We start from the raw sequence: 235000 nt of genomic DNA, 5'->3' as shown, positions 1-235000 counted from the left end.
CTCACCCACCCACTCACCCACTCACTCACTCACCCACATATTCACCCACCCACTCACCCACTCATCCATTCACTCAACCACTCACCCACCCACTTACCCACTCACCCACGCACTCACCCACTCACCCACCCACTCACTCATCCATCCACTCAACCACTCACCCACCCACCTACTCACTCACCCACTTACTCACCCACTCACCCACTCACTCACCCACCCACACACCCACTCACTCATCCATCGACTCACCCACCCACTCACCCACTCACTCACCCACCCACTCACCCACCCACTCACCCACTCATCCATCCACTCAACCACTCACCCACCCACCTACCCACTCACCCACCCACTCACTCATCCATCCACTCAACCACTCACCCACCCACCTACTCACTCACCCACTCACCCACTAACCCACCCACTCACTCACTCACTCACCCACCCACTCACTCATCCATCCACTCAACCACTCACCCACCTACCCACTCACCAACACACTTGCCCACAAACTCATCCACTAATCCACTCACTCACTCACTCACCCACTCACCCACCCACTCACTCAGCCATCCACTCAACCACTCACCCACCCACTCACCCACTAACCCACATACTCGTCCAACAAACTCATCCACTAACCCACTCACTCACCTACCCACTCACCCACCCACCTACCCACTCACCCACACACTCACCCACCCACCCACTCACTCACCCACCCACCCACTCACCCACCCACCCACTAATCCACATACTCACCCACTCACCCACCCACCCACTAACCCACACACTCGCACACTCACTCACCACCCTCCCACCCACCCCTCCACCCACCTTCCCACGCTCACTCCCACCCACGCAGCTTCCCATAACTCAAAGAGCTGACGGATTGTATTCTTAAAATTATTTCACATTTATTTATTTACCCTGCTCTTCCCAAAAATGTTGGCCAGATCAATTTCTGTGTAAGGCGAGATACATCAAAGTAAGCAAGAAACATCACGACAATGCAAGTCCACTCTTTTGCACTATTTAAATACAACAAATATAACAAAAGAAAGGGCTTTTTGACTAAACTATATTTTTATTTTACCAGGTAAGGTCCACTGAGCTGCTGTATAGCTCTCCAAATATACAGCGGGCATTGTCAGGGGGCATTGTCAGGGGGCATTGTCAAGGGGCATTGTCAGGGGGCATTGTCAGGGGGCATTGTCAGGGGGCATTGTCAAGGGGCATTGTCAGGGGGCATTGTCAGGGGGCATTGTCAAGGGGCATTGTCAGGGGGCATTGTCAGGGGGCATTGTCAAGGGGCATTGTCAGGGGGCATTGTCAGGGGGCATTGTCAGGGGGCATTGTCAGGGGGCATTGTCAGGGGGCATTGTCAAGGGGCATTGTCAGGGGGCATTGTCAGGGGGCATTGTCAGGGGGCATTGTCAGGGGGCATTGTCAGAGGCCATTGTCAGGGGGCATTGTCAGGGGCATTGTCAGGGGGCATTGTCAAGGGGCATTGTCATTGGGCATTGTCAAGGGGCATTGTCAGGGGGCATTGTCAAGGGGCATTGTCAGGGGGCATTGTCAAGGGGCATTGTCATTGGGCATTGTCAAGGGGCATTGTCAGGGGCCATTGTCAGGGGGCATTGTCAGGGGGCATTGTCAGGGGCCATTGTCAGGGGCCATTGTCAGGGGGCATTGTCAGGGGCATTGTCAGGGGGCATTGTCAAGGGGTATTGTCATTGGGCATTGTCAAGGGGCATTGTCAGGGGGCATTGTCAAGGGGCATTGTCAGGGGGCATTGTCAAGGGGCATTGTCATTGGGCATTGTCAAGGGGCATTGTCAGGGGGCATTGTCAAGGGGCATTGTCAGGGGGCATTGTCAGGGGGCATTGTCAGGGGCATTGTCAGGGGGCATTGTCAGGGGCCATTGTCAGGGGCATTGTCAAGGGGCATTGTCAAGGGGCATTGTCAAGGGGCATTGTCATTGGGCATTGTCAAGGGGCATTGTCAGGGGGCATTGTCAGGGGGCATTGTCAGGGGGCATTGTCAGGGGGCATTGTCAGGGACATTGTCAGGGGCATTGTCAGGGGCATTGTCAGGAGGCATTGTCAGGGCATTGTCAGGGGCCATTGTCAGGGGGCATTGTCAAGGGGCATTGTCAAGGGGCATTGTCAGGGGGCATTGTCAGGGGCCATTGTCAGGGGGCATTGTCAGGGGGCATTGTCAGGGTGCATTGTCAGGGGGCATTGTCAAGGGGCATTGTCAGGGGCCATTGTCAGGGGCCATTGTCAGGGACATTGTCAGGGGCATTGTCAGGGGCATTGTCAGGGGGCATTGTCAGGGCATTGTCAGGGGCCATTGTCAGGGGGCATTGTCAAGGGGCATTGTCAAGGGGCATTGTCAAGGGGCATTGTCAGGGGCATTGTCAGGGTGCATTGTCAGGGGGCATTGTCAAGTGGCATTGTCAGGGGCCATTGTCAGGGGCCATTGTCAGGGACATTGTCAGGGGCATTGTCAGGGGCATTGTCAGGGGGCATTGTCAGGGCATTGTCAGGGGCCATTGTCAGGGGGCATTGTCAAGGGGCATTGTCAAGGGGCATTGTCAGGGGCATTGTCAGGGGGCATTGTCAGGGGGCAAAATCAGGGGCCATTGTCAAGGGGCATTGTCAGGGGGCATTGTCAGGGGCCATTGTCAAGGGGCATTGTCAAGGGGCATTGTCAGGGGGCATTGTCAAGCTGCATTGTCAGGGGGATTGTCAGGGGGCATTGTCAGGGGCCATTGTCAGGGGCATTGTCAGGGTCGGTGTCGAACCCACGATCTCTTAGCATTTGCTAATGCGGTCGTCATTGAGCAGATCTCTGTGTGTCTCTGACACGGTCATTTTTAACCCAGACCCAGGGCTCGAACCCAGGGTCTCTGTGTCTCTGACATGACCATTGTGAACTCACAGAGAGAGAGAGACACCCAGACCCAGGGTCTCAGTGTCTCTGACAAAGTAATTTAAACCCCACACAGAGAGAGAGAGACACCCAGACCCAGGGTCTCAGTGTCTCTGACACAGTCATTTAAACCCCACACAGAGAGAGAGAGAGACACCCAGACCCAGGGTCTCAGTGTCTCTGACACAGTCATTTAAACCCCAGACAGAGAGAGAGACACCCAGACCCAGGGCTCGATCCCAGGGTCTCAGTGTCTCTGACGTGACCATTGTGAACCCACAGAGAGAGAGAGAGACACCGAGACCCGGGGCTCGAACCCAGGGTCTCAGTGTCTCTGACACAGTCATTTAAACCCCACACAGAGAGAGAGAGACACCCAGACCCGGGGCTCGAACCCAGGGTCTCAGTGTCTCTGACACAGTCATTTAAACCCCACACAGAGAGAGAGAGAGACACCCAGACCCAGGGTCTCAGTGTCTCTGACACAGTCATTTAAACCCCACACAGAGAGAGAGAGAGACACCCAGACCCAGGGTCTCAGTGTCTCTGACACAGTCATTTAAACCCCAGACAGAGAGAGAGAGAGACACCCAGACCCAGGGCTCAATCCCAGGGTCTCAGTGTCTCTGACATGGCCACTGTGAACCCACAGAGAGAGAGACACCCAGACCCGGGGCTCGAACCCAGGTGCTCAGCCAGTGCTGGCTGGCAGCAAACAGTCGTGGCCACGGTGTGAACCGTGGTGCGAGTGGAGCAGCACAATGGAGGTGTGGATGGACACTTCCCGTCGTGGCAGCCCCGCCAGCGGAGACTTCCCTCGTCGCTGATGACACGCGAAGCCTCGAGGGTGAGTGGTAGGGTGAGTCGTAGGGTGAGTGGTAGGGTGAGTCGTAGGGTGAGTCGTAGGGTGAGTCGTAGGGTGAGACGTAGGGTGAGTGGTAGGGTGAGTCGTAGGGTGAGTGGTAGGGTGAGTGGTAGGGTGAGTCGTAGGGTGAGTCGTAGGGTGAGTCGTAGGGTGAGTGGTAGGGTGAGTCGTAGGGTGAGTGGTAGGGTGAGTCGTAGGGTGAGTGGTAGGGTGAGTGGTAGGGTGAGTCGTAGGGTGAGTCGTAGGGTGAGTGGTAGGGTGAGTGGTAGAGTGAGTGGTAGAGTGAGTCGTAGGGTGAGTGGTAGGGTGAGTGGTAGAGTGAGTCGTAGGGTGAGTCGTAGAGTGAGTCGTAGGGTGAGTCGTAGGGTGAGTGGTAGAGTGAGTGGTAGGGTCAGTCGTAGGGTGAGTCGTAGGGTGAGTGGTAGAGTGAGTCGTAGGGTGAGTCTTAGAGTGAGTCGTAGGGTGAGTGGTAGGGTGAGTCGGAGCGTGAGTGGTAGGGTGAGTCGTAGGATGAGTGGTAGAGTGAGTCGTAGGGTGAGTCTTAGAGTGAGTCGTAGGGTGAGTGGTAGGGTGAGTGGTAGGGTGAGTGGTAGGGTGAGTGGTAGAGTGAGTCGTAGGGTGAGTCGTAGGGTGAGTCGTAGGGTGAATCGTAGGGTGAGTCGTAGGGTGAGTGGTAGAGTGAGTCGTAGGGTGAGTCTTAGAGTGAATCGTAGGGTGAATCGTAGGGTGAATCGTAGGGTGAGTGGTAGAGTGAGTCGTAGGGTGAGTCTTAGAGTGAATCGTAGAGTGAGTCGTAGGGTGAGTCTTAGAGTGAGTCATAGGGTGAGTCGTAGGGTGAGTCGGAGCGTGAGTGGTAGGGTGAGTCGTAGGGTGAGTCGTAGGGTGAGTGGTAGGGTGAGTCGTAGGGTGAATCGTAGGGTGAATCGTAGGATGAGTCGTAGGGTGAGTCAGAGGGTGAGTCGTAGGGTGAGTCGTAGGGTGAGTCGGAGAGTGAGTCGTAGGGTGAGTCGTAGGGTGAGTCGTAGGGTGAGTGGTAGGGTGAGTGGTAGGGTGAGTCGTAGGGTGAGTCGTAGGGTTAGTGGCAGAGTGAGTCGTAGGGTGAGTCGTAGGGTGAGTCGTAGGGTGAGTCGTAGAGTGAGTCGTAGGGTGAGTCGTAGGGTGAGTGGTAGGGTGAGTGGTAGGGTGAGTCGTAGGGTCAATCATAGACTCACCCAGTAAGCCATAGACTCAGTCATAGATTCGTTAGTCATAGACTCACCCAGTAAGCCATAGACTCAGTCATAGATTCGTTAGTCATAGACTCACCCAGTAAGCCATAGACTCAGTCATAGATTCGTTAGTCATAGACTCAGCTATAGAGCCAGCCATAGACTCAATCATTGAGTCAGTCATAGAGTCAGTCATAGAGTCAATCATAGACTCAGCAATGGACTCAATCATAGAGTCAGCTGTAGACTCAATCATTGAGTCAGTCATTGAGTCAATCATAGACTCAGCCATAGACTCAGTCATTGAGTCAGTCATTGTCAGCCATAGACTCAGTCATAGACTCAGCCATAGACTCAGTCATTGAGTCAGTCATTGTCAGCCATAGACTCAGTCATAGACTCAGCCATAGACTCACACACTCACCTATTGACTACACATACACTCATCCAAACACTCACTCATACACTCACCTGTACACTCACCCACACATACACTCATCCACTCACTCACCTGTACACTCACCTGTACACTCACCCACACATACACTCATCCAAACACTCACTCATACACTCACCTGTACACTCACCCACACATACACTCATCCACTCACTCACTCATACACTCACCCGTGTGTAGTTTGTTGTTGTTGTGTGTAGTTGTTGTTGTGTATAGTTGTTGTTGTGTGTAGTCTGTTGTTGTGTGTTGTTTGTTGTTGTGTGTAGTCTGTTGTTGTGTGTAGTTTGTTGTTGTGTGTAGTTTGTTGTTGCTGTTGTGTGTTGTTTGTTGTTGTGTGTAGTTTGTTCTTGTTGTGTGTAGTTTGTTGTTGACACACACACAGACACATACACACACAGACACACACACACAGACACACACAGACACAGACACACACACACACAACAACAACAACAACAACCGCCATTCGCCACTAAGTGGCGGTGACGTCACCACGACGCTTGTGCCAGGCCATGTGCACCTTGAGGCCACGTGAAGTGTCGAACGCCCGCTGGCAGGAGGTCACGGGGCAGACCCAGGTGCCACGGGTCGACTGACTGAGATGACTGGCTGATGCACCACCTGTGCCCCCTACTGTGCCAACTTGCTGTGCTCTAGCCACCCGGCGCTCCGCTCGTTGTTGTGAGCGTCGCTCCTCCGCCCTCCTTTGTTGTTGGAGGGCGACTGCCTCCAACTGCCCAGTAGCATCCTTCACGTGCCTCCTCCACAGAGGCCGATCTTGACACCGCTGGTACCAGTCATCGGCAAGTCCACTCAGCTCTACGTCCTCCTGTACCACATCACTCCATCTCTTCTTTAGCCCGTGCCGCGCCCGCTTAGCCCCCTCAATCCGGCCGAACAAAAGCTGTTTCGGCATGCGGTGGCTGGGCATGCGGGCTACATGACCCAGCCATCGCAGCCTTCCCCGCGGGAGGAACTCACTGATGGGACCTTGCCCAGATCTTTCAAGGATTTGTGAGCTCCTCACACAATGCAGTTTGGTTAAACCCAGGATGGATCGTAGGCAGGCCAGCCTAAATGTTTCTAACCGGCGAAGATGTTCCATTAGGGGGGTCCACTTTCGCAAGCGTAGAGAAGGGAGGGAATGACCGTGGCCGAGAAGACCTGAAGCTTAGTGCGGAGCGACAGACCAGGTAGCTTCCACACAGCGTTACGCAACCGATAAAAAGATATTGCCGCTCGACTGATTCAGAGTGAGACCTCTGATGTTAAACTGGAGCCAGTCACAAGCACACTGCCCAGGTATGGGAAGACTCACACACACACATAGACTCACACACACACATAGACGCACACACACACACACATAGACTCACACTCACACATAGACTCACACACACTCACACATAGACTCACAAACACACAGACTCACACACACATAGACTCACACACACATAGACTCACACTCACACACATAGACTCACACACACATAGACTCACACACACACACTCACCCATACTTAGCTTTACGCTCACCAATAGACTCACAACACTCACCTGTGTACTCATCCTTTACACTCACCAATGCAGCCTTCACTGTAGATCTAAACACGTGAACTTCAAATTGGATTGTCTCTTTATTTATTTAAATAAAAAACAGGCAACGATATCGACACCCTGGGCGGCCGTGTTCACTTGGGAACGCCGCGAGTGAGGGCGCTCCACACATTGTGAGGGATGGACATCAATTAGAGACACCCAGACCCAGGGCTCGAACCCAGCTTATCAGCAGTGTGAGGGGTGGACATCAATTAGAGACACCCAGACCCAGGGCTCGAACCCAGCTACTCAGCAGTGAGAGGGATGGACATCAATTAGAGACACCCAGACCCAGGGCTCGAACCCAGCTTCTCAGCGGTGTGAGGGGTGGACATCAATTAGAGTCACCCAGACCCAGGGATCGAACCCAGGGTCTCAGCGGTGAGAGGGGTGGACATCAATTAGAGACACCCAGACCCAGGGCTCGAACCCAGCTTCTCAGCGGTGTGAGGGGTGGACATCAATTAGAGTCACCCAGACCCAGGGATCGAACCCAGGGTCTCAGCGGTGAGAGGGGTGGACATCAATTAGAGACACCCAGACCCAGGGCTCGAACCCAGCTTCTCAGCGGTGTGAGGGGTGGACATCAATTAGAGACACCCAGACCCAGGGATAGAACCCAGCTTCTCAGCAGTGAGAGGGGTGGACATCAATTAGAGACACCCAGACCCAGGGCTCGAACCCAGCTTCTCAGCGGTGAGAGGGATGGACATCAATTAGAGACACCAGACCCAGGGCTCGAACCCAGCTTCTCAGCGGTGTGAGGGGTGGACATCAATTAGAGACACCCAGACCCAGGGCTCGAACCCAGCTTCTCAGCGGTGTGAGGGGTGGACATCAATTAGAGTCACCCAGACCCAGGACTCGAACCCAGCTTATCAGCAGTGAGAGGGGTGGACATCAATTAGAGACACCCAGACCCAGGGCTCGAACCCAGCTTCTCAGCGGTGAGAGGGATGGACATCAATTAGAGACACCCAGACCCAGGGCTCGAACCCAGCTTATCAGCAGTGAGAGGGGTGGACATCAATTAGAGACACCAGACCCAGGGCTCGAACCCAGGGTCTCAGCAGTGAGAGGGGTGGACATTAATTAGAGACACCCAGACCCAGGGCTCGAACCCAGCTTCTCAGCGGTGTGAGGGGTGGACATCAATTAGAGACACCCAGACCCAGGGCTCGAACCCAGCTTCTCAGCGGTGAGAGGGATGGACATCAATTAGAGACACCCAGACCCAGGGCTCGAACCCAGCTTCTCAGCGGTGTGAGGGATGGACATCAACTAGAGACACCCAGACCCAGGGATCGAACCCAGGGTCTCAGCGGTGAGAGGGGTGGACATCAATTAGAGATACCCAGACCCAGGGCTCGAACCCAGCTTATCAGCAGTGAGAGGGGTGGACATCAATTAGAGACACCAGACCCAGGGCTCGAACCCAGGGTCTCAGCAGTGAGAGGGGTGGACATCAATTAGAGACACCCAGACCCAGGGCTCGAACCCAGCTACTCAGCAGTGAGAGGGGTGGACATCAATTAGAGACACCCAGACCCAGGGCTCGAACCCAGGGTCTCAGCAGTGAGAGGGGTGGACATCAATTAGAGACACCCAGACCCAGGGCTCGAACCCAGGGTCTCAGCAGTGTGAGGGGTGGACATCAACTAGAGACACCCAGACCCAGGGCTCGAACCCAGGGTCTCAGCAGTGTGAGGGGTGGACATCAACTAGAGACACCCAGACCCAGGGATCGAACCCAGCTTATCAGCAGTGTGAGGGGTGGACATCAATTAGAGTCACCCAGACCCAGGGCTCGAACCCAGCTTATCAGCAGTGTGAGGGGTGGACATCAATTAGAGACACCCAGACCCAGGGCTCGAACCCAGCTTATCAGAGTGAGAGGGGTGGACATCAATTAGAGACACCCAGACCCAGGGCTCGAACCCAGCTTCTCAGCGGTGTGAGGGGTGGACATCAATTAGAGACACCCAGAGACAGAGATCGAACCCAGGGTCTCAGCAGTGAGAGGGGTGGACATCAATTAGAGACACCCAGACCCAGGGCTCGAACCCAGGGTCTCTGCGTCTCTGACACGGCCATTGTGAACCCCCAGGACTCGAACCCAGGATCTCTGCGTCTCTGACGTGACCATTGTGAACCCACTGAGAGAGACACCCAGACCAAGGGCTCAAACCCAGGATCTCAGTGTCTCCGACACGGCCATTATGAACCCCTCTACGGAAAGAGTTGAGTTGCTGGCGGGCTAGGGATTGAACCCAGCCGTGACGGCGTTGGGAGCCGACTCATCGTCGGTGGCTGCTGCTGCTGCTGCTGCCTGCTGGTCACGTTGAGAAGCCTCCAGTAGACAAGGCACAGCTGCAAGAACGAGGAGCCATCAACACGGGCACGATGTCACGTCCACGTCATTCATCGCCAAATATTTCCAACGCAACTTCTCGTTACGGGGGGAAGCTGGGTGGACTGCTGTTCAGGCTTTGTGGTCGTGAAACTAGTTTTGGTGTGAGGCGTTGCTGTGAATTCATTCATTTCGTTCATTTTATTCATTCACTTCATTCATTCATTTCGTTAATCCTTTCATTCGGCTCGTTCATTCTTTCAATCATTTCGTTCATTATTTCATTCGGTTCGTTCATTATTTCATTCATTTAGTTCATTATTTCCGTTCATTCTTCCACACACCTCGTTCATTATTTAACTAATTTCGTTCGGTCTTTCGTTCATTTCGTTCATTCTTTTATTCGGATCGTTTATTCTTTAACTCATTTCGTTCATTCTTTCCGCTCATTCTTTCACACATCTCGGTCATTATTTAATTCACCTCGTTCATTCTTTCATTCATTTTGTTCACCCTTTCATTCGGTTCGTTCATGCTTTCATTCGGTTCATGCTTTCATTCATTTAGTTCATTCTTTCACTCATTTCGTTAAATCTTTCATTTATTTCGTTCATTCTCTCGTTCATTTCGTTCATCCTTCTACACACCTCGTTCATTATTTAACTAGTTTCGTTCGGTCTTTCATTCATTTCGTTCATCCTCTCCGTTCATTCTTCCACCCATTTTGTTCATTCTTTCACTCCGTCTCGTTCATTCGTTCAATTTATTTTGTTCGTCCGTCCACACATTCGTTGGTTCGTCGTGCGGGGTCAGCACAGGGCCGTGGCGACCTCTTGGGGTCAACGTTGTTGGCATGGAGGTCACTGTCACTGTTACTGTCACTGTTACTGTCACTGTGACTGTTACTGTCACTGTCACTGTGACTGTCACTGTTACTGTCACTGTTACTGTCACTGTTACTGTCACTGTTACTGTCACTGTTACTGTCACTGTTACTGTCACTGTCACTGTTACTGTCACTGTTACTGTCACTGTTACTGTCACTGTTACTGTCACTGTGACTGTTACTGTCACTGTTACTGTCACTGTTACTGTCACTGTTACTGTTACTGTCACTGTCACTGTTACTGTCACTGTTACTGTCACTGTTACTGTCACTGTTACTGTTACTGTCACTGTTACTGTCACTGTTACTGTTACTGTCACTGTTACTGTCACTGTTACTGTTACTGTCACTGTCACTGTTACTGTCACTGTTACTGTCACTGTTACTGTCACTGTTACTGTCACTGTTACTGTCACTGTTACTGTCACTGTTACTGTCACTGTCACTGTTACTGTCACTGTTACTGTCACTGTCACTGTTACTGTCACTGTTACTGTCACTGTTACTGTCACTGTTACTGTCACTGTTACTGTCACTGTTACTGTTACTGTCACTGTTACTGTCACTGTTACTGTCACTGTTACTGTCACTGTTACTGTCACTGTCACTGTTACTGTCACTGTCACTGTTACTGTCACTGTTACTGTCACTGTTACTGTCACTGTCACTGTTACTGTCACTGTTACTGTCACTGTTACTGTCACTGTTACTGTCACTGTTACTGTCACTGTTACTGTTACTGTCACTGTTACTGTCACTGTTACTGTCACTGTTACTGTCACTGTCACTGTTACTGTGACTGTCACTGTTACTGTCACTGTCACTGTTACTGTCACTGTTACTGTCACTGTTACTGTCACTGTCACTGTTACTGTCACTGTTACTGTTACTGTCACTGTTACTGTTACTGTCACTGTTACTGTCACTGTTACTGTCACTGTTACTGTCACTGTTACTGTCACTGTCACTGTTACTGTCACTGTTACTGTCACTGTTACTGTCACTGTTACTGTCACTGTCACTGTTACTGTCACTGTTACTGTCACTGTCACTGTTACTGTCACTGTTACTGTCACTGTTACTGTCACTGTCACTGTTACTGTCACTGTTACTGTCACTGTTACTGTCACTGTCACTGTTACTGTCACTGTCACTGTTACTGTCACTGTCACTGTTACTGTCACTGTCACTGTTACTGTCACTGTTACTGTCACTGTTACTGTCACTGTCACTGTTACTGTCACTGTCGCTGTTACTGTCACTGTTACTGTCACTGTCACTGTTACTGTCACTGTCACTGTTACTGTCACTGTCACTGTTACTGTCACTGTTACTGTCACTGTTACTGTCACTGTCACTGTTACTGTCACTGTCACTGTTACTGTCACTGTTACTGTCACTGTTACTGTCACTGTTACTGTCACTGTTACTGTCACTGTCACTGTTACTGTCACTGTCACTGTTACTGTCACTGTTACTGTCACTGTCACTGTTACTGTCACTGTTACTGTCACTGTCACTGTTACTGTCACTGTTACTGTCACTGTTACTGTCACTGTTACTGTCACTGTCACTGTGACTGTCACTGTTACTGTCACTGTCACTGTTACTGTTACTGTCACTGTTACTGTCACTGTCACTGTTACTGTCACTGTTACTGTCACTGTTACTGTCACTGTTACTGTCACTGCTGTCACTGTTCCTGTTACTGTCACTGTTACTGTCACTGTTACTGTCACTGTTACTGTCACTGTGACTGTCACTGTTACTGTTACTGTCACTGTTACTGTCACTGTTACTGTCACTGTTACTGTCACTGTTACTGTCACTGTTACTGTCACTGTTACTGTCACTGTTACTGTTACTGTCACTGTTACTGTCACTGTTACTGTCACTGTCACTGTTACTGTCACTGTTACTGTCACTGTTACTGTCACTGTTACTGTCACTGTCACTGTTACTGTCACTGTTACTGTCACTGTTACTGTCACTGTTACTGTCACTGTTACTGTCACTGTCACTGTTACTGTCACTGTTACTGTCACTGTTACTGTCACTGTTACTGTCACTGTTACTGTCACTGTTACTGTCACTGTTACTGTCACTGTTACTGTCACTGTTACTGTCACTGTCACTGTTACTGTCACTGTTACTGTTACTGTCACTGTTACTGTCACTGTTACTGTCACTGTTACTGTCACTGTTACTGTCACTGTTACTGTTACTGTCACTGTTACTGTCACTGTTACTGTCACTGTTACTGTTACTGTCACTGTTACTGTCACTGTTACTGTCACTGTTACTGTCACTGTTACTGTCACTGTTACTGTCGCTGTCACTGTTACTGTCACTGTTACTGTCACTGTCACTGTTACTGTCACTGTTACTGTCACTGTTACTGTCACTGTCACTGTTACTGTCACTGTTACTGTCACTGTTACTGTCACTGTTACTGTCACTGTTACTGTCACTGTCACTCTTACTGTCACTGTTACCGTCACTGTTACCGTCACTGTTACTGTCACTGTTACTGTCACTGTTACTGTCACTGTTACTGTCACTGTCACTGTTACTGTCACTGTTACTGTCACTGTTACTGTCACTGTTACTGTCACTGTTACTGTCACTGTCACTGTTACTGTCACTGTTACTGTCACTGTTACTGTCACTGTTACTGTGACTGTTACTGTGACTGTTACTGTCACTGTTACTGTCACTGTTACTGTCACTGTTACTGTCACTGTTACTGTCACTGTTACTGTCTCTGTCACTGTTACTGTCACTGTTACTGTCACTGTTACTGTCACTGTTACTGTCACTGTTACTGTCACTGTTACTGTCACTGTTACTGTCACTGTCACTGTTACTGTCACTGTTACTGTCACTGTTACTGTCACTGTTACTGTCACTGTTACTGTCACTGTTACTGTCACTGTGACTGTCACTGTTACTGTCACTGTCACTGTTACTGTTACTGTCACTGTTACTGTTACTGTCACTGTTACTGTTACTGTGACTGTCACTGTTACTGTCACTGTGACTGTCACTGTCACTGTTACTGTCACTGTTACTGTCACTGTTACTGTCACTGTTACTGTCACTGTCACTGTGACTGTCACTGTTACTGTCACTGTCACTGTTACTGTCACTGTGACTGTCACTGTTACTGTGACTGTCACTGTTACTGTCACTGTTACTGTCACTGTTACTGTCACTGTCACTGTTACTGTCACTGTCACTGTTACTGTCACTGTCACTGTTACTGTCACTGTTACTGTCACTGTTACTGTCACTGTCACTGTTACTGTCACTGTCACTGTTACTGTCACTGTTACTGTCACTGTCACTGTTACTGTCACTGTTACTGTCACTGTTACTGTCACTGTTACTGTCACTGTCACTGTGACTGTCACTGTTACTGTCACTGTCACTGTTACTGTCACTGTTACTGTCACTGTCACTGTTACTGTCACTGTTACTGTCACTGTTACTGTCACTGTTACTGTCACTGCTGTCACTGTTCCTGTCACTGTCACTGTTACTGTCACTGTTACTGTCACTGTTACTGTCACTGTTACTGTCACTGTGACTGTCACTGTTACTGTTACTGTCACTGTTACTGTCACTGTTACTGTCACTGTTACTGTCACTGTTACTGTCACTGTTACTGTCACTGTTACTGTCACTGTTACTGTCACTGTTACTGTCACTGTTACTGTTACTGTCACTGTTACTGTCACTGTTACTGTCACTGTTACTGTCACTGTTACTGTCACTGTTACTGTCACTGTTACTGTCACTGTCACTGTTACTGTCACTGTTACTGTCACTGTTACTGTCACTGTTACTGTCACTGTTACTGTCACTGTTACTGTTACTGTCACTGTTACTGTCACTGTTACTGTCACTGTTACTGTCACTGTTACTGTCACTGTCACTGTTACTGTCACTGTTACTGTCACTGTTACTGTCACTGTTACTGTCACTGTTACTGTCACTGTCACTGTTACTGTCACTGTTACTGTTACTGTCACTGTTACTGTCACTGTTACTGTCACTGTTACTGTCACTGTTACTGTCACTGTTACTGTCACTGTTACTGTCACTGTTACTGTCACTGTTACTGTCACTGTTACTGTTACTGTCACTGTTACTGTCACTGTTACTGTCACTGTTACTGTCACTGTTACTGTCGCTGTCACTGTTACTGTCACTGTTACTGTCACTGTTACTGTCACTGTTACTGTCACTGTTACTGTCACTGTTACTGTCACTGTCACTGTTACTGTCACTGTTACTGTCACTGTTACTGTCACTGTTACTGTCACTGTCACTCTTACTGTCACTGTTACCGTCACTGTTACCGTCACTGTTACTGTCACTGTTACTGTCACTGTTACTGTCACTGTTACTGTCACTGTTACTGTCACTGTTACTGTCACTGTTACTGTTACTGTCACTGTTACTGTCACTGTTACTGTCACTGTTACTGTCACTGTTACTGTCACTGTTACTGTCACTGTTACTGTCACTGTTACTGTCACTGTTACTGTCACTGTTACTGTCACTGTTACTGTCACTGTTACTGTCACTGTTAATGTCACTGTCACTGTTACTGTCACTGTTACTGTCACTGTTACTGTCACTGTTACTGTCACTGTTACTGTGACTGTTACTGTCACTGTTACTGTCACTGTTACTGTCACTGTTACTGTCACTGTTACTGTCACTGTTACTGTCACTGTTACTGTCACTGTTACTGTCTCTGTCACTGTTACTGTCACTGTCACTGTTACTGTCACTGTTACTGTCACTGTTACTGTCACTGTTACTGTCACTGTCACTGTTACTGTGACTGTCACTGTTACTGTCACTGTTACTGTCACTGTTACTGTCACTGTTACTGTCACTGTTACTGTCACTGTTACTGCTGCTGCCGGTCTCTCCAGTCGGTTGTTTCATCCACGTGGTGACAGCTCAACAAAGCGGCTCATCATCGTCGTCATCGTCGTCGTCATCGTCGTCATTGTCGTCGTCGTCGTCATCGTCGTCGTCATCGTCGTCATCGTCATCGTTGTCGTCGTCGTCGTCATCATCATCGTCATCATCATCGTCATCGTTGTCGTCGTCATCATCGTCATCATCGTCGTCATCATTGTCGTCATCATCGTCACGTGGACGTTTATAGGGGGGGGTAAACCGGAGGACGCAGAGAAAAATCCACGCGGCCACGGGGAGAGAGACGCCGCAGACTCCCAACAGACAGACAGACAGGCAGACAGACAGGCAGACAGACAGACAGGCAGACAGACAGGCAGACAGACATACAGACAGGCAGACAGGCAGACAGACAGGCAGACAGACAGACAGGCAGACAGACAGACAGGCAGACAGACAGGCAGACAGGCAGACAGACAGGCAGACAGGCAGGCAGACAGACATACAAACAGACATACAGACAGACATACAGACAGACAGCAGCAGCAGGCATCGTCAGGGTCTGGATCGAACCCACGAGACCTCCTCGTGCCCACCAGGCGAGGCGGTCCGCACCCCCTGGCCACCGCGGTGCTCAGGGGCACGTGACGCGGGGACTCTCCCCACGCACCTGTGCAGGTTGCCGGCTGCCCGCTCCACGCGCCGTCTGTGCCACACTCCCTGAGCGGCGACCCCCGCAGCACGAAGCCCGCGTGGCACCCCGACACGCAGAGCCTGGCACCACCACCACCAGTGGCACCACCACCGCCACCACCAGTGCCACCACCACCACCACCACCGCCACCACCAGTGCCACCACCACCACCACCAGTGCCACCACCGCCACCACCACCACCGCCACCACCGCCACCACCAGTGCCACCAGTGGCACCACCACCACCACCAGTGCCACCAGTGCCACCACCACCACCGCCACCACCGCCACCACCACCACCAGTGCCACCACCACCACCACCAGTGCCACCACCGCCACCACCACCACCGCCACCACCGCCACCACCACCACCGCCACCACCGCCACCACCACCACCAGTGCCACCATCGCCACCACCACCACCAGTGCCACCACCACCACCACCAGTGCCACCACCACCAGTGCCACCACCACCACCGCCACCACCACCACCAGTGCCACCATCGCCACCACCACCACCAGTGCCACCATCGCCACCACCACCACCAGTGCCACCACCACCACCACCAGTGCCACCACCACCAGTGCCACCACCACCACCGCCACCACCACCACCAGTGCCACCACCACCACCGCCACCACCACCACCAGTGCCACCATCGCCACCACCACCACCAGTGCCACCATCGCCACCGCAGCATCGCACGTGGCCATGTTCAGGCGCGGGCAGCAGGGGGCAGGGGCGAGACGTAGGAGGCGGGGCAGCTGCAGCAGCTGTGTCAGGGGCAGCTGTGTCAGGGGCAGCTGCAGCAGCTGTGTCAGGGGCAGCTGTGTCAGGGGCAGCTGTGTCAGGAGGGGCAGCTGTGTCAGGGGCAGCTGTGTCAGGGGCAGCTGCAGCAGCTGTGTCAGGGGCAGCTGTGTCAGGGGCAGCTGTGTCAGGAGGGGCAGCTGTGTCAGGGGCAGCTGTGTAGTTGTATTGGTATGAACAGCAGGCAGCAGCAGTAGCAGCAGTAGTAGTAGTAGCAGCAGTAGGAGTAATCACAGCAGTAACTTTAACAGCAGCAGTAGCAGCAGTAGAAGCTGTGACAGCAGCAGTAGTAGTAGCAGCAGTAGCAGCAATAGTAGTAGCAGCAGTAGTAGCAGCAGTAGGAGTAATCAAAGCAGTAGCTTTAACAGCAGCAATAGTAGCAGAAGCAGCAGTAGCAGCAGTAGTAGCAGTAGAAGCTGTGACAGCAGCAGTAAAAGTAGCAGCAGCAGTAGTGGTAGCAGCAGTAGTAGTAGTAGCAGCAGCAGTAGCAGCAGCAGTAGGAGTAATCAAAGCAGTAGCTTTAACAGCAGCAGTAGCAGCAGTAGAAGCTGTGACATCAGCAGTAGTAGCAGCAGTAGTAGCAGTAGCAGCAGTAGTAGTAGCAGCAGTAGCAGCAGTAGTAGTAGCAGCAGTAGTAGGAGTAATCAAAGCAGTAGCTTTAACAGCAGCAGTAGCAGCAGTAGAAGCTGTGACATCAGCAGTAGTAGCAGCAGCAGTAGTAGCAGCAGTAGCAGCAGTATTAGTAGCAGCAGTAGTAGTAGCAGCAGTAGTAGCAGCAGTAGCAGCAGTATTAGTAGCAGCAGTAGGAGTAGCAGCAGTAGTAGCAGCAGCAGCATCATCAGTAGAAGCCGTGCCAGCAGCAGGAGCAGCAGCAGCATTATCACAAGCACAGTCATTTTCATAACCATCATAACCAACATCATCAACGTGAGCACAGCAGCTCACTCACCAGTGGAGTCATTTATCACCAGCCATGGTCAATCCACTGCTGGATGAAAGCCTCCCCACAGTGTAGCAATGTTAACCCCACTGCTCACTCCACTGCACACCGATGCACATTCCACCAGCGTTGATCGTCCATCCCCCCTTCCACCACCCACTCACAAAGTGGTGCCGATTTTATCCATCCCCGGAGAGAGGGAGCGATGATTGCCTCCACGTCAACCTCACATAATTCATTCCCTGGCCCAGCCAATGAGTGACAGAGTTGCGTTGTTGTCTATAGGACCTGCCTCAGCCAATGAGTGACAGAGTAGCGTTGTGTCGATAGGATCTGGCCCAGCCAATGAGTGACAGAGTAGCGTTGTGTCGATAGGACCTGGCCCAGCCAATGAGTGACAGAGTAGCGTTGTGTCTATAGGACCTGGCCCAGCCAATGAGTGACAGAGTAGCGTTGTGTCTATAGGACCTGGCCCAGCCAATGAGTGACAGAGTAGCGTTGTGTCTATAGGACCTGGCCCAGCCAATGAGTGACAGAGTAGCGTTGTTGTCTATAGGACCTGGCCCAGCCAATGAGTGACAGAGTAGTGTTGTGTCTATAGGACCTGGCCCAGCTACTGAGTGGCAGAGTAGCGTTGTGTCTATAGGACCTGGCCCAGCCAATGAGTGACAGAGTAGCGTTGTGTCTATAGGACCTGGCCCAGCCAATGAGTGACAGAGTAGCGTTGTGTCTATAGGACCTGGCCCAGTCAATGAGTGACAGAGTAGCGTTGTGTCTATAGGACCTGGCCCAGCCAATGAGTGACAGAGTAGCGTTGTCTATAGGACCTGGCCCAGTCAATGAGTGACAGAGTAGCGTTGTGTCTATAGGACCTGGCCCAGCCAATGAGTGACAGAGTAGCGTTGTGTCTATAGGACCTGGCCCAGCCAATGAGTGACAGAGTAGCGTTGTTGTCTATAGGACCTGGCCCAGTCAATGAGTGACAGAGTAGCGTTGTGTCTATAGGACCTGGCCCAGCCAATGGGTGACAGAGTAGCGTTGTGTCTATAGGACCTGGCCCAGCCAATGAGTGACAGAGTAGCGTTGTTGTCTATAGGACCTGGCCCAGTCAATGAGTGACAGAGTAGCGTTGTGTCTATAGGACCTGCCTCAGCCAATGAGTGACAGAGTAGCGTTGTGTCTATAGGACCTGGCCCAGCCAATGAGTGACAGAGTAGCGTTGTGTCTATAGGACCTGGCCCAGCCAATGAGTGACAGAGTAGCGTTGTGTCTATAGGACCTGGCCCAGCCAATGAGTGACAGAGTAGCGTTGTGTCTATAGGACCTGGCCCAGCCAATGAGTGACAGAGTAGCGTTGTGTCTATAGGACCTGGCCCAGCCAATGAGTGACAGAGTAGCGTTGTGTCTATAGGACCTGGCCCAGCCAATGAGTGACAGAGTAGCATTGTGTCTATAGGACCTGGCCCAGCTACTGAGTGACAGAGATACCCATAGAAACCCATCGAGACTCCCCCATAGAGATTCATAGAGATCCATTGAGGCCAATAAAGACTTATAGAGACCTAATAGCGACTCATTGAGACCCAGATATTCATAGAGAATCATCGATACTCATAGATACCCATATCGACTGAGAAACCCATAGGAACTCCCCCATAGAGACTGAGAGAGACACATAGACACCTATAGAGACTCACCCATGGAGACCCAGAGAGACTCATAGACACCCATAGAGACTCCCCCATATATACCCACGTGCAAAACGAACACAGGTTAATTATTAGCATTACTATATTATTATCCTTCGTTATTATTTAAAAAAAGAATTAACCACGTGGCACTTACATGAAGGGGCAGCACTAGTCCGAGGTGTGGCTATTTTCTCACAGGCCTCTCCATCGTAGCCCTCCCAGCATGCACAGCGGCGGCCCTGGAAAACCTCCACGCAGTTGCCCTGCCCGGAGCACGCCCCGGGCTCGCAGGAGTCTGCGGATCATTGTGGACATTGAGGACATTGAGGACATTGTGGACATTGTGGACATTGAGGACATTGAGGACATTGTGGACATTGTGGACATTGAGTACATTGTGGACATTGTGGACATTGAGGACATTGAGGACATTGTGGACATTGTGGACATTGTGGACATTGAGGACATTGTGGACATTGTGGACATTGAGGACATTGTGGACATTGTGGACATTGAGGACATTGAGGACATTGTGGACATTGAGGACATTGAGGACATTGAGGGCATTGTGAACATTGTGGAGATTGTGGACATTGTGGACATGTGGACATTGAGGACATTGTAGACATTGTGGACATTGTGGACATTGAGGACATTGTGGACATTGAGGACATTGAGGACATTGTGGACATTGTAGACATTGAGGACATTGTGGACATTGTGGACATTGTGGACATTGAGGACATTGAGGAAATTGTGGACATTGAGGACATTGTGGACATGTGGACATTGTGGACATTGTGGACATTGTGGACATTGAGGACATTGTGAACATTGAGGACATTGAGGACATTGTGGACATTGTGGACATTGTGGACATTGAGGACACTGTGGACAATGAGGACATTGAGGACATTGTGGACATTGAGGACATTGTGGACATTGTGGACATTGAGGACATTGAGGACATTGTGAACATTGTGGACATTGTGGACATTGTGGACATTGCGGACATTGAGGACATTGAGGACATTGTGGACATTGAGGACATTGTGGACATTGTGGACATTGAGGACATTGAGGACATTGAGGACATTGTGGACATTGTGGACATTGAGGACATTGTGGACATTGAGGACATTGAGGACATTGTGGACATTGTGGACACACCGCGTCAACCCAGACGGTTTACCCCGTGCTCTGGTACAGGGAAATTGAGTTTTTACGTCCGTACGGCGTGCAGCTGTTTCAATAATAACGAAGTGTCTATTTGGTTGTGTTTCTCCCTTGTGATGGGACTTTGTAGGATGAACGTTGAGATCTGTTAGGGGCACGGCGTGACCAATAAGGTCTGACTTGGTCTGTATAGGGCACTGCCGATAAGGGCTTGACGGGTTCGTGCGGACCACGTGGAGGTTTATATGGCACGGGACACGGGGATTGGTTGGGATCATTGCTATTATTCGGCGTTTCTAGACTTTGGCTGATGCTGTAAATGTCCACGTGACGACGATGATGATGGGGCCACTTTGCCGAGGTCTGTCGTTTGTGATGGCCAGGTCGCTCCTGAACAACAACAACAACAGTGAATGCCTTGGTGGGCTTCGCCTGTGTGGCATGGGGATGGCTGAGTGTTCTCCTTTGGTTCTTTCGGTAAAGTCACGTAGAATGAGAATAAAATAATAAATTGATAAAATAAAATAACACAATAAAATTCTCACGACGTTTCGGCCACGACACAAGCGGCCTTCATCAACCTGATGAAGGCCGCTTGTGTTGTTTTATTGAGTTATTTTATTTTCTTAGTTTTTTCGGTAAAGTCACGTTGAAGAGAAACAACAAAATAACAAAATATATATAAAACAATAAAAAATTCTCACGACGTTTCGACCATAACTCAAACGGTCATCATCAGGTGTGTCGGTTTGCATAAATTTATTTTGAAAACGGCATATTTATATATAAATAACGTTTGCGTCACGCGCAACGATTGGCTGTTTGCCAGGACTAGTCCATCTATTTTTTGAAAAGAGGAGGGGGGAGACGAAATTTGTTTTTATGTATGCTGTCTGAAAGCCACTGTAAGCGTGAACAATCAATCAAGAACTGAAATGATTTATCAAATCTTTCCAATGATTGCTAAGATAGAATCCATCTTCTCGGTTGAAATTGTCTCTGTGTTTGTATATGTGGATAGCCTCATGAACGAATCTCTCATGGAAGCCAGATGGCTTACAAAGAACCTCCGTCTTGGAAAAGTCAATGGCATGTGAGCCTACTGAATTAGAACAATGATCTGCTACGGCCGAGGTGTTGGTCCTACCGTGTTTAAGGTCTGCTTTATGTTCACGAATGCGGTCCGAGATATGGCGTTTGGTTTCTCCAATGTAACTACTACCACAGAGGCAACTTAGTTTGTAGACACCAGGGTATTGTATGTCCGGAATCACATCTTTTACAGACGGAACCAGATCACGGATTTTATGTAATGTGTTGAAACGGACCTGGATCTTGTGTTTATTCAAGATTTTGGAGATCTTTTTTGTGATCCCAGCAATGTAGGGTAAAGTGATGGTTTTGAAAGGCTCCTCAAGAGGGTTCTTCTTCATGGTTTGAGTGATAGCTTTGCGGATTGTATAGTCGGAGTAACCATTAGCCCTAAGAGCTTGGTGTACGTGCTTGAGTTCACTGCTTATGTGTTCCTGGTCGGATATGCATTGGGCTCTATGATACAGAGTCTTGATGAGAGAATTCTTCTGTGATGGATGGTGGTGGGAATCCGGTTTCAGATAAGCATCCGTATGGGTAGCTTTCCTGTAGACAGAGTGGCTCATTGAACCATCAGGTCTCTTTTTAATTAGGACATCCAAAAAAGGTATCTTGCCATCTATTTCGACTTCCATGGTAAATCTGATGGCTGGGTGTATGGAATTGATGTGGTCGAAGAATTGGTCTAGAGCAGGCCGGCCATGTGGCCAGATGACAAAAGTGTCATCCACGTACCTCTTCCATAAGGTTGGGCGCAGAGTGGCAGTCTGGATGGCGTCAGTCTCAAATTTCTCCATGAAAATGTTAGCTATAACTGGAGAAAGGGGGGAGCCCATTGGGGTGCCCTCAGTTTGTTTGTAGAAAGTTCCATTCCAAGTGAAGTATGTATTGGTTAAACAGTGTCTCACCAGGGGGGGTACCTCAGTGTTTAGTCCTTGATGAACCAAGTCTTCAATGATTGCAATGGTGTCAGGTACAGGAACCTTGGTGAATAAGGAAACTACATCAAAACTGACAAGCAGGTCGTCTGGGGACAGGGAAATACCCTTGATTGTTGATACCAGGTGAGTAGAATTTTGTACCGCAGAGGTGGTCTTTCCAGTGAAAGGACGCAGGATTTCAGACAAAAAACGAGCTAGTTTGTAGGTGGGGGAGCTGATAGTAGAGACTATGGGACGAAGAGGTGTATCAACTTTATGTATTTTTGGTAAGCCGTATAATCTTGGTGGCCTGGCAGCAGAAGGTTTCAACGAAAACTGTTTAGATTGATCAATTAATGCGGTTGAATCATAAATTATTTTGTTGGTTTGTGTGACGAGGCTGTTGGTGGGATCTCTTTTTATTTTTGTATAACTACCATCGTCGAGTAATTCTTTAATTTTGTTGTTGTATTCTATTTTATCCATGATAACAGTAGCATTGCCTTTGTCAGCTGAGAGAACTACAATATAATTCCTCTTTTTTAATTTATATAATTCAAAACGCTCATCTTTGCTGAGGTTGCTAGCTGGCATCTTAGCGTTTTTGAGGGTTGCAGCGATTTCAGATCTTGCTACGTCTGCAGCGATGTGACCCAGGCCCCTGAGAGCAACGTCTACTTGGGCAATTATATCATTAACTGGTATGTGTTTAGGTGTGACTGCAAAGTTTAGACCTTTAGCTAAAACGGATTTCAGACCATCGGAAATAGAACTGTTACTGCGATTAATTACGACTTTATTAACGTCTAACTTTTTGGTGTGTGGGTCTGGTCTTTTGTTGAAGAGGAGGTTAAATTTGGAAATCAGGTTTTCCTTACATTTGGTCGACATAGTAGCAGCTTACCAAATGTAAGGAAAACCTGATTTCCAAATTTAACCTCCTCTTCAACAAAAGACCGGACCCACACACCAAAAAGTTAGACGTTAATAAAGTCGTAATTAATCGCAGTAACAGTTCTATTTCCGATGGTCTGAAATCCGTTTTAGCTAAAGGTCTAAACTTTGCAGTCACACCTAAACACATACCAGTTAATGATATAATTGCCCAAGTAGACGTTGCTCTCAGGGGCCTGGGTCACATCGCTGCAGACGTAGCAAGATCTGAAATCGCTGCAACCCTCAAAAACGCTAAGATGCCAGCTAGCAACCTCAGCAAAGATGAGCGTTTTGAATTATATAAATTAAAAAAGAGGAATTATATTGTAGTTCTCTCAGCTGACAAAGGCAATGCTACTGTTATCATGGATAAAATAGAATACAACAACAAAATTAAAGAATTACTCGACGATGGTAGTTATACAAAAATAAAAAGAGATCCCACCAACAGCCTCGTCACACAAACCAACAAAATAATTTATGATTCAACCGCATTAATTGATCAATCTAAACAGTTTTCGTTGAAACCTTCTGCTGCCAGGCCACCAAGATTATACGGCTTACCAAAAATACATAAAGTTGATACACCTCTTCGTCCCATAGTCTCTACTATCAGCTCCCCCACCTACAAACTAGCTCGTTTTTTGTCTGAAATCCTGCGTCCTTTCACTGGAAAGACCACCTCTGCGGTACAAAATTCTACTCACCTGGTATCAACAATCAAGGGTATTTCCCTGTCCCCAGACGACCTGCTTGTCAGTTTTGATGTAGTTTCCTTATTCACCAAGGTTCCTGTACCTGACACCATTGCAATCATTGAAGACTTGGTTCATCAAGGACTAAACACTGAGGTACCCCCCCTGGTGAGACACTGTTTAACCAATACATACTTCACTTGGAATGGAACTTTCTACAAACAAACTGAGGGCACCCCAATGGGCTCCCCCCTTTCTCCAGTTATAGCTAACATTTTCATGGAGAAATTTGAGACTGACGCCATCCAGACTGCCACTCTGCGCCCAACCTTATGGAAGAGGTACGTGGATGACACTTTTGTCATCTGGCCACATGGCCGGCCTGCTCTAGACCAATTCTTCGACCACATCAATTCCATACACCCAGCCATCAGATTTACCATGGAAGTCGAAATAGATGGCAAGATACCTTTTTTGGATGTCCTAATTAAAAAGAGACCTGATGGTTCAATGAGCCACTCTGTCTACAGGAAAGCTACCCATACGGATGCTTATCTGAAACCGGATTCCCACCACCATCCATCACAGAAGAATTCTCTCATCAAGACTCTGTATCATAGAGCCCAATGCATATCCGACCAGGAACACATAAGCAGTGAACTCAAGCACGTACACCAAGCTCTTAGGGCTAATGGTTACTCCGACTATACAATCCGCAAAGCTATCACTCAAACCATGAAGAAGAACCCTCTTGAGGAGCCTTTCAAAACCATCACTTTACCCTACATTGCTGGGATCACAAAAAAGATCTCCAAAATCTTGAATAAACACAAGATCCAGGTCCGTTTCAACACATTACATAAAATCCGTGATCTGGTTCCGTCTGTAAAAGATGTGATTCCGGACATACAATACCCTGGTGTCTACAAACTAAGTTGCCTCTGTGGTAGTAGTTACATTGGAGAAACCAAACGCCATATCTCGGACCGCATTCGTGAACATAAAGCAGACCTTAAACACGGTAGGACCAACACCTCGGCCGTAGCAGATCATTGTTCTAATTCAGTAGGCTCACATGCCATTGACTTTTCCAAGACGGAGGTTCTTTGTAAGCCATCTGGCTTCCATGAGAGATTCGTTCATGAGGCTATCCACATATACAAACACAGAGACAATTTCAACCGAGAAGATGGATTCTATCTTAGCAATCATTGGAAAGATTTGATAAATCATTTCAGTTCTTGATTGATTGTTCACGCTTACAGTGGCTTTCAGACAGCATACATAAAAACAAATTTCGTCTCCCCCCTCCTCTTTTCAAAAAATAGATGGACTAGTCCTGGCAAACAGCCAATCGTTGCGCGTGACGCAAACGTTATTTATATATAAATATGCCGTTTTCAAAATAAATTTATGCAAACCGACACACCTGATGATGACCGTTTGAGTTATGGTCGAAACGTCGTGAGAATTTTTTATTGTTTTATATATATTTTGTTATTTTGTTGTTTCTCTTCAACGTGACTTTACCGAAAAAACTAAGAATATGAATTACTGCAGTCACGAAAGCTTTAAATCAAAATTTATTTTATTTTATCAATTTATTATTTTATTCTCATTCTACGTGGTGGTGACTTCACCGAAAGAACCAAAGAAGATGAATCCTTGCAGTCACGAAAGCTTTAAATCGAAATGGCTGAGTGTTGTATTTGCATGTTTTTGGGTGATGTGTTTTTACCTTTCTTGTACTTTACACTGCTATCGCCTTTGTGTAACTGTGTTGTTGTTGTTGTAGCGTTCTTACCCCGTGCCCCCTAACTGGGATATCTGTGAGTAAAAGAGCTTTACAGCTCATCGGATTCCTTCTGCAGTATTAAAAAAAATGATTCTGACTCTGTTTGGGGCAAGTGCTGTCAGTGGCGAGTAGCGAGCGCCTATGAAGGCCGGAACGGCACACGAGGGGGTGGGTGGCCAGCACCACGCCCGCCCGGCCGCCTTTGTCTCCCCTGCAGCGACGTTGACACACCGCACCAGGTGACTCATTTGAGGCTGAGACGACCTAGGTGAGTCCCCCCCTGGGGACCGGTTCAAAAAGACCATCGTGTGAAGACCATCGTGTTAATACTCTTTGGTTCTATTCGGCAAAGTCACGTAGGTAAAAAAAATAAAACAACAAAAATCACGACGTTTCGGCCACAACACAAGCGGCCTTCATCAGGTGAAGGAACCGGACTGTCTGGAGGACAGCGCTGGAGTGAAACACAGCCACGCTCAGACCGCGGAACTTTAAGCTGTGTGAGCTTGGCTGTGTTTCACTCCAGCGCTGTCCTCCAGTCTGGTCCCTTCACCTGATGAAGGCCGCTTGTGTTGTGGCCGAAACGTCGTGATTTTTGTTATTTTTTACCTACGTGACTTTACCGAATAGAACCAAAGAGTATGGATCCTTGCCGTCACGAACACTTCAAATCTAGAACCATCGTGTTTCTCGTTTGTTCGCTGTAACGTTCTGACCCCGTGGGCCCCTGCTGGACATCTGTGACAATGAGCTTCGCAGCTCATTAGATTCCTCCAGAATGACGAACATTAACGATTGTGGGATGCGTGGCCACCGCTGGTAGTGCACGTGCCGCTTCCCTGTGTGTGCCACGGGTCGCCACCACGTGGCGGCGAAGCCACCACGGCGCCTGTGCCAGGCTAGGTGCACTCTGAAGTGTCGAAGGCTCGCTGCTGACAACAGGTCACGGAACAGACCCCAGGTTGGTGCGATGGGGTCGACTGAGAGATGCACACCGACTGTACCCCCCCTACTGTACCCCTACTGTACCCCCTACTGTGCCCCTACTGTACCCCCCTACAGTGCCCCCTACTGTACCCCCGACTGTACCCCCCTACTGTGCCCCCTACTGTACCCCCTACTGCGCCCCCTACTGTACCCCCTACTGTGCCCCCCTACTGTGCCCCCAACTGTACCCCCTACTGTACCCCGACTGCACCCCCTACAGTGCCCCCTACTGTGCCCCTACTGTACCCCCTACTGCACCTCTACTGTACCCCCTACTGTACCCCCGACTGCACCCCCCTACTGTGCCCCCCTACTGTGCCCCCCTACTGTACCCCCCTACTGTGCCCCCTACTGTACCCCCCTACTGTGCCCCCCTACTTTGCCCCCGACTGTACCCCCCTACTGTGCCCCCCTACTTTGCCCCCGACTGTACCCCCCTACTGTGCCCCCTACTGTACCCCCCTACTGTGCCCCCCTACTGTAGCGTCCTTCACGAGCCTCCTCCATAATGAACTAAAGACTAAAAACGATGTTTTATTGTTACCACGTAAGGCCCCATTGAGCTGTTATGAAGCTCTTTTTCAGAAGCGACATGGCCATCACAAGCGGCTTGTCGCGTGGAAATCTACAGCAGCAGCAGGCGTCAGGGTCGGGGTGGAACCCACGACCTCCTGTATACCAAGCGAGGTAGTTAACATCTCCTAGCCACCGTGATGATGATGATGAGAGAGAGAGACGCAGACTCCACATACACAGCAGCAGCAGCAGGCGTCAGGGTCGGGATCAGACCCACGACCTCCTGTACACCAGGCGAGGTAGTTAACATCTCATAGCCACCGTGATGATGATGAGAGAGACGCAAACTACAAATCTACAGTAGCAGGCACCGTCAGGGTCGGGTGTCGAACCCACGTACTCACCTCTAAAGCAAAGAGCCCTCTTCCTCTTGCGACAAGATTCATCGTTCCAACGCCCGTGTGCCGGATCCTCTACACCACCATCACCTCCACCATCTGGTACATCATTATCATCACCATCACCTCCACCATCTGGTTCATCATCATTATCATCATCACCATCTCCACCATTTGGTACATCATCATCACCTCCATCATCTCCACCATCTGGTACATCATTATCATCATCACCGCCATCATCTCCACCATCTCATAGATCACCATCATAACCTCCATCTCCACCATCTGGTTCATCATCATCACCTCCATCACCTCCACCATCTGGTACATCATTATCATCACCTCCATCACCTCCACCATCTCATACATCATCATCATCATCACCTCCATCACCTCCACCATCTGGTACATCATCATCACCATCATCACCTCCATCTCCACCATCTGATTCATCATCATTACCTCCATCACCTCCACCATCTGGTACATCATTGTCATCACCTCCATCACCTCCACCATCTCATACATCATCATCATCACCTCCATCATCTCCACCATCTGGTTCATCACCATCACCTCCACCATCTGGCTTATCATCATCATCACCTCTATCGCCACCATCTGGTAGATGATCAGCATAACCACCACCTCCATCATCATGCTCATCATCATGCTCATCATCACCTGCTCTCCCACCTGTCTCACCTCCCCCACCGCTCCTCCTGGCCTTCACGTACATCTCCACGCAGTCTTCATTGCTCTTGCGATTATTCGGTTCTCCCGTGGCCCAGTTGAGGTACGTGGCCTCTGACGTCCCATTGAGCCACTTCCACGACCCTCCACCTCCTCCACCTCCTCCACCTCCTCCATCTCCTCCACGCCCACCACCAGCTCCTCCACCTCCTCCTACACCACCTCCTCCTACACCTCCACCACCACCTCCACGTCCTCCACCTCCTCCATCTCCTCCACCTCCACCTCCTCCACGTCCTCCACCACCACCTCCTCCATCTCCTCCACGTCCACCATCACCACCACCTCCTCCTACACCACCACCACCTCCTACACCACCACCTCCACGTCCACCACCACCACCACCTCCTCCTACACCACCACCTCCAAGTCCTCCACCACCACCTCCTCCGACACCTCCTCCCGCACCTCCTTCCCTATCCACCTCCTCGCCCTCCTTCCCGTCAGGGCTCCTCCTCAGGCCGATCCAGAAGTAGCCTCGGCCCGTGGGCAGGGACGAGGCGAGGAGGCGGTTGAGCGTCGAGTCGGCGACGAACGCCAGGTCGCGATGCCTCCGGCGGCAGAACTTGAGGGCGTCCGACCATTGCAGGGTCAAGTTGGAGAAGTGAAAAGTCCACGGGCTCACGTGGTCTGGGAGGCGTCCGGCGCAGACGACGGCGAGAGCGGCGGCGGCAGCGACGAGAGGGGAAAGGAGGAAGCGACAAGAAGCGTTCGCACGGCACGGGGTTCGGTAAAGCGTTCCAAAACTGGCTCGAGCCTCCCGTGAGTCACGTGACTCCCACGTGACCACTCTGAACCCCTCTCGTCTCTACACATCGCTCTCTCTCTCTCTCTGACTAGACCAGCCTGAGCCTCCCGTGAGTCACGTGACTCCCACGTGACCACTCTGAACCCCTCTCGTCTCTACACATCGCTCTCTCTCTCTCTCTGACTAGACCAGCCCGAGCCTCCCGTGGGTCACGTGACTCCCACGTGACCACTCTGAACCCCTCCCCTCTCGTCTCTACACATCTCTCTCTCACTAGACCAGCTCGAGCCTCCCGTGAGTCACGTGACTCCCACGTGACCACTCTGAACCCCTTTCGTCTCTACACATCGCTCTCTCTCTCACTAGACCAGCCCGAGCCTCCCGTGAGTCACGTGACTCCCACGTGACCACTCTGAACCCCTCCCCTCTCGTCTCTACACATCGCTCTCTCTCTCACTAGACCAGCCCGAGCCTCCCGTGAGTCACGTGACTCCCACGTGACCACTCTGAACCCCTTTCGTCTCTACACATCGCTCTCTCTCTCACTAGACCAGCCCGAGCCTCCCGTGAGTCACGTGACTCCCACGTGACCACTCTGAACCCCTCCCCTCTCGTCTCTACACATCGCTCTCTCACTAGACCAGGCCAAGCCTCCCGTGAGTCACGTGACTCCCACGTGACCACTCTGAACCCCTCTTGTCTCTACACATCGCTCTCTCTCTCACTAGACCAGCCCGAGCCTCCCGTGAGTCACGTGACTCCCACGTGACCACTCTGAACCCCTCGCCTCTCGTCTCTACACATCTATCTCACGCGACCAGCCCGAGCCTCCCGTGAGTCACGTGACTCCCGCCTAGCCCCCCCCCCCCACCGCTCTGAACCCCTCCCCCAGCCCCTTGTGACTCCGCCCCCCTCCTGCTGCCCATGCTGCTGGGTGCAGCAGCAGCTCCCTGCTGCTGGGTGCAGCAGGGTGCAGCAGCTCCCTGCTGCCCGCTCCTCCTGCCTGCTTCACCATCGTGCTCTATCCACTGCTGGGTGAGGATCAGTGCGACGACGAGGAGGAAGATGACGATGACGATGGCTCCTCCATCCTGCGCGTGTTCTCTAATCCGCGTGGCTCCTCCCCCTCAGTCTCCCAGTGGAATCATCGTCAACGTGGTCTATCCACTGCTGGATGAACGCCAATGCCACGATGATGATTAGTCTGATGATAATTAAGTTTACATAATCATTCGGCTGATGATTAAGTTGAAAATATGACATTGATGCTGTTGCTGATGCTGCTGATTACATTGGTGCCGCTGATGCTACTGCTGCTGATGCTGCTGCTGATGCTGATGATGATGCTGATGATGGCTCACCGAACGACGTGAATGTGAGCAGGAGCATGAGCCGGACGATGGCCATGCTGAGAGTGGACACCACGAGGCGATGGCGACACAGACGCACAGACAGAGACACTGACAGGGAGAGAGAGAGAGACACGGAGACACTGACAGGGAGAGAGAGACACAGATACACTGACAGGGAGATCGAGAGAGAGACACGGAGACACTGGTAGGGAGAGAGAGACACGGAGACACTGGTAGAGAGAGAGAGAGACACGGAGACACTGGTAGGGAGAGAGAGAGACACAGAGACACTGGTAGGGAGAGACAGAGACACTGGTAGGGAGAGAGAGAGACGCGGAGACACTGGTAGGGAGAGAGAGAGACACGGAGACACTGGTAGAGAGAGAGAGAGACACGGAGACACTGGTAGGGAGAGAGAGAGACACAGAGACACTGGTAGGGAGAGACAGAGACACAGAGACACTGGTAGGGAGAGAGAGAGACACGGAGACACTGGTAGGGAGAGAGAGAGACACAGAGACACTGACAGAGAGAGAGACACACGGACGACTGGACAGCAGGCGAGACGGGGACACGGAGACACTGACAGGGAGAGAGAGAGAGACACAGAGACACTGGTAGGGAGAGAGAGACACAGAGACACTGACAGGGAGAGAGAGAGAGACACAGAGACACTGACAGGGAGAGAGAGAGACACAGAGACACTGGTAGGGAGAGAGAGAGACACAGAGACACTGGTAGGGAGAGAGAGAGACACACAGAGACACTGGTAGGGAGAGAGAGAGACACAGAGACACTGGTAGGGAGAGACAGAGACACTGGTAGGGAGAGAGAGAGACACGGAGACACTGGTAGGGAGAGAGAGAGACACAGAGACACTGACAGAGAGAGAGAGAGACACGGACGACTGGACAGCAGGCGAGACGGGGACACGGAGACACTGACAGGGAGAGAGAGAGACACGGAGACACTGGTAGGGAGAGAGAGACACAGAGACACTGACAGGGAGAGAGAGACACAGAGACACTGACAGGGAGAGAGAGAGACACACAGAGACACTGGTAGGGAGAGAGAGAGACACAGAGACACTGGTAGGGAGAGAGAGAGACACACAGAGACACTGGTAGGGAGAGAGAGAGACACAGAGACACTGGTAGGGAGAGAGAGACACACAGAGACACTGACAGAGAGAGAGAGACACGGACGACTGCACAGCAGGCGAGACGGGGACACGGAGACACTGACAGGGAGAGAGAGAGACACCGACAGACACGGAGGGAGACACGGAGGGAGACACGGGGAAGGAAACACCGCAATCCCTTTCCTGTTTGTGGACTGCAGCCCAGCAAAGAAATCCGCGGAAGCCCCGAGGCGGCGTCCCCCACCTACCCCAACAGGTCCCACGCGCGTCTACAGAGCCCCTGGCCTTGACACGGGAGCCTTCAGGTGTCGGCTCTGTGAGCCTCAGGCCGCGGGCTTCAAAGGCGGCTCAGCGTTGATTTGACACGGCCGTGTACGGACCCACAGAGAGAGAGACACCCAGACCCAGGGCTTGAACCCAGGCTCTCAGTTTCTCTGACATGGCCATTGTGAACCCACAGAGAGAGAGAGACACCCAGACCCAGGGCTCGAACCCAGGGTCTCAGTGTCTCTGACACGGCCATTATGAACCCACAGAGAGAGAGAGAGAGACACCCAGACCCAGGGCTCGAACCCAGGGTCTCAGTGTCTCTAACACGGCCATTATGAACCCACAGAGAGAGAGAGAGAGACACCCAGACCCAGGGCTCGAACCCAGGTCCTCAGTGTCTCTGACACGGCCATTATGAACCCATAGAGAGAGACACCCAGACCCAGGGCTTGAACCCAGGGTCTCAGTGTCTCTGACACGGCCATTATGAACCCACAGAGAGAGAGAGAGAGAGACACCCAGACCCAGGGCTCGAACCCAGACTCTCAGTGTCTCTGACACGGCCATTATGAATCCACAGAGAGAGAGAGAGAGACACCCAGACCCAGGGCTCGAACCCAGACTCTCAGTGTCTCTGACACGGCCATTATGAACCCATAGAGAGAGACACCCCGACCCAGGGCTCGAACCCAGGCTCTCAGTGGCTCTGACACGGCCATTATGAACCTACAGAGAGAGAGAGACACCCAGACCCAGGGCTCGAACCCAGGTTCTCAGTGTCTCTGACGCGGCCATTGTGAACCCACAGAGAGAGACACTCAGACCCAGCGCTCGAACCGAGGCTCTCAGTGTCTCTGACACGGCCATTATGAACCCATAGAGAGAGGCACCCAGACCCAGGGCTCGAACCCAGGCTCTCAGTGTCTCTGACACGGCCATTATGAACCTACAGAGAGAGACACCCAGACCCAGGGCTCGAACCCAGACTCTCAGTGTCTCTAACACGGCCATTATGAACCCACTGAGAGAGAGAGACACCCAGACCCAGGGCTCGAACCCAGACTCTCAGTGTCTCTGACACGGCCATTATGAACCCAAAGAGAGAGACACCCAGACCCAGGGCTCGAACCCAGGTCCTCAGTGTCTCTGTGGGTTCACAATGACCGTGTCAGAGACACTGAGACCCTGGGTTCGAGCCCTGGGTCTGGGTGTCTCTCTCCCTCTGTGGATTCATAATAGCCGTGTCAGAGACACTGAGGATCTGGGTTCGAGCCCTGAGTCTGGGTGTCTCTCTCTCTCTCTGTGGGTTCACAATGGCCATGTCAGAGACACAGAGAGCCTGGGTTCGAGCCCTGGGTCTGGGTATCTCTCTCTCTCTCTCTGTGGGTTCATAATGGCTGTGTCAGAGACACTGAGAGTCTGGGTTCGAGCCCTGGGTCTGGATGTCTCTCTCTCTCTGTGGGTTCACAATGGCTGTGTCAGAGACACTGAGAGCCTGGGTTCGAGCCCTGGATCTGGGTGTCTCTCTCTCTCTATGGGTTCACAATGGCCGTGTCAGAGACACTGAGAGCCTGGGTTCGAGCCCTGGGTCTGGGTGTCTCTCTATCTGTGGATTCACAATGGCCGTGTCAGAGACACTGAGAGTCTGGGTTCGAGCCCTGGGTCTGGGTGTCTCTCTATGGGTTCACAATGGCCGTGTCAGAGACACTGAGAGTCTGGGTTCGAGCCCTGGGTCTGGGTGTCTCTCTCTCTCTATGGGTTCACAATGGCCGTGTCAGAGACACTGAGAGCCTGGGTTCGAGCCCTGGGTCTGGGTGTCTCTCTCTCTCTGTGGGTTCACAATGGCCGTGTCAGAGACACTGAGAGTCTGGGTTTGAGCCCTGGGTCTGGGTGTCTCTCTCTCTCTATGGGTTCACAATGGCCGTGTCAGATACACTGAGAGCCTGGGTTCGAGCCCTGGGTCTGGGTGTCTCTCTATCTGTGGATTCACAATGGCCGTGTCAGAGACGCTGAGAGTCTGGGTTCGAGCCCTGGGTCTGGGTCTCTCTCTCTCTCTGTGGGTTCATAATGGCCGTGTCAGAGCCACTGAGAGCCTGGGTTCGAGCCCTGGGTCGGGGTGTCTCTCTCTATGGGTTCATAATGGCCGTGTCAGAGACACTGAGAGTCTGGGTTCGAGCCCTGGGTCTGGGTGTCTCTCTCTCTCTGTGGATTCATAATGGCCGTGTCAGAGACACTGAGAGTCTGGGTTCGAGCCCTGGGTCTGGGTGTGTCTCTCTCTCTCTCTGTGGGTTCATAATGGCCGTGTCAGAGACACTGAGACCCTGGGTTCAAGCCCTGGGTCTGGGTGTCTCTCTCTATGGGTTCATAATGGCCGTGTCAGAGACACTGAGGACCTGGGTTCGAGCCCTGGGTCTGGGTGTCTCTCTCTCTCTCTCTCTGTGGGTTCATAATGGCCGTGTCAGAGACACTGAGACCCTGGGTTCGAGCCCTGGGTCTGGGTGTCTCTCTCTCTCTGTGGGTTCACAATGGCCATGTCAGAGAAACTGAGAGCCTGGGTTCAAGCCCTGGGTCTGGGTGTCTCTCTATCTGTGGATTCACAATGGCCGTGTCAGAGACGCTGAGAGTCTGGGTTCGAGCCCTGGGTCTGGGTGTCTCTCTCCCTCTGTGGATTCATAATAGCCGTGTCAGAGACACTGAGGATCTGGGTTCGAGCCCTGAGTCTGGGTGTCTCTCTCTCTCTCTGTGGGTTCACAATGGCCATGTCAGAGACACAGAGAGCCTGGGTTCGAGCCCTGGGTCTGGGTATCTCTCTCTCTCTCTCTGTGGGTTCATAATGGCTGTGTCAGAGACACTGAGAGTCTGGGTTCGAGCCCTGGGTCTGGGTGTCTCTCTCTCTCTGTGGGTTCATAATGGCTTTCAGAGACACTGAGAGTCTGGGTTCGAGCCCTAGGTCTGGGTGTCTCTGTCTATGGGTTCATAATAGCCGTGTCAGAGACACTGAGAGTCTGGGTTCGAGCCCTGGGTCTGGGTGTCTCTCTCTCTGTGGGTTCACAATGGCCGCGTCAGAGACACTGAGAACCTGGGTTCGAGCCCTGGGTCTGGGGGTCTCCCTCTCTCTCTCTGTGGGTTCATAATGGCCGTGTCAGAGACACCTGAGAGCCTCGGTTCGAGCCCTGGGTCTGGATGTCTCTCTCTCTCTGTGGGTTCACAATGGCTGTGTCAGAGACACTGAGAGCCTGGGTTCGAGCCCTGGGTCTGGGTGTCTCTCTCTCTCTATGGGTTCACAATGGCCGTGTCAGAGACACTCAGAGCCTGGGTTCGAGCCCTGGGTCTGGGTGTCTCTCTATCTGTGGATTCACAATGGCCGTGTCAGAGACACTGAGAGTCTGGGTTCGAGCCCTGGGTCTGGGTGTCTCTCTATGGGTTCACAATGGCCGTGTCAGAGACACTGAGAGTCTGGGTTCGAGCCCTGGGTCTGGGTGTCTCTCTCTCTCTATGGGTTCACAATGGCCGTGTCAGAGACACTGAGAGCCTGGGTTCGAGCCCTGGGTCTGGGTGTCTCTCTCTCTCTGTGGGTTCACAATGGCCGTGTCAGAGACACTGAGAGTCTGGGTTTGAGCCCTGGGTCTGGGTGTCTCTCTCTCTCTATGGGTTCACAATGGCCGTGTCAGATACACTGAGAGCCTGGGTTCGAGCCCTGGGTCTGGGTGTCTCTCTATCTGTGGATTCACAATGGCCGTGTCAGAGACGCTGAGAGTCTGGGTTCGAGCCCTGGGTCTGGGTCTCTCTCTCTCTGTGGGTTCATAATGGCCGTGTCAGAGCCACTGAGAGCCTGGGTTCGAGCCCTGGGTCGGGGTGTCTCTCTCTATGGGTTCATAATGGCCGTGTCAGAGACACTGAGAGTCTGGGTTCGAGCCCTGGGTCTGGGTGTCTCTCTCTCTCTCTCTGTGGATTCATAATGGCCGTGTCAGAGACACTGAGAGTCTGGGTTCGAGCCCTGGGTCTGGGTGTCTCTCTCTCTCTCTGTGGGTTCATAATGGCCGTGTCAGAGACACTGAGACCCTGGGTTCAAGCCCTGGGTCTGGGTGTCTCTCTCTATGGGTTCATAATGGCCGTGTCAGAGACACTGAGGACCTGGGTTCGAGCCCTGGGTCTGGGTGTCTCTCTCTCTCTCTCTGTGGGTTCATAATGGCCGTGTCAGAGACACTGAGACCCTGGGTTCGAGCCCTGGGTCTGGGTGACTCTCTCTCTCTGTGGGTTCACAATGGCCATGTCAGAGAAACTGAGAGCCTGGGTTCAAGCCCTGGGTCTGGGTGTCTCTCTATCTGTGGATTCACAATGGCCGTGTCAGAGACGCTGAGAGTCTGGGTTCGAGCCCTGGGTCTGGGTGTCTCTCTCTCTCTCTTTGGGTTCATAATGGCCGTGTCAGAGACACTGAGGACCTGGGTTCGAGCCCTGGGTCTGGGTTCACCTTGCGTCCGAATAAACAACTGCTGACGTCATCCCTAATCAGTCAGAATCAGAATATTTATTAACACTGCGGGAGGATTCCGAAGAGCTTCAAAGCTCTTGACTCACAGAAAGTGCAATCAAGGTAAACAAATCACCCAGTCACAAATCGATACAACACACAAATCGATACAACACTCAATCATCCCCATCCTACCACGCCAGGAGACAACGAGCAGACTTCCGGAGTGTCATGGAATTCCAAGGTTTTATAGAAGACTTCAATGATACAAACACGACGCACACACGCACACAATCACGTGGTGTCCAGTGAGCATCGTGGCACATTAGAGATTTACAACATAATAATTTAGGATTAAATACGACTCAAATAACTTAACTCACGATCACTACGTGACGCCTCTCCTGTGACACGAGAGTGACGATTCAGCAATACAGCGGAGTTGGTGATATCACCACCACCACCACCACAACTACCACCACCACAACTACCACCACCACCACAACTACCACCAGCACCTACCACCACTACCACCACTACTACCACCTACAACACAACTACCACCACCATCACCTACACCACAACTACCACCACCTACACCACCAGCACCACCACCACAACTACCACTACCACCACCTACACCACAACTACTACCACCACCACCTACACTACGACTACCACCTACACTACCACCACCACCTACACCACGACTACCACCACCACCTACACCACAACTACCACCACCACAACTACCACCACCACCTACACCACAACTACAACCACCACCTACACTACCACCACCACCTACACTACCACCACCACCTACACCACCTCCACCACCACCGCCTTTACACATCACAGGATAAATAAATATACAATGAATTGTAATGCTTTAAATATTATTCAAGTTATCTGTTACAACATTACTATTTCATTATTATTACGATTTATTAACGGTTCAAGTTTTTAAATTAGGGTTCTGTATGGTTATGGGATGAGTGTTCTGTATGGAACGAGGGTTCTGTATTGGACGAGGGTTCTGTATGGGACGAAGGTTCTGTATGGGACGAAGGTTCTGTATGGGTTGAGTGTTCTGTATGGCACGAGGTTTCTGTATGGGTTGAGTGTTCTCTATGGGACGAGGGTTCTGTATGGGACGAAGGTTCTGTATGGGTTGAGTGTTCTCTATGGGACGAGGGTTCTGTATGGGACGAAGGTTCTGTATGGGACGAGTGTTCTGTATGGGACGAAGGTTCTGTATGGGACGAGTGTTCTGTATGGGATGAGGGTTCTGTATGGGACACGTGTTCTGTATGGGACGAGGGTTCTGTATGGGACGAAGGTTCTGTATGGGACGAGTGTTCGGTATGGGACGAGGGTTCTGTATGGGACGAGTGTTCTGTATGGGAGGAGGGTTCTGTATGGGTTCAGTGTTCTCTATGGGACGAGTGTTCTGTATGGGACGAAGGTTCTGTATGGGACGAGTGTTCTATATGGGACGAGGGTTCTGTATGGATTCAGTGTTCTCTATGGGACGAGTGTTCTGTATGGGACGAAGGTTCTGTATGGGACGAGTGTTCTGTATGGGTTGAGTGTTCTCTATGGGACGAGGGTTCTGTATGGGTTGAGTGTTCTCTATGGGACGAGGGTTCTGTATGGGACGAAGGTTCTGTATGGGACGAGTGTTCTGTATGGGTTGAGTGTTCTCTATGGGACGAGGGTTCTGTATGGGACGAGTGTTCTGTATGGGTTGAGTGTTCCGTATGGGAGTCGAACCTGCGACCCCTAAGGCTGGGAGACTTCAACTGCGGGAGGGTCAAGTAGGACACAGTCCGAGTGTGAACTCAGTCTAAGTTACAACCCAGGTCAATCTCATTTCTTCAGCTGCGATGTCTCGCTGTGAGATCTGAAATGACAAGCGTAGAGGGTATCTCGTTATCAGCAGCAGCATCATCATTAGTACCGTCCCCACCACCATCAGCACCATCACCATCACCACCATCATCATTAGTACCATCACCGCCATTACCATCATCATCACCACAGCTATTACGGTCAACACCACCACAACTACCATCATCACTACCAACACCATCATCGTCATCACCACAATCACCATCAACACCACCACCACCACAGCTATCATCATTACCACCACTATCATCACCACCACTATCACGACGACCACTATCATCACCACCACTATTATCACTTCCAACAAACGCCATTCGCCACTAAGTGGCGGTGACGTCACCAAGGCGCTTGTGCCAGGCCATGTGCACCTTGAGGCCACGTGAAGTGTCGAACGCCCGCTGGCAGGAGGTCACAGGGCAGACCCAGGTGCCACGGGTCGACTGACTAAGATGATTGAGATGACTGGCTGATGCACCACCTGTGCCCCTTACTGTGCCAACTTGCTGTGCTTTAGCCATCCGGCGCTCCGCTCGTTGTTGTGAGCGTCGCTCCTCCGCCCTCCGCTGTTGTTGGAGGGCGACTGCTTCCAACTGCCCAGTAGCGTCCTTCACGAGCCTCCTCCTCCACAGAGGCCGATCTTGACACCGCTGGTACCAGTCATCGGCAAGTCCACTCAGCTCCAAATCCTCCTGTACCAAGTCACTCCATCTCTTCTCTAGCCTGTGTCGCGCCCATTTAGCCCCCTCTATCCGGCCAAACAAAAGCTGTTTAGGCATGCGGTGGCTGGGCATGCAGGCTACATGACCCAGCCAACGCAGCCTTGCCTGCCGGAGGAGCTCACCGATGGGACTTTGCCCAGATCTTTCAAAGATTTGTGAGCTCCTCACACAATCCAGCCTGGTTAAACCCAGGATGGATCATAGACAGGCCAGGCTAAATGTTTCCAATCAGCGAAGATGCTCCATTAGGGGGATCCACGTTTCACAAGCGTAGAGAAGGGAGGGATACCCAGGCAGGTGCTTCGTTTTAGTGGGGCTCATGGTACGGCCCCACCTCTTAGTGGCAAGCTCCAGGTTCAGCAGCAGCGCCTCCAACTCCTCCTCTGAGTGAGCGGCAATGACCAGATCATCGGCATACATAATGTGGTTGACCAATAGGAAGCCATCCCTTGACCGCACCCGGGCATCGATCAGCCTCTCATTGTATCTGTACCAGATGGAAATTCCACTGGTACAGCCATCAAAGGCTTCACGAACTACGTGGTCGAAAAAGATGTTGAATAATGTTGGAGCCAGAGGACATCACTGTCGCACCCCAAGATGTACAGGGAATGGCTCTGACTCCCGGCCACATAGTTTTACCCGGGCCGGCTCACCATCATGAAGGTCCTTAATGATCGTGAGCAGAGAGTCAGGGACTCCAAAAGCACGAAACACAACCCAGAGCCCAGGCCTACTGATGGTATCATAGGCCTTGACCAGGTCAATAAAGCAGAGATGTAGGTCTTGTTGGAATTCCCCACACCTCTGCTGTAGCAGACAGACAGAAAATATGGCATCTGTGCAGGACCACCCTTTCCTGAAACCACATTGGGGCTCCGCAAGCCTCTCCTCAGCGTGCCTGGCAAGGCGACGTTAAATAATCCTTGCCAGGACCTTTCCTGGCACACTGAGGAGTGAGATGCCCCTGTAGTTGTTACAGTCTGTGCGGTCCCCCTTCTTAAAGAGGGGGACCACCAGGGCATCCTTCCAATCCTGCGGCACCCATCCAGTGGTCCAAACTGTTGTTATGATGTCATATAGGGCAGTCTGTGCACAAACGCAACCCTCCCTCAGCATTTCGCTTGGGAGATCATCTCTGCCCGGTGCCTTTCCTGGTCTCAGACTTTAGTAATTCCTCAACAGATGGCACCTCAGCCAGCTACTCACAGGGGGTGACTTCTTCCAATATTTGAGGCACCGCAGCCTCAGCAGGGTCATCCCCACTTTGTGCCACGATGTTTTCCACGTCGAGGGATTTCCCCTCCCCAGGACTTCACAGAAATGCTCAGCAAATCTGCAAACCTGTTCCTGGGGGTCGGAGATTGGATCACCGTTTTTGCCCCTAATGATGGTAATAGGTGTGGTGCTGCAGGTTACGTTTTTGATGGAGTTAAATTGAGATTTGTGATCGCGGGCCATTGAGGAAGACTCCATCTCCTCAGCAACCTGCGACCACCACCCATCCTTGCAGCGCCTCACGGCTCTCCGAACCTCCGAGCAAAGGCTGCGGTAAGCCTCCTCATTCTCTGATGTGGGATGTTGTAGACAATTAGAGTGGGCCTGTCGCTTTTTCTCAGCCAGCTTGAACACCTCCGCTGTCAGCCAGGGTCTCTGGGAAGGTCTGGACCACATACCCAAAGCAGCCATTCCAGAGTCACATTCCTAAACCTCGCCCATTTGCCCTCGACATCTGGAGGAGTGGCGGACGAAACCAACCCCAGCCGCAAGTGATGATGAAATTCTAGCTTGCAACTTTCATCAGCTAGCTGAGACCAGGCCACCTTAGATTTGAATGGGGTCCTGGGTGTACACCCACCACCGGAGTGGAAGAATGGCAGGTGCATCTTACATATGACAAGTCGATGGTCAGAGGGCAGATCAGCTCCATGGTAGGTCCTGGTGTCAAGGACATGGGCCCGCATCCGCTGTTCCGTCACCATGTAGTCCAGCAGATGTTCTTGCTTGGACTCGGCACGCATCCATGATGTTGTGTGGATGCGCCGATGCCGTAACAGCGTGTTGGTAATTACAAGCCCATGGGCTGCACAAAAATCTAGCAGCCTCCTACCGTTGTTATTGAGGTGATCTGGCCCATGCCTTCCAATCACTCCAGATCAGGTGCCAGCATCATGACCAACTCGGGCATTGAAGTCACCCAACAAGATGACTCTATCCCAAGGGGCCACTTTAGCCAGCACCTGTGACAGGAGGCCATAGAAGGCATCTGACTCATCGGCTTTGCCTGCATCCCTCCACGGATATTCGTCTTTGGTGGGGGCATAAGTAACCACGACCACCACTCCTCGCCTTCGGTTGATGGGAAGGCGAGCCCAAAGTAGCCTTGGACTTACAGCTTCCCACACTTCACCGCCACGCTCCCACGCCCCCTTCATTCTTTTGTTCAAAAGAAGAGCCACACCCTGTTGTTTGGCAGTTTGCTGCCCCGAGTAGAGGACTGTCCACCCCTCATAGTGGCAGGAGCCAGAACCGGTCCACCGGACCTCCTGAATGCCACAGAGATTCAGGCGGTACCGGTCCAGCTCCCGACAGAGGAGTGGCAGCCTCTCCTCTGCAGTGAGCGTTCAAACATTCCACGTGGCCATCTGTAGTGGCTTTTTCTTGTTTCTGGAGGAGCCCCAAGGGTAAAGATTACATCTCCTGGCTCCGCCAATTGGGGTTTGGCCAGGAGACGTCATAGACGCCTGTCCCCCCCGGGGCCTCCGGCACAAGCTTATTAGTTACATTTTTCATTTGTGGTTTAGTGGTAATTAATTGAAGGTGGAGGGGTTACCAGCCCCTTGCACCCGTCCAGAGCCCCCGTTTAGCCCCTGTGGTGGTCACAGACGCCATGTGGGGAGAGGCCAATAGGAATTGACCTTCCCCCCACAGCACTGCCTACGACAGAGTTGCCCGTCCAGCACCACTACTATCATCACCACCACCACCATCATGATGAACGTCTCCACGACCACCGCCACCCCCCCAAGCTCACCTCTAGGCTCCGCGATGCTCGCCAGCGACTCATCAACATCGGCGAGTCGTCGTCTACACCAAGTCTCCGGGCTCCTGTGGTGACGACCTCCACTCCCCTCGCTCCGTGAACGTCTCATTGTGTGGCCGATCACTGAAAGACATCGCCACCACCAACAACAACATCACCACCACTAACATCATTACCACCACCAACAACAACAACACCACCACCACCAACAACATCATCACCAACACCACCACCACCGTGAGTGGGTGAGTGAGTGGCTTAGTAATTGGGTGAGTGACTGGGTGAGTAACTGCGCAAGTGGGATAATAAGTGACTGAGCGAACGAGAGGCTGGGTGAGCGAGCGAGCGGCTGGGTGAGCGAGCGAGTGGCTGGGTGAGTGGCTGGGTGAGCGAGCGAGTGGCTGGGTGAGCGAGCGAGCGGCTGGGTGAGCGAGCGAGCGGCTGGGTGAGCGAGCGAGCGGCTGGGTGAGTGAGCGAGCGGCTGGGTGAGCGAGCGAGTGGCTGGGTGAGCGGCTGGGTGAGCGAGCGAGTGGCTGGGTGAGTGGCTGGGTGAGCGAGCGAGTGGCTGGGTGAGTGGCTGGGTGAGCGAGCGAGCGGCTGGGTGAGCGAGCGAGTGGCTGGGTGAGTGAGCGAGTGGCTGGGTGAGCGAGCGAGTGGCTGGGTGAGCGAGCGAGTGGCTGGGTGAGCGGCTGGGTGAGCGAGCGAGTGGCTGGGTGAATGGCTGGGTGAGTGAGTGAGTGGCTGGGTGAGTGACTGGGTGAGCGAGCAAGTGGCTGGGTGAGTGGCTGGGTGAGTGGGTGAGTGGGTGAGCGAGCGAGTGGCTGGGTGAGTGGCTGGGTGAGTGAGCGAGTGGCTGGGTGAGTGGCTGGGTGAGCGAGCGAGTGGCTGGGTGAGTGGCTGGGTGAGCGACTGGGTGAGCGAGCGAGTGGCTGGGTGAGTGAGTGGTTGGGTGAGTGAGTGGCTGGGTGAGCGACTGGGTGAGCGAGCGAGTGGCTGGGTGAGTGAGTGAGTGGTTGGGTGAGTGAGTGGCTGGGTGAGCGACTGGGTGAGCGAGCGAGTGGCTGGGTGACTGAGTGAGTGGCTGGGTGAGCGAGCGAGTGGCTGCTGCTTCAATCAGCACGTCTGGGCGAACAGAGAAACGTGCGTTGTGATTTAGGGCTGAGCGGATCGAGTGTGGGCCAGCCTACCTCGCCCGACGCCTCTCCAAGTCACAGGCGCCTGGGAAGAGAATCGCAGGGGAGGTGTCAAGTCACATACATACACACACACACACTCATTCACTCACTCACACCCCACACACACACACAGAGTCACATACATACATACATACACACACTCATTCACTCACTCATTCACTCACTCACACCCCACACACACAGAGTCACATACATACACACACTCACACACACTCACTCACACCCCACACACACACACACACAGAGTCACATACATACATACACACACTCACACACACTCATTCACTCGCTCACACCCCACACACACAGAGTCACATACATACACACACTCACACACACTCATTCACTCACTCACACCCCACACACAAAGATCAAAGATCCCCCATATAGCCTTAACAGACTGTCGGGGCAAGTGCTGTTAGCGAGCACCTATGAAGGCCGGAACGGTACACGAGGGGGTGGGTGGCCAGCACCACGCCCGACCGCCTTTGTCTCCCTAGTGGCGATGTTTACACACCGCACCAGGTACTCATTTGAGGCTGAGTCGACCTAGGGGAGGCCCGGGACCGGTTCAGATAATCGTCACTGGTGTTGGCCGTGAGCGGGAATCGAACCCGGGTCGCCAGGTTCATAGCGCAGCGCGCTAACCGCTACACTATCGCTCCCCAGTACACCCCACACACACACACAGAGTCACATACATACATACACTCACACACACTCATTCACTCACTCACACCCCACACACACACACACAGAGTCACATACATACATACACTCACACACACTCATTCACTCGCTCACACCCCACACACAGTCACATACATACATACACACACTCACACACACTCACTCACACCCCACACACAACAACAACAACAACCGCCATTCGCCACTAAGTGGCGGTGACGTCACCACGACGCTTGTGCCAGGCTATGTGCACCCTGAGGCCACGTGAAGTGTCGAACGCCCGCTGGCAGGAGGTCACGGGGCAGACCCAGGTGCCACGGGTCGACTGACTGAGATGACTGGCTGATGCACCACCTGTGCCCCCTACTGTGCCAACCTGCTGTGCTTTAGCCACCCGGCGCTCCGCTCGCTGTTGTGAGCGTCGCTCCTCCGCCCTCCGTTGTTGTTGGAGGGCGACTGCCTCCAACTGCCCAGTAGCATCCTTCACGAGCCTCCTCCACAGAGGCCGATCTTGACACCGCTGGTACCAGTCATCGGCAAGTCCACTCAGCTCCACGTCCTCCTGTACCACATCACTCCATCTCTTCTCTAGCCCGTGCCGCGCCCGCTTAGCCCCCTCAATCCGGCCAAACAAAAGCTGTTTCGGCATGCGGTGGCTGGGCATGCGGGCTACATGACCCAGCCATCGCAGCCTTGCCTGCCGGAGGAGCTCACCGATGGGACCCTGCCCAGATCTTTCAAGGATTTGTGAGCTCCTCACACAATCCAGTCTGGTTAAACCCAGGATGGATCGTAGGCAGGCCAGCCTAAATGTTTCTAACCGGCGAAGATGTTCCATTAGGGGGGTCCACGTTTCGCAAGCGTAGAGAAGGGAGGGAATGACCGTGGCCGAGAAGACCTGAAGCTTAGTGCGGAGCGACAGACCAGGTAGCTTCCACACAGCGTTACGCAACCGATGAAAAGATATTGCCGCTCGACTGATTCGGAGTGAGACCTCTGCTGTTAAACTGGAGCCAGTCATAAGCACACTGCCCAGGTATGGGAAACTCTCCACTCTCTCCACAACTGCCCCATCACCGATTGGGAGTTGTGGGGGTGGAGTGTCCGATGGTACAAAATACCCAGGCAGGTGCTTAGTTTTGGTGGGGCTGATGGTAAGGCCCCACCTCTTAGTGGCACGCTCCAGTCTCAGCAGCAGCGTCTCCATCTCCTCCTCTGACTGAGCAGCTATTACCAAGTCATCAGCATACATAACGTGGTTGAGCAATAGGGAGCCATCCCTTGACCGCACCCGGGCATCGATTAGCCTCCCATTATATCTGTACCATATGGAGATTCCCCCGGTACAGCTATTGAAGGCTTCACGAACTACGTGGTCAAAATAGATGTTAAATAATGTGGGAGCCAGAGGACATCCCTGTCGCACCCCAAGGTGTACAGGGAATGGCTCTGACTCCCGGCCACGTAGTTTTACCCGGGCCCGCTCACCATCATGAAGGTCCTTAATGATCGTGAGCAGAGGGTCAGGTACTCCAAAAGCACGAAGAACTACCCAGAGCCCAGGCCTACTGATGGTATCATAGGCCTTGACCAGGTCAATAAAGCAGAGATGTAGGTCTTGTTGGAATTCCCTACACCTCTGCTGTAGCAGACGGACAGAAAATATGGCATCTGTGCAGGACCGCCCTTTCCTGAAACCGCATTGGGGCTCCGCAAGCCTCTCCTCAGCGTGCCTGGCAAGGCGATGCTGAATAATCCTTGCCAGGACCTTTCCCGGCACACTGAGGAGTGAGATGCCCCTGTAGTTGTTACAGTCTGTGCGGTCCCCCTTCTTAAAAAGGGGGACCACCAGGGCATCCTTCCAATCCTGCGGAACCCGTCCAGTGGTCCAGACTGTTGTTATGATGTCATATAGGGCAGTCTGTGCACAAACGCCACCCTCCCTCAGCATTTCGCTTGGGAGATCATCTCTGCCCGCTGCCTTTCCTGGTCTCAGACTCCGGATCGCCTTCAATACTTCCTCAGCAGATGGCACCTCAGCCAGCCACTCACAGGGGGTGACTTCATCCAATATTTGAGGCACCGCAGCCTCAGCAGGGTCATCCTCACTTTGTGCCACGATGTTTTCCTGGCTGAGGGATTTTCCCTCCCCCAGGACCTCACAGAAATGCTCAGCAAATCTGCGAACCTGTTCCTGGGGGTCGGAAATTGGATCACCGTTTTTTCCCCTAATGATGGTAATAGGTGTGGCGCTGCAGGTTACTTTTTTGATGGAGTTAAATAGAGATTTGTGATCACGGGCCACTGAGGCAGACTCCATCTCCTCAGCAACCCGCGACCACCACCCATCCTTGCAGCGCCTCACGGCTCTCCGAACCTCCGAGCGAAGGCTGCGGTAAGCCTCATTCTCTGACGTGGGATTCTGTAGCCGATGACAGTGGGCCTGTCGCTTTTTCTCAACCATCGTGAACAACTCCTCTGTCATCCAGGGTGTCTGGGGAGGTCTGGACCGCGTACCCAAAGCAGCCATTGCAGCTGCATGAGTCACAGTCCTAAACCTCTCCCATTTACCCTCGACATCAGGAGGAGTCGGGGACGATGCCAATCCCAGCCGCAAGCGATGATGAAATTCTCGCTTGCAACTTTCATCAGATAACTGAGACCAGGCCACTTTAGGTTGGAATGGGGTCCTGGGTGTACACCCACCACCGGAGTGGAAGAATGGCAGGCGCATCTTACAGATGACTAGTCGATGGTCAGAGGGCAGATCAGCTCCACGGTAGGTCCTGGTGTCAAGGACATGGGCTCGCATTCGCTGGTCCGTCACTATGTAGTCCAGCAGATGTTCTTGCTTGGACCCGGCATGCATCCATGATGTTGTGTGGATGCGCCGATGCCGGAACAGCGTGTTGGTAATTACAAGCCCATGGGCTGCACAAAAATCTAGCAGCCTCCTACCGTTGTTATTGAGCTGATCTGGCCCATGCCCTCCAATCACTCCAGACCAGGTGCCAGTATCATGACCAACTCGGGCATTGAAGTCACCCAACATGATGACTCTATCCCGAGGGGCCACTTTAGCCAGCACCTGTGACAGGAGGTCATAGAAGGCATCTGACTCATCGGCTTTGCCTGCATCCCTCCACGGATGTTCATCTTCGGTGGGGGCATAAGTAACCACGACCACCATTCCTCGCCTCCGGTTGATGGGAAGGCGAGCCCAAAGTAGCCTGGGGCTTACAGCTTCCCACACCTCACCGCCACGCTCCCACGCCCCCTTCATTCTTTTGTTCAAAAGAAGACCCACACCCTGTTGTTTGGCAGTCTGCTGCCCCGAGTAGAGGACTGTCCACCCCTCATGGTGGCAGGAGCCAGAGCCGGTCCACCGGACCCCACACACACACACAGAGTCACATACATACATACACACACTCACACACACTCATTCACTCACTCACACCCCACACACACACAGAGTCACATACATACATACACACACTCACACACACTCATTGACTCACTCAACCCCACACACACACAGTCACATACATACACACACTCACACACACTCATTCACTCACTCACACCCCACACACACACAGTCACATACATACACACACTCACACACACTCATACACTCACTCACACCCCACACACACACACACAGTCACATACATACACACACTCACACACACTCATTCACTCACTCACACCCCACACACACATAGTCACATACATACACACACTCACACACGCTCATTCACTCACTCACACCCCACACACACACAGTCACATACATACACACACTCACACACACTCATTCACTCACTCACACCCCACACACACACAGTCACATACATACACACACTCACACACACTCATACACTCACTCACACCCCACACACACACACACAGTCACATACATACACACACTCACACACACTCATTCACTCACTCACACCCCACACACACACAGTCACATACATACACACACTCACACACGCTCATTCACTCACTCACACCCCACACACACACACACACACAGAGTCACATACATACATACATACACACACTCACACACACTCATTCACTCACTCACACCCCACACACACACACAGTTACATACATACACACACTCACACACACTCATTCACTCACTCACACCCCACACACACAGAGTCACATACATACACACACTCACACACACTCATTCACTCGCTCACACCCCACACACAGAGTCACATACATACATACACACACTCACACACACTCATTCACTCACTCACACCCCACACACACACACAGAGTCACATACATACATACACACACTCACACACACTCATTCACTCACTCACACCCCACACAAAGACAAAGACAAAGATCCCCCATATAGCCTTACCAGACTGTAGGGGCAAGTGCTGTTAGCGAGCACCTATGAAGGCCGGAACGGTACACGAGGGGGTGGGTGGCCAGCACCACGCCCGACCGCCTTTGTCTCCCTAGTGGCAATGTTTACACACCGCACCAGGTACTCATTTGAGGCTGAGTCGACCTAGGGGAGGCCCGGGACCGGTTCAGATAATCGTCACTGGTGTTGGCCGTGAGCGGGAATCGAACCCGGGTCGCCAGGTTCATAGCGCAGCGCGCTAACCGCTACACTACACTACACCCCACACACACACTACACCCCACACACACACAGAGTCACATACATACATACACACACTCACACACACTCATTCACTCACTCACACCCCACACACACACAGTCACATACATACACACACTCACACACACTCATTCACTCACTCACACCCCACACACACACACAGTCACATACATACACACACTCACACACACTCATTCACTCACTCACACCCCACACACACAGAGTCACATACATACACTCACACACACTCATTCACTCACTCACACCCCACACACACACAAAAGACAAAGATCCCCCGTATAGCCTTAACAGACTGTAGGGGCAAGTGCTGTTAGCGAGCACCTATGAAGGCCGGAACGGTACACGAGGGGGTGGGTGGCCAGCACCACGCCCGACCGCCTTTGTCTCCCTAGTGACGATGTTTACACACCACACCAGGTACTCATTTGAGGCTGAGTCGACCTAGGGGAGGCCCGGGACCGGTTCAAATAATCGTCACTGGTGTTGGCCGTGAGCGGGAATCGAACCCGGGTCGCCAGGTTCATAGCGCAGCGCGCTAACCGCTACACTACCGCTCCCCACACACACACAGTCACATACATACACACACTCACACACACTCATTCACTCACTCACACCCCACACACAGAGTCACATACATACATACTCACAGTCACATACATACACACACTCACACACACTCATTCACTCACTCACACCCCATACACAGACTGCAGTTAGCGGGTAGCGTCACTTATTCATGTAACCTCACTCACAGACTCACTTGCTCACACACTATCACACTCACTCTCACACTCTCACGAACTCTCAAACTCACTCTCTCACACACTCTCTCACACACTCTCTCACACACTCACACTCTCTCACTCACACTCTCTCACTCACACTCACACACTCTCTCACTCTCTCACTCACTCACACACACTCACACACTCTCACTCTCACACTCTAACACACTCACACACACTCACCCTCTCTAACAATCTCACTCCCTGTCGCCCTCTCACTCTCCTCACACACTCTCACACTCTAACACTCTCTCACTCTCCTCACACACTCTCACACTCTAACACTCTCTCTCACACTCTCTCTCACACACTCTCACACACACACTCTCACACTCTCTCACACACACACTCACACTCTCTAACGCTCTCTAACACTCTCACACACACACTCACTCTCTCTAACTCTCTCTAACACTCTCACACACACTCACACTCTCTCTCACTCTCTCTCACACTCTCACACACACACACTCTCTCTAACTCTCTCTAACACTCTCACACACACACTCTCTCTAACACTCTCACACACACACACACTCACTCTCTCTAACTCTCTCTCACACTCTCACACACACACTCTCTCTAACACTCTCACACACACACACACTCACTCTCTCTAACTCTCTCTCACACTCTCACACACACACACACTCACTCTCTCTAACTCTCTCTCACACTCTCACACACTCACTCTCTCTAACACTCTCACACACACACACTCTCTCTAACTCTCTCTAACACTCTCACACACACTCTCTCTCTCACTCTCTCTCATACTCTCACACACACTCACACTCTCTCTAACTCTCTCTCACACACACACACACTCTCTCTAACTCTCTCTCACACACACACACTCTCTCTAACTCTCTCTAACACTCTCACACACTCACACTCTCTCTAACTCTCTCTCTCACACACACACACTCACTCTCTCTAACTCTCTCTCACACACACACTCACTCTCTCTAACTCTCTCTAACACTCTCACACACACTCACTCTCTCTAACTCTCTCTCACACACACACACACTCTCTCTAACTCTCTCTAACACTCTCACACACACTCACTCTCTCTAACTCTCTCTAACACTCTCTCACACACACACACTCACTCTCTCTAACACACTCTAACACTCTCTAACACTCTCACACACACACTCACTCTCTCTCTAACACTCTCTAACACTCTCACACTCTCACACACACACACACTCTCTCTAACACTCTCACACACACCCTCTCTCTAACTCTCTCTAACACTCTCACACACACACTCACTCTCTCTAACTCTCTCTAACACTCTCACACACACACTCACTCTCTCTAACTCTGTCTAACTCTCTCTAACACTCTCTCACACTCTCTCTAACACTCTCACACTCTCTCACACACACACTCTCTCTAACTCTCTCTCACACTCTCTCTAACACTCTCTCTAACTCTCTCTAACACTCTCACACACACACACTCTCTCTAACACTCTCTCTAACTCTCTCTAATACTCTCACACACACACACTCTCTTTAACTCTCTCTAACTCTCTCTCACACTCTCACACACACACACTCACTCTCTCTCACACTCTCACACACACTCACTCTCTCTCACTCACTCTAACACTCACACACACACACTCACTCTCTCTCACTCTCTCTAACACTCTCACACACACACACACTCTCTCTAACTCTGTCTAACACTCTCTAACACTCTCTCACACTCTCTCTAACACTCTCTAACACTCTCACACACACACACACTCTCTCTAACACTCTCTAACACTCTCTCACACTCTCTAACACACTCTCACAATCTCTCACACTCTCTCACACTTTCCAACACTCTCTCACACTCTCTAACACTCTCTAACACTCTCTAACACTCTCTCACACTCTCACACACACACACACTCTCTCTCTCTAACTCTCTCTCACACTCTCTCTAACACTCTCTCACACTCTCTCTAACACTCACGCACACACACACTCTCTAACACTCTCTAACACTCTCACACACACTCTCTCTAACACTCTCTAACTCTCTCACACTCTCTAACACTCTCTAACACTCTCTAACACTCTCTCACACTCTCTCTAACACACTCTCACACTCTCTCACACTCTCTAACACTCTCACACACACACACACACTCTCTAACACTCTCTAACACTCTCTCTAACACTCTCTCACACTCTCTCTAACACTCACGCACACACACACTCTCTAACACTCTCTAACACTCTCTAACACTCTCACACACACACACTCTCTCTAACACTCTCTAACTCTCTCACACTCTCTAACACTCTCTAACACTCTCTAACACTCTCTCACACTCTCTCTAACACACTCTCACACTCTCTCACACTCTCTAACACTCTCACACTCTCTCTAACACTCACGCACACACACACTCTCTAACACTCTCTAACACTCTCACACACACACACTCTCTCTAACACTCTCTAACTCTCTCACACTCTCTAACACTCTCTAACACTCTCTCACACTCTCTCTAACACACTCTCACACTCTCTCACACTCTCTAACACTCTCACACACACACACACACACTCTCTAACACTCTCTAACACTCTCTCTAACACTCTCTCTAACACTCACGCACACACACACTCTCTAACACTCTCTAACACTCTCACACACACACACTCTCTCTAACACTCTCTAACTCTCTCACACTCTCTAACACTCTCTAACACTCTCTAACACTCTCTCACACTCTCTAACACTCACACACACACACTCTCTAACACTCTCTAACACTCTAACACTCTCTAACACTCTCTCTAACGCTCTCTAACACTCTCTCTAACACTCTCTAACACTCTCTCACACTCTCTCTAACACTTACGCACACACACTCACTCTCTCTAACACTCTCTCACACTCTCTCACACTCTCTAACACTCACACACACACACTCTCTCACACTCTCTCTAACACACTCTAACACTCTCCTCACCTTTCCTCCTCCTCCACAGCGCCAGCGCCGCTGCCCCCAGCGAGGTGAGCACTCCGGCTGCCCCCAGAGCTGCTGCCCTGTCCCGTGCCCTCCTTCGCTCTACACATACACACACACACAGACACACACACAGACACACACACAGACACACCCAGACACACACACACAGACACACACACAGACACACCCAGACACACACACACACAGACACACACACAGACACACCCAGACACACACACAGACACACACACAGAGACACACACACACAGACACACAGACGATCCGGGGAAAGTGCTGCGTGTCAGCGAGCTGCACCACCGCTCTGACGTCACTAACCACTGCACAACCGCTCTGACGTCACTAACCGCTGCACCACCGCTCTGACGTCACTAACCACTGCACCACCGCTCTGACGTCACTAACCGCTGCACCACCGCTCTGACGTCACGAACCACTGCCCCACCGCTCTGACGTCACTAACCACTGCACCACCGCTCTGACGTCACTAACTGCTGCACCACCGCTCTGACGTCACTAACTACTGCACCAACGCTCTGACGTACCTAACCGCTGCACCACCGCTCTGACGTCACTAACCACTGCACTGGCCGCTTGGCGAATCAAACCCCGGTCCGGAGTGGGGCTTTTGGCGCCCACAACGTTGGGGTGACGTTGACGAAGGTGCTGGGTACGTCACGCTGAGGGGTACGTCACGCTGAGGGGTACGTCACGCTGAGGGATACGTCACGCTGAGGGGTACATCACGCTGAGGGGTACGTCACGCTGAGGGGTACGTCACGCTGAGGGGTACGTCACGCTGAGGGGTACGTCACCCTGAGGGGTACGTCACGCTGAGGGGTACGTCACGCTGAGGGGTACGTCACGCTGAGGGGTGATGGAGAGTACGCACCTGCCATAGACACAGTCGAGTCGGCTGTTGTAGGATCAGCTGTTGTGGGTTCTTCTGCTGTTATAGGATCAGCTGTTGTAGGATCGGCTGTTGTGGGTTCTTCTGCTGTTATAGGATCAGCTGTTGTAGGATCGGCTGTTGTGGGTTCTTCTGCTGTTATAGGATCGGCTGTTGTGGGTTTTTTGGCTGTTGTAGGATCAGCGGTTGTGGGTTCTTCTGCTATTATAGGATCAGCTGTTGTGAGCTCTTTGGCTTTTGTAGGATCGGCTGTTGTGGGTTTTTTGGCTGTTGTAGGATCAGCTGTTGTGGTTTCTTCTGCTGTTATAGGATCGGCTATTGTAGGATCGGCTGTTGTGGGTTTTTTGGCTGTTGTAGGATCGGCTGTTGTGGTTTCTTCTGCTGTTATAGGATCGGCTGTTGTAGGATCGGCTGTTGTGGGATTGGCTGTTGTGGGATTGGCTGTTGTAGGTGCAGCTGTTGGGTCGGCTGGTCCTGCACCAGAGAAACAACAGCGTTAGAGACAAGGCCTCACACAGACACCCAGACCTGAACTTGAACCCATACCCCCAAGTCTGAGACACGGCCACTGTGAACCCCCAGAGAGAGAGAGAGACACCCAGACCTGAACTTGAACCCAGACCCCCAAGTCTGAAACACGGCCACTGTGAACCCCCAGAGAGAGAGACACCCAGACCTGAACTTGAACCCAGACCCCCAAGTTTGAGACACGGCCACTGTGAACCCCCAGAGAGAGAGACACCCAGACCTGAACTTGAACCCAGACTCCCAGTGTATCTGACACGGCCACTGTGAACCCCCAGAGAGAGAGACACCCAGACCTGAACTTGAACCCAGACTCCCAGTGTCTGAGACACGGCCACTGTGAACCCCCAGAGAGAGAGAGACACCCAGACCTGAACTTGAACCCAGACCCCCAGTGTCTCTGACACGGCCACTGTGAACCCCCTGAGAGAGAGAGACACCCAGACCTGAACTTGAACCCAGACCCCCAGTGTCTCTGACACGGCCACTGTGGACCCCCAGAGAGAGAGACACCCAGACCTGAACTTGAACCCAGACCCCCAGTGTCTGAGACACGGCCACTGTGAACCCCCTGAAAGACACCCAGACTTGAACTTGAACCCAGACCCCCAGTGTCTCTGACACGGCCACTGTGAACCCCCAGAGAGAGAGAGAGACACCCAGACCTGAACTTGAACCCAGGCCCCCAGTGTCTCTGACACGGCCACTATGGACCCCCAGAGAGGGAGAGAGAGAGACACCTGAGGTTGAATCCAGACTCCCAGTGTCTGAGACACGGCCACTGTGGACCCCCAGAGAGGGAGAGAGACACCTGAGGTTGAACCCAGACCCCCAGTGTCTGAGACACAGCCACTGTGAACCCCCTGAGAGAGGGAGAGAGAGAGAGACACCTGAGGTTGAACCCAGACCCCCAGTGTCTGAGACACAGCCACTGTGAACCCCCTGAGAGAGGGAGAGGGAGAGAGACACCTGAGGTTGAACCCAGACTCCCAGTGTCTCTGACACGGCCACTGTGGACCCCCAGAGATGGAGAGAGAGAGACACCTGAACTTGAACCCAGACCCCCAGTGTCTCTGACACAGCCACTGTGGACCCCCAGAGAGAGAGAGAGACACCTGAGGTTGAACCCAGACCCCCAGTGTCTCTGACACGGCCACTGTGAACCCCCTGAGAGAGGGAGAGAGAGACACCCAGACCTGAACTTGAACCCAGACCCCCAGTGTCTGAGACACAGCCACTGTGGACCCCCAGAGAGGGAGAGACACCTGAGGTTGAACCCAGGCCATCGTGGTGCCCACCTATCACGCAGAGTGCTCGCTTCCTCTTGCCGCAGTGTTCGTCATTCCAGCGGCCGTGCCTCGCGTGGCGCACCGTCACGTGGTCGTCCCCCGGCACGTGGCCGGCTCCTTCCCTCGTCACGTGGTCGTCCCCCGGCACGTGGCCGGCCCCTTCCCTCACCACGTACATCTCGACGCAGTCTTCTCTGGCGAGGTTGTTCGGTTCGGACGGGGCCCAGTTCAGGAATCCGTCGGCGGAGGAATTGTCGATCCATCTCCACTGCAGGCCGCCCGCCTGCGTCGGGGACGGGGTCAGAGGTGGCCGTTTTATTGAGGAATCCGAAGAGCTGTGAAGCTCTTTTTTTATTTAAAGCTTTCGTGACTGCAGTGATTCGTATTCTTGGTTCTTTCGGTAAAGTTACCACGTAGAAGGGAAACAATAAAATATTAAAAATATTGTTTTATATATATATTATTATTTTGTTGTTTCCCTTCAACGTGACTTTACCGAAAGAACCAAAAATATGTGAAGCTCTTGTTCGTAGTGGCAGATGGAAGCGGATCCATTCAGATTCGGATCAGATTGCATCGATGATGATGCTGATGATGATGATGTTGATGGTGGTGATATCGATAGCGATGTTGATGGTGTTGATGATGTTGATGTTGATAGTGATGTTGTTGATGAAAACTACATCCCATGAAAACGCACAGGCCCTTGTTGTTGGTGGTGGTGGCGATGCTGGTGCTGGTGGTAGTGGTGGTGCTGGTAGTGGTGGTGGTGATGATGATGGTGGTGGTGCTGGTGGTAGTGGTGGTGCTGGTGGTGCTGGTGATGGTGGTAGTGGTGCTGCTGGTGATGGTGGTGGTGGTGCTGCTGGTGATGGTGGTGCTGGTGGTGCTGGTGGTGATGGTGGTGGTAGTGGTGCTGCTGTTGGTGGTGGTGGTGCTGGTGGTGGTGGTGGTGCTGGTATTGGTGGTGGTGCTGCTGGTGATGGTGGTGCTGCTGGTGATGGTGGTGCTGGTGGTGCTGGTGGTGATGGTGGTGATGGTAGTGGTGCTGCTGTTGGTGGTGGTGGTGCTGGTGGTGGTGGTGGTGCTGGTATTGGTGGTGGTGCTGCTGGTGATGGTGGTAGTGGTGCCGGTAGTGGTGGTGGTGCTGCTGGTGATGGTGGTGCTGGTGGTGCTGGTGGTGATGGTGGTGATGGTGGCGGTAGTGGTGCTGCTGTTGGTGGTGGTGGTGATGGTGCTGCTGTTGGTGGTGGTGGTGCTGGTGATGGTGGTGCTGGTGATGGTATTGGTGGTGGTGCTGCTGGTGATGGTGGTGGTGCTGGTGATGGTGGTGGTGCTGGTGATGGTGGTGGTGCTGGTATTGGTGGTGGTGATGATGATGGTGGCGGTGCTGGTGGTAGTGGTGGTGGTGCTGGTGGTGATGGTGGTGATGGTGGTGCTGGTAGTGCTGGTGGTGGTGGTGCTGGTGGTGCTGGTGATGGTGCTAGTGGTGGTGATGGTGGTGGTGGTAGTGGTGCTGCTGGTGGTGGTAGTGGTGCTGGTATTGGTGGTGGTGCTGGTGATGGTGCTAGTGGTGGTGATGGTGGTGCTGGTAGTGGTGGTGGTGCTACTGGTGATGGTGGTGCTGGTAGTGCTGGTTGTGGTGGTGCTGGTGATGGTAGTGCTGGTGGTAGTGGTGCTGGTGATGGTAGTGCTGGTTGTGGTGGTGCTGGTGATGGTAGTGCTGGTATTGGTGGTGGTGCTGCTATCCGAACCTTCCGCAGTCCGATCCAGAACTTCCCATCGGTCTCCGAGAGAGCCGACGCGAGTCTCGAGTTGACCACCGGGCCGGGGATGACCGCCAGCTCTGCCCCCACCTCCCGGCAGTAGTCTCGCGCTCGCCGCCAGCTCGTCGCGTTCGGCGACACGTGAAGACGCCATCCACCTGTTGCAGTTTCTCAGTTGCAGGTTATTCATTAGGTACGAGCTCTACTACCCCCGGCTTTCCCCGGGACTTGGATTCACCACGGCCGGCCGCCTTTGTCTCCCCCAGTGGCGATGTTCACACACCACAGCAGTTACTCGTTTGAGGCTGAGTCGACCTAGGGGAGGCCCAGGACCGGTTCAAATAATCGTCACCGGCGGTGGCCGTGAGCGGGAATCGAACTCGGGTCGCCGGGTTCGTAGCGCAGCGTAGCGCTAACCACTACACTACCGCTCCCCCCACACAGACACACACACACAGACACACACACACAGACACAGACACACAGACTCACACACAGACACACACAAACACAGACTCACACACACAGACACAGACACACACACAGACACACACACACAGACACACACACACAGACACACACACACACAGACACACACACAGACACACACACACACACAGACACACACACACACAGACACACACAAACACACACAGACACACACAGACACACACAGAGAGACACAGACTCACACAGAGAGACACAGACTCACACAGAGAGACACAGACTCACACAGAGAGACAGAGACTCACACAGAGAGACAGAGACTCACACAGAGAGACACAGACTCACACAGAGAGACACAGACTTACACAGAGAGACACAGACTCACACAGAGAGACACAGACTCACACAGAGAGACACAGACTCACACAGAGATACACATTCACACAGTTAGCCACAGACTCACACAGAGAGACACAGACTAACACAAAGAGACACAGACTCACACAGAGAGACAAAGACTCACACAGAGACCCACAGACTCACACAGAGAGACACAGACTCACTCAGAGAGACACAGACTCACACAGAGAGACAGACACAGACTCACACAAGAGAGACACAGACTCACACAAGAGAGACACAGACTCACACAGAGAGACACAGACTCACACAAGAGAGCCACAGACTCACACAGAGAGACATAGACTCACACAGAGAGACACAGACTCACACAGAGAGACACAGACTCACACAGAGATACATACTCACACAGTTAGCCACAGACTCACACAGAGAGACAGACTAACACAGAGAGACACAGACTCACACAGAGACCCACAGACTCACACAGAGAGACACAGACTCACTCAGAGAGACACAGACTCACACAGAGAGACAGACACAGACTCACACAAGAGAGACACAGACTCACACAAGAGAGACACAGACTCACACAGAGAGACACAGACTCACACAAGAGAGACACAGACTCACACAGAGAGACATAGACTCACACAGAGAGATACAGACTCACACAGAGAGACACAGACTCACACAGAGATACACACTCACACAGTTAGCCACAGACTCACACAGAGAGACAGACTAACACAGAGAGACACAGACTCACACAGAGACCCACAGACTCACACAGACTCCCACAGAGACCCACAAACTCACCGGTTATGACTGTGAACGTGATTGCAGACAGTAGCATCATCTTGCCCTGACGTTGGTATCCCTGTCGTGTACCTGCCGCCACCACGGGGAAGGGTCACACATCGAGTGAGTCCCGTGAATCGCTGGCAGGAGCATGAGGCAATCAGTCGTCGAAAGCGTCCACAGCCCCCGTGTTTAGCCTCATTCAGAGTCGCCCGCCTTGTCACCAACTTTCCTTTATTTAACCCCATGTGTCAAATATCGACGTTCATCAATCATGGCACCCACGTCCTCCATTTCACCACGTGACGGAGGCCCATCTCTTACGAGAGGAAAACGCGGTATCGCGATATCGCGGTATCGTGATATCGCGGTATCGTGATATCGTGATATCGCGATATCGCGACATCGTGATATCGTGTAGCCTTAAACAGACTGCTGGGCCAAGTGCTGCTAGCGAGTGGCAGCAGCTGTGAAGGCTACCGGCACTGTGGTACACGAGGGGGGTGGGTGGCCAGCACCACGCCCGGCCGCCTTTGTCTCCCCCAGCGGCGATGTTCACTGCAGACCGCACCGGGTTACTCATTTAAGGCTGAGTCGACCTAGGGGAGGTACCAGCAACCGGTTCTGATAATCGTCACCGGTGGTATTGGTGGTGGCCGTGGGCGGGAATTGAACTCGGGTCAGACTGGTGGCAACTCAACCACAGTTCACTACCAAGTGGCGGTGACGTCGCCACTACGCTTGTGCCAGGCTAGGTGCACCTTGAGGCCACCGCGTGAAGCCTCGAAGGCTCGCTGCTGGCAGGAGGTCACGATACACACCCAGCAGGTGCCGTGGGTTGACCGAGATGGCTGGCAGATGCACCACTGTGCCAGGCTAGGTGCAGGAGGTCACGGGACAGACCCAGCGGGTGACATTAGTTGGCTGACTGAGATGGCTGGCAGATGCACCACTGTGCCAGGCTAGGTGCAGGAGGTCACGGGACAGACCCAGGTGATGCTATGGGTTTACTGACTGAGATGACTGGCAGACGCACACCAGCTGTGCCCCCTATTGTGCCAACTCGCTGTATTTTATCCACCCGGCGCTCCGCTCGCTGTTGTGAGCGTTGCTCCTCTGCCCTCCGCTGTTGCTGGAGGGCGACTGCCCTTCAGCTGCCCAGTAGCAGCGTCCTTCACGAGCCTCCTCCACAGACATACACACAGACACACACACAGACACACAGACACACACACACACAGACACACACAGACACGCACATAGACACACAGAAACGCACAGACACACACATAGACACACACATAGACACACAGACAGACACACACACAGAATCGCACAGACACGCGCAGACACACACACGGACACACAGACAGACACACACACAGAAACGCACAGACACGCACAGACACACACATAGACACACAGACAGACACGCACATAGACACACAGACACGCACATAGACACAGAAACGCACAGACACACAGACAGACACACACACAGAATCGCACAGACACGCATAGACACAGACACGCGAAATCATATTACCCAAACGTACGACTCGGATCTTCAGGTCGCGCTGTTAAACACTCGCGATTGTGACGTCTCTCTGTGTCTCTGTCTCTCTCTCTCTGTGTCTCTCTGTGTGTCTCTGTGTCTCTCTCTCTCTGTGTCTCTCTCTGTCTCTCTGTGTCTCTCTCTGTCTCTCTCTGTCTCTCTCTGTGTCTCTGTGTTTGTGTCTCTCTCTGTGTCTCTGTGTCTCTCTCTGTGTCTCTGTGTCTTTGTGTCTCTCTCTGTGTCTCTGTGTGTCTCTCTCTCTCTGTGCCTCCGTCAACCACGACTCTCCCCTTCGCTCTCACCCGCACGTCCCTCTTATACCCGAGCGATACGCCTGCTCGTGTGATCTCATGGAAGGAAACGCGAAGTGCGTGGCCGTTTCCTCTCTCGGAGACGCGGGCGAGAGAGAGAGAGAGCGAGAGAGAGAGCGAGAGAGCGACAGAGGAAGGTGAATATTTAGGGAAATCTCATTCGTGGGCCCGGGCAGACTCTGTTGTGGTTCTCGCTCGAGATCTTCACCCCCCTCCCCCCACCTCCCCCGAGGAATAAAAATGCAAGGGGTGTTGGAAATTCCGCACCAGCACCACCACCACCCCTCCTCCCTCCTCCCTCCATGCCCTCCGCTGCAACTCTCGGCGTGGTCAGAAGTGTTGGGGGGGAAGCGACTGTTGGTTGAGCTTAGAGGGTTATTGTTTAAAAACGCCCAAAAATAGCCTCAGAAAATAAACTCCCAACTACAAATGTGCGCGTTCCACCATTCCCAGCGGACCCCCCGGACCAGTCGTGCCGATGACCAAAGGTTGGAAATACCCGCCGCGTGATTAAATTGTAGTTGTTAGTAATGATTGTGATTAATTACCATTAGTGATGATTAATCACGATGAATTATCATCATTAGGGGCGAGCGTCTGGATGGTGCCACGTGGTCTGTGACGCGTGCAGAGTGCCAAGTCGTTGATGAACTCACTCACCAAACTCACTAAACTCACTCACCAAACTCACTAAACTCACCCACCAAACTCACTAAACTCACTCACCAAACTCATTAAACTCACTCACCAAACTCACCAAACTCACTCACCAAACTCACTAAACTCACTCACCAAACTCATTAAACTCACTCACCAAACTCACCCACCAAACTCACTAAACTCACTCACCAAACTCACTAAACTAACTCACCAAACTCATTAAACTCACTCACCAAACTCACTAAACTAACTCACCAAACTCATTAAACTCACTCACCAAACTCACTCACCAAACTCACCCACCAAACTCACTCATCAAACTCACTAAACTCACTCACCAAGCTCACGCACCAAACTCACTAAACTCACCCACCGAACTCACTAAACTTACTAAACTCACCCACCGAACTCACTCATCAAACTCACTAAACTCACTAACCAAACTCACCCAACTCACCCAACTCACCCAACTCACCCACCAAACTCACTCACCAAACTCACCCAACTCACCCACCAAACTCACTCACCAAACTCACTAAATTATTTGCAAACCCACGGGTTTTTATCAGAGATTTGTTCACGAGGCAATTCCGATCTACAAACACAGAGACAATTTCAACCGAGAAGATGGTTTCAAATTAAGCAACCATTGGAAAGAAGTTCTAAATCGAACCAAACGTTAAACTAATTTTTATTGGTACAGTATATTTTTTAAAGTAGTGGTACCCCAAACTTTCGCAGCACAGGCTGGTGCACTGCCGGTGCCGATCACTGTGCTACACCTTTCATCATGATAAGTACGCCAATAAAATGCTAATTTTTTACGCTAATTCCTTTGTCAAGGCACCTTAATCCCTCTCACACAGCTTAAAGGTCGCAGTCTGAGCTTGGCTCTGTCTCACTCCAGCGCAGTCTTCGAGACAGGCTGGTCCCTTCACCTGATGAAGGCCGCTTGTGTTGTGGCCGAAACGTCGTGATTTTTTTTTTTTACCTACGTGACTTTGCCGAATAGAACCAAAGAGTATAAACTCACTAAACTCACAACCAAACTCACCCACCAAACTCACTCACCAAACTCACTAAACTCACTCACCAAACTCCTCAAACTCACTCACCAAACTCACTAAACTCACTCACCAAACTCACTCACCAAACTCACTCACCAAACTCACTAACCAAACTCACTCACCAAACTCACTCACCAAACTCACTAAACTCACTCATCCAACTCACCCACCAAACTCACTAAACTCACTCACCAAACTCAGTAAACTCACTCACCAAACTCACCGGTAATCAACTCACTCACCAAACTCACCAATGATGAACTCGCCAAGGACACTGACTGTTCATGTCCCCACCCACCAAACTGACCGGTGATGAACTCGCGTGTGGATGTGGTGTGTTGATGTGGTGTGTTGACGTGGTGTGTTGATGTGGTGTGTTGATGTGGTGTGTTGATGTGGTGTGTTGATGTGGTGTGTTGATGTGATGTGTTGATGTGGTGTGTTGATGTGGTGTGTTGATGTGGTGTGTTGATGTGGTGTGTTGATATGTGTTGATGTGGTGTGTTGATGTGGTGTGTTGATGTGTGTTGATGTGTGTTGATGTGGAGTGTTGATGTGTGTTGATGTGTGTTGATGTATGGTGGTGGTGAAGGTGGTGGTGGTGGTGGTGGCGGTGGCGGTGGTGGTGGCAGCATTGAGGGTCGCCATGTCCCGGCTTGGAGCCAGGGTACCAGGTCTCTAACCCAGGTCTCTAACCCAGGTCTCTAACCCAGGTCTCTAACCCAGGTCTCTAACCCAGGTCTCTAACCCAGGTCTCCAGTGTAGGTGACTCAGCGCCTCTGACATGGCCACTGTGAACACACTGAGAGAGACACCCAGACCCAGGTCTCTAACCCAGGTCTCTAACCCAGGTCTCCAGTGTAGGTGACTCAGCGTCTCTTACACCGCCACTGTGAACCTACTGAGACAGACACCCAGACCCAGGTCTCGAACCCAGGTCCCCAGTGTAGGTGACTCAGCGTCTATGACATGGCTCATCGAGTGGAAATTTACAGCAGCATCCCAAGACTCTAAATGGCGTGGTGCTGACGTTGAATCTAAATGTGGGGGGAAATTCCGCAGGACTGGGAGACAAATCCACGCGACTCACAGGGAGAGAGACGCAGACTCCAAATATTCAGCAGCAGGCGTCAGGGCCGGGATCGAACCCACGACCTCCTGCGCACCAGGTGAGGTCGTCAACATCTCGGGATCGAACCCACGACCTCCTGTAGACCAGGCGAGGTCGTCAACATCTCGGGATCGAACCCACGACCTCCTGTAGACCAGGCGAGGTCGTAAACATCTCGGGATCGAACCCACGACCTCCTGCACACCAGGCGAGGTCGTCAACATCTCGGGATCGAACCCACGACCTCCTGTAGACCAGGCGAGGTCGTCAACATCTCGGGATCGAACCCACGACCTCCTGCGCACCAGGCGAGGTCGTCAACATCTCACAGCCACCCTGGCGCCCCACACGGCCACTGTGGAGCCACCCGCAGCGCCGCTGTTGACTCAGCGTCTCGCCCCCTCCACGTGGAGCCGAGAGACATCCGGGGCCCTCCCCCCTCCCCCCTCCCCCCTCCCTCCCCCTCCCTCCCCCTCCCTCCTCCCCTCCCCACTCCCTCCCCCTCCCTCCTCCCCCCTCCCTCCCTGCTGCGGCGTGCAGCAGTGAACGTGTCGCTGGCCGCCCACCCCCTCGTAGCAGCCGCTCGCTACCAAGAGCACTTGCCCCAGCAGCCCGTCACAGGCTACACGGGGTGTCTTTGTCTTTGGTGCGAGTGCGCGTCTGACTTGGGGCAAATTCTGCTCAACTCGGGGGTGTTTTTGTGGGGGGCTGCGGCGCCCCCCCCCCCGCCCCCCACACAAACATTCACGGCCTACGGGCAGGAGAGTCACAAAGAACGACAATTGGCGCACGAACCGACGCCTTAACGCAGGGATCCCGAGGCTCCGTCGTGAAGTTTTAGAGTGAGACACCCTGTGACCGTTGACGAAGAAGGATGTTAGAATGGCGTTGTGTTTTGAATGAGAGAATTGTGAATTCTTCTCCACTCGTCGTTAATGTAAAGATGGCCTCGCTGGGGGTATCGGTTCCACGCGGACTTTCACCTGGCTGGGATTGCGGGATCGAGATAAGGGGCCGCCCATAAATGACGTCACGCGATTGCTGACGATTTTTTAACCCCCCCCCTCCTCCTCCTCGTCACACGGCGTCAGAAAAAGTCGGCACCTCAAATATGACGTCACAAAGCTCTGACCCCCCCCAATAAAATATATAAAAGATGCTTCAAATCGCTTTAAACTAAAATGTAGGGACTCTTTATAACAGGAAACGCTACAGGACCCGCGCTCGCTCCATCCGACGCCGGGTGCGAGTTGTTCAGGCGAACTTCAAACGCAGCGAGCGACTCGTGGTGGTGGTGGTGGTAGAGAGACTCGTGGTGGTGGTGGTGGTACAGGAGAGACTCGTGGTGGTGGTGGTGGTGGTACAGGAGAGACTCGTGGTGGTGGTGGTGGTACAGGAGAGACTCGTGGTGGTGGTGGTAGAGGAGCGACTCGTGGTGGTGGTGGTGGTGGTACAGGAGAGACTCGTGGTGGTGGTACAGGAGAGACTCGTGGTGGTGGTAGTGGTGGTAGAGGAGAGACTCGTGGTGGTGGTGGTGGTAGAGGAGCGACTCAGAGTGCCAGGAAGATGGAAACGCAGCGAGTTGGCACAGTGGGGGGCACAGGCGGTCAAACCACGGCACCACCTGGGTCTGTCCCGTGACCTCCTGCACCTAGCCTGGCACAGTGGTGCATCTGCCAGTCATCTCAGTCAGCCAACTAATGTCACCTGCTGGGTCTGTCCCCGTGACCTCCTGCACCTAGCCTGGCACAGTGGTGCATCTGCCAGTCATCTCAGACAGCCAACTAATGTCACCTGCTGGGTCTGTCCCGTGACCTCCTGCACCTAGCCTGGCACAGTGGTGCATCTGCCAGTCATCTCAGTCAGCCAACTAATGTCACCTGCTGGGTCTGTCCCGTGACCTCCTGCACCTAGCCTGGCACAGTGGTGCATCTGCCAGTCATCTCAGTCAGCCAACTAATGTCACCTGCTGGGTCTGTTCCGTGATCTCCTCCTGTCAGCGAACCTTCGACACTTCACGTGATAGCCTCAAAGTGCACCTAGCCTGGCACAGGCGCCGCGGTGACGTCACCGTCACCGAGTGGCGAATGGCGGTTGTTGTATGAATTGGTATTGGAGGGTAGTCGAAGGCATTGTATTGATTGTATCGATTGGTATTGGAGAGGAGTCGATGGCACGGTTGATTAAACCAAGGAACGCGCCAGTGATGAATCACTGCACGAATTCAGGGTCGCACACGAACACACAAATCAGCCACTGAGGGCATTGTGAACCCCCTGTGAGAGACACACCCAGGGCTCGAACCCAGGTTCTTAGTGGACTGCCTCAGTCTTAGTGGACTGCCTCAGTCTCTGACATGGCCATTGTGAACCCCCTGTGAGAGACACACCCAGGGCTCGAACCCAGGTTCTTAGTGGGACTGCCTCAGTGTCCCTGACATGGCCCATTGTGAACCCCCTGTGAGAGACACACCCAGGGCTCGAACCCAGGTTCTTAGTGGGACTGCCTCAGTGTCTCTGACATGGCCATTGTGAACTCCCTGTGAGACACACACCCAGGGCTCGAACCCAGGTTCTTAGTGGACTGTCTCAGTGTCCCTGACATGGCCATTGTGAACCCCCTGTGAGAGACACACCCAGGGCTCGAACCCAGGTTCTTAGTGGACTGCCTCAGTGTCCCTGACATGGCCATTGTGAACCCCCTGTGAGAGACACACCCAGGGCTCGAACCCAGGTTCTTAGTGGGACTGCCTCAGTGTCTCTGACATGGCCATTGTGAACCCCCTGTGAGAGACACACCCAGGAATCGAACCCAGGTTCTTAGTGGATTGCCTCAGTGTCTCTGACATGGCCATTGTGAACTCCCTGAGAGACAGACCCAGGGCTCGAACCCAGGTTCTTAGTGGGACTGCCTCAGAGTCTCTGACATGGCCATTGTGAACTCCCTGTGAGAGACAGACACACCCAGGGATCGAACCCAGGTTCTTAGTGGGACTGCCTCAGAGTCTCTGACATGGCCATTGTGAACTCCCTGTGAGAGACACACCCAGGAATCGAACCCAGGTTCTTAGTGGACTGCCTCAGTGTCTCTGACATGGCCATTGTGAACTCCCTGTGAGAGACAGACACACCCAGGGCTCGAACCCAGCTTACGCGCTGACGGGGCTCTTTTAGCTTACAACATTTAGCAATAGTAATGGCGACGTTAAACGAATGCACACGCAACACACACAACATACACAACACACACAACATACACAGCACACACACAACACACGAAACAAACACACCATACACACAAAACACACACACAAAACACACATACACCACACGCAACACAACACACACAACATACACGCAACACACTCAAAACACACATACACCACACGCAACACAACACCATACACAACACACACACCATACACAACACACACAACACACACAACGCAACACACACACAACACACACACAACATACATACACCACACAATACACACACGACACACCACGCAATACACACGACACACACCGCACGTGGCGGTGGTGATATATTGTCGTCACGTGTCGTCAACGCCGCTGTTTACAAACATTGAGTAAACAACGGATACACAAAACAAATAAATAAAGCGTCCGACGGGAGAGAGAGCCGAGAAAGTTGAGCGAGATGAGAGAGAATCGAGTTGCGAGAGAATCGAGTTGAGTGAGAATCGAGTTGAGTGAGCATGCGATCGTGTTTCGAGTTCACAGAGTCCGTGTCTGCCCGTTGCGTACTTGAGGGGTCAGGAGTCTTCAGACAATCTCGCGTCTCCGTCGGCTGTGTGGAATTTCCATATTACCGTGACGGGAGGCCTATAAGTTGTTAATGTAACACTACCTAAGATTAAATAAAGATAATCTGATGTATTAGTATCACCATGTAAGCCAGTATATTTCATTCGCTGTAGTTGGCTATCAGAATTGTCATTTAACTCACCGGTGAGTGGGTGAGAGACTGAATTTGTGAATTAGTGGGTGGGTGAGTGAATTAGTGAGCAGGTGAGTGGGCGAGCGAGTGGCCGCGTGAGCGACTGAGTGAGCGTGTGAGCGTGTCAGTGAGCGAGCGACTAGGTGAGTCGCTGAGTGGGCGAGTGGGTGAGCGAGCGAGCATGTCAGTGAGCAAGCGACTGGGTAAGTCGCTGAGTGAGCGAGTGGGTGAGCGAGTGACTGGGCGAGTGGGTGAGTGAGCGAGTGGGTGAGCGAGTGGGTGAGCGAGTGACCGGGCGAGTCAGTGAGTGAGCGAGTGACTGGGCGAGTGAACGAGTGGGTGAGCGAGTGACTGGGCGAGTCACTGAGTGAGCGAGTGACTGGGCGAGTGGGTGAGTGAGCGAGTGGGTGAGCGAGTGACTGGGCGAGTGGGTGAGTGAGCGAGTGGGTGAGCAAGTGACTGGGCGAGTGGGTGAGCGAGTGACTGGGCGAGTGGGTGAGTGAGCGAGTGGGTGAGCGAGTGACTGGGCGAGTGGGTGAGCGAGTGACTGGACGAGTGTTGTGGGTGAGCGAGTGACTGAGCGAGTCGGTGAGTGAGCGAGTGGGTGAGCGAGTGGGTGAGCGAGTGACCCGGCGAGTCGGTGAGTGAGCGAGTGGGTGAGCGAGTGACTGGGCGAGTGGGTGAGCGAGTGACTGGGCGAGTTGGTGAGTGAGCGAGTGGGTGAGCGAGTGACTGGGCGAGTGGGTGAGCGAGTGACCGGGCGAGTGGGTGAGTGAGCGAGTGGGTGAGCGAGTGACCGGGCGAGTGGGTGAGTGAGCGACTGACTGGGCGAGTGAGCAAGTGGATGAGCGAGTGACTGGGCGAGTGGGTGAGCGAGTGACTGGGCGAGTCGGTGAGTGAGCGAGTGGGTGAGCGAGTGACTGGCCGAGTGGGTGAGTGAGCGAGTGGGTGAGCGAGTGACCGGGCGAGTGGGTGAGTGAGCGAGTGGGTGAGCGAGTGACCGGGCGAGTGGGTGAGTGAGCGAGTGGGTGGGTGAGCGAGTGGGTGAGCGAGTGACTGGGCGAGTGGGTGAGTGAGCAAGTGGGTGAGCGAGTGACCGGGCGAGTGGGTGGGTGAGAGTGGGTGAGCGAGTGACTGGGCGAGTGGGTGAGTGGGTGAGCGAGTGACCGGGCGAGTCGGCGAGTGAGCGAGTGGGTGAGCGAGTGACTGGGCGAGTGGGCGAGTGACCGGGCGAGTCGGTGGGCGAGTCGGTGAGTGAGCGAGTGGGTGAGCGAGTGACCGGGCGAGTGGGTGAGCGAGTGGGTGAGCGAGTGACTGGGCGAATGGGTGAGTGAGCGAGTGACTGGGCGAGTGGTTGAGTGAGCGAGTGACCGGGCGAGTCGGTGGGCGAGTCGGTGAGTGAGCGAGTGAGTGAGCGAGTGAGAGATATGTGGACCGTGACGCCAGTCGGACTATACAGTTTATAGACAACGCAGGGTTAACCAGGGCCGCCTGGTCAGGGATCGAACCCACGGACCCCACAATAATCACCGTGGCGGCGCCCCACGTGAACCTCGCGACGCGGCGATCCCTCGCGCTCCTGCGCCGGTGCCGATCGCTTCAATCGCCCCTCCAACTCCGCGAAGGGCGGCCCCTCGGGGCGACAAATCCTCTCTGCTGCTCCTTCCTTCCTTCCTTCCTCCCCGTTGGCCGCCACGGCTCTTCGCTGGCCCTGCAGCTCCGGCCATCGCCCACCGTGAGAGCGCGGAGAGACGCGAGGCGACCTGCCCAAGCCACGCTTTGTCCTTTGCAAAGCGGGCGAAGGGGAAGTTCCTACGCCGTCCCCCTCCTACCCATCCCGCCACTGCGTTCCAACAGCCGCAACAACCACCACAACAACCACCACCACCACCACAAGCACCAACCGTGACGCTTCAACGCACTCACTCGCTCATCCACCCACTCGGACACTAACCCACCCACTCACTCACTAACCCATCCACCCACCCACTCACTAACCCATCTACCCACTCACTAAGCCATCCATCCACCCACTCAATAACCCATCCACCCATCTACAAATTCACTCGCCCACCCACCTCACCGCAGGCCACCTCAACCATCTCCCTGCCGCTCCCCTCGCACCACTCCACTGCGGAAGAGCCTCCTCCACCTCCTCATCCACCACCTCCTCCACCATTGCCTCCTCCTCCACCACCTCCACCACCTCCTCCTCCTCCACCACCTCCTCCTCCTCCACCACCTCCACCACTTCATCCACCACCACCACCACCTTTCCACCTCTTCCACCACCACCTTTCCACCTCTTCCACCACCGCCTCCTCTTCTCCTCCACCCTGAGGGGGCCACATTGCTGCCCGTGGCTTCTCGAGTGCTCCCCGAATCCTCGGGGGAGCTGCGCCGCCCGGCGCCGTGGGTGGGGGGGGTCACAGGTCGGCCGTGTCCACCACGCACTTGATGAACAAGGTGTCGTCCCGCACGTAGGTCTGCTCCGACGAAACTAGGCGGCCGAGGGGGCAGAAAAGGGGGCAGCCGCTGGCCACGTTGAGGTCTCCGGTGGGGCGCTGGAAGGAGGAGGTGGTCGCGTCCGGGCGGAAGGCGTCGATGACGTGGTCACGACGGGGGCCCTGGTCCAGCAGCATCAGCGTCACCTGGGGAGGGCGCGGGGGGAGTGGAGGGGTCACGGTCACGGTGATGGCGGTGATGGCGGTGACGGCGGTGGCGATGGCGGTGGTGATAGCAGCGATGGCGATGGTGGCGACGATGGTGGTGGTGATGGTTGCTACGGCAATGCTGCCGCTTTATGATGCTGGCGACGATGGTTGCTACGACAACGGTTGCTACGCTGCTGCTGCTGCTGCTGCTGCTGCCGCCGTCACCTTCTGGCGGAAGGGCCAGCGCAGCATGGCGTCGTGGTCGCCCCGCATGAGGACGAAGAAGAGCGAGAGGTGGGAGCCCTTGCCAGCGCCGTCACCGTTGGGGTACAAGCGGAGGCACATCTTGTAGCCGTAGCGGCTCGTGAAGAACGCTGCGGGCAGACGAGGCGGGGGGAGGGCGGGCGGTGAGCACCGATGACGGCCGCTGCGGTGGCGGTGGTCGCCGAAGCCACACGGAGACCCAAGGGGAGGCGTAAAGACAACGGCCATCACCACAACCACCACCACCACCACCACGACCACCACCACCACCACCGTGATAACCAACACTAGTCTGTGGGTGACGTTAGTCTGTAGGTGACGTTAGTCTGTGGGTGACGTTAGTCTGTAGGTGACGTTAGTCTGTAGGTGATGTTAGTCTGTGGGTGACGTTAGTCTGTGGGTGACGTTAGTCTGTGGGTGACGTTAGTCTGTGGGTGACGTTAGTCTTTAGGTGACGTTAGTCTGTAGGTGACGTTAGTCTGTGGGTGACGTTAGTCTGTGGGTGACGTTAGTCTGTGGGTGACGTTAGTCTGTGGGTGACGTTAGTCTTTAGGTGACGTTAGTCTGTAGGTAACGTTAGTCTGTGGGTGACGTTAGTCTGTGGGTGACGTTAGTCTGTAGGTGACGTTAGTCTGTGGGTGACGTTAGTCTGTGGGTGACGTTAGTCTGTAGGTGACGTTAGTGTGTGGGTGACGTTAGTCTGTGGGTAACGTTAGTCTGTGGGTGACGTTAGTCTGTGGGTGACGTTAGTCTGTGGGTGACGTTAGTCTGTAGGTGACGTTAGTCTGTAGGTGACGTTAGTCTGTGGGTGACGTTAGTGTGTAGGTGACGTTAGTCTGTGGGTGACGTTAGTCTGTGGGTGACGTTAGTCTGTGGGTGACGTTAGTCTGTGGGTGACGTTAGTCTGTGGGTGACGTTAGTCTGTGGGTGACGTTAGTGTGTGGGTGACGTTAGTCTGTGAGTGACGTTAGTCTGTAGGTGACGTTAGTCTGTAGGTGACGTTAGTCTGTGGGTGACGTTAGTCTTTAGGTGACGTTAGTCTGTAGGTAACGTTAGTCTGTAGGTAACGTTAGTCTGTGGGTGACGTTAGTCTTTAGGTGACGTTAGTCTGTAGGTGACGTTAGTCTGTGGGTGACGTTAGTCTGTGGGTAACGTTAGTCTGTGGGTGACGTTAGTCTGTAGGTGACGTTAGTCTGTAGGTGACGTTAGTCTGTGGGTGACGTTAGTCTGTAGGTGACGTTAGTGTGTAGGTGACGTTAGTCTGTAGGTGATGTTAGTCTGTGGGTGACGTTAGTCTGTGGGTGACGTTAGTCTGTGGGTGACGTTAGTCTGTGGGTGACGTTAGTCTGTGGGTGACGTTAGTCTGTGGGTGACGTTAGTCTGTGGGTGACGTTAGTCTGTGGGTAACGTTAGTCTGTGGGTGACGTTAGTCTGTGGGTGACGTTAGTCTGTGGGTAACGTTAGTCTGTGGGTAACGTTAGTGTGTGGGTGACGTTAGTCTGTGGGTGACGTTAGTCTGTGGGTGACGTTAGTCTGTGGGTGACGTTAGTCTGTGGGTGACGTTAGTCTGTAGGTGACGTTAGTCTGTGGGTGACGTTAGTCTGTGGGTGACGTTAGTCTGTGGGTAACGTTAGTCTGTGGGTGACGTTAGTCTGTAGGTGACGTTAGTCTGTAGGTGACGTTAGTCTGTGAGTGATGTTAGTCTGTAGGTGACGTTAGTCTGTAGGTGACGTTAGTCTGTGGGTGACGTTAGTCTGTGGGTGACGTTAGTCTGTGGGTGACGTTAGTCTGTGGGTGACGTTAGTCTGTGGGTGACGTTAGTCTGTGGGTGACGTTAGTCTGTGGGTGACGTTAGTCTGTCAGTAACGTTAGTCTGTAGGTGACGTTAGTCTGTGGGTGACGTTAGTCTGTCAGTAACGTTAGTCTGTGGGTGACGTTAGTCTGTAGGTGACGTTAGTCTGTGGGTGACGTTAGTCTGTGGGTGACGTTAGTCTGTCAGTAACGTTAGTCTGTGGGTGACGTTAGTCTGTAGGTGACGTTAGTCTGTCAGTAACTTTAGTCTGTCAGTAACGTTAGTCTGTAGGTGACATTAGTCTGTAGGTGACGTTAGTCTGTGGGTGACGTTAGTCTGTGGGTGACGTTAGTCTGTGTTCAACGTTAGTCTGTGGGTGACGTTAGTCTGTGGGTGACGTTAGTCTGTAGGTAACGTTAGTCTGTAGGTGACGTTAGTCTGTGGGTGACGTTAGTCTGTGGGTGACGTTAGTCTGTAGGTGACGTTAGTCTGTAGGTGACGTTAGTCTGTAGGTGACGTTAGTCTGTGGGTGACGTTAGTCTGTGGGTGACGTTAGTCTGTGGGTGACGTTAGTCTGTAGGTAACGTTAGTCTGTAGGTGACGTTAGTCTGTAGGTGACGTTAGTCTGTGGGTGACGTTAGTCTGTGGGTGACGTTAGTCTGTGGGTGACGTTAGTCTGTGGGTGACGTTAGTCTGTGGGTAACGTTAGTCTGTAGGTGACGTTAGTCTGTGGGTGACGTTAGTCTGTGGGTGACGTTAGTCTGTGGGTAACGTTAGTCTGTGGGTGACGTTAGTCTGTGGGTGACGTTAGTCTGTGGGTGACGTTAGTCTGTGGGTGACGTTAGTCTGTGGTTGACGTTAGTCTGTGAGTAACGTTAGTCTGTGGGTGACGTTAGTCTGTAGGTAACGTTAGTCTGTGGGTGACGTTAGTCTGTAGGTAACGTTAGTCTGTGGGTGACGTTAGTCTGTAGGTGACGTTAGTCTGTGAGTGACGTTAGTCTGTAGGTGACGTTAGTCTGTGGGTGACGTTAGTCTGTAGGTGACGTTAGTCTGTGGGTGACGTTAGTCTGTGGGTGACGTTAGTCTGTGGGTGACGTTAGTCTGTAGGTGACGTTAGTGTGTAGGTGACGTTAGTCTGTGGGTGACGTTAGTCTGTGGGTGACGTTAGTCTGTGGGTGACGTTAGTGTGTGGGTGACGTTAGTGTGTGGGTGACGTTAGTCTGTAGGTGACGTTAGTCTGTAGGTGACGTTAGTCTGTGGGTGACGTTAGTCTGTAGGTGACGTTAGTCTGTGGGTGACGTTAGTCTGTGGGTAACGTTAGTGTGTGGGTGACGTTAGTCTGTGGGTGACGTTAGTCTGTGGGTGACGTTAGTCTGTGGGTGACGTTAGTCTGTGGGTGACGTTAGTCTGTAGGTGACGTTAGTCTGTGGGTGACGTTAGTCTGTAGGTGACGTTAGTCTGTGGGTGACGTTAGTCTGTGGGTAACGTTAGTGTGTGGGTGACGTTAGTCTGTAGGTGACGTTAGTCTGTGGGTGACGTTAGTCTGTAGGTGACGTTAGTCTGTGGGTGACGTTAGTCTGTGGGTGACGTTAGTCTGTGGGTGACGTTAGTCTGTGAGTGACGTTAGTCTGTAGGTGACGTTAGTCTGTGGGTGACGTTAGTCTGTAGGTGACGTTAGTCTGTGGGTGACGTTAGTCTGTGGGTGACGTTAGTCTGTAGGTGACGTTAGTCTGTGGGTGACGTTAGTCTGTGGGTGACGTTAGTCTGTGGGTAACGTTAGTGTGTGGGTGACGTTAGTCTGTGGGTGACGTTAGTCTGTAGGTGACGTTAGTCTGTGGGTGACGTTAGTGTGTGGGTAACGTTAGTCTGTAGGTGACGTTAGTCTGTGGGTGACGTTAGTCTGTGGGTGACGTTAGTCTGTGAGTGACGTTAGTCTGTGGGTGACGTTAGTCTGTGGGTGACGTTAGTGTGTAGGTGACGTTAGTCTGTAGGTGACGTTAGTCTGTAGGTGACGTTAGTCTGTGGGTAACGTTAGTCTGTGGGTGACGTTAGTGTGTAGGTGACGTTAGTCTGTGGGTGACGTTAGTGTGTAGGTGACGTTAGTCTGTAGGTAACGTTAGTCTGTAGGTGACGTTAGTCTGTGGGTGACGTTAGTCTGTGGGTGACGTTAGTCTGTGAGTGACGTTAGTCTGTAGGTGACGTTAGTCTGTAGGTAACGTTAGTCTGTAGGTGACGTTAGTCTGTGGGTGACGTTAGTCTGTGGGTGACGTTAGTCTGTGGGTGACGTTAGTCTGTGGGTGACGTTAGTCTGTGGGTGACGTTAGTCTGTGGGTGACGTTAGTCTGTGGGTGACGTTAGTCTGTGGGTGACGTTAGTCTGTGGGTGACGTTAGTCTGTGGGTGACGTTAGTCTGTGGGTAACGTTAGTCTGTAGGTGACGTTAGTCTGTGGGTGACGTTAGTCTGTGGGTAACGTTAGTCTGTGGGTGACGTTAGTCTGTGGGTGACGTTAGTCTGTGGGTGACGTTAGTCTGTGGGTGACGTTAGTCTGTGGGTGACGTTAGTCTGTAGGTGACGTTAGTCTGTAGGTGACGTTAGTCTGTGGGTGACGTTAGTCTGTGGGTGACGTTAGTCTGTGGGTGACGTTAGTCTGTGGGTGACGTTAGTCTAAAGGGTGGTGGAGCTATGTCCTTGCCCAATCCTAGCCCACACAAACAAAGATAAATAACCCCCATATAGCCTTTAACATACTGCTGGGGTAAGTGCTGTTAGCGAGTAGCACCTGTGAAGGCCACGACACCTCAGGAGACAAAGACAGGCACACAACAACAACAACAACCGACATTCGCCACTACGGCGCTTGTGCCAGGCTATGTGCACGTTAAAGCCACGTGAGGTGTCACGGAGCAGACTCAGGTGCCACGGGTCGACCGAGACGACTGAGATGGCTGAGACTGAGACTGAGACGACTGAGACTGAGACGACTGAGACTGAGACTGAGACGACTGAGACTGAGACGACTGAGACTGAGACGACTGAGACTGAGACGACTGAGACTGAGATGACTGAGACTGAGACGACTGAGACTGAGACGACTGAGACGGCCGAGACTGAGACGACTGAGACTGAGACAACTGAGACTGAGACGACTGAGACTGAGACGACTGAGACAACTGAGACTGAGACGACTGAGACTGAGACGACTGAGACTGAGACTGAGACGACTGAGACTGAGACAACTAAGACGACTGAGACAACTGAGACTGAGACGACTGAGACTGAGACGACTGAGACTGAGACTGAGACGACTGAGACTGAGACAACTAAGACAACTGAGACAACTGAGACTGAGACGACTGAGACGGCCGAGACGACTGAGACTGAGACAACTGAGACTGAGACGACTGAGACTGAGACTGAGACGACTGAGACTGAGACGACTGAGACTGTTACGACTGACACTACTGAGACTGAGACGACTGAGACTGAGACGACTGAGACAACTGAGACTGAGACAACTGAGACAACTGAGACTGAGACGACTGAGACGGCCGAGACTGAGACGACTGAGACTGTTACGACTGACACTACTGAGACTGAGACGACTGAGACTGAGACTGAGACGACTGAGACTGAGACGACTGAGACTGAGACAACTGAGACTGAGACGACTGAGACGACTGAGACTGAGACGACTGAGACTGAGACGACTGAGACGGCCGAGACGACTGAGACTGAGACGACTGAGACTGAGACGACTGAGACTGAGACAACTAAGACAACTGAGACGGCTGAGACTGAGACAACTGAGACTGAGACGACTGAGACGACTGAGACTGAGACTGAGACGACTGAGACTGAGACAACTAAGACAACTGAGACTGAGACGACTGAGACGACTGAGACGGCCGAGACGACTGAGACTGAGACAACTGAGACTGAGACGACTGAGACTGAGACTGAGACGACTGAGACGGCCGAGACTGAGACGACTGAGACTGTTACGACTGACACTACTGAGACTGAGACGACTGAGACTGTTACGACTGACACTACTGAGACTGAGACGACTGAGACTGAGACTGTTACGACTGACACTACTGAGACTGAGACGACTGAGACTGAGACTGAGACTGAGACGACTGAGACTGAGACGACTGAGACTGAGACGACTGAGACTGAGACGACTGAGACTGAGACAACTAAGACAACTGAGACGGCTGAGACTGAGACAACTGAGACTGAGACGACTGAGACGACTGAGACGACTGAGACTGAGACGACTGAGACTGAGACGACTGAGACTGAGACGACTGAGACTGAGACAACTGAGACGACTGAGACGGCTGAGACTGAGACAACTGAGACTGAGACAACTGAGACGGCTGAGACTGAGACGACTGAGACAACCGAGATGACTGAGACAACCGAGACGACCGCCGTGAGCGTCGCTCCTCCGCCCTTCAATTAATTACCACAAAACCACGGACCGAAAGAAACACGCTAGACATCCACCGCTCGTGCTCGCTCGTCCGTTCCCGGCGCCACCGCCACGCCGCGCGGCGACAGCGCCGGCGCCGACCTGGCGAGTAGACGGCGAGCTGCCGCCCGCTGCCGGCGTCGCCGCGCCGCCGCCGCACGTCGCCGACCCTCCACACGAAGGAGCCGTCGTGGGACGAGACCTCGAGGGCGGAGAGGCGCAGCGTCATGTCGGCCAGCGCCACCTCCCGCAGCGCCAGCTTGCGCTCCAGCGCCTGCAGCTGCTCCGGGTAGCGTGGTGGGGGGGGGGGGGGGGCAGAGAGAGCGGTGGCGCCGCGGTCAGCGCCGCGCTACCGGGCGGAGACGGCCGAGTTCGATTCCGGCTCACGCCGCCAACGGGGCTGACGGATTATCTGAGGAGCTCCCGAGACTCCTCCCCTCGGTGGACTCGGCCTCAAGCGAGGACCTCGGCGAGCGGCGAGTCAACGATTGCCACTGGGTGGTCGGAGCTGGGTTCGGTCCCTGACTCCGCCTCCCCGTGCGTGCGCGAGTCTGCGTTCCACAGAGTGAGTGAGCGTGGGTGTGTGGGGAGCGGAGGTGGCGTAGCGGTTAGCGCGCTGCAAACCCGGCCACGCGAGTTTGATTCCCTCCCTCCCCTAGGTCGACGCGGCCTCAAATGAGTGCCCGGTGAGGTGCGCAGCGAACCATCGCCACCGGGGAGACAAAGGCGGCCGGGCGTGGTGTCGGCTACCCACCCCCTCGTGTGCCGTGCGACCTTCACAAGGTGCTGGCTAACATAAACTTTCCCCACAAGTCTGTTACGGCTATAAACTATGTTTATTTTACTAGGTGAGGCCCACTGAGCTATACCGGTCTGTTTAGAAGCGACCAGGCCACAAGTGATAGCTCCACGAAGTGGCTTGCCATCATCATATGGAAATGTATAGCAGCGGCCAAAGACTCTTAAACGCATGCTTTGTAGACGTGGAGGGAGGAGCCGGAGGGCCCGGAGAAAAGTCCACGCGACCACGGGGAGAGAGACACCGCAAACTCCAAATATACAGCGGGCGTCAAGGTCAGGATGGAACCCACGACCTGCTATATACCAGGCGAGGTAGTTCACATCTCGGGACCGCAGCGCCGCAAGGCTTCAGGGGGGAGTTTCGTCTTTGAGGGTGGAGAGGGTGAAGGGGGTGAAGGGGGAGGGTGAAGGGTGAGGGGGGAGGGTGAGGGGGGAGGGTGAGGGGGGAGGGTGAGGGGGGAGGGGCGCGATACGAGATTTAACTTGGGGGCGGCACTTCCTGTACAGAGGGGGGCAGCACTTTCTGGTAAAAAGGGGCGATAATTCCTGTAAATAGGTGCGGCACTTTCTGTAAGGAGAGGCGAGACTTCCTGAAGAGAGGCGGCGGCGCTTCCTGTACAGAGGGGGGCGGGGGGGGCACTTGATGTAAAGAGAGGCGAGACTTCCTGTACAGAGGGGGGCGGGGGGGGCAGCACTTGATGTAAAGAGAGGCGAGACTTCCTGTACAGAGGGGGGCAGGGGGGGCACTTGATGTAAAGAGAGGAGGCACACTGACAAGGGTGCAGGGGGCGGAGGGGCAGAATTTAATTTGCTCTCGTTCACAAAATAAGTGAGGCGGGGGGGGAGCTTTCTTGGGGGGGGGGGGGCACTTTCTCCCAGTTGTGTGGTGCCGGGCGGAGTGTGGGCGGAGCCAGGAAAAGTGTGGGCGGAGCCAGGCAAAGTGTGGACGGGGCCAGGCAAAGAGTAGACGGGGCCAGGTGTAGTGTGGGCGGAGCCAGGCGGAGTGTGGGTGGAGCCAGGCGGAGTGTGGGCGGAGCCAGGTGGAGTGTGGGTGGAGCCAGGAAAAGTGTGGGCGGAGCCAGGCAAAGTGTGGACACGGCCAGGCAAAGTGTAGATGGGGCCAGGTGTAGTGTGGGCGGAGCCAGGCGGAGTGGGGGCGGAGCCAGGCGGAGTGTGGGTGGAGCCAGGCAAAGTGTGGACGGGGCCAGGTGTAGTGTGGGCGGAGCCAGGCGGAGTGTGGGTGGAGCCAGGTAAAGTGTGGACGGGGCCAGGCAAAGTGTAGACGGGGCCAGGTGTAGTGTGGGCGGAGCCAGGCGGAGTGTGGGTGGAGCCAGGCGGAGTGTGGACTGGGCCAGGTGTAGTGTGGGCGGAGCCAGGCGAAGTGTGAGCGGAGGCAGGTGGAGTGTGGGCGGAGCCAGGCAGAGTGTGGGCGGAGCCAGGCGAAGTGAGAGCGGAGCCAGATGGAGTATGGGTGGAGCCATGCGGAGTGTGGGCGGAGCCAGGTAGAGTGTGGGTGGAGCCAAGCTAGATGATTTCTGATTCCCGCTCACCGCCACCAACACAGAGACTTATCATCTCATGGCTCATACAGAAACTCCTCGACTTACGAACTTTCAGAGGTACGAACAAACCTCGTCCGTACGTCCAGTTGCCTGTTCGGACAATAGATGGCGGTGGTGACAACTACATCTGCAGAACGTGAAGAATCAGTGGCATCTCCATCCGCAGGAGATTATACAACTTTTAAAGCCATTCCCCGTGTTTAGTGTACACGCCGTACAAGACGTTTGGAATCGACAGGAGTAAAGTTGGGAACAAATCTATTTACGAACAGACCTCTAAGGAGAGGATTCCTTGTAATAATTCAGTACCTAAAGTGACCCCCCGGTGGGGAGACATGGGGGCCCCCGGGCGGGCGTGGTGCTGCTGGCCACCCCCTCACAGGCATCGCCTGCCAGTGGTGCTGCTGCTTGTTAACAACAACTACAACAACAACTACAACAGCAGCAGCAGGCCCCAGCCGTGCTGCCGCTTGTTAACAACAACAACTACAGCAGCAGCACGAGGCCCGCCAGTGGTGCTGCTGCCTGTTAACAACAACAACAACTACAGCAGCAGCAGCAGAACGAGGCCCTGGCCGTGCTGCTGCTTGTTAACAACAGCAGCAGCAGGCCCTGGCCGTGCTGCTGCTTGTTAACAACAACAACTACAGCAGCAGCAGCAAGAGGCCCCGGCCGTGCTAACAACAACAACAACTACAGCAGCAGCAGCAGCACCAGGCCCCGGCCACCTGTTAGAGGCTAAACGGGAGAGGAGTGGTGGTGGTGATGGCCGAGTGGGGGTGGCCAAATGGTGGTGGTGGCACTGGTGGTGGTGGCCGTGTGGGGGTGGTGGTGACCGAGTGGTGGCCAAGTGGCGGTGGTGGCGGTGGCCGAGCGGTGTTGGCGGTGGCCGAGCGGTGTTGGCGGTGGCCGCACCTTGCCGGCGAGCGTGGCGACCGCTGCACGCTCGGCCTGCCGCCGAGTGTCGGCCTCCCGCGCCGCGGAGGAGCAGCGCTCGGCCTGGCGGTCCAAGGCGGCGACGGTCGCCTCCAGCGGGCCCAGCGAGCGCTCGAGTCTGGCGCAGCGCTCCTCCAGCGCCGCTGGCACCGCCGCCTCCTCCTCGCCTGGCGCCAACGTCAACCGCACCGGCGCCACCGTCAACCGCACCGGCGCCACCGTCAACCGCACCGGCGGAACAGAAATGAGGCGGGTTCAAAAAATTGGGCGCGCTCGCTCACGAACTTATCGTCAATAAGCTATCGAGGTCCCAGATTGCCTACTCACAATCACCATATTTAGAATAATAAAAACGATTTTATTATTGTAAATATAGTGATTGTGAGTAAGGCTCTTTTTTAGAAGCTACCTGTCTGTCACTAATGATAGCAGCTCAAGAAAGTGGCTCATCACGTGGACATCGATAGCAGTCCAATACTCCGAACGTGTGATGTTGTTTTTAAATGTGGCGGGAAAAACCGGAGGACCCGGAGAAAATCAACATAACCACGGGGACAACATTCAAACTCCAAACATACAACAGGCTTCAGGGTAGGGATCGAACCCATGCCCTCCTGTATACCAGGCGAGGGAGATAACATTTTGCCGCCACCACCCACCCCAAGTACCAGCTGCTCTCAATCGCGCGCACGCCCTATCACGCAATAATGGATATATTTTGCACGGCAAGTGAGCGGTGACGTCACATCTGTGATGTCACCCGCATGCGGCAGCGTTACGCTGTGTGCCTGCTGACGTCACGCATCCCCGCCCCCCCCCCCCACCCTCCGCGTAGGCCCTGTATTAATCCAAGTCCCGTGCGAAGCCGGCTAGTCAAGCTCGTTTGCGCATAAAATAAAAACGAGAGGCAAGTGAAACCGCTGGCTTCTCACCGGCGCCGGCTCCTCCTTCAGCCCCATCGGCGGCCGCCGACGGCCTCCTGACACGAGCGGCGGCCCGCCCGCCCCTCTCCGCCACCGCCACCTCCAACCGGGACAACCTCAGCGCCAGCTTGGACAGTCGGCCGCCCAAAGCCGGGTCCAACTGCGGGACCGATGCCACCGCAGCCGCAGCCGCACCGCCGCCGCCGCCGCCGCCGGCTGCTTCGGCGGCGGCGGCGGCCGGAGGCGGCAGGAGGCCGCGCAAGTGCAGCAGGAAGGAGCGCAGGATGGCGACGTGGGAGGCGGTGGCCAACTGCTCGTGCCCCGCAAGCTTGTCAGCCTCGGCCTGGTCGGCGGGGAGTTCCGTTCGCGAGTTAACGGCAACCAGCGCGGGAAGTTGTCGTCGTCGTTGTCGTTGTTTTTCTACTGGCGGAAACCGAGCCGTGCCGTGCTGATGTCGCCAGCGCGGCGGACGAGCGGTGAAGCGTGTGGGCGACGTGGTGGACGAGCAACGTGGTGGACGGGCGGTGAAGCGTGTGGGCGACGTGGTGGACGGGTGGTGAAGCGTGTGGGCGACGTGGTGGACGAGCGACGTGGTGGACGGGTGGTGAAGCGTGTGGGCGACGTGGTGGACGGGTGGTGAAGCGCGTGAGCGACGTGGTGGTGGGCGACGTGGTGGACGTGCGGTGAAGCGTGTGGGCGACGTGGTGGTGGGCGACACGGTGGTGGTGAGCGACGTGGTGGTGGTGAGCGACATGGTGGTGAGCGACGTGGTGGTGGTGAGCGACGTGGTGGTGAGCGACGTGGTGGACGAGCGACGTGGTGGACGTGCGACGTGGTGGTGAGCGACGTGGTGGTGAGCGACGTAGTGGACGTGCGACGTGGTGGTGAGCGACGTGGTGGTGGTGAGCGACATGGTGGTGAGCGACGTGGTGGTGGTGAGCGACGTGGTGGTGAGCGACGTGGTGGTGAGCGACGTGGTGGACGAGCGACGTGGTGGACGTGCGACGTGGTGGTGAGCGACGTGGTGATGAGCGACACGGTGGTGGTGAGCGACGTGGTGGTGAGCGACGTGGTGGTGAGCGACGTGGTGGTGGGCGACACGGTGGTGGTGAGCGACGCGGTGGTGGTGAGCGACGTGGTGGTGAGCGACGCGGTGGTGAGTGACATGGTGGTGGTGAGCGACGTGGTGGTGAGCGACGTGGTGGTGAGCGACGCGGTGGTGAGCGACGTGGTGGACGGGCGGAGTTGAGCGGAGACGCGCGTGGGCGACGCCGCGTCCTATCGCCGCGTGCCGGCCCGGCGTCACGCACCTGAAAGGGGCAGCCGATGTCTGCGAAGCGGCAGGGTCTCTTCACGCGGAGACACGACTTCTCATGCAGAGGCAGCTGGAAGGGCGGAAAAAAACAAGTTCCAGACGGCCACGCGGCGACGCTCCCACCACCCCCCTTGTAGCCTCCGCAGGGCCGCTGCAGGCAGCACCAGGCGCCCTGCACCACGCAGGAGCTGCGGGTGTGCAGAACGCGCACACGTGCATACACACACATGTACACACACACACATGTACACACACACACATGTACACACACACACATGTACACACACACACATGTACACACACACACATGTACACACACACATGTACATACACAAGTACATACACACGTACACACACACGTACATACACAACAACAACCGCCATTCGCCACTAAGTGGCGGTGACGTCACCACGACGCTTGTGCCAGGCTATGTGCACCCTGAGGCCACGTGAAGTGTCGAATGCCACTGGCTGATGCACCACCTGTGCCCCCTACTGTGCCAACCTGCTGTGCTTTAGCCACCCGGCGCTCCGCTCATTGTTCTGAGCGTCGCTCCTCCGCCCTCCGTTGTTGTTGGAGGGCGACTACCTCCGACTGCCCAGTAGCATCCTTCACGAGCCTCCTCCACAGAGGCCGATCTTGACACCGCTGGTACCAGTCATCGGCAAGTCCACTCAGCTCCACGTCCTCCTGTACCACATCACTCCATCTCTTCTCTAGCCCGTGCCACGCCCGCTTAGCCCCCTCAATCCGGCCGAACAAAAGCTGTTTCGGCATGCGGTGGCTGGGCATACGGGCTACATGACCCAGCCATCGCAGCCTTGCCCGCCGGAGGAGTTCACCGATGGGACCTTGCCCAGATCTTTCAAGGATTTGTGAGCTCCTCACACAATCCAGTCTTGTTAAACCCAGGATGGATCGTAGGCAGGCCAGCTTAAATGTTTCTAACCGGCGAAGATGTTCCATTAGGGGGGTCCACGTTTCGCAAGCGTAGAGAAAGGAGGGAATGACAGTGGCCGAGAAGACCTGAAGCTTAGTGCGGAGCGACAGACCAGGTAGCTTCCACACAGCGTTACGCAACCGATGAAAATATATTGCCGCTCGACTGATTCGGAGTGAGACCTCTGCTGTTAAACTGGAACCGGTCATAAGCACACTGCCCAGGTATGGGAGACTCTCCACTCTCTCCACAACTGCCTCATCACCGATTGGGAGTTGTGGGTGTGGAGTGTCCGATGGTACAAAATACCCAGGCAGGTGCTTAGTTTTGGTGGGGCTGATGGTAAGGCCCCATCTCTTAGTGGCACGCTCCAGTCTCAGCAGCAGCGTCTCCAACTCCTCCTCTGAATGAGCAGCTATTACCAAATCATCGGCATACATAACATGGTTGAGCAATAGGGAGCCATCCCTTGACCACATCCGAACATCGATCAGCCTCCCATTATATCTGTACCATATGGAGATTCCCCCGGTACAGCTATTGAAGGCTTCATGAACTACGTGGTCAAAATAGATGTTAAATAATGTGGGAGCCAGAGGACATCCCTGTCGCACCCCAAGGTGTACCGGAAATGGCTCTGACTCCCGGCCACATAGTTTTACCCGGGCCCGCTCACCATCATGAAAGTCCTTAATGATCGTGAGCAGAGGGTGAGGGACTCCAAAAGCACGAAGAACAACCCAGAGGCCAGGCCTATTGATGGTAACATAGGCCTTGACCAGGTCAATAAAGCAGAGATGTAGGTCTTGCTGGAATTCCCTACACCTCTGCTGTAGCAGACGGACAGAAAATATGGCATCTGTGCAGGACCTCCCTTTCCTGAAACCGCATTGGGGCTCTGCAAGCCTCTCCTCAGCGTGCCTGGCAAGGCGATGTTGAATAATCCTTGCCAGGACCTTTCCCGGCACACTGAGGAGTGAGATGCCCCTGTAGTTGTTACAGTCTGTGCGGTCCCCCTTCTAAAAGAGGGGGACCATTAGGGCATCCTTCCAATCCTGCGGAACCCGTCCAGTGGTCCAGACCGTTGTTATGATGTCATATAGGGCAGTCTGTGCACAAACGCCACCCTCCCTCAGCATTTCGCAAGGGAGATCATCTCTGCCCGCTGCCTTTCCTGGTCTCAGACTCAGGATCGCCTTCAGTACTTCCTCAACAGATGGCACCTCAGCCAGCCACTCACAGGGGGCGACTTCTTCCAATATTTGAGGCACCGCAGCCTCAGCAGGGTCATCCCCACTTTGTGCCACGATGTTTTCCTGGCTGAGGGATTTTCCCTCCCCCATGACCTCACAGAAATGCTCAGCAAATCTGCAAATCTGTTCCAGGGGGTCAGAGATTGGATCACCATTTTGCCCCTAATGCTGGTAATAGGTGTGGCGCTGCAAGTTACTTTTTTGATGGAGTTAAATAGAGATTTGTGATCGCGGGCCACTGAGGCAGACTCCATCTCCTCAGCAACCCGCGACCACCACCCATCCTTGCAGCGCCTCACGGCTCTCCGAACCTCCGAGCGAAGGCTGCGGTAAGCCTCCTCATTCTCTTGACGTGGGATTCTGTAGCCAATGACAGTGGGCCTGTCGCTTTTTCTCAACTATCCTGAACACCTCTGTCAGCCAGGGTCTCTGGGGAGGTCTGGACCACGAACCAAAAGCAGCCAATGCAGCTGCATGAGTGACAGTCCTGAACCTCGCCCATTTACCCTCGACATCAGAAGGAGTGGAGGACGATGCCAACCCCAGTCGCAAACGATGATGAAATTCTCACTTGCAACTTTAATCAGATAACTGAGACCAGGCCACTTTAGGTTGGAATGGGGTCCTGGGTGTACACCCACCACCGGAGTGGAAGAATGGCAGGTGCATCTTACAGATGACTAGTCGATGGTTAGAGGGCAGATCAGCTGCACGGTAGGTCCTGGTGTCAAGGACATGGGCTCGCATCCGTTGGTCCGTCACTATGTAGTCCAGCAGATGTTCTTACTTGGACCCGGCATGCATCCATGATGTTGTGTGGATGCGCCGATGCCGGAACAGCGTGTTGGTAACTACAAGCCCATGGGCTGCACAAAAATCTAGCAGCCTCCTACCGTTGTTATTGAGCTGATCTGGCCCATGCCCTCCAATCACTCCAGACCAGGTGCCAGCATCATGACCAACTCGGGCATTGGAGTCACCCAACAAGATGACTCTATCCCGTACACACACGTACACTCATACACACACGCAGACACGTACAGACACTCGTACACACACGTACACACTCGTACACACACGTACCTTCTCTCTGGGTATCTTGCGTTTCCCGCACGCAGTGCAGGTCATGGGGAACTTTGGGCAGATCAGGTCATGTTCCTAAAACACAAAAACATCCCCGGTGTAGCCTCACAGACTGTTGGGGCAAGAGCCGATCCCGACCCTGACGCCTGCTGCATATTTGACAATGCATATGTTATCAGAGCCATGTTTGTTTGCATGTTTGTGTGGTTAATGCAGAGACTTGATGCCTTGCAAAAATGTGGTGAGATGTGAACTCCCTCGCCTGGTACGCAGGAGGTTCATGGGTTCAAACCCAACCCTGACGCCTGCTGCTGCTGTATATTTGGAGTTTGCGTCTCTCTCTCTCTCTCCCCGTGGTCACGTGGATTTTTCTCCGGGCCCTCCGTTTAAGAGTCTTTGGCTGCTGCTATAAATTTCCACTCGATAAGCCACTTCGTTGAGCTAGCGTCTGTGGCCAGGTCGCTTCTATACAGAGCTGTATAGCTCAGTGGGCCTTACCCAATAAAAAAATAAGTAGTTTAAATAGTTTATAGTCTGAACAAACTTTTTGAGAAGGTGCTGCCAGCAAGTACCTATGAAGGCCGGCATGGCACACGAGGAGGTGGGTGACCAGCACCACGAACCCGGCGACATTTACGATGAACCCAACGACCCAGGTTTGATTCCCGCTCACGGTCAGTTAAAATTATCTGAACCAGTCCTGGGCCTCCCTTAGGCAGACTCAGCCTCAAATGAGTACCTGGTGCAGTGTGTAAACATCGCCACCGGGGAGACAAAGGCGCCTTCATATGTGCGTGATAACAGCACTTGCCCCAACAGCCTGTTTGGCTGCATAGAGGGGGCTAAATGGGCACGACATGGGCTGGTGAAGAGATGGACTGATGCGGTACGGAGGATGTGGAGCTGAGTGGACTTGTCGATGACTGGTACCAGCGGTGTCAAGATCGGCCTCTGTGGAGGAGGCTCGTGAAGGACGCTGCTACTGGGCAGTTGGAGGCAGTCGCCCTCCAACAACAACGGAGGGCGGAGGGGCGACGCTCACAACGAGCGGATAAAGCGCGAGTTGGTACAGTAAGGGGCACAGTAAGGGGCGCAGCTGGTGTGCATCTACCCAGTCATCTCAGTCAGCCAACCCATGGCACATACTGTGCCCCCTACTGTGCCTTCGACACTTCACGTGGCCTCAAAGTGCACCTGGCCTGGCACAGGTGCCGTGGTGACATCACCGTTACTTAGTGATACGTGTGCGTGTATGTGTGTACGCGAATACGTGTGTGTCTGTGCGTGTACACGAATACGTGTGTGTGTACGTGTGTGTGTACGCGAATACGTGTGTGTGTACGTGTGTGTGTATGTGTGTGTGTACGTGTGTGTGTACATGTGTGTGTGTACGTGTGTGTGTGTGTACTTGTGTGTGTACGTGTGTGTGTACGTCTGTGGCATTCAGGAGGTCCGGTGGACCGGCTCTGGCTCCTGCCACCATGAGGGGTGGACAGTCCTCTACTCGGGGCAGCAGACTGCCAAACAACAGGGTGTGGCTCTTCTTTTGAACAAAAGAGTGAAGGGGGCGTGGGAGCGTGGCGGTGAGGTGTGGGAAGCTGTAAGCCCCAGGCTACTTTGGGCTCGCCTTCCCATCAACCGGAGGCGAGGAATGGTGGTCGTGGTTACTTACGCCCCCACCGAAGATGAACATCCGTGGAGGGATGCAGGCAAAGCCGATGAGTCAGATGCCTTCTATGACCTCCTGTCACAGGTGCTGGCTAAAGTGGCCCCTCGGGATAGAGTCATCATGTTGGGTGACTTCAATGCCCGAGTTGGTCATGATACTGGCACCTGGTCTGGAGTGATTGGAGGGCATGGGCCAGATCAGCTCAATAACAATGGTAGGAGGCTGCTAGATTTTTGTGCAGCCCATGGGCTTGTAATTACCAACACGCTGTTCCGGCATCAGCGCATCCACACAACATCATGGATGCATGCCGGGTCCAAGCAAGAACATCTGCTGGACTACATAGTGACGGACCAGCAGATGCGAGCCCATGTCCTTGACACCAGGACCTACCGTGGAGCTGATCTGCCCTCTGACCATCGACTAGTCATTTGTAAGATGCGCCTGCCATTCTTCCACTCCGGTGGTGGGTGTACACCCAGGACCCCATTCCAACCTAAAGTGGCCTGGTCTCAGTTATCTGATGAAAGTTGCAAGCGAGAATTTGATCATCGCTTGCGGCTGGGATTGGCATCGTCCCCGACTCCTCCTGATGTCGAGGGTAAATGGGCGAGGTTTAGGACTGTGACTCATGCAGCTGCAATGGCTGCTTTGGGTACGCGGTCCAGACCTCCCCAGAGACCCTGGCTGACAGAGGAGGTGTTCAGGATGGTTGAGAAAAAGCGACAGGCCCACTGTCATCGGCTACAGAATCCCACGTCAGAGAATGAGGAGGCTTACCGCAGCCTTCGCTCGGAGGTTCGGAGAGCCGTGAGGCGCTGCAAGGATGGGTGGTGGTCGCGGGTTGCTGAGGAGATGGAGTCTGCCTCAGTGGCCCGTGATCATAAATCTATATTTAACTCCATCAAAAAAGTAACATGCAGCGCCACACCTATTACCATCATTAGGGGAAAAAACGGTGATCCAATCTCCGACCCCCAGGAACAGGTTTGCAGATTTGCTGAGCATTTCTGTGAGGTCCTGGGGGAGGGAAAATCCTTCAGCCAGGAAAACATCATGGCACAAAGTGAGGATGACCCTGCTGTGGCTGCGGTGCCTCAAATATTGGAAGAAGTCACCCCCTGTGAGTGGCTGGCAGAGGTGCCATCTGTTGAGGAAGTACTGAAGGCGATCCGGAGTCTGAGACCAGGAAAGGCAGCGGGCAGAGATGATCTCCCAAGCGAAATGCTGAGGGAGGGTGGCGTTTGTGCACAGACTGCCCTATATGACATCATAACAACGGTCTGGACCACTGGACGGGTTCCGCAGGATTGGAAGGATGCCCTGGTGGTCCCCCTTTTTAAGAAGGGGGACCGCACAGACTGTAACAACTACAGGGGCATCTCACTCCTCAGTTTGCCGGGAAAGGTCCTGGCAAGGATTATTCAGCATCGCCTTGCCAGGCACGCTGAGGAGAGGCTTGCGGAGCCCTAATGCGGTTTCAGGAAAGGGCGGTCCTGCACAGATGCCATATTTTCTGTCCGTCTGCTACAGCAGAGGTGTAGGGAATTCCAACAAGACCTACATCTCTGCTTTATTGACCTGATCAAGGCCTATGATACCATCAGTAGGCCTGGGCTCTGGGTTGTTCTTCGTGCTTTTGGAGTACCTGACCCTCTGCTCACGATCATTAAGGACCTTCATGATGGTGAGCAGGCCTGGGTAAAACTATGTGGCCGGGAGTCAGAGCCATTCCCTGTACACCTCGGGGTGCGACAGGGATGTCCTCTGGCTCCCACATTATTTAACAACTATTTTGACCACGTAGTTCGTGAAGCCTTCAATAACTGTACCGGGGGAATCTCCATATGGTACAGATATAATGGGAGGCTGATCGATGCCCGGGTGCGGTCAAGGGATGGCTCCCTATTGCTCAACCACGTTATGCATGCTGATGATTTGGTAATAGCTGCTCAGTCAGAGGAGGAGTTGGAGACGCTGCTGCTGAGACTGGAGCGTGCCACTAAGAGGTGGGGCCTTACCATCAGCCCCACCAAAACTAAGCACCTGCCTGGGTATTTTGTACCATCGGACACTCCACCCCCACAACTCCCAATCGGTGATGGGGCAGTTGTGGAGAGAGTGGAGAGTTTCCCATACCTGGGCAGTGTGCTTCTGACTGGCTCCAGTTTAACAGCAGAGGTCTCACTCCGAATCAGTCGAGCGGCAATATCTTTTCATCGGTTTTGTAACGCTGTGTGGAAGCTACCTGGTCTGTCGCTCCGCACTAAGCTTCAGGTCTTCTCGGCCACGGTCATTCCCTCCCTTCTCTATGCTTGCGAAACGTGGACCCCCCTAATGGAACATCTTCGCCGGTTAGAAACATTTAGGCTGGCCTGCCTACGATCCATCCTGGGTTTAACCACACTGGATTGTGTGAGCTCACAAATCCTTGAAAGATCTGGGCAAGGTCCCATCGGTGAGCTCCTCCGGAGGGCAAGGCTGCGTTGGCTGGGTCATGTAGCCCGCATAACCAGCCACCGCATGCCGAAACAGCTTTTGTTCGGCCGGATCGAGGGGGCTAAGCGGGCGCGGCACGGGCTAGAGAAGAGATGGAGTGATGTGGTACATGAGGACGTGGAGCTGAGTGGACTTGCCGATGACTGGTACCAGCAGTGTCAAGATCGGCTTCTGTGGAGGAGGCTCGTAAAGGATGCTACTGGGCAGTTAGAGGTAGTCGCCCTCCAACAACAACGGAGGGCGGAGGAGCGACGCTCAGAACAACGAGCGGAGCGCCGGGTGGCTAAAGCACAGCAGGTTGGCACAGTAGGGGGCACAGGTGGTGCATCAGCCAGTCATCTCAGTCATCTCAGTCAGTCGACCCGTGGCACCTGGGTCTGCCCCGTGACCTCCTGCCAGCGGGCGTTCGACACTTCACGTGGCCTCAGGGTGCACATAGCCTGGCACAAGCGTCGTGGTGACGTCACCGCCACTTAGTGGCGAATGGCGGTTGTTGTTGTGTGTACGCGAATACGTGTGTGTACGTGTGTGTGTACGTGTGTGTGTGTACGTGTGTGTGTGTACGTGTGTGTGTGTACGTGTGTGTACGTGTGTGTGTGTGTACGTGTGTGCGCATTCTGCAAACCCGCAGCTCCTGTGCGGTGCAGGGCGCCCGACAGTGCCTGCAGAGCGCTGTGCGTGCAGGGCAGCTCTTCTGGCCATGCTCCCCCAACTCGCGGTGTCGCACGCGGCCACCACACGCAGGGCACGTGGTCCAGCGGAGCTCACATGCCGACTCGTGACCCTAGCGTACACACACACATACACACACACACATACGTAAACACACACACACGTAAACACACACACACGTACACACACACACATACACACACGTAAACACACACACACGTACACACACACACATACACACACATAAACACACACACACACGTACACACACGTAAACACACACACACACACATACACGTACACACACACGTAAACACACACACACGTAAACACACACACACGTAAACACACACGTACACACACACACGTACACACACACACACACGTACACACACGTACACACGTAAACACACACGTAAACACGTACACACACACACACGCACACACAACAATAACCGCCGCTGGCCACTAAGTGGCGGTGACATCACCACGGCACTTGTGCCAGGCTATGTGCACGTTAAGGCCACGTCAAGTGTCGAACATCCACTGGCAGGTCACGGGACAGATCCAGGTGCCATGGGTTGACTGAGATGAGTGGTCGATGCACCACCTGTGCCCCCTACTGTGCCAACTTGCTACGTTTTAGCCACCCGGCACTCTGCTCGTTGTTTTTGAGCGTCGCTCCTCTGCCCTCCTTTGTTGTTGGAGGGCGACTACCTCCACCTGCCCAGTCGCGTCCTTCATGAGCCTCCTCCACAGATCTTGACACCGCTGGTACCAGTCATCAGCAAGTCCACTCAGCTCCACGTCCTCTTGTACATCACTCCACCTCTTCTCCAACCTATGCCACGCCCCTTTTAGCCCCCTCTTTCTGGCCAAACAAAAGCTGTTCAGGCAAGCGGTGGCTGGGCATGCGGGCTACATGACCAAGCCAAAGCAGGCTTGCCTGCCGGAGCAGCTCATTGGTGGTAATGTATCCAGATCTTTCACAGATTTGTGAGCTCCTCACACAATCCAGCCTGGTGAAACCCAGGATGGATCGCAGGCAGGCCAGCCTGAATGTTTCTAACTGGCGAAGATGCTCCATTAGGGGGGGGGGTCCACGTTTCGCAAGAATAGAGAAGGGAGGGAATAATCGTGGCCGAAAAAATCCAAAGCTTCGTGAGAAGCGACAGACCAGGTAGCTTCCACACAGCATTACACAGCCGATGAAAATATATTGCCGCTCGACTGATTTGGAGTGAGACCTCTGCTGTAAAATCGGAGCTGGTCATAAGCACACTGCCCAGATATGGAAAACTCTCAACTCTCTCCACGACTGCCACCTCACCAATGGGGGAGTTGAGAAGGTGGAGTGTTTGATGGCACAAAATACCCAGGTAGGTGCTTAGTTTTGGTGGGGCTGATGGTAAGGCCCCACCTCTTAGTGACATGCTCCAGGCCTCGCAGCAGCGCCTCCAACTCCTCTAAGTGCGCAGCAATCACCAAATCATCAGCATACATAACATGGTTGACCAATAGGAAGCCATCGCTCGATCGCACCCGGGCATCGATCAGCCTCCGAATGTATCTGTACCAGATAGAGATTCCTCCGGTACAGCAATGGAAGGCTTTTCCAACTACGTGGTCAAAGAAATGTAAAATAATGTGGGAGCCAGAGGACATCCCTGTCGCACCCCAAGGTGAAGAGGGAATTGCTCCGACTCCCGGCCACGCAGCTTTACCCAGACTCTGGATCGCCTTCCTAACTTCAACAGATGGCACTTCAGCCAGCTACTCACAGGGAGTGTCTACTTCTTCCAATATTTGAGGCACTGCAGCCTCAGCAGGGTAATCCCCACATTGCCCCATGATGTTTTCTGGACTGCGGGATTTCCCCTCCCTCAAGATCTCACAAAAATGCTCACCAGTCCTGCAAACCTGTTCCTGGGGTTGGAGATCAGATCAGGTTGGTGATAGGTGTGGCGCCGCAAGTAATTTTTTTGATGGAATTGACGAGCAATTTGTGATCATGGGCTACTGAGGCAGATGCCATCTCCTCAGCAACCCGTGACGACCAGTCATCCTTGCAGCGCGTCATGGCTCTCCGAACCTCCGAGCGAAGGCTGCGGTAATCCTCTTCCTTCACCAACATGGGATGCTGTAGACGGTGGGAGTGGGACTGTCGCTTTTTCTCAGCCAGCCAGAACACCTCCTCTGTCAGCCAGGGTCTCTGGGGAGGCCTGGATTGCATACCCAAAGCAGCCGATGCAGCTGCATGATCCACAGTCCAAAACCTCGCCCATTTCTCCTCGACAATAGGAAGAGGGGGGACAATGGAAACCCCAGCTGCAAGCGATGATGAAATTCTCGCTTGAAACTTTCATCAGCGAGCTGTGGCCAGGCCACTGTGGGTTTGAATGGGGTCCTAGATGGACATCCACCACTGGAATGGAATAATGGCAGGGTTATCTTACAGATGACAAGCCGATGGTCAGTGCGCAGATCAGCTCCACAGTAGGCCCTGGTGTCAAGGATATGGGCCCGCATCTGCTGCTCTATCATTATGTAGTCCAGCAGATGTTCTTGCTTGGACCCGGCATGCATCCACAATTTGTGGATGTGCCGATGCCGGAACAGTGTGTTGGTAATTACAAGCCCATGAGCTACACAGAAGTCTAGCAGCCTCCTACCGTTGTTATTGAGCTGATCTGGCCCATGCCTTACAGTGCGGTAACCACCACAAAGACAAAGATCCCCTGCATAGCCATAACAGACTGTAGGGGCAAGTGCTGTTAATCGTCACTGGTGTTGGCCGTGAGTGGGTTTCGAACTCGGGTCGGCGGGTTCATAGCGCAGCGTAGCGCTAACCGCTACACCACCACTCCCCACACGACAGCAAATGAGCCTTCTCTACCCTGGTCTCTCTTTGAACTCACCCACTCACTCACTCACTCAATCACTCACTCACCCACTCACCCACCCACTCACTCACTCACTCACCCACTCACCCACCCACTCACCCACTCACCCACCCACTCACTCACCCACTCACTCACCCAACCACTCACCCACCCACCCACCCACTCACCCACCCACCCGCTCACTCACCTACTCACTCACCCACCCACTCACCCACTCACCCACTCACTCACCCACTCACCCACCCACTCACCCACCCACCCACTCACCCACCCACTCACCCACTCACTCACCCACTCACTCACCCACTCAAACGCTCACTCTGTAGAACACAAATTCCACACACATTTCCAGAAGGAGACGAGCGGAGGGACGAGCGGAGGGACGAGCGGAGGGACGAGCAGAGGGACGAGCGGAGGGACGAGTGGAGGGACGAGCTGTTGGACGAGGGGAGGGACGAGCGGAGGGACGAGTGGAGGGACGAGCTGTTGGACGAGCTGTTGGACGAGGGGAGGGACGAGCGGAGGGACGAGCAGAGGGACGAGCGGTGGGACGAGTGGAGGGAGGAGCTGTTGGACGAGCGGAGGGACGAGCGGAGGGACGAGTGGAGGGACGAGCTGTTGGACGAGCTGTTGGACGAGGGGAGGGACGAGCGGAGGGACGAGCAGAGGGACGAGCGGTGGGACGAGTGGAGGGAGGAGCTGTTGGACGAGCGGAGGGACGAGCGGAGGGACGAGTGGAGGGACGAGCTGTTGGACGAGCGGAGGGACGAGCGGAGGGACGAGCAGGGGGACGAGCGGAGGGACGAGTGGAGGGACGAGCGGAGGGACGAGTGGAGGGACGAGCTGTTGGACGAGCGGAGGGACGAGCGGAGGGACGAGCGGTGGGACGAGTGGAGGGACGAGTGGAGGGACGAGCGGAGGGACGAGCGGTGGGACGAGTGGAGGGACGAGCGGTGGGACGAGATGAGCGGAGGGACGAGCGGTGGGACGAGCGGTGGGACGAGCGGAGGGACGAGTGGAGGGACGAGCGGAGAGATGAGCGGAGGGACGAGCGGAGGGGCGAGCGGAGGGACGAGCGGTGGGGCGAGCGGAGGGACGAGCGGAGAGGCGAGCAGAGGGACGAGCGGTGGGGCGAGCGGAGGGACGAGCGGAGGGACGAGCGGTGGGGCGAGCGGAGGGACAAGCGGAGAGACGGTGACCGCTCACTCACATCGTAGTCTCCCACGATGCCGGACCATGAGCAGCCCGGGTTGGTACAGCGAGCGGGAAGTTGGTCCACCTCACGGCGAGTCGCCCGGTCAGGAAAACACTGGTGGACAACGCAAGGGGATGAGCGGCAGCTGTTGTTGTTGTGATCGTTGTGGTGGTTGCAATGATTCTTGTGGTGGTGGTGGTCGTGGTGGCATCTGTTGTGGCGATTCTTGTGGCGTTTCACCTGGTTGTTGGGCGATGAGTACAATTCCTCTTCGTGAGTGCCTTCTTCCTGACACCGGGGGCACAACCATTGCTCTGGTCTGTGGGAGCAACAACCACAACAACCAAAACAACCGTACAATACAACCACAAAAAAATCACAACAACCGTACAATACAACAACCACCACAACAACCGTACAATACAACCACCACAACAACCGTACAATCCAACAACCACCACAACAACTGTACAATACAACAACCACCACAACAACCGTACAATATAACCACAACAACAACCGTACAATACAACAACCACCACAACAACCGTACAATACAACAACCACCACAACAACCGTACAATACAACAACCACCACAACAACCGTACAATATAACCACCACAACAACCGTACAATACAACAACCACCACAACAACCGTACAATACAAATAACCACCACAGCAACCATAAAATACAACCACCACAACAACCGTACAATACAACAACCACCACAACAACCGTACAATACAACAACCACCACAACAACCGTACAATATAACCACAACAACAACCGTACAATACAACAACCACCACAACAACCGTACAATACAACAACCACCACAACAACCGTACAATACAACAACCACCACAACAACCGTACAATATAACCACCACAACAACCGTACAATACAACAACCACCACAACAACCGTACAATACAAATAACCACCACAGCAACCATAAAATACAACCACCACAACAACCGTACAATACAACAACCACCACAACAACCGTACATTACAACAACCACCACAACAACCGTACAATATAACCACCACAACAACCGTACAATACAAACAACCACCACAACAACCGTAAAATACAACAACCACCACAACAATCGTACAATACAGCCACAAAAAACCTTAACAACCGTATGATACAATCACCTCCCATCGGCTCCAGCTCCCCTTCTCCCTCCTCCCCACTCACCCACTCACACACAAAGATCCCCCATAGAGCCTTAGCAGACTGTTGGAGCAAGTGCTGTTCGTAGCGAGTCGTAGCACCTATGAAGGTCGGCACTGCGGCACACGAGGGGGTGGGTGGCAAGCACCACGCCCGACCGCCTTTGTCTCCCCAGTGGCGATGCTTACACATCTCACCGGGTACTCATTTAAGGCCGGGTCGACCTAGGGGAGGCCCAGGACCGGTTCAGATAAACGTCACCGGTGTTAGCCGTGGTACGGAATTGAACCCGGGTCGCCAGGTTCGTAGCGCGGCGTAGCGCTAACCGCTACACTACCGCTCCCCTCACACACATACACACATATACACAAACAGACACACATACAGACACACACGTACACAAACACACACATACAGACACACATACAGACACACACAGACACAAAGATCCCCCATATAGCCTTAACAGACTGTGGGGCAAGTGCTTTTAGCGAGCACCTATGAAGGCCGGAACGGTACACGAGGGGGTGGGTGGCCAGCACCACGCCTGACCGCCTTTGTCTCCCTAGTGGCGATGTTTACACACCGCACCAGGTACTCATTTGAGGCTGAGTCGACCTAGGGGAGGCCCGGGACCGGTTCAGATAATCGTCACCGGTGTTGGCCGTGAGCGGGAATCGAACTCGTGTCGCCGGGTTCATAGCGCAGCGTAGCGCTAACCGCTACGCTACCGCTCCCCACACAGACATACAGACACATCACACAGACACACACACAGACACACACACACAGACATATACACACACACACAGACACACATACAGACACACATACAGACACAGACACACACACATACAGACACACACACACACAGACACACATACAGACACACACACAGACAAACACACACACAGACACACACACAGACACACACACAGACACACACACAGACACACATACAGACACACATACAGACACACACACAGACACACATACAGACACACATACAGACACACACACAGACACACATACAGACACACATACAGACACACACACAGACACACATACAGACACACATACAGACACACACACAGACACACATACACACACACATACAGACAAACACACACACAGACACACACACAGACACACATACAGACACACATACAGACACACACACAGACACACATACACACACATACAGACAAACACACAGACACACATACAGACACACATACAGACACACACACATACACACACACAGACACACACGTGAGTGTACCCCCACCCCCGCCCACCTCGTGGCAAGCTTGCTGTGGCACCCGTGGCAAAAGCGGTGGCCGCAGGGCGCCTGCACGGCCGCCCTGAGCAGGCGGCCGCAGGCCCCGCACAGATACTTTAAGTCGGGCTCGCGCTGCAGTGCCTCCAGCGGGTACCCGTCCCGCACGGGGGTCGGCAACACGGCCAACGCCTCCCCCATGATCGTCGCAATTCCTTCTCCTCCTTCTCCTCCTCGTCCACCTCCTCCTGGCCCTGCTCCTGCTTTCTCCAGAGCCGTGGCAGCGTGTGAGGAAGGCCCTGGGTGTGGGGAGACCGTGGGTGTCTGCGTGCATGGCGAAAGCCTCGGGTTCGGGCGCGCGGACGCGAGGGTAACGGAGGGATGGGGAGATGGGTAACAGGGGGGTGAGGGTGGGATGGGGAGATGGGTAACATGAGGGTGGGAGGGAGGGGGAGATGGGTAACAGGGGGGCGAGGGTGGGAGGGAGGGATGGGGAGATGGGTAACATGAGGGTGGGAGGGAGGGGGAGATGGGTAACAGGGGGGCGAGGGTGGGAGGGAGGGAGGGATGGGGGATGCGGAGGGAGAGAGACAAACAGGGAGAAAGGGTGGGAATAGAGAAGGGGGAGAGAGAGATGGGTAGGGAGGGAGAGACAGACAGGGAGGGATGGTATAGAGAAGGAGGAGAGATGGGATAGGGAGGGAGACAGGGAGGGAGAGACAGACAGGGAGGGATGGTATAGAGAAGGGAGACAGGGATGGAGGGAGAGACAGGGAGGGAGACAGTGAGGGAGGGAGACAGGGAGGGAGAGACAGACAGGGAGGGAGAGACAGACAGGGAGGGATGGTATAGAGAAGGGAGAGACAGGGAGGGAGGGAGAGACAGGGAGGGATGGTATAGAGAAGGGAGAGACAGGGAGGGAGGGAGAGACAGGGAGGGAGACAGTGAGGGAGGGAGACAGGGAGGGAGACAGTGAGGGAGGGAGACAGGGAGGGAGAGACAGACAGGGAGGGATGGTATAGAGAAGGGAGAGACAGGGAGGGAGGGAGAGACAGGGAGGGAGACAGTGAGGGAGGGAGGGAGACAGTGAGGGAGAGACAGACAGGGAGGGAGGGTATAGAGAAGGGAGAGACAGGGAGGGAGGGAGAGACAGACAGGGAAGGAGAGACAGACAGGGAGGGAGACAGGGAGAGAGAGACAGAGAGGGAGGGAGGGAATAGAGAAGGGGGAGATTCAACAGGGAAGGAGGTAGACAGAGAGGGAGAGACAGACAGGGAGGGAGACAGGGAGGGAGAGACAGACAGGGAGGGAGACAGGGAGGGAGAGATAGACAGGGAGGGATACAGGGAGAGACAGCCAGGGAGGGTATAGAAAAGGGGGGGAGAGAGAGATGGGACACAGGGAGGGAGTTGGGATAGGGAGGTAGTGAGATGGGATGGGGAGAGAGAGGAGTGTTTTGTTAATCACTGTACTGAGCTGTGTCTGCGATGGAGCCCTCTCCTCTACGAGCCGAGCGCCGGGTGGCTAAAACGTAGCGAGCTGGCACAGTGGGGGTGGGGGAGCACAGCTGTCTGTGCATCTCTGCCAAGCCACCTCAAGTGGTCAACCCACGGCGCCTGGGTCCGTCGCGCGACCTCCTGTGAGCGAGCGTCGGGACACTTCGTGTCGCGTCTAAAAGTGCACATGGCCTGGCACAAACGCGACGGTGACCTCGCCGCCAATCGGTGGTAGTTGTTGCGTTCCTGGAGAACGCCACGTTGTGGATACAATAAATACTATACGCTGTGGGGGGGGGGGCGAAGTAGAGTCCGCGATCACGCCGTGAGATGCGTAGTTGGAGCAGTAGGTGGCACAGGTGGTGCATCGACCAGTCATCTCAGTCAGAGCCATGGCACCTGGGTCTGACCCGTGACCTCCTGCCAGCGAGCGTTCGGCACTTCACGTGGCCGTAACGTGCCCAGAGCCTGGCACAAGCGCTGTGGCGACGTTACCGCCACTTAGCGGCTAATGTTATCACTACTCCTTGAGCATGCTGTCCCACTCACGTGCACACACACACACGCAGTTCCCTACCTCACAGACGATTCCATATCCTTCACGCGCATCCAGGAACCTCACTCAAAAGTGAAGGGGCTAACCCAAAACAAGAAGTTTCTTTGCTCTCACTACTGCTCAGTGTAAGAAGAACCTACAGATACCCGAGGTTCGAGAGAGCCACTCGTATTAGTAAGAGTATTTTTAGGCCTACTCTTCCACCAACGTGCTGGATGGTGTCGGCAGATAAGGCTCTCACTCCGGCAGCTGACCGAGTAAATCTCTGGGGTGGAAGATCTTTATACTGCTGCCAGTGGACGGAGAGGCGGGGAAATTTTTTAAGATTCTGTTTAACGCACGGTGGTGTTTATTACAATGAATCATTGAGGATTTCCCATTGATCGTACCGGCTTTCAAATAATACAGTACGGAAAGTCCTCGCTTAACTATAAACTATTTAAACTTAACTACTCTTTTATTTTACCAGGTAAGGCCCCACTGAGGTATTGTTTCAGAAGTGACCTGGCCACAGGTGATGATAGCTCAACGAAGTGGTTAATCACATGGAGATTTATAGCAGCCGTATACTCTTCAACCACGTGACTTTGATTAAAAATGTGGAAGATTTTTCTCCGGAGGAGCCGGAGATAAAATCGACACGCCCACGGTGAGAGAGAGAAACGCAAACTCCAAGAGAGAGACACGCAATCTCCAAATATACAGCAGCAGGCGTCAGGGTCGAACCCACCACCTCCTGTATACCAGGCGAGATAGTTAACATCTCATAGCCACAGTGTCTCTTCGCACAACGCGGAACACGCACTCCGTTATAACGTGGGACGCGCACTCCGTTATAACGTGGGACAGCACACTCCGTTATAACGTGGGACAGCACACTCCGTAATAACGTGGGACAGCACACTCCGTAATAACGTGGGACAGCACACTCCGTTATAACGTGGGACAGCACACTCCGTTATAACGTGGGACAGCACACTCCGTAATAACGTGGGACAGCACACTCCGTTATAACGTGGGACAGCACACTCCGTTATAACGTGGGACAGCACACTCCGTTATAACGTGGGACAGCACACTCCGTAATAACACAGCAAGCGTGTGCCGTTAAAACAGTTTCTGAGCGGCTGACGGCTACTTTCTTGAGGTGCGCGGCCGAGCAATACAGTGATATAGTAACGCCGAGTGTTACAAGTGTAAAACGGCGGTGTACCCTCGTGATATTAGTCCCGCCATGTCACTGCGTGGTGCGCGTAGCAGCAGCAGCAGTCGTACGTCGTAATCTCGCCATACTTCATCGTCACGTTCAACGCGTTGTTCGCCAAACTGGACGCTTTTCAGGAACGCATCTACTGGCCGTCTCAAACAAAGCACTTCCTGAGCACACACACACATATACACACATACACACACATACAACAACCGCCATTCGCCACTAAGTGGCGGTGACGTCACCACGACACTTGTGCCAGGACATGTGCACCTTGAGGCCACGTGGAGTGTCGAACGCCCGCTGGCAGGTCACTGAACTTTGTGACATCTACACAAATTTCTTCCCCTACCCATGCCAGGCCAAAGTAGAAGTGCATTTGAAACTGGCATTAAACCATCTTAATTATGTATTCTTTACATTCATATTGTGTCTGCTATCATTATTAATATGTATTGTTCTTCCTTGTCAGATGACATTTAAAAAATAGAAAGAAATTTGAGTTCCATTCCTTTTCCCACGCACAGTACGCGCTAATGCCGGCAGCTGTAATCTTAAATTCCAAAAGAGAACACGCGCATCCACGTTCATGGAGGCGAGTTTGTTAAACATTTGTCAAAATAAATACAATAACCTTGTGTGTGTCCTCCTTTTGGGTCAACCTGTTCGTCGCTGCTGAGAAGCCATGTGCGCTGTGGGCATGCCTAACATTCTCAGTTCAGTTTCAGTTCATAGTTTCATTTATACTGGTAGGAGCGAAGTTGTAAACCGAGTGTACCAGCCTGCAATAGATTGATGTGTCCGTCCGTCCCCTTTCAATACTTTAACGAAGTGAAATCTCGTGCTGTTGGGGTGTAAAATCAGCAATAGACAGCGCAGAGACTTGTCCTACCAGCCCACCCTGCAGGGACCTGTTTTTGGTAGAGCCCTGTGAGCCATTCGGCTCTTGAATCGGGTGCGACCGCAACAACACACAAAAACACGAACAGGAAAAACATCTTAAAGTGACTTTGTGCGACTGTGCAAACAGAAAATCCAGGGGGAAAAAAACAGCAAAATATTCCTGAGATAAGCACCGTACACCACCAACGCTGTGTGCGATGCAAGTCAAACAACCACAACAACCACAAGATAACATCGGCGCCGAGTAATCTAAATCTGATCCCGAAGCGACCTGGCCATCAAATGACAGCTCAGCGAAGTGGCTTACGATCTTGACTTTAAAAGTTTTGCGTGACTGCAGTAATTCACATTCTTTGGGTCTTTCGCTCACAGCGCTCGCACCTGTGAAGGCCGGAACGGTTACACGAGGCGGACGGGCCAGCAACCACGCACGGCCGCCTTTGTCTACCCAGTGTCGAGTATTGTTGTTGTTGTTGTCGTCGTTCCACACCTCGAGCACCGTTCCAGACGGTCGCTGCTGGCGGCCGTGAGCGCGAATCGAACTCAGGCGCGCGGTTGACGGCGGAGCGATGGCAGCGCGCTAACCGCGGCGCCACCGCTCCTCCCCTCCACACACTGCGCCTGAGGGCGGAATTCCCCTTCCAAGACGTGGAATTTGAGGCGATACGTTCCAACAACAAACAAAAAAACACCGCTAAACGACTTAATTGTTTTGTTGTAAAGTACCCCGCATGCGGGCGTGTTTTTTTACATTTTTAAAATGTTTATTAACGCCTCAGAATGACGATTTTGTTTTTCTCGCGAGGCTTTGCTTACCTACCGTGGCCGCATTGCGAGCGGGTGGAGTGATACACGCGCGAACCGGTCGAGTGGCGCCAACTTGTTATTTAATAACCAACTTGACGATGTCTTACACCTCGCCTCGAAGGAGTTTTCAAAAACACTGCTTGTATGGTGTAGCCGTGGTGGATGTGAAACTTGTATTTTTTTAAATTATAGTTATGATTATGTCGGCGATATGAGGCGGGACTTTTTTCAAATTGTTAACCATTTTTTTAAACGCTTTCTATGGTGCTAAATTGATATTATTCGGACTGTTAAAATATTCGACACTGTTAAAATGTTGAGAAAATTAAAAAAAGTTTCAATCTCGGAAAAAATATATAAACTTTCCTTTTTCAGTCGGAAGTGGGGGGCCACGCGCGTGCCAACTTCCGTTAAATCTACTTGAAAAATGTATTTTTTTATCAAAGCAATTAAATCGCAATTTGTCCACCCTATTACAGTTGTTTTCTTTAAAGTGAAGCTCACAAAATTGCGTTGGAATTAATTTTGTCTAAAATATCTAAATTCTTCGCAATGAGGCATCTTGGCCGACTACGGTGGCCGCTGCGATCAAAGTCCGCGTTTCGTTATTCCGATCCAATCCGCTTCTGCAGGATGCAAAATTCACACAAACACACAATGCACATTAAATTTCGATTTAAAGCTTTCATGACTGCAAGGATTCATCTTCTTTGGTTCTTTCGGTAAAGTCACGTAGAATGAGAATAAAATAATAAATTGATAAAATAAAATAACACAATATTCTCACAGCGCTGTCCTGCCAGACAGTCTCGTCCCTTCACCTGATGAAGGCCGCTTGTGTTGTGGCCGAAACGTCGTGAGAATATTATTGTTATTTTATTTTATCAATTTATTATTTTATTTTCATTCTACGTGACTTTACCGAAAGAACCAAAGAAGAAGGCACATTAACTTTATTTTTAATGCAGTAAGTTTTGTTTTAACACATCGAATACATTCCATTAATAGTTACAAGGGTATTGCTTTAGTCCCTCGACCTAATTGGCTTTCCGAGCCAAATACGATCAAGAATATTCTTATTTATTATCACACAGGATTTGTTTTTAAATCGAATGACAGGGCGCGTGTCACGGCCTTCAGCTACGACGTTTCGGTGGCCGAGGCGAATCGCGGAGACGGAGCGAAGCGATGGAACAGACCCAGGGTGACCTCCTCCAACGAAGAACTTCGGCTGGTAGCCAGGGGATGGAGACCATCCATGGAGCAGTGGATAGAGCGTGGCTGCTGATGAAGATAAACAGTGGCCGTCATATTGCTTACACTCAGCCAAAACCATGAGAATGTGGACATTATATACGGGCCCACTATCCAGTAGCCCCTCCCACTACTCCGGTAGCCCCTCCTCCCACCCCGTAGCCCCACCCACTACTCGGGGAGCCCTTCTCACTGCTCAGGTAGCACCTCCCACTACTCTGGTAGCCCCTCCCACCACCCCGTAGCCCCACCCACTACTCGGGGAGCCCTTCTCACTGCTCAGGTAGCACCTCCCACTACTCTGGTAGCCCCTCCCACCATTCAGGAGCCCCTCTCACTCCTTAGGTAGCCCTCCCACAACTCAGATAGCCCCTCCCACCACTCAGGTAGTCCCTCCCACCTCCCCGTAGCTCCACCCATTATTCAGGTAGTCCCTCCCACCGCTCATGTCGCCCCTTCCACTATCCAGGTACCCCCTCCCACCACTAGGTAGCCCCACCCACTACTCGTGTAGCCCCTCCCACCACTAAGTTAGCCCCACCCACTACTCAGGTAGCCTCTCTCACCGCTCAGGTAGCACCAACCACCGCTCAGTAGCCCCTCCCACCACACAAGTAGCCTCTCCCACTACACAAGTACCCCCACCCCCTACTCGTGTAGCCCCTCCCACTACTCAGGGAACCCCAACAGAGAATATAAATCGTGTGCTGTCGACGTTAATCACAATCACTTTTCAGTTTCAGTTTCTTTATTTTGGTATAGCCCTGTGAGCCATTCGGCTCTTGAATCGGGTGCAACCACAACAAACAAAAACACGAACAAGAAAACATCTTAAAGTGACTTGGTGTGACCGTGCAAACATAAAATCCATGAAAAAAACAGCAAAATATTCCTGAAAAAAGCACCGTACAGCACCAACGCTGTGTGCAAAAAATCCCAGTGGGATGGAAGTCAAACAACAACAACAACAACCACAAGAAAACTTAGATTAAGGCCATCAGTCTAACTCTGTACTACAACAAAACAAACATGTCCAAACCAAAAAACTTTTAGAAATCACCAAAATATAAAGCCATAATTGCAACGTAACAGTGATCATAGGGACTGTGACCGAATTTTTACAATGAACTACATAAAAAACATGTAACACCAAATCCTAGAGCCATAGCTGGCTGCATGAGTCACTCCACAACAACAGAAGCATCAGTCGGTGTATCACATTTTTCAATGCACCTTTAAGATCAGCACGCTAAATTAAAATACAGATAATACTTTGCAGCGTCATCCGGAGCAAAACATTTTATTTTATTTTACGCAAATGAATAGCAGTGGCAGCTAGCGGTGTACAACTCCTCTAGAGCAATTTTGAGAGAAGATCTCATAGGTAGCGATTCAATTTCCAGTTTATTGGCAATAGCATTCCAGACCCTGGGGGCATCAATAGCAAAGGCCCTTCCTCCAGTTTTTGTACGGCAATAGGGAATGTGAAGCTGGTAAATGAGCGAAGACCTGAGGTCAAATTTGTTCTTTGAAACAGAGAGGAGATCCAGCAGGTAGTCTGCGGATTTTTTTGTAAGTACATCGTGAATCAATAAGATCTGGTGTGCAAGCCGTCGAACATGTTACGTTTGACCCAATGTAGAGATCACAGTGGTGAGTCTTTAGGCCGAGTGATAGATGGAATCAAGCTTCTTCAGTACAGTACTTGGGGCTGATTTATACACGATGTCACAGTAGTCAAGTAGAGGCAGTATGGTCGATACAGAAAACCATTTTTTTTATTTTGTCTTTTTACCAATATAATCAATGTGATCTTCAAAATTCAGTTTTTAATCCAGGATGACCCCAAGACACTTATAGATCTTGACTTGCTCTATTTGATCATTATTTAAGGAATGTAATTGGGGAAAAATAACTTCCTGCTTTAATCCTGGTGAGAAGCATAGCACCTTGGTTTTGGAGGTATTCAGGACTAGTTTAAGAGCAACTAGCTGATGTTGTAGTTTGTTGAAATCACCTTGTAGCTTAGCAATCACGTCATCCGGAGAGCGGCCAGCAGTAATCAGTATCGTGTCATCTGCAAAAAGATTTACCCTGGAATGATCCAGGTCAGTGCCCAAGTCATTGACATAAAGAGAGAACAAAAGGAGGCGAAGGATGGAACCCTGTGGAATCCCTTTTGTTATCTTAACACTGTTTGACCTCCAACCATCTGTGAATACATTTTGGGTGCGAGAAAAGAGGTAATTTTGTAACCCTTTTACGTGCGTTTTCGGAAAAACCGAGGCAACTTAGTTTACTAAGCAGGGTGTTGTGATCTACTGTATCAAAAGCTTTGGACAGGTCTAGAAAAAGACAGGCACAGTACTGTTTATTATCAAGGCTACTGTAAATGTGATTCAGAGAGTCTAATGCAGCAGATGTGGTGCGGTATTTTTTTCGGAACCCAGATTGTTTTAGATGTAATAGATTGTTGGTGGACAGGAAACTGCTAATTTGGTAGGTCAATTTTTCAAAAAATTTCATCAACGGGGACAAAATTGAGATAGATCGGTAGTTATTTGGATCATCTTTAGGGCCCCCTTTGTGAAGTGGACAGACATAGGAATGTTTCCATTCTAGAGGAACTGATGCTTCTTTGATGGACAGTTTGAAAATATGGGCTATAGGTTTGTATATTAGGTGACCAACAGTTAGTAGAGCAAAGACGGAAATACTATCTGCTCCGGTAGAGGAGGACCCTTTGAGGTAGGACAGTTGTTTCAGAACATTACTTTCGTGGATTGGCTGGAAACTAAATTCGTTTAATGTTTGGACATGGGTGTAGGAATTTGCATGAGCAGGGGTGACTCCCAATACATTATCAAAAAGATTACCAGCTTCAGAAAACTGAAAGTTAAAATTGTCACCTATTTTTGGGGGATCTGAAAAATATTCCCCATTTCGGTTAAGCTCAACGGGCAGATTGCCTGTTTTTGATGCCTTTTCGATACATTTGATTGTTTTCCAGAAAATCCTGGCATTTCCATGTGATTCCAGGAGAGTGGAGGAAAAGTAGGCATTTTTTGCATGCCGTATTTTTTTTACGCATCTATTCCTTAAAATCCTGTATTCTAGCCAGTCATTGACCAAATTACTTTTCTGAGCACATGCCCAAGCCTTGTCCCTAGTTCTCATGAGCTTTGTAATCAAAGGATCAAACCATGGTGGGTGGTTGCCTTTAGTTTTAAATCAAACCAACGGAGCATGTTTGTTAAGAATTTGGAGAAACGTGTGACTTAAGGTCTCCCAAGCCGTAGTTAGGTTGGGGATATCACAGATCTTGTCAATTTCCGAGTGAAGCACATCATTAGTAAATGCCTGAGTGCTGAAGTGTGTCATAGAGTGCTTCTCAACCAATTTAGGGTGGGGCTTTGGCCACGGCCGGCGGGTCTGTAGCCTAGGGGCACCCCCAGTGGCAGCTGTCCCTGCGTGTTGCTCTCCCAGTAGGGGTGGCGATGATGCTGCTGTCTGTAGTCTAGGGGCACCCCCAGTGGCAACTGTCCCTGCGTGTTGCTCTCCCAGTAGGGGTGGCGATGATGCTGCTGTCTGTAGTCTAGGGGCACCCCCAGTGGCAGCTGTCCGTGTGTGTTGCTCTACCAGTAGGGGTGGCGATGCTGCTGCTGTCTGTAGTCTAGGGGTACCCCCAGTGGCAGCTGTCCCTGTGTGTTGCTCTACCAGTAGGGGTGGCGATGCTGCTGCTGTCTGTAGTCTCATGCAGAGCAGGGGGAGAAACGTCACTCACTGTCACTCACTGTTACACTACACTCACTCTCACTCACTGTTACACTACACTCACTCTCACTCACTGTTACACTACACTCACTCTCACTCACTGTTACACTACACTCACTCACTGTCACTCACTGTTACACTACACTCACTCTCTGTTACACTCACTTACTGTCACTCACTGTTACACTACACCCACTCACTGTCACTCACTGTTACACTACACTCACTCACTCTCACTCACTGTTACACTACACTCACTCACTGTCACTCACTGTTACACTACACTCACTTACTGTCACTCACTGTTACACTACACCCACTCACTCTCACTCACTGTTACACTACACTCACTCACTCTCACTCACTGTTACACTACACTCACTCTCACTCACTGTTACACTACACTCACTCACTCTCACTCACTGTTACACTACACTCACTCTCTGTTACACTCACTTACTGTCACTCACTGTTACACTACACTCACTCACTCTCACTCACTGTTACACTACACTCACTCTCACTCACTGTTACACTACACTCACTGTTACACTACACTCACTCTCACTCACTGTTAAACTCACTGTTACACTACACTCACTGTCACTCACTGTTACACTCACTCACTGTCACTCACTGTTACACTACATTCACTGTCACTCACTGTTACACTCACTCACTGTTACACTACACTCACTCTCACTCACTGTTACACTCACTCACTGTTACACTACACTCACTCACTCTCACTCACTGTTACACTACACTCACTGTTACACTACACTCACTCACTCTCACTCACTGTTACACTCACTGTTACACTACACTCACTGTCACTCACTGTTACTCACTCACTGTTACACTACTCACTGTTACACTACACTCACTCTCACTCACTGTTACACTCACTGTTACACTACACTCACTGTCACTCACTGTTACACTCACTCACTGTCACTCACTGTTACACTCACTGTCACTCACTGTTACACTCACTCTCACTCACTGTTACACTACACTCACTGTTACACTACACTCACTCTCACTCACTGTTACACTACACTCACTCACTCTCACTCACTGTTACATTACACTCACTCACTCTCACTCACTTTTACACTACACTCACTCACTCTCACTCACTGTTACACTACACTCACTCACTGTTACACTACACTCACTCACTGTTACACTACACTCACTCACTCTCACTCACTGTTACACTACACTCACTCTCACTCACTGTTACACTACACTCACTGTTACACTACACTCACTCCCACTCTCTGTTACACTCACTCACTGTCACTCACTGTTACACTACACTCACTCTCACTGTTACACTCACTGTTACACTCACTCAGTCACTCACTGTTACACTCACTGTCACCCTCACTCACCGTCACCTCACCTCTGTGGAACAGGGGTAGAACCCTCACTCACACTCAGTCACCCTCACTATCACCCTCACTCACCGTCACCCTCACTCACCGTCACCCTCACTCACCGTCACCCTCACTCACCGTCACCCTCACACACCGTCACCCTCACTCACCGTCACCCTCACTCACCGTCACCCTCACTCATCGTCACACTCACCTCACGTCTGTGGAACAGGGGTAGAACACTCACTCACACTCTCTCACTCACACTCACTGTCACCCTCACCCCACCTCTGTGGAACTCACACTCTCTCACTCACACTCACTCACCGTCACCCTCACCCCACCTCTGTGGAACTCACACTCTCTCACTCACACTCACTCACCGTCACCCTCACCCCACCTCTGTGGAACTCACACTCTCTCACTCACACTCACTCACCGTCACCCTCACCCCACCTCTGTGGAACTCACACTCTCTCACTCACACTCACTCCTCACTCTTTCGCTCCCTCACTCCAGAGAGAGAGGCGGCCAATTGGGACAAAGCTGCAGGACAGCCTGGGACCCCCACCATAGGAACGTGGAATTTCTGCTCGTGTCTGGAGAGCGGTGGTGTAGCAGCGGTCAGTGCACTGCGCTACGAACCCGGCGTCCCGAGTTCGATTCCCGCTCACGGCCAACACCGGCGTTGATTGTCCGAACCGGTCCTATGCCTTCCCTAGGTCGACTCAAGTGAGTACCTGGTGCGGTGTGTAGTGAACACCGCCACCGGGGAGACAAAGGCGGCCGGGCGTGGTACTGGCTACCCACCCCCTCCGCGTGCCGTGCCGGCCTTCGTAGGTGCTGCTCGCTAGTGACGGCACTTGGCCCCAACAGTGTCGCAGGTTACACGGGGGAGCTTTGGTGGGGTCCACGTGGTGGATGCCACGTGGTGGGGTCCACGTGGTGGGTGTCACGTGGACCCCACCACGTGATGGGTGCCACGTGGTGGGGCCACGTGATGGGGTCCACGTGGTGGGTGCCACGTGGACCCCACCACGTGATGGGTGCCACGTGGTGGGGCCACGTGGTGGGGTCCACGTGGTGGGTGCCACGTGGTGGGGCCACGTGGTGGGTGCCACGTGGACCCCACCACGTGGTGGGGTCCACGTGGTGGGGTCCACATAAGACGCAAATCGCTGGCTAGTGTGGTGGAAGAGGAGGTCAAATCCGGATGGCGTGCGTGTGTGCGTGCGTGTGTGTGCGCGTGTCTCTCTCTCGGTCGTCTATCGAGGGAGGTCACTTCCACCAGCATTGGAATTGGCAAGGAACTTGCAGGGGCTGCGCTTTCGCCCTGAAATCTCAAAGAGATACTTCCTCAGCAGCGGTTTAATGCAAGGACACACACAAGTTTAAATTAACATTCGTGCATCGGCAACAACAGCAAAAATACATACACATCGATACGCCTCAGTTAACCGACAAAACAATGATCATAATTAATCAACATTATTATAACAATCTCAAGTAAATTGCAGTTCTGTGGTCTCGTTCTAATAGGCGGCGTCGCATTGGCTCAGAGGGCACCGCGTGACTAAAATGCCGGCTCCTGATTGGCCCTGGCGGTGCCCGTAAAAAGTAGCTTCGCTCGCGATATTTAGAATTAGTTTCAGAATCGTAACGACGGACGCCGCGATTCGGCTAACAAGGGGAAAACATTTTAAGTAAACAGACGTTTGGCTACTTGCACAAGAAGACTGCATCATTATTGGAGTTAAATAGCTAAAATATTTTAACTAATGCAGGGTAACCCCCCCCCCCCATCCCTTCGTTGCTAAGTATTGAACATTGGTATGGTCCGTGCATAGGTTTACCGAGTAGGACTCTACCATTACTGGAGCATTATGGGGGGGTACTCAAGACTTTTTAAACAAAACTCCCTCTCAAAGAAAAAAAACAACCAGCTTACTATTGCCCAAAGTGGATTTAAGCTCTTGTGGGAGGGATATAAAATCATTGCCTCTACCCCCCCCGCCCCCCCAGAATATTCATTCATAAAGTTAGTACATCCCACCCAGCAACTCGAGCTAATGAGACGATACCATTAAAATATATGCGACTGGGGGGGGGGTATAATAATTTACACAAAATCCTGGAAGTTAAACTGAATTAAGTTAAAAATCCCCCTCAATGGAGCCCACACTTGGCACAGCCCACACTTGGCACGACCCACAATGTACGCCGACCTATTGGGACTGTACCATCGCGGGTGTTGGGGCGGGGGGGGGTGTTCAGCGCTAGGTGGTGGAGCTTTGAGGTCGAGTGAAAAAGCGTGAGATGCGTTTGGCGCCCAGCTCGTTACGGGTGACGGAGAGGCGATGCTGCAGGTCCTGGAGACACGGAGACGCACGGGGAGAGACACGGGGGGAGACACGGGGAGAGACACGGGGGGAGACACGGGGGGAGACACGGGGAGAGACACGGGGAGAGACACGGGGGGGGGGAGACACGGGGGGAGACCATTATTGAGCAGTGGGGGTGGGGTGGTGATAACAGTTCCACTGTGGGTGTGGGTTTGGCTATGGGAGTGGAAACGAAGTACCTGGGAAGAAACCCATGCAGAGCAGGGGGACAGAACAAAGACAAAGATCCCCCGTGTAGCCTTAACAGACTGTAGGGGCAAGTGCTGTTAGCGAGCAGCACCTATGAAGGCCAGAACGGTACAAGAGGGGGTGGGTGGCCAGCACCACGCCCGACCGCCTTTGTCTCCCCAGTGGCGATGTTTACACACCGCACCAGGTGCTAATTTGAGGCTAAGTCGACCTAGGAGAGACCCAAGACCAGTTCACATAATCGTCACTGGTGTTGGCCGTGAGCGGGAATCGAACCCGGGTCGCCAGGTTCGTAGTGCAGCGCTAACAACTACATTTCCGCTCCCCACACAATCACACAAACTCACCGTCACACTCGCTCACACTCACTGTGGAACAGAGGGGAGAACACACACACACCACTCACTCATTCACACACCACTCACTCACTCACCACTCACTCACTCTAGAACAGGGGGAGATCACACAAACTCCACTCTGTAGAACAGGGGTAGATCACACAAACTCCACTCACTCACTGTAGAACAGGGGGAGATCACACAAACTCCACTCACTTACTCTGTAGAACAGGGGGAGATCACACAAACTCCACTCACTCACTCTGTAGAACAGGGGGAGATCACACAAATTCCACTCATTCACTCTGTAGAACAGGGGGAGATCACACAAACTCCACTCACTCACTCTGTAGAACAGGAGTAGAACACACAAACTCCACTCACTCACTCTGTAGAACAGGGGGAGATCACACAAACTCCACTCACTCACTCTGTAGAACAGGGGTAGGACACACACACTCCACTCACTCTCACTCTGTAGAACAGGGGGAGATCATACAAACTCCACTCACTCACTCTGTAGACCAGGAGTAGAGATCGCACAAACGCCACTCACTTACTCTGTAGAACAGGGGGAGATCACACAAACTCCACTCACTCACTCTGTAGAACAGGGGGAGATCACACAAATTCCACTCACTCACTCTGTAGAACAGGGGGAGATCACACAAACTTCACTCACTCACTCTGTAGAACAGGTGTAGAACATACAAACTCCACTCACTCGCTCTGTAGAACAGGGGTAGATCACACAAACTCCACTCACTCTCACTCTGTAGAACAGGGGTAGAACACACAAACTCCACTCACTCTGTAGACCAGGAGTAGAGATCACACAAACTCCACTCACTCACTCACTATGTAGAACAGGAGTAGAGATCACACAAACTCCACTCACTCACTCTGTAGAACAGGGGGAGATCACACAAATTCCACTCACTCACTCTGTAGAACAGGGGGAGATCACACAAACTCCACTCACTCACTCTGTAGAACAGGGGGAGATCACACAAACTCCACTTACTCACTCTGTAGAACAGGGGTAGAACACACAAACTCCACTCACTCTGTAGACCAGGAGTAGAGATCACACAAACTCCACTCACTCACTCACTATGTAGAACAGGAGTAGAGATCACACAAACTCCACTCACTCACTCTGTAGACCAGGAGTAGAGATCACACAAACTCCACACACTCTGTAGACCAGGAGTAGAGATCACACAAACTCCACCCACTCTGTAGACCAGGAGTAGAGATCACACAAACTCCACACACTCTGTAGACCAGGGGTAGAGATCACACAAACTCCACACACTCTGTAGAAGAGGAGTAGAGATCACACAAACTCCACCCACTCTGTAGACCAGGAGTAGAGATCACACAAACTCCACACACTCTGTAGACCAGGAGTAGAGATCACACAAACTCCACCCACTCTGTAGACCAGGAGTAGAGATCACACAAACTCCACACACTCTGTAGACCAGGGGTAGAGATCACACAAACTCCACACACTCTGTAGAAGAGGAGTAGAGATCACACAAACTCCACCCACTCTGTAGACCAGGAGTAGAGATCACACAAACTCCACACACTCTGTAGAAGAGGAGTAGAGATCACACAAACTCCACACACTCTGTAGACCAGGAGTAGAGATCACACAAACTCCACACACTCTGTAGACCAGGAGTAGAGATCACACAAACTCCACACACTCTGTAGAACAGGAGTAGAGATCCCACAAACTCCACACACTCTGTAGACCAGGAGTAGAGATCACACAAACTCCACCCACTCTGTAGACCAGGAGTAGAGATCACACAAACTCCACCCACTCTGTAGACCAGGAGTAGAGATCACACAAACTCCACACACTCTGTAGAAGAGGAGTAGAGATCACACAAACTCCACACACACGAAGAGAGAGAGAGAGAGGCAGCACTCAGTCCGGGAGTCGAACCCAAGGGAGCTTCTCTGCCAGCGCCGGCCGCCCCGAAACCGCAGCGGGCAGACGGTCACGGCCGAGGCCTGGTGCCGCCCCCCCAAGCCTGACCACTCGCCTGGATCGTGCACTCGGCCTGCACGAGCTTCAGCTTGGAGGCAACCAACTCCCGCTGCACGGCCTCGAGCCTGCTCCTCAACGCGTCTCCGTCCACCTCCTCCTCGTCCACCACCACCTCGTCCACCTCCTCCTTGTCCATCTCCTCCTCGTCCACCTCCTCCTCATCCACCACCAGCTCGTCCACCTCCTCCTTGTCCACCACCACCTCGTCCACCTCCTTCTCGTCCACCACCAGCTCGTCCACCACCAGCTCGTCCACCACCACCTCATCCACCACCACCTTGTCCACCACCACCTTGTCCACCACCAGCTCGCCCACTACCACCTCGTCCACCTCCTCCTTGTTCAGGGATCCAGCCGAGATGCTCTTTCCCAGCGGCTCCACCGAGCAGTCAACCTCCACCACCACCTCCACCACCTCCACCACCTCCACCACCTCGTCGCTGCGGGGTTGGAGCGCGACGTCTTCATCTTCCTGTGGCTCACTCGAGGAGCCTCGCTCCACCTGCTCCACCTGCTCCACCTCCTCCACCTGCTCCACCTGCTCCACCTCCTCCACCTGCTCCACCTCCTCCAGAGCCTCGTCGGGGATTTCAACTGGGTGGGAAGTGGACGAGGTCTGGGACACAGAACGCCGCCGCCGCTGCCGCTGCTGCTTCAGTAGGTCACTGAGCAGGGCTGGACAACGCCCACACGCCTGGGATCGACTCTGGATACACGGGGGGGGGGGGGGGGGGTGAGGGGGCGAGGGGGGGGGCGAGGGGGGGTCAGAGTCGCAAACGAACTTCACGGAGCGGTGGATTCCGTCGCTCCGTCTCCTTCTCGGTGGTGTTGGTGTTGGTGGTGGTGTTGGTGGTGATGATGGTTGTGTTGGTGGTGATGGTGTTGGTGGTGGTGATGGTTGTGGTGGTGGTGGTGGGGGTGGTGTTGGTGGTGTTGGTGGTGGTGGAGGTGGTGGGGGTGGTGGGGGTGGTGGTGGTGGTGGTTGTGGTGCTGGTGGTGCTGGTGGTGGTGGTTGTGGTGGTTGTGGTGGTGGTGATGGTGGTGGTGATGGTTGTGGTGGTGGTGGTGGGGGTGGTGTTGGTGGTGTTGGTGGTGGTGGAGGTGGTGGGGGTGGTGGGGGTGGTGGTGGTGGTTGTGGTGCTGGTGGTGCTGGTGGTGGTGGTTGTGGTGGTGGTGGTTGTGGTGGTGGTGCTGGTGGTGGGGATGGTGGTGGTTGTGGTGGTGGTGGTTGTGGTGGTGGTTGTGGTTGTGGTGGTGGTGGTTGTTGTGGTCCTGGTTGTGTGGTGGTGGTGGTGGTGGTTGTTGTGGTCCTGGTTGTGGTGGTGGTGGTCCTGGTTGTGGTTGTTGTGGTGGTTGTTGTTGTGGTTGTGGTTGTTCTCATCTCGCACGTGGCTCCCGCCCCTCTGTCTCCCACAGCGCGACCCCCGCATTGAGTCAACACACAAAGACAAAGCTCCCCCGTGTAGCCTGTGACAGACTGTAGGGGCAAGTGCTGCTAGCGAGTAGCAGCAGCTGTGAAGGCTGCCGGCACTGTGGCACACGAGGGGGTGGGTGGCCAGCACCACGCCCGGCCGCCTTTGTCTCCCCAGTGCTGGCGATGTTCACTGCACACCGCACCGGGTTACTCATTTGAGGCCGAGTCGACCTAGGGGGAGGCCCGCGACCGGTTCAGAAAATCGTCGCCGGTGTTGGCCGTGAGCGGGAATCGAACTCGGGTCGTAGCCAGGTCCGTAGCGCGCTAACCGCTGCGCCACCACTCCCCACACAACCGCAACCACCACAGCAGCGCACGGCCCTCTAACGCTCTCAGCACAGTGCTCATTGTTGCTGGCCGCTTGGCGCTGTGGAGGAATAGGGAGAGGGCAGGGCCGTGATGACCACTCACCCGCACGAGGTCCATGGTCCTCCGTCCGACTTCAGAGAGCTCCTCCAGCTGAGCGCTCAGTCTGGAGCTCATCTGTGGACACCATCAGCACCATCATCATCATCACCGTCATCATCACCATCATCATCACCATCATCACCATCATCACCATCACCACCATCACCATCATCACCACCACCACCACCATCATCATCATCACCACCACCACCATCATCATCACCACCACCACCACCACCATCATCATCACCACCACCACCACCATCATCATCATCACCACCACCACCACCATCATCATCATCACAACCACCATCATCATCATCATCACCACCACCAACACCATGGTCTATCCACTGATGGATGAAGATCAATGTGATCTTGATGGAAGTCCGTGGGTCTCAGTGCGAGTCCCTGGCGACCATCTGAGAACCAAATTTAACCACAGGCAGCTGAAATCTCCCAGTGGCCATTATAAACCCCCTGGGAGAGAGACACCCAGACCCAGGGCTTGAACCCAGGCTCTCGGTGTCTCCGACACAGCCATCGTGATCCTACAGAGAGAGACACCAGGGCTTGAACCCAGGCTCTCAGTGTCTCTGACACGGCCATTGTGAACCCACTGAGAGAGAGAGAGACACACCCAGACCCAGGGCTCGAACCCAGACTCTCAGTGTCTCCGACACGGCCATTATGAACCCACAGAGAGAGAGAGAGACACCCAGACTCAGGGCTTGAACCGAGGCTCTCAGTGTCTCTGACACGGCCATCGTGATCCCACAGAGAGAGAGAGAGACACCCAGACCCAGGGCTTGAACCCAGACTCTCAGTGTCTCTGACACGGCCATTGTGATCCCACAGAGAGAGACACCCAGACCCAGGGCTAGAACCCAGACTCTCAGTGTCTCCGACACGGCCATTATGAACCCACAGAGAGAGAGAGACCCAGACTCAGGGCTTGAACCGAGGCTCTCAGTGTCTCTGACACGGCCATCGTGATCCTACAGAGAGACACCCAGACCCAGGGCTTGAACCCAGGCTCTAGGCTCTAGGAGTCACCTGCTTGTGGGTGGCGATGGCGTCGTGGTTGGCGATGGTCACTCGCTCCACGCTGCTCAACTCCCTCCTGCACACCTCCTTCAGCTGTGGGGCCGGGGGGGACGGGGGGTTGGGGGGGTTGGAGGAACACCGAGTGAAGGGGCCAACCCGTGTCTCCCCCCATGTCTCCCCCCGTGTCTCCCCCCGTGTCTCTCCCCGCGTCTCCCCCCGTGTCTCCCCCCGTGTCTCTCCCCGCGTCTCCCCCCGTGTCTCCCCCACGTCTCCCCCCGTGTCTCCCCCCGTGTCTCCCCCCGTGTCTCCCCCCGTGTCTCTCCCCGTGTCTCCCCCCGTGTCTCCCCCGTGTCTCCCCCCGTGTCTCCCCCCGTGTCTCTCCCCGTGTCTCCCCCCGTGTCTCCCCCCGTGTCTCCCCCCGTGTCTCTCCCCGCGTCTCCCCCCGTGTCTCCCCCCGTGTCTCTCCCCGTGTCTCCCCCCGTGTCTCCCCCCGTGTCTCCCCCGTGTCTCCCCCCGTGTCTCCCCCCGTGTCTCCCCCCACGTCTCCCCCCGTGTCTCCCCCCCAACCTGTGTTGTCTCCGTGTCCGCGCGTCTCTTCTCCTCTTCTGTCTCCTTGAGCCTCACGCCCAACAGCTGCAGCTGCTGAGTCAGCAATTCCACCCGGCTCTCCACCTTGGGGGGAGACACGGGGCGAGACACGGGGGAGACACGTGGGGAGACACGGGGGGGGGACACGGGGAGAGACACGTGGGGAGACACGGGGCGAGACACGGGGGGAGACACGGGGGGAGACACAGTGATAAACAAGGCACGGAGACACACCATGCGCAATAGTGAGTTGGTGATTGGGTGAGCAGTGGATGACTGGGTAGGTGAGTGATGAAGCCAGCGAGTGGCGGGGTGAGCGAGTGGCTGGGTGAGCGAGTGGCTGGGTGAATGGGTGAGTAAGAGCGAGGTGAGCTGGGCGAGTGGCTGGGTGAGTAGGCGAGTAGGTGAGCTAGTAGGCGGGTGAGTAGGTCAGCTAGTAGGTGAGCTAGTAGGCGGGTGAGTAGGTGGGTGAGTAGGCGGGTGAGTAGGCGGGTGAGTAGGTGGGTGAGTAGGTGAGCTAGTAGGCGGGTGAGTAGGCGGGTGAGTAGGCGGGTGAGTATGTGAGCTAGTAGGTGGGTGAGTAGGTGAGCTAGTAGGTGGGTTAGTAGGCGGGTGAGTAGGTGAGCTAGTAGGTGGGTTAGTAGGGGAGCAGGTAGGTGGGTGAGTAGGTGAGCTAGTAGGTGGGTGAGTAGGCGGGTGAGTAGGTGAGCTAGTAGGTGGGTTAGTAGGTGAGCTAGTAGGTGGGTGAGTAGGTGAGCTAGTAGGTGGGTGAGTAGGTGGGTGAGTAGGTGAGCTAGTAGGTGGGTGAGTAGGTGGGTAAGTATGTGGGTTAGTAGGTGAGCTAGTAGGTAGGTGAGTAGGTGGGTGAGTAGGCGGGTGAGTAGGCGAGCTAGTAGGTGGGTGAGTAGGTGAGCTAGTAGGTGGGTGAGTAGGCGGGTGAGTAGGCGGGTGAGTAGGTGAGCTAGTAGGCGGGTTAGTAGGTGGGTAAGTATGTGGGTGAGTAGGTGGGTGAGTAGGTGGGTGAGTAGGTGGGTGAGTAGGTGGGTGAGTAGGCAGGTGAGTATCTGAGTAGTTAAGCGAGGTGGTGAGAGGTAAGGGCGAGTCTGTGAGCGAGTAAGAAAGTGAGTAGGTGAGTGAGTAGGTGAGTGATTAGGTGAGTGAGTAGGTGAGTGAGTAGGTGAGTGATTAGGTGAGTGATTAGGTGAGTGAGTAGGTGAGCTAGTAGGTGGGTGAGTTACTGAGTGATTAGGTGAGTGAGTAGGTGGGCGAGTAGGTGAGCTAGTAGGTGGGTGAGTAGGTGAGCTAGTAGGTGGGTGAGTAGGTGGGTGAGTAGGTGGGTGAGTAGGCGGGTGAGTAGGCGGGTGAGTAGGCGGGTGAGTAGGTGAGCTAGTATGTGGGTGAGTAGGTGGGTGAGTAGGTGGGGGAGTAGGCGGGTGAGTATCTGAGTAATTAAGCGAGGTGGTGAGAGACAAGGGCGAGTCTGTGAGCGAGTAAGAAAGTGAGTAGGTGAGTGAGAAGGTGAGTGATTAGGTGAGTGATTAGGTGAGTGAGTAGGTGAGTGAGTAGGTGAGTGAGTAGGTGAGTGATTAGGTGAGTGAGTAGGTGAGCTAGTAGGTGGGTGAGTTACTGAGTGATTAGGTGAGTGAGTAGGTGAGTGATTAGGTGAGTGAGTAGGTGAGCTAGTAGGTGGGTGAGTAGGCGGGTGAGTAGGCGGGTGAGTAGGCGGGTGAGTAGGTGAGCTAGTAGGCGGGCGAGTAGGTGGGTAAGTATGTGGGTGAGTAGGTGGGTGAGTAGGTGGGTGAGTAGGTGGGCGAGTAGGTGGGTAAGTAGGCAGGTGAGTATCTGAGTAGTTAAGCGAGGTGGTGAGAGAGTAGGCGAGTCTGTGAGCGAGTAAGAAAGTGAGTAGGTGAGTGAGTAGGTGAGTGATTAGGTGAGTGATTAGGTGAGTGAGTAGGTGAGTGAGTAGGTGAGTGATTAGGTGAGTGAGTAGGTGAGCTAGTAGGTGGGTGAGTTACTGAGTGATTAGGTGAGTGAGTAGGTGGGCGAGTAAGTGAGCTAGTAGGTGGGTGAGTAGGTGGGTGAGTAGGCGGGTGAGTAGGCGGGTGAGTAGGCGGGTGAGTAGGCGGGTGAGTAGGTGAGCTAGTAGGTGGGTGAGTAGGCGGGTGAGTAGGCGGGTAAGTAGGTGGGTGAGTAGGTGGGTGAGTAGGTGGGTGAGTAGGTGAGCTAGTAGGTGGGTGAGTAGGCAGGTGAGTATCTGAGTAGTTAAGCGAGGTAGTGAGAGAGTAGGCGAGTCTGTGAGTGAGTAAGAAAGTGAGTAGTTGAGTGAGTAGGTGAGTGATTAGGTGAGTGATTAGGTGAGTGGTTAGGTGAGTGAGTAGGTGAGCTAGTAGGTGGGTGAGTAAGTGAGTGGTTAGATGAGTGAGTAGGTGAGTAGGTGAGTAGGTGAGTGAGTAGGTGAGCGAGTAGGTGAGCGATTAGGTGAGCGAGTAGGAGAGTCAGTTGGTGAGCAAGTAGGCGAGTAGGTGAGCGAGTAGGTGAGCAAGTAGGTGAGCAAGTAGGTGAGTCCTTGAGCGAAGTTGTGAGCGAGGTGGTGAGCGAGTAGGTGAGCGAGTAGGTGAGCAAGTAGGTGAGTCCTTGAGCGAAGTGGTGAGCAAAGTCGTGAGCGAGGTGGTGAGCGAGTAGGTGAGCGAGTAGGTGAGTGAGGTGGTGAGAGGGTGAGGGTAGAGCAAGTAGGTGAGCAAGTAGGTGAGCAAGTAGGTGAGTCCTTGAGCGAAGTGGTGAGCGAGGTGGTGAGCGAGGTGGTGAGCGAGGTGGTGAGCGAGGTGGTGAGCGAGTAGGTGAGCGAGTAGGTGAGCGAGTAGGTGAGCGAGTAGGTGAGTGAGGTGGTGAGAAGGTGAGGGTAGAGCAAGTAGGTGAGCGAGTAGGTGAGTAGGTGAGCGAGGTGGTGAGCAAGGTGGTGAGCGAGTAGGTGAGCGAGGTGGTGAGTAGGTGAGTAGGTGAGTAGGTGAGTGAGGTGGTGAGTAGGTGGTGAGTAGGTGAGCGAGGTGGTGAGCGAGTAGGTGAGCGAGGTGGTGAGTAGGTGAGTAGGTGAGCGAGGTGGTGAGTAGGTGAGTAGGTGAGCGAGTTGGTGAGTAGGTGAGTAGGTGAGCGAGGTGGTGAGTAGGTGAGTAGGTGAGCGAGGTGGTGAGCGATGTGGTGAGTAGGTGAGCGAGGTGGTGAGTAGGTGAGCGATGTGGTAAGCGAGGTAGTGAGCGAGGTGGTGAGTAGGTGAACGAGGTGGTGAGCGAGTAGATGAGCAAGTAGGTGAGCGAGGTAGTGAGTAGGTGAGTAGGTGAGCGATGTGGTGAGTGAGGTGGTGAGCGAGGTGGTGAGCGAGGTGGTGAGTAGGTGAGCGAGGTGGTGAGCGAGTAGGTGAGCGAGGTGGTGAGTAGGTGAGTAGGTGAGCGAGGTGGTGAGTAGGTGAGTGATGTGGTGAGCGAGGTGGTGAGCGATGTGGTGAGCGAGGTGGTGAGCCTCACTAGGTCGAGCTGGGCCCGCAGTGAGGCCTTGTCACGCAGGATCTGCCGGGCGAGGTCGTCGTTCTCCTGCTCCAGGCGAAGGTTCAGCGCCGAGAGGCGCAGAGCCGACTCCTGGCACACGTCAGCAACAACAACGTCAACAACAACAACGTCGTCGTCGTCAACAACAACAACGTCAACAACAACAACGTCGTCGTCGTCAACAACAACAACAACAACAACAACGTCAACAACAACAACGTCGTCAACAACAACGTCGTCAACAACAACAACGTCGTCGTCAACAACAACAACGTCAACAACAACAACGTCAACAACAACGTCAACAACAACAACGTCGTCAACAACAACAACGTCGTCAACAACAACAATAACGTCGTCAACAACAACAATAACGTCGTCAACAACAACAATAACGTCGTCAACGTCAACAACAACGTCGTCAACAACAACAACGTCATCAACAACAACAACAACGTCATCGTCAACAACAACAACGTCATCAACAACAACAACGTCATCAACAACAACGTCGTCAACAACAACGTCATCGTCAACAACAACGTCGTCAACAACAACAACAACAACAACGTCATCAACAACAACGTCGTCAACAACAACAACGTCATCAACAACAACAACAACGTCATCGTCAACAACAACAACGTCATCAACAACAACAACAACGTCATCAACAACAACAACAACAACAACGTCATCAACAACAACGTCGTCAACAACAACAACGTCATCAACAACAACGTCATCGTCAACAACAACAACGTCATCAACAACAACAACAACAACGTCATCAACAACAACGTCGTCAACAACAACAACGTCATCAACAACAACAACAACGTCATCAACAACAACGTCGTCAACAACAACAACGTCATCGTCAACAACAACGTCGTCAACAACAACAACGTCATCGTCAACAACAACGTCAACAACAACAACAACGTCATCGTCAACAACAACGTCAACAACAACAACAACACTGCGAGAGGCGCCCCCCCCCCCGGCGGTGCTGGCTGGGAGCTGGTGGCCCCACCCCAGCTGGTGGCCCCACCCCAGCTGGTGGCCCCACCCCAGCTGGTGGCCCCACCCCAGCTGGTGGCCCCACCCCAGCTGGTGGCCCCACCCCAGCTGGTGGCCCCCACCTTGATGTGCCCCAGGCTGGCCGGCTCGCCGCCGCTGCCCAGCGGGAGGCCCTCCGGCGCCGTGGAGGGGGGGGCCCTGGCAGCGATCACCTGGGGGGGGGGGGCAGGGGTTAGAGGAGCACGACGTGAAGATTTGTAGTGAAGGGATCACCCCACACAAACACACACACGTGTCTCCCTCCCAGTGTCTCCCTCCCAGTGTCTCCCTCCCAGTGTCTCCCTCCCAGCGTCTCCCTCCCAGCGTCTCCCTCCCAGCGTCTCCCTCCCAGCGTCTCCCTCTCAGTGTCTCCCTCCCCGTGACCCCACGTGACCCAACGTGACCCCACGTGACCCCACGTGCTCCCAGCGTCTCCCTCCCCGTGACCCCACGTGACCCCACATGACCCCACGTGACCCCACGTGCTCCCAGCGTCTCCCTCCCCACGACCCCACGTGCTCCCAGCGTCTCCCTCCCAGAGTCTCCCTCCCAGCGTCTCCCTCCCAGCGTCTCCCTCCCAGTGTCTCCCTCCCCGTGACCCCACGTGACCCCACGTGACCCCACGTGCTCCCAGCGTCTCCCTCCCCGTGACCCCACGTGACCCCCGCGTGCTCCCCAGCGTCTCGTCGTCGCCCCACCGCGAGCCTGCCGGCCGTGAGGGCGCGTGCCAGGTCCCGGTCTTCATCCTCCTCCTGGACGAGGCTGCCGAAGAGGTGGGCGTCGTACGCCTCCACGATTGACACCTCCGTCATCATTCTGCACGCCCCGGGCGCAAGGGAGGACCGCACGCAGACACGAGGACGATCCACCCTCCCCCCCGTGGCCTTCACGCTCGCGCACAACGACAAAGATCCCCCCGTGTAGCCGCTAACGGACTGTTGGGGCAAGTGCTGCCGGCGAGTGGCACCTGCGAGCGCCGGCACGGCACGCGAGGGGGTGGGTGGGCCGAAGCCACGCCTGGCGATGTTCACGCGTCGCACCGGGTACTCATGAGGCCTAGTCGACCCTAGGGGAGGCCCAGCGCCGGTTCGGAGAGTCGTCGCCGGTGTTGGCCGCGAGCGGGAATCGTTCACAACAGCAACAACAACAACGGCAATTTGGCACTAAGCGGCGGTGACGTCACCAAGGTGCCTGTGCCAGGCTATGTGCACCCTGAGGCCACGTGAAGTGTCGAACGCCCGCCGGCAGGAGGTCACGGGGCAGACCCAGGTGCCACGGGTCAACTGACTGAGATGAGTGGCTGATGCACCACCTGTGCCCCCTACTGGGCCTTAGCCATCCGGCCCTCCGTTGTTGTTAGAGGGCGACTGCATCCAACTGCCCAGTAGCGTCCTTCACGAGCCTCCTCCACAGAGGCCGATCTTGACACCGCTGGTACCAGTCATCGGCAAGTCCACTCAGCTCCACGTCCTCCTGTACCACGTCACTCCATCTCTTCTCTAGCCCGTGCCGCGCCCGTTTAGCCCCCTCGATCCGGCCGAACAAAAGCTGTTTAGGCATGCGGTGGCTGGGCATGCAGGCTACAGCCAGCTCACTCACAAACACACACGCACACACACCTGTACACTCACAAACACACACGCACACACACCTGTACACTCACAAACACACACGCACACACACCTGTACACTCACAAACACACACGCACACACACCTGTACACTCACAAACACACACGCACACACACCTGTACACTCACAAACACACACGCACACACACCTGTACACTCACAAACACACACGCACACACACCTGTACACTCACAAACACACGCACACACACCTGTACACTCACAAACACACACGCACACACACCTGTACACTCACAAACACACACGCACACACACCTGTACACTCACAAACACACACGCACACACACCTGTACAAACACACACGCACACACACCTGTACACACGCACACACACCTGTACACACGCACACACACGCACACACACCTGTACACACGCACACACACACGCACACACATGCACACACACACCTGTACACTCACAAACACACACGCACATACACCTGTACACACGCACACACACGCACACACACCTGTACACACGCACACACACGCACACACACCTGTACACACGCACACACACGCACACACACCTGTACACACGCACACACACGCACACACACCTGTACACACGCACACACACGCACACATACCTGTACACACGCACACACACACGCACACACACCTGTACACTCACAAACACGCACACACACCTGTACACACGCACACACACACGCACACACACCTGTACACTCACAAACACGCACACACACCTGTACACACGCACACACACCTGTACACTCACAAACACGCACACACACCTGTACACACGCACACACACGCACACACACCTGTACACACGCACACACACCTGTACACACGCACACACACACACGTGTACACACGCACACACACACACCTGTACACACGCACACACACGCACACACACCTGTACACACGCACACACGCACACACACCTGCACACACACACACACATGTACACACACCTGTACACACACACCTGTACACACGCACACACACCTGTACACACGCACACACAGCTGTACACACACCTGTACACACGCACACACACCTGTACACACGCACACACATGTACACACACCTGTACACACGCACACACACCTGTACACACGCACACACACCTGTACACACACACACCTGTACACACGCACACACACCTGTACACACACCTGTACACACGCACACACACACGTACACACACCTGTACACACGCACACACACACGCACACACACCTGTACACACGCACACACATGCACACACACCTGTACACACGCACACACATGCACACACACCTGTACACACGCACACACATGCACACACACCTGTACACACACACACCTGTCCACACATCTGTACACACGCACACACACACCTGTCCACACACCTGTACACACGCACACACACGCACACACACCTGTACACACGCACACACACGCACACACACCTGTACACACGCACACACACATTCACACACACACCTGTACACACGCACACACACCTGTACACACACACCTGTACACACACCTGTACACACACACCTGCACGAGACACCAGTTCACAATGACCGTGTAGGGGAAGGCGAGCGATGCCGAGAGCCTGGGTTGCAGTCCGGGTGTCAACCGCACAGCCACAGAGAGTACAACGCTGACTCACTCAGAGAGTCATAGACTCACACAGAGAGTCATAGACTCACTCAGAGAGCCAGACTCACTCAGAAAGCCATAGACTCACACAGAGTCATAGACTCACTCAGAGAGCCATAGACTCACTCAGAGAGTCATAGACTCACTCAGAGAGTCATAGACTCACACAGAGAGTCATAGACTCACTCAGAGAGCCATAGACTCATGCAGAGAGTCATAGACTCGCTCAGAGAGTCATAGACTCACTCAGAGAGCCATAGACTCACACGGAGAGCCATAGACTCACACGGAGAGCCATAGACTCACTCGGAGAGTCATAGACTCACACAGAGAGTCATAGACTCACTCAGAGAGTCATAGACTCACACAGAGAGTCATAGACTCACTCAGAGACCCACAGACTCACACAGAGACCTACAGACTCACACGGAGACCCACAGACTCACACGGAGACCCACAGACTCACACAGAGACCCACAGACTCACACGGAGACCCACAGACTCACACAGAGACCCACAGACTCACACAGAGACCCACAGACTCACACAGAGACCCACACGGAGACCCACAGACTCACCACAGAGACCCACAGACTCACACAGAGACCCACAGACTCATACAGAGACCCACAGACTCACACAGAGACCCACAGACTCACAGAGAGACCCACAGACTCACAGAGAGACCCACAGACTCACACGGAGACCCACAGACTCACACGGAGACCCACACAGAGACCCACAGACTCACAGAGAGACCCACAGACTCGCACAGAGACCCACAGACTCACACAGAGACCCACAGACTCACACAGAGACCCACAGACTCACACAGAGACCCACAGACTCACACAGAGACCCACGGACTCACACAGAGACCCACAGACTCACACAGAGACCCACGGACTCACACGGAGACCCACAGACTCACACAGAGACCCACAGACTCACAGAGAGACCCACATATTCACACAGAGACCCACAGACTCACACAGAGACCCACAGACCCACACAGAGACCCACAGACTCACACAGAGACCCACAGACTCACACAGAGACCCACAGACTCACACGGAGACCCACGGACTCACACGGAGACCCACAGACTCACACGGAGACCCACAGACTCACACAGAGACCCACAGACTCACACGGAGACCCACGGACTCACACAGAGACCCACAGACTCACACAGAGACCCACGGACTCACACGGAGACCCACAGACTCACACGGAGACCCACGGACTCACACGGAGACCCACAGACTCACACGGAGACCCACAGACTCACACAGAGACCCACAGACTCACACGGAGACCCACGGACTCACACAGAGACCCACAGACTCACACAGAGACCCACGGACTCACACGGAGACCGGCATCAGAGTGCTCCACACGCGCCGCCCGTGACGGTGGCGCGTGTGGAGCGGCACGTCCCATCTGCGCCCGCCTGGCCAGGTCAATTTGGCTTTCTCCATTGCGTACTTCCTCTGTGGTGACCACCACCACGACGAGGAGGAGGGGGGGGAGGCTTGGCCCTCCCCTAGGTCGACGCAGCCTTAAGATGATAACGCGTGGCTGGGGTGCGCTCTGGATGGTGGTGGTGGTGGGCACGTGGGGGCACTTGGTGGGGGTGGGGGGTGGGGAGACAAAGGCGGCCGGGTGACGTAGTTTCTGGTCTCTGAACCAAGTTTCCTCTGTACCCACCCCCCTTCCCCGTGTGGTCCGTGACGCTTTTGCTGAAATGCCGTTTGCGATTACAATAATCAATAAAAACAAACATGCTCAACGTTTAAGAATTCGTGTTAGAGTCGAGGCAATCTGCAGGCCAGTGGACACGCTGTGGTGAACTCAACTCAACAACAACTACAACAACAACTACTACAACAACAACAACTCAACAACAACTACAACAACAACTACAACAACAACTACAACAACAACTACAACAACTACAACAACAACTACAACAACAACTACAACAACAACTACAACAACAATGTTGTATTGTTACCAGGTAGGGGACCCCAATGCGCTTTCAGAAGCGGCGTGGCCGCCACAAATTGTAGCAGCTCAACCAAGTGGCCTCCTGCTGCTGCTGCTACTGCCGCCGTCATCACCGTCATCATCATCATCGTCATCATCGTCGTCATCATCGTCATCATCGTCGTCATCATCGTCACCACGTGGACATTTACAGCGGCAGCCAAGCCCTCAAAACGATTGGCTGTGGCGGCGGCAGCGACGTTGATTCTCAGTGTGGAGGGGGAATCCAGAGGAGCTGGAGACAAAATCCACGCGGCCACGGGGAGAGAGACGCCGCAAACTCCAAAAACACAGCAGGGGTCAGGGGTCAGGGTCGAACCCACGACCTCCTGTAGACCAGGCGAGGTAGTCAACATCTCACAGCCACCGTGATGATGATGAGAGAGACGCAGACTCCAAATCTACAGCAGGTGTCAGGGTCGGGATCGAACCCACGACCTCCTGTATACCAGGCGAGGTAGTCAACATCTCGCAGCCACCGTGATGATGATGAGAGAGAGACGCAGACTCCAAATCTACAGCAGGTGTCAGGGTCGAACCCACGACCTCCTGTGTACCAGGCGAGGTAGTCAACATCTCCTAGCCACTGTGATGATGATGAGAGAGAGACGCAGACTCCAAATCTACAGCAGGTGTCAGGGTCGAACCCACGACCTCCTGTATACCAGGCGAGGTAGTCAACATCTCGCAGCCACCGTGATGATGATGATGAGAGAGAGACGCAGACTCCAAATCTACAGCAGGTGTCAGGGTCGAACCCACGACCTCCTGTGTACCATGCGAGGTAGTTAACATCTCGCAGCCACCGTGATGATGATGAGAGAGAGACGCAGACTCCAAATCTACAGCAGGTGTCAGGGTCGAACCCACGACCTCCTGTGTACCAGGCGAGGTAGTTAACATCTCATAGCCACCGTGATGATGATGAGAGAGAGACGCAGACTCCAAATCTACAGCAGCAGTAGGAGGTGTCAGGGTCTGGATTGAACCCACGACCTCCTGCACACCTGGCAAGGTAGTTAACATCTCCTAGCAACCGTGATGATGATGAGAGAGAGAGAGACACAAACTCCAAATATACAGCAGCAGGGGTCAGGGGTCAGGGTCGAACCCACGACCTCCTGCACACCAGGCGAGGTAGTCAACATCTCACAGCCACCGTGATGATGATGATGAGAGAGAGACGCAGACTCCAAATCTACAGCAGCAGCAGGCATCGTCAGGGTCGGGATCGAACCCACGACCTCCTGTGTACCAGGCGAGGGAGTCAACATCTCCTAGCCACCGTGGCGCCCTTCTGTACATCATGCTCGACCGTGTACACGTGCGGTGTGCACACACTGCACGTGTACACACACACAACGCACGTGTACACACACACACTGCACGTGGTGCCATGAAGAAGGGTGGTTGCCTGTAACGTCGCCTCTTGTATTCTCGGACCTCTCTGTGCGCTATGAAGGAGCATTGCCCGAAACGTCGCCTCACACACAGAGTCGAGGAGCTCAACTCGTGTTCCTCGTAATCGCACTGTACACACAGCGGTACAGTGCGCACACTGTACACACCGCGGTACAGTGCGCACACTGTGCACACCGCGGTACAGTGCGCACACTGTGCACACCGCGGTACAGTGCGTTGGTGCTGCTGGTGGTGCTGCTGGTGGTGTTGGTGCTGCTGGTATTGGTGGTGGTGCTGGTGTTGGTGGTGGTGGTAGTGCTGGTGGTGTTGGTGGTAGTGCTGGTGGTGGTGGTAGTGCTGGTGTTGGTGGTGTTGGTGGTAGTGCTGGTGGTGGTGGTGGTAGTGCTGGTGCTGGTGGTGTTGGTGGTAGTGCTAGTGGTGGTGTTGCTGGTGGTAGTGCTGGTGTTGGTGGTGGTAGTGCTAGTGGTGGTGTTGGTGGTGGTGGTAGTGGTGGTATTGCTGGTGGTAGTGCTGGTGTTGGTGGTGGTGGTAGTGCTAGTGGTGGTGGTGTTGGTGGTGGTGGTAGTGCTGGTGGTGGTGTTGGTGGTAGTGCTGGTGGTGGTGCTGGTGGTGTTGGTGCTGCTGGTGGTGTTGGTGGTGGTGGTTGTGGTACTAGTGGTGGTGTTGTTGTTGGTGCTGTTGGTGTTGTTGGTGGTGGTAGTGCTGGTGGTGGTGTTGTTGGTGGTGGTGTTGGTGGTGGTGTTGTTGTTGGTGCTTTTGGTGCTGTTGGTGTTGTTGGTGGTGGTGTTGGTGGTGCTAGTGGTGGTATTGGTGTTGTTGTTGTTGGTGGTGGTGTTGGTGGTGGTGCTAGTGGTGTTGTTGTTGGTGGTGTTGTTGGTGGTGGTGTTGGTGGTGCTGTTGTTGTTGTGTCCACACTAAGTTAAGTTACTGGAGCATCAACAACAGCGGCAGCGCAGTCTACAAAGACAAAGGTCCCCCGTGTAGCCTCTAGCAGGCTGCAGGGCCAAGTGCAGCAGCAGCTGACGATGTCTGCCGGCACTGTGGCACACGAGGGGGTGGGGGACAACAACCACCACGCCCGGCCGCCTTTGTCTCCCCGAGTGGCGATGTCTTTACCACACTAACACGACCGCACCGGATTTACACATTTGAGGCCGAGCCGACCTAGGGGAGTCCCCAGGACCGGGTTCAGAGGAATCGCCGAAGGGACCCCCCCTCAAATATGACGTCACAAAGCTCTGCCCCCACCCCCCAAAAACCATATTACCATTTTTAAAATTAAAACATCCTTCAAATCGCTTTAGACTATTGTTGTAGTGCGTGTTTAATGTGGCCACTGCACTCCGATGTTGTAGGAGAAAACTTTTATTGACAAAGTATATTAATCTTCTTTGGTTCTTTCGGTAAAGTCACCACCACGTAGAATGAGAAAATAAAATAATAAATTTATAAAATAAAATAACACAATTTATTATTTTATTCTCATTCTACGTGGTGGTGGTGGTGACTTAACCGAAAGAACCAACGAAGATGAATCCTTGCAGTCACGTAAGCTTTAAATAGAAAAGTATATTTAATTAAGCAGGAACGTGTTGTCTGTATTTATTTATAAAGTTGCGCGTTTTGATGTGACGTCACATTTCTCAAACTCCCCCCTCGTCACAAATGTACTTATTTAAAGCATGCTTTGCTTTGTACGTAAAGACAACCGGTTACCGGTTTTACAGGGGTTTTGTTGTTGTTGCGGTTACCGGTTTTCCAGGTGTTTAGCGGTTACCGGTTCGCGCATCCCCATTGACAAAGAGAGGCGCGGACGGTTCGCATCCTAAAACTCGAGCAGACATCGCTCTGGGGCCATGTACTGTACGTACAGTTCGTGCACTGTACGTACAGTACCGCAACACACACTTCCGCACTGTATCCACTACGACACTATGTACAGTGTCGCAGTGCGCTGTTCGTACACTGCGGTACTGTATGTACTGTATACCCCGTACTGTAGTGTGTATAGTACTGTAGTGTGTGTACAGTACTGTAGTGTGTACAGTACTGTGTGTACAGTACTGTAGTGTGTGTACAGTACTGTGTGTACAGTACTGTGTGTACAGTACTGTGTGTGCAGTACTGTGTGTACAGTACTGTAGTGTGTGCACTGTAGTGTGTGTACAGTACTGTGTGTACAGTACTGCGGTGTGTGTACAGTACTGCGGTGTGTGTACAGTACTGCGGTGTGTGTACAGTACTGCGGTGTGTGTACAGTACTGTAATGTGTGTACAGTACTGTAGTGTGTGTACAGTACTGTAGTGTGTGTACAGTATTGTAGTGTGTGTACAGTACTGTAGTGTGTGTACAGTACTGTAGTGTGTGTACAGTACTGTAGTGTGTGTACAGTACTGTAGTGTGTACAGTACTGCGGTGTGTGTACAGTGCTGCGGTGTGTGTACAGTACTGTGTGTACAGTACTGGGTGTACAGTACTGTAGTGTGCACTGTAGTGTGTGTACAGTACTGTGTGTACAGTACTGTAGTGTGTGTGCAGTACTGCGGTGTGTGTACAGTACTGCGGTGTGTGTACAGTACTGCGGTGTGTGTACAGTACTGTAGTGTGTGTACAGTACTGTAGTGTGTGCACAGTACTGTAGTGTGTGTACAGTACTGCGGTGTGTGTACAGTACTGCGGTGTGTGTACAGTACTGTAGTGTGTGTACAGTACTGCGGTGTGTGTACAGTACTGCGGTGTGTGTACAGTACTGTAGTGTGTGTACAGTACTGCTGTGTGTATAGTACTGCAGTGTGTGTACAGTACTGCGGTGTGTGTACAGTACTGTGTGTACAGTACTGTAGTGTGCACTGTAGTGTGTGTACAGTACTGTGTGTACAGTACTGTAGTGTGTGTGCAGTACTGCGGTGTGTGTACAGTACTGCGGTGTGTGTACAGTACTGCGGTGTGTGTACAGTACTGCGGTGTGTGTACAGTACTGTAGTGTGTGTACAGTACTGTAGTGTGTGTACAGTACTGTAGTGTGTGCACAGTACTGTGGTGTGTGTACAGTACTGCGGTGTGTACAGTACTGCGGTGTGTGTACAGTACTGTAGTGTGTGTACAGTACTGCGGTGTGTGTACAGTACTGTAGTGTGTGTACAGTACTGCTGTGTGTATAGTACTGCAGTGTGTGTACAGTACTGCGGTGTGTGTACAGTACTGTAGTGTGTGTACAGTACTGCGGTGTGTACAGTACTGCGGTGTGTACAGTACTGTAGTATGTGTACAGTACTGTAGTGTGTGTACAGTACTGTAGTGTGTGTACAGTACTGCTGTGTGTATAGTACTGCAGTGTGTGTACAGTACTGCGGTGTGTGTACAGTACTGCGGTGTGTGTACAGTACTGCGGTGTGTGTACAGTACTGTAGTGTGTGTACAGTACTGTAGTATGTGTACAGTACTGTAGTGTGTGTACAGTACTGTAGTGTGTGTACAGTACTGTAGTGTGTGTACAGTACTGCGGTGTGTGTACAGTACCGCTGTGTGTACAGTACTGCGGTGTGTGTACAGTACTGCGGTGTGTGTACAGTACTGCGGTGTGTGTACAGTACTGCGGTGTGTGTACAGTACTGCTGTGTGTGTACAGTACTGCGGTGTGTGTACAGTACTGCAGTGTGTGTACAGTACTGCGGTGTGTGTACAGTACTGCTGTGTGTGTACAGTACTGCTGTGTGTGTACAGTACTGCGGTGTGTGTACAGTACTGCGGTGTGTGTTCAGTACTGCGGTGTGTGTACACAGTACTGCGGTGTGTGTATAGTACTGCGGTGTGTGTACAGTACTGCTGTGTGTGTACAGTACTGCTGTGTGTGTACAGTACTGCGGTGTGTGTACAGTACTGCAGTGTGTGTAGAGTACTGCTGTGTGTGTACAGTACTGCGGTGTGTGTACAGTACTGTAGTGTGTGTACAGTACTGTGAAAGCTGCCGGCACTACGTGGCACACGAGGGGGTGGGTGGCCAGCAACCACGCCCGACCGCCTTTGTCTCCCTAGTGGCGATGTTTACACACCGCAACAGGTATTCATTTGAGGCTGAGTCGACCTAGGAGAGGCCCGGGACCGGTTCGGATAATCGTCACCGGTGTTGGCCGTGAATGGGAAGCGCAGCGTAGCGCTAACCACTACACTACCGCTCCCCAGATACCTGTACACTCACTCCTGTACACACCTGTACACACAGATATGTATTCACACCTGTACACCCACACATGCATATTCACACGTGTGCAAACCTGAACTCACTCCCCTAAACACTCACATCAGTCACATGTACACTCACATGCATACCTTACACGGACACACATGTACACTCACATGTTAACTACACACTCACCTACTCACCTGCACACTCACCTACATACACACACACACACCTGTACAAACAGATATGTACACACCTACACACCTATTCACCTGCACACTCACCTACACACACTCACCAGTACACTCACCTACAACAACAACAACCGCCATTCGCCACTAAGTGGCGGTGACGTCACCACAACACTTGTGCCAGGCCATGTGCACCTTGAGGCCACGTGGAGTGTCGAACGCCCGCTGGCAGGAGGTCACGGGGCAGACCCAGGTGCCACGGGTCGACTGACTAATATGACTGAGATGACTGGCTGATGCACCACCTGTGCCCCCTACTGTGCCAACTTGCTGTGCTTTAGCCACCCGGCGCTCCGCTCGTTGTTGTGAGCGTCGCTCCTCCGCCCTCCGTTGTTGTTGGAGGGCGACTGCCTCCAACTGCCCAGTAGCGTCCTTCACGAGCCTCCTCCACAGAGGCCGATCTTGGCACCGCTGGTACCAGTCATCGGCAAGTCCACTCAGCTCCACGTCCTCCTGTACCACGTCACTCCATCTCTTCTCTAGCCCGTGCCGCGCCCGCTTAGCCCCCTCAATCCGGCCGAACAAAAGCTATTTCGGCATGCGGTGGCTGGGCATGCGGGCTACATGACCCAGCCAACGCAGCCTTGCCTGCCGGAGGAGCTCACCGATGGGACCTTGCCCAGATCTTTCAAGGATTTGTGAGCTCCTCACACAATCCAGTCTGGTTAAACCCAGGATGGATCGTAGGCAGGCCAGCCTAAATGTTTCTAACCGGCGAAGATGTTCCATTATGGGGGGGGCACGTTTCGCAAGCGTAGAGAAGGGGAGGGAATGACCGTGGCCGAGAAGACCTACACACACTCCCCTGTACACTCACCTACACACACTCACCTGTACACTCACCTACACACACTCACCTATACACTCACCTGTACACTCGCCTACACACACACCTGTACACTCACTCACCTGTACACACACCTGTACACTCACCTACACACCCACATACACACCTGTACACACACCTGTACACTCACTCACCTGTACACACACCTGTACACTCACCTACACACCCACATACACACCTGTACACACACCTGTACACTCACCTACACATCTGTACACTCACCTACACACCTGTACACTCACATACACACCCACCTACACACCTGTACACTCACCTACACACACACCTACACACCTGTACACTCACCTACACACACTCACCTGTACACTCACCTACACACACACCTGTACACTCACCTATACACACACCTACATACACACCTGTACACACCCCTGTACACTCACTCACCCACCTGTACACACACCTATACACTCACCTGTACACACACACCTGTACACTCACCTACATACCTGTACACTCACCTACACACCTGTACACTCACCTACACACCCACCTATACACCTGTACACTCACCTACACACACTCACCTACACACCTGTACACTCACCTACACACACTCACCTGTACACTCACCTACACACACACCTGTACACTCACCTGTATACACACCTACACACAAACATGTACACACACCTACACACACACCTGTACACACACCTGTACACTCACTCACCCACCTGTACACACACCTGTACACTCACCTGTACACACACACACACCTGTACACACACACACACCTGTACACTCACCTACACACCTGTACACTCACCTACACACCCACCTACACACCTGTACACTCACCTACACACTCACCTATAAACACACACACGTACACACACCTGTACACTCACCTACACACCTGTACACACACCTGTACACTCACCTACACACCTGTACACTCACTCACCTACACACCTGTACACACACTCACCTGTACACACACCTGTACACTCACCTGTACACTCACTCACCTGTACACACACCTGTACACTCACTCACCTGTATACACACCTGTACACTCACTCACCTGTACACACACCTGTACACTTACTCACCTGTACACACACCTACACACTTGTACACACAATCACCTGTACGCACACCTACACACCTGTACACTCACCTGTACACACAATCACCTGTATGCACACCTACACACCTGTACACTCACCTGTACACACACCTACATACCTGTACACACACTCACCTGTATGCACACCTACACACCTATAAACTCACCTGTATGCACACCTACACACCTAAACACCGGTACACTCACCTGTACACACACCTACACACCTGTACACTCACCTGTATGCACACCTACACACCTGTATGCACACCTACACACCTGTACACACACGTGTACACTCACCTGTACACACACCTACACACCCCTACACACCTGTACACTCACCTGTACACACACCTACACACCTATACACACACCTACACACCTGTACACACACCTACACACCTACACACCTGTACACACACCTACACACCTGTACACACACCTGTATGCACACTCACCTGTACAAACACCTACACACCTGGACACACACCTACACACCTGTACACTCATCTGTACACACACTCACCTGTACACACTCCTACACACCTGTACACTCACCTGTACATACACCTACACACCTACACACCTGTACACTCACCTGTACACACACCTACACACCTGTACACACTTTCACCTGTATGCACACCTACACACCTGTACACACACCTACACACCTACACACCTGTACACTCACCTGTACACACACCTACACACCTGTACACACACCTACACACCTGTACACTCACCTGTATGCACACCTACACACCTGTACACTCACCTACACACCTCCACACCTACACACCTGTACACTCACCTACACACCTACACACCTGTACACTCACCTGTACATACACTCACCTGTACACACACCTACACACCTGTACACACACCTACACACACCTGTACACACACCTACACACCTGTACATACACCTACACACCTGTACACTCACCTGTACACACACCTACACACCTACACACCTGTACACACTTTCACCTGTATGCACACCTGCACACCTGTACACACACCTACAGACCTCTACACACACTCACCTGTACACACACTCACCTGTACACACACCTACACACCTGTACACACACCTACACACCTGTACACACACCTGTACACTTGCACACCTGTACACTCACCTACACACCTGTACACACACCTACACCTACACACCTGTACACTCACCTGTACACACACCTACACACCTACTCACCTACACACCTGTACACTCACTCACCTGTACACTCACCTACACACACCTACACACCTGTACACACACCTGTATACACACCTACACACCTGTACACACACCTGTATGCACACCTACACATCTGTACACACACCTACACACCTGTACACACACCTACACACCTGTACACACACTCACCTGTACGTACACCTACACACATGTACACTCACCTACACACCTACACACCTGTACACCTACACACCTGTACACTCACCTGTACGCACACCTACACACCTACACACCTGTACACTCACCTACACACCTGTACACACACCTACACACCTACACACCTGTACACTCACCTACACACCTACACACCTGTACACTCACCTACACACCTACACACCTGTACACACACCTACACACCTGTACACTCACCTGTATGCACACCGATGCACGCAACCGAGGCCGATCTCATCGAAGCACCACGAATAGATTCCCCGTCGCCTCTCTCCAGTTCCGGGGGGGGCGGTGGTGGCGGTGGTGGAGGAGGAGGGGGTGGTGGTGGGGGTGGAGGAGGGGGTGGGGATGGTGGTGGAGGAGGGGGTGGGGGTGGTGGTGGAGGAGCGGGTGGAGGAGGGGGTGGGGGTGGTGGTGGAGGAGGGGGTGGTGGAGGGGGTGGTGGTGGAGGGGGTGGTGGAGGAGGGGGTGGTGGAGGAGGGGGTGGTGGAGGAGGGGGTGGTGGAGGAGGGGGTGGTGGAGGAGGGGGTGGAGGAGGGGGTGGTGGAGGGGGTGGAGGAGGGGGGGGGTCACTTTAAGAGCGGCTGAGCTCGACTTTCCGCATTCCGATCGTGCTTAGAAAATAAAAATTAAACACCCAGAGGGCCGCCTTTAAATCGCAGACAATTTAAGTCAGACGCACGACCCCCTGCGCGCTTGGTTCTCAAACACCCCCTGCGCGCCTGTTCAGGTGGTACGGTCCGGCCATTGAAATGAATGGGTGACTCGGGCGAATTCATTCGCGTTAGAGGGGGCAGTGGAAGGTAGGGTGGGGGCGGGGCTAAAGTACCCAGTTCAATTAAATCCGTGACAACACGAAGCACGTCCGAGGCGCTGAATAACGCCTCCCCTGGGTGTTGTGCGTTAGTGGTACGGTCCGCCGCCTGCTGAAATGAATTTAGCGACTTGGGCGGATGTATTCGAGTTAGAAGGGTCGGAAGGGGGGGGTCGGAAGGGGGGGGTCTGAGTACCCAGATAATTTAAATCCATAACATAGACGCCCTGCAACACGTGAGATTAAACACCCCTGCTACGTGACATAAATGGTACGGTCTGCCCGTTGGAACTAATTGGCGACTTGGGCTAATCCATACGCGATAGAGGGGGACACGGGGTGGGGTCTAAGAGTCAAGCTCATCAAAGTATTATTATTTTATTATTAATTATATTTATAACACCCCTGTGCGGTGTCATAATGGTACGGTCCGGTCATTGAAACCAATGAGCGACTTGGGCTAATCCATTTAATTTAGAGGGGAGGCAGGGGTGGAGGCAAGGGTGGGGTTACAACGTTGCACGACTTGCAACGTTCTTACAAATAAAATAACACCCCTACGTCGCGTCACATATGTCACGGTCCGGCCATTGAAATGAATAGGCGCCTTGTGTTGATACATTCGAGTTCGAGGCGGAGAAGAGGTGAGGTAAAAGTACTCCGTTCATTTAAATCCGTGACAAAAACCCTCTAACCCCGCAACGTGAATAAAACACCCTACGTGGTGCCACAGTGGTACGGTCCGCCATCTGAAATGTTACATGGACTGATCCAAATACGTTACAGGGGGGGTGGAAGTAAATAACGACACCCCCCCTTTGAATGTCAATAATGGTATGACCCACGATTGCGACCGGGTTGATGTGAATGGACTTGGACCAATCCATTCCTGAGAGGGTGCACTAAGGGTGCAGTAAGTCCGAAGTCCACTCTCGACCCGACAACAAACCCCCCCCCCACACACAAAACGTGCAATGGTTGATATTAAACACCACCCCCCTCTTCTCGGTGTCACCATAGTACGGTCCGCGCAGTGGAATTAATGCGACATCTTGTAAAAAAATCGGACTATACCATTGCACCGCGACAATAGGGATGCTGTCAAATTCAAATCGCCTTAATTACGTTAACGTAACGATGCAGGGATAAACCAAGAATCACGGCTTAATATCTGGACAGTTGCTGGGATGGGGTGCCCACCACCACCACGCAAATTCATTACAGGGGCCGTCCATAAATGACGTCACGCGATTTATGACCCCCCCTCAAATATGACGTCACAAAGCTCTGCCCCCCCCCCCCAAAAAAACATATTTCCACTTTAAAAATAAAAGATGCTTCAAATCGCTTTAAACTATTGTTGTCATTGTAGTGCGTGTTTAATGTGGGCACTGCACTCTGATGTTGTAGGAGAAAACATTTATTAACAAGTCTATTTAATTAAGCAGAAACGTGTTGTCTGTATTTATTTATAAAGTTGCGCATTGTGATGTGACGTCACATTTCTCAAACCCCCCCACCCTCGTCACAAATGTCTGACACCCCCCCCCCCCTGCTCCCAGGTGCGTGACGTCATTTATGGACGGCCCTACAGGTGCTCCAGCAGTTGTAAGTTTTGAGGGCAGGACAACCCCACTGTTGTACCGCACTTCTATGCGACCCGCAACATGGCCACAAGTGTAGGAATAGGTTTCACCCTTTTAACTGGCACAAAACTGACACATTTATTCAAGGCGTCATGTTTGCAATAACCACAACACAAGCAGTCTAAATTGCAAGCTGCTTGTGTTGTGGTTATTGCAAACATGACGCCTTGAATAAAGGTGTCAGTTTTTGTGCCAGTTAAAAGGGTAAAACCTATTAACGATATCTTGTTACTGGCAAAGGAGGTCTCATAATGGCCACAGTGGTGAAGTATGGTCAAATGATAACCGGCGCTTCCTCTCCAAATGTTTGTTGTGTCCGCGGTTGAAGCGCTGTTCTCTGCTCGGTCACTGCTGGCGAGTCCATCGAGAAGGCGAATGCCACGACCACCAGGGTCCTGTTGGGTTATTGTTTTATATATATTGTATTATTTTATTGTTTCCCTTCAACGTGACTTTACCGAAAGAGCTAAGAATATGAACCCTGTTGGCTTGTTTGCGTGTTCAGTGGCAACACGGAGATGGAACTGAATTCGTGTCCCAGGCCATTCAAACACCGACATTCATTTTCCCCATAAGAATTCACGTAAATTACATTAATTGGTTCCAGACACGAGAAATCTCTAATTATAAAGCATTTGTACACCAAGTTCACACTAATTACAAATCATACAAAAACCCAATAAACACAATAAATAAATGGACATTGAGGTTCACTTAACCTGTAGTAAGGAGAGTTGATGGCTTGAGTGGATGGTGGTGGTGATGTTGTTGTATGGAAGGGGGAGTTCCCCTTGCGGGGCAAGCGTCGTGCACGCCACTGGCCACGCGCGTCTCAGCCGTAGAGGTTCTGTCAAGATCGCGATTCCCCGTTCCATCTCCGCGCTTCTACGGCACCGTGCGCTTGATGTGGAGGAGCAAGGCCTTAGCCATGGCGTCAACATTGGGGAGGGGGACCAAGTCTTCCAGGGGGTTCCAACCCCCAGAAACAAAAATCTAAATTTATAAACGAATTTCCTGCCTAAAATATTACAAAAATTCACGAACGCTTGGGATGGACTTTTTTACTTATTTTGTACAATGTCTGAGAGTGGTATTGTATTATATATTGCTCTGTTTTGACCTTTTCTCGTTTCATTGTATGTAATGGCAGAGGGAGTAATCATATAAACAGATATGATTTGATTTATATGAAGATAAGTCCAGATATACATAGAAATTTACATTTTTATAGCAATATATTGGGGGGGGGGACATTTTGAGCATACAGTATATGAATATATTATAATTAGCTGTACTACCCCCGGCTTCGCCCAGGACTTGGGTCCAGCACGCCCGGCCGCCTTTGTCTCCCCAGTGGCGATGTTCACACACCACAGCAGTTACTAGTTTGAGGCTGAGCCGACCTAGGGGAGGCCCAGAAGCGGTTGAAATAATCGTCACCGGTGGTGGCCGTGAGCGGGAATCGAACTCGGGTCGCCGGGTTCGTAGCGCAGCGTAGCACTAACCACTACACCACCGCTCCCCCCACACACATACACACACAGACAGCGCGCTAACCACTACACTACAATGCGTTACGCTTCCACATGCGAGGGTCACGTGACAGATTTGACGTCACAGCTCACTTGCCGTGCAAAAATAATAAGCATTATTGAGCTCCCCCACAAAAAGGTGTATTTTTATGTTTGCATGGTGTACAGTCTGGAAAGTACCCACACGGCAAATTCCCAGTTTGTTGCATGTCGGGAAGTACGCTAAACATTTTGAACAGACATTCACAACTTTGCCTTTTATATATATGGAGATTACGGCCTTGATGTGCAGACTTGATTCCTTGCGAAAGCTGTCATCTACGTGGGCGTTTGAACGTCTGAGCACGAGATGTAGGGGCAAGTGCTGTTAGTGAGTAGCAGCAGCAGCACCTGTGAAGGCTACCGGCACACCAGGGGGTGGGTGGTCAGCACCACCACCACCACCCGCCCGCCTTTGCCTCCCCAGTGCTAGCGATGTTTACTCCACACCGCGCTCCAGGTACTCATGTGAGGCTGAGTCGACCTAGGGGAGTCCCAGGACCCAATCCGCTGACCGCTGTCGCCGGCGGTGAGCGGTCCCCGACGTCGCCTCTCCGTCGGGCTCGGAGCGCCGCCGCTCCCCACGACAAACCCCGCCACGTAGAGCTCTCAACAAGACGGCCTCCATTCCTGAATGTTCACTTCAGCAGGTGAGAGGCGCCGTTCACAGCCATCACAACGTCCTTTCCTCAAAGTGAACTTGTGTGCAAGGCGATGCCAACCAACGTGTCACGGCGACGTTCTTTATTCAACCAAACCAGAGAAACGACTCGTGGGGACACTCGGGCCCAGCACTCAGCCCACCACGCCAGAGTCCTCAGAGAGCCAAATCATCGTCTCTCTTTCAACTGACCCACTCACTCACACACCCACTCACTTATACACTCACTTACACACTCACTCACACACTCACTCACACACACACTCACTTACACACTCACTTACTCACTCACACATTCACTTACTCACTCACTCACCCACTCACTCACCCACTCACTCACCCACTCACTCACCCACTCACTCACCCACTCACTCACCCACTCACTCACCCACTCACCCAAATGAGCCTCCCTCTCTCCTGGTCCCTGTCGAGTTCTCGCCAAGCTACACAAACTCAACCCCCACCCTCCGCGTGCCGAGTTACTCTTCATGCCTGTCCGTCTGTCACTGTGCTCTCTACTCTGTCCGTGGTGGTAGTGGTGGTGGTAGTGGTGGTAGCGGTGTTGTTAGTGGTAGTGGTGGTAGTGATAGTGATGGTAGTGGTGGTAGCGGTGTTGTTGGTGGTGGTCTTGTTGGTGGTGGTAGCGGTTTTTGTTGGTGGTGGTAGTCGTGGTGATAGTGGTGGTAGCGGTGCTGTTGTTAGTGGTAGTGGTGGTAGTAGTGGTGATAGTGGTGGTCGTGTTGGTAGCGGTGTTGTTGGTGGTGGTAGCGATGTTGTTGGTGGTGGTGGTAGTGGTGGTAGCGGTGTTGTTGTTAGTGATGGTAGTGGTGGTAGTGGTGGTGATAGTGGTGGTAGCGGTGTCCTTGTTAGTGGTAGTGATAGTGGTGGTAGTGGTGATAGCGGTGTTGTTGGTGGTGGTGGTGCTAGCGGTGTTGTTGTTGGTGGTGGTGGTAGCGGTGTTGTTGGTGGTAGTGGTGGTGATAGTGGTGGTAGTGGTGGTAGTGGTGGTGATAGTGGTGGTAGTGGTGGTAGCGGTGTTGTTGGTGGTGCTAGCGGTGTTGTTGGTGGTGCTAACGTTGTTGTTGTTGTTGGTGTAAATCACAACCGTCCCCACTAGGCGGTGTCCCCGGGCAGCACGCGTCCTCGCTGGCGCGCCTTCTGTCGCTTGCGCTCGGCCCGGCCGTGGCGCTTGTCGGCGACGTTGCCGTCGCGCCGCTGCTGCCGCCGGCCCCGCCGCTCGCTCAGCTCCCCGGCTCGCGCCTCCCAGCGCCGACGCCGGGCCGCCTTCAGCTTCTGCTGGCGCTGCAGCGCCGAGCGCAGACGCGCCGGATCCTCCTTGAGCTTCACTCCCTGGGGGCGGGGGCAGAGGTGGCGACGGTGGCGCGGATGTTGGCGTTGAACGTTGGCGTCGGCTTTGATGGCGATGATGGGGTTGACGTTGGCGATGATGTTGGCGATGATGTTGGCAATGATGATGGCGATGTTGGTGATGTTGGCGTTGATGTTAAACGTTGGTGTTGATGTTGGCTTTGATGGCGATGCTGGGGTTGATGTTGGCGATGACGTTGGCGATGATGTTGGCGATGATGATGGCGATGTTGGCGTTAAACGTTGGTGTTGATGTTGGCTTTGATGGCGATGATGGGGTTGACGTTGGCGATGACGTTGGCGATGATGTTGGCGATGATGATGGCGATGTTGGCGTTAAACGTTGATGTTGGCTTTGATGGCGATGCTGGGGTTGATGTGGGCGCTGATGTTGGCGATGATGGCGATGTTGGCGTTAAACGTTGATGTTGGCTTTGATGGCGATGCTGAGGTTGATGTTGGCGATAATGTTGGCGATGATGTTGGCTTTGATGGTGATGTTGGCGTTGATGTTGAACATTGGTGTTGATGTTGGCTTTGATGGTGATGCTGAGGTTGATGTTGGCGATAATGTTGGCGATGTTGGCTTTGATGGTGATGTTGGCGTTGATGTTGAACATTGGTGTTGATGTTGGCTTTGATGGCGATGCTGGGGTTGATGTTGGCGATGATGTTGGCGATGATGTTGGAGATGATGTTGGCGATGTTGGCATTAAACGTTGATGTTGGCTTTGATGGCGATGCTGGGGTTGACGTTGGCGATGATGTTGGCGTTGATGTTGGCGATGTTGGCGTTAAACGTTGGTGTTGATGTTGGCTTTGATGGCGATGCTGGGGTTGATGTTGGCGATGATGTTGGCGTTGATGGTGACATTCAGGACGACGATGTTCATGACGGCGGTGATGCCGACGGCGATGCTGGCGATCGATGTTGGGGTTGGTGTTGATGTTGGCGATGTTCGTGTTGATGACGATGATGGTGTTGTTGATATTGGTGATGTTCGTGTTGATGACGATGATGTTGTTGATATTGGCGATGTTCGTGTTGATGACGATGATGGTGTTGTTGATATTGGTGATGTTCGTGTTGATGACGATGATGGTGTTGTTGATATTGGTGATGTTCGTGTTGATGACGATGATGGTGTTGTTGATATTGGCGATGTTCGTGTTGATGACGATGATGTTGTTGATATTGGCGATGTTTGTGTTGATGACGATGATGGTGTTGTTGATATTGGTGATGTTCGTGTTGATGACGATGATGGTGTTGTTGATATTGGTGATGTTCGTGTTGATGACGATGATGATGTTGTTGATATTGGTGATGTTCGTGTTGATGACGATGATGTTGTTGATATTGGTGATGTTCGTGTTGATGACGATGATGATATTGTTGATATTGGTGATGTTCGTGTTGATGACGATGATGGTGTTGTTGATATTGGTGATGTTCGTGTTGATGACGATGATGTTGTTGATATTGGCGATGTTCGTGTTGATGACGATGATGGTGTTGTTGATATTGGTGATGTTCGTGTTGATGACGATGATGGTGTTGTTGATATTGGTGATGTTCGTGTTGATGACGATGATGGTGTTGTTGATATTGGCGATGTTCGTGTTGATGACGATGATGTTGTTGATATTGGCGATGTTCGTGTTGATGACGATGATGGTGTTGTTGATATTGGTGATGTTCGTGTTGATGACGATGATGGTGTTGTTGATATTGGTGATGTTCGTGTTGATGACGATGATGATGTTGTTGATATTGGTGATGTTCGTGTTGATGACGATGATGGTGTTGTTGATATTGGTGATGTTCGTGTTGATGACGATGATGGTGTTGTTGATATTGGTGATGTTCGTGTTGATGACGATGATGATGTTGTTGATATTGGTGATGTTCGTGTTGATGACGATGATGATGTTGTTGATATTGGTGATGTTCGTGTTGATGACGATGATGATGTTGTTGATATTGGTGATGTTCGTGTTGATGACGATGATGATGTTGTTGATATTGGTGATGTTCGTGTTGATGACGATGATGGTGTTGTTGATATTGGTGATGTTCGTGTTGATGACGATGATGGTGTTGTTGATATTGGTGATGTTCGTGTTGATGACGATGATGATGTTGTTGATATTGGTGATGTTCGTGTTGATGACGATGATGGTGTTGTTGATATTGGCGATGTTCGTGTTGATGACGATGATGGTGTTGTTGATATTGGTGATGTTCGTGTTGATGACGATGATGGTGTTGTTGATATTGGTGATGTTCGTGTTGATGACGATGATGATGTTGTTGATATTGGTGATGTTCGTGTTGATGACGATGATGGTGTTGTTGATATTGGCGATGTTCGTGTTGATGACGATGATGGTGTTGTTGATATTGGTGATGTTCGTGTTGATGACGATGATGGTGTTGTTGATATTGGTGATGTTCGTGTTGATGACGATGATGGTGTTGTTGATATTGGCGATGTTCGTGTTGATGACGATGATGGTGTTGTTGATATTGGTGATGTTCGTGTTGATGACGATGATGGTGTTGTTGATATTGGTGATGTTCGTGTTGATGACGATGATGGTGTTGTTGATACTGGTGATGTTCGTGTTGATGACGATGATGTTGTTGATATTGGCGATGTTCGTGTTGATGACGATGATGGTGTTGTTGATATTGGTGATGTTCGTGTTGATGACGATGATGTTGTTGATATTGGCGATGTTCGTGTTGATGACGATGATGTTGTTGATATTGGCGATGTTCGTGTTGATGACGATGATGGTGTTGTTGATATTGGCGATGTTCGTGTTGATGACGATGATGTTGTTGATATTGGCGATGTTCGTGTTGATGACGATGATGATATTGTTGATGTTGGCGATGTTCGTGTTGATGACGATGATGTTGTTGATATTGGCGATGTTCGTGTTGATGACGATGATGATGTTGTTGATATTGGCGATGTTCGTGTTGATGACGATGATGTTGTTGATATTGGCGATGTTCGTGTTGATGACGATGATGATGTTGTTGATATTGGCGATGTTCGTGTTGATGACGATGATGTTGTTGATATTGGCGATGTTCGTGTTGATGACGATGATGATGTTGTTGATATTGGCGATGTTCGTGTTGATGACGATGATGTTGTTGATATTGGCGATGTTCGTGTTGATGACGATGATGATGTTGTTGATATTGGTGATGTTCGTGTTGATGACGATGATGGTGTTGTTGATATTGGTGATGTTCGTGTTGATGACGATGATGATGTTGTTGATATTGGCGATGTTCGTGTTGATGACGATGATGATGTTGTTGATATTGGCGATGTTCGTGTTGATGACGATGATGGTGTTGTTGATATTGGCGATGTTCGTGTTGATGACGATGATGGTGTTGTTGATATTGGCGATGTTCGTGTTGATGACGATGATGGTGTTGTTGATATTGGTGATGTTCGTGTTGATGACGATGATGGTGTTGTTGATATTGGTGATGTTCGTGTTGATGACGATGATGTTGTTGTTGTTGATATTGGCGATGTTCGTGTTGATGACGATGATGGTGTTGTTGATATTGGTGATGTTCGTGTTGATGACGATGATGGTGTTGTTGATATTGGTGATGTTCGTGTTGATGACGATGATGTTGTTGTTGTTGATATTGGCGATGTTCGTGTTGATGACGATGATGGTGTTGTTGATATTGGTGATGTTCGTGTTGATGACGATGATGGTGTTGTTGATATTGGTGATGTTCGTGTTGATGACGATGATGATGTTGTTGATATTGGTGATGTTCGTGTTGATGACGATGATGGTGTTGTTGATATTGGCGATGTTCGTGTTGATGACGATGATGATGTTGTTGACATTGGTGATGTTCGTGTTGATGACGATGATGGTGTTGTTGATATTGGTGATGTTCGTGTTGATGACGATGATGATGTTGTTGATATTGGCGATGTTCGTGTTGATGACGATGATGGTGTTGTTGATATTGGTGATGTTCGTGTTGATGACGATGATGGTGTTGTTGATATTGGCGATGTTCGTGTTGATGACGATGATGATGTTGTTGACATTGGTGATGTTCGTGTTGATGACGATGATGGTGTTGTTGATATTGGTGATGTTCGTGTTGATGACGATGATGATGTTGTTGATATTGGCGATGTTCGTGTTGATGACGATGATGGTGTTGTTGATATTGGTGATGTTCGTGTTGATGACGATGATGATGTTGTTGATATTGGTGATGTTCGTGTTGATGACGATGGTGTTGTTGATATTGGCGATGTTCGTGTTGATGACGATGATGGTGTTGTTGATATTGGCGATGTTCGTGTTGATGACGATGATGATGTTGTTGATATTGGTGATGTTCGTGTTGATGACGATGATGGTGTTGTTGATATTGGTGATGTTCGTGTTGATGACGATGATGATGTTGTTGACATTGGTGATGTTCGTGTTGATGACGATGATGGTGTTGTTGATATTGGTGATGTTCGTGTTGATGACGATGATGTTGTTGTTGTTGATATTGGTGATGTTCGTGTTGATGACGATGATGTTGTTGTTGTTGATATTGGCGATGTTCGTGTTGATGACGATGATGATGATGTTGATATTGGTGATGTTCGTGTTGATGACGATGATGTTGTTGTTGATATTGGTGATGTTCGTGTTGATGACGATGATGGTGTTGTTGATATTGGCGATGTTCGTGTTGATGACGATGATGGTGTTGTTGATATTGGCGATGTTCGTGTTGATGACGATGATGATATTGTTGATGTTGGCGATGTTCGTGTTGATGACGATGATGTTGTTGTTGATATTGGTGATGTTCGTGTTGATGACGATGATGGTGTTGTTGATATTGGCGATGTTCGTGTTGATGACGATGATGATATTGTTGATGTTGGCGATGTTCGTGTTGATGACGATGATGTTGTTGTTGATATTGGTGATGTTCGTGTTGATGACGATGATGGTGTTGTTGATATTGGCGATGTTCGTGTTGATGACGATGATGATGTTGTTGATATTGGCGATGTTCGTGTTGATGACGATGATGGTGTTGTTGATATTGGCGATGTTCGTGTTGATGACGATGATGATGTTGTTGACATTGGTGATGTTCGTGTTGATGACGATGATGGTGTTGTTGATATTGGTGATGTTCGTGTTGATGACGATGATGATGTTGTTGATATTGGCGATGTTCGTGTTGATGACGATGATGGTGTTGTTGATATTGGTGATGTTCGTGTTGATGACGATGATGGTGTTGTTGATATTGGCGATGTTCGTGTTGATGACGATGATGATGTTGTTGACATTGGTGATGTTCGTGTTGATGACGATGATGGTGTTGTTGATATTGGTGATGTTCGTGTTGATGACGATGATGATGTTGTTGATATTGGCGATGTTCGTGTTGATGACGATGATGGTGTTGTTGATATTGGTGATGTTCGTGTTGATGACGATGATGATGTTGTTGATATTGGTGATGTTCGTGTTGATGACGATGGTGTTGTTGATATTGGCGATGTTCGTGTTGATGACGATGATGGTGTTGTTGATATTGGCGATGTTCGTGTTGATGACGATGATGATGTTGTTGATATTGGTGATGTTCGTGTTGATGACGATGATGGTGTTGTTGATATTGGTGATGTTCGTGTTGATGACGATGATGATGTTGTTGACATTGGTGATGTTCGTGTTGATGACGATGATGGTGTTGTTGATATTGGTGATGTTCGTGTTGATGACGATGATGTTGTTGTTGTTGATATTGGTGATGTTCGTGTTGATGACGATGATGTTGTTGTTGTTGATATTGGCGATGTTCGTGTTGATGACGATGATGATGATGTTGATATTGGTGATGTTCGTGTTGATGACGATGATGTTGTTGTTGATATTGGTGATGTTCGTGTTGATGACGATGATGGTGTTGTTGATATTGGCGATGTTCGTGTTGATGACGATGATGGTGTTGTTGATATTGGCGATGTTCGTGTTGATGACGATGATGATATTGTTGATGTTGGCGATGTTCGTGTTGATGACGATGATGTTGTTGTTGATATTGGTGATGTTCGTGTTGATGACGATGATGGTGTTGTTGATATTGGCGATGTTCGTGTTGATGACGATGATGATATTGTTGATGTTGGCGATGTTCGTGTTGATGACGATGATGTTGTTGTTGATATTGGTGATGTTCGTGTTGATGACGATGATTGTGTTGTTGATATTGGCGATGTTCGTGTTGATGACGATGATGATGTTGTTGATATTGGTGATGTTCGTGTTGATGACGATGATGATGTTGTTGATATTGGTGATGTTCGTGTTGATGACGATGATGGTGTTGTTGATATTGGTGATGTTCGTGTTGATGACGATGATGGTGTTGTTGATATTGGTGATGTTCGTGTTGATGACGATGATGATGTTGTTGACATTGGTGATGTTCGTGTTGATGACGATGATGGTGTTGTTGATATTGGTGATGTTCGTGTTGATGACGATGATGTTGTTGTTGTTGATATTGGTGATGTTCGTGTTGATGACGATGATGTTGTTGTTGTTGATATTGGCGATGTTCGTGTTGATGACGATGATGATGATGTTGATATTGGTGATGTTCGTGTTGATGACGATGATGTTGTTGTTGATATTGGTGATGTTCGTGTTGATGACGATGATGGTGTTGTTGATATTGGCGATGTTCGTGTTGATGACGATGATGGTGTTGTTGATATTGGCGATGTTCGTGTTGATGACGATGATGATATTGTTGATGTTGGCGATGTTCGTGTTGATGACGATGATGTTGTTGTTGATATTGGTGATGTTCGTGTTGATGACGATGATGGTGTTGTTGATATTGGCGATGTTCGTGTTGATGACGATGATGATATTGTTGATGTTGGCGATGTTCGTGTTGATGACGATGATGTTGTTGTTGATATTGGTGATGTTCGTGTTGATGACGATGATTGTGTTGTTGATATTGGCGATGTTCGTGTTGATGACGATGATGATGTTGTTGATATTGGCGATGTTCGTGTTGATGACGATGATGGTGTTGTTGATATTGGTGATATTCGTGTTGATGACGATGATGGTGTTGTTGATATTGGTGATGTTCGTGTTGATGACGATGATGGTGTTGTTGATATTGGTGATGTTCGTGTTGATGACGATGATGATGTTGTTGATATTGGTGATGTTCGTGTTGATGACGATGATGATGTTGTTGATATTGGTGATGTTCGTGTTGATGACGATGATGATGTTGTTGATATTGGTGATGTTCGTGTTGATGACGATGATGGTGTTGTTGATATTGGTGATGTTCGTGTTGATGACGATGATGATGTTGTTGATATTGGTGATGTTCGTGTTGATGACGATGATGATGTTGTTGATATTGGTGATGTTCGTGTTGATGACGATGATGATATTGTTGATGTTGGTGATGTTCGTGTTGATGACGATGATGATATTGTTGATGTTGGTGATGTTCGTGTTGATGACGATGATGGTGTTGTTGATATTGGTGATGTTCGTGTTGATGACGATGATGATGTTGTTGATATTGGTGATGTTCGTGTTGATGACGATGATGATGTTGTTGATATTGGTGATGTTCGTGTTGATGACGATGATGATGTGTTGATGACGATGATGATGTTGTTGATATTGGTGATGTTCGTGTTGATGACGATGATGGTGTTGTTGATATTGGCGATGTTCGTGTTGATGACGATGATGGTGTTGTTGATATTGGCGATGTTCGTGTTGATGACGATGATGATGTTGTTGATATTGGTGATGTTCGTGTTGATGACGATGATGGTGTTGTTGATATTGGTGATGTTCGTGTTGATGACGATGATGGTGTTGTTGATATTGGCGATGTTCGTGTTGATGACGATGATGATGTTGTTGATATTGGTGATGTTCGTGTTGATGACGATGATGATGTTGTTGATATTGGTGATGTTCGTGTTGATGACGATGATGGTGTTGTTGATATTGGTGATGTTCGTGTTGATGACGATGATGGTGTTGTTGATATTGGCGATGTTCGTGTTGATGACGATGATGATGTTGTTGATATTGGTGATGTTCGTGTTGATGACGATGATGGTGTTGTTGATATTGGTGATGTTCGTGTTGATGACGATGATGGTGTTGTTGATATTGGCGATGTTCGTGTTAATGACGATGATGATGTTGTTGATATTGGCGATGTTCGTGTTGATGACGATGATGATGTTGTTGATATTGGTGATGTTCGTGTTGATGACGATGATGATGTTGTTGTTGATATTGGCGATGTTCGTGTTGATGACGATGATGATGTTGTTGATATTGGCGATGTTCGTGTTGATGACGATGCTGATGTTGTTGATATTTGTTCGTGTTGATGACGATGATGGTGTTGTTGATATTGGCGATGTTCGTGTTGATGACGATGCTGATGTTGTTGATATTTGTTCGTGTTGATGACGATGATGGTGTTGTTGATATTGGCGATGTTCGTGTTGATGACGATGATGGTGTTGTTGATATTGGCGATGTTCGTGTTGATGACGATGATGTTGTTGATATTGGTGTTGTTCTTGTTGATGACGATGATGATATTGATATTGGTGATGTTCGTGTTGATGACGATGATGATGTTGATATTGTTGATGTTCGTGTTGATGACGATGATGTTGTTGATATTGGCGATGTTCGTGTTGATGACGATGATGATGTTGATATTGGCGATGTTCGTGTTGATGACGATGATGTTGTTGATATTGGTGATGTTCTTGTTGATGACGATGATGATATTGATATTGGTGATGTTCTTGTTGATGACGATGATGTTGTTGATATTGGTGATGTTCGTGTTGATGACGATGATGTTGTTGATATTGGCGATGTTCATGTTGATGACGATGATGATGTTGTTGATGATGTTGTTAATGTTGCTGATGATGACGATGTTGTTGATGTTGTTGTTGATGTTGATGTTGTTGATGCAGCAGCCACCTGTGCCTTGTAGAGGGCGTTGCTCCACCGCTGCTTCTCCTCCACACGTCTTGCCACCTCCTCCTCCCCTCTCTCACGAGCCGCTTTCACAGCATTCACCCTCTGCTCCACCCTGACCCCACCATCACCACCATCACTGTCACCATCACTGTCACCATCACTATCACTGTCACCATCACTGTCACCGTCACTGTCACCATCACTGTCACCATCACTATCACTGTCACCATCACTGTCACCATCACTATCACCACCATCACCATCACTGTCACCATCACTATCACCATCACTGTCACCATCACTGTCACCATCACTGTCACCATCACTATCACCATCACTATCACCATCACTATCACCGTCACCATCACTATCACCACCACTGTCACCATCACTATCACCAACAACAATTATGTTGATACTCTTTGGTTCTATTCGGTAAAGTCAAAGAGTATGGATCCTTGCAGTCACGAAAGCTTCAAATCTAGAACTACGTTGATGGTGGTTGTAGCGGTGGCGGTGTGGTTGTTGGTGGCGATGGTGGTGGTACCGGTAGTGGTGGTGATGCCAACGGTGATCGTGGTGGCGATGGTGGTGATGCTAGGGCTGGTGGTGATGATAATGGTGGTGATGCTAATCGTAGTGGTGGCGATGGTGGTGATGCTAGGGCTGGTGGTGATGATAATGGTGGTGATGCTAACGGTGATCGTGGTGGCGATGGTGGTGATGCTAATCGTAGCGATGGCGATGGCAGTGGCGGTGGTGATGCTAGGGCTGGTGGTGATGATAATGGTGGTGATGCTAATCGTAGTGGTGGTGATGCTAGGGCTGGTGGTGATGATAATGGAGGTGATGCTAGGGCTGGTGGTGATGATAATGGTGGTGATGCTAATCGTAGTGGTGGCGATGGCAGTGGCGGTGGTGATGCTAGGGCTGGTGGTGATGATAATGGTGGTGATGCTAATCGTAGTGGTGGCGATGGCAGTGGCGGTGGTGATGCTAGGGCTGGTGGTGATGATAATGGTGGTGATGCTAATCGTAGTGGTGGCGATGGCAGTGGCGGTGGTGGTGGTGGTGATGGTGGCTCACCGGGCGAGCAGCTGTTTGTAGTTCTTCCCGGTGAGCGGCGTAAACCCGCCGATGGACGCCGCCCGCTGGGCCCGGCGCTTCTCCGCTCGTGTGCGGGGCGCCCCCCCCACCCCCTCCCTGTCCCCCTCGGCGCCGTCGAACGTCAGGCGGCTGAAATTCAGGGCCCCCTTCTTGGCGACGCCGGCACCGCCGCCGGCCGGTTTCCCCGTCGCTCCCTCGCCGCTCGCCGACTCCGCCGCCGCCGCCGCTGTCGCCCGCACTTCGCGTTTCAACGTTTTCCCGCCGACTTTGGCCGCAGCGCCGCGTTCCGGTCTCCCGTCCGGTCCGGTTCCGGTGGAACTCCGGGATGGATCGCCGACACCCGGCTCCGGCTCCTTCCCGCCGGCCCCGGCCCTCCGCGGTGGCACGCCGCCTCTCGGCCGTCCCTCGCCTCCGGCTCCCGCCCCGGCTCCGGCTTTGGCCCCAACTCCGGCTCCGGCTTTGGCCCCAACTCCGGCTTTGGCCCCAACTCCGGCACCGGCTTTGGCCCCAACTCCGGCCGCAACTCCGGCTCCGGCTCCGGCTCCGGCTCCGGCTTCAGCTCCGGCTCCGGCTCCGGCCCGGTCATCCGGCGCAGCCACCACGGCCCCCGAGCCGCCACGGCGGCGGCGGCGGCCGGACTTCTTGTCCTGGATCTTGGCTCGCTGCTCCCGCCGCTGCTCCTTCTTGCGTCGCCGCCCCTCCTGGCGACGCAAGCGCCGCTCGCCTGCCGTGTCGGCGGTCGTGGCGCTGCCGCAGCCTGGGGCACCGGCGGGCTGCGGTGGGCGACACGGGGACGGGGGGAGGTGGTGGTGGTGGTGATGGTGATGACGGTGGTGACGGTGATAGTGATGTTCTAGATGGTATTGGTGGTGGTGGTGATGGTCGTGATGTTCTAGATGGTATTGGTGGTGATGGTGGTGGTGATGGTCGTGATGTTCTAGATGGTATTGGTGGTGATGGTGGTGGTGATGGTCGTGATGTTCTAGATGGTATTGGTGGTGATGGTGATGGTCGTGATGTTCTAGATGGTAATGGTGGTGATGGTGGTGGTGATGTTCTATATGGTATTGGTGGTGATGGTGATGGTCGTGATGTTCTAGATGGTATTGGTGGTGATGGAGGTGGTGGTGATGTTCTAGATGGTAATGGTGGTGATGGTGGTGGTGGTGATGTTCTAGATGGTATTGGTGGTGATGGTGATGGTCGTGATGTTCTAGATGGTATTGGTGGTGATGGAGGTGGTGGTGATGTTCTAGATGGTATTGGTGGTGATGGTCGTGATGTTCTAGATGGTATTGGTGGTGATGGTGGTGGTGATGGTCGTGATGTTCTAGATGGTATTGGTGGTGGTGGTGATGGTCGTGATGTTCTAGATGGTATTGGTGGTGATGGTCGTGATGTTCTAGATGGTATTGGTGGTCGTGATGGTCGTGATGATCTAGATGGTATTGGTGGTGATGGTGGTGGTGGTGATGTTCTAGATGGTATTGGTGGTGGTGATGGTCGTGATGTTCTAGATGGTATTGGTGGTGGTGATGTTCTAGATGGTATTGGTGGTGATGGTGGTGGTCATGATGTTCTAGATGGTATTGGTGATGGTGGTGATGGTGGTGGTCGTGATGTTCTAGATGGTATTGGTGGTGATGGTGGTGGTGGTGGTCGTGATGTTCTAGATGGTATTGGTGGTGATGGTGGTGGTCGTGATGATCTAGATGGTAATGGTGGTGGTGGTGGTGATGGTCGTGATGTTCTAGATGGTATTGGTGGTGATGGTGGTGGTCGTGATGTTCTAGATGGTATTGGTGATGGTGGTGATGTTCTAGATGGTATTGGTGGTGGTGGTGATGGTCGTGATGTTCTAGATGGTATTGGTGATGGTGGTGATGTTCTAGATGGTAATGGTGGTGGTGGTGATGGTCGTGATGTTCTAGATGGTATTGGTGATGGTGGTGATGTTCTAGATGGTATTGGTGGTGGTGGTGATGGTCGTGATGTTCTAGATGGTAATGGTGGTGATGGTGGTGGTGGTGGTCGTGATGTTCTAGATGGTATTGGTGGTGATGGTGGTGGTGATGGTCGTGATGTTCTAGATGGTATTGGTGGTGATGGTGATGGTCGTGATGTTCTAGATGGTAATGGTGGTGATGGTGATGTTCTATATGGTATTGGTGGTGATGGTGATGGTCGTGATGTTCTAGATGGTATTGGTGGTGATGGTGATGGTCGTGATGTTCTAGATGGTATTGGTGGTGATGGTGGTGGTGATGGTCGTGATGTTCTAGATGGTATTGGTGGTGGTGGTGATGTTCTAGATGGTATTGGTGATGGTCGTGATGTTCTAGATGGTAATGGTGGTGATGGTGGTGGTCGTGATGTTCTAGATGGTATTGGTGATGGTGGTGGTGGTGGTGGTCGTGATGTTCTAGATGGTATTGGTGGTGATGGTGGTGGTCGTGATGTTCTAGATGGTATTGGTGGTGGTGGTGATGGTCGTGATGTTCTAGATGGTATTGGTGGTGATGGTGGTGGTCGTGATGTTCTAGATGGTATTGGTGGTGGTGGTGATGGTCGTGATGTTCTAGATGGTATTGGTGGTGATGGTCGTGATGTTCTAGATGGTATTGGTGGTCGTGATGGTCGTGATGATCTAGATGGCATTGGTGGTGATGGTGGTGGTGGTGATGTTCTAGATGGTATTGGTGGTGGTGATGGTCGTGATGTTCTAGATGGTATTGGTGGTGATGTTCTAGATGGTATTGGTGGTGATGGTGGTGGTGGTGGTCATGATGTTCTAGATGGTATTGGTGGTGATGGTGGTGGTCGTGATGTTCTAGATGGTAATGGTGGTGGTGGTGATGGTCGTGATGTTCTAGATGGTATTGGTGGTGATGGTGGTGGTGGTGGTCGTGATGTTCTAGATGGTATTGGTGGTGATGGTGGTGGTCGTGATGTTCTAGATGGTAATGGTGGTGGTGGTGATGGTCGTGATGTTCTAGATGGTATTGGTGATGGTGGTGATGTTCTAGATGGTATTGGTGGTGGTGGTGATGGTCGTGATGTTCTAGATGGTAATGGTGGTGATGGTGGTGGTGGTGGTCGTGATGTTCTAGATGGTATTGGTGATGGTGGTGATGGTGGTGGTCGTGATGTTCTAGATGGTATTGGTGGTGATGGTGGTGGTGGTGGTCGTGATGTTCTAGATGGTATTGGTGGTGATGGTCGTGATGTTCTAGATGGTATTGGTGGTGATGGTGGTGGTGATGGTCGTGATGTTCTAGATGGTATTGGTGGTGATGGTGATGGTCGTGATGTTCTAGATGGTAATGGTGGTGATGGTGGTGGTGGTGATGTTCTAGATGGTATTGGTGGTGATGGTGATGGTCGTGATGTTCTAGATGGTATTGGTGGTGGTGGTGATGTTCTAGATGGTATTGGTGATGGTCGTGATGTTCTAGATGGTATTGGTGATGGTGGTGGTGATGTTCTAGATGGTATTGGTGGTGATGGTGATGGTCGTGATGTTCTAGATGGTATTGGTGGTGATGGTGGTGGTGATGGTCGTGATGTTCTAGATGGTATTGGTGGTGATGGTGGTGGTGATGGTCGTGATGTTCTAGATGGTATTGGTGGTGGTGGTGATGGTCGTGATGTTCTAGATGGTATTGGTGGTGATGGTGGTGGTGATGGTCGTGATGTTCTAGATGGTATTGGTGGTGATGGTGGTGGTGATGGTCGTGATGTTCTAGATGGTATTGGTGGTGATGGTGATGGTCGTGATGTTCTAGATGGTAATGGTGGTGATGGTGGTGGTGGTGATGTTCTATATGGTATTGGTGGTGATGGTGATGGTCGTGATGTTCTAGATGGTATTGGTGGTGATGGAGGTGGTGGTGATGTTCTAGATGGTATTGGTGGTGATGGTGATGGTCGTGATGTTCTAGATGGTATTGGTGGTGATGGTGGTGGTGATGGTCGTGATGTTCTAGATGGTATTGGTGGTGGTGGTGATATTCTAGATGGTATTGGTGATGGTCGTGATGTTCTAGATGGTATTGGTGGTGGTGGTGATGTTCTAGATGGTATTGGTGATGGTGGTGATGGTGGTGATGTTCTAGATGGTATTGGTGGTCGTGATGGTCGTGATGATCTAGATGGTATTGGTGGTGATGGTGGTGGTGGTGATGTTCTAGATGGTATTGGTGGTGGTGGTGGTGGTGATGTTCTAGATGGTATTGGTGGTGATGGTGGTGGTCGTGATGTTCTAGATGGTATTGGTGATGGTGGTGATGGTGGTGGTCGTGATGTTCTAGATGGTATTGGTGGTGATGGTGGTGGTGGTCGTGATGTTCTAGATGGTATTGGTGGTGATGGTGGTGGTCGTGATGTTCTAGATGGTATTGGTGGTGGTGGTGATGGTCGTGATGTTCTAGATGGTATTGGTGGTGATGGTGGTGGTGATGGTCGTGATGTTCTAGATGGTATTGGTGGTGATGGTGATGGTCGTGATGTTCTAGATGGTATTGGTGGTGGTGGTGATGGTCGTGATGTTCTAGATGGTATTGGTGGTGATGGTCGTGATGTTCTAGATGGTATTGGTGGTCGTGATGGTCGTGATGATCTAGATGGTATTGGTGGTGATGGTGGTGGTGGTGATGTTCTAGATGGTATTGGTGGTGGTGATGGTCGTGATGTTCTAGATGGTATTGGTGGTGGTGGTGATGTTCTAGATGGTATTGGTGGTGATGGTGGTGGTCATGATGTTCTAGATGGTATTGGTGATGGTGGTGATGGTGGTGGTCGTGATGTTCTAGATGGTATTGGTGGTGATGGTGGTGGTGGTGGTCGTGATGTTCTAGATGGTATTGGTGGTGATGGTGGTGGTCGTGATGTTCTAGATGGTAATGGTGGTGGTGGTGATGGTCGTGATGTTCTAGATGGTATTGGTGATGGTGGTGATGTTCTAGATGGTATTGGTGGTGGTGGTGATGGTCGTGATGTTCTAGATGGTAATGGTGGTGATGGTGGTGGTGGTGGTCGTGATGTTCTAGATGGTATTGGTGGTGATGGTCGTGATGTACTAGATGGTATTGGTGGTGATGGTGGTGGTGGTGGTCATGATGTTCTAGATGGTATTGGTGATGGTGGTGATGGTGGTGGTCGTGATGTTCTAGATGGTATTGGTGGTGATGGTGGTGGTGGTGGTCGTGATGTTCTAGATGATATTGGTGGTGATGGTCGTGATGTTCTAGATGGTATTGGTGGTGATGGTGGTGGTGATGGTCGTGATGTTCTAGATGGTATTGGTGGTGATGGTGATGGTCGTGATGTTCTAGATGGTAATGGTGGTGATGGTGGTGGTGGTGATGTTCTAGATGGTATTGGTGGTGATGGTGATGGTCGTGATGTTCTAGATGGTATTGGTGGTGATGGAGGTGGTGGTGATGTTCTAGATGGTATTGGTGGTGATGGTCGTGATGTTCTAGATGGTATTGGTGATGGTGGTGGTGATGTTCTAGATGGTATTGGTGGTGGTGGTGATGGTCGTGATGTTCTAGATGGTATTGGTGGTGGTGGTGATGGTTGTGATGTTCTAGATGGTATTGGTGGTGATGGTCGTGATGTTCTAGATGGTATTGGTGGTGATGGTGGTGGTGGTGATGTTCTAGATGGTATTGGTGGTGGTGATGGTCGTGATGTTCTAGATGGTATTGGTGGTGGTGGTGATGTTCTAGATGGTATTGGTGGTGGTGATGGTCGTGATGTTCTAGATGGTATTGGTGATGGTGGTGATGTTCTAGATGGTATTGGTGATGGTCGTGATGTTCTAGATGGTATTGGTGATGGTGGTGATGTTCTAGATGGTATTGGTGGTGATGGTCGTGATGTTCTAGATGGTATTGGTGGTGATGGTGGTGGCGATGGTCGTGATGTTCTAGATGGTGATGATGGTGATGGTGGTGGTCGTGATGTTCTAGATGGTATTGGTGATGGTGGTGGTGATGGTCGTGATGTTCTAGATGGTATTGGTGGTGATGGTGGTGGTGATGATGGTTGCGATGGTGGTGGTGATGGAAGTGATAGTGGTTGTGGTAATGGTGGTGATGGTAGTAATGGTAGTGATGGTAGTGGTTGTGGTGATGAAGTTGATGGTGGTGATGGTGGTGATGGGGGTGATGGTAGTGATGGAGTTGATTGTGGTGATGAAGTTGATGGTGGTTGCGGTGATGGTTGTGATGGTAGTGATGGTGGTGATGGTGGTGATGGTGGTTGTGGTGATGGTGGTGATCGTAGTGATGGTAGTGATGGTGGTGATGATGGTGATGGTGGTTGCGGTGATGGTTGTGATGGTGGTGATGGTGGTGATGAAGTTGATGGTGGTGGTTGTGGTGATGGTGGTGATGAAGTTGATGGTGGTGGTTGTGGTGATGGTTGTGATGGTAGTGATGGTTGTGATGGTTGTGATGGGAGTGATGGTGGTGATGGTAGTGATGGTGGTGATGAAGTTGATGGTGGTGGTTGTGGTGATGGTGGTGATGGTGGTGATGGTGGTTGTGGTGATGGTAGTGATGGTTGTGATGGTGGTGATGGTGGTGATGGTGGTTGTGGTGATGAAGTTGATGGTGGTGATGGTGGTGATGGTGGTGATGAAGTTGATGGTGGTGGTGATGGTGGTGATGGTAGTGATGGTGGTGATGGTAGTGATGGTGGTGATGGTGGTGATGGAGTTGATGGTGGTGATGAAGTTGATGGTGATGGAGTTGATGGTGGTGATGAAGTTGATGGTGGTGATGGAGTTGATGGTGGTGATGAAGTTGATGGTGGTGATGGAGTTGATGGTGGTGATGGAGTTGATGGTGGTGATGAAGTTGATGGTGGTGATGGAGTTGATGGTGGTGATGAAGTTGATGGTGGTGATGGAGTTGATGGTGGTGATGAAGTTGATGGTGGTGATGGAGTTGATGGTGGTGATGAAGTTGATGGTAGTGATGAAGTTGATGGTGGTGATGAAGTTGATGGTGGTGATGGAGTCTCACTCTTCTGTGCGGTTTCTTCATCTCTGCTGCCTTCTCCTGGAGTCGAAGTCTCAGCATGGCCAGCGCAGAGCCTGCAGTGACACAGCACACTTACAGCACCACACCTACAGCATCACACAAACAGCAGCACACCTACAGCAGCACACCTACTGCACCACACCTACGGCACCACGCCAACGGCACCACGCCTACGGCACCACGCCTACGGCACCACGCCTACGGCACCACGCCTACGGCAGCACACCTACGGCACCACACCTACAGCACCACCCCTACAGCAGCACGCCAACGGCACCACGCCTACGGCACCACGCCTACGGCACCACACCTACGGCACCACCCCTACGGCAGCACACCAACGGCAGCACGCCTACGGCACCACACCTACGGCACCACGCCTACGGCAGCACACCAACGGCAGCACGCCTACGGCACCACACCTACGGCACCACCCCTACGGCAGCACACCAACGGCAGCACACCTACGGCACCACACCTACGGCACCACCCCTACGGCAGCACACCAACGGCAGCACGCCTACGGCACCACACCTACGGCACCACGCCTACGGCACCACGCCTACGGCACCACGCCTACGGCACCACGCCACTCCTACGGCACCACGGCCACACCACCACACCTACAGCACCACGCCTACAGCACCACGCCTACAGCACCACGCCTACAGCACCACGCCTACACCACCACGCCTACACCACCACGCCTACAGCACCACGCCTACACCACCACGCCTACAGCACCACGCCTACAGCACCACGCCTACAGCACCACGCCTACACCACCACGCCTACACCACCACGCCTACAGCACCACGCCTACACCACCACGCCTACACCACCACGCCTACAGCACCACGCCTACAGCACCACGCCTACAGCACCACGCCTACAGCACCACGCCTACAGCACCACGCCTACAGCACCACGCCTACAGCACCACGCCTACAGCACCACGCCTACAGCACCACGCCTACAGCACCACGCCTACAGCACCACACCTACAGCACCACGCCACTCCTACGGCACCACGGCCACAGCACCACAGCACGCCTACAGAACGACAGCACACTACAGCACATCTACACAATGCTCATACTGACACAGCTGATGACGCTGATGACGATGCTGAAGTGATAATTATAATGGTGACGCTGACAATAATGATGCTAATGATGATGCTAATGACACTGATGATGGTGATAACGGTGGTGATGATGACGTTAATGATGACGCTGATGATATTGTTGATGACGCCGACGACGCTGATGATGACGACGCTGATGATGACGACGCTGATGATGACGACGCTGATGATGACGACGCTGATGATGACGACGCTGATGATGACGACGCTGATGATGACGATGCTGATGATGACGCTGACGCTGATGATGACGCTGATGATGACGCTGACGCTGATGATGATGGTGATGACGCTGATGATGACGACGCTGATGATGACGACGCTGATGATGACGACGCTGATGATGACGACGCTGATGATGACGACGCTGATGATGACGCCGACGCTGATGATCACGGTGATGACGCTGATGACGACGACGCTGATGATGGCGTTATTGATGACGCTGATGATGTTGTTGATGACGCCGATGATGACGACGCTGATGATGACGGTGATGACGCTGATGATGACGACGCTGATGATGACGACGCTGATGATGACGACGCTGATGACGACGCTGATGATGACGACGCTGTTGATGACGACGCTGTTGATGACGACGCTGTTGATGACGATGCTGCTGATGATGACGGTGATGACGCTGATGATGGCGTTATTGATGACGCTGATGATGTTGTTGATGACGCCGATGATGACGACGCTGATGATGACGGTGATGACGCTGATGATGACGACGCTGATGACGACGCTGATGATGACGATGCTGTTGATGACGACGCTGTTGATGACGACGCTGTTGATGACGATGCTGCTGATGATGACGGTGATGACGCTGATGATGACGTTATTGATGACGCTGATGACGCTGATGACGCCGATGACGACGGTGATGACGCTGTCCCCCGGATCGGTGCCTCAGCCGTCCCACCGTTACCCTCACTGCGCCCGTCCACGCTCCTCCCCACCACCACCGCCACCGCCGCCGCCGTCCCCGGGGTCTTCTTCCCTGCCGCCACCTCCTCCACCTTCCGCCTCTTCCCCGCGTGGCACTCCGGGCTCTGTGGGGTCAACCTCGCTCCACCTGGCGGGGGGGGGGGGGGTGACAAGCGGCCATCGTGAACCTCCTAGAGAGACGCCTGAACATAGGGCTCGAACCCAGGTCCTGAGTTGACGTGCGAGTGCCTCGAGCGTGGTGCTGGTCACCCCCTCCCACCTCGTGCCGACCTTCACGGGCGCTGCTGCTCGCTAACGACACTTGCCCCAACGGTCTGTTCAGGCTATATGGGGGATCTTTGTCTTTGTGTGTCAATGCAAATGGGGAGCGGTGGCGCAGCGGTTAGCGCTACGCTGAGCCGCTAACCCGGCGAAGACCCGGGTTCGATTCCCGCTCACGGCCCGCACCGGTGACGGTTAGCGGAACCAGTCCTGGGCCTCCTCTACGTCGGTTCAGCCTCAAACGAGTACCCTTGGTGCGGTGTGTAAAACATCGCCACCGGGGGAGACAAAGACGGCCGAGCGTGGTGCTGGTCACCCACCCCCTCGTGTGCCGTGCCGGCCTTCATAGGCGCTGCTACTCGCTACTAACAGCAATAGCTGTGACCGTGCTGTGTGTGTGCCATGCTGTGTGTGTGACCGTGCTGTGTGTGTGTCACCGTGCTGTGTGTGTGTGTGACCATGCTGTCTGTGTATCATGCTGTGTGTGTCACCGTGCTGTGTGTGTGTCACCATGCTGTGTGTGTGTCACCGTGCTGTGTGTGTGTCACCATGCTGTGTGTGTGTCACCATGCTGTGTGTGTGTCACCGTGCTGTGTGTGTGTGTCACCATGCTGTGTGTGTGTCACCATGCTGTGTGTGTGACCATGCTGTGTGTGTGTCACCGTGCTGTGTGTGTGTCACCATGCTGTGTGTGTGTGTCACCGTGCTGTGTGTGTGTCACCATGCTGTGTGTGTGTCACCATGCTGTGTGTCACCATGCTGTGTGTGTGTCACCGTGCTGTGTGTGTGTGTCACCGTGCTGTGTGTGTGTCACCATGCTGTGTGTGTGTGTCACCGTGCTGTGTGTGTGTCACCATGCTGTGTGTGTGTGTGTGACCGTGCTGTGTGTGTGTGTCACCGTGCTGTGTGTCACCATGCTGTGTGTGTGTGTCACCGTGCTCTGTGTGTGTGTCACCGTGCTGTGTGTGTGTCACCGTGCTCTGTGTGTGTGTCACCATGCTGTGTGTGTGTGTCACCATGCTGTGTGTGTGTGTGTGACCGTGCTGTGTGTGTGTGTCACCGTGCTGTGTGTCACCATGCTGTGTGTGTCACCATGCTGTGTGTGTGTCACCATGCTGTGTGTGTGTCACCGTGCTCTGTGTGTGTGTCACCGTGCTGTGTGTGTGTCACCGTGCTCTGTGTGTGTGTCACCATGCTGTGTGTGTGTGTCACCATGCTGTGTGTGTGTCACTATGCTGTGTGTGTGTCACCGTGCTCTGTGTGTGTGTCACCGTGCTCTGTGTGTGTGTCACCGTGCTCTGTGTGTGTGTCACCGTGCTGTGTGTGTGTCACCATGCTGTGTGTGTGTCACTATGCTGTGTGTGTGTCACCATGCTGTGTGTGTGTGTCACCATGCTGTGTGTGTGTCACTATGCTGTGTGTGTGTCACCGTGCTGTGTGCGTGTGTCACCGTGCTGTGTGTGTGTGTGTCACCGTGCTGTGTGTGTGTCACCGTGCTGTGTGTGTGTCACCATGCTGTGTGTGTGTCACCGTGCTGTGTGTGTGTCACCATGCTGTGTGTGTGTGTCACCATGCTGTGTGTGTGTGTCACCATGCTCTGTGTGTGTGTCACCATGCTGTGTGTGTGTCACCATGCTGTGTGTGTGTGTGTCACCATGCTGTGTGTGTGTGTCACCATGCTGTGTGTGTGTGTCACCATGCTGTGTGTGTGTGTCACCGTGCTGTGTGTGTGTCACCATGCTGTGTGTCACCATGCTGTGTGTGTGTGCCATGCTGTGTGTGTGTGTCACCATGCTGTGTGTCACCATGCTGTGTGTGTGTCACCGTGCTGTGTGTGTGTCACCATGCTGTGTGTGTGTCACCATGCTGTGTGTGTGTGTGTCACCATGCTGTGTGTGTGTCACCATGCTGTGTGTGTGTGTGTCACCATGCTGTGTGTGTGTGTCACCATGCTGTGTGGGTGTCACCATGCTGTGTGTGTGTCACCATGCTGTGTGTGTGTGTGTCACCGTGCTGTGTGTGTGTGTCACCATGCTGTGTGTGTGTCACCATGCTGTGTGTGTGTGTCACCATGCTGTGTGTGTGTGTCACCATGCTGTGTGTGTGTGTCACCGTGCTCTGTGTGTGTGTCACCGTGCTCTGTGTGTGTGTCACCGTGCTGTGTGTGTGTCACCATGCTGTGTGTGTGTCACCATGCTGTGTGTGTGTGTGACCGTGCTGCGTGTGTGTGTCACCATGCTGTGTGTGTGTGACTATGCTGTGTGTGTGTCACCATGCTGTGTGTGTGTGCCATGCTGTGTGTGTGCCGTGCTGTGTGTGTGTGTGTCACCATGCTGTGTGTGTGTGTCACCATGCTGTGTGTGTGTCACCATGCTGTGTGTCACCATGCTGTGTGTGTGTGTGTGTGACCATGCTGTGTGTGTGTCACCATGCTGTGTGTGTGTCACCGTGCTGTGTGTGTGTCACCATGCTGTGTGTCACCATGCTGTGTGTGTGTCACCGTGCTGTGTGTGTGTCACCATGCTGTGTGTGTGTGACCGTGCTGTGTGTGTGTGTCACCATGCTGTGTGTGTGTGACCGTGCTGTGTGTGTGTCACCATGCTGTGTGTGTGTCACTATGCTGTGTGTGTGTCACTGTGCTGTGTGTGTGTGTGACCATGCTGTGTGTGTGTCACCATGCTGTGTGTGTGTCACCATGCTGTGTGTCACCATGCTGTGTGTGTGTCACCGTGCTGTGTGTGTGTCACCATGCTGTGTGTGTGTGACCGTGCTGTGTGTGTGTCACCATGCTGTGTGTGTGTCACCGTGCTGTGTGTGTGTCACCATGTTGTGTGTGTGTCACCGTGCTGTGTGTGTGTCACCATGCTGTGTGTGTCACCATGCTGTGTGTGTCACCATGCTGTGTGTGTGTCACCATGCTGTGTGTGTGTCACCATGCTGTGTGTGTGTCACCATGCTGTGTGTGTGTCACCGTGCTGTGTGTGTGTCACCGTGCTGTGTGTGTCACCATGCTGTGTGTGTGTGTCACCATGCTGTGTGTGTGTCACCGTGCTGTGTGTGTGTGTCACCATGCTGTGTGTGTCACCATGCTGTGTGTGTGTGTCACCGTGCTGTGTGTGTGTGTCACCATGCTGTGTGTGTGTGTGTCACCATGCTGTGTGTGTGTGTCACCGTGCTGTGTGTGTGTCACCATGCTGTGTGTCACCATGCTGTGTGTGTGTCACCGTGCTGTGTGTGTGTCACCATGCTGTGTGTGTGTGTCACCGTGCTGTGTGTGTGTCACCATGCTGTGTGTGTGTGTGTCACCGTGCTGTGTGTGTGTGTCACCATGCTGTGTGTGTGTGTCACCATGCTGTGTGTGTGTGTCACCGTGCTGTGTGTGTGTCACCATGCTGTGTGTCACCATGCTGTGTGTGTGTCACCGTGCTGTGTGTGTGTCACCATGCTGTGTGTGTGTGTCACCGTGCTGTGTGTGTGTCACCATGCTGTGTGTGTGTGTCACCATGCTGTGTGTGTGTCACCATGCTGTGTGTGTGTCACTGTGCTGTGTGTGTGTGTGACCATGCTGTGTGTGTGTCACCATGCTGTGTGTGTGTCACCATGCTGTGTGTGTGTGTCACCATGCTGTGTGTGAGTCCGGGTCCCAGTCACAGCTGGAGCTGCGCTTCTCTTCGCCAGACGCATCAGGAAGCTGTCGTGAGCCACCAACGCCTCCATCGCGAACCCTGCAAAAAAAAACACAAAACGCCATCGCAAGGGTCGAGGGTTGGTTTCATGTAACGCGATGAGACCTGAACAGACCAGAGATGAGTCATCTCATCCGAGTGGGAACCCCCCCCCTCCCCTCCCGCACGCCTTGCCTGGTCCTAGCACTAAATGTAATAACAATGAACATCAACGCTTTCACCGATTGTCCATTGTGAGGTCAATTCTAAATTAGCTAAGTAACTGCAAGCGAATACCATGGGAGTTGTCTAGTTCACCATGGGAGTTGTCCAGTTCACCATGGGAGTTGTCCAGTTCATCATGGGAGTTGTCTAGTTCATCATGGGAGTTGTCCAGTTCACCATGAGAGTTGTCCAGTTCACCATGGGAGTTGTCTAGTTTACCATGGAAGTTGTCCAGTTCACCATGGGTATTGTCTAGTTCACCATGGGAGTTGTCTAGTTCACCATGGGAGTTGTCCAGTTCACCATGGGAGTTGTCTAGTTCACCATGGGAGTTGTCTAGTTCACCATGGAAGTTGTCCAGTTCACCATGGGTATTGTCTAGTTCACCATGGGAATTGTCTAGTTCACCATGGAAGTTGTCCAGTTTACCATGGGAGTTGTCCAGTTTACCATGGGAGTTGTCTAGTTCACCATGGAAGTTGTCCAGTTCACCATGGGTATTGTCTAGTTCACCATGGGAATTGTCTAGTTCACCATGGAAGTTGTCTAGTTTACCATGGGAGTTGTCTAGTTCACCATGGAAGTTGTCTAGTTTACCATGGGAGTTGTCCAGTTTAACATGGGAGTTCAGTCTAGTTGTGAGTGGAGTGACTGGTGGGCTAACCTGTCTAATTGTGAGTGGGGTAACTGGTGGGCTAACATGTCTAGTTGTGAGTGGGGTGACTGCTAGGCTAACGTGTCTAGTTGTGAGTGGGGTAACTGCTGGGCTAACGTGTCTAGTTGTGAGTGGGGTGACTGGTGGGCTAACCTGTCTAGTTGTGAGTGGAGTGACTGGTGGGCTAACCTGTCTAGTTGTGAGTGGAGTGACTGGTGGGCTAACCTGTCTAGTTGTGAGTGGGGTGACTGCTGGGCTAACGTGTCTAGTTGAGAGTGGGGTGACTGGTGGGCTAACGTGTCTAGTTGTGAGTGGGGTGACTGCTAGGCTAACGTGTCTAGTTGTGAGTGGGGTAACTGTTGGGCTAACGTGTCTAGTTGTGAGTGGGGTGACTGGTGGGCTAACGTGTCTAGTTGTGAGTGGGGTAACTGGTGGGCTAACGTGTCTAGTTGTGTGTGGGGTGACTGGTGAGCTAACGTGTCTAGTTGTGAGTGGGGTGACTGGTGGGCTAACATGTCTAGTTGTGAGTGGGGTAACTGGTGGGCTAACGTGTCTAGTTGTGAGTGGGGTGACTGCTAGGCTAACGTGTCTAGTTGTGAGTGGGGTAACTGCTGGGCTAACGTGTCTAGTTGTGAGTGGGGTGACTGCTGGGCTAACCTGTCTAGTTGTGAGTGGGGTGACTGGTGGGCTAACCTGTCTAGTTGTGAGTGGGGTGACTGCTGGGCTAACCTGTCTAGTTGTGGGTGGGGTGACTGCTGGGCTAACATGTCTAGTTGTGAGTGGGGTGACTGCTGGGCTAACCTGTTTAGTTGTGAGTGGGGTGACTGCTGGGCTAACCTGTCTAGTTGTGAGTGGGGTGACTGCTGGGCTAACATGTCTAGTTGTGAGTGGGGTGACTGCTGGGCTAACATGTCTAGTTGTGAGTGGGGTGACTGGTGGGATAACGTGTCTAGTTGTGAGTGGGGTGACTGGTGGGCTAACCTGTCTAGTTGTGAGTGGGGTGACTGCTGGGCTAACCTGTCTAGTTGTGAGTGGGGTGACTGGTGGGCTAACCTGTCTAGTTGTGAGTGGGGTAACTGCTGGGCTAACCTGTCTAGTTGTGAGTGGGGTGACTGGTGGGCTAACATGTCTAGTTGTGAGTGGGGTGACTGGTGGGCTAACGTGTCTAGTTGTGAGTGGGGTGACTGCTGGGCTAACATGTCTAGTTGTGAGTGGGGTAACTGCTGGGCTAACCTGTCTAGTTGTGAGTGGGGTGACTGCTGGGCTAACCTGTCTAGTTGTGAGTGGGGTGACTGCTGGGCTAACATGTCTAGTTGTGAGTGGGGTGACTGCTGGGCTAACCTGTCTAGTTGTGAGTGGGGTGACTGGTGGGCTAACCTGTCTAGTTGTGAGTGGGGTGACTGGTGGGCTAACGTGTCTAGTTGTGAGTGGGGTGACTGCTGGGCTAACGTGTCTAGTTGTGAGTGGGGTGACTGCTGGGCTAACATGTCTAGTTGTGAGTGGGGTAACTGCTGGGCTAACCTGTCTAGTTGTGAGTGGGGTGACTGGTGGGATAAATATGGAGGGAAAAATCGGAAGACCTGGAGAAAAAAATCAACGCGACCACAGGGAGAGAAAGAGAGAGACGCAAACTCCAAATACACAGCAGCAGGCATCAGGGTCGAGATCGAACCCACGACCTCCTGCACACCAGGCGAGGTAGTTAACATCTCAGCCACCGTGATGATGATGATGAGAGAGACGCAAACTCCAAATATACAGCAGCAGGCGTCAGGGTCGAGATCGAACTAAAGATATTCTCCCTGTCGGGGAGGGATTGACTCAGCCAATCACCACACCTCCCTCTGGGGTCGATAAACTTGAGTACCATCACTATTTTTTGGAGGGGAGGGGGGGAGTCAACAGTGGTTGTCCCATAAATTCAGCCGCTCCCGCCATAGGAAGGAGGAATTTCCACCTCTATCTCTTGCAGGGCTGTAAACGTTGTCCAAAGCCTCAATGGGACTTGGGTTTGCTTGCCGGAGTTTATCGGCGCAGTGCGCTGATCACTGCGCCACCGCTCCCCACTTGAACGCACAAAAACAGACAAAGATCCCCCGTGTAGCCTCAACAAACTGTTGGGGCAAGTGCTGTTAGCGAGGCGCAGCAGCGCCTATTACGGCACACGAGGGGGTGGGTGGCCAGCACCGCGCCCGGCCGCCTTTGTCTCCCCCAGTGGCGATGTTCACTGCACACCGCACCGGGTTACTCATTTGAGGCTGAGTCGACCTAGGCGAGGCACCAGCAACCGGTTCTGATAATCGTCACCGGTGGTGTTGGTGGTGGCCGTGAGCGGGAGTCGAACTCGACACCACCGCTCCCCACCCCACCGCCCCACGTACTCGGAACGCCGATTTACACACGAGGATTCGTGGCCGCTTCATAGCAAATGCACAACCGGAGACTTAAAGCGCAGCAAACAGACCGCTTGACGTCTCACAAACATAGGAACATTAAACACGCGCGCGTGAAATACAGCGCACGAGACAGCACCCCCGCCCCCTCCACGTGGCCTTAGCCGCCCGAGGCCTACGTCGGGCTGTCCGGCTGCGGGAATCAGGCGAGGCCGGCGACTCCGCACGTGGAGGGCGATGAGGTAAAAGTTGCGGTTTTTTTATATTGAAATTAAAAAAAATAACCCTCGTTCAAACATCTTAAATGACGGACTACATCGTCCGCGATGGTCCACCGAGAACGTCGATTTCCTTACCCGGTAAGAATCCGCGTAAAAAACTTAGCCGCCTCTTCGGCTGCGACTCCTCGCGGGTGTGAATGACCAATAAAGTTACACGCAAATCGTCACGCCACAAGGGTCCCGGCACCGCGCTACCAATAAAGTTGTCAAAATCGGCGGTGCGCGGTGACGTCGCCGCGTTTAGCTTGTCGATGACGCGAAGCAACGCGATGACGTAACCAGCTCGATGACGTCACCGCGCAACAAAAACAAATTCTCACGGCCGCGCAGTTAGTGAGACGCGCACGAGGAGGGAGGAGGCTCCCTTCGATGTCGTGGGGTGTGTGTGGGGGGGTGAAACGTTGATCCATCCAGCAGTGGATTTACAAAGGTGGAGACGGTCAACGCACCGCGGTTTAACCCACACGACTTAACCCACACGGCTTAACCCAGCTTTCCTGTACAGGGAAATTGAGTTTTTAGGTCCCATACGGCGTACAGCCGTTTCAATACGGACAGCAAAACTATGAAGTTTCTGTCTCGCATAGACTCCAATGTTAAAGTCTCTACCCATAGACTCCAATGTTAAAGTCTCCCATAGACTCCAATGTTAAAGTCTCTACCCTTAGACTCCAATGTTAAAGTCTCCCATAGACTCCAATGTTAAAGTCTCCCATAGACTACAATGTTAAAGTCTCCCATAGACTACAATGTTAAAGTCTCTACCCATAGACTCCAATGTTAAAGTCTCCCATAGACTCTAATGTTAAAGTCTCCCATAGACTCCAATGTTAAAGTCTCCCATAGACTAAAATGTTAAAGTCTCTACCCATAGACTACAATGTTAAAGTCTCCTATAGACTCCAATGTTAAAGTCTCCCAAATACTCCAATGTTAAAGTCTCCCATAGACTCCAATGTTAAAGTCTCCCATATACTCCAATGTTAAAGTCTCCCAATGTTAAAGTCTCCAATAGACTCCAATGTTAAAGTCTCCCATAGACTCCAATGTTAAAGTCTCCCATAGACTCCAATATTAAAGTCTCCCATAGACTCCAATGTTAAAATCTCCCATAGACTCCAATGTTAACGTCTCCCATAGACTCCAATGTTAAAGTCTCCCATAGACTCCAATGTTAAAGTCTCCCATAGACTCCAATGTTAAAGTCTCCCATAGACTCCAATATTAAAGTCTCCCATAGACTCCAATGTTAAAATCTCCCATAGACTCCAATGTTAACGTCTCCCATAGACTCCAATGTTAAAGTCTCCCATAGACTCCAATGTTAAAGTCTCTCATAGACTCCAATGTTAAAGTCTCCCATAGACTCCAATGTTAAAGTCTCTACCCATAGACTCCAATGTTAAAGTCTCCCATAGACTCCAATGTTAAAGTCTCCCATAGACTCCAATGTTAAAATCTCCCATAGACTCCAATGTTAAAGTCTCTCATTGACTCCAATGTTAAAGTCTCCCATAGACTCCAATGTTAAAGTGTCTACCCATAGACTCCAATGTTAAAGTCTCCCATAGACTCTAATGTTAAAGTCTCCCATAGACTCCAATGTTAAAGTCTCCCATAGACTAAAATGTTAAAGTCTCTACCCATAGACTGCAATGTTAAAGTCTCCTATAGACTCCAATGTTAAAGTCTCCCAAATACTCCAATGTTAAAGTCTCCCATAGACTCCAATGTTAAAGTCTCCCATATACTCCAATGTTAAAGTCTCCCAATGTTAAAGTCTCCAATAGACTCCAATGTTAAAGTCTCCCATAGACTCCAATGTTAAAGTCTCCCATAGACTCCAATATTAAAGTCTCCCATAGACTCCAATGTTAAAATCTCCCATAGACTCCAATGTTAACGTCTCCCATAGACTCCAATGTTAAAGTCTCCCATAGACTCCAATGTTAAAATCTCCCATAGACTCCAATGTTAAAGTCTCCCATAGACTCCAATATTAAAGTCTCCCATAGACTCCAATGTTAAAATCTCCCATAGACTCCAATGTTAACGTCTCCCATAGACTCCAATGTTAAAGTCTCCCATAGACTCCAATGTTAAAGTCTCTCATAGACTCCAATGTTAAAGTCTCCCATAGACTCCAATGTTAAAGTCTCTACCCATAGACTCCAATGTTAAAGTCTCCCATAGACTCCAATGTTAAAGTCTCCCATAGACTCCAATGTTAAAATCTCCCATAGACTCCAATGTTAAAGTCTCTCATTGACTCCAATGTTAAAGTCTCCCATAGACTCCAATGTTAAAGTGTCTACCCATAGACTCCAATGTTAAAGTCTCCCATAGACTCTAATGTTAAAGTCTCCCATAGACTCCAATGTTAAAGACTCCCATAGACTAAAATGTTAAAGTCTCTACCCATAGACTACAATGTTAAAGTCTCCTATAGACTCCAATGTTAAAGTCTCCCAAATACTCCAATGTTAAAGTCTCCCATAGACTCCAATGTTAAAGTCTCCCATATACTCCAATGTTAAAGTCTCCCAATGTTAAAGTCTCCAATAGACTCCAATGTTAAAGTCTCCCATAGACTCCAATGTTAAAGTCTCCCATAGACTCCAATATTAAAGTCTCCCATAGACTCCAATGTTAAAATCTCCCATAGACTCCAATGTTAACGTCTCCCATAGACTCCAATGTTAAAGTCTCCCATAGACTCCAATGTTAAAGTCTCCCATAGACTCCAATGTTAAAGTCTCCCATAGACTCCAATATTAAAGTCTCCCATAGACTCCAATGTTAAAATCTCCCATAGACTCCAATGTTAACGTCTCCCATAGACTCCAATGTTAAAGTCTCCCATAGACTCCAATGTTAAAGTCTCTCATAGACTCCAATGTTAAAGTCTCCCATAGACTCCAATGTTAAAGTCTCTACCCATAGACTCCAATGTTAAAGTCTCCCATAGACTCCAATGTTAAAGTCTCCCATAGACTCCAATGTTAAAATCTCCCATAGACTCCAATGTTAAAGTCTCTCATTGACTCCAATGTTAAAGTCTCCCATAGACTCCAATGTTAAAGTGTCTACCCATAGACTCCAATGTTAAAGTCTCCCAAATACTCCAATGTTAAAGTCTCCCAAATACTCCAATGTTAAAGTCTCCCATAGACTCCAATGTTAAAGTCTCCCATATACTCCAATGTTAAAGTCTCCCAATGTTAAAGTCTCCAATAGACTCCAATGTTAAAGTCTCCCATAGACTCCAATGTTAAAGTCTCCCATAGACTCCAATATTAAAGTCTCCCATAGACTCCAATGTTAAAATCTCCCATAGACTCCAATGTTAACGTCTCCCATAGACTCCAATGTTAAAGTCTCCCATAGACTCAAATGTTAAAGTCTCTACCCATAGACTCCAATGTTAAAGTCTCCCATAGACTCCAATGTTAAAGTCTCCCATAGACTCCAATGTTAAAGTCTCCCATAGACTCCAATATTAAAGTATCCCATAGACTCCAATGTTAAAATCTCCCATAGACTCCAATGTTAACGTCTCCCATAGACTCCAATGTTAAAGTCTCCCATAGACTCCAATGTTAAAGTCTCTCATAGACTCCAATGTTAAAGTCTCCCATAGACTCCAATGTTAAAGTGTCTACCCATAGACTCAAATGTTAAAATCTCCCATAGACTCCAATGTTAAAGTCTCCCATAGACTCCAATGTTAAAATCTCCCATAGACTCCAATGTTAAAGTCTCTCATTGACTCCAATGTTAAAGTCTCCCATAGACTCCAATGTTAAAGTGTCTACCCATAGACTCCAATGTTAAAGTCTCCCATAGACTCCAATGTTAAAGTCTACCATAGACTCCATTGTTAAAGTCTCCCATAGACTCTAATGTTAAAGTCTCTACCCATAGACTACAATGTTAAAGGCTACCATAGACTCCAATGTTAAAGTATCACATAGACTCCATTGTTAAAGTCTCCCATAGACACTAATGTTAAAGTCTCTACCCATAGACTACAATGTTAAAGTCTCCCATAGACTACAATGTTAAAGTCTCTCAGCGACTCCAATGTTAAAGTCTCCCATAGACTCCAATGTTAAAGTCTCCCATAGACTACAATGTTAAAGTCTCCCATAGACTCCAATGTTAAAGTGTCTACCCATAGACTACAATGTTAAAGTCTCCCATAGACTCCAATGTTAAAGTCTCCCATAGACTACAATGTTAAAGTCTCCCATAGACTACAATGTTAAAGTCTCTACCCATAGACTCCAATGTTAAAGTCTCCCATAGACTCTAATGTTAAAGTCTCCCATAGACTCCAATGTTAAAGTCTCCCATAGACTAAAATGTTAAAGTCTCTACCCATAGACTACAATGTTAAAGTCTCCTATAGACTCCAATGTTAAAGTCTCCCAAATACTCCAATGTTAAAGTCTCCCATAGACTCCAATGTTAAAGTCTCCCATATACTCCAATGTTAAAGTCTCCCAATGTTAAAGTCTCCAATAGACTCCAATGTTAAAGTCTCCCATAGACTCCAATGTTAAAGTCTCCCATAGACTCCAATATTAAAGTCTCCCATAGACTCCAATGTTAAAATCTCCCATAGACTCCAATGTTAACGTCTCCCATAGACTCCAATGTTAAAGTCTCCCATAGACTCCAATGTTAAAGTCTCCCATAGACTCCAATGTTAAAGTCTCCCATAGACTCCAATATTAAAGTCTCCCATAGACTCCGATGTTAAAATCTCCCATAGACTCCAATGTTAACGTCTCCCATAGACTCCAATGTTAAAGTCTCCCATAGACTCCAATGTTAAAGTCTCTCATAGACTCCAATGTTAAAGTCTCCCATAGACTCCAATGTTAAAGTCTCTACCCATAGACTCCAATGTTAAAGTCTCCCATAGACTCCAATGTTAAAGTCTCCCATAGACTCCAATGTTAAAATCTCCCATAGACTCCAATGTTAAAGTCTCTCATTGACTCCAATGTTAAAGTCTCCCATAGACTCCAATGTTAAAGTGTCTACCCATAGACTCCAATGTTAAAGTCTCCCATAGACTCTAATGTTAAAGTCTCCCATAGACTCCAATGTTAAAGTCTCCCATAGACTAAAATGTTAAAGTCTCTACCCATAGACTACAATGTTAAAGTCTCCTATAGACTCCAATGTTAAAGTCTCCCAAATACTCCAATGTTAAAGTCTCCCATAGACTCCAATGTTAAAGTCTCCCATATACTCCAATGTTAAAGTCTCCCAATGTTAAAGTCTCCAATAGACTCCAATGTTAAAGTCTCCCATAGACTCCAATGTTAAAGTCTCCCATAGACTCCAATATTAAAGTCTCCCATAGACTCCAATGTTAAAATCTCCCATAGACTCCAATGTTAACGTCTCCCATAGACTCCAATGTTAAAGTCTCCCATAGACTCAAATGTTAAAGTCTCTACCCATAGACTCCAATGTTAAAGTCTCCCATAGACTCCAATGTTAAAGTCTCCCATGGGTGACCAATAAGGTCTGAATTTATCTTTAAGGAGATAGCCACTGATCAGGGGTTGACAGGTTTGTTGAAGACTTTCAAACTTGCAGTGCCAGGGCTCTCAAACCCACAGGGGCACCCACACCCAGGAATCCAACCTAGGTCTTGGCAAGTGCGAGGATTTTTCTTTTCTCCGGGCCCTCCGGGTTTTCCCCTCCACATTTGGAAGCATGCATTGAGACTATTTAGATGATTTCGCTGCTGTAAATGTACAACACAACAAGCCACTTTGATGAGCTGCTTTCATTTGTGGCACAGGTCGCTTCATGCCTCAGTGGGGCTTGGCCTGGTAGCATGGGGATGGTAGAATGTTGTATTTTAATGTTTGGGTGCTTTGTTGACCTTACTTTGCACTACTGTGTTTCTGTAACTGTTGTTGTAACGTTCTTACCCCGCGTCCCCTGCTGGATATGTGAACCTTATGGCGGTTACCCCGGGGCACCACAGTACCCCGACTCTCGCATAATGTCCGTGATGCAGTCACGTTTAGTCCTGTTGATGGTCGGCGATGCGACAATCGACTCCATCTCGACGAGCTGTACTCGCGATGCACCACCACTGCGGTGCGTGCGAGCGAGCGTTCGGGGTTGCAGCGAGATCATCGTCCTCGCTGCGTTTCGACATCGCGGAGTGTGGCACCAATTTCGGATTGATTGGTACCCTAGTCGCGGAGTGAAGTACACCCCTGGGGAAAAAAAGTGTCCCAGATATTTAATATTTAATTGCCTCGGCCAGTTTGTATTATTTGGTACCGCCATAAGGATCATGTGGACAAGAGCTTTATAGCTCATCGGATTCCTCCAGTATAAATGTTCTGATTGTGATAGTTGAGTATCTGACATGGACAAAATGAACCCACTGATACATTCAGACCCAGGGCTCGAACTCAAAACCTCAGCTGTGCTGGTTTAGCGCATCCGACATGGCGATTATGAACCCCATAAGACACACCCAGGGCTTGAACCCATGCTTTGAGCAGTGCTAGTTGAGTGTACTGTATCTGACATGGTCATTATGAACCCACTGAGACTACCTGTTGCTGGTCTGAGACTTAGGTCATGCCACTGGCTTACTGCAAAGGAAAACGATCCAGGCTTATTTTGAGCCCTCGATTCATTCCTCCCCATTATATTTTAAGCTTCGAGCCTTAGCGGATGAATTTAACTGCGGCTCAAAATAATCGTGACTCACGAACAAAGCGTCCTCAAGCCTAGCGGTGGATTTAATATTGCAGAAGCTTAATCGGCCATGAGCATTACACTGCTGGATGAGGTCACCCGAGACTGATCGTGTTACTTAGTCTCAAGATACTGGTCCTGAGACCCAGCCTCAACTCGGGATAATGATCCTGAGACCCGGTCTCAACTCTACAGACACTGATCCTGAGACCTGGTCTCAAGACACGGACCTCGACATCCGGTCTCGAGATTACAAACTGAAAGCACATTCATTTCAGATCATTTTTTTTACTTTATTGGATTTCACAGGAAACAACTTTTTTTTCCACAATCCAAAAATCGTTCGCAAAATAAAGTGGCATAGAAATATAAAAAACAAACATCTTAACTCATAAAGCACAACAGTCACTTGTTCACATCAAAGCTGTGTGTATATACTGTGTACACAGTGCATTTTACATTCAAAAATATTCTTAACATGCAAAAACTTGAACATAGCATTTATGACAAATCATGGTAGATGTGTGGGTAAGGCCACGTAATAATGATCTGGCCCAATTTGTGTCCTAGTACCAGAGCCCGGAATAATAGTTAAGAGAGGCCTAAGGCTAATAGGCGTGAAGTGCCTATGTGTTATGAATCGCCAACATAATTAAGTCAAACATACTGATTAATTTTCCTCTGCAAAATTTTTTAAACATTTATTCGACTCAGGGTAAATGTAATCAAACATGAATCACTCGACACGTTACTTTATTCAAACTAAACTTTTTTTCCGCTAGCTGTAGCCAAGTCACAAATTACGTCATCTAAGCGTTTGGGACGGCCGCGTTCTGTCGCTCACCGTCAACGCGGAACGGAGGGCCTAAGGCCTCGTTAGGCTGTGGCTTAATCCAGCCCCTGCCTAATAAAAACCCAAAATATTTTTAGTTGTATTTACCGGGCCGTTAAAAAAAACGACTGCACACCGCGCTCGAGTTGGATGCTGGACGGTCACCAACGATAAACATTTCGGGGCCAGATCATTTGCGTAGCTTTGACGCCGCAACTCTACGATGAGTCATACCGGCTGATAGAACCACCCCCCCCCCCCCTCTACGAGTCACCGCGTTCTCCCACGTCACAAGGGTGGCACAAACAGCACTTGCCTCCCCAAAAACAGCCTGTCAACGGCTAACTTTAATAACAAAGAGTTCAAAAGCGCACCGAAAACTTTCCCAAGCGGCTTGCAATCAGAATGCGGTACTGTCACACGGACAACACTCGTAAGGATGTAAAAGCAAAGCGATAAGAGACCCCAAAAAAGCAATATTAGGCTCGCTGTCAACAAATAAGGTATTTTTTTCTCCTCACCCAAGTCTTTATTATTAATTTAAGAATACCGACGGGTGGATCATTGGGAGTGCCACTCAAAAATTCAACGTTGTCATTTCCAAGGTCACGACACTTGCCACCGGTCTTCCACCGCAGCCACCTCTCGATATTCACCAAGTGGCCCGAAGCAATTTGAGAATTCACGAGTCAACACAGAAGCAGTGTAGGGGCCATGTCGCCTTGTGAATACGAGAATCTCAGCCGTCGACTTTCGCACAAAATTGAGGGCAACAAGTTGCCAGAAAACTGAAGCCATACATTCCTTGTGCATATTGGTTAGCGGCACCCTCACGTTAATATAATCTCTGTTATGGCTATATATTAACATATAAATCGGGAAAAGCTTTAACTTATTACGATCCGCAGTTCGATCTGATCACTTACAATCTGTACGGCGATTTGGTTTGTTGTTGTTGTTACAGTGCGGAGTTTACGTCCACACCAGGTTCATTACGATTTCAAAATGGAATTTCCTACAACGGAGTCCAACGTGAGATATTATCCTGCAACTAAACTGTTATGAAGGTTACATTTCAAACTCCCAAAAACAAAATCGAATTCACCTCCTCATCACCACCTTCTTGGGCAAGCCACTCGTCCACCAAACCAGTCTCACTCTCTCACCCACCTCCTCTCAATCCTGCTCCTCCTCGACCCACCCACTCACTCACTCACCACCTCAATCCACCTCCTCGATAGTCGGCCCCGACCCCGACTGTGCTCCCCCCGCGCCGGGCGAGGGCCCACCGGGGAAGCCTCCCGGCGGAGCGCCGGCGCCCTGGTACATCTTGGTGACGACGGGGGTGCACACCTTCTCCAGCTCCTTCAGCTGGTGCTGGAACTCCTCCGTCTCGGCCGTCTGATTCTTGTCGAGCCAGTTGAGCGCCTCGGTGCACTTGTCCACCACGCACTTGCGGTCGGCGTCGCTGATCTTCTGGCTGGCGCCCTCCTCGCTCACGGCGCTCTTCATGTTGAAAGCGTACGACTCGAGCGAGTTCTTGGCAGAGACCTTCTCGCGCTGAGCGTCGTCCTCAGACTTGTAGCGGTCTGCTTCCGACACCATGCGCTCGATCTCCTCCTGTGAAGCGGCGAGGAGGAGAGGGTAAGGAAGAGGATGATGATTATGATGAGGACGAGACCCAGCCTCAACTCAAAGACACCGACCCCGAGAGCCGGTCTCAACTCAAGACAATGACCAAGACCCAGTCTCAACCCAAGACACTGACCCCGAGACCCGGTCTCAACTCTAGACATTGACCAAGACCCAGTCTCAACCCAAGACACTGACCCCGAGACCCGGCCTCAACTCTAAGACACCGACCCTCTTGAGACCCCCGTCTCCTCACCGACCGCGAAAACCCTTCCTCAAAAAGACACCGACTACTCGTGGAGACACCCGGATTCACCACCCTCGCCACCCTTCTCATCACTCACCTTGCTGAGACGGCCCTTGTCGTTGTTAATGGTGATCTTGTTCTCCTTGCCCGTGCTCTTGTCCGCGGCCGCCACGTTGAGGATGCCATTGGCGTCAATGTCGAAGGTGACCTCGATCTGTGGCACCCCGCGTGGCGCCGGCGGGATGCCCGTGAGCTCAAACTTGCCCAGGAGGTTGTTGTCCTTGGTCATGGCGCGCTCACCCTCGTATACCTGCACCAGCACGCCCGGCTGGTTGTCCGCGTACGTCGTGAAGATCTGGACGGCGGGGTGGACAAAACGCACAGGCGGACAAGGCAGGTCAGGAGAGTTGCGGTGTTTTGAACGTTGCGTTTTTTTTTTTAAGAGCAGGCATTTAGACACCGCTAACAGTGCAGGGACTCCTCTGCTTATGAACGATTTAGGTTACAGAGGTCTGTTCGCAAGCCGACTTGCTCATCAGTCCAACTTTACACTTGTCGATTCCAAACATGTTGTACGGCATCGTACACTAAACACGGGGAGTAACTAAAACATTTGTATAATCTCCTGTAGATGCCACTGGTTCTTCATGTTCTGCAGATTTAGATGCCACCACCGCCATCTATTGGCCAGCGGTTTAACTTGCAACTCTCAGTCCGAACAGGCAACTGGACGCACGGACCAGGTTTGTTCGTGTCTTTGAAAGTTTGCAAGTCGAGTGTTCGTTAAGTTGAGGGAGTCCCTGTATTCTGGACTTAAACGAGATTCTTTGGATTCTTGAACTGTGGCCTCAAACTCAAAAGATTCTGCTGAGACGCAGTCAAAAGAGAAATTGATAAAACAGGGTCTCCACTCAAGACAATAATACCCAAGGGTACTGATACTACGACCCAGTCTCAACACGTTGGGGCAAGCGCCGTCAGCTAGCAGCTATGAAGGGCTGGCACGGCACACGAGGCGGTGGATGGGTGGGTGGGTGGCCGCACGCACAATTACCTGGGTCTGCTTGGTGGGGATGGTGCTGTTGCGCTTTATGAGCGGGGTCATGACCCCGCCGGCCGTCTCAATGCCGAGCGAGAGCGGCGCCACGTCGAGCAGCAGCAGGTCCTGCACGTTCTCAGACTTGTCGCCCGTGAGGATGGCGGCCTGCACGGCGGCGCCGTAGGCCACCGCCTCGTCCGGGTTGATGCTCTTGTTGAGTTCCTTGCCGTTGAAGAAGTCCTGCAGCAGCTTCTGGATCTTGGGGATGCGCGTCGAGCCACCCACCAGCACGAGGTCCTGGATCTGGGGCCCGGCCGGGGAGACGGGACGAGAGGAGGAGGAGGGCAGCGGAGAACGCGGTTGAATGTCTCGTCCAGCAGCTTCTCTTACGTAGATTTATGTTGCGGCTTATTCCATTGATGCTTTACAGCAATTATACAATTATACATGTGAGGGAGGTCGCGATGGCAAAATGTTAACTACCTTAACCACCTCGCTTGGTATACACGAGATCGTGGGTTCAATCTCGACCCAGACGCTTCATGTATATTTGGAGTTTGGCGTCTCTCTCCCCATGGTCACCGTGTGCTCCGGTTTTTCCCTCCACATTTAGAAACATGCTTGCGAGTATTTGGCTGCTATAAATTTCCACACGATGCTAAGCCACTACACGTTGAGCTATCATTAGTGATAGCCAGGTCGCAACTAAGAGACCTACACAGCTCAGTGGGCCTTGCCTGCTGGTAAAATACAAAATAGTTTGTCGCTATAAGAGGAGCGAAGCAGGTTAGTGACGATGATTGTTTCATTGTGCAACTCGCATTATGCTACACAATGACGACAATGATTATGTTGCCCTGCGTGTGCTGGAGAAGTAAGCGCTCACATGGCTCTGTGGCTACGTGGGCTCTGACATCCACCTCACACAACATTAACACACGTGTATTTTTATAATTTACATTTTCGTGTGTATCTGGTGCTTTGTGTTAAAAGCATTCGCCATCACCACTGCCACCACAATCACCACAATCACCACTGCCACCACAATCACCACCGACACTGCCATCACCATCATCACTGTCACCACAATCACCACTGCCACCACAATCACCACTGCCACCACCACCGACACTGCCATCATCACCGCCACCACCGCCACCACCTCACCTGCGACTTATCGAGCTTGGCGTCCCTCATGGCCTTCTCCACGGGCTCCAGCGTGCCACGGAAGAGGTCCGAGTTGAGCTCCTCGAATCGGGCGCGCGTCACCGACGTGTAGAAGTCGATGCCCTCGAACAGCGAGTCGATCTCGATGCTCGCCTGCGTGCTCGACGACAGGGTGCGCTTGGCGCGCTCGCACGCCGTTCGCAGGCGCCGCACGGCGCGCTTGTTTCCCGACAGGTCCTTGCGGTGCTTGCGCTTGAACTCGTCGGCGAAGTGGCTCACCATGCGGTTGTCGAAGTCCTCGCCGCCCAGGTGGGTGTCGCCCGCCGTCGATTTCACCTCGAAGATGCCGTCGTCGATCGTCAGGATGGAGACGTCAAAGGTGCCGCCGCCCAGGTCGAAGATGAGCACGTTGCGCTCGCCGCCAACCTGCTCCCGCGGGGCAGAGAGCGGGGAGATTGGATGAGGGATGAGAGGAGAGAGAGGAAGATGCGGAGGACGACAAGCCAATAAGATTGGAGACGGGAGTGGAAGGAGAGTGATGAGGTGGTTAGAGGGGGGGTGGGTGGGAATAAGGAAAGAGGGGGGTGGTGGTTACAGGAGGTGGCGGAGAGGAGAGGGGATAGGAAGGGAGGAGAGCGAAAACAGAGGGAGGGACGGTGGTGAGTGGTGAGTGGAGAGGAGAGGGAGAGAGCAGACACAATAAGAGACATTAAGACACGAGAAACTCACAGCGAGACACACAGGGACATAAAGACAAAGATCCCCCGTATAGCCTCAACAGACTGTGGGGCGAGTGTTGTTACTGAGCAGCACTTATGAAGGCCGCCATGGTACATGAGGAGGTGGGTGGCCAGCACCATGCCCGGCCGCCTTTGTCTCCCCGAGTGGCGATGTTTACCACACCGGGTACTCATTTGAGGCAGAGTCGAACTAGGGGAGGCCTGGGACCGGTTCAGATAATCGTCGCTGGTGTTGGTGTTGGCAGTGAGCGGGAATCGAACTCGGGTCACAGCCGGGTTCGTAGTGCAGCTCGTTAAGCATTGCGCTACCACTCCCAACACAGGAACACAAAGACAAAGACCCCCCCTATAGCCTTTCACAGGCTGCTGGGGCAAGTGCTGTTAGCGAGCAACTATGAATGCCGGGTGGGTGGGGTGGCCAACACCACTCCCGGTCGCCTTTGTCTCCCCAGTGGCGATGTTTTTACACACGGGGATACACACACACAGACACAGCACCACCGCCACCACCCTCCTCACCTTCTTGTCGAGGCCGTACGCGATGGCGGCCGCTGTGGGCTCGTTGATGATTCTCAGCACGTTGAGGCCGGCGATGGTGCCCGCGTCCTTGGTGGCCTGGCGCTGGGAGTCGTTGAAGTAGGCGGGCACCGTGACGACCGCATTGGTCACCGACTTGCCCAGGTAGGCCTCGGCGATCTCCTTCATCTTGGTGAGCACCATGGAGGAGATCTCCTCCGGGAAGAACGTCTTTGCCTCGCCCTTGTACTCCACTTGAACCTGTGAGGCGGTGGACATTCCACGTTACTATGGCCCGGATGGGAGAGACGGCGAGCGAGCAAGATGGAAGGAAGAGGAGGAAGAGCAAAGGCCAGGTTGGCTGGTTGTTGTTAATCACCGCAAGTTACTTAGCTCTCACCCCAACTTCGAAAAGACCATGCATATGTATGTACTCTGACATGGACTCCTCTAACGCTTTCCCCAACACAAGTTTGTTTGTCCTCGGGGGTGTTGCAGTAGCGATAGTAACGTTAGCGCTGACGCCAGGCATGCTGGATGCAGACCACAGACTCGCACTTGAGAAACCAGTTAAACCACATGAAGCTTATACGTGAATATATCGGTCTCTTAAATCAAAACCGATTGGTTTGTGGTTAGCCCGTGTGTTTCAGTGTTTGTGTATGGGTTATTGTGTACATCGAGGTGAACCCGAGGCTCTCGATGTCCCACAGAGCATCCCTTGCCTATTAACATCTGGCAATTCACCAGCATCGCTCTAAAAAGCAAGCCCGACTCTGATGAGGCACTCAATGTGAAAGCTGGTCCATATTTTGCTTTCTACTGATCCAATGCTGCTAATATTATGCACTCCCATAAGGCTAGGCTGTGGGGGGAGCTGATGGGCTGATGTCAAAAGTATTTTTATCCTCTACGTGAATAGAGGCAAGAGGCAGATCTAGAAACTTCCCTGGGGCAGACAGCGGGTTTGCCAGTCCTAAAATTTCAACCTCTGTAAATCATATCCCTCCCACGTTAGTAATTATGTATTTTCAGGGTCTTAAGTTGAGCGGAGTGGGGGGGGGGGATTGCCCCCCCCCACTCCGTTCACCACCGCTGTGGCGAGACAGGTCTGGGCTTGGCCAAACATCTCCAATATGCAGGTGGCGGCAGCTTTGGCCTCCTCCCAGCTTGCCTGTGGCTTCCACCGCCTTCAGAATCGCAGACGAAAACTAACTGTGCACGCGTTGCCGCGTCCTACCACATCGTCACTTGTTGCCAGATCCCATTCTGGCAGGCCGCCCTGTTGCCAAAAATGCCGGGCGAGGCCTGCGGCTTGACAGGCCGCCGTGGTGGTGGCCGTTCACCGTCCAAAATTTGTCAAAAGTTTCCCAATTTGGAAGAGGACACTGCAAATGACCCAACGGCGAGCACACACAGCCGCAATAGCCCCCCCCCCCGAAGCCCCCCAGAATCTAACACCGATGTGTACGTCTGCGCAGTATTTTCCCCGTTTCTCAGGCGACAACAGTTTTTGTGCTTGTGCCCGAATGCGATTTTGCTTCATTTCGGTGACCCACGTCACTGTTGTTTGCAAACGACGAGACTACATCATCCCGGTCCCCGAGTTCTCTCACCTGGTTTAGACTAAATTAACGTGAAAGCGAGTACAGACTTAACACGGCCCACCCCTTCGCGCGATGGCTTTGTGCCACAACAGCGGCTGGTCGCTTACGAGAGTCGCAACCCACAGGTGGATTTGCGATAAAAATAAAACATTTTGGTGGAATCTCGCAACAAATCCCAACACCGTGACACAAGCGTACAGAAATTCTCATTACGCACAAATGGCAAATAAAACTCCCCGACTAAAGTATTTATAAACACGTAACATCGGCAATAATATTACAGGGCTTAATCCATCCGGGGTGGTATGCCTGTGGTCTAACATTACAGGGTGGATCGTGGGAGGATGCCGATGGCCAATACGCCAAACGCCGTCCAGGTGGCTGATGCTTGCGCGGCTAACGAGAAGATCACCAACGCCTCGAACGTGCCCCCCCCCCCGCCCAACTACTACCACCGGCCCCCCCCGCGCCCGCCCATCCGCTCACCTTGGGCTTGCCACCGTCGCTCACCACCGTGAAGGGCCAGTGCTTCATGTCGCTCTGCACGATGGCATCGTCGAAGCGCCTGCCGATGAGCCGCTTGGCGTCGAAGACGGTGTTGGAGGGGTTCATGGCCACCTGGTTTTTGGCGGCGTCGCCGATGAGCCTCTCCGAGTCGTTGAAGGCAACGTACGAGGGGGTCGTGCGGTTGCCCTGGTCGTTGGCGATGATCTCCACCTTGCCGTGCTGGAACACGCCGACGCACGAGTAGGTCGTGCCCAGGTCGATGCCCACCGCAATTCCCTTGGACGCCATCCTCTCGCCCTTTGCCGCCGACGAGGTCGAGGAAGTTGACGTTGGAAAGGCGAAACGGTTTGCCGACAACGGAGAGATTGGCTCGGCTCGCTTGTTGATGGGTGTCGAGGTGCGCTGTGGCCGTCAACTTGTCTGCAAGGCCACAAGGGGGAATGGTGGCCCAGTTGGAGATTAGAAAAACGGAGAAAGACGGCGGTCGTTTTCAACTTCACCCGTTTGTAAAAATGTTCACTGATGCTGCTATAATCACGGTGCAAAGGCACAAGCAAAATAAAAAAAAAAACTGTAATGCCGTATGAAGGGCCATTGCCTGAAACGTCGCCTGTTATATACACGCTGCGTTATTTACAACTGGTGTTGTCATATTGAGGGCCTCCACATCCGATCCCCTCAGTCAAGACCACTGGTGACCAAGTCATCATCATTAAAATTATTATTGTAACCACAGGAATGTTCTGAATGCAACTGTTGACAGATTTATTATACTATTGCCTTACACAGAAGCCCATAGACTTGCATTGACACCCATAGACCCAGATACTTGCAGAGACCCCATAGACTTCCATTGAAAAAACATTTAAATATTATTTTAAGAAATCTAGAACCTTCCTTGTATAAGTACAATCCGTTAGCCAGCAAATTATTTATTTATTTAGCCTCTCCTAATATGGTCATCGATGTCAACACACGTCAGCTCAAAGTAACTATTTTGTTTTTCATCATGCAAGCCCTAGAATTGCATTCGCCAATGTAAAACAGTAGTAGCCGTCATTCAGTGGCAGTGTCATCCCCATGGCGCTCGTGCCAGGCTAGGTGCACCTTTCGGGTCGATCCACTGGCGCACACACCGAGTGTGTGTGTGTGGTTGTTTGTTTGCGAGCACCTATTAAACCCACATTATACACCCCACCCAGAGTGCCAGGCTAGGTTCACATACACACGGTGTGTGTGGTTGTTTGTTTGCGAGCACCTATTAAACCCACATTATACACCCCACCTAGAGTGCCAGGCTAGGTGCACATACACACGGTGTGTGGTTGTTTGTTTGCGAGCACCTATTAAACCCATATTATACACCCCAGAGTGCCAGGCTAGGTTCACATACACACGGTGTGTGGTTGCTTGTTTGCGAGCACCTATTAAACCCACATTATACACCCCACCTAGAGTGCCAGGCTAGGTGCACATACACACGGTGTGTGTGTGGTTGTTTGTTTGCGAGCACCTATTAAACCCACATTATACACCCCACCCAGAGTGCCAGGCTAGGTTCACATACACACGGTGAGTGTGGTTGCTTGTTTGCGAGCACCTATTAAACCCACATTATACACCCCACCTAGAGTGCCAGGCTAGGTGCACGTACACACGGTGTGGTTGCTTGTTTGTTTGCGAGCACCTATTAAACCCATATTATACACCCAAGAGTGCCAGGCTAGGTTCACATACACACGGCGAGTGTGGTTGCTTGTTTGCGAGCACCTATTAAACCCATATTATACACCCCAGAGTGCCAGGCTAGGTGCACATACACACGGTGTGTGTGGTTGCTTGTTTGCGAGCACCTATTAAACCCATATTATACACCCCACCCAGAGTGCCAGGCTAGGTGCACGTACACACGGTGTGGTTGCTTGTTTGTTTGCGAGCACCTATTAAACCCATATTATACACCCCAGAGTGCCAGGCTAGGTGCACGTACACACGATGTGTGGTTGCTTGTTTGCGAGCACCTATTAAACCCATATTATACACGCCGCCCTTATAAACCGAAGACTGTAGCGTTAGCGAACACCTATTAATGCGTTTTATCTGCAATTGGCCCGTTATATTAACTTTAAAACGGTGCCATACAGGATACGCGTAGTCTATAATCAAACAGTCCGCGCGCAGTTTCTAATTTAACACAAACAGAGCGCTTAGGCGCGGAAAGCGAAGGTAGAAAGTTCAGCTTTTTAGCGTTTAAATTAACTTCGATTAGCCACCGAGGAGGCTTATGAAACAGTGAAGGGTCACCAAACCTGCAAGTGTAAATCCACTGCTGGATGAATGCCTCTCTTACGCCCCAAGCAGCTACACTTCATTACACAAATACATTTTGGAGCAAAATTAAAAAAAACATTACAATGACCGTTGGAGTTTTCCGAGGGGGAAAAAACAAACCATTGGTGCGTTGACATTGATAACAATTAAGACATTTACACTAAATAAAATGCTAACCTGTCGAAATCACGAAACTTGTAATTGCTACAGACTTGTGTAAGACTTTGCTTTTGAACCTTCGAGAAATCCAATTACTTCGACGTCTAAATTTCACCGCAATTTTTTTTTACCATCATAATTGTTCGTTTAAAACAACATCAAACTTGGCAAACGCAAAAAAAATATCTATATATAAAAATGTTTTTACCTCAAGATTCACCACCCGCCAGACTCCTCAGCACAAATCTCGCGCGCGCTTTTTCTCCCTCCCAGCTGGGAACTCTGCGACGCCACTGCCGCGCCGCTCCCTTTTATAGCGCGGCCGGCCGCGACGTCACCCTTCCAGAAAAGACTCGCACCACCCTTCACCCCGCCCCTCAACCCCCCCCAACCCCGCCCCTCAACTCCCCCAACCCCGCCCCTAAACTCCCCCAACCCCGCCCCTCAACTCCCCCAACCCCGCCCCTAAACTCCCCCAACCCCGCCCCTCAACTCTCCAACTCCGCCCCCCAACTCCCCCAACCCCGCCCCTAAACTTCCCCAACTCCGCCCCTCAAGTCCCCCCCACCCCTCCCCTCAAACCCCCCAGCCCCGCCTCTCAAACACCCCCCCCCGTTACCCCCCCCCCACCAAAGACAAAGATCCCCCGTGTAGCCCGTAACAGACCGTCGGGGCAAGTGCTGTCAGCGACTAGCGCCTGTTGAAGCCCGCCACTGGTGCCATACGAGAGGGGGGTGGGGTGGGCCAGCACCACGCCCGGCCGCCTTTGTCTCCCCCGGTGGCGATGATTGTTTTTTTACACACCGCGCCGGTGTTAACTCATTTGAGGCCGAGTCGACCTTGGGGAGAGGGGCCCCGAGTACCCGGTTCAGACGGTCGCCACCGGCGGTGTTGTCGGCGGTGGTGGTGGTGGCCGTGATCGGGAATCGAACTCGGAATCGTTGCGCAGCGCCGACCGCTACCCCCCCCCACCCTCTCGAAGTCACGTGCTCGTTCAGGGCGGGGCTTAACCCCCCCACCACCTCCGCGGCGAAGCGAGCCAATAGGCGAGAGGAGTGGTTGGTGCGGGGGGGGGATAAGGGGGGAGGGGCCACCAATGTTAACGGTGGGGGGGGGGGCACTGCTCAACGCGGTGACGTCAACATTCCAGAACGTGCCACAGACGCCTGGTGGCGTCGCGAGGCGGCGGTCACGTGACAGGTCACCGCATGCCCGGCCACCGCATGCCCAAGCAGCTAATGTTGTGCCGGATCGCGGGGGCTTAAACGTGCACGCCACGGGCTGGATAAGAGATTGGGATTACGTGGTACGGGAAGATTGTGCAGCCGAGTGGACTTGCCGATGACTGGTAGCAGCGGTGTCAAGATCGGCGTTTGTGGAAGAGGCTCGTGAAGGACGCTGCCGCTGCTGCTGGGCAGTTTGTAGGCAGTCGCCCTCCAACAACAACGGAGGGCGGAGGAGCGACGCTCACAACGAGCGGAGCGCCAGGGTGGCTAAGACACAGAAACGGCACCGTAGGGGCCACAGCTGGTGTGCATCTGCCAGTCATCTCAGTCAGTCGACCTGCTGGGTCTGTCCCGTGACCTCCTGTCAGCGAACCTTCGACAAGCTTCACGCGATAGCCTCAAAGTGCACCTAGCCTGGCACAGGTGACTTCGCCGCCGCTGAGTGGCGAATGACGGCTGCGTTGTTGGTATTGCTCGGAGAGATGGGGGGGTGAGGGGGGAGGGGGTATAAACAAGGGGGGGGCCACGCGCTGCCCAACGCGGTGACGTCAACGTTCCAGAACGTGCCACGGACGTCTGGGCGGGGGAGTCAGGGGGTTAAATGGGGCGGGGTTAACGGTTAAAGTGGGCGGGGGGTCAGGGGGGAAAGGTGGGGCCTGTTGGCGGAATCTGGCCAATAGCAGGGGAGCGTGGGGGGCGAAAATAGGCGGGGGAAAGGGGGATGCCGGGGGCGGGGCCACGATCGGGGGGCGGGGCTAGCAGAATTACGTCACGGTTCTAGAAACGCGCAGGGCGAGGCGGTGACGCGCGGCAAGAAGACGCAGCCAATAAAGTTATACAAATCTGATATCACACATGTACCGGATTATAAATCGCAGCCAATAAAGTTATACAAATGTGATATCACACATGTACCGGATTATAAGACGCAGCCAATAAAGTTATACAAATCTGATATCACACATGTGCCGGATTATAAGACGCAGCCAATAAAGTTATAAAAATCCGATATCACACATGTACCGGATTATAAGACGCACCGACTACAGTTATACAAATCTGAAATCACACGCGTACCGGATTATAAGACGCACGGTCTTAATCCACTGCTGGATGAGGAGGGCCTTATTGTACTACCATGCTTCAGAATGCTGGTCAGTGTAACTACACGGCACTAATTTATAACGAATTGTTATATTTTGGCAAGGCCCCAACTGAGCTCTGTAGTTTATTTTTTTCCCAGAAGCGACCTGGCCACATCTGATAAACCAGCAATTCACCATTCTGGCGAATTGCCCGATCATGCTAATGTGATATCACACGAAACGTCGTACTCAAACTGTAAATGTTGTGGATTCACTCTTCAACACACCGGTGGGCTAAAGTAGTGAATTATTTGTCTTTTGTCAACGTGACACTTTTTTGCTGATTGGCCGTGTCGGGTGGTGGAGGGTTATGACACATTTATAAATAACGCGATCTAACCCAAAAACCTTTATTATGAAAGTTGTCTGATTTGTCAGACTAGAGGCGTTTTTGATTTGGGTTAGATCGCGCCAATATTTACGATCTAACACAAAAAAACATTATGAAAAATAAGTAATATTTAAAGAACTGTTTTTTTAAAGCACGCTTTAATGAAATGTACCGTAAGAGTAATGTCAAAACTCCACGACTCCAGGAAGTGGGCCCGAAGCTTGCCACAACGGAAGGGGCCCGTGGTGATTTACAGCCAACGTTGAGTTGAGCGTGGACAATAAGAGCCAAGCAGAAACATAACGTATAAAAAGAACGTTTACAAATTTTTTATTTCAATGACAGAATATAGTATTGTCATTAGTATGACATAAGTATACCGAGTTTGCAGTCGATACCACATAGGGAAGTGGGTTAAAATTGAGTTACAAGATTTGAGGATACACCAACAGACAGTGAGTTAAATACAAGCGTGTAAATAATAATAATAATCGTGTAATAATAATACGATGAAAAGAAGCCAAATTCGTTGGGCTTATTGATTATGTGGCCAGGTCGTTTCTGGGAATAAAATTGAGCTTAAATCGCGTAAATATCTATGCGATCTAACCTCCATTGTGCATATTGGTCGCGTGTTAAGTTAGCTTATTTTCATCACGTGTAAATACAGGGTGCTTAAACGAATGTAAACACTTATATGGGACCGCCGCATTTCCTGTGGCACTGTTGCAAATTCTCAGAAGTGTTCACATTTGTTTGAAGCAACCTGTAAATTAGCAGCCAAATAATCTAAACGCGTGATGTCGAGTCTACACGTGGAGGGGAAAACCGAAGGGCCCAGATGCAAACAAAAATCCACGCGACCACGGGGAGAGAGGGACACACACGCAGACTCCAAATATACAGCAGCATCGAACCCACGACCTCTTGTATACCAGGCGAGGTAGTTAACATCTCATAGCCACCGTGATGATGATGAGAGAGACGCAGACTCCAAATATACAGCAGCAGCAGGCATCGTCAGGGTCGGCATCGAACCCACGACCTCCTGCACACCAGGCGAGGTAGTTAACATTTTATAGCCACCGTGATGATGATGAGAGAGAGAGAGACGCAAACTCCAAATACACAGCAGCGGGCAGGATCGAACCCACGACCTCCTGTAGACCAGGCGAGGGAGTCAACATCTCATAGCCACCGTGGCGCTCGCAGGCTTCAAATAAAAAAAACCCCACAAGAGTGACGTTTCAGGCAATGGATCTTCTTCATTGCAGATGGAGGCTAAGTAGGGAGGTAGAGTGGATGATGCGAGTTGGAGTTTGGGGGCGGTCAATCCACTGCTGGATGAATGACTCCCAAAGCCGTCATCATCAACCACGGTCACTCCACTGTTGGATGACTCCCTACGTCATCATCATCAACCACGGTCACTCCACTGTTGGATGACTCCCTACGTCATCAACCACGGTCACTCCACTGTTGGATGACTCCCTAAGTCATCATCAACCACGGTCACTCCACTGTTGGATGACTCCCTACGTCATCATCATCAACCACGGTCACTCCACTGCTAGATGACTCCCTAAGTCGTCATCATCAACCACGGTCACTCCACTGCTAGATGACTCCCTAAGTCATCATCAACCACGGTCACTCCACTGTTGGATGACTCCCAAAGTCGTCATCATCAACCACGGTCACTCCACTGTTGGATGACTCCCTAAGCCGTCATCATTAACCACGGTCACTCCACTGTTGGATGACTCCCTACGTCATCATCATCAACCACGGTCACTCCACTGTTGGATGACTCCCTACGTCATCATCAACCACGGTCACTCCACTGCTAGATGACTCCCTACGTCATCATCATCAACCACGGTCACTCCACTGCTAGATGACTCCCTACGTCATCATCAACCACGGTCACTCCACTGTTGGATGACTCCCTAAGTCGTCATCATCAACCACGGTCACTCCACTGTTGGATGACTCCCTAAGCCGTCATCATCAACCACGGTCAATCCACTGTTGGATGACTCCCTAAGTCATCATCATCAACCACGGTCACTCCACTGTTGGATGACTCCCTAAGCCGTCATCATCAATCACGGTCACTCCACTGCTAGATGACTCCCTAAGTCATCATCATCAATCACGGTCACTCCACTGCTAGATGACTCCCTAAGTCATCATCAACCACGGCCACTCCACTGTTGGATGACTCCCTAAATCATCATCAATCACGGTCAATCCACTGTTGGATGACTCCCTACGTCATCATCATCAACCACGTTCACTGCACTGCTAGATTACTCCCTAAGTCATCATCAACCACGGCCACTCCACTGCTAGATGACTCCCTAAGTCATCATCATCAACCACGGTCACTCCACTGTTGGATGACTCCCTACGTCATCATCATCAACCACGGTCACTCCACTGTTGGATGACTCCCTACGTCATCAACCACGGTCACTCCACTGTTGGATGACTCCCTACGTCATCATCATCAACCACGGTCACTCCACTGTTGGATGGCTCCCTACGTCATCATCAACCACGGTCACTCCACTGTTGGATGACTCCCTACGTCATCAACCACGGTCACTCCACTGTTGGATGACTCCCTAAGTCATCATCATCAACCACGTTCACTCCACTGTTGGATGACTCCCTAAGTCATCAACCACGGTCACTCCACTGTTGGATGACTCCCTACGTCATCAACCACGGTCACTCCACTGCTAGATGACTCCCTAAGTCGTCATCATCAACCACGGTCACTCCACTGCTGGATGAATGTCCTGTGATGTGACGCCGATCCACCCAGTGGCGTCTGTCCACGCTACCGATCCGTCAACACCATTCGAGTCCACGAATCTCAAGGAGCGAATCGATCCGTGACAACAACATTACTAAGACTCGCCTCGATGATGATGATGTTACTGATGATGATGTTACTACTGATGATGATGTTACTGCTGATGTTGATGATGTTACTGCTGATGATGGTGATGTTACTGCTGATGATGGTGATGTTACTGCTGATGGTGGTGATGTTACTGCTGATGATGGTGATGTTACTGCTGATGTTGATGATGTTACTGCTGATGTTGATGATGTTACTGCTGATGATGGTGATGTTACTGCTGATGATGGTGATGTTACTGCTGATGATGGTGATGTTACTGCTGATGATGGTGATGTTACTGCTGATGATGGTGATGTTACTACTGATGATGGTGATGTTACTGCTGATGATGGTGATGTTACTGCTGCTGATGATGTTACTGCTGATGATGGTGATGTTACTGCTGATGATGATGTTACTGCTGATGATGGTGATGTTACTACTGATGATGGTGATGTTACTACTGATGATGATGTTACTGCTGATGATGTTGCAGTTGGACAGACGGAGAAAGCCGTGGTGGACATGCTGGAGAACGAGGCGATTGACATTCGCATGGCCTTGGTCTACTTGTTCTACGGACCCGACTTTGTGAGTCGCTGCCAGCATCACCACCATCATCATTATCATTACTGTTCCCTACCACGTGTCCCCCCCCCCCCCTGTGTCTCTACCCCCCCAGTGACCCCCCCGTGTCTCTACCCCCCCCGTGTCTCTACCCCCCAGTGCCCCCCCCGTGTCTCTACCCCCCCCGTGTCACACACACGCGTGTGTGTGACTACACACACACGCGTGTGTGTGACTACACACACACGCGTGTGTGTGACTACACACACACGCGTGTGTGTGACTACACACACACGCGTGTGTGTGACTACACACACTGCTGCGTGTGTGTGACTACACACACTGCTGCGTGTGTGTGACTACACACACTGCTGCGTGTGTGACTACACACACTGCTGCGTGTGTGACTCCGCGTGTGACTCTGCGTGTGTGACTCCGCGTGTGACCCAGCTCACCTACGTGGACCTGGTGCTCTACGATGTTCTGAATCAACATCGGCTGTTCGAGCCGAGCCTCCTGCTCCCTCACCCCAACCTGGGCCAATTCCTCCAGCGCGTCGAGGTGACGAGACACGGGGGGGGGGGGGTGGTGGAAGAGGCACAAGGACATCGGGGAGACAAAGGTGGCCGGGCATAGTCCCGGCCACACTCGCCCCCTTAGTGCCACAGTGCCGGCCTTCGTAGGTGCTGCCCCACCTGTCTGAAGGCCACCCATGTGATCTTGGTCTTCCCTTTATACATTTACGCGCTCTAACCCTGAAGGCCACTTGTATGATGCGAAAGCCTCCTGCGTGTGAAACTGCCCTTTGTCTTTGTCTCTAGGCCCTGGACAAGATCTCTGCCTTCATGAAGTCGAGCCGAATCATCAAATCGCCCATCAACAACCGTGCTGCATCATGGGGGATCAAAAAGGAATGAGCCAATCAGGAGGCCCCGCGCAAGGATCTCTCCACCGCCGTAGCCAATCAAAAGTCGGCAGAGCTTAATTGCCCATGTGGTCCGAGATTAACAAATAGGTTGTAGCCATCGCTGCGATACAGAACCCTCATCTCTCGAGGGGGGCCCTAGCTAGGCTCACCGTTACGTTCTGCGTGCGTGACCCTTGGCAAGAAGCAGTAGCTCAACCCTGAGTGAGTTGGCGGTCACCGCCGTAGCGAGGTAGCGATGATGCAGCTGTTGTTGTTGTTGCTGGTGGTGGTGTTGGTGGTGTTGGTGGTGCGGTGTCCGTAGCTCATAACTGGACGTGGAGTGGTAGTGTGACCCGAGTTCGATTCCCGCTCACGGCCAACACCAGCGACGATGATCTGAAGCAGTCTTGGGCCTCCCCTAGGTCGATTCAGCCTCAATTGAGTACCCCGTGCGATGTGTAAAAACATTGCTACTTGGGGAACAAAAGCAGCCGGCCTTCATAGGCGCTTGCTAACACAAACCCTTCAACCCCTTATCAGTGCCATACTTGTTACAAATTCAGACCTTATTGGTCACCCCGTGCCCCTCATAAATCTCAAAGTTCATCCTACAAAGTCCAATCACAAGGGAGAAACACAAATAGACAACATTAGTTTTTTTGTCTGTGTTGAAACGTCTGTATACCATATGGACCTGTAAATTAAATTTCCCTCTACAAGAATTTTGGGAAACCGTGTGAGTTTACAGGAATGCTAACAGCACTTGCCCCAACAGTCTGTCGAGGCTTTGCTGGGGAATCTTTGTCTTTGTGTGGCAGAAAAGTTGCTTAACAGAGACGACGTGGCACTGAGTGTGCCGGTGGCCGTGTGGTGGTCATAGCCATCGCTCTGCATGGCCGGATAGCGGGAGACTCGACACGGGCACGACACGCACAAGACACACACACGACACACAGACGACACGCACACGACACACACACACGACACGCACACCACACGCACACGACACACAGACGACACAACACACACACGACACACACGACACGCACACGACACACACGACACGCACACGACACACACACACGACACGCACACAACACACACGACACGCACACCACACGCACACGACACACACGACACACACCACACGCACACGACAGACGACACAACACACACACGACACGCACACAACACACACGACACGCACACAACGCACACGACACACAGACGACACACACACACGACACGCACACAACACACACGACACACACACAACACACACACGACACGCACACAACACACACGACACACACACGCACGACACGCGCACGACACACACAACACACGACACGCACACGGCACACGACACACGCACGACACGCACACGACACACACACGACACAACACACGACACAACACACACACGACACACACACAACACACGACACGGGCGCAGCACGGGCTAGAGAAGAGATGGAGTGATGTGGTACAGGAGGACGTGGAGCTGAGTGGACTTGCCGATGACTGGTACCAGCGGTGTCAAGATCGGCCTCTGTGGAGGAGGCTCGTGAAGGACGCTACTGGGCAGTTGGAGGCAGTCGCCCTCCAACAACAACGGAGGGCGGAGGAGCGACGCTCACAACAACGAGCGGAGCGCCGGGCGGCTAACGCACAGCGGATTGGTACAGTAGGGGGGCACAGGTGGTGCATCAGCCAGTCATCTCAGTCGACCCACGGCACCTGCTGGGTCTGTCCCGTGACCTCCTGTCAGCGAACCTTCGACAAGCTTCACGCGATAGCCTCAAAGTGCACCTAGCCTGGCACAGGTGACTTCGCCACCGCTGAGTGGCGAATGACGGCTGCGTTGTTGGTATTGCTCGGGGAGAGGGGGGGTGAGGGGGTAAGGGGGGAGGGGCTATAAACAAGGGGGGGGGGCACGCGCTGCCCAACGCGGTGACGTCAACGTTCCAGAACGTGCCACGGACGTCTGGGCGGGTGAGTCAGGGGGGGGTTAAAGTGGGCGGGGTTAATGGTTTAAGTAGGCGGGGTTAATGGTTAAAGTGGGCGGGGGGTTAGGGAGGGGTGGGCGAATAGGCGGCTGTGGTGGCGTTGCTATCTCGTCGCCCATTGGTCAATCCACTGCCTCTATCCAGCAGTGGGTGGTGGCGGAAGGGGGGGGTGGTGACGTCACGCAGACCCGTCGCCAATAGGAACACGACACTTCAGAGGGTCGCCTCGATTCTTGAGAGTCGATCCGTAGCCGATTACTTAGAATCTTAGATTAATGGATTTTCTCTCTTTTTTTACCGATTCAGCGGTCACTACGAGAGATTCGATTCTGGAATCGAAATGAAAACACCTGCAGCCTTTGTGTCATGGAGATGCATAGAGACCCATAGAGATCCATAGAGATCCATAGAGACCCATAGAGATCGATAGAAACCCATAGAGATCCATAGAGACCCATAGAGATCCATAGAGACCCATAGAGATCGATAGAGACCCATAGAGATCCATAGAGACCCATAGAGATCCATAGAGATCGATAGAGATCCATAGAGACCCATAGAGACCCATAGAGATCGATAGAGACCCATAGAGACCCATAGAGATCCATAGAGACCCATAGAGATCCATAGAGATCGATAGAGACCCATAGAGACCCATAGAGATCCATAGAGACCCATAGAGATCGATAGAGACCCATATAGATCCATAGAGACCCATAGAGATCGATAGAGACCCATAGAGATCCATAGAGACCCATAGAGATCCATAGAGATCTATAGAGACCCATATAGACCCATAGAGATCCATAGAGACCCATAGAGATCGATAGAGACCCAGAGAGACCCATATAGATCCATAGAGACCCATAGAGATCGATAGAGACCCATAGAGATCCATAGAGACCCATAGAGATCCATAGAGATCGATAGAGATCCATAGAGACCCATAGAGATCCATAGAGACCCATAGAGATCCATAGATACCCATAGAGATCCATAGAGACCCATAGAGATCCATAGAGACCCATAGAGATCCATAGAGACCCATAGAGACCCATAGAGATCGATAGAGACCCATAGAGATCGATAGAGACCTATAGAGATCCATAGAGACCCATAGAAACCCATAGAGATCGTTAGAGACCCACAGAGATCGTTAGAGACCCATAGAGATCCACAGAGACCCATAGAGATCCATAGAGACCCATAGAGATCGATAGAGACCCATAGAGACCCATAGAGATCCCTAAGAGATGCATAGAGATCCATAGAGATGCACAGAGATCCATAGAGATCCATAGAGACCCATAGAGATCGATAGAGACCCATAGAGACCCATAGAGATCCCTAAGAGATGCATAGAGATCCATAGAGATGCACAGAGATCCATAGAGATCCCTGAGAGATGCATAGAGATCCATAGAGATCCCTGAGACATACACAGAGATGCATAGAGATCCCTGAGAGATGCACAGAGACCCACAGAGATCCCTGAGAGATGCACAGAGACCCACAGAGATGCACAGAGACCCACAGAGATGCATAGAGACGCACAGAGGACCACGATGATGATGACTACACAGCGAGAGAGAGGAGCCACGTGGAGTAGAGAACAACACGCAGGGGTAGAGGAGTGGATCGACCACGCTCACGGGAATCGTCGCGGGACAATCGAATAATGATTCCAAGGTGGGGGAGGGAATCGATCCGAGGCGAGTGCAGTAACGATTCCGGAATCGATCGTGTTTAAAAAGCAGGACGAATCGATTTCCGGGGTTCACTGACGAAGCGGAGAAGATGGCGCTCGTGCTGGGCTACTGGGACATCCGCGGGGTGAGAGACGGCGGGCCAGCTACTCGGCCACAGCAACGTGGAGTTGCCCCCCCACCCCCTCAGCCGCGAGGCTCGCGCGTGTGGCGTCGTCGGCGTAACAGCGCTCGGTTGATCTGACCCATTGCACAGCGCCGCGGAGGGCTGTGAGATGTTGACTACCTCGCCTGGTACGCAGGAGGTCGTGGGTTCGATCCTTACCCTGACGACGCCTGCTGCTGCTGTAGATTTGGAGTTTGCATGTCTCTCATCATCATCATCACGGTGGCTAGGAGATGTTGACTACCTCGCCTGGTGTGCAGGAGGTCGTGGGTTCGATCCCGACCCATGACACCTGCTGCTGTAGATTTGGAGTTTGCGTGTCTCTCCACGTGGTCGCGTGGATTTTTCTCCGGGTCCTCCGCTGTGTAAATAATAAATAAAAGCGTGTAAATAATAATAAATAAAAGCGTGTAAATAATAATAAATAAAAGCGTGTAAATAATAATAAATAAAAGCGTGTAAATAATAAATAAAAGCGTGTGAATAATAATAAATAAAAGCGTGTGAATAATAAATAAAAGCGTGTAAATAATAATAACTAAAATCGTGTAAAAATGTATGCCATGATGTAGCTGCTCGACACGAACTGCCGATGTCCCCGCTGCGTGTGGCATTGTCCTTGTGCCGGTCGCCTCGAGGCGCTGTGCTCTGACACCGGTGGTGAGACGAGGCCACACCCAGAACGCAGCAGCTGCTGACTCTGGTGGAGGCCAAGCAGTTTCAAAGACAAAGACCAAATATTAATGATCAAGAGCCACGCTTTGTGGTTTGAATGTTCACCAAATATTAATGATCAAGAGCCGTGCTTTGTGGTTTGAATGTTCACCAAATATGAATGATCAAGAGCCATGCTTTGTTGTTAGAAAGTTCACCAAATATTAATGATCAAGAGCCACGCTTTGTGGTTAGAATGTTCACCAAATATTAATGATCAAGAGCTCTGCTTTGTGGTTACAATGTTCACCAAATATTAATGATCAAGAGCCACGCTTTGTGGTTAGAATGTTCACCAAATATTAATGATCAAGAGCCGTGCTTTGTGGTTAGAATGTTCACCAAATATTAATGATCAAGAGCCGTGCTTTGTGGTTTGAATGTTCACCAAATATTAATGATCAAAAGCCACGCTTTGTGGTTAGAATGTTCACCAAATATTAATGATCAAGAGCCATGCTTTGTTGTTAGAAAGTTCACCAAATATTTAATGATCAAGAGCCACGCTTTGTGGTTAGAATGTTCACCAAATATTAATGATCAAGAGCTGTGCTTTGTGGTTAGAATGTTCACCAAATATTAATGATCAAGAGCCACGCTTTGTGATTTGAATGTTCACCAAATATTAATGATCAAGAGCCGTGCTTTGTGATTTGAATGTTCACCAAATATTAATGATCAAAAGCCACGCTTTGTGGTTAGAATGTTCACCAAATATTAATGATCAAGAGCCATGCTTTGTTGTTAGAAAGTTCACCAAATATTTAATGATCAAGAGCCACGCTTTGTGGTTAGAATGTTCACCAAATATTAATGATCAAGAGCTGTGCTTTGTGGTTAGAATGTTCACCAAATATTAATGATCAAGAGCCACGCTTTGTGGTTTGAATGTTCACCAAATATGAATGCTCAAGAGCCGTGCTTTGTGGTTTGAATGTTCACCAAATATGAATGCTCAAGAGCCATGCTTTGTGGTTAGAATGTTCACCAAATATGAATGCTCAAGAGCCGTGCTTTGTGGTTTGAATGTTCACCACAACTGCTGTGCCGTGGTGCATGCAGAGACTTGGTGCCTTGTGGAAGCCATCATCTATTTAGACCAGTGGTTCTTAACCTTGTTGGAGGTACCGAACCCCACCAGTTTCATATGCGCATTCACCGAACCCCTCTTTAGTGAAAAATAAAATGTGATTTTTTTCAAATTCAAGACATAGATATGTTTTTTACTGGTACACAAAATGAGCCGTGCATGAACATTACCTTGTTCAAAGAATAAAACCAACACAATGCATAAACTCACAACAAATTACATACCTGGAAATCAATGTGACTTCTGCTGTTGCCTTTGAGAGATCAGTTCAGATATGCGTGGCTTCACCTTGGCAAGTGCCACTCTCATGTCATTTTCACAGCAAAGTCTGTTCCTTTTCTTCGTTTTTATGTCCAGCATCCTCGAAAAGGATTGCTCACAAAGATATGTTGTAACAAATGGTATAAAAAAATCCAGGGCTTTCTTAGCAATAACTGGATACTTGTTCATTTGTCGACACCAAAATGTTGAGAGCGTTGTTGTTCTGAAGAGTTGCTGTTGAACCTGGCTCTGCTGAATTTCAATGATTTCGTCGAGGAATTCATCATTGACATCTGCTGTTTCAACAGCAAACGTGAACGGCTGTCTCACCCATGCTGGATATGACTCTCTTGTAGGGAAATATCCGTCGAGAGACTTTGCAAGCTCATCTAAGTGCGTGGCAATTGTTTGCTTCAGTTCCGTGGATACAGAAATATCTCCGATTCCAGACACATCTTCGATCTTGCTTGCACAGTCGTCCAGAAGCGGGAAGTTTGCGAAGTTATTGTTCTCTGTTCGTCGTTTCCATAACGGTAGCTTTTTTTGAAAAGCCTTCAGGTGTTCTTCCGCTTCCATGATATTGACTCCACCACCCTGCATCTGCTGATTGAGATGATTGAGAGCTGCGAATATATCAGCCATGTACGCTAAAATGAGAATGAACTCAGTATTTTTGAAGCAATCTGCATGGCAGTGTTGGTGCTCTTGCAAAAACAGGGCTAATTCCACACGCATGGCAAAAACACGATTCAGCACCTGTCCCCGGGATAACCACCGAATATTAGAATGGAGCAGAAGTACCTCAAATTCAGAGCCCATTTCTTTACACAGCTCACTGAAGATGCGGTGCCTCGAGCACTTTTTCGCACATAGTTCACACATTCCACCACAGTTTTTAATACTTCTGCCATTTTTGGAGGTAAGGTTTTTGTTGCCAACGCATGCCTGTGCAGAATACAATGCGTCACAATGATGTGTGGTGCATCGGCCTTTACTAGCGCACCAAAACCAGACTTTCTTCCCAGCATGACTGGAGCTCCGTCCGTACAAACTGCAGAAACCATATCCCATGAAAGATTGTTGTCTCTGAAGAAGTCATCCACAAGCTTCTTCACATCGGCTGCCTTCGTTGTTGTTGTAAGAGGCTTACAAAATGAAAACTCTTCTTTTATCATGTCGTCTTTCACATTGCGTACAAAAACAGCAAGCTGGCTTAGATCAGAAACGTCTGTGGTTTCGTCGAGTTGAAGGCTGAATGTTGCCGGGCTTGAAATCAGATCCGCGACTACTTGAGCCAAGATGTCTTTACTCATGTCTTCTATTCTGTCACTGACGGTGTCATTTGAAAGGGGAATTTGGGATAATTTACCTTCGGCCGCTGTTCCGAGTATCAGATTCGCCATCTTTAATGCAGCTGGTTTCACAAGTGTTTCACCAATGGTGTGTGGCTTGCCCTGCTTTGCGATCAGGTAAGCAACTTCGTACGATGCTGTCAGGATCGGTTTGTTAACAGGTACAAATCCAAGAGCAGGCAGAGTGGCCCTTTCATCGAATCTGGCTCTCTTCACCCTGAATTCAGCAAGTGTTGTGTTCTTGTATTCCCCGTCTCCATGCAGCTTCAAGAAGTGTTCCTTTAGTTTTGCCGGTGCAAGACTAGAGTTGCTCAACTTGGCGTTGCAAATCATGCAGATAGGACGCTCACTCCCATCACGTTCCGTGATACTTGAGAATCCATGTTGTACATATTCGTCCGACCACTTTCTTCTTTTGCCCGACATAGTTAGTATGGATAAAATATTAAAGAAATCACACGACGTACGACAACAACAGTCACACGTTGACTACTGAGTACGCACTAAATTCCCCGCAGCGCTGATTGGCCAAGCAGTGTAGCATGATCATCTGCAGCCAGTGATGGCCAAGCGGGCCGTGTGTGTCATCACAAATTTACACAATAATTCAAGTGTGTCCGGACCTCCGTGGCGGGGGCTCTGCCGAACCCCTGAGATCGACTCACCGAACCCCTGGGGTTCGATCGAACCCAGGTTAAGAACCACTGATTTAGACGATTGAATATCTTGGCACCCGCTGTTTTATTGCCAGACGGGGCAAAATCCATACTCTGTGGTTGGTTCTTTCGCTGAAGTCATGCGACTTTACCGAAAGAACCACAGATTATAAATGGGTTCTTGCAGTCACGACCGCTTCAACTCGAGGGTGAAACCCCACTCTCATATTTGTTCACCATTACTTTGATACCGGCAAAAAGGTCCCGTTGTGTATATTTGGAGTTTGCGACGTCTCTCCCCGTCTCTCTCCACGTGGTCACTGCGTGGACTTTTCCCCAGGCACTCCGCTTTTTCCCCTCCACTTGTAGAATCAGCATTTGTACAACGACGTTGTACGTTGTGTACACATTGTACAACGACGTTGTGTACGCATTGTACAACGACGTTGTGTACGCATTGTACAACGACGTTGTGTACGCATTGTACACAACGACGTTGTGTTGTGTACACATTGTACACAACGACGTTGTGTTGTGTACACATTGTACAACGACGTTGTGTTGTGTACACATTGTACAACGACGTTGTGTTGTGTACACATTGTACAACGACGTTGTGTTGTGTACACATTGTACAACGACGTTGTGTTGTATACACATTGTACAACGACGTTGTGTTGTGTACACATTGTACAACGACGTTGTGTTGTGTACACATTGTACAACGACGTTGTGTTGTGTACACATTGTACAACGACGTTGTGTTGTGTACACATTGTACAACGACGTTGTGTTGTGTACACATTGTACAACGACGTGTGTTGTGTTGTGTACACATTGTACAACGACGTGTGTTGTGTTGTGTACACATTGTACAACGACGTGTGTTGTGTTGTGTACACATTGTACAACGACGTGTGTTGTGTTGTGTACACATTGTACAACGACGTGTGTTGTGTTGTGTACACATTGTACAACGACGTGTGTTGTGTTGTGTACACATTGTACAACGACGTGTGTTGTGTTGTGTACACATTGTACAACGACGTGTGTTGTGTTGTGTACACATTGTACAACGACGTTGTGTTGTTGCGTTACGGTCTGTAACATGAGCGTCACTTTACGTAACGTGAGCAACATGCTTTGTCGAGCGAATGGGCTGGTCCCGCCCACACTAAAAGTAAATTCCTAAACGATTTTTTTTATTTAATTTTACCTGGTCTAAGGCTCCACCAAGGTGCTATGCAGCTCAGAACCATCACAAATGGTAGCTGAACGAAGCGGTTTATCACCACCATCATCACAACCACTATCATCATCATCACGTGGACATTTATAGCAGCAGCCAAAGACTCTAAACCGCGTCGATTCATATGTGGGGGGGGAACGGCGGAGGATCCGGAGAAAAATCCACGCTACCACGGGGAGAGAGAGAGAGAGACACAAACTCCAAATATACAGCAGCAGGCGTCATGGATCAGGATCGAACCCACGACCTCCTGCACACCAGGCGAGGTAGTAAACATCTCCTAGCCACGGTGATGAGAGAGAGACACAGACTCCAAATACACAGCAGCAGGCGTCATGGGTCAGGATCGAACCCACGACCTCCTGCACACCAGGCGAGGTAGTAAACATCTATCCACGGTGTCCTCTCACCAGCATTGGTTCAGCGAAAGCAAAACTCCATGCGTAAAATAAAATGTTTTCGCTCCAGATGACGCTGCAAAATATCTGTATTTTGATTTGGTGTGCTGATCTTAAAGGTGCATTGAAAAATGTGATACTCCGACTGATGCTCCTGTTGCTGTGGTGTGACTCATGCAGCCAGCTATGGGCTCTAGGATTTGGTGTTACATGTTATTTATGTAGTTTATTGTAAAAATTCGGTCAGTCCCTGTGATCACTGTTACGTTGCAATTATGGCTTTATTTTTTTGGTGATGTCGAAAAGTTTTTTTGGTTTGGACATGTTTGTTTTGTTGTAGTACAGAGTTAGACTGATGGCCTTAATCTAAGTTGTCTTGTGGTTGTTGTTGTTGTTGTTTGACTTCCATCCCACTGGGATTTTTTTGCACACAGCGTTGGTGCTGTACGGTGCTTTTTTCAGGAATATTTTGCTGTTTTTTTTCCATGGATTTTCTGTTTTGCACGGTCACACCAGGTCACTTTAAGATGTTTTCTCGTTCGTATTTTTGTTTGTTGTGGTTGCACCCGATTCAAGAGCCAAATGTCTCACAGGGCTATACCAAAATAAATAAACTGAAACTGCTTGAACCCTAAGCCGGTGACCTGCCAGATGTTGACAGGCAAGGACGCTGGTTTCTGGGTCCTAATGCAAAACAAACTCATGTCATGATATTGATGTTGGTGATTATGTTGATGATGTTGTTGATGTTGATGATGTTGGTGATGTTTGTGAGTGGTGGGTCCTAATGCCAAACAAACTAATGTCATGATGATGTCATGATGATGATGTTGGTGATGTTTGAGTGGTGATGTTGATGATGATGATGTTGGTGATGTTGTTCATGAGTGGTGATGTTGATGATTGATGTTTATGATGATGATGTTGGTGATGTTGTTTATGAGTGGTGATGTTAATGATTGATGTTTATGGTGTTGATGATGATGGTGTTGATGATGATGGTCGATGTTGGTGATGTTGTTTATGAGTGGTGATGTTAATGATTGATGTTTATGATGATGATGTTGGTGATGTTGTTCATGAGTGGTGATGTTGATGATAATGATGTGGTGATGTTGTTTGAGTGGTGGTGTTGTTGATGATGATGTTGGTGATGTTTATGAGTGGTGATGTTAATGATTGATGTTTATGGTGATGGTGATGTTGGTGATGTTTATGAGTGGTGATGTTTATGAGTGGTGATGTTAATGATTGATGTTTATGGTGATGATGATGTTGGTGATGTTGGTGATGATGACATGGTGATGTTGATGATGACATGGTGATAGCGATGTTAATGACGATGACTGATGGTGATGTCGCTGACGAGTGGTGTCGTTTTATTGCAGCTGGGCCATGCCATCCGTCTCTTACTGGAATACGTGGGTGAAGAATGGGAAGATAAACTGTACACCATCGGGGACGGTGAGACGGAGACACGGAGGAGATGGACACACACACACAGAGACACGTGGACACACAGAGAGACACGTGGACACACAGAGAGACACGTGGACACAGAGAGACACGTGGACACACAGACACACGTGGACACGCACAGAGAGACACGTGGACACGCACAGAGACACGTGGACACGCACAGAGAGACACGTGGACACGCACAGAGAGACACGTGGACACGCACAGGGAGACGTGGACACGCAGAGAGACGTGGACACGCACAGGGAGATGTGGACACGCACAGGGAGATGTGGACACGCACAGAGACACGTGGACACGCACAGAGACACGTGGACACACACAGACACACGTGGACACACACAGACACACACACACACAGAGACACACACAGACACACACAGACACAGACAGACACACAGACACACACAGACAGACAGACACATTGACCCTGACCCAGACTCTAACCCTGACCCTCCACCTCATCTCCCGTTTCCCCCACAGCTCCGGACTATGACAAGAAGGCCTGGCTGGACCAGAAATTTAAACTAGGCCTCGACTTCCCAAACGTAAGTTTCATGTGTGTGTGTGTGTTCAGTATCGCTATGCATGTGTGTACACATGTATATGTATGCGGTACCAGCGGTGTCAAGATCGGTCTCTGGAGGAGGCTCGTGAAGGACGCTACTGGGCAGTTGGAGGCAGTCGCCCTCCAACAATAACGGAGGGCGGAGGAGCGACGCTCACAACAACGAGCGGAGCGCCGGTTGGCTAAAGCACAGCAGGTTTGCAAAGTAGGGGGCACAGGTGGTGCATCAGCCAGTCATCTCAGTCATCTTAGTCAGTCGACCCGTGGCACTTGGGTCTGCCCCGTGGCCTCCTGCCAGCGGGCATTCGACACTTCACGTGGTCTTAACATGCACATAGCCTGGCACAAGCGCCGTGGTGACATCACCGCCACTTAGTGGCGAATAGCAGTTGTTGTTTATGTGCGTGTGTATGTGGGTGTGTGTGGTCTCAGTTATCTGAAAGTTGCAAGCGAGAATTTCATAATCGCTTGCGGCTGGGGTTGGCATCGTCCCCCACTCCTGATGTCGAGGGTAAATGGGCGAGGTTTAGGACTGACTCGTGCAGCTGCAATGGCTGCTTTGGGTACGTGGTCCAGACCTCCTCAGAGACTCTGGTTGACAGAGGAGGTGTTCAGGATGGTTGAAAAAGCGACAGGCCCACTGTCATCGGCTACAGAATCCCACGTCAGAGAATGAGGAGGCTTACTGCAGCCTTCGCTCGGAGGTTCGGAGAGCCGTGAGGCGCTGCAAGGATGGGTGGTGGTCGCGGGTTGCTGAGGAGATGGAGTCTGCCTCAGTGGCCCACGATCACAAATCTCTATTTAACTCCATCAAAAAAGTAACCTGCAGCGCCACACCTATTACCATCAGGGGAAAAAACGGTGATCCAATCTCCGACCCCCAGGAACAGGTTTGCAGATTTGCTGAGCATTTCTGTGAAGTCCTGGGGAGGGGAAATCCCTCAGCCAGGAAAACATCGTGGCACAAAGTGAGGATGACCCTGCTGAGACTGCAGTGCCTCAAATATTGGAAGAAGTCACCCCCTGTGAGTGGCTGGCTGAGGTGCCATCTGTTGAGGAAGTACTGAAGGCGATCCGGAGTCTGAGACCAGGAAAGGCACCGGACAGAGATGATCTCCCAAGCGAAATGCTGAGGGAGGGTGGCGTTTGTGCACAGACTGCCCTATATGACATCATAACAACAGTCTGGACCAATGGACGGGTTCCACAGGATTGGAAGGATGCCCTGGTGGTCCCCCTTTTTAAGAAGGACCGCACAGACTAACAACTACAGAGGCATCTCACTCCTCAGTGTGTCGGGAAAGGTCCTGGCAAGGATTATTCAACATCGCCTTGCCAGGCACGCTGAGGAGAGGCTTGCGGAGCCCCAATGTGGTTTCAGGAAAGGGTGGTTCTGCACAGATGCCATATTTTCTGTCCGTCTGCTACAGCAGAGGTGTAGGGAATTCCAACAAGACCTACATCTCTGCTTTATTGACCTGGTCAAGGCCTATGATACCATCAGTAGGCCTGGGCTCTGGGTTGTTCTTCGTGCTTTTGGAGTCCCTGACCCTCTGCTCACGATCATTAAGGACCTTCATGATGGTGAGCGGGCCCGGGTAAAACTACGTGGCCGGGAGTCGGAGCCATTCCCTGTACACCTTGGGGTGTGACAGGGATGTCCTCTGGCTCCCACATTATTTAACATCTATTTTTACCACGTAGTTTGTGAAGCCTTCAATAGCTGTACCGGGGGAATCTCCATATGGTACAGATATAATGGGAGGCTGATCGATGCCCGGGTGCGGTCAAGGGATGGCTCCCTATTGCTCAACCACGTTATGTATGCTGATGATTTGGTAATAGCTGCTCAGTCAGAGGAGGAGTTGGAGACGCTGCTGCTGAGACTGGAGCGTGCCACTAAGAGATGGGGCCTTACCATCAGCCCCACAAAAACTAAGCACCTGCCTGGGTATTTTGTACCATCGGACACTCCACCCCCACAACTCCCAATCGGTGATGGGGCAGTTGTGGAGAGTTTCCCATACCTGGGCAGTGTGCTTATGACCGGCTCCAGTTCAACAGCAGAGGTCTCACTCCGAATCAGTCGAGCGGCAATATCTTCTCATCGGTTGCGTAACGCTGTGTGGAAGCTACCTGGTCTGTCACTCCGCACTAAGCTTCAGGTCTTCTCGGCCACGGTCATTCCCTCCCTTCTCTACGCTTGCGAAACGTGGACCCCCCTAATGGAACATCTTCGCCGATTTAGAAACATTTAGGCTAGCCTGCCTACCATTCATCCTGGGTTTAACCTGGCTAGATTGTGTGAGCTCACAAATCCTTGAAAGATCTGGGCACGGTCCCATCGGTGACCTCCGGCTGGCAAGGCTGCGTTGGCTGGGTCATGTAGCCCGCATGCCCAGCCACCGCATGCCGAAACAGCTTTTGTTCGGCCGGATCGAGGGAGCTAAACAGGCACGGCACGGGCTAGAGAAGAGATGGAGTGATGTGGTACAGGAGGACGTGGAGCTGAGTGGACTTGCCAATGACTGGTACCAGCGGTGTCAAGATCGGCCTCTGTGGAGGAGGCTCGTGAAGGATGCTACTGGGCAGTTGGAGGCAGTCGCCCTCCAACAATAACGGAGGGCAGAAGAGCGACGCTCACAACAACGAGCGGAGCGCCGGGTGGCTAAAGCACAGCAGGTTGGCACAGTAGGGGGCACAGGTGGTGCATCAGCCAGTCATCTTAGTCAGTCGACCCGTGGCACCTGGGTCTGCCCCGTGACCTCCTGCTAGCGGGCGTTCGACACTTCACGTGGCCTCAAGGTGCACATGGCCTGGCACAAGCGTCGTGGTGACGTCACCGCCACTTAGTGGCGAATGGCGGTTGTTGTTGTGTGTGTATTCCCAGCTGCCCTATCTGCTGGATGGAGATGTGAAGCTGACTCAGAGCAACGCCATCTTGAGACACATCGCTCGCAAACACGGCCTGGGTAAGTGGCGGTGGCGGTGGCGGTGGCGGTACCCGGTGCGATGTGTAAATATCACCACTGGGGAGGCAAAGGCGGCCGGTTGTGGTGCTGGCCACCCACCCCCTCGTGTGCCACAGTGCCGGCAGCCTTCCTAGGCGCTGCTTCTCGCTAACAGCATTTGCCCCAACAGTCTGTTACAGGCTACACGGGGGATCTTTGTGTTTGGTGGTGTCGGAGGTCATGGTATAACAATCGGGTTTTACCCTTTCTGGCGATAGAACTGCCGTGTTAAGATGTTAAAACACCAAACAGAATCCTTCGTCAAGGAATCCTGTCACTGCATTAACCACACAAGGTACTTGTGGTGAACATGCAAACAGAGAACACGTCCTGGTAGTGTGTGGTGATGCGTTGCTTGAAGCTGATTGGTCCGCACCAGAGACAGCTTTCTGTTGCTGCTCACGCTGCTGCTGCTGATGAATTGTGGCGTTTGCTGCTGCTGATGACAGAAGTAGTGTTAATGCTGCTGTTGCTGCTGATGAGGATGATGTTGCTGATGATGATGATGTTGCAGTTGGGCAGACAGAGAAGGAGCAAGCCTTAGTGGACATGCTGGAGGGCGAGGCGATGGACATTCGCATGGCGATGGTGCGCTTGAACTACGGGCCTGACTTTGTGAGTCTCGTAAACATCAACATCATCACCATCATCACACAGACACCATCGCCTCCTCCACCACCACACACGACATCACCACCACAACACAGATACAACCATCACAACCAACACAGAAACCATCACCAACAACCACCACACGGAAACCATCTCCACATCTCCACCATCAACATCATCAACATCACCAGTATTATTGCCATCATTAGCATTACCACCATGCCCACCAGCACCACCACCAGCACCACCACCAACATTACCATAATTGTCACCATTATCGACTTAATTATCAGCATCTATGCCTTTGTGTCTCTGTGTCTGTGCGTCTGTGCGTCGTCCGTCTGTGTCTGTGTGGTGTCCGTCTGTGTGGTGTCCGTCTGTGTGGTGTCCCTCTGTGTGTCTGTGTGGTGTCCGTCTGTGTGTCTGTGTGGTGTCCGTCTGTGTGGTGTCCGTCTGTGTGTGGTGTCCGTCTGTGTGTCTGTGCGTCTGTGTGGTGTCCGTCTGTGTGGTGTGCGTGTCTGTGTGATGTGTGTCTGTGTGTGTGATGTGTGTCTGTGTGTGTGTCCGTCTGTGCGTGTTGTGGGGAGCGGTGGCGCAGCGGTTGGCACGCCGCGCTACGAACCCGGCAGCCCGAGTTCGATTTTCGCGCACGGCCAACACCGGTGACGATTATCTCGCGGCACTTTGCTCCGGCCTTCTGCGTGGGCTACCCGGGGGACCTTTAGCTGTATCTGTGTCTCCGCGCCCCCAGGCTAAGAACCGCCCCGGCTTCCTGGAGTCTGTGCCGCCCAAGATGCAAGCCCTGGCCACCTTCCTGGGCGACAAGAAGTGGTTCACTGGTGACCAGGTGACGCAGACACTTGTGTACACATGACGCAGACACTTGTGTGCATGTGACACAGACACTTGTGTACACGTGACACAGACACTTGTGTACACGTGACGCAGACACTTGTGTACACGTGACGCAGGCACTTGTGTACACGTGACGCAGCGTGTGTGTGTGTACACGTGACGCAGACACTTGTGTACACGTGACGCAGACACTTGTGTACACGTGACGCAGCGTGTGTGTGTACACGTGACGCAGACATTTGTGTACACGTGACGCAGACACTTGTGTACACGTGACGCAGACACTTGTGTGCACGTGACGCAGACACTTGTGTGCACGTGACGCAGACACTTGTGTACACACACACACGCTGTGTACACGTGACGCAGACACTTGTGTACACGTGACGCAGACACTTGTGTACACGTGACGCAGACACTTGTGTACACGTGACGCAGCGTGTGTGTGTGTACGTGACGCAGACACTTGTGTGCACGTGACGCAGACACTTGTGTGCACGTGACACAGACACTTGTGTGCACGTGACACAGACACTTGTGTGCACGTGACACAGACACTTGTGTGCACGTGACACAGACACTTGTGTGCACGTGACACAGACACTTGTGTGCACGTGACGCAGACACTTGTGTACACACACACACGCTGTGTACACGTGACGCAGACACTTGTGTGCACGTGACGCAGACACTTGTGTGCACGTGACGCAGACACTTGTGTACACACACACACGCTGTGTACACGTGACGCAGACACTTGTGTACACGTGACGCAGACACTTGTGTACACGTGACGCAGACACTTGTGTACACGTGACGCAGCGTGTGTGTGTGTACGTGACGCAGACACTTGTGTGCACGTGACCCAGACACTTGTGTGCACGTGACCCAGACACTTGTGTGCACGTGACGCAGACACTTGTGTGCACGTGACCCAGACACTTGTGTGCACGTGACGCAGACACTTGTGTGCACGTGACGCAGACACTTGTGTACACGTGACGCAGACACTTGTGTACACGTGACGCAGACACTTGTGTACACGTGACGCAGACACTTGTGTACACGTGACGCAGACACTTGTGTACACGTGACGCAGACACTTGTGTACACGTGACGCAGACACTTGTGTGCACGTGACGCAGACACTTGTGTACACGTGACGCAGACACTTGTGTACACGTGACGCAGACACTTGTGTACACGTGACGCAGACACTTGTGTGCACGTGACGCAGACACTTGTGTACACGTGACGCAGTGTGTGTGTGTACACGTGACGCAGACACTTGTGTACACGTGACGCAGACACTTGTGTGCATGTGACGCCGCGTGCGACGCCGCTTGTGACGCGTGTGTGACTACACGTGTGTGACTACACGTGTGTGACTACACGTGTGTGACTACACGTGTGTGACTACACGTGTGTGACTACACGTGTGTGTGACTCCGCGTGTGACCCAGCTCACCTACGTGGACCTGGTGCTCTACGATGTTCTGGATCAACATCGGCTGTTCGAGCCGAGCCTCCTGCTCCCTCACCCCAACCTGGGCCAATTCCTCCAGCGCGTCGAGGTGACGAGACACCGGGGGGGGTGGAGGGGGACAGGGGGGGGGGGTCTCCACGAGGCTGGGTGTAGGGATGGAGTGGGCAGCTGGCATCGCGGTGGCTATGAGATGTTAACTACCTCGCCTGGTATGCAGGAGGTTGCGGTCCAGATTCCGAACCTGATGTCTGCTCTATATTCGGAGTCTGTGTATCTCTCTCCCGTGCTCGCGTGGATTTTTACACCGAGTCCTCCGGTTTTTCCCTCCAAATGTAGAATCGGCGTCTAGAGTCTTTGGCTGCTGTAAATTTCCACTTAGTTGGGTTGTTGTCTGCGATGGCCCAGTCACTTCTGAAAAAAACGCTACGTAGATCAGTGGGGCCTTGCCTCGTAAAACAAAAATAGTTTTTAGTTTACCTTGAAGGCCGTGAGCCGGCAGCGCCTGCGTGTGTCGACACATCACAGGGACAGGCTCTCTGTGTCCCTGTGATGTGGCGACACACACAGGGACACAGAGAGCCTGTCCCTGTGATGTGTCGACACACACAGGGACAGGCTCTCTGTGTCCCTGTGATGTGTCGCCACACACAGGGACAGGCTCTCTCTGTCCCTGTGATGTGGCGCCACACACACAGAGACAGGCTCCCTGTGTCCCTGTGTGTGGTGACACATCACAGGGACAGGCTCTCTGTCCCTGTGTGTGGCGACACATCACAGGGACAGGCTCCCTGTGTCCCTGTGATGTGTCGACACACACAGGGACAGGCTCCCTGTGTCCCTGTGTGTGTCGCCACATCACAGGGACAGGCTCTCTGTGTCCCTGTGATGTGGCGACACATCACAGGGACAGGCTCCCTGTGTCCCTGTGATGTGGCGACACACACAGGGACAGGCTCTCTGTGTCCCTGTGATGTGTCGCCACACACAGGGACAGGCTCCCTGTGTCCCTGCATGTAGCGGCACACACAGGGACAGGCTCTCTGTGTCCCTGTGTGTGGCGACACATCACAGGGACAGGCTCTCTGTGTCCCTGTGATGTGGCGACACATCACAGGGACAGGCTCTCTGTGTCCCTGTGTGTGGCGACACACAGGGACAGGCTCTCTGTGTCACATGGCAGGGACAGGCTCTCTGTGTCCCTGCGTCTGTGACGTGTGGAGAGCGGTGTCCACGACGGCGAGGGCTGCGAACCCGGCGGCCACAGTTGGATTCCAGGCTCTAGCCCACCGCCATTAACGGTCCTGGGGGGGGCCTCCCTTAGGGTCGACTCGAATGAGTAACGCGGTGGGATGCGGTGTCGTTAACGTCGCCACGGAGACGGCGGCGGCCCGGCCGTGGTGCTGGCCACCCACCCCCGCGTGAGACGCGTGTTAGGCGCGTGTGTGACGTGTGTTAGACTCCGTGTGTTAGACTCCGTGTGTTAGACTCCGTGTGTTAGACTCCGTGTGTTAGACTCCGTGTGTGTGACACCGCGTGTGTATGACGCCGCGTGTTAGACTCCGCGTGTGTGCGACTCCGCGTGCGTTAGACGCGTGTTAGACGCGTGTGCGTGTGACGTGTGTGTTTGTGACGTGTGTGTGTGCGACTCTGCGCGTGTGCGACGCCACCTGGGTGACCTTTGACTTCTCGTCTCTCCTAGGCCCTGGACAAGATCTCGGCCTTCATGAAGTCGAGCCGCTTCATAAAAAGCCCCATCAACGGGCCCATGGCGGGTTGGGGGAACAAGAAGGAGTGAGCCATTCGGCAGGAGGAGGGGGGGCCTGGAGCAACGTTCTCGCCCTCTTTCTCTACCACCGTGGCCAATCGGAAGCCGGCAAAACATATACATTTCTTAGCCAATCACAAGCGTTTAGGAACGCAGGAAGCCCTCGGCCAATCGGAAGCGAGGAAGAGAATTGTTAGCCAATCGGTGCCTTGGAATGAAGCAAGCTCGTAGCCAATCGGAAGGTTGGATTAATCGCCCCCCCCCTCCCTTATCCAATCGGAACACTCCTCTTATCCAGAACCCTGAGTAAAATGTTATCGCATCGTAGAAATGTTGCAAGTTGGTTTGAAGTTTAAAGGTGTCATCAGAAATGGAGACGCAACGCTGGGCATCGTTAAAGTTGGGAGAGATCTTCGGGGCGATACGCTCGTCGATTGTAAGTGACACTAATTAATAACCTGAATCGTTAATTATCATAAATAATAATAACGTTCGCGGAATTGTTGAAACGCACGGAGTGAAGACGTCACGGTGTCCATGTTGCATGGGGGAGCGTCGCGGCGGCCATGTTGTATGGGGGGGGGGTTGTCTTCCTGGTGGCTGATTGGCCAGTGCAGTGGATGATGTAATCTGTTTAGGCACCGCCGCCACGCCCCTTGAGTTGTGACGTCACGGCATCCATCTTGCGACATTTCGGTCTTGCGACATTTCAGCCTTGCGACATTTTGGTGTCGCCCGATGCAGAACCATCGTCTCATCCTCGTACAGAACGGTCATCTCCTGGAGGTGGCCTTCAGCAAGTTTTACGTTTTCAGTGCGTGGCCCTTCAACTCCGACACTAAATGCTTGACGTACGCACACACACACACACAGTGGACGCCATGTTGTGTCGCCCGACTGCAACAGTACAACGTGACGGTGCGCCCGCGTGCGTGGGGAGCGGTGGGACAGCGCTTGACGCGCCGCTGTGGATGAACCCCGTCTAAAGGCCCGAGGAAGATTCCCGGCTCGCGGCCGTCATCGGTGGCGGCGGATGAATATCTCGACCGTGCCCGGTCGGCCATCCTTATTCTTGGGGGGCTTCCCCTCCTCGGTCGACTCCGCCTGCAAACGAGTAAACCTCGCGCCGTGTGCGCCCTTGCGTGAACATCGGCATTGGGGAAATCGAACTCCGGTCTCTGGGTTCGTAGCGCAGCGCGAGAACCCCTCGGCCACTGCTCCCCACCCGCACGCGCATCCACACAACAACGCGCATCCACATGCACACAACAACGCGCATCCACATGCACACAACAACGCACATCCACACAACAACGCGCATCCACGCGCGCACACAACAACGGGGCCCATTTGCCACTAAGTCTTGGCGAGGTCACCAGCATGGTGCTTGTGCCAGGCTAGGTGCACAATCCACATGCACAAAAACACATGCACAGACAGTTGTGGGTGATATGTGATTCATTAAGCTAAATAAATGTGTAGCACTTGATGTAGTGGTCTCCGCGTGGTTTTCATCATCACGGTCAGCTGCGATTCATTATTCACTTGTTACGTGTGGTTTGTCCCCCGAAACCCCCCCGCACCTCCGATAAGCACGGTTGGCTATGCATGGTTGGCTAGGCGCAGTGCCAAGATAAATTTGGCCTCCGCGAGTTGCCCCAAAATCTTCCAGCGGCTTAAACGTGGAGGCCACCTCGGGGGGCCTTGCCCGTGGCGCTTTGATGCTCGCGAAGTCCGCCGGGGCCATGAAGATCTGCGGTGCAGAGCTTCCTCAATGTCTTACTGGCGCCGGACATGTCCCTTAATCGTGTGACGACGAACAGTCCGTTCTCCTTTCAGTGCCGCGCGTGGTGTTTGCATACTGCCGATTGGTTTTGATGATCGATGTATTATAGGGAACAACATTTTTGTTATAACGCGAACGCCGATTGGATATCGTAACGCGATACAGGCAAACGGAACTACGTCGCGAGCGGGAATAAGCGGCGGTCGTAACGGCTACCTGGGCGGAGCATCGTCGTCATCATCGAAACAAGGCATTGGGATGCTGACGGATGTTTCTAAAGCAGCGGTTATCTTAACCTGGGGTGCACGCACCCCCAGTGGGTGCGAGACGTGGACAGATTTCTTTAGAAGGTAAATCGAAATGCAAATTGAGCACGGGCACGTTAGGTATAACTACTTGGTTCCGTCAAACCAGATGTATAAACATTCATTTTTTTACGATGTGGAACCAAAGGGGTGCAGGTTGCAGTAAAAGGTGAAGAACCACTGGTCTAGATGCTCCCCACGGGCCTCATTCTTGGTTCAGGCCCTGCGTTACGCATCTCACGTGCTGAAACGAACTCTGCATTACCATCTGCGATTTTTTTTCCCATATCACGGTGTTCTTCAGAAACGCTACGACTGCTGCCACACGACAGGAGAACAACAGGCCTTACACGATCCAAGATCAAACCACGGCAGTTTGTCTCGTCGAGACCTTTCATCTCGATGCATAACCGTCTCGATTGGCATTGTAGATATCCATCCAGAAGTGTCCGAGCAAAGACTCGGACACTTCTAATAAGTCTCAAAACTACGCTCGGTAGGAGACTCAATACCACACTCAGTAAGAGACTCAAAACCAGGCTCGGTAGGAGACTCAAAACCACGCTCAGTAAGAGTCTCAAAACCACACTCAGGAGACTCAAAACCACGCTCAGAGACTCAAAACCACGCTCAGTAGGAGACTCAAAACCACGCTCACTAAGAGACTCAAAACCACGCTCACTAAGAGACTCAAAACCACGTTCAGTAAGAGACTCAAAACCACACTCAGGAGACTCAACCACGCTCAGTAGGAGACTCAAAACCACGTTCAGTAAGAGACTCAAAACCACACTCAGTAGATGACTCAAAACCACGCTCAGTAGGAGTCTCAAAACCACGCTCAGTAGGAGACTCAAAATCACGCTCAGTAGGAGACTCAAAACCACAGTAGGAGACTCAAAACCACGCTCGGTAGGAGACTCAAAACCACGCTCAGTAAGAGACTCAAAACCACACTCAGTAGGAGACTCAAAACCACGCTCAGTAAGAGACTCAAAACCACACTCAGTAGGAGACTCAAAACCACGCTCAGTAAGAGACTCAAAACCACGCTCAGTAGGAGACTCAAAACCACGCTCAGTAGGTGACTCAAAACCACGCTCGGTAAGAGACTCAAAACCACACTCAGTAAGAGACTCAAAACCACGCTCAGTAGGTGACTCAAAACCACGCTCAGTAGGTGACTCAAAACCACACTCAGTAAGAGACTCAAAACCACGCTCAGTAGGAGACTCAAAACCACGCTCAGTAGGAGACTCAAAACCACGCTCAGTAGGAGACTCAAAACCACGCTCAGTAGGAGACTCAAAACCACACTCAGGAGGTGACTCAAAACCACGCTCAGTAGGAGACTCAAAACCACACTCAGGAGACTCAAAACCACGCTCAGTAGGAGACTCAAAACCACACTCAGTAGGTGACTCAAAACCACGCTCAGTAGGAGACTCAAAACCACGCTCAGTAGGAGACTCAAAACCACGCTCAGTAAGAGACTCCTACCGAGTGTGGTTTTAAGTTTGTCAACGTCTCGACACCGCTCTTTGTCTTCCCAAGCCCCCCCCGTCAGACTACTCTCCTGAAAGCCCGAGCCGGCCGGCAGGGTCCCAGTGCCTCCGCTCTACTTCCGCAGCATCGTCCGCAGCGTGTGCAGGATGTGGATGACGGCCAGCTCGCTGTCCCGCCGCAACTCCTCCCTGGAGGGGGGCGCCCAGGCGGGGCCACCCCGCTCCCCCTGGGCGGCAGCCACCCCTGCCGGCGACTGCTCCCCCTCCCCCTGCTCCCGTGACGTGCGGCCGTGTGAGCGAGACGTGGCCGGGCGGCGAAGCGACGAGTCGTCGTCGCCGCCGTCGCCGCCGTCGCCACCGCCGCAGTTCTCCACGGTGGGGAGAAACGGCGACGCCGCCCCCGGCTTCCAATCGGGCCTGGAGGTCTCCGCCAATCTCCTCTTCCCGACGCCGTCGCCCTTCTCGCTCTCCGGCGCCGCGGTCGCGACCAGGCACACGCCGGAAGATTCTGGCCACCGTCCACCCTCCCCCACCTCGTCGTCATCCTCCTCCCCCTCGTCATCCTCCTCGCCCTCCTCCCCCTCCTCCTCCTGCCCGCTTCGTGTCGCCCGCGGCGTCTCGCCGCTGACGCGAGCGCGTGGACCCGCGGGCGGCCTCCGTTGTCCGGCTGCCCCGGGAGGGCTGAGGCTCGCAAACCCCCCGGGAGACGCCGTGGCGCCGCCCCGGTGCCCTCGAGGCCCCGGCGCGCGCCTCCGCTCGCGGGCCCCGGAGATTTGGGGAAGGCGCGCGGAGGCCCGGGGCTGGTCTCCCGCGCAGCTGCCGGTGTGCCGGAGCGTCTCGAAGTACCGCGAGTCGGAAGTCGCGACTTCATCGCCGTTGTCGCCGTCAGCCTTGATGGCGAAATCATCGAGATCGGATTCGTGGGGAGGCTCCGGCAAATTGGGCGTGCGGGCGCCACGACCTCCGGAGTCTCCGTCAACGTGGACCAGAGCCGCCGTCGTCATCAGACCGCCCCGTCGCCCCGACGCCGTGCCGCGTGGACGATGACTCCCGAGGGTCTCCGAGTCCCCGAGGAGGCCCTCGGCGCCGTGAGCCGTGGTGGCAGCGGCGGCAGCGGCAGCAGCAGCAGCGGCAGCAGTTCGCCTCCCCTGTGCCTGCGGAGTGCCGAGGCCATCCCCGGCGTCTCGAGGCCGGCCCGGCCTGACTCCACGGCTCGAGTGACTGCCAGCAGAAGTCCCCGGACGCCTTCCCCACGATTCCTCCTCCTCCTTCCCCTCCTCCTCCTCCTCCTTCCCCTCCTCCTCCTCCTCCTCCTCCCCCTCCTCCTCCTCCCCCTCCTCCTCCTCCCCCCCGAGTGCCGCCGCGTCCTCTAGCGCCATCGCCCCGCCGTCTCCCGGCCTTGACGTGCCCGACGGCGATTCCCAATGCCCGGGACGTTTCGCCCACGGCGGCCCCCCTCCCGGGTGCGCCTCCCCCGTCGTGTCCACCCCCTCCATAATTTGCCCAGACGATGGCGGCGGTGGCGACGGCGACGGTGAAGGCCCCTTGCCGGACACGGCACGCCCGTGCGCGCCGGCGGCGGGCGCCCCGTCCTGTCCATTGAAGGCCACTTTGCTCACCCGGCGGCCGGGCCCGGCGGGGCCGGCGACGTCGCCGCTCGGGTCCGGCGAACCGGGTCCCGGTTGGACTCTCGCGCGGGGCCACGCGTGCCCGCCCTGAGTGCCGCCGACGCTCAGGGCGGGTGCCGTGCCCCTGCACCTGTCTGGCGCGTCTGCTCCTTGTGGGGCGATTTTGTGTCCGGCTGAGTGCCTGTCTAGTTTGATATCTGAGCGGCCAGCTGATGCTATATTTGGCTTTCCATCTCCCACTGTGTCGGATTGATTATCTGGTCTAGAATGTCGGTGTCCATCTGGCCTGGCGTCTGAGTGCCCATCTGGCCTGGCATCTGAGTCCTCATTTGGTCTGGCATCTGCGTGCCCATCTGGATTGGCATCTGCGTGCCCATCTGGATTGGCATCTGAGTGTCCCTCTGGCCCAGCATCTGAGCGTTCATCTGGTCTAGAATCTGAGTGCCCATCTGGCCTGACATCTGAGTACCCATCTGGCCTGACATCTGAGTGCCCATCTGGCCTGGCATCTGAGTGCCCATCTGGCCTGGCATCTGAGTACCCATCTGGTCTGGCATCTGAGCCTTCATCTGGCCTGGCATCTGAGCCTTCATCTGGCCTGGCATCTGAGTGCCCATCTGGCCTGGCATCTGAGTGCCCATCTGGCCTGGCATCTGAGTACCCATCTGGTCTGGCATCTGAGCCTTCGTCTGGACTGGCATCTGAGCTCCCATCTGGTCTGGCATCTGAGTGTTCATCTGGCCTGGCATCTGAGTGCCCATCTGGCCTGGCATCTGAGTGTTCATCTGGCCTGGCATCTGAGCGCCCATCTGGTCTGGCATCTGAGTGTTCATCTGGTCTGGCATCTGAGTGTTCATCTGGCCTGACATCTGAGTACCCATCTGGCCTGGCATCTGAGTGCCCATCTGGCCTGACATCTGAGTACCCATCTGGTCTGGCATCTGAGCCTTCATCTGGTCTGGCATTTGAGTGCCCATCTGGTCTGGCATCTGAGTGTCCACCTAGTCTGACATCTGAGTATCCCTGTGGCCTCCCATCTGAGTGCCCATCTGGCCTGGCATCTGAGTATCCCTGTGGCCTCCCATCTGAGTGCCCATCTGGCCTGGCATCTGAGTATCCCTGTGGCCTCCCATCTGAGTGCCCATCTGGCCTGCCATCCGGGTGCCCGCCCGACCCGGCGTCGCCCGGCTGAGCGCCGCCCCTGGGCCCGAGCGCCGTCTCGTCGACGCTGGCGTGCCAGGCCGCCGGCGCGGGCGCCGTGTCCCCGAGGCCCGGCGGGGCGCTCTTAGGCCTTCCCCCCTCGACAACATCGTGGGTTGAGGGGGGCGCCTGGTGGTGGTGGTGGTGGTGGCGGCGGCGCCACCGCCTCCTCCTCGCGACGGCCGAGGCGGCGCAGACGGCGGCCGTCAGGAAGAGGCCGCCTGGCCACATGGGGGGCGGGGGGGGGGCACAGGGAGGGAGAGAGGCGATGTCGATGTCATCGATGATTGAGCGAAGAAATGAAGTTGACCATGGTGCGGGGTTACAGCCTCCAGGGTCTGGGTGTCTCTCTGTGGAGGGTTCATGGTGGTCGTGTCGGAGACACCAATCTGGCTGTGGGTGAGCTGGAGTCGTGGGGTCTGGGTGTCTCTCTGTGGAGGGTTCATGGTGGTCGTGTCGGAGACACCAATCTGGCTGTGGGTGAGGTGGAGTCGTGGGGTCTGGGTGTCTCTCTGTTGAGGGTTCATGGTGGTCGTGTCGGAGACACCAATCTGGCTGTGGGTGAGGTGGAGTCGTGGGGTCTCGGTGTCTCTGTGTTGAGGGTTCATGATGGTCGTGTCGGAGACACCAATCTGGCTGTGGGTGAGGTGGAGTCGTGGGGTCTGGGTGTCTCTGTCTCTCCGTGGGGTCCACAATGGCTGCGTCGTAGATCATGGAGCCGGCACGGCTGAGAAGCCTGGGTTCGAATCCGGCTGTCGTGATTAAACCCTCCGAATTTTGACTCCCTCCGACACGGCCATTGTGAACTCCCTGAGTCACCCAGGTTAAAGTCTCGAACACAGACGCCGAGACCTCTGTGGCTCGCTGTCCCTCCGACACGGCCACTGTGAACTCCCTGAGAGAGAGAGAGAGACCCAGTCCTGAACTTGAACCCAGACCCCCAGTGTCTGAGACACGGCCACTGTGAACCCCAGAGAGAGAGAGAGACACCCAGACTTGAACTTTAACCCAGACCCCCAGTTTCTCTGACACGGCCACTGTGAACCCCCAGAGAGAGAGAGACACCCAGACCTGAACTTGAACCCAGGCCCCCAGTGTCTGAAACACGGCCACTGTGAACCCCCAGAGAGAGAGAGAGACCCAGTCCTGAACTTGAACCCAGACCCCCAGTGTCTGAGACACGGCCACTGTGAACCCCAGAGAGAGAGAGAGAGACACCCAGACTTGAACTTTAACCCAGACCCCCAGTTTCTCTGACACGGCCACTGTGAACCCCCAGACAGAGAGAGACACCCAGACCTGAACTTGAACCCAGGCCCCCAGTGTCTGAAACACGGCCACTGTGAACCCCCTGAGAGAGAGAGACACCCAGACCTGAACTTGAACCCAGACTCCCAGTGTCTCTGACACGGCCACTGTGAACCCCCTGAGAGAGAGAGAGACACCCAGACCTGAACTTGAACCCAGACTCCCAGTGTCTCTGACACGGCCACTGTGAACCTCCAGAGAGAGAGAGAGAGACACCCAGACCTGAACTTGAACCCAGACCCCCAGTGTCTGAGACACGGCCATTGTGAACTCCCTGAGACACCCAGACCCAGGACTCGAACCCAGACGCCGGGACCTCTGTGGCTCGCTGTCTCACCGATACCGCCGAGCACGGCTGCCGTGGCCGCGACTGGGAGCGTGGGGCGTTGTGGCCACGTGGAGCTGGAGCTGGAGGAGGAGCTGGAGGGGCAGGCGTCTCGATCCGTGACCTCCAAGATTGGAGCGCCCTGGAGCCAGGCGGGGGTAGAGCAGATTGGGGAGCTCCACTCCTCACCGCCTCCTCCTCCGCCTCCTCCACGCCACAACGGCGCGCGCGTGTGGCAGCATCGCCATCGGCAACAACATCAACAACAGCAACAACATCAACAACATCAACAACAATATCAACAACATCAACATCAACAACAACAACATCAACATCAACAACAACATCAACATCAACAACAACAACATCAACAACAGCAACAACAGCAACAACATCAACTTCAACAACAGCAACATCAACATCAACAACAACAACAACACGAGGTAGTTAGCATCTCATCGCCACCGTGGCGTCCCCTATCATCATGGCCATCACCACCACCGCCACCACCACCGTCACCACCACCGTCACCACCACCACCATCATCATCACCGCCACCACCACCACCACCACCACAGCCCCCACCACCACCACAGCCCCTACCCGCCGCGAGGATCCTCCCCCGCAGGCGTGCGGCCCTGCGGACGAGCTCGCAGGAGCACCTCCACGGGTTGCCGGCGAGCGCCGCCCGGCGCAGCGTCGGCGCCTCGAGCAGCTCCGGGAGCTCCTCCAGGCGGTTGTCCCGCAGGTCGAGCCGCTCCAGCGCCACCACCACCCCGCCGCCGCCGCCGCCGCCGCCGCCGAAGGCGCCGGCGCCCAGCCGCGCCAGCCGGTTGCCGGCGAGCGACAGGCGGCGGAGCGACGCGGCGACGCCGGCGGTCTCGCGGGCGCCCAGCGCCGCCAGGAGGTTCCCCGAGAGGTCGAGGGCGGCGAGGGCGCCGGCGCCGGCGAGGGCGCCGGCGTCGAGCGAGGCGACGCGGTTGGAGGAGAGGTCGAGGAGGAGGAGGGAGCGCGCGTCGCCGAACCAGCGCGGGTCCACGGCGTCCAGGCGGTTCCCGGCGAGCCGGAGGCGCTCGAGCGACCAGAGTCCGCGGAAGGCCCCCGGCCGGAGGCCCCGCGAATCCAGCAGGTTGCGGCGGAGCGAGAGGGAGCGCAGGCGGCGGCGGCGGCGCTCGGCGGGCCGCGGCAGGAAGGAGTCGTCGAGCACCGTGGAGATGGAGTTGAGGTCCAGGTCGAGGACTTGGAGGCGGGGGAAGGCGCGGAACGACGTGGAGTTGAGGGTGCGGGAGGTGAGGTTGCGGATCTTGAGGAACAGGGTGTCCACGTCGTCGCCTGCGGCCGTGGCGGTGGCGGTGGTGGTGGTGGTGAAGGTGGTGGCGGTGGTGGTGGTGAAGGTGGTGATGGTGGTGGTGGTGAAGGTGGTGGTAGTGGTGAAGGTGGTGGTGAAGGTGGTGGTAATGGTGGTGGTGAAGGTGGTGGTGATGGTGGTGGTGAAGGTGGTGGTAGTGGTGAAGGTGGTAGTGAAGGTGGTGGTAAAGGTGGTGGTGTTGGTGGTGGTGGTGAAAAGGGTGGTGGTGATGAAGGTGGTAGTGATGATGTTGGTGGTGGTGATTATGATGTTGGTGGTGGTGAAGGTGGTGGTAGTGGTGAAGGTCGTGGTAATGGTGGTGGTGAAGGTGGTGGTAGTGGTGAAGGTGGTGGTGATGGTGGTGGTGGTGAAGGTGGTGGTAGTGGTGAAGGTGGTGGTGATGGTGGTGGTGGTGGTGAAGGTGGTGGTAATGGTGGTGGTGAAGGTGGTAGTGATGGTGGTGGTGGTGAAGGTGGTGATGGTGGTGGTGGTGAAGGTGGTGGTAGTGGTGAAGGTGGTGGTAGTGGTGAAGGTGGTGGTGAAGGTGGTGGTAATGGTGGTGGTGAAGATGGTGGTGATGGTGGTGGTGGTGAAGGTGGTGGTAGTGGTGAAGGTGGTGGTAGTGGTGAAGGTGGTGGTGATGGTGGTGGTGAAGGTGGTGGTGAAGGTGGTGGTGGTTGTGGCGATGTTGGTGTTTGGAGGAACATTGGTTAGTTACAGTGAGGGAAAAAAGTATTTGATCCCCTGCTGATTTGTACATTTGCCCATTGACAAAGAAATGATCAGTCTTCTTTGGTTCTTTCGGTAAAGTCACGTAGAATGAGAATAAAATGATAAAATAAAATAACACAATAAAATTCTCACGACGTTTCGGCCACAACACAAGTGGCCTTCTTCAGGTGAAAGGAACAAACCTATCGGGACGACAGAGCTTCAATGAACGCTGTTAAGATTCGCAGCGTCTTTTAAGCTGGTTGAGAGAAGTGAGGCACCTTGACAAAGGGGTTTACATCACAAACAGGAGAATTTAGCATTGAAATAGCTGAGGGATTAGCTTGTGACTGGTCACAGAAATAGCTATGTTAAAGTCAAAGCCTACACATCCACAGAGGCACCTAGTACAAATCAAACAGGAGAATTTAGCATTGAAATAGCTGAGGGATTAGCTTGTGACTGGTCACAGAAATAGCTATGTTAAAGTCAAAGCCTACACATCGACAGAGGCACCTAGTATAAATCAAACAGGAGAATTTAGCATTGAAATAGCTGAGGGATTAGCTTGTGACTGGTCGCAGAAATAGCTATGTTAAAGTCAAAGGCTACACATCCACAGAGGCACCTAGTACAAATCAAACAGGAGAATTTAGCATTGAAATAGCTGAGGGATTAGCTTGTGACTGGTCACAGAAATAGCTATGTTAAAGTCAAAGCCTACACATCCACAGAGGCACCTAGTACAAATCAAAAGGGAGAATTTAGCATTGAAATAGCTGAGGGATTAGCTTGTGACTGGTCACAGAAATAGCTATGTTAAAGTCAAAGCCTAGACATCCACAGAGGCACCTAGTACAAATCAAACAGGAGAATTTAGCATTGAAATAGCTGAGGGATTAGCTTGTGACTGGTCACAGAAATAACTATGTTAAAGTAAGAGCCTACACATCCACAGAGGCACCTAGTATAAATCAAACAGGAGAATTTAGCATTGAAATAGCTGAGGGATTAGCTTGTGACTGGTCGCAGAAATAGCCAAGTTAAAATCAAAGGCTACACATCCACAGAGGCACCTAGTACAAATCAAACAGGAGAATTTAGCATTGAAATAGCTGATTAGCTTGTGACTGTAGCTGATTAGCTTGTGACTGGTCACAGAAATAGCTATGTTAAAGTCAAAGCCTACACATCCACAGAGGCACCTAGTACATATCAAACAGGAGAATTTAAGAGCCTACACATCCACAGAAGCACCTAGTACAAGTCAAACAGGAGAATTTAGCATTGAAATAGCTGAGGGATTAGCTTGTGACTGGTCACAGAAATAGCTGTATTAAAGTCAAAGCCTACACATCCACAGAGGCACTTAGTACAAATCAAACAGGAGAATGTAGCATTGAAATAGCTGAGGGATTAGCTTGTGACTGGTCACAGAAATGGCTATGTTAAAGTCAAAGCCTACACATCCACAGAAGCACCTAGTACAAATCAAACAGGATAATTTATCATTGAAATAGCTGAGGGATTAGCTTGTGACTGGTCACAGACGTAGCTATGTTAAAGTCAAAGCCTACACATCCACAGAGGCACCTAGTACAAATCAAATAGAATTTAGCATTGAAATAGCTGAGGGATTAGCTTGTGACTGGTCACAGAAATGGCTATGTTAAAGTCAAAGCCTACACATCCACAGAGGCACCTAGTACAAATCAAATAGGAGAATTTAGCATTGAAATAGCTGAGGGATTAGCTTGTGAATGGTCACAGAAATGGCTATGTTACAGTCAAAGCCTACACATCCACAGAGGCACCTCGTACATGCACGCCAAAGGGGCTGCAAAAACTCAACTATCATACAGTAAACCGATGTGAAAACCTAAGTCTTTACTGAAAGAACCAAAGAAGATGAATCCTTGCAGTCACGAAAGCTTTAAATCGAAAAATGATCAGTCTATAATTTAATGGTAGGTTTATTTGAACAGTGAGAGACAGAAAAACAACAACAAAATACAGAAAAACGCATGTCAAAAATGTTATAAATTGATTTGCATTTTAATGAGGGAAATAAGTATTTGACCCCCTCTCAATCAGAAAGATTTCTGGCTCCCAGGTGTCTTTTATACAGGTAACGAGCTGAGATTAGGAGCACACTCTTAAAGGGAGTGCTCCTAATCTCAGCTTGTTACCTGTATAAAATACACCTGTCCACAGAAGCAATCAATCAGATTCCAAACTCTCTACCATGGCCAAGACCAACGAGCTCTCCAAGGATGTCAGGGACAAGATTGTAGACCTAATCAAGGCTGGAATGGGCTACAAGACCATTGCCAAGCAGCTTGGTGAGAAGGTGACAACAGTTGGTGCGATTATTCGCAAATGGAAGAAACACAAAAGAACTGTCAATCTCCCTCGGCCTGGGGCTCCATGCAAGATCTTACCTTGTGGAGTGGCAATGATCATGAGAACGCTGAGGAATCAGCCCAGAACTACACGGGAGGATCTTGTCAATGATCTCAAGGCAGCTGGGACCATAGTCACCAAGAAAACAATTGGTAACACACTACACCGTGAAGGACTGAAATCCTGCAGCGCCCGCAAGGCCCCCCTGCTCAAGAAAGCACACCAATGGACATCTGAATGATTCAGAGGACTACTGGGTGAAAGTGTTGTGGTCAGATGAGACCAAAATGGAGCTCTTTGGCATCGACTCAACTCGCCGTGTTTGGAGGAGGAGGAATGCTGCCTTTGACCCCAAGAACATCATCTCCACCGTCAAACGTGGAGGTGGAAACATTATGCTTTGGGGGTGTTTTTCTACTAAGGGGACAGGACAACTTCACCGCATCAAAGGGACGATGGACGGGGCCATGTACCGTCAAATCTTGGGTGAGAACCTCCTTCCCTCAGCCAGGGCATTGAAAATGGTTCGTGGATGGGTATTCCATCATGAGAATGACCCAAAACACACGGCCAAGGCAACAAAGGAGTGGCTCAAGAAGAAGCACATTAAGGTCCTGGAGTGGCCTAGCCAGTCTCCAGACCTTAATCCCATAGAAAATCTGTGGAGGGAGCTGAAGGTTCGAGTTTCCAAACGTCAGCCTCGAAACCTTAATGACTTGGAGAAGATCTGCAAAGAGGAATGGGACAAAATCCCTCCTGTGATGTGTGCAAACCTGGTGGCCAACTACAAGAAACGTCTGACCTCTGTGATTGCCAACAAGGGTTTTGCCACCAAGTACTAAGTCATGTTTTGCAGAGGGGTCAAATACTTATTTCCCCAATTAAAATGCAAATCAATTTATAACATTTTTGACATGCCTTTTTCTGGATTTTGTTGTTGTTATTCTGTCTCTCACTGTTCAAATAAACCTACCATTAAAATTATAGACTGATCATTTCTTTGTCAGTGGGCAAACGTACAAAATCAGCAGGGGATCAAATACTTGTTTCCCTCACTGTAGTAGGGCCCATGATGTCTTCAACAACAACAACAACTTTACTTCCCATGTCAACCACTCATGGTCCCGTGTCCCCTCGTCTCCCCGTGTCTCCGCGCGTGTCCCCACGTGTCTCCCTTTGTCTCCCCGTGTCTCCCCGCGTGTCTCCACGTGTCCCCGTGTCTCCCCGCGTGTCTCCACGTGTCTCACCGCGTGTCTCCCCGCGTGTCTCCCCGTGTCTCACCGCGTGTCCCCACGTGTCTCCCCGTGTCTCCCCGCGTGTCTCCACGTGTCTCCCCGTGTCTCACCGCGTGTCTCCACGTGTCCCCGTGTCTCCCCGTGTCTCCCCGCGTGTCTCCCCGTGTCTCCCCGCGTGTCCCCACGTCTCTCCCCGTGTCTCCCCGCGTGTCTCCACGTGTCCCCGTGTCTCCCCGCGTGTCTCCCCGTGTCTCACCGCGTGTCCCCACGTGTCTCCCCGTGTCTCCCCGCGTGTCTCCACGTGTCTCCCCGTGTCTCACCGCGTGTCTCCACGTGTCCCCGTGTCTCCCCGTGTCTCCCCGCGTGTCTCCCCGTGTCTCCCCGCGTGTCTCCCCGTGTCTCCCCGTGTCTCCCCGCGTGTCTCCACGTGTCCCCGTGTCTCCCCGTGTCTCCCCGCGTGTCTCCCCGTGTCTCCCCGCGTGTCTCCCCGTGTCTCCCCACGTGTCTCCCCGTGTCTCCCCGCGTGTCTCCCCGTGTCTCCCCGTGTCTCACCGCGTGTCTCCACGTGTCCCCGTGTCTCCCCGTGTCTCCCCGCGTGTCTCCCCGTGTCTCACCGCGTGTCCCCACGTGTCTCCCCGTGTGTCCCCGTGTCTCCCATGTGTCTCACCGCGTGTCCCCGTGTTTCTCCATGTTCTGTGTCCCCACGTGTCCCCGTGTCTCCACGTGTCTCCACGTGTCCCCGTGTCTCCCTGTGTCTCCCCGTGTCTCCACGTGTCCCCGTGTGTCTCCCTGTGTCTCCCCGTGTCTCCCCGCGTGTCCCTGGGTCTCCCCGTGTTCTGTGTCTCCACGTGTCCTCGTGTGTCTCCACGTGTCTCCACGTGTCCCCGTGTGTCTCCCTGTGTCTCACCTCCAGGGATTTCCTGCTCACATCTCATGACGAGGACATCTCCATCGCACGTGCACACTGAGGGACACGGAGCCTTGAAAGGCCACTGTCTCTCCATCGCCACCATCGCCACCATCGTCACCATCGCCACCATCGCCACCATCGTCACCATCGCCACCATCGTCATCGTCATGGTCCGGCTGGCTTGAGACCGAAATTATCTCAAGAGGTCATCATTACAATCATCAGCATCATCATCATCGCCAGATTATAATTAATCATCGTCATCAGAGAATCATCAGATAATGATTATCATCTGATGATCACCAGATCATATCATCATCAGATCATCTCATCATCATCAGAATCATCATCATTATCATCATCATCAGGATCATCATCGCAGGGAGCAGAATGAGCGATGCCATCGTCTCTGCAACTGCGAGTGTGGGGTTGGGGTGTAACCCCAGTCAGCCTCCATCCCCGGCACAGCCATCACCATCACAATCACCATCACCATCACCACCACCACCATCACCACCGTCACCACCACCAGCATCACCATCCAGCATCACCATCACAATCACCACCACCATCACCACCACCATCACCACCATCACCATCACCACCACCATCACCATCACAATCACCACCACCATCACCACCACCATCACCACCGTCACCACCATCCAGCATCACCATCACAATCACCATCACCATCACCACCACCATCACCACCACCGTCACCACCACCAGCATCACCATCCAGCATCACCATCACAATCACCACCACCATCACCACCACCACCATCACCACCAAAATCACCACCACCATCACCATCACAATCACCACCACCATCACCACCACCACCATCACCACCACCATCACCACAACCATCACCACCATCACCACCACCATCACCACCACCATCACCACCACCACCATCACCACCACCATCACCACCACCATCACCACCACCATCACAATCACCACCACCATCACCACTACCACCATCACCACCACCATCACCACCATCACCATCACAATCACCACCACCATCACCACCACCACCACCATCACCACCACCATCACCACGACCATCACCACCACCATCACGATCCAGCATCACCACCTTCACCATCATCACCATCACAACCACCATCACCATCATCACCACCATCACCACCACCATCACCACCATCACCATCACCACCATTACCACCACCATCACCACCATCACCATCACCACCATCACCACCACCACCACAACCACCACCATCACCACCACCATCACCACCACCATCACCACGACCATCACCACCATCTAGCACCACCATCACCACCACCATCACCACCATCACCACCACCATCACCACCATCCAGCACCACCACCATCACAATCACCACCACCATCACCACCATCAAGCAGCACCAGCACCACCACCATCACCACCACCATCACCACTACCATCACCATACAGCATCACCAACATCCAGCATCACCATCATCACCACCACCATCACCACCACCATCACGATCCAGCATCACCACCTTCACCATCATCACCATCACAACCACCATCACCATCATCACCACCATCACCACAACCATCACCACCATCACCATCACCACCATTACCACCATCACCACCACCATCACCACCATCAACACCACCATCACCACCACCATCACCATCACAATCACCACCACCATCACCATCACAATCACCACCACCATCACCACCACCACCATCACCACCGTCACCACCATCCAGCATCACCATCACAATCACCAGCACCACCACCATCACCACCACCGTCACCACCACCAGCTTCACCATCCAGCATCACCATCACAATCACCACCACCATCACCACCACCATCACCACCATCACCACCAAAATCACCACCACCATCACAATCACCACCACCATCACCACCACCACCATCACCACCACCATCACCACAACCATCACCACCATCACCACCACCATCACCACCACCATCACCACCACCACCATCACCACCACCATCACCACCACCATCACCACCACCATCACAATCACCACCACCATCACCACTACCACCATCACCACCACCATCACCACCATCACCATCACAATCACCACCACCATCACCAAGACCACCATCACCACCACCATCACCACCACCATCACCACGACCATCACCACCACCATCACGATCCAGCATCACCACCTTCAACATCATCACCATCACAACCACCATCACCATAATCACCACCATCACCACCACCATCACCACCATCACCATCACCACCATTACCACCACCATCACCACCATCACCATCACCACCATCACCACCACCACCACCACAACCACCACCATCACCACCACCATCACCACCACCATCACCACGACCATCACCACCATCTAGCACCACCATCACCACCACCATCACCACCATCACCACCACCATCACCACCATCCAGCACCACCACCATCACAATCACCACCACCATCACCACCATCAAGCAGCACCAGCACCACCACCATCACCACCACCATCACCACTACCATCACCATACAGCATCACCAACATCCAGCATCACCATCATCACCACCACCATCACCACCACCATCACCACCACCATCACGATCCAGCATCCCCACCTTCACCATCATCACCATCACAACCACCATCACCATCATCACCACCATCACCACCACCATCACCACCATCACCATCACCACCATCACCACCACCATCACCACCATCAACACCACCATCACCACCATAACCACCACCATCACCATCACCACCATCACCATCACAACCATCACCATTATCACCACCATCACCACCACCATCACCACCATCAACACCACCATCACCACCATAACCACCACCATCACCATCACCACCATCACCATCACAACCATCACCATTATCACCACCATCACCATTATCACCATCACCACCATCACCATCACCACCATCACCATCATCACCATCACGACCATCACCACCACCATCACCATCATCACCATCACCACCATCACCATCACCACCATCATCATCACCATCATCACCACCACCATCACCATCATCACCATTACCATCATGACCATCATCACCATCACCACCATCACCATCATCACCATCACCACCATTACCATCACCACCATCACCATCAACACCATCACAATAACCATCATCACCATCATCACCATCATCACCATCATCATCATCACCATCATCACCATCACCACCATCACCATCATCACCATCATCACCATCATCATCACCACCATCACCATCACCACCATCACCATTATCACCATCACCATCAACACCATCACCATAACCATCACCATAACCATCATCACCATCACCATCATCACCATCATCACCATCATCACCATCACCACATCACCATCATCACCATCACGACCATCACAATAATCACCATCATCATCATCATCATTACCATCACCACCATCACCACCATCACCAACATCACCATCATCACCATCACCATCATCACCATTACCATCATCACCATCATCACCATCACCACCATCACCATCATCACCATCATCACCATCACCACCATTACCATAACCATCATCACCATCATCACCATCAAGATCATCACCATCACCATCATCACCATCATCATCATCACCATCATCACCATCACCACCATCACCATCATCACCATCATCACCATCACCATCCTCACCATCACCATCACCACCATCACCATCACCACCATCACCATTATCACCAACATCACCATTATCACCATCACCACCATCACCACCATCACCATCATCACCATCACGACCATCACCACCACCATCACCATCATCACCATCACCACCATCACCATCACCACCATCATCATCACCATCATCACCACCACCATCACCATCATCACCATCACCACCACCACCATCATCATCATCACCACCATCATCATCATCACCATCATCACCATCACCATCATCACCATCACCACCATAATCATCACCATCATCATCACCATCATCACCACCATCACCATCATCACCATCACCATTATCACCACCATCACCATCACCACCATCACCATCATCACCATCACCACCATCACCATCACCACCATCATCACCATCACTACCATCACCATCACCACCATCACCACCATCACCATCATCACCATCATCACCATCATCATCATCACCATCACCACCATCACCACCACCATCACCATCATCATCACCATCACCACCATCATCATCACCATCATCACCACCACCATCACCATCATCACCATCACCACCATCACCATCATCACCATCACCATCATCACCATCACACCATCACCACCATCACCATCACCACCATCACCATCATCACCATCAGCATCACCACCATCACCATCATCACCATCACCATCACCACTACCATCACCATCATCACCATCACCATCACCACCATCATCATCACCATCATCACCACCACCATCACCATCATCACCATCACCATCACCACCATCATCATCACCATCACCACCACCATCACCATCACCATCATCACCATCATCATCAAAATAATCACCATCACCATCAACATAATCACCATCATCACCATCACCACCATCATCATCACCATCATCATCATCACCATCACCACCATCACCACCATCACCATCACCACCATCATCATCATCACCATCACCATCACCACCATCATCATCATCACCATCATCACCACTATCACCATCACCACCATCATCACCATCACCACCATCACCACCATTACCATCACCACCATCGTCACCATCACCACCATCACCATCATCACCATCACCACCATCATCATCATCATCACCATCACCATCATCACCACCATCACCACCATCATCACCATCACCACCATCACCACCATTACCATCACCACCACCATCATCATCATCAGCATCACCATCATCACCATCATCATCAAAATCATCACCATCACCATCATCATCCATCATCACCATCACCACCATCATCATGACCATCATCACCATCACCACCAACACCATCACCACCATCATCACCATCACCATTACCACCAGCACCACCATCACCATCACCACCATCATCACAATCACCACCATCACCAACATCACCATCACCACCATCATCACCATCACCACCATCACCACCATCACCATCACCACCAGCATCACCATCATCACCATCACCATCACCACCATCACCATCATCACCATCATCACCATCACCATCACCACCACCACCATCACCATCATTACCATCACCATCACCACCATCACCACCATCACCACCACCACCATCACCACCATCACCACCATCACCACCACCATCACCACCATCACCACCACCACCATCACCACCATCACCACCACCACCACCACCATCACCACCATCACCACCACCACCACCATCACCACCATCACCACCATCACGATCACCACCATCACCACCATCACCACCACCACCACCATCACCACCATCACCACCATCACCATCACCACCACCACCACCACCATCACCACCATCACCACCATCACCACCACCATCACCACCATCACCACCACGACCACCACCATCACCACCATCACCACCACCACCATCACCACCATCACCACCACCACCACCATCACCACCATCACCACCACCACCATCACCACCATCACCATCACCACCATCACCACCATCACCACCACCACCATCACCACCATCACCACCATCACCATCACCACCATCACCACCACCACCACCATCACCACCATCACCACCATCACCACCACCATCACCACCATCACCACCATCATCATCACCATCATCACCACCACCATCACCATCATCACCATCACCACCATCACCATCATCACCATCATCACCATCACACCATCACCATCACCACCATCACCATCACCACCATCATCACCATCAGCATCACCACCATCACCATCATCACCATCATCACCATCATCACCATCACCACCACCATCACCATCATCACCATCACCACCATCATCATCACCATCATCACCACTACCATCACCATCATCACCATCACCATCACCACCATCATCATCACCATCACCACCACCATCATCACCATCATCATCAAAATCATCACCATCACCATCAACATAATCACCATCATCACCATCACCACCATCATCATCACCATCATCACCATCATCATCATCACCATCACCACCATCACCACCATCACCATCACCACCATCATCACCATCACCACCATCACCACCATCACCATCACCACCATCATCATCATCACCATCACCACCACCATCATCACCATCACCACCATCATCATCACCATCACCACCACCATCATCACCATCATCATCAAAATCATCACCATCACCATCAACATAATCACCATCATCACCATCACCACCATCATCATCACCATCATCACCATCATCATCATCACCATCACCACCATCACCACCATCACCATCACCACCATCACCATCACCACCATCATCATCATCACCATCACCATCATCACCATCATCATCACCATCACCACCATCATCACCATCACCACCATCACGACCATTACCGTCACCACCATCATCATCATCACCATCATCACCATCATCATCAAAATCATCACCATCACCATCATCACCATCATCACCATCACCACCATCATCATCACCATCATTACCATCACCACCAACACCATCACCACCATCATCACCATCACCATTACCACCAGCACCACCATCACCATCACCACCATCATCACCATCACCATTACCACCATCATCACCATTACCACCATCACCACCATCACCATCACCACCACCATCACCATCATCACCATCACCACCATCACCATCACCACCACCATCACCATCATTACCATCACCATCACCACCATCACCACCATCACCACCATCACCATCACCACCACCACCATCACCACCATCACCACCACCATCACCATCACGACCATCACCACCACCATCACCACCATCACCACCACCACCATCACCACCACCACCATCAGCACCATCAGCACCATCACCACCACCACCATCACCACCATCACCACCATCACCACCACCATCACCACCACCACCATCACCACCATCACCACCACCACCACCACCATCACCACCATCACCACCATCAGCACCACCACCATCACCACCATCACCACCATCACCACCACCACCACCATCACTACCATCACCACCATCACCACCACCACCATCACCACCATCACCATCACCACCATCACCACCATCACCATCACCACCACCACCATCCACCATCACACCATCACCATCACCACCATCACCACCACCACCATCACCACCATCACCACCACCACCACCATCACCACCACCACCACCACCATCACCACCACCACCATCACCACCATCACCACCATCACCACCATCACCATCATCACCATCACCACCATCACCATCACCACCATCACCACCATCACCATCACCACCATCACCACCATCACCATCACCACCATCACCACCACCACCACCATCACCACCATCACCACTATCAC

General features: G+C 52.2%; 10 protein-coding genes across 23 annotated transcripts; 2 read left to right on the top strand and 8 right to left on the bottom strand.

Moving 5' to 3' along the window:
• Window positions 1-7091: 7091 nt before the first annotated feature.
• Window positions 7092-32139, bottom strand: LOC116957422 (uncharacterized). Its single transcript, XM_076056198.1, has 6 exons — window positions 30754-32139; window positions 28588-29274; window positions 27895-27987; window positions 19528-19668; window positions 15911-16014; window positions 7092-9436 (listed from the first exon to the last, which is right to left on the bottom strand). The coding sequence occupies exons 1-6, from the start codon at window positions 30797-30799 to the stop codon at window positions 9296-9298; spliced, it is 1212 nt and encodes a 403-aa protein (XP_075912313.1). The 5' UTR covers window positions 30800-32139; the 3' UTR covers window positions 7092-9295.
• Window positions 32140-36663: 4524 nt separating this feature from the next.
• LOC116957454 (uncharacterized) lies at window positions 36664-60846 on the bottom strand. 2 transcript variants are annotated; one of them, XM_032979596.2, is made up of 9 exons: window positions 60315-60846; window positions 58787-58858; window positions 57149-57318; window positions 55404-55677; window positions 53563-54054; window positions 52653-52751; window positions 43490-43520; window positions 42294-42425; window positions 36664-38532 (listed from the first exon to the last, which is right to left on the bottom strand). In XM_032979596.2, the coding sequence occupies exons 2-8, from the start codon at window positions 58824-58826 to the stop codon at window positions 42347-42349; spliced, it is 1185 nt and encodes a 394-aa protein (XP_032835487.2). In that variant the 5' UTR covers window positions 58827-58858; window positions 60315-60846; the 3' UTR covers window positions 36664-38532; window positions 42294-42346. The 2 variants fall into 2 exon arrangements, with proteins under 2 accessions (XP_032835487.2, XP_032835488.2); XM_032979597.2 differs by having other exon boundaries at window positions 58787-60846.
• On the bottom strand, window positions 55686-57136 carry LOC142907100 (uncharacterized; the record flags this gene model as incomplete). Its single annotated transcript, XM_076056172.1, has 1 exon — window positions 55686-57136. A coding segment is annotated over one exon (1176 nt), but the record flags the coding sequence as incomplete, so codon positions are not given.
• An 8849-nt stretch (window positions 60847-69695) lies between the features above and the next one.
• LOC116957458 (TNF receptor-associated factor 2-like) lies at window positions 69696-103131 on the bottom strand. 12 transcript variants are annotated; one of them, XM_032979611.2, is made up of 13 exons: window positions 103014-103131; window positions 100108-102440; window positions 96862-97185; window positions 94616-94694; window positions 94391-94489; window positions 90231-90389; window positions 85438-85512; window positions 82156-82230; window positions 80855-81188; window positions 79902-80089; window positions 76726-76903; window positions 70315-70463; window positions 69696-70086 (listed from the first exon to the last, which is right to left on the bottom strand). In XM_032979611.2, exons 2-13 carry the CDS (start codon window positions 100287-100289, stop codon window positions 69862-69864), a joined length of 2067 nt encoding a protein of 688 aa, XP_032835502.2. In that variant the 5' UTR covers window positions 100290-102440; window positions 103014-103131; the 3' UTR covers window positions 69696-69861. The 12 variants fall into 12 exon arrangements, with proteins under 12 accessions (XP_032835502.2, XP_032835505.2, XP_075912255.1 ...); XM_032979614.2 differs by having other exon boundaries at window positions 100108-100271; window positions 101389-103093; XM_076056140.1 differs by having other exon boundaries at window positions 100108-100271; window positions 101498-103093.
• A 6446-nt stretch (window positions 103132-109577) lies between these two features.
• LOC116957467 (uncharacterized) lies at window positions 109578-136248 on the bottom strand. Its single transcript, XM_032979634.2, has 9 exons — window positions 136100-136248; window positions 122041-122158; window positions 121426-121515; window positions 120260-120370; window positions 116721-116825; window positions 116163-116246; window positions 115110-115181; window positions 113220-113930; window positions 109578-110596 (listed from the first exon to the last, which is right to left on the bottom strand). The coding sequence occupies exons 2-9, from the start codon at window positions 122155-122157 to the stop codon at window positions 110504-110506; spliced, it is 1383 nt and encodes a 460-aa protein (XP_032835525.2). The 5' UTR covers window position 122158; window positions 136100-136248; the 3' UTR covers window positions 109578-110503.
• A 4413-nt stretch (window positions 136249-140661) lies between these two features.
• Window positions 140662-169076, bottom strand: LOC116957463 (uncharacterized). Its single transcript, XM_076056145.1, has 7 exons — window positions 168876-169076; window positions 165202-165306; window positions 161295-161447; window positions 159199-159269; window positions 152144-152937; window positions 151058-151169; window positions 140662-141943 (listed from the first exon to the last, which is right to left on the bottom strand). The coding sequence occupies exons 2-7, from the start codon at window positions 165296-165298 to the stop codon at window positions 141707-141709; spliced, it is 1464 nt and encodes a 487-aa protein (XP_075912260.1). The 5' UTR covers window positions 165299-165306; window positions 168876-169076; the 3' UTR covers window positions 140662-141706.
• Window positions 169077-175816: 6740 nt separating this feature from the next.
• Window positions 175817-187290, bottom strand: LOC116957459 (heat shock cognate 71 kDa protein-like). Of its 2 annotated transcripts, none has more exons than XM_032979620.2 (7): window positions 187185-187290; window positions 183811-184251; window positions 181721-181978; window positions 180462-180887; window positions 179310-179597; window positions 178353-178610; window positions 175817-177996 (listed from the first exon to the last, which is right to left on the bottom strand). In XM_032979620.2, exons 2-7 carry the CDS (start codon window positions 184117-184119, stop codon window positions 177598-177600), a joined length of 1938 nt encoding a protein of 645 aa, XP_032835511.1. In that variant the 5' UTR covers window positions 184120-184251; window positions 187185-187290; the 3' UTR covers window positions 175817-177597. The 2 variants fall into 2 exon arrangements, with proteins under 2 accessions (XP_032835511.1, XP_032835510.1); XM_032979619.2 differs by lacking the exon at window positions 187185-187290 and adding an exon at window positions 186530-186680.
• A 5055-nt stretch (window positions 187291-192345) lies between these two features.
• LOC116957468 (glutathione S-transferase Mu 1-like) lies at window positions 192346-194133 on the top strand. The gene is made up of 3 exons (XM_076056139.1): window positions 192346-192528; window positions 192955-193065; window positions 193326-194133. Exons 1-3 carry the CDS (start codon window positions 192463-192465, stop codon window positions 193419-193421), a joined length of 273 nt encoding a protein of 90 aa, XP_075912254.1. The 5' UTR covers window positions 192346-192462; the 3' UTR covers window positions 193422-194133.
• Window positions 194134-197112: 2979 nt separating this feature from the next.
• Window positions 197113-213056, top strand: LOC116957465 (glutathione S-transferase Mu 1-like). Its single transcript, XM_032979631.2, has 8 exons — window positions 197113-197253; window positions 204401-204476; window positions 204975-205039; window positions 207950-208031; window positions 208585-208685; window positions 209434-209529; window positions 211001-211111; window positions 212723-213056. The coding sequence occupies exons 1-8, from the start codon at window positions 197218-197220 to the stop codon at window positions 212816-212818; spliced, it is 663 nt and encodes a 220-aa protein (XP_032835522.1). The 5' UTR covers window positions 197113-197217; the 3' UTR covers window positions 212819-213056.
• Window positions 213057-219013: 5957 nt separating this feature from the next.
• Window positions 219014-228220, bottom strand: LOC142907110 (uncharacterized). Its single transcript, XM_076056197.1, has 4 exons — window positions 227450-228220; window positions 221449-222177; window positions 220858-221052; window positions 219014-219240 (listed from the first exon to the last, which is right to left on the bottom strand). Exons 1-4 carry the CDS (start codon window positions 227619-227621, stop codon window positions 219014-219016), a joined length of 1323 nt encoding a protein of 440 aa, XP_075912312.1. The 5' UTR covers window positions 227622-228220.
• Window positions 228221-235000: the final 6780 nt, after the last annotated feature.

The sequence above is a fragment of the Petromyzon marinus genome, chromosome 74, assembly GCF_048934315.1.
Source record: "Petromyzon marinus isolate PM22_M1 ecotype Great Lakes invasive population chromosome 74, UKy_Petmar_22M1.pri1.0, whole genome shotgun sequence".
NCBI classification, from domain to species: domain Eukaryota; kingdom Metazoa; phylum Chordata; class Hyperoartia; order Petromyzontiformes; family Petromyzontidae; genus Petromyzon; species Petromyzon marinus.
This window is presented reverse-complemented; position numbering and strand designations above follow the sequence as displayed.

Excerpts from the sequence above, each read along its gene's own strand:
- LOC116957459 (XM_032979620.2), bottom strand. The coding sequence starts at position 184,119 with ATGGCGTCCAAGGGAATTGCGGTGGGCATCGACCTGGGCACGACCTAC. Across the intron at positions 181,979-183,810 it reads GCGACGGTGGCAAGCCCAAG|GTTCAAGTGGAGTACAAGGG; the intron begins GTGAGCGGATGG and ends ACCGCCTCACAG. Across the intron at positions 177,997-178,352 it reads ACAAGGGCCGTCTCAGCAAG|GAGGAGATCGAGCGCATGGT; the intron begins GTGAGTGATGAG and ends GCCGCTTCACAG.
- LOC116957463 (XM_076056145.1), bottom strand. The coding sequence starts at position 165,298 with ATGGAGGCGTTGGTGGCTCACGACAGCTTCCTGATGCGTCTGGCGAAG. Across the intron at positions 152,938-159,198 it reads TGAAGAAACCGCACAGAAGA|CCCGCCGGTGCCCCAGGCTG; the intron begins GTGAGACTCCAT and ends CGCCCACCGCAG. Across the intron at positions 141,944-151,057 it reads ACGCCCTCTACAAGGCACAG|GGAGTGAAGCTCAAGGAGGA; the intron begins GTGGCTGCTGCA and ends CCCCGCCCCCAG.
- LOC116957458 (XM_032979611.2), bottom strand. The coding sequence starts at position 100,289 with ATGTGTGTGTGTGCTCAGGAAGTGCTTTGTTTGAGACGGCCAGTAGAT. Across the intron at positions 76,904-79,901 it reads TCGCCACGCTCGCCGGCAAG|CTGCAGGCGCTGGAGCGCAA; the intron begins GTGCGGCCACCG and ends TACCCGGAGCAG. Across the intron at positions 70,464-76,725 it reads GCTCGCCGTCTACTCGCCAG|CGTTCTTCACGAGCCGCTAC; the intron begins GTCGGCGCCGGC and ends GTCTGCCCGCAG.
- LOC142907110 (XM_076056197.1), bottom strand. The coding sequence starts at position 227,621 with ATGACGATGACGATGGTGGCGATGGTGACGATGGTGGCGATGGTGGCG. Across the intron at positions 222,178-227,449 it reads TGAGCAGGAAATCCCTGGAG|GCGACGACGTGGACACCCTG; the intron begins GTGAGACACAGG and ends CCACGGCCGCAG. Across the intron at positions 219,241-220,857 it reads AGCCGTGCTCGGCGGTATCG|CGTCGACGAGACGGCGCTCG; the intron begins GTGAGACAGCGA and ends CTGGCACGCCAG.
- LOC116957468 (XM_076056139.1), top strand. The coding sequence starts at position 192,463 with ATGCTGGAGAACGAGGCGATTGACATTCGCATGGCCTTGGTCTACTTG. Across the intron at positions 192,529-192,954 it reads TGTTCTACGGACCCGACTTT|CTCACCTACGTGGACCTGGT; the intron begins GTGAGTCGCTGC and ends CGTGTGACCCAG. Across the intron at positions 193,066-193,325 it reads AATTCCTCCAGCGCGTCGAG|GCCCTGGACAAGATCTCTGC; the intron begins GTGACGAGACAC and ends CTTTGTCTCTAG.
- LOC116957422 (XM_076056198.1), bottom strand. The coding sequence starts at position 30,799 with ATGGCCATCGTCCGGCTCATGCTCCTGCTCACATTCACGTCGTTCG. Across the intron at positions 19,669-27,894 it reads GAGGGCTCTTTGCTTTAGAG|ACTCCTGCGAGCCCGGGGCG; the intron begins GTGAGTACGTGG and ends AATGATCCGCAG. Across the intron at positions 16,015-19,527 it reads GACTAGTGCTGCCCCTTCAT|GCTCTGCGTGTCGGGGTGCC; the intron begins GTAAGTGCCACG and ends TGGTGGTGCCAG.
- LOC116957467 (XM_032979634.2), bottom strand. The coding sequence starts at position 122,157 with ATGATGACGGAGGTGTCAATCGTGGAGGCGTACGACGCCCACCTCTTC. Across the intron at positions 116,247-116,720 it reads CGGACACGGAGACAACACAG|CTGAAGGAGGTGTGCAGGAG; the intron begins GTTGGGGGGGAG and ends CCGGCCCCACAG. Across the intron at positions 110,597-113,219 it reads AGGCCGAGTGCACGATCCAG|GACCTGCAGCATCGCCTCTC; the intron begins GCGAGTGGTCAG and ends CCGTGTCTCCAG.
- LOC116957454 (XM_032979597.2), bottom strand. The coding sequence starts at position 58,826 with ATGATGCTACTGTCTGCAATCACGTTCACAGTCATAACCG. Across the intron at positions 57,319-58,786 it reads CACGTTCACAGTCATAACCG|GTGGATGGCGTCTTCACGTG; the intron begins GTGAGTTTGTGG and ends AAACTGCAACAG. Across the intron at positions 42,426-43,489 it reads TTGGAGAGGCGTCGGGCGAG|TGATCGGCCACACAATGAGA; the intron begins GTAGGCTGGCCC and ends GATGTCTTTCAG.
- LOC116957465 (XM_032979631.2), top strand. The coding sequence starts at position 197,218 with ATGGCGCTCGTGCTGGGCTACTGGGACATCCGCGGG. Across the intron at positions 197,254-204,400 it reads GCTACTGGGACATCCGCGGG|CTGGGCCATGCCATCCGTCT; the intron begins GTGAGAGACGGC and ends GTTTTATTGCAG. Across the intron at positions 204,477-204,974 it reads ACTGTACACCATCGGGGACG|CTCCGGACTATGACAAGAAG; the intron begins GTGAGACGGAGA and ends TTTCCCCCACAG.